General features: G+C 36.2%; 48 protein-coding genes across 48 annotated transcripts; 28 read left to right on the forward strand and 20 right to left on the reverse strand.

Moving 5' to 3' along the window:
- Nucleotides 1-54967: 54967 nt before the first annotated feature.
- On the forward strand, nucleotides 54968-56409 carry K444DRAFT_599271 (uncharacterized protein; the record flags this gene model as incomplete). Its single annotated transcript, XM_024878562.1, has 3 exons — nucleotides 54968-55530; nucleotides 55583-55938; nucleotides 56098-56409. Exons 1-3 carry the CDS (start codon nucleotides 55059-55061, stop codon nucleotides 56407-56409), a joined length of 1140 nt encoding a protein of 379 aa, XP_024730354.1. The 5' UTR covers nucleotides 54968-55058.
- Nucleotides 56410-59444: 3035 nt separating this feature from the next.
- Nucleotides 59445-60985, reverse strand: K444DRAFT_668065 (uncharacterized protein). The gene is made up of 3 exons (XM_024887365.1): nucleotides 60637-60985; nucleotides 60167-60574; nucleotides 59445-60113 (listed from the first exon to the last, which is right to left on the reverse strand). Exons 1-3 carry the CDS (start codon nucleotides 60853-60855, stop codon nucleotides 59904-59906), a joined length of 837 nt encoding a protein of 278 aa, XP_024730355.1. The 5' UTR covers nucleotides 60856-60985; the 3' UTR covers nucleotides 59445-59903.
- A 778-nt stretch (nucleotides 60986-61763) lies between these two features.
- Nucleotides 61764-63163, forward strand: K444DRAFT_147887 (uncharacterized protein). The gene has a single exon (XM_024870577.1). It carries the CDS (start codon nucleotides 61936-61938, stop codon nucleotides 62920-62922), a length of 987 nt encoding a protein of 328 aa, XP_024730356.1. The 5' UTR covers nucleotides 61764-61935; the 3' UTR covers nucleotides 62923-63163.
- Nucleotides 63164-64047: 884 nt separating this feature from the next.
- On the forward strand, nucleotides 64048-65468 carry K444DRAFT_668066 (uncharacterized protein). Its single transcript, XM_024887366.1, has 2 exons — nucleotides 64048-64112; nucleotides 64167-65468. The coding sequence occupies exon 2, from the start codon at nucleotides 64278-64280 to the stop codon at nucleotides 65316-65318; it is 1041 nt and encodes a 346-aa protein (XP_024730357.1). The 5' UTR covers nucleotides 64048-64112; nucleotides 64167-64277; the 3' UTR covers nucleotides 65319-65468.
- Nucleotides 65469-68297: 2829 nt separating this feature from the next.
- K444DRAFT_619004 (uncharacterized protein) lies at nucleotides 68298-69230 on the reverse strand. The gene is made up of 2 exons (XM_024881433.1): nucleotides 68861-69230; nucleotides 68298-68794 (listed from the first exon to the last, which is right to left on the reverse strand). The coding sequence occupies exons 1-2, from the start codon at nucleotides 69053-69055 to the stop codon at nucleotides 68681-68683; spliced, it is 309 nt and encodes a 102-aa protein (XP_024730358.1). The 5' UTR covers nucleotides 69056-69230; the 3' UTR covers nucleotides 68298-68680.
- Nucleotides 69231-70776: 1546 nt separating this feature from the next.
- On the reverse strand, nucleotides 70777-71841 carry K444DRAFT_541349 (uncharacterized protein; the record flags this gene model as incomplete). The annotated part of the gene is made up of 2 exons (XM_024875789.1): nucleotides 70777-71037; nucleotides 71086-71841. The coding sequence occupies 2 exons, from the start codon at nucleotides 71839-71841 to the stop codon at nucleotides 70777-70779; spliced, it is 1017 nt and encodes a 338-aa protein (XP_024730359.1).
- A 767-nt stretch (nucleotides 71842-72608) lies between these two features.
- On the forward strand, nucleotides 72609-73178 carry K444DRAFT_147919 (uncharacterized protein). Its single transcript, XM_024870578.1, has 2 exons — nucleotides 72609-73103; nucleotides 73172-73178. Exon 1 carries the CDS (start codon nucleotides 72705-72707, stop codon nucleotides 72963-72965), a length of 261 nt encoding a protein of 86 aa, XP_024730360.1. The 5' UTR covers nucleotides 72609-72704; the 3' UTR covers nucleotides 72966-73103; nucleotides 73172-73178.
- Nucleotides 73179-74656, forward strand: K444DRAFT_147946 (uncharacterized protein). Its single transcript, XM_024870579.1, has 2 exons — nucleotides 73179-74361; nucleotides 74413-74656. Exon 1 carries the CDS (start codon nucleotides 73324-73326, stop codon nucleotides 74155-74157), a length of 834 nt encoding a protein of 277 aa, XP_024730361.1. The 5' UTR covers nucleotides 73179-73323; the 3' UTR covers nucleotides 74158-74361; nucleotides 74413-74656.
- A 1220-nt stretch (nucleotides 74657-75876) lies between these two features.
- Nucleotides 75877-76814, forward strand: K444DRAFT_635261 (uncharacterized protein; the record flags this gene model as incomplete). Its single annotated transcript, XM_024883837.1, has 2 exons — nucleotides 75877-76551; nucleotides 76602-76814. The coding sequence occupies 2 exons, from the start codon at nucleotides 75877-75879 to the stop codon at nucleotides 76812-76814; spliced, it is 888 nt and encodes a 295-aa protein (XP_024730362.1).
- A 2896-nt stretch (nucleotides 76815-79710) lies between these two features.
- On the forward strand, nucleotides 79711-80494 carry K444DRAFT_700575 (uncharacterized protein; the record flags this gene model as incomplete). The annotated part of the gene is made up of 1 exon (XM_024888014.1): nucleotides 79711-80494. The coding sequence occupies one exon, from the start codon at nucleotides 79711-79713 to the stop codon at nucleotides 80467-80469; it is 759 nt and encodes a 252-aa protein (XP_024730363.1). The 3' UTR covers nucleotides 80470-80494.
- Nucleotides 80495-82182: 1688 nt separating this feature from the next.
- On the reverse strand, nucleotides 82183-83339 carry K444DRAFT_147954 (uncharacterized protein). The gene has a single exon (XM_024870580.1). The coding sequence runs from the start codon at nucleotides 83023-83025 to the stop codon at nucleotides 82255-82257; it is 771 nt and encodes a 256-aa protein (XP_024730364.1). The 5' UTR covers nucleotides 83026-83339; the 3' UTR covers nucleotides 82183-82254.
- Nucleotides 83340-84546: 1207 nt separating this feature from the next.
- Nucleotides 84547-85042, forward strand: K444DRAFT_700577 (uncharacterized protein; the record flags this gene model as incomplete). The annotated part of the gene is made up of 2 exons (XM_024888015.1): nucleotides 84547-84742; nucleotides 84804-85042. The coding sequence occupies 2 exons, from the start codon at nucleotides 84547-84549 to the stop codon at nucleotides 85004-85006; spliced, it is 399 nt and encodes a 132-aa protein (XP_024730365.1). The 3' UTR covers nucleotides 85007-85042.
- Nucleotides 85043-85647: 605 nt separating this feature from the next.
- On the forward strand, nucleotides 85648-86376 carry K444DRAFT_668070 (uncharacterized protein; the record flags this gene model as incomplete). The annotated part of the gene is made up of 1 exon (XM_024887367.1): nucleotides 85648-86376. One exon carries the CDS (start codon nucleotides 85648-85650, stop codon nucleotides 86374-86376), a length of 729 nt encoding a protein of 242 aa, XP_024730366.1.
- Nucleotides 86377-88364: 1988 nt separating this feature from the next.
- On the reverse strand, nucleotides 88365-89199 carry K444DRAFT_635265 (uncharacterized protein; the record flags this gene model as incomplete). The annotated part of the gene is made up of 2 exons (XM_024883838.1): nucleotides 88365-88999; nucleotides 89085-89199. The coding sequence occupies 2 exons, from the start codon at nucleotides 89197-89199 to the stop codon at nucleotides 88365-88367; spliced, it is 750 nt and encodes a 249-aa protein (XP_024730367.1).
- Nucleotides 89200-92444: 3245 nt separating this feature from the next.
- On the reverse strand, nucleotides 92445-95139 carry K444DRAFT_599282 (tryptophan synthase-like protein). Its single transcript, XM_024878563.1, has 6 exons — nucleotides 95028-95139; nucleotides 94880-94967; nucleotides 94761-94831; nucleotides 94473-94705; nucleotides 93488-94415; nucleotides 92445-93438 (listed from the first exon to the last, which is right to left on the reverse strand). Exons 1-6 carry the CDS (start codon nucleotides 95073-95075, stop codon nucleotides 92635-92637), a joined length of 2172 nt encoding a protein of 723 aa, XP_024730368.1. The 5' UTR covers nucleotides 95076-95139; the 3' UTR covers nucleotides 92445-92634.
- Nucleotides 95140-95286: 147 nt separating this feature from the next.
- On the forward strand, nucleotides 95287-96080 carry K444DRAFT_619012 (DUF1674-domain-containing protein). Its single transcript, XM_024881434.1, has one exon. The coding sequence runs from the start codon at nucleotides 95354-95356 to the stop codon at nucleotides 95849-95851; it is 498 nt and encodes a 165-aa protein (XP_024730369.1). The 5' UTR covers nucleotides 95287-95353; the 3' UTR covers nucleotides 95852-96080.
- Nucleotides 96081-96583: 503 nt separating this feature from the next.
- K444DRAFT_635270 (uncharacterized protein) lies at nucleotides 96584-97670 on the reverse strand (the record flags this gene model as incomplete). The annotated part of the gene is made up of 4 exons (XM_024883839.1): nucleotides 96584-96592; nucleotides 96783-96857; nucleotides 96997-97184; nucleotides 97307-97670. The coding sequence occupies 4 exons, from the start codon at nucleotides 97668-97670 to the stop codon at nucleotides 96584-96586; spliced, it is 636 nt and encodes a 211-aa protein (XP_024730370.1).
- Nucleotides 97671-98133: 463 nt separating this feature from the next.
- Nucleotides 98134-99443, forward strand: K444DRAFT_635271 (uncharacterized protein; the record flags this gene model as incomplete). The annotated part of the gene is made up of 3 exons (XM_024883840.1): nucleotides 98134-98199; nucleotides 98253-99011; nucleotides 99066-99443. The coding sequence occupies 3 exons, from the start codon at nucleotides 98134-98136 to the stop codon at nucleotides 99441-99443; spliced, it is 1203 nt and encodes a 400-aa protein (XP_024730371.1).
- Nucleotides 99444-100799: 1356 nt separating this feature from the next.
- On the reverse strand, nucleotides 100800-104401 carry K444DRAFT_541465 (Rxt3-domain-containing protein; the record flags this gene model as incomplete). Its single annotated transcript, XM_024875798.1, has 2 exons — nucleotides 100800-102303; nucleotides 102357-104401. The coding sequence occupies 2 exons, from the start codon at nucleotides 104399-104401 to the stop codon at nucleotides 100800-100802; spliced, it is 3549 nt and encodes a 1182-aa protein (XP_024730372.1).
- A 541-nt stretch (nucleotides 104402-104942) lies between these two features.
- K444DRAFT_599287 (batten's disease protein Cln3) lies at nucleotides 104943-107089 on the forward strand. The gene is made up of 3 exons (XM_024878564.1): nucleotides 104943-105444; nucleotides 105492-106262; nucleotides 106383-107089. The coding sequence occupies exons 1-3, from the start codon at nucleotides 105288-105290 to the stop codon at nucleotides 106880-106882; spliced, it is 1428 nt and encodes a 475-aa protein (XP_024730373.1). The 5' UTR covers nucleotides 104943-105287; the 3' UTR covers nucleotides 106883-107089.
- A 2002-nt stretch (nucleotides 107090-109091) lies between these two features.
- On the reverse strand, nucleotides 109092-109895 carry K444DRAFT_148105 (uncharacterized protein). Its single transcript, XM_024870581.1, has 2 exons — nucleotides 109376-109895; nucleotides 109092-109225 (listed from the first exon to the last, which is right to left on the reverse strand). Exon 1 carries the CDS (start codon nucleotides 109789-109791, stop codon nucleotides 109423-109425), a length of 369 nt encoding a protein of 122 aa, XP_024730374.1. The 5' UTR covers nucleotides 109792-109895; the 3' UTR covers nucleotides 109092-109225; nucleotides 109376-109422.
- A 1234-nt stretch (nucleotides 109896-111129) lies between these two features.
- On the reverse strand, nucleotides 111130-113121 carry K444DRAFT_148123 (uncharacterized protein). The gene is made up of 6 exons (XM_024870582.1): nucleotides 113070-113121; nucleotides 112869-112979; nucleotides 112578-112727; nucleotides 112242-112517; nucleotides 112105-112194; nucleotides 111130-112056 (listed from the first exon to the last, which is right to left on the reverse strand). Exons 2-6 carry the CDS (start codon nucleotides 112917-112919, stop codon nucleotides 111169-111171), a joined length of 1455 nt encoding a protein of 484 aa, XP_024730375.1. The 5' UTR covers nucleotides 112920-112979; nucleotides 113070-113121; the 3' UTR covers nucleotides 111130-111168.
- K444DRAFT_148125 (uncharacterized protein) lies at nucleotides 112835-114134 on the reverse strand. Its single transcript, XM_024870583.1, has 4 exons — nucleotides 113347-114134; nucleotides 113222-113233; nucleotides 113070-113173; nucleotides 112835-112979 (listed from the first exon to the last, which is right to left on the reverse strand). The coding sequence occupies exons 1-3, from the start codon at nucleotides 114026-114028 to the stop codon at nucleotides 113169-113171; spliced, it is 699 nt and encodes a 232-aa protein (XP_024730376.1). The 5' UTR covers nucleotides 114029-114134; the 3' UTR covers nucleotides 112835-112979; nucleotides 113070-113168.
- Nucleotides 114135-115048: 914 nt separating this feature from the next.
- Nucleotides 115049-115628, forward strand: K444DRAFT_619018 (uncharacterized protein; the record flags this gene model as incomplete). Its single annotated transcript, XM_024881435.1, has 1 exon — nucleotides 115049-115628. The coding sequence occupies one exon, from the start codon at nucleotides 115052-115054 to the stop codon at nucleotides 115610-115612; it is 561 nt and encodes a 186-aa protein (XP_024730377.1). The 3' UTR covers nucleotides 115613-115628.
- A 737-nt stretch (nucleotides 115629-116365) lies between these two features.
- On the forward strand, nucleotides 116366-117514 carry K444DRAFT_635277 (uncharacterized protein; the record flags this gene model as incomplete). Its single annotated transcript, XM_024883841.1, has 5 exons — nucleotides 116366-116389; nucleotides 116427-116624; nucleotides 116751-117036; nucleotides 117091-117406; nucleotides 117466-117514. The coding sequence occupies 5 exons, from the start codon at nucleotides 116366-116368 to the stop codon at nucleotides 117512-117514; spliced, it is 873 nt and encodes a 290-aa protein (XP_024730378.1).
- Nucleotides 117515-123922: 6408 nt separating this feature from the next.
- On the forward strand, nucleotides 123923-124974 carry K444DRAFT_148145 (uncharacterized protein). Its single transcript, XM_024870584.1, has 3 exons — nucleotides 123923-124157; nucleotides 124253-124528; nucleotides 124599-124974. Exons 1-3 carry the CDS (start codon nucleotides 124004-124006, stop codon nucleotides 124676-124678), a joined length of 510 nt encoding a protein of 169 aa, XP_024730379.1. The 5' UTR covers nucleotides 123923-124003; the 3' UTR covers nucleotides 124679-124974.
- Nucleotides 124975-128418: 3444 nt separating this feature from the next.
- K444DRAFT_700598 (uncharacterized protein) lies at nucleotides 128419-129763 on the forward strand (the record flags this gene model as incomplete). The annotated part of the gene is made up of 3 exons (XM_024888016.1): nucleotides 128419-128685; nucleotides 128766-129060; nucleotides 129114-129763. 3 exons carry the CDS (start codon nucleotides 128419-128421, stop codon nucleotides 129614-129616), a joined length of 1065 nt encoding a protein of 354 aa, XP_024730380.1. The 3' UTR covers nucleotides 129617-129763.
- A 419-nt stretch (nucleotides 129764-130182) lies between these two features.
- On the reverse strand, nucleotides 130183-132581 carry K444DRAFT_541353 (WD40 repeat-like protein; the record flags this gene model as incomplete). Its single annotated transcript, XM_024875791.1, has 4 exons — nucleotides 130183-131465; nucleotides 131633-131966; nucleotides 132101-132156; nucleotides 132212-132581. Coding segments are annotated over 4 exons (2043 nt in total), but the record flags the coding sequence as incomplete, so codon positions are not given.
- Nucleotides 132582-133265: 684 nt separating this feature from the next.
- K444DRAFT_619021 (geranylgeranyl transferas-like protein type II alpha subunit) lies at nucleotides 133266-134736 on the forward strand. Its single transcript, XM_024881436.1, has 4 exons — nucleotides 133266-133327; nucleotides 133378-133488; nucleotides 133541-134255; nucleotides 134301-134736. Exons 1-4 carry the CDS (start codon nucleotides 133319-133321, stop codon nucleotides 134681-134683), a joined length of 1218 nt encoding a protein of 405 aa, XP_024730382.1. The 5' UTR covers nucleotides 133266-133318; the 3' UTR covers nucleotides 134684-134736.
- Nucleotides 134737-135357: 621 nt separating this feature from the next.
- On the reverse strand, nucleotides 135358-135914 carry K444DRAFT_619023 (uncharacterized protein). Its single transcript, XM_024881437.1, has one exon. The coding sequence runs from the start codon at nucleotides 135885-135887 to the stop codon at nucleotides 135546-135548; it is 342 nt and encodes a 113-aa protein (XP_024730383.1). The 5' UTR covers nucleotides 135888-135914; the 3' UTR covers nucleotides 135358-135545.
- A 1017-nt stretch (nucleotides 135915-136931) lies between these two features.
- Nucleotides 136932-138960, forward strand: K444DRAFT_148263 (uncharacterized protein). Its single transcript, XM_024870585.1, has 2 exons — nucleotides 136932-137550; nucleotides 137613-138960. The coding sequence occupies exons 1-2, from the start codon at nucleotides 137408-137410 to the stop codon at nucleotides 138856-138858; spliced, it is 1389 nt and encodes a 462-aa protein (XP_024730384.1). The 5' UTR covers nucleotides 136932-137407; the 3' UTR covers nucleotides 138859-138960.
- On the forward strand, nucleotides 138960-140039 carry K444DRAFT_148270 (uncharacterized protein). The gene has a single exon (XM_024870586.1). The coding sequence runs from the start codon at nucleotides 139062-139064 to the stop codon at nucleotides 139698-139700; it is 639 nt and encodes a 212-aa protein (XP_024730385.1). The 5' UTR covers nucleotides 138960-139061; the 3' UTR covers nucleotides 139701-140039.
- Nucleotides 140040-141553: 1514 nt separating this feature from the next.
- On the forward strand, nucleotides 141554-144193 carry K444DRAFT_668082 (uncharacterized protein). The gene is made up of 7 exons (XM_024887368.1): nucleotides 141554-142114; nucleotides 142165-142274; nucleotides 142327-142513; nucleotides 142572-143282; nucleotides 143343-143351; nucleotides 143400-143510; nucleotides 143571-144193. Exons 1-7 carry the CDS (start codon nucleotides 141749-141751, stop codon nucleotides 144174-144176), a joined length of 2100 nt encoding a protein of 699 aa, XP_024730386.1. The 5' UTR covers nucleotides 141554-141748; the 3' UTR covers nucleotides 144177-144193.
- Nucleotides 144194-144702: 509 nt separating this feature from the next.
- Nucleotides 144703-146111, reverse strand: K444DRAFT_619026 (uncharacterized protein). Its single transcript, XM_024881438.1, has 2 exons — nucleotides 145858-146111; nucleotides 144703-145811 (listed from the first exon to the last, which is right to left on the reverse strand). The coding sequence occupies exons 1-2, from the start codon at nucleotides 146061-146063 to the stop codon at nucleotides 144707-144709; spliced, it is 1311 nt and encodes a 436-aa protein (XP_024730387.1). The 5' UTR covers nucleotides 146064-146111; the 3' UTR covers nucleotides 144703-144706.
- A 1672-nt stretch (nucleotides 146112-147783) lies between these two features.
- On the forward strand, nucleotides 147784-148524 carry K444DRAFT_148336 (uncharacterized protein). Its single transcript, XM_024870587.1, has one exon. It carries the CDS (start codon nucleotides 147975-147977, stop codon nucleotides 148437-148439), a length of 465 nt encoding a protein of 154 aa, XP_024730388.1. The 5' UTR covers nucleotides 147784-147974; the 3' UTR covers nucleotides 148440-148524.
- Nucleotides 148525-149324: 800 nt separating this feature from the next.
- Nucleotides 149325-150615, reverse strand: K444DRAFT_700614 (putative zinc-containing alcohol dehydrogenase; the record flags this gene model as incomplete). The annotated part of the gene is made up of 4 exons (XM_024888017.1): nucleotides 149325-149441; nucleotides 149501-149947; nucleotides 150018-150407; nucleotides 150460-150615. 4 exons carry the CDS (start codon nucleotides 150613-150615, stop codon nucleotides 149397-149399), a joined length of 1038 nt encoding a protein of 345 aa, XP_024730389.1. The 3' UTR covers nucleotides 149325-149396.
- A 460-nt stretch (nucleotides 150616-151075) lies between these two features.
- Nucleotides 151076-153330, forward strand: K444DRAFT_668083 (uncharacterized protein; the record flags this gene model as incomplete). The annotated part of the gene is made up of 7 exons (XM_024887369.1): nucleotides 151076-151169; nucleotides 151257-151818; nucleotides 151877-152306; nucleotides 152415-152543; nucleotides 152658-152686; nucleotides 152744-152947; nucleotides 153288-153330. The coding sequence occupies 7 exons, from the start codon at nucleotides 151076-151078 to the stop codon at nucleotides 153328-153330; spliced, it is 1491 nt and encodes a 496-aa protein (XP_024730390.1).
- On the reverse strand, nucleotides 153274-154212 carry K444DRAFT_700620 (uncharacterized protein; the record flags this gene model as incomplete). The annotated part of the gene is made up of 4 exons (XM_024888018.1): nucleotides 153274-153454; nucleotides 153509-153742; nucleotides 153812-153926; nucleotides 154031-154212. The coding sequence occupies 4 exons, from the start codon at nucleotides 154210-154212 to the stop codon at nucleotides 153341-153343; spliced, it is 645 nt and encodes a 214-aa protein (XP_024730391.1). The 3' UTR covers nucleotides 153274-153340.
- A 1048-nt stretch (nucleotides 154213-155260) lies between these two features.
- On the reverse strand, nucleotides 155261-156167 carry K444DRAFT_619028 (uncharacterized protein). The gene is made up of 3 exons (XM_024881439.1): nucleotides 156013-156167; nucleotides 155662-155955; nucleotides 155261-155591 (listed from the first exon to the last, which is right to left on the reverse strand). The coding sequence occupies exons 2-3, from the start codon at nucleotides 155842-155844 to the stop codon at nucleotides 155358-155360; spliced, it is 417 nt and encodes a 138-aa protein (XP_024730392.1). The 5' UTR covers nucleotides 155845-155955; nucleotides 156013-156167; the 3' UTR covers nucleotides 155261-155357.
- K444DRAFT_148406 (uncharacterized protein) lies at nucleotides 155935-159020 on the reverse strand. The gene is made up of 5 exons (XM_024870588.1): nucleotides 157892-159020; nucleotides 156863-157825; nucleotides 156423-156809; nucleotides 156013-156370; nucleotides 155935-155955 (listed from the first exon to the last, which is right to left on the reverse strand). Exons 1-4 carry the CDS (start codon nucleotides 158704-158706, stop codon nucleotides 156082-156084), a joined length of 2454 nt encoding a protein of 817 aa, XP_024730393.1. The 5' UTR covers nucleotides 158707-159020; the 3' UTR covers nucleotides 155935-155955; nucleotides 156013-156081.
- A 100-nt stretch (nucleotides 159021-159120) lies between these two features.
- On the forward strand, nucleotides 159121-167386 carry K444DRAFT_619030 (uncharacterized protein). Its single transcript, XM_024881440.1, has 8 exons — nucleotides 159121-159545; nucleotides 159595-160372; nucleotides 160454-161845; nucleotides 161915-163124; nucleotides 163195-164421; nucleotides 164997-165348; nucleotides 165414-166179; nucleotides 166247-167386. Exons 1-8 carry the CDS (start codon nucleotides 159260-159262, stop codon nucleotides 167013-167015), a joined length of 6780 nt encoding a protein of 2259 aa, XP_024730394.1. The 5' UTR covers nucleotides 159121-159259; the 3' UTR covers nucleotides 167016-167386.
- A 2762-nt stretch (nucleotides 167387-170148) lies between these two features.
- Nucleotides 170149-171455, reverse strand: K444DRAFT_619033 (uncharacterized protein). Its single transcript, XM_024881441.1, has one exon. It carries the CDS (start codon nucleotides 171432-171434, stop codon nucleotides 170535-170537), a length of 900 nt encoding a protein of 299 aa, XP_024730395.1. The 5' UTR covers nucleotides 171435-171455; the 3' UTR covers nucleotides 170149-170534.
- Nucleotides 171456-172038: 583 nt separating this feature from the next.
- Nucleotides 172039-173449, forward strand: K444DRAFT_646707 (uncharacterized protein; the record flags this gene model as incomplete). The annotated part of the gene is made up of 3 exons (XM_024885233.1): nucleotides 172039-172053; nucleotides 172304-173115; nucleotides 173428-173449. 3 exons carry the CDS (start codon nucleotides 172039-172041, stop codon nucleotides 173447-173449), a joined length of 849 nt encoding a protein of 282 aa, XP_024730396.1.
- A 967-nt stretch (nucleotides 173450-174416) lies between these two features.
- Nucleotides 174417-175399, forward strand: K444DRAFT_148486 (uncharacterized protein). Its single transcript, XM_024870589.1, has 4 exons — nucleotides 174417-174675; nucleotides 174728-174918; nucleotides 174969-174978; nucleotides 175040-175399. The coding sequence occupies exons 1-4, from the start codon at nucleotides 174558-174560 to the stop codon at nucleotides 175246-175248; spliced, it is 528 nt and encodes a 175-aa protein (XP_024730397.1). The 5' UTR covers nucleotides 174417-174557; the 3' UTR covers nucleotides 175249-175399.
- K444DRAFT_148540 (nucleotide-binding domain-containing protein) lies at nucleotides 175261-176969 on the reverse strand. Its single transcript, XM_024870590.1, has 4 exons — nucleotides 176875-176969; nucleotides 176708-176821; nucleotides 176514-176655; nucleotides 175261-176425 (listed from the first exon to the last, which is right to left on the reverse strand). The coding sequence occupies exons 1-4, from the start codon at nucleotides 176907-176909 to the stop codon at nucleotides 175550-175552; spliced, it is 1167 nt and encodes a 388-aa protein (XP_024730398.1). The 5' UTR covers nucleotides 176910-176969; the 3' UTR covers nucleotides 175261-175549.
- Nucleotides 176970-177149: 180 nt separating this feature from the next.
- On the forward strand, nucleotides 177150-179836 carry K444DRAFT_619034 (HET-domain-containing protein). Its single transcript, XM_024881442.1, has one exon. It carries the CDS (start codon nucleotides 177319-177321, stop codon nucleotides 179395-179397), a length of 2079 nt encoding a protein of 692 aa, XP_024730399.1. The 5' UTR covers nucleotides 177150-177318; the 3' UTR covers nucleotides 179398-179836.
- A 20331-nt stretch (nucleotides 179837-200167) lies between these two features.
- Nucleotides 200168-200368, forward strand: K444DRAFT_541311 (uncharacterized protein; the record flags this gene model as incomplete). Its single annotated transcript, XM_024875784.1, has 1 exon — nucleotides 200168-200368. A coding segment is annotated over one exon (201 nt), but the record flags the coding sequence as incomplete, so codon positions are not given.
- Nucleotides 200369-206186: 5818 nt separating this feature from the next.
- Nucleotides 206187-208860, forward strand: K444DRAFT_668090 (uncharacterized protein). Its single transcript, XM_024887370.1, has 2 exons — nucleotides 206187-206735; nucleotides 206783-208860. Exons 1-2 carry the CDS (start codon nucleotides 206410-206412, stop codon nucleotides 208695-208697), a joined length of 2241 nt encoding a protein of 746 aa, XP_024730401.1. The 5' UTR covers nucleotides 206187-206409; the 3' UTR covers nucleotides 208698-208860.
- The last annotated feature ends 23101 nt before the right edge of the window (nucleotides 208861-231961 follow it).

Here is a 231961-nt window from a genome sequence, read left to right on the forward strand (position 1 = left end):
TATATATTAATTTATTTTTAGATAAAGAAATTACTATTTTTATCTATAAAGGTAATTTAGTTAATAGTTATATTAATAATAATTATAGCTATTAAACTTGAGATACTATTACTATTATTTAAGTTATTTAGGATCTAGTAAATAGCTTTACTTAGTTTAGCTATAGATAATATATTACCGGGATTTCTTATTTATTTTGTTTTTATTAATAGTTCTATTAAGGTAATAGTAGTAATATAAATAATTAAAGTTATAAAGATTAAAGTAGTTAGGAAAGTTTCCTTTAATTTTTAATAATATTTTAAACTAATATAAATAAGTATTTACTTTTAGCTTAGCTTTAAAAATTTTTTTTTTTGTAATTTGCCTAAATAGTAAAATATAATCTAGTATAGTAAAGAAAGATATTTTACCTAGATTTCTGGAAAATAAAATAGATACTAATATAGTATAATAAAGGAAATATACTAGGGTTTAAATAAAACCCGGGAAATATCTAGGTTTTTCTTCTTTTTTTCTAATTATAAAGGCTTTAAGGTTTATTATTATCTAGATAATCTTTATTAAACTTATCTTTTTTAGTATACCGAATCTATTTATTTAGCTAGATAAGAGATCCTGCTTTACTAGAGTTTTACTTATAGAATTTATATAATTCAAATATTAAATTCTTAAAGTTTAATATAAGATACTATTTATTATCTATATTCTATCTCTTTTATTTAATCTTATAGTAAAGCTTACTATAAAATACCTTAAAAGAGAGGATCTTTTCGATTTCCTATTCGAGTTTACTATTAACTTTAGTAGAATTAGGCTCTTTATTAGTTTGGCCGGATAATAGATTAGTAGAATTCTTATAAAGCCTATTTATATAAAAGATTAGTCAAATTCTATATAATAGAAGAAGGTCTAATTAATATAAATAGTCTAATAAGAAAGTAATCTAATTTATTAGATAAATAGTTTGTTTTTTATATCTTTTTAATTATATAGACTATATTTTCTAAACCGAAATCTGGTTCTTACTATTTCTTATTAACTTACTTGACTTAATATTTCTAAGCTACTATTATATATTCTCGGATATAATTAATAGTAGTATTAATTCTTTTAGCCTACTATTATATTTCTTTCTAATTAAGTTTCTCTTTTAATATTTTAAATTCTATTATTAGTAGTATCTAGTTAAAGTTTAGCCTGAGTTTATATCTATAGTTAACTATTAAAGGAAATAAGCCTGTTAATTTATATAGATAGGCGGTATCTATAGTATTAAGTACCGGAAGTAAATCTGCCTAATTATTCTAGAAGTAATTAATAAAGAAGCAAATTCGAGTATTAATAATCTAGTTAATAATTTCTATTTATCTATTAGTTTAAGTATATTCTATAGTCGAGAGCTTTAGCTTAGTTCTAGTTAATCTTAATAGTTTATTTATAAAATCGGAAATGAACTAGAGTCTTTAGTTATTTATAATAATAAAAAAAGAACCTCGGAATTACTAGATATAATAATAAAATAGGCTAGTAGTAGTTCTAGCTATAGTATTCTTAATTATTAGTAGGCTTATATATTATTTAAATAATTAATTAACTATAATAAATATATTATTATATTTTTTACTTATAGAACTAGAAATATAGAAATCTATAAATAAATTATCCTATATTCTTAGGGAAACCGGTAATAGATATAATAGGCCTAGTATTTTGTTTCTTAGCTTATAAGACCTTTAATATTTATAATAGTTTATTATAAAGCAGTTAATATCTATAAAGAAAGTAGGCTATTAGTAAAGTTTCCGAACTAGGATTTTTGTCTTATTTTAACCCGAATATATAGTAGTTATTATACTATAAATTTATTATAGGAGCCTAGTTTATAAAATTATTATATCTGTCTAGTATAATAAGTCTTTTATTATAAAATATATAGCTATTTAATATTTCTTATAGATCCGTATTCTTCTGGGCTTTTCTATATTTGTTTTCTAGGGCTAGATCTATCTAATTAGCTTATAGAACTTTAACTATAATAAATAGCTTGTCTATTTCTTTTACCTTAGCAGAAATATAAGTCATATCTTTTATTTTAGTAAAAGTAAGAATTAGATCTAATAAAATAACTTATCTAGTTATTTTGGCTTCTTTAGTCTATTTCTGAATTAATATAAGCTCGTCTTTTTAAGATAAGATATTAGTAATAGTATTATCTTTACCTAGCTAATAAATAATCTAGTAATGAAATTATAATAAGAAATCTATTTATTAGATTTATTATTTATTTAAAAGTCTTTTAGTACTAAAATATTTAAGAGCTTTATAGTTAGTAATAATTAGAAAATTGGGTAAGCTAATTAGTTTTATTTATTATTCCCGGAATTCTTAAATAATAATAAGAAATTCCTTATTATGAATTTTATAATAGCTTTTAGCTTCTTAAAAAGCTTTGAAATAGAATAAAACCGGATACTATTATCTGTTTTCTGGGCTTTTTTAAAAGAATATACCTATAATAGCTAGATCTAAATAGTCGGTTTCCAGGCGGATTTCCTTATTATATTTAAAATAAAGAAGTATAAAAGCAGAAAGAAGTAAATCTTTAAGCTAATTAAAGATATCTAGCTAGATTTTATTAAATATAAACTTTAATAAAATATTCTTTTTAGTTAGATAGTTTAGAAGGCAGGAGATATATCTATAAGCTTAGATAAATCTATAATAAAGGTTATAGAAACCCAAAAACGACTATATTTCCCTTTTTATTATAAGTTAGTACTAGTTTCGGATAATAGAAGTTTTAATAGAATCTACTTATATATCTTAATCCAAGATAATAAATACTAAAAATATTATCTTAAAGATTTTAAATTTATATTTATAGATATTAATTTATAATCCGGTATCCTAGAGCTTTTATAGAATTATTCTAATATACTATTAATATTTCTTCTTATTCTTAAAAAAGATAAATATATTATTAATATAGGCCGAATAAAAGTTATTTAAATAGTTTATTAGAATAGTATTAATATATTACTAGAAAGTTACTAGATTATTATAAAGTTTAAATAGTAGAACTATTAGTTTAAAAGATCTATATCTCGTTCTAAAAGCTATCTATACTATAGAAGCTAGTTTTATATAAATTTAGTTAAAAATATATTAAATATCTAATTTAGTAAATACTAATAATTTAACTAATTAGTCGAGTATCTTAGTAATAAATAATAGAGAATAGTAGTTCTTTTTTATTATAGTATTTAGCTATTAATAGTTAATATAAAATTATAGGCTACTATTTTTCTTTTCAATTAATAAAACTAGTAATAAAAAGAGAGATTCAAATAACTTAATAAAACTCTTTTTTAGGTTCTTAATAAAATACTCTTTTATTTTTTCGAGTTTACTAAAGCTTATTTTATAAAAATAGGCTGTTTTTATTAAAGGATCTAATTTATTAAAACAGAGCTTATAGTTAAAGAATTAAGACTAGGGAAGCTTATTTATTACTTTTTTAGAAAATGCCCTAGCTATATTATATAACTATATAGAGAGAAATATCCGGAGCTTTTAAAGTTCTTTAGAATTAAAAAATAATATATTATTAAAGGTATTAGATTCGTTTATATCCAGAAACTATATTAGGTTACTAGTTTAAATATAATATCTAGTAAACTATAGTATTAGTTATCTAATTACTATAAATAGTAATAGATATCTCTTTAGTTTATAACTCTGTTTCTCAAGTATATAGTTAATCTTATTAATAGTAACTAATTCGACTAAATTACCAGAATCTTTAGTATTTAATTAGAAAGTAATTACTCTAATAAAATAGTAGAAATAGTCTAATAGCTTGCCTATTTTAAGAATATTAAGATCTAGCTCTTTCTTTCTTACCTAGTATTCGGCTTTCCTTATAAGAAGGTCTTATAAAGAAATAAGAAGTATATTCTTTTGGTTTTTGGGTCTAGTTTTATTAGTTTCTTTCAGAATTCTAGTTAGAGTATTTTTAGAATAGTTATCTTTTTAATATTTCTTATTAAAAAAATATCGGATTTTCTAAATAAGATCTAGCTAATTTGCCTTATAGTTCTCTGGCTAATAAAGTTAATTCCATTAATAGTCTAGTAAGATATTATACTTTATTAGCTATTTCCTTTTTAGAATTATATTATAAGAGCCGAAATTAGTAATAAATAAGTATTATTAAGTTTAGAAGTACTAATTAATAACTAGATTTATAGTAACTAGATATTAAATAGCTTTTCTAGATTATTTATTAAAACCTTATAAGAGAATAGGGAATTTGAGTTTATATAAGAGTATTTATAATACTTTTATTAAAAGACAAGTATACTTTTAGTTAATTAGAATATATATATTTATTCTAGTATTTACTAAATACTAGAAAGTTATAGTTTTGCCTTTCTAGCTTATTCTATAATTAATAAGGAACTAGTTCCTGCTAATTAGCTAAATAAGATCTATAAGTCCTTAATAAAGTTCTTATTTTAGGAAAGCTATCTCTATATTTAGAGCTAGACTTTTTTAACTTATTAATATTATACTTTTTATTAAATAGTAAGTAAGAGTTAGTATCTTTATTATCTGTTTCTAAATTATTAGCTTTTTCTAAATAATTCTCTTTAATAGATATAACCTTATTAAAATTAGAATAGGTACTTTTTATATATCCAGGCTTTCTATAGCCATAATAATAAAGACCCTCTAGCTAGTCTAATTTCTTTTTAAATTCTCGGTAAACTACTTTCTTTAGTTATAAGAATACTAGCTACTAAGATTAATCTATTAGATATAGGATTATTATAATTCCTTGGATTCCGGTAGGCTTTCTAGCCCGAAATAGTATTTAATAGCAAATAGTTTCTACTAGTTATTTCTTCTAAAATTACTTATTCTTAATTAAGAGAAGCCTATTTACTTATTCTATATACTATTTAGTAAGATTTCTGGATATATTAAATTTCTTATTACCTAAACTCTTAAATAGCTCGAGATTTATTTTATTTATTAAATTATTATATTAATTATTTAGTAACTTTCCCAGTTTTATTATTAAGTAAGTAAACTCTATCTAGAATACCGGAAATAGCTTGTCTCTTTGCCTTAGATACTAGTATACCTCTTTTATTTCCTAGTATTCTATCTCTTTACTTTTATTATAAGCTTACTAGAGAATCTTAAAGATCTATTTAATAATTGAGATCTGTCTAACTAATCCAGGTTCTAGTTAATTATAGATAAAGTTACGGGTATCTCTAATAACTAGTTATATTATATAAATAATTTTTAGTAGTTTATTATTAAATTTAGAGAAGTTCTATATTAGTTTATTTCTTATATTAAATATCTAATTATTAATCTAGTAATTATTCTTACCTATAAATAGAATAGAATTCTTAATTCTAATAAGCTATAGTTAATTACTATAAACTAAAAGCAGAAGAAGCCTTAGTATTAGTTCCCGAATAGTTCTTCTAATAGGGACCTATAGTATTTCTAGATATTTACTTACTTAGATCTTTACTTTATTACTTCTTCTTATACTAGTCTTTCTCTTATATAAAGTTAACTAGTAATTACTTCTAGCTTATTAACTTTCTTAATAAGTTAGTTAATATATAAGCAGAATTTCTAGTAGTATTTGGCTTATTTATTAGCTATAAAATAGTATTTATTAATAAGGTTATTCTATATAAGTAGTCTTTACTAGGCCTTATTTGTTTTTAGGGTATTTATACTAATTTTAAATTCTAAGTTAGTTAGTTATTTCTTAATATCTTTTTCCGAAATAGTATTATAATAGCTTTTCTAATAATATAGGTTTATAATATTAAAATCCGGCTTCTCTATTTTATTATACTAGGGCCTTTTATCTAATATACTTATAGTAGTAGTACTTGGCCCCGGGCTATTTATAGTAGCTTTAGAAGAAGTATTAGCTATAAAAGTAAGTACTAAATAAGTTCTTCTTATTTAATATTAGTAAACTATAACTAATTATTATTTTATTTAGTTTTAAGTTAATAGACTAAAACCGACTATTATTTTTCCTTATTTTAAATTAGTAAACTATTACTGATTTTTTCTATACTAGAAGAGAGAGCTAGTTCTTTTATTCTTATTAGTATTAAGGGAATATTATTTACTCTAGTTAAGAATTAGGCTCCGAGATTAACCGGATTATAAAGAATAATATCTTTCTTCTTTTATATTAATAGAGGACTAATTACTAGAAGGGAAATATCGTCTGCTCTAGTTAAGAGTCAGGCTCCGAGATTAACTAGGTTATAGAGGATATTATATTTCTAGTTAAGCTCTCTAGTTCTTTATAGTTTAAGGAAGTTATTAAATATTAAAAGCAGTATTTTGTTTTTACTTTCTAAGAATAAATACAAGTTCTTTACTAGTAGTATTATATTGCCTTTATAGGCCAAGTTAAGTAAGTTTAGTATTATATAATAGCGGAATTAATATAATAATTAAAGGCTCAAAATTCAAAGAATCTTATATATTAGAAAATACTAAGCTATAGAATAAAGTAGAGAGAATGCCTTAATCTTTAGTATTATTTTACCTAAATAATTCCGGCTTACCTTTATTTTATATCTATTTCTAATATCCTGTCCTTAGTAGATTATACTCTTATACTAGCTATTATAAGTATATAGAAATATAAGTAGAGCTTTAGAAATAGATATAGATTAATCTATATAATAGAAGTTATTTATTAGAATTAGTTATATTTATAAGTATTATTTTTAAGCTTATTTACTTTAATTACTTATATATTACTCTATTATTATATGTCTTATATTCTAATCTATTTATTATTTATAGGAAGTAGTTTATTATAAAGTAATTAAGTAAATAATAAATCGAATTAATTATATTTCTAGTATTAACTAAGAGAAATATCTCTATTATTACTAGTAATATCTAGTTAGCTATCTAAGGGAATACCTAGTTAAATACCTTTAGGGTAGCCTAATTAAGAGAAGAAAGTAATATATAAATATTACTAGAACTAAATAAAAGAGTAAGTTTAGCTAAAAAGCTAATAATAGCTTATTATTATATTAATGAATTAGAAAAAGAAGTATAATAAAAAGAAGATCTAGAAGAACTTAAGACCTAGATCTATTACCTTAAGAATATTTAAATAGTACCTAAGATAATAGTAATTATAAGAGAACTAGTTATATAAATAGTAGTATTCTTTACTTATAAGATACTAAAAACCCGGAAGTTATTTATATATAAGGAAAAGAGTATTAAGGAAGCTTAGAACTTTTTTTATTAGATAAAGCTAAAATAATATAAAGATAATAGAATTATATAGACTACTAATATAATTAAGATTATATATTATATCTTTTATTTTAAAGATATTATTAGAGATATCTAGAAGTATAAAAATTAAATAATAAGTATTAATATTAAAGTTTAGAAGAACTATATAGAGTTTATAAAAGATTCTATTACGGATTTAGAAAACTATAATATAAATATTATTATAAAGTATAAAGATATAAAATAATAACTAAACTAAAATATCTAGAAGTTCGTATTTTACTTAGATAGTTTATTAGATAATTTAGAACATATAAGTACTTTATAATAAAGAAATAATTTACTTAATAGCTTAAAGCCGGAAATATAAGAGAAAATTAACTAATAAGGGAATACTCTAATAAATTAAGAGAAATTTATATCCTTAGTTATAAGAATTAAGAACTATATAAATCTATTTTATTCTTAGTAAGAATATTCTAAAAAAGTAACTAGGTAATAAAAGAATAAAGTTAAGGGAAAGGAAAAGAGAAATAGTTAAGGGAAGAGAAAAAGAAATAAGTCTCTCTTTTAGAATTTATAACTTAGAGGAAATAAAAGTATTATAATAGAATCTAATACTATTCTTATTTCTAGAACTATAAAATCTAAAATAACTTATTTTACTTATAAGAAAGAGAGCTATTATATTACTATTTACCTTAATTAAATAAAACCTATTTACTATAACTATAATAAGCTAAGCTATAAGTCGTTTAAGTACCCTAAACCTAAGAAGCTAGGAAATAGGAGCGCCCTATAATAGTTATACTTATTTATACTATAGAGAAAGAACTTCTAGAAACGAGAATAGTAATTAAAGTTATTATTAAAATAAAGAAAGAGGAATATAGGGTTTAAGTACTAGTAGATTTAAATATAGAAGTAAACTATATAAAGAAAAGGTTAGCTTTAGAGATAAGTATTATAGTAATACTAGGGGTAATTTCTTTAGTAGTATAGTAGGCATTTTATTCCCTGGTTACGTGGTTCTGTTATGTGACCTCCGGATATTCATACAGTTCACAGTCCGCTTATATTACTCCTATCTCCTTCTTAGTTCTTAGAAACCAACCAACCTTTACTTACTAATTCCACGTCTCACTCGTACGCTGTAATCCCATGCTGTGGAAGCCCATTCTACTATATATATTACTATGTGTTTTATATCCCTATTGTATTGGCGACCCAGGGAAGATTACGTTCTGGAGCTCTATTCTTATATATCTCCCTTGCAGTTGTGGGATCACAATTACAATTACGATTACAATTCAAGCTTCAATTGCGTTATTCGTACGATGGCAACAATGTCCCCATTCGGTTTAAGACTCTCTCTTTTACTTACTTTTACGACTACCTTCAAGCGTACCGCTTTTCCACTAATTCCACGGACGCCGCAATCTTGTCTCTGTTTCTCTGTTCTCTTACCAAGCTTTCGGCATTATAATTCAAGCTTCAATTACGTTATTCGTATAACGGCATCAACGTCCTTTATTGGTTTAAGACTCTCTTCTTACGATGGAATTTTAATCGCTTTACAACTGCTTTGCATTCGCTTCAATTTCCACTAATTTTACCGGCTACGTAGTCTTCTCTCTGCTTCTCCGTTCTCTGCCAAGCTTTCAGCTTTACGATTTAGCCCCAATTGCATCAATTTGTACGATAACGAGGTCCGTTCTTAGCTTAAGACTCTCCTCTTACGCCTGAATTACGAGTGCTTTATAACTCACTGCAATTTCCGCTAATTCCACCGATTGCGTAATGGCAACCACCCTTCCTGTCGACTTCTCCGATCCCCCTTTATTTATGAAGCTGGACGCTTTGCAACTCTCTCGTTCTTACTTTCAATATATCGATGAGCTTGTACGATATGGAGATCCTTCCGATTCCGATATCCAAAGCTTGCTTGCTTACTATAAAGAACTGCTCCGGCAAGAGCTCAATTATATATGCCCTGGAATTGTGTCTTTTACGATTCTTTCCCCTCCTTCGCATCTCTCTCCCGATTGGCCATATAATATCAAAAGCCCTCCTTCGCCTTCGCCTTTAGCTTCTCCTGCTATGCAATTGCAAGAGTATAAGTCTCCATTTCAGGCGGACGAAGAGGACGAGATGCCGGTATGGGTTGGTCAAGTAGTGGCATATATGGTATACAAAGCTGGGGCTATATGGTGGGCATAATTGGATAATTTGGGCAACTGCAATTCTCTTCCGGTTTACGTATGATTTCGACGATTTCCGATACTCCTTTGCCTCCTTCTTATTCGATTCCAAGTCCGGTAATTTCTGTGGTTACTATGGTAGTTACAGAGGTTCCTGGTACATACTTCACTTTACGATTCCCTCTCCGATTTACGAACCGTTCTCTTCTTCGATTCTCCTTTTACGTACGATTTCGGCGATTCCCGATACTCCTTTACCTCCTCCTTATTCGATTCCAAGCCCAGTGATTTCTGTGGTTGCTATAGCAGTTATAGTGGTTTCTAGCACATACTTCACTTTACGCTTCCCTTTTTGATTTACGGTTCCCTTCTCCGATTTACGGTTCCCTCTTCCGATTTTCGAACCTCCTTTTATTTTTTTCAAGACTAGTAATGCCTGCATTACGGCTGTAATAGCGGAGGTACTGGCACAGATATTTCGTACGATTTTGGGTGCTTTAGGCACGATTTCTATAATACGGCAGAGAGAGAGAGAGTATGTGTTTCCTTGTACTTTGGGTACGTTTAGTATTAAAGAGAGAGTGTGTCTACTAGTGCTTTTGGGCACGATTCGTACGATACGAAATGGAGAGTTTCCTTGTACCTTGGGTACGATTTAGTATTAAAGAGAGTGTTTCCTTGTATTTCGGGTACGTTTAGTATCAAGAGAGAGTGTTTCCTTATACTTTGGGTATATTTAGTATTAAAGAGAGAGTTTCTTTGTACTTCGGGCACGATTTAGTATCAAAGAGTATCTACTAGTACTCCGGTATAATTCGTATAATGCGGTAGAGAGAGTGTTTCCTTGTACTTTGGGTACATTTAGTATTAAAAGAGAGAGTGTCTGCTTATACTTTGGGTACGTCTAGCATTAAAGAGAGAGAGTGCGTATTGTGGGAGGGAAACTGCGACAAGACAAAAACCCATATAAAGTATACCAGAGCGCAAAACGTGACTTAATAGCAAAACAACAAGATTAAAAGCGTAAATAGTAAAGCATAAATAGTATATAGTATATAAAAGCTCAATTAATTAAATATTAAGGAGGGATTATTCTCTAGAACTATAGAAAAACCAGCTTTCTTATATAATTCCCGCAAGTTATATATAACAGGCCATATAGCCTTTATTATATAACTAAAATCTCAAAACTACTAAAATAATATAATTTTTGGAAAATATGGCTTATTATATTATATCCGACCTCTCATTTATTTATACTTATTCTCTAAATATTAAAATTAATAGAAAAATCCTATTTAGAATCCGAAATAATAAAATAATTAGAATTCTTCTTTATTAGCTAATCTAATTTCTCCTTAATATACCTAAAATAAGATCTATTACCCTTAAATAGTCTTATTTCATACTCCCGAACTTATTTAAAGGTAATCCAAACCCGCTTAATTATATTCTTATATTAAATCCGATATAGTTCTCTATATTAATTAGTATTTGCCTTTAACTATTATTTAATTTCCGCCTTTACTACTAGATATTAAGGAAACTTATTATAGTAAATTATATTATAAATTATACTAATATACTTTAAATAAATAGCTTCTTTGAATTTTATATTATCTATAATATATTTGAATTAACTTTTAATAAAAGAGGAAAGCTCTAGATAAAAGGCTTTAATAATCTTATAAGAGATTCTATTTTCGCATATTTTATTTTTAGTAATAACTAGATTTATTAGAATTATAATAAAAGGCCTATTAAATAGTAAATTATTATTAAGCTATTTTTCGGTTTCTATATTATTCGAGAATTATTACTTGCCTATAATTCTAGACTTATAGATTATTTAGCTAAAAGCATTTATTTATTTAGTTAAATAGACTATATTTAAAGTCTTTTCTCTTATTACTTTTAGTAAATACTCGCTTATTTCCTTTACTATTTCCGGCTTAAAATTATTAGAAATAAAAAAGTAATTAATATTTTTAAAGAACTTTTTACTAAAAGTAATAGCATTTTTATAATTTATAAGAAAAATATAACTAATATTCTAATACTTTTTACTAATATAGAATTCATTATTTAAAGCTTTAGTAATAGCTAGATCTTTAATATTATCTTTATACTAATTATAATTAATATTTCCAAAAATATAATATCTAGCTAGCTAAAAATAAATAATTAGATAAATAAAGTATTTATTTAATATCTTATAAAATCCGAGCTATATTAATAGATCTGCTATTAAGAGTTAAAAGGCTAAGATATAATAGCTATTATCTAAATCTTTATATTTTATTATATTATTTTTTTAAAAGTAAAATTATAGTATTTCTATTTCCTATATTAAAAGCTTTTAAATATTAAGCTTTTTAATTTATTTTAGGTAATCTTTCTTATAAATATAACTATTTATATTCAGATTAATAGTATTAGATTCAGGAATAAGAACTATAATATTAAATTAAAGCTATAGATTTGGGCGAAATTAATTAGAAATATAATATTTATATTTATATTTCTTAATTTCCTGGTTTTCTAAAAAGAAATCCTGTATTTCCTTATTTATTTAAATAACGGAAATATATTTCTTATTTTTAGTAATTTTATAGATTTTAATAACTAGCTTTAGAATATTCTTAATAATATAAATATCTTTTATATTAATAGAAAAAGTATTAATAAGCTATTAAATATATATTTTATAGAAAGTTTTAAGAAATCTATTAATAATTCCATAATACTCTTATTTATAAATGGGTTCTAAAATACTATTATATATTTCCTTAAAGATATACTTATTTTATTAAATAAGTATTAATTTCTATTTAGCTAATATCTTATAAATATATTTATTATTTTTAATTTTTCCGGATTTAATATCCTTAATTTTCTATTTTTTAATTCTAGATATAAATATAGGAGTTTTTCTAGATAATATCTTTTTCTTTAAAATAAAGGATTTCTTTTTATTTGCCTCTTCTTTATTTTCCTCTATTTTATTAGCCTTATATTTAGACTAATACTCGGATTTTTACTATTTATTAAAAATCTTAGGTTTAGTTTATTTTCCTTTTTTACTAGATTCTTTTTAGCTAATTATACTAGTTCTACTAGTCTTATTAGTAAAATTATTATTAGATTATATTAAGTTAGCTTTATTTTTATTAGTTAGATCCAATTAAATTAAAGCTAAAATTATAATAGAAGCCTATTTTTTAGGCTTATTTCAGAAAGTAAAAAAAGGCTTATTATTATAAACTTCTTTAATTAGAATTCCGGAAATATTAAAAGTATATTATCTAGCTTTGAAATTATTAGCTAATAGTAGTTTAAAAACCAATTCTCTAGGTTTCGAAATAGTTTTAGTATATTTAAATATTTTAATAATATCCGATTTAGCAAATATACTAGTATTCTAATACTTCTTATTTTTAATATATTTTAAAGTAGCTTTATTAATTAATTAAATATCTTTATATATTAAAGCTTTTATTTTTTAAAAAATAACTTTTTATAAATGTTTTTACTAAAATTATTATAGATATTATTAATATATTAGCTAAAGGCTTTATTATATTATATAATTCTATTCTAATTCTTGGTTTTAAAACCGTTTACTATAGTTTTAATCTTATTAAGCTTTTCTTATTTGCCTTTAGTAATGCTTTTAATAATATTCTCGAATTTCTTATTATTAGCTTAATAGTTCTTTAGTTCTTTTTTAGTTAATTCTAGTCTAGTTTTATTTCTAATAAAGGTTTTCTACTTTAAAAGCTTATTATATATACTATTTAGCTTATCTAGAATATTTATATTAAATTCGGTAATTATAATTATTTTTTCTAATATTAGTAAGCCTTTTATAATTACTTAAGCTCTTTTAATATTCTAAACTTTAATACTATTAATTTATAGGCTTTTAATAATATTATAGCTTATAAGAACTAGCTATTATATTTTACTAGCTTAAGAAATCCATTCTTTAGCTATTTTATTATTCTTAAAGAAGTTATATAAGTATTATTAGTATAATAGTTATAAATTATAGAATTAAAGGTTTTCGAGATTATAAGAATTTCTTTTAAATACTTTCTAAAATAAAAAATGAATTAGAATAGACTTAGATTATATAAAAATATTATATATATTCGAGTTTTTCTTTCTTTCTAATAAGAAAATAAAGCTAAAATAGTAATATATATAATAGGAAAAATAGATATAATAATTAGATATATTTAAAGTAATATAATTATAAATTAAGAATAATTATAAAAGACAAAATATAGAATTAAGCTTTTATTATAAAAAAGAATACTAATATATATATATTTAAAGAAATATAATCTAGGAAATAATTAAAGCAAGTTAAACTAAATAGTAATAATAAAGAAATAAATAGTAATATAATAGAAATATAAATATAATAATAATATTTAAAGTATTAGAATATAGAAGAAAATAATATAAATTTTATAATATAAATATATTTTAATTCTTTTTTTATTTAGAAATATTTCTATTAATTTAAAGAATAGTATATAAGAAGAGAAATAATATAAGAAATATATAAAAGATAAAATATATAAATATATTAAAGATATTAGAAAAATATAAAGTAAATATTAATAAAAAAGAAATTAGAATAATAGAATTAAGGAATAATTTAGAATAAAATATTACTTTTTCTAAAATATATCTATATCTTTTTCGAAAGCTAATTATAATTATTTAATATTTATTAAAATCGATTTTATTTAATAAAAAACTATTTAGTTAATTAGGACTTTAAAATAATATTTATATTTATAAAGGTAATATTAAAGGCTTCGAAAATTATAAAAAGAAGAATTATAAGATAATATAAATAAGGTTTATAATACTATTATTAAGTTTGAAATAATTAATATTAAAATTAATATAGAATATAAAAAAATCAAGTATTCTAAATTAGTATTAAGGATATGGAATTAAAGATGTTTTTCTAATTATTTAGATAATATTTAATAGTAAAAAACAGATTAATAGCAAGAATTAATAAATTATATTAGCTTTTTTAAAGAAGTAATTAGTTTCTAATAACGAGATAATATTATAATTAGAAAATGGGTTCTATATAAGAAAAGTTCTCTTTATATAGAAATAGAAATATATAATATATTAATTAAATCTTAATATATACTTTTAAAATAGCTAGAGTTATATTAAAGAAAAAATAAGTTTCCTAATATAAAATAGGCTTTAAATAAGCAGATCTAGTTTATTTAATATCTAAGAGATTTCTAGAATTATATATTATTAAATAGTTTTGGAAATAATTATTAGATTTAATAAGGTTTTCCTTTTCTTTTATAAGGCTTCTAGTTAGCTATTTCGTTTATATATAACCTCTAATTAAGAAATTTATTTAAATATTATAAATAAACTTATAATAATAATTTAAGTTAAAATCGAAATCTATAAGTATTATAGTTAAGCTTTAAATTAGTATAAGCTATAAAAATAGCTAACTAAAAAGGCAAGTAAAGTTTCTAAAAGATTTCTAGTTTAATAAGAAATATATAAAAGACTCTTTTTTTTCTTTCTTTTCTATATATTATAATTATTTATATTATAAAAACTTTTAAGGAAATACTATAGTTTGAAATTAAAAGTCTATAAAATAACTTCTTAATTCCCTATTTATTTTTATACTAAAAGAAATTATTAGTATAACTATTTCTTTGGGAATTATATATATAGTTACGGGATACGGGATACGAGATATAGGTAATAGAATATAGGATACGGGATATAGTTATATAACCTCGTATCCTATTAGTAACTTAACTAGTAAACTAGACCCGTTTAGGCTTAGTAGATTTAGGACTTATATATTAATACTATAATACTATAATTCTTACTTCTAAATAATAATAACTTTACTAAACTTATATAAATAATATTCTATAATTATATAACGGTACTATATATTACTAGTAAACTAATACTAATTAGTAAATATATAGATTAAAAGAATCTAATAGCTTACTATTAAGATTTATTTATATATATAAATTAGAGAATAGAATCTTTTAAGCTAAAGAAATATCCGGTAACCTATAGTAAAATTAAACTAGTCTATATTAAAAGAGGAAATTACCTATTAATTTTATAAAGTATCTAGTAGCCTAAAAGAGAAAATAGCTAGCTCTTGCTAAGAACTAATAACTATTTTATTAAAGGGGGGAATTACTTATTAACTCTATAAAGTATCCGGTAGCCTAAAAGAGAAGAGTTTAGTTCTTACTAATTAATAAGCAGTTAGCCATTTAATTATCTATCTATTTAACTATTTACTATTCTTTAAAACTAATTTTTTTTAGCCCTAAGACTACCTTCTTAGAAACTATCTTTTCTACTTATATAATACTCGTATTTATAAGACTTTCTCTCCGGAATATATATCCTATATATATCCTTAAAGCTCTTTAACTACTACTTTAATTTTACTATTAAATCGAGTTCTTTAAGCTTTAGACCCTCCCGGAATTATAATATTTCACTTCCTAAATTTCTTGTTATAGACGAAATATTTAAGGGTAAAATATTTACTTTAATACCCTTAATATCCCTAGATATCTGAAATATCTAGTATCTGGTATCTAAATCAGGTATCTGGTATCTTAATAACCAGGTATCTAATATCTTAACTAGGTATCTAAACCAGGTATCTGGTATCTTAATCAGATATCTAAACTAGATATCTAGTATCTGAACCAGATATCTGAATACCTTTATTACTAAACCCTTTCTATAAACTTACTATAAACTATCTTATCTTTAAACCTCTATTACTATAAATTACATATATATTAAGAAGGGCTTGGCCCTAGAAGTTTAATATAGCAGAACTATAAGATAGATATATATAGGTAAAGAAATAGAAAAATAGTATTAACCTAATTACTTATAGTAATAAGGAAGTTCTAGACTACCTTAATACTAGACTATTCTAGTATAAGGTAGAGAAGTTAACTAATAATAATCTCTAGAAATTATTTAAAGAAAATTTTAGTAATTTCGATCTCGAAATACTTAATTATCTAAATTAATATATATTATATAAATTATAAGCTATTTTATAATATAGCGGCATTTATATTAAATAAAATAATAAGAAACTTACTATTATATAGTTCTTAGTTAATACTATTTAGAAAGAAAAGTAATATACCTAAACTATAGCTAATATTATTACTACTAGACTAGATCTTAATACAGGCTCTATTACCTTATTATATATATTTCTTAATAATAGTATTATAAGAAATTAATAAACTAAACTAATTATTACTTATATCTCTTTACTATTTATAATTACTTTTACTAGTACTGGACTATAGAAAGCTAGTAGTAACGGATTTCTACTACTTTTATTACCTTTACTACCTTCAAATAGCCCTTTAGCTAGCCCTCTTACTATAAAGCTAATTAGAGAAGTAGTAAAGATATATACTAAAGTATAGAAATATAATAGAACTAATAGTAGTTTTAACTAAAAACTCGCTATCTTCCTTAATATCTACTAATATATAGAGCTTCTATAAGAGATATTAGTAAGAGCTTTTCCTATTATATTAAAGGAACTAGTATAAAATTACTTTTATAATAACTAGCTTTCTTAATATATATATAAAGAGGCCTATATAAATATTTGCAGCTTTTTTAAAGGCTCTAGTTTCTAATATTAAAACTTAGACAAGTAAAATACTACTATAATAATAACTATAATAGCTTAATACTCTAAAAAAACAATATTTGAACTCGTTTAATTACTAATTAATAACCTATATAAATTGTAATATAGACTAGTACCTATCTTATAAAATACCGAATTCCTATATAATAAGATTATTACCTCTTATTAAGGTATACTAGTATACTAATATATAGTCTCGGATTTTCCTTCTAATCTCGGCCAACTTATTAATAAGCTCTAATTATCTATTACTACCTATAAGAAGAAATAACAGATTAATACTAAGATTCTTTTTACTAATTAATAATATTATTCTTAAAACCCTCTAAACTATTACCTGTCCGGAAATTATTAATATAAATCTAGCCGTAACTTCAGAACTTGTAATAACTATTCCAAGTCCTATAATTATAATAATTATACTCCGAAGTCGTGTTTTATATATAAGAGACCCGAATACCGCTTATAAAAGTATATACCAGAGAAATAAAAGGCTAAAAAAGCTCGATTTAAAGGTAGAAACATTTACTAATTTAGATCTCGAAATACTCGTAACTTTAATAAATGCTTTAGTAATACTTATATATAGTATATTACTGAATTTAAAGGAGAAGAGAATAACGAGAGTAGTAAGAACGAACTAGTAGGTAATGCTTTTAAAGCCTTACTAGCAGAAATAAATAAAAGAGAGAAATATTACTCTAATTTCTATTTTACTTTTATTAAAAGCTTCCTAGCCGCTCCTATAGCCCCCGCTCTTACTATTTCCATAACTAATACCCTCGTAAATAACCTTATTTCCCTTTCCCTTATATACTAGATAATAGGCAAAAACTATACCCTAGAGTTTACTAAATAAATAGAGAATACTCAGATATTTATAATTAATAATATATTAAGATATAATACTTATTACTTTTATAGAATTATAATTAATACCGGAGCCTCTAGATTCTTAATTACTAGTTCTAACTAATTTCAAGCTTTATAGCAAACTAATAATAGTATTAAATTTAATGAAACTACTAAAAGTCAAGTTAATATCTAGTTTAGTATTAGATCTATATTTTCTATTAGATCTATATTTTCTATTAGATCTATAATAATAAGAATACTAATTAGGTAAGTATAATTCTATATTATACCTATAAAAACTCTATTTCTACTTAGCTTAACTAATATAGACAAGCTAGAAATCTATTTTAATAATTTTACTAATTATCTTATTACTTTTACTAGATACTTTATACCTATAATATAACGTTTTAAATACTTTTTCCTGCTTTGAAATACTATTTTATAAAGCTTTATTTTCGAATTCTTTACTTATAACTCCTGCTTTCTTATAAAGATCGAATTATAATATCTATACTACTATTTTAGTTATTTATCTATTAGTAAGCTCCGAAATATACTAGAATAAGCAGGCTATAATATTAATATAGAAGCCCTTAAATACCTTATAAAGTACTATAAGTAATATTAGAAATTCGGATAATTACTGGAATAATTCAAGTTTAACTTAAGAAATAATATTAGTTTTAATTATTCTATTATTATTAATATTTTCTATATTTCCGGTAAGCCTATATTCTATATTATTAATAAAGGTACTTAATATTAAGCCGGCTAATAGCTTTAAAATATTAGTATATTATATACTTGAGATACCCTAAAGTAGTATTAAATTAATATCTATTTAGGTTCTTTTAATTAGATTATAGCAGATACCAGAAAGCAGTTTACTAATAAGAAGTTTATTTAGCTTGCAAATACTATAGGAATTAAGGTCAAAATTATTTCTATAGAAGCTTATAATTCTGTCGGAATTATAGAATATTACTATAGCCTAATTTAATATACTTACCTTATTATTATAACCAAAATTAATAGAATTAATAAGAATACTATACTTTAAATAGCCTTTAAAGCCATTAATAATTCTACTAGACCTAATAGTATTATTCTAATTCTCTTAGTTTATAGTACTTTACCTTAAATAACCAAATATAATATTCTATTACTAATTATATTATAGTAATTAGTAGTATTCAAGAAGGTAATAGTAGAAATTCAGAAGCTTTAAGCTAGATACCAGATTATAAATATCCTAAATACCCGAAATAGTTCTAATACTACTAATATTTATAAACTTCTCTTGAATTCGGATATTCTCATATAATATAAAGGAAATACTAGTTAATCTAGTAGTTAGAATAGGCTATATAAGCTAGTAGCCATTAACGGGGAGAACTATATACTAGTTCTACTATATAGTAATACTACTTTCTATTTAACCTCTATAAAGCCCTTTTATATAGGAAATATTAAGGTTATTACTAATAGCCCCGAACCTAAACCTGTTCCCGAACTTTATAATAAGGCCAAAAATAATACAGGTATAATTTCTCTTATTATTCTTATTATTCTACTAAAGTATAATAGAGGATACTCTTATAAGAACCCGGATATTATAGTATTTCTATAAAATAATAACCTATATAAGAATTCCTATCAAGTTAAAGTTATTAGCTTTCTAGAAAAGAGTATATTTAAGGTTACTTTTAGATTTCAGGTATTAAAAAAGATATATATTTTTAATTCCCGGTTTATTAATAAGATTAAAAATAAGGGTATAGAGAGAGAGTTTAAGAAGTCGAGACTAGTTATCTAGGCTTATAATAATAGTAAGAAATATATAATATTAATATAATTACCTACTATTTAATATATTAGCCAAAGAATTATTCTTAGTATTACTACTATAATAATAGATACTATAGAGCTATATTTATATAATATCTTATAAGCCTATATCTAATTAATAACCTTATTTAACTATAATTTTTATATTAACTTACTTTATAAGCTTACTAAAGAGCTAAATCTGAATAATAATTCGGTTCTAAAAGTTATAAAACTACTATATAATATACCGGAAGCTAGGAATTACTAGTTCAAGACTTATTATTTCTATTATATTAATAAGCTTTCTATAGAATAATTAACTTATAATTCCTGCCCCCTCTATAGTAAATAACCCTTCGGAATTATTAGTCTTTAAACTAATAATACCTTATTTATTAGAAATAATGATTTTATAAAGACGAAATAACTAAAGCTCCAAGAGACTAAATTATTAGCCAAGAAGTATAAATGCCTTACTATTAACTATAATCTCAAGTTTAATAGAGGTATTATTTATATAAATATTACTAGAATTACTCTTATATAGGAATACTAGTATAAAAACCTCCGAATCGTTTCTATAAAGAATACTACTACTATAAGTAGTAAGGGCACTATTCGTTAAAATCTTTCTATTAAGGACTAATATATTACCTAATATACTAGAGGAGTATATATTATATTAATCTATTAACTAGAAGCTTTATATAATCTATCTATTATAGCTCAGGCTATTAAACCCTCGGAAACTAATATAAAGGCACTTAATAAGTATATTTAATAGCAAATTGAGAATATTACTAGAGAACTGAGATTCGTAAAGCTAGTAAAGAAGTTCTTATATTTAATTATTTTTACGAATACTTTATTTATAAATAATAGAGATTTCTTTTCTCAAATCGGATATATTCTAGTTCTAGTAAACAGAACTAGATATACTAATATTATCTACTAGTTCTCTACTAAATACAAAAGAATTACCAGAAGTATTCTAGCTTCGGAACTCTATAGTATAGCTTACGGTTTTAATATAGGTACTTTAGTCAAATCTATAATTAATAGAATACTAGAAATAGAACTACTACTAGTAGTCTATATAGATTCGAAGTTATTATACGAATACCTTATTAAATTAGGAACTACTCGAGAAAAGCATCTAATAATTAATATAATATATCTTTACTAAATATATAAATAATAAGAGATTATAAAAGTTAAATAAATTAAGGGAGAATCGAATTCTATTAATTCTATAACGAAATTAAAGCTAATAAATGCCCTCAAGTATCTAATTAATACGAATACTATATAATTAGATATAGAGAAATAAATTAAATATAGATAGGGCGGGAAATAAATATATAAGATAGGAAGAAATTATAAGAGAGGAAGTCACGTGCAAAAGACTACAGCCTTTGATATATAACTAAAACCTTAGAAGCGATATAAATATATAGAGCATTTGGGAAATCTGGTACTAGGCCGGATTAGGGAATTTGTATATAATTAGAAAGAGATACTATTTTTCGTATTTTTAGAGAGTTTCTAGTATTAGTATAGCTATTTCTTTAGGAGTTACGTATATAGTTACGGGATATAGGATACGGGATATAGGTAATAGAATATGAGATACGGGATATAGTTATATAACCTCGTATTTTATTAGTAATTCGACTAGTAGACTAGACTCGTTTAGGCTTAGCAGATTTAAGGATTATATATTAATACTATAATACTATAATTCTTACTTTTAAATAATAATAACTTTACTAAACTTATATAAATAGTATTTCACGATTATATAACAGTGCTATATATTACTAGTAAACCGACAGAAATATTTCGTATTTAATTTCTAAGATTTAATAATAGAATCTTATATTAAAAATATTATTTAATAATAATAATAAAAAAATAATAAAAAATAAATAATAATAAAGCTTATCTAATTTCTAGTATAATATTTTAATAATAATATTTTCTAAAGACTATAAATAATAATTAGAAGGAAAAAATAAAAAGTATATAAAGAATTAAAAGTAATAAACTTTATTTCAGGTTAAGAAAAACTTCTATTATTAAATACTTTTTTTTAGTTTTTTATAAAAGAGATATATTTTACTTTTTTTAATTCTGGTAATTCTAGAATATATATAATAATACTAATAGCTTTTTTAATTTCCTAAATACTATTTTACTTATAATATTTTATAACTATTTCCTTTTTTAATTCTATATCTATCTTGAAATATTTATTTATAAATATATATTTATTATTAATTTCGTTTTTAGAAAAGTACTAGAATTTATTTCTTTTAATAAGCTATTTAAATTAATTCCCGGTATATATTCTTTAAAATATAGTATTATTTAGTTCTTCTAATATATAGTATTCTTTTAGTTAATTCGTATATTTTATTTTATATAAATTAAGCTAATAATATAATAGTTTTATATTTCTTAACTTATTTTAATTTATTAATTTAATATTATATATAAGAACTAGATTCTTTTCGGAAATAGGCTTTAAATAAATCTAGTAAATAGTATTAAATTACTTCTTTCTTTTTTAGTATTTTCTATTCTTTTTTATTTTGGCTTTTTTAATATTTTTATCGTTTATTTATATTTGCTTTATATATATTTCTAGAAGTATTTCTCTATTATAGATTTTATTTTATTCAAGTATTCTTTAGATTAGAAAATATATTTTTATAAATAATATAGCTTTTTTATTATAAACTATATAAAAGAAAATAAATCCAGTTAGTTTATATATAGTACTTTAATTAGTAAATAGAATATATAATAGTAAATTTACTTAAGGTTTCTTTTTACTTATTATAAATATAATAAATATTTGAATAATTAGTTAATATTTTCTTTTAATTATATTATTTCTTTTGTAATTATAAGCCGAAATAACGATTTTATTAATTCCTAGTTTATTAAATTCCTGAATTACTATTTCTTTAAATTTTAATCTATTATTTACTTTAAATTACCTAAATAAACTATATTTATAAATAATTTCTTTAAAGATCTGGCTTTAATCTATTTTAAGAAATTATTTCTAGTAATAACTAATAAGTTATATTTCTTATAATCTAGTAATTTAATTATATTAATTCTAAAGTAATAGAAAAGAAATATAGCTTTTATTAAATATAGAGCTTTTTTTTAATCTTTTTTTACTTTTATACTAATAGACTTTATAAGTACTAATATATTTTTATATATAGTTATAATAATTTTTCTAGTAATAATAGCTAGCTATTAAATAAAAAGTACTTTCTCTTCTAATATATCTAATCTCATTATATAGCTCTTTATTAATAATCTTTCTTTATTCTTAGTTATTAATAATAAATTAAAATAAATATATTTTAAATATAACTCTTTATAGTAATTAATTTCTTATATTATAATTCAAAGCTTCTTTATTTAACTTTCGAAATTCGGTTTTAGATATTTCTTCTAATCTAAAAAATATTATAAGATATTATATAATATTCTAGTATTATTTGAAATAGTTATTATTTAAAAGATTTAATAAAAATATCAGATTATTAAATAAAATATAGGAATTAGTATTATTATTTATTATTTTACTTAAGGTTATATATAAAAGGCTATAGCCTTTATTATATAACTTTCGAATATTATTATTTTTTAATATTATTAATTTGCTTTCAGATATAATAAAGTTTTAATTATTAACTTCTAGTAACTAAATACTACTATTCAAATATTTAATAAAGGTTTTAGGAATCTGATTTCTCAAAATAATATTATATAATTAAACCGGAACTGCTTTCTTTAACTAATTTTTCTATTTAATAAATACTATTCTAATAGTATTAAACTCTATTATTAAATATTTATTAATATTTTTATTACCTTTAGTATTATCTTTTTATTATAAGTATTTTAATAATTTATTAGTAGTAATATACTTGATTTCTCTAATATATTTAATTTTAAAATCGAATAGTTAAATTTATATTAGTTAGTAAATAACTAGAACTTTAGAAAGATCTATAGCCGCTTTATTTAGCTATATAATAAATATATTAGTATCTAGTTTAAGAATAAAATAAACTTTATATAGCTAGAATTATATTTTCTATAAATATTTTATTAATTTTTAGTATTTTCTTTTAATAATATTATATTTTTATTTAATATTATTTTATATTCCAGACTTATATTATATGATTTTCTTTTTTCCTTTATTATTATATTAATTAAGAGTTCTGTTCTATTTATCTAGGCTAGTATCTACTATTAATATAATTATTTCCTAATCTTCTAATAAATTATAATATAACTTATAGAATATTAAAATAGTAATAAGCTTTTTTTAAAGAATTTATATAGCTTATATTTACTTATTATTCTATTTTTATATTATATTTTTTCTTATTAAATAGTAAATAAATTTAGTAATAATTATAAAGTCTTTAATTCAAATATAATAATAAATAATAATTCTAATAAATGCTTTACTTTTAGTTATATTATTATAATATTTCTATTTTAAGATCTTAATAATTCCTGAGTTTAAAGAACTTCTTTTAAGTATTTTATAAATAAAGCTAATAATAATTATATTATTATAATAGAATTACGATTTTTCTCTAATACTAGCTTTAGTTTACTTAATTTTATCTAAGGCTATATCCAAGTTTTAAAGATATTTAAATATAAAATACCAAATATTAAATAAAATAAACTATTTATTATAGTTTATATAAGATTCCTTAATTTTAATATTATTAATAAATAATATAGCGATTTTGGGAAATAGATTCTTTAGAATAATTATAATAACTCGTATAAATTATATAATAGAATTAGTAGCTTTTTAAAATAGTATAATTATTTTTAGTAATTCTAGAAATATTATAAATATAATTAAATCTTTACTATAAGTATCTAGTATAAGTTAATTATATCCGGAAAAGAAATTAATTAGAAAAGTATAAATATATCTAGTAAATTTCTCTGAAATTTTATTAGTAAACGGAAATAGATTAGTATTTTATAGAATTATTAAATTCATTTATATAGTAGTATTAATTAGTCTATAAGTTCTAGTAATCTTTTTTATAATCAAGAATTATAGATTCCGGTAAGATCTATTCTATTTCTTAAAAACTTTATAATCTAGATATTCTAATAATATTTTTATTATTATTAATATTAGAACTTTGGGATATAGAAAATTCTTTTCTTAATAGGCCTTATATTTAATAATTTTAATTAAAATAAATAGGCTAATATTTTTATGAATTTTTCTTATTTCTTTCTAATTAAATATAATTATATCTTTTTAGTTAATTATTAATTCTCGGAATATAGCTAGTTTTTTTTCTAGAGCTAGTTACTAATATCTAATTATTTAAAACATTCCGGAATAAGTTATAAAGCTTTTAAAATAGCTAATATTTTTAGTAAAAAGTAATTCTTATATTTTCTAATATATTATTATAGGTATTCTTTAGTTTTAGATTTTTTAAACTAGTTCGAATATTTATCTAAGCCTTTTCTAGTTCTATTATTAGTATTTACTAATTAAATCTTTTTATTTTTTGTTTTATATACTTCTATAACTAGAAATAAACTATAGTTATTATCTTTTTCTTTAAAAGCTATAACTATTTTCTCTAGTATTCTTTTTATCTAATTTCCGGAATTTATAACTTTTCTATTTAACTCTTTTCTATTTAAGTATAAAAAGTGTCTTTTTATCTAGTATTCTAATATACTTTTCTTAAGTTCTTATATATTTCAGAATTCTTTCTAATCTTAGATTTTATATTTTATAGTTTTAGAAATATATTTCTTTATTATTAGGAAATACTATTTTACTTCTTTTTTAGAAATGTTTTTATTTAATATTCTTTTTATTTTCTTTTCTATTAAATCCGAAACTATTCTTAATAATACTTTAATTAGAGCCTTTTCTATTTTAGTTTCTCTAAAAATATTATTAATTTCTTGAATTTCTGAACCCAAAATAAAAGAATTAATAAGAAATTCCGGTATTTTTTTTAATATTATTACTAGTTATAATATTAGACTTTATTTCTTTTTTTTCTTTTAGTTTCCTGTTTTATATTATTTAATTCTTTAATTCTAGAAGTTTAATATTCTTAAACTATTTTTTTTTTCTATTTTCTGGTATTTTTTAAAAATAAAATAATTATAATAATATAAGTATTCTAGTTATTTTTAGAATTAGTAAATCTTCTATTCTATAAATTATTATTTCTATATATAATATTTATTTTTATCTTTACTAAAAACAGTTAATTAAATAGAATCTTTAAAGCTTTTTTAATTAGAAAAAATATATTTTTATATTCTATTTTATTTATAACTTTAGTTCTATATTTTACTATTTTTATAAATCCAAATTCAGCTCTAATAATAGTAAATATTTAATAATCTATAATATTATATATTACTTTACTAATATTTTTAGAGATTCTTTTAGAGAAAATATTAATCTTAGTTCTAGTATTAATTATTTCTTTATATTTAATATTTTTTTAAGGTTCTCGAAATACGAATTAGAAATATAAAAATTATATAATATATTTATAAGTTAGTAATATTCGAATATTAATACTATTATCTTTAAATTAAATAATTCTATTAGTATTAGATATCTGAACTAGTATTTCTAATTCCTTAAATATTTTATCTATTATATAAGCTATAGTTACTAGCTTTATAAATCTTCTAGTATATCTAATTATATTTAATATAATAATATTTCCTATTTATAAAATAGTAAAAATAAAGAATATTATTTTTAATCTATTAGTTCTAAAATATAATAGCTAAATCTAGTATTTTTAAAGTATTAATAAGTATTTTTATTTCTTTTTAAGTTCTTAGAAATAAAATAATTACTTTCTTTAGTAATTTTATTAAAATATTATTAATTTTAAAAATTCTATACTTATTATAGTTAAAAGTATACTAGGTTTCTAATTTATTTTATTTATTTCCGGAAATATTAATATTTATTTTTTTAGTTAGGCTATTTTTTTATTTATTACTTTTTAGAATAATATTCTTCTAACCTCTTATATAAAATAGCTTTTCTTTTATTCTAGCTTGTTTTTAGAAAATCTTTTTAGCTATTTCTATTTCTTTTTCTTTTTTTCTTAATAAGAAACCTATTATAATATTAATAAAAATACTATTTATAATTAAATCTTAATATTATTTATTAATTCTAGAACCTGAAATATTAGTAATTCTAATATAATTTCCTCTAAAATAAAATAGCTATTTAGATTCTCTAGATATAACTTGCTTATTTCTATATATAAATTCCGGTTAGCTAGTTTCCTTATTTCTTTTTTACCTAGTAAACTAGATATTTTCTATTATTTTTTGAATATTTTTGGATTATACTTTTAAATTATAATTTAATTCTTTTTTTTTAAACTTAGGAAATAATATAGTTAAACTACTAGTATTTATTAGTAAGGAAAAAGATAATATTTTCTTATTTAGGCTTAAATAACTCTTTATATTATCTTTTATTAAATTAGTACATATATTTATAATTTATAAGCTTTTTTATTAATAAGTAATAAAAACTAAGAAATATAAATATATTTTAAATTAATATTATTATTTTTATTTCTATTATAATATTTATAGAAAATTCGTTTTTTTAATTCTAGATTTATACTATAGGTTATATTAATTTAAATAATATTCTCTAATTATATTTAAGACTAATTTCTTCTAGAATATAATTATTTAGACTCTTTATTTATTTTAATTCAATTATTATAGCTATTATAATATTTCCTATAACTTTTATTATAACTTCTAGTATATTTTCCCTAAAAACCCGAATTATATTTATTAGGCTATTAATACTATTATATTTACTATAATTAGTTAGATTATATAAATAGGTTATAAATATCTTCCCGAATTATAATAGTAGCTATATTAAGTTATTTCTATAAATTCTTTTAAGTTATAGTAATAATAAATAGTTTTTTTAGACTTTTTACTAGCTAATTAATATTATTTCTCTTAGGTTTATTATTTTTAATAGGTTTTATATAATTAGCTATAGGCTAGGGGTTTTTTTTTACTTATATTTATAATAGCTTTAGGAAATATAATAGGAGAAACTAGTAAAGAATAATTATTTTCTAGCTTAGAAACCGTATTATAAACTATTATATTCAAGTATTCTTATTTAAGTTTAAATATATCTGAATTATTAATAATATTAAAATAGTATTTCTTTTTTTTTAATAGAATATTATTACTTTTTTATATATCTTACTATATTTATAAGTAAAAATATTTATAGGTTTAAAATTTATATTTTTAAAAGTATAATTTATTATTAGAATAAATAATTCTCTTATAAATTTTTAATATTAAATAATTTCATTTATTTTTTTCTTCTTTAATAACTTTTTTAATATTTTATTAAATATATTAATATAAGATTTAGAAGAGATCTCTTTATTCTAGGCTTATATAATAATATAATTAAAAAAGTTATAGCTAATATTAAGTATTTTCTAGTTATATTTTTAGAATTCCTTTAATAAGGCCTTAAAGAACTTAGTTTCTTAGTAATCTCTTGAATTATTAATATAATACTTAAATATAGCTTTAATCTAATTCTTTCTTTTTTAGTATTATTAGAAATATAATAATTCTTATATATATTTATATACTATTCGAAAAATATAGAAATATTACTTTTCTAAAACTATAGTATTTTAGGAGTTTCTATAAATAATAAGTTTAAATCCGGTACTAATATATATTTATTTTTAGTTATATTAATCTTAATAATTTCTTCTATAATTAATTATAGAGTTTCTATTAAAATAAAGCTTGAATTATTATGTTTTCTTAAAAGCTCTAGCTTTTTTAAAACTCTAGAAATTATATCCTTATTTAAAAATAAACTATAAAATATATAGCTCCTGATTTTTAATACTTCTATTCAGGAATAAGTGCCTTTATTCTAACTAAACTAACCAAATAACTAACTAATTAACTAACTAAATAACTGCCTAAATAAGTAGTAACTAAATAACTAACTAACTAACTAATTAACTAAATAAATAACTAATTAAATAACTAACTAATTAAATAACCAAATAACTAAATAACTAACTAACTAACTAACTAACTAACTACTTTAAATTAAAAGCTGAAATAAATCTTCTAATATCCTTCTTTATATTATAAATTACTAGTATAATAGAAAAATAAGGCTCCTTATTATAGTATTTATAATCTGAATATTCTTTCCTTTTATAAATATTATAAGTTATCTTAGACTAATAGATTCCAGGATATTACCGTTTATATTTTAGATAAATAAGTTAGAAGAAAGAATATTTATTATTCTTCTCTTATATAAGCTCCCTTCTAGCCTTTCTCTTAACTTCTCTTATATATAGTTCCCTTACTTAAAATTCTATTATATTATACTTCTCATTTATTATTCTCTTATTTTCGGTTTATAGTATTCTTAATACTTTTTCTACTATAATTCTATCCGGTATTATATTTCAAATTTATATTAGAATGTTATATATTATAAGTAAATTAAATATAAGAATAAAGAAAATATAATTATTAGTAATAAACTCTATTTTTATAGAATTAATCTTTTTATTAAGAACTTTAATATATATAATAAATTCTTCCAGATTATTATTATTAAGTTTAAAAGAAAATAGCTTATAAGAGAATATATAAAATAACTAATCTTTTATAGAAATAAAGAAAGCTTTAAGCTTCTTTTATAGGAAATAACTATTATTCTATTTGGTTTCTATTAGCTTAATTTTAATAGATTTAGAGAAAGTTAGAATAAGAATATCTATAGTATTAGTATACTTCTCTTTTAGGGCTATAGAAGTACTAGTAAAGAAAGAAGTCTAGTAGACTATTTATAGCTTCTTTTATTATAGCTTTACTCTTATATTAATAATTGAAGTATTATAGTTTTCTTTATTTAGGGGCTTAATCTAATTCTTATCTAAAGATATAGTAGCTACTTTATAGATTACTATAACTTAATTAAAGATCTATTAACTAGTAAGAGTATAATTTCAAGTAAAAGGCATATAAAAACGCTATCTAGAAATATAAAACCGGGTCTTATAACCTATTAAAATAAAGCTTGAATTATTATATTTTCTATAAAAGCTCTAGCTTCCTTAAAACTCTGGAAATTACATTCCTATTTAAAAGTAAACTATAAAATATACGGCCCCTAATTTTTAATAGTTTCTATACCTGAAACTTCTATTAATAAGATTTTTAAAAAATTAATTTTCTATTTAAATATATCTTTTAGTTTAGGAACCGGAATTTGAAAAAAGCCAATTAATAATAATAAATATAGTCTAGATTCGAGTTTTAATATTAGTAGAAATAAAGTAATAGTTTTTCTAGTTTTATTTCTATTATTTATATTCTTTTTTTTATTTTATTAGTTTAATATCTATAATATCTTTTCTTGGTTTTACTAAACTAGATATATTTAATAGTATTATTAAAGGTAATAATAAAAATAATAAATATAATTTTACTAATTTTTCTGACTTTTCTAAAAAGAAAATTATTTCTATTTAGTATTCTTTTCTTTTTCTAGAAGCTTTTCTAGATTATTTATATAATTTCTTATTTTTGATTTTTTTTAATTCTTATTTCTAATTTCTATTTACTATTTTATTTGAAATTAAGAATATTTCTTCTTTTAAATATCTTTTTTAGACTTAGAAATAAGATTTTCTACTAAAACTAATACTATTTCTATTCCGGTTTTTACTATAACTAAAAATAATATATAAATTAATAATATAACTTTATTTCCGAATACTAAAGTCTATTTCTAACTAAGGTCTAATTTATATTATTTTAGTATAATATTTCTTATTTTATTTCTTTTATTTCTTTTTCTTCTATAATTAGCCTCTATTTATATTACTTTTATATATTATATTAATAATTATATCTTATAACTAATTCGTATTCCAGTTATTAAATATATTAGAAATTAATATTTATATATTCTTAATATTTTGGCTTTAGGCTTAAGGTATTATAATAGCCCTTTTTTTTTAAACTTACTAAGCTAATAATTCGCCTTATAGAAATCCTTTAGAACTTTATAAAGTATTACCTTAATTATAAAGTTTTAATTCTCTCTATATTATTTATTATAAAATATATAAGAGAGAAATTATAATAAAATAAAAACTTATATAAAATATACTAGAGTATAAAATATAATAAAATAATAAAATAATAAAATATAAATAATATATAATATATAAAAGCTTAATTAATTAAATATTAAAAAGAAATTATTTTCTAGAATTATAGAAAAACTAGCTTTTTTATATAATTTCTATAAATTATATATAAAAGGCCGCGGCCTTTATTATATAACTAAAACTACTAAAACTACTAAAATAATATAATTTTTTAAAGAATATAGCTTGCTATACTATAATATCTAATTTAGATATCTAATTAAAATACTAGATATCTAGAGATATTAAGAATATTAAAATAAATATTTTACTTTTAAATATTTCGTTTATAATAAGAAATTTAGGAAATAAAATATTATAATTCTGGAAGTATCTAAAGTTTAAAGGGCTTGATTTAATAGTAAAATCAAAGTTATAATTAAAAAGCTTTAAAAATATATATAGAATATATATTCCGGAAAAAGGGTTCTATAAATATAAATACTATATAAATAGAAAAGATAATTTCTAAAAAGATAGCTTTAAGGCTAAAAGAAGTTAGTTTTAAAGAATAATAGAAGTTAAATAAATAAATAAATAAATAACTAATTATTTATTAATTAGTAAAAACTAGATATCCTTTTTATAAGCTATTAAATACTCTTATAAAGTTAATAAATAGTTCTTTCTTTTAATATAAAATAAACTAGATTTATCTTAAACTACTAAATACTTTTAGAACTAATCTAAAATCATTTCTAATTTATATATATAAACTAATTAGTATTAGTTTATTAGTAATATATAATACTATTATATAAATATATAAATATTAGTTATATTAAGTTAGTAAAGTTTTTATTATTTAGAAATAGAAATTATAAATTATAATATTAATATATAATTCCTAAATCTATTAAGCCTAATAGAATCTAATTTACTAATTAAGTTATTTATAGAATATAAAGTTATATAATTATATTCTATATCTTATATTTTATTATTTATATCCCGTATTCTATATCCCGTATCTTATATCCTATATTCTATATCCCGTATTCTATATCCCGTATCCTATATCTTATATCCTATATCCCGTATCTTATATCTCGTATCCTATATCTCGTATTCTATATCCCGTATCCTATATCTTATATCTTATATCCCGTAACTATATATATAACTTCTAAAGAAATAGCTATATTAATATTTTTAATTTAAACTAATTAATTATTAAAAGTAATATTATTTCTAATTATATTTTTTAAAAAAAAGAATTAGAAAATTTAATTAAATATTTATTTTCTAAAATAAAGAAACTAATTATTTTAATAGATTATATAATAAGCTTTTTAATAATAGCTTTATTCTTTTATAAAACTTATATAGTTTCTTTTAATTAATTATAATAATTCTTATTATAAATAAGAATATTATATATTTTTAAAATTAGCTTAATAATTTCTTTATATAAAGCTTTAAAATTCCGGAATAGTTTTTAGAACTTTATTTTTAATAAAATAGGTTTTTTTTTTTCTTTTTCTTTTCTTTTTTCTTCTTTTTTCTTCTTTTTATTATTATAAATATTAATAAAATATTTAAATTCTTTAAAAAACTTAATAAAAGGCTTTAGTTTATTTTCTAATAATATATTAGTAATATTTTATATTATAGCTTCTTTTAATTTATTTAATTATTTTAAAATTTGCTTCTATATATATTTTTAAATAATAAGAATTATTAGTTTATTTATTTATCTAACTAGTTTAAGGCTTTCTTTTATTCTAATATTAGTTAATTAGTATAAAAATAACTATATTATATTATATTTGTATTTATTAAAAACTAATTAAATAAATATTATTTAAATCTTTTATAGAATTAAAAAATAAAAAAACTTTAAATTATATTATAAATATAAGATCTAGAACTTAAAAAATAGAATTAAACTATTTTTATTTTAATAATTTAAAGCTAAAAAAGAAAAGAAAATCTTAAAAAAGCATTAAATTTAAATAATTATAAGCTATATATAGGCTTATATATTAGTTTAAGCTTATAATATATAATCTCAATTTATATTTCCTGATTTCGATTTTATATATTTAGCTAATTTTAATTTAATTTATATTAATATTTATTAGTTTACCAGAAATATATAATACTATTATATAGTTATAGAATACTATTTATATAAGTTAGTAAAGTTATTATTTAGAAGTAGGAATTATAGTATTATAGTATTAATATATAATTCCTAAATCTGCTAAGCCTAAAGGAGTCTAGTTTACTAGTCGAATTATTAATAAGATATAAGGTTATATAACTATATCCCGTATTTTATATTCTATTACTCATATTCTATTACGTATATTCCGTATCCCGTATCTCGTAACTATATATATAACTCCTAAAGAAATAGCTATACTAATACTAGAAACTCTCTAAAAATGCAAAAAACAGAAAATAGTACTTTTTTTCAATTATATACAAGTTCCCTAATCCGGTCTAGTACCAGATTTCCCAAATGCTCTATATATCTATATTGCTTTTAAGGTTTTAGTTATATACTAAAGGCTATAGCCTTTTATATATAACTTTCTCTTCTATAATATTCTTCTATCTCATATATTTATATTTCCTAATCTGGCCTAATACCAGATACTTATATACTAGATACCCAGATACCAAATATCTAGATACTAGATACTAAGGAAATCTCTATATATATTCTTCTATTTATATATCTATTTCCCGCTCTATTTATATTTAACCTATTCCTCTATATCTAATTTTATAGTATTTATATTAATAAGGTACTTAAAGGCATTTAATAGCTTCGATTTCGTTATAGAGTTAGCAGAATTCAATTCTTTCTTAATCTACTTAACTTCTATAATCTCTTATTATTTATATATCTAGTAGAGATATATTATATTAATTATTAGGTATTTCTCTCGAGTAATACCCAATTTAATAAGGCATTCATATAATAACTTCGAATTTATATAAATAACTAGTAATAGTTCTATTTCTAGTACTTTATTAATTATAGATTTAACTAAAGCGCTTATATTAAAACTATAAGCTATATTATAAAGTTCTAAAGCTAGAATACTTCTAGTAACTCTTTTATATTTAATAAAGAACTAGTAAATAATATTAGTATATCTAGTTTCATTTACTAGAACTAGAATATATCTGATTTAGGAAAAGAGATCTGTATTATTTATAAATAAAGTATTTATAAAAACAATTAAATATAAGAACTTCTTTACTAGCTTTATAAATCTTAGTTTTCTAGCGGTATTCTCAATTTACTATTAAATGTGCTTATTAAGTACTTTTATATTAGTTTCCGAGAATTTTATAGCTTAAGTAATAATTAATAGGTTATATAAAGCTTCTGGTTAATAGACTAATATAATATATTAGTCCTTAATAGAGAGATTTTAACAAATAGTACCCTTATTACTTATAGTAGTAGTATTTTTTATAGAAATAGTTCAGAGGTTTTTATACTAGTATTTCTATATAAGAGTAATTCTAGTAGTATTTATATAGATAATACCTCTATTAAACTTGAGATTATAATTAAAAGTAAGGAATTTATATTTCTTAGCCAAGAACTTAGCTTTATAAAGCTTTAGTTATTCTATTTTTATAAAATTATTAGTTTTAATAAATAAGATATTATTAGTTTAAAGGCTAATAATTCCGAAGAATTACTTACTATAAAGAAAGCAAGAGTTATAAGTCGACTATTTTATAAAAAGCTTATTAATATAGTAGGAATAGTAAGTTTTAAACTAGTAGTTCCTAGCTTCCGGTATACTATATAGTAGTTTTATAATCTTTAGAATAGAATTATTCTTTAGATTTAGTTCTCTAATAAGCTTATAGAATAAGTTAATATAGAAATTATAATTAAATAAGATTATTAATTAGATATAAGCTTATAAGATATTATATAAATATAATTCCGTAGTATTTATTATTATAATAGTAATACTAAAAATAATTCTCTAGCTAATATATTAAATAGTAAGTAATTATATTAATATTATATATTTCTTACCGTTTTTATAGACTTAGATAACTAGTCTCGACTTTTTAAGCTTTCTCTCTATATTCTTATTCTTAATCTCGTTAATAAACCGGGAGTTAAAGATATATACTTCCTTTAGTATCTGAGATCTAAGAATAACCTCAAATATATTCTTTTCTAGAAAGCTAGTAACTTTAACTTAACGAGAATTCTTATATAGTTCATTATTCTATAGAAATACCGTAATATCCGGGATCTTATAAGGGTATTCTCTATTATATTTTAGTAAAATAGCAGAAATAGTAAAAGGAATTATACCCGTATTACTTTTAGCCTTATTATTAAGTTCGGGACCAGGTTTAGGTTCGGGGCCATTAGTAATAACCTTAATATTTCTTATATAAAAGGGCTTTATAGAAGTTAAATAGAAAGTAGTATTACTATATAGTAAAGCTAGTATATAGTTCTCTTTATTAATAGCTACTAGCTTATATAGTCTATCCCAATTACTAGATTAACTAGTATTTCCTTTATATTAAATAAGAATATTCAAATTTAGAAATAGTTTATAGATATTAGTAATACTAGAACTATTTCGGGTATTTAAAGTATTTATAATTTAATATCTAGCTTAAAGCTTCTGAATTTCTATTATTGCCTTTTTAAATACTACTAATTACTATAATATAATAGGTAATAGGATATTATATTTAGTTATTTAAAATAAAGTACTATAAACCAAAAGGATTAGAATAATATTATTAGGTTCTATAGAGTTATTAATAGCTTTAAAAGTTATTTAAAGTACGGTATTCTTATTAATTCTATTAACTTTGGCTATAATAATAAGGTAAATATATTAGATCAGGCTATAGTAATATTCTATAATTCCGATAGAGTTATAAGCTTTTACGGAAATAATCTTGACCTTAATTCCTATAGTATTTATAAGCTAAGCAAACTTCTTACTAGTAAACTACTTTCTAATATCTATTATAATCTAATTAGGAGGGCCTAAATAGTTATTAATCTAGTATTATTTAAGTATATCCCAAATATATATTATACTAATATTTTAGAGCTATTAGCCGGCTTAATATTAAGTACCTTTATTAATAATATAAAGTATAGGCTTATCGGAAATATAGAAAATATTAATAATAATAAAGTAATTAAAGCTAATATTATCTCTTAAGTTAAACTTGAATTATCCGGGTAATTAGCTATATTTCTGGTATTATTTATAGTATTTTATAAAGTATTTAAAGGCTTTTATATTAATATTATAGCCTACTTATTCTAGTATATTTCGGAGCTTACTAATAAATAAATAACTAAAATAATAATATAGATATTATAATTTGATCTTTATAAGAAAGCAGGAGTTATAAGTAAAGAATTCGGAAATAAAGCCTTATAGTATAGTATTCTAAAGCAGGAAAGAGTATCCGAAATATTATACTATAGGTATATATTTTCTAGTAGAAATAATAAGATAATTAGTAAGATTATTAAAATAGACTTCTAGCTTATTTATATTAGCTAAGCTAAGTAAAAATAGAGTTTTTAAAGCTATAATATAGAATTATATTTGCCTAATTAGTATATTTATTATTATAGATCTAATAAAAGATATAGATCTAATACTATACTAGATATTAACTTAATCTTTAGTAGTTTTATTAAGTTTAATACTATTATTAGTTTACTAGAGAGCTTGAAATTAGTTAGAACTAGTAGTTAAGTATCTAGAGGCTCCGGTATTAATTATAACTCTATAAAAGTAATAAGTATTATATCTTAATATATTATTAATTATAAAAGTCTGGGTATTTTCTATTAAGGGTTTAATAGGCTCTAAGGTATAATTTTTGCCTATTATCTAGTATATAAGAGAAGGAGAAATAAGGTTATTTATAAAAGTATTAGCTATAGTTATTAGTAAAACAGGAGTAGTAAAAGCGGCTAAAAAGCTCTTAATTAAAATAAAATAGAAATCTGGGTAGTATTTCTCTTCTTTATTTATTTCTACTAATAAAGCCTTAAAAGCATTATTTACTAGTTTGTTCTTATTACTCTTATTACCTTCTTTACCTTTAGCTTTAGTAATATACTATATATAAGTACTACTAAAGTATTTATTAAAGTTCCGGATATTTCGGGATCTAAACTAATAAATATTTCTACTCCTAAATCGAGCCTTCTTAGCCTCTTATTTCTCTAATATATATTTCTATAAGTAGTATTCGGGTTTCTTATATATAAAATACGATTTCGGGATATAATTATTATAATTATAGAACTTAAAGTAGTTATTACGGGTTCCGAAATTATAGCTAGATCTATATTAATAATTTCCGGAGAAGTAATAGCTTAGAGAGTTCTAAAAGTAGTATTATTAACTAGTAAAGAAAGTTTCGGAATTAACTTATTATTTGCTCTTATATATAGTAATAGATAACTAGAGCTTATTAATAAGCTAGCCGAGATTTATAAAAAGATCTGAGATTATATATTTATATATCCGGAAGTCTTAGTAAGAAATAATAATTTTATTATAAAAGAATTCAGTATTTTGCAAATTAGATATAAGACTATATTATAGTTAATATAGTTCGTTAATTAGTAATTAAATAGTCTTAAAGATTGTTTTTTCCGGGAATTTAGCTATTATAAAAGCTAATATAATAGTATTTTACTTATCTAAATTTCGATATTTGAATTCAGAGCCTTTAAAGAAGCTATAAATATTAATACAAGCCTTTTTATATATATATTAAAAGAGCTAGTTACTATAAAAGTAGTCTTGAGCTAGTTCCTTTAGTATAATAGGAAAAGCTTATATTAGTTCCTCTTATAAAAGCTCTATATATTAGTAGATATTAAGGAAAATAGTAAGTTTATAATTAAAATTACTATTAAATTCATTATACTTTTATTTTTTAGTATAAATCTTAGTAACTTTTCTAATAAGTCTTATAATTAAAGGAAATTAGAAATTATTCGAATATAATTATAATAGTAGTAATAAGACTAGTAGAAATATACTATTTACTTCTAAAGCTTCTATACTAGTATATAAATCTAGTAAAGATATAGGATATAGTAATAGAGGAGATAATAAAAAAGGTAATAATATAGAAATATTAAAGATAATAGGTTCTAGATACTTATTCTTTATAAGAATAATAAAGCCTAATAGAATTAATTCCTTAATAAGATCTAGTCTAGCTACTAATATATTCTTATTTAATTATATATACTATATATTCTCCTTTATAATAATATATAAAGTATTTATAATAGTATTAGTACTATTATTCTATTATATAAATATACTACTATACTAAAGGGTCTTATATAGGTATAATATCTCCGGAAGTTCAAATTTATTAAAGTTCTCTTAATAAGTAAAATTCTTAAAGTTATATCTAAATAGCTCCTAAAGGCTATTATTAACTATTTTATAGAAAATATATTAAAATAGCTTAGTATTCAAGAATTTAGTTATCTTATCTGTTCTAATAGAATTCAGATTAATTTTATATTTTTACTTTCTTACTAGTTTCTTATAATTATTATTATATATAAAGTAATTAAATTAGATAGATCTAATAAAGGAATTATTTATTATAATATATTTTACTATTATATATTTTATAGGCTTATATCTAGTTTAAAATATAGTAGTTTATAAGGAAAGTAGATTTATAAAAAGAAAAATAGTTTATAAAGTAGATGGTTTATAGAAGATATTATATTCGAGATAAAAATTTTATCTATAATAAGAAATTTAGGAAGTGAAATTTAAGAAGTGAAATATCGAGATTCCGGAAGAACTCGATGGTTCTAAAACTCAAGAGCTCCAGAAATTTAAAAGAAAATAGTTTTTAAGAGAGTTTTATAGAAGTTAAATAAAAATAGAATAGAATAATTAAATAGCTAACCGTTTTAGTACTTAGTAAGATTAAGTGGCTTTCCTGCCTATATAACTAAATTATAGGTAATAGAACTAATAGATATTTCTTCCTGTAATATAATATAATTAGACTTTAGTAAGATTAAGTATCTTTTCTGCTTATATAACCGAATTATAGGTAATAGAATTAATAGTTATTTCCTCTTTAACTAGAATAATGGCTTTGCCCCTAAATAACCGAATCTTAGATAAGTATAGCTTAATTCTTTCTAATCTATATATATAAATAGATCTTATTCTAATCTAAATACAAACTAATTAATATTAGTTTATTAGAAATATATAGTACTATTATATAGTTATAGAATACTATTTATATAAGTTAGTAAAGTTATTATTTAGAAATAGGAATTATAGTATTATAGTATTAATATATAATTTCTAAATCTACTAAGCCTAAAGGAATCTAGTCTACTAGTCGAGTTACTAATAAGATATAAGGTTATATAACTATATTCTATATCTTATATTCTATTACCTATATTCTATTACCTATATCTTATTACCTATATCTTATATCCCGTATCCTATAATTATATATATAACTTCTAAAGAAATAGCTATACTAATAATATTATATATTATAATAATTATAAATACCTAAATATCTAGATATTTAAATATTTAAATATTATACTAGACTATATAATAACTATAATAATTAAATAACTAGGCCTAAAAATAACTTTATTTTAAAAGTTTTAAAACTATTATATAATATATTAAAAACAGGAAATTACTAATTTAAAACTTATTATTTTTATTATATTAATAAATCTATTATAAAATAATTAATTAATAATAAATTATTATTTAATATAAATAATAATTTTATAAAATTAAAATAATTAAAGCTTAAAAAAAACTTAGTTTTTAGCTAAAAAAAAAATATAAATATTTTATTTTTAATTATAATTTAAAGTTTAATAAAACTATTATATATATTAAAACTATTAATATTATTAAAAATATTAAAACTATAAATATTAAAATTACCGGAATTACTTTTATATAAAAGTACTAATATAATAATTTTAAAACTATATTAGATAAAAACTTTATTATAATAAATAATAGAAATATTATATAAAAAAAACTTTATAATTAAAAAATAATAGAAATATTATATTAAAAAAAACTTTATAATTAAAAAATAATATATTATATTAGTTTATTAATCTAAAGCTATTTATAACTTTATAATAATTATTTGAGCTATTAAACCTATAAAAAATAATATTAAATTATTTAATATATATTTTTAATAATAAATTAAAAATATTATTAAATTAAATAAAAAAATCTTATATTTAATTATTTTAACTAATTTATTATTTGCAAATAATAGAAATCTATTTTTCTAAATAAGTTATATTTTAGTTTTAGTAAATATTTTTTAATATACTTATATTTACTAGTTATTTATAAAATATAAAAGAATTATTTAAAATATATTAGTATTTGAATTATATAATATATTATATAGTTTTAATATAAGTATTATAAATAAATTAATAATTAATAAAAGCTTTAGAAATAAATCTTTTACTAATTATTTATATAAATTCGAAATTCTTATATAAATATTTTATAAAGTTTAGTATTATATAAAAGAAATAATTTATAATTAATATAATATATTTTTATTAAATATATAAATAATAAAAAATTATAAAATTAAATAAATTAAAAGAAAATTGAATTCTACTAATTTTATAATAAAATTAAAGCTTATAAATACTTTTTAATATTTAATTAATATAAATACTATATAATTAAATATAAATAAAGTAATTATCGGTTTACTAGTAATATATAGCACTATTATATAATTATGAAATACTATTTATATAAGTTAGTTAGTAAAGTTATTATTATTCAGAAGTAAGAATTATAGTATTATAGTATTAATATATAATCCCTAAATCTACTAAGCCTAAAGGGATCTAGTCTACTAGTTAAATCACGTATATAACGCGAGGTTATATAATCCAGGAAATTCGTAATATAGCTATTCTAATAGTAATATATAAAATAAAGAAAAAGAAATATATTAGTAAAAAGTAAATATATAAAATAAAAATATTAATATAAAAAGTATTATAAAAATATATATATAAGTAAAAAAATATAAAACTAGATCTAATTAAATATAATAAAAGCTAGATATATAATTTAATTTCCTAAACTAAATTCCTTTTATCTTATATATATTACTTTACTAATAATAAATATAATAAGTATTTTATAATTATATATAATAGTATTTAATATTTCTAGTAAACTAATAATTAATAATATTTTTAATTATATAAGTATTATATCTAATAATTAAAAGACTAATATAATGGCAGGAATAGAGTAATAGAATAAGGCTTAAAGATTAATAATTTTAATATCTTAAGAATTTAAAGCTAAGAAGAAAAAGGAATAAGGTATAGCAGTAAATAAATAGATATAGCTAAGACTACTAAAATACCGAGCTTTGGAAGCGAGCTTAATTTAAATTATAGCTTGGAACCTTAGCTAAAACCAATTCTTTTAGCTAAAACCACATCCGTATTAATTATATAACACTAGCTATTATAACTAGTTATTACTAAATATACTAAAATCTTGAGTATATTATAAAGCTTAATAAATTCTATCTAGCAAGAAATTACTATCTAAGTAAGGCTAAGCGAGAACGTAATTCCCTAGCAACCTCCCTGTAACTAAAAAAGCCAGCGCCCACACTAGATCAGCGCTAAATACATAAAAGAATCCGCATATCAGGATTCCGGATATTAAATTCCCGCATTTTTGGAAGGGATATTAGATTTCTATATAAGAAAAAGAAAAAGGAAAAAGAAAACAGCCTAGCAATCTCGATTATTCCATACCTGCTAATATAATACTCTTAGTCTAACCCCGAATTATCTTATTATTATTAGGTAGAAAAGAAATAATAAGACTAATTTCTCCTCTTATAGCTACCTAACCTCGGAATACTTTATCCTCTATCCAGCTCATATACTAGTTACTCTCGTAATATATTATTTGGAAACTCGAATTCGGTACTCGATTCTTCTAAAGTTCGGCAAATGAAACATACTAGTTCTGAGACTCGGAATTAGTAGCTTAAGCTTAATTATCGGAATTAGTAGCTTAGGTTTAATTATAGGATTCGGCGGCTTGAGATTTAATAGCTTAATTCTATTCAGGTTCCTCAGAATTCGGATTATAATAATCTTAATTAAAGTCCTAATTATTATTAATTATAATAGAATTCTATTTAGATATTAGTATTAAAGTCAGAATTAAAGAATCAGAAATTATATCTCGGATTTCCTATTTAAGAGCTAGATAGCCTTTTAAGTTCGCTCCAGATTCCCATATTAAATACCAGGCATTTCGGTACTTAATTATTTACTTATCGGAACTGTCTTCCTTATAGTAATATATTATATATATAAGTGGGATTAGTAAAGGGATTTATATTTCAGAGATTAGAAATACTAAAGCTTTATCTTCTATAGCCTTCCACTTATATTTTTATCTATAAAAGTTATGAAATCTTATCTTAAAAATACCGTTTTCTTAATATATTTCGTAATTAAAGCCCTTTTTACTTGTAATTCTCTCCGGTTTCCAGATATTTTCTAGATTATCCAGGATTTCTCTCTTATCTAATAATTATTTCTAAGATTAAACCGACTTTAATTTCGATTCTAATTTAATTAGTATTAGGCTCTCAGGTTTCGGTCCTAAATATAGTAGTAGCTTTCGGTAAACTAGAACCATTTCATTAATTTCTTATATACTAGCTAAGTAGCCTTTTAGGTTTTCTCTATCTGGCTATATTATATACCAGGAACTCTGGTACTAAACTAGCTACTTTACTTAACTATTTTTTAGGTAATAGTATTATATATATTCTAGTAAGATATTTGGATAAGTTTTCTCGAATTCCCGAAATACTAATACTTCTCCTAAAATTACTGCCCGGTTATATCTTTTCTTACTAGAACTAAGAAATCTTGTCTTAAACTAGCTATATCTTCGGTATATTTTATAGCTATAGCCTATCTTATCTGGAGTTCTCTCCGGTTTCTAGACTATAGAAGAGTCTTCCAGAATTTCTCTACTTTTTGCAAACTTTTGAAATTAAACCGATTTTAATTTTGCTTTTACTAATAATTTTAGAAGCTTTAATTTAGTAGCTCTTTATAATATACTTTACTATTAGAAATCGAGCTTTTATTAGTATAAATCTATTAGATTTCCGTATATTTTATAATACTTCTTTAAATTTACTAAAGGCAGTAAGTCTAATTCTTCTTTATTAAGAAAATCCGCCAAACTATTATCGGAATTAATAAATCTTTCTATATCCAGAGTTCCAGAATTATAATAACTATAGACTAGGAAATTCTATATAGTTAATTTTGCTAATTTCTTGCCTTTTAAACCGGTAGCTAAAGCTAGTAAGATAGCTCTTTATTTTCTGTATTTCCGGTTATTACTATCCTAATCTAAACCGGATTTAGCTTTAGGTTTAGGTTTAGAATCCGCATTATTATTTATAGAACCGGGCTTACTATTCTTAGCTATAGTATTCTTGGAATTATCGAGTTCTAATATTATCTTCTTTAATACTATTATAAATCTATTAATAATAGTAATTCTATTATCTATTTAATTCTCTTCGAACTTTATAGAAATCTCTATTATATTTATAATAAGCTATTTAATATAATTTTTAATCTCGGAAACTCTTTATCTAACTACTTTTTAAAATTCTTCTACTAGAATCCAGTTTATTTTTTCTAATATATTAGATTTTTATATTAAGTTCTGGAACTTGCCTATAATTTATTAAATCTTTTTCCGAAACTTTATATTTTCTGCCTTAGTAATAGTAGAAATCTTCTCGGAAAATAGATTAATTTCTAGAAACTATTCTATTATTAGAATAGTTAGTAATATTAGGGAAGTAATTACTTTTACTTTTACTTTTCCGGAACTCAGAATTCTATTTATCTATTTTTCTTCTTCTTTTATAAGTATATAATCTTTAAGAGACTAGATACTAACTTTATTTTCCTAATCTAGTAAGTTTCTATATATTATTATATTTTGAATTATAAGAAGTAATTTATTAGGGCCTAGAAAAGAATAGCTAATATTTTCTTATATCTCAAGAAGTTTTCCCTTAGCTATAAATACAGATATAAAATTAGCTATAGTTTTTTAGCTAATCTTTTTACTTTTAATTACTAATATTCCGATTCCGGTAGTATAGTCTAATTACTATAAATTTGCCTATTTTAGATTAGAATAAAATATTTATTTATTATTAATTCCGAATAGTAATCTCTAGTCAGATTTCTCTAGCTCTAGATTAAAATTAGAATCTATTAGATATTATTCTACTATATCTTATCTATATACTTCTTATATCCCGATTTGCCTTAATATAGTTCTAGTATATATTCTAATCCGAAATTTGCCTTTATAGATTTTAGATATATACTCAGAATTATTTCTTTTATTATTAGCTAATTTCTTAAAAGTTTACTAAAGCCTTTAGTAGGGTTCTCAAACTATTCAGGTTCCGGATTCTGAGATAGCTCAGAATTCTGGAATAGCTTAGCTATAGTAGTATTAGAATTCTGGAATATTTCAGATATAATAATATTAGGATTTTATTATAGTTCAGGTATAGTAATATTAGAATTCTATTATAGTTTAGGTATAGTAGTATTAGAATTCTAAAGTAGTTCAGGTATAGTAGTACTGCTATCTGAAACTATAGTAACTAGAACCAAAATCGAGATAACCGAATTATAATCTGGTTTCTAGCTAAGGGAAATAAATAAAATACTAGAATTTCTAGAAAAAGATTTCAGATATAGTAATTAATATTTAATATTAAAGTTAAAGTTATTATTAATATTATTAAAGGAATATAGAAGATTAAAGTATAAAAGCTTTAAAAATAGTAGTAGCCGAATATATTTAAAATAATATTTACTTATTTATACTAGTTATAATTTACTTTTATATATAAATATTATATTTCTATAAATAATTATAATAATAAAAGGCCAGAATATAATATAATTAGGATTTCTGTAGTTTTTCTTTTTTATAAATCCTTTTTTCCTTAGTATAATTTCCTTATATAGCTTATTACTTTTTCTTATTAGCTAATTATTTTATTTCGAATTCTATAATAGTTTCTTTAATATTCTAAAGCTTTATAGGTAGAAACTATTAGTTGTTTTTAGGACTATATTTTTTCTAGCAAATAAGATATTAAATATATTCTATAGAACTAGTTTATTTATTAATAATCTTTTCGATTTCCTATAATTTCTAATATTTAATATCTTTTTTAATATATATTAAATCCGGTTATTTAGGCCAAGATTAATTAAAAAAATTCTTCTTCTTTAGGGCAGGCTCGAGATATATAATAGAGAAAATGTTATAAATCTTCTAATACTTGGAAATATCCAGATAATATATAAGCCTACTATATTACTAGATAACTAGAAAGGGCCTATAGTATTATTAAGAAATCTTCTTACTTTTTATTACCAGAAGCTTATAACTCTTATATAACTAAATATATACTTTATCTCTGGTATTAAGGAAAAGAAGTTTCCTGAATTTATTATATTATACTTTTACTAATATCTATTCTATAGTAATAGTATTAGAAATCTAAATCTAATATTCCGGAATTCCTATAAACTTTCTAGATAAATTAGAACTAAGTAAGTCAATTATATTATTTACTATAAATCCGTATAAGGCTTTATTAGAAGCTTTTCTAATAATAATAGAAAAGATATTATTTAATATAAATTATAAAAACGGAAAATATTTTGGCTAATTTTTTTCGTTTTCTAAATAGAAGAAGAAATATCTTAGCGAGATTTTAATAATCTAGTTAGTACTTTTACTCTGGCTATTTATCTATAGATAATAGGCTATTAAAAATAGAAGCTTTATATCAAGTTCCTTAAATATTTCCTTCTATATTTCTAATAGGAACTTTATATTATAGTCAGAAATAATAACCTTCGGAATTCCCTAATTAAGGTTAAAAAGTCTTCTAATTAAGGTATTACCCTATTACTATATATCCCAAGTTATTATTTCTGGAATTATAGTATATCTCTTATTAATTTTTTCTATAATTAATATAAGATATTCGAATTCTTTATAGAATTCTAGTAGGGCCAAAATAAAGTTAATAGTAATTATATAAAATAGGCCTAGAGGTTCCGGAATCGGTTATATTAATCTATAGAGAGTATAATACTTAATTTAAAGACTCTAATACTCGGAATAATACTTAATTTAATTCTCGAGATATTAAATAAGGTTTTAGATAAAGAAGCTTTTATTAACTATTCTAGTTATCTTAGCTAGTTCTAGGTATAATATATTTCTATAAACCAAGTTAAAAACATCTTTTATATAATTTGGAAGAATATATAAATATTAAGGAATTCTGTTCTAGATATATTAATAGATTAAACTACTATAGATCTCGAATAGTAAGATAGCCCGGTTTTTCTTTAAAGTATTATTTTCCTTAAGCTAGGTTCGAATTCTGTTCTAGTACTTATTAATCTTATAATTATTAAGGAATTACTTCTTAAAAGCTAGCTGGATTTTAATAAAAGTAGCTATAAATATATAATTCTCGTTAAAATCCGTATAAAATTCTTCTTAAATAAATTTATCTAAGTTTATATTACTAGTAAATAAAATATCTAGTTCTTTATTTTCCTTATTTACTAGTTTAATTAATTTCTTTTTATTATTAACGGTTACTAATTAGCTAAGGGTATTAGATATAAAGTTCGCCTTATCTGGCTTATAATAAATATCTAGCTAGAACTAAAAAAAATATTTAACTATATAAACTAAATACAGATTTAATTTTTCTATTAAAACTATTAAGGTAAGATTCGATTTCTTAAAGATACTAACTAGTAAGAAATAATTAGTAAAAATTATAACTAGAGCAAGCTAATTTAATTTAATAATATAATAAAGCTTTCTTATAACCCAGACCAAACTAGCTATTTCGAGTTTTATAGGCTAGTATCTGGTTTCTATATCCTTAAAAATTCTAAATAAAAATATAATTAGCTCTACTTTAGTTCTTAGTTAATAAGAAATCTTCTTTATTACTTTATATAATAGATCTCCCTTAATATAATAAATAATAGTACTAATTTCTCACTATTTGAATATATTAAGATTATAGAAAAGTACTTATTCTGGGTTTATATAAACCAGAATAATATCTGCTATTAAAGCTTTCTGAAATACTATAAAAGCTATTCTCTCTATACTAGTTAGATATATAAAAGCTTCCTATACTATAAAGGTCTTTCTCGGGTTTCCTTTTACTAGAGCCTGCTTAAATAATTCGGTCTTTCTATTTTATAATAGTTTGGAAATATATATATAGAAAGAAATCTTATCTCTAAACTATTTAGCTATTTCCAGATAGATTTCTAATTCCTTAGCTATTTCCGGAAAAGCCAATTTAGTAATAGCTTCCAGTTTTTCCTTTATTATAAATATTCTAAAGGAATTTACCTTCTTACCTAAAACTATAGCTAATAAATAACTAATAAAATATTTCTTTCCCTTAATAGTAATATTATATCTTACTAATATTAAGAAAACCAATCTAAGGTATTATAGGTATTTTTTATAGATATAGCTAATAATAATAATATTATTAATATAAGCTCTTACAAATTCGAAATCCTTTAGAATAATATCTATTTAATACTAAATATATAAAGAGATATTCCGAAATCCTATTAAAGTATAGCAGAAAGTATATTAGCTTTTATAAGAAACTACTATAAGATATTTCTGGCTTTCCGGATAAATATACTACTAGTAAAAGAAACTAGTAGTATCTACTACTATAATAAATCAGTAACCTATAATTCCTTAAAGTATTTCCTCTTATAATAGTATTAAATAGATATCTGGAATTACTATATTATTTAATTCCTATATATTAACTATAACTTAATCTACTAGCTATTTCTGTCTAGATATATACTTATAAATAACAAATATCAGAAAAGCTATAGGAACCTGCTATTCTATTTAGTATAGCCTATTCTGAGCTTCTAGCTTTCCGTATATCTCGTTAATAATTTCTCGATTATAAATTCCAGTCTTATAGATTTTTGTCTTACCGGAAATTCTATTTACCTAATTAGAATACAGGTTAATCTTTATCTAATAATTTTCTAATAAATTAATAAATCCAATATTATTAAAAAAGTTTTCCGGAAACTTATTCAGAAAATCAGAAAATATTCTAATAGTTTTTATATTTCCATAAATTATAGTATTAATATAGTACTTTATTTCTATTTCAGAATTCTTATAGTATAATTAAGGAATCTTTATAGTGGAATCCTTTAGAAAACAGGCAGCTAAATCCGTAACTTCTATATTTAGAACCGGAAATCCATTATTATACTTAATATCTATAAGATTTCCCAAACGAAAATTATAAGGCAAGAATACTAGCTTTACTAAATTATTTCTGGCCAGTATTATCTTTATATTACTATTCGCTAATTAAATAAATAGGGTTACTAGTATTTTATTAGGTTCGAATAATAGATCTTAATTCTTAATAGCTACTAAATAATAAATAGGGATTACTATTAATATAAAGGCAGGAATTATAAGGCCTACTATTATATAGACTAGAGATTTTGGGATACCTTTCTTTTAAGATACTTTAACCAGGATATTAGTATTATAGCTTCTAATATATCCAGATTTCTTAAAGATTATAATATTAATATTTTCTGGAATTATAATATTTATACTAATAAGAAGTTTCGCTACTAGATTATTAGTAAGATATACTTCTCTTATAATCTTGGCTAGAACCTCCTTACCGGATTTGATATCTATATCCGAAAAAAAACATATCTAGTACTATATATTTCTATAACTAAACCTTGCCTCTAATTCCTCTAATAGGTAATAGCTTTAATATAATCCGAAACGGGATATCAGGTCAGTTAGTTATTAATTATTTCCGGTTAATTAGGGTTATTAAGTATCTTATATCTATATATATCTTATAAGAAATACTATTAATAAAAAACTTGAATATTATAATTACAAAATACCAGTTTCTAAAACCAAATCCGGTTCTAATATCTGATTTCGAATCTACTATAGATTTAATAACTAGAATTATATTAAAAGCTACTACTAATAACTTTTTAGTAAATTCTTTAGTATTAGATTCGACTATTAGCTAGTTCTTACTTAATTTAAGAATTCCTAAATACTTATAATTATCTTTACAAATATATTTATATAACTAATTATTACTAGAGAACGATTTCTTATATTTCTTATATATAATTTCCTTCTTAGTTTTATTTACTAGGGCAAAATTCATAATAGTAAAGTTTCCGACAGGTTTATTCTCGAAAATCTCCTTACTATAATTATATATATAGTTATCTTTATAGTCTTTTTTAATAAATTCCCTATAGAATAAATTACTACTCTCAGGTTCCTAGAATTCCTTCTTACTAAGCTTGGCACTAAAATAAATATACTATTAGTATAGAAAATACTAATAATTTCCTATATTACGGGATCTAAAGCTACTTTAATTCCTTGGTATAAATCCGTTTCTATTAGTAATTTATAGCTATAAATAGGAAGCTAGTAAAGCCTTTTAGGCTCCTTATTACTAGTTAGAATTCTGGTTTTGGGAATAATTAGTATAGCTCTATTAGAAACCTTAACTAGCTTAAAATCCTCTATAACCTTAACTATTAAAATTATCTCGGCTATAGTAGCCTTAGTAATTCTGGAACTATTAAGGATATTAGAAAAACTACTAGAAATTATTCTGGTATATAGTCTAAGAAAACTAATTCTGAGAATACTAGAAATTCTGAAATTAATAGAAACCAAAATATAAAGAGCTATAGCTAGTAAATTAAAACTACTTGCCTTTTCTACCAAATTATTAACTAATAGTATTCGCTTCCTCTACTATATTTTCGAAGAGAATTAATTTAAAATCCACCTCTTCTAGCCATTTTCCTTTAGCTATTAATTCTATAAATACTAGAATATTTGCCTAAATAAAAAGCTCTAGTATATTATAGGCTATAGTTAGCTAAAGGAAATCCGATTCTATACCAGCCGCCTTAGTATATCGAAATATAGTTTATATAAAGCTATATATGAATTCTCCTTTCTAAAAATTAGCTAATCTAAACTAGATTTTTCCTATATTTTTTATTATATTATTTATAGATTCCTTAAATTACTTTATAAAAACACTATAAATTTTATTAACTAATACATTAGTTAAAAGATCTCTTTTTAAGTCAGAAAGCTTATAGGTATATTATATAATTCTTTTACTATAAAGCTATAAGGTCCAGTTTTCCTATATAACTTAGTTACTTTTCTTATTTGCGATTTCCCGAATTCTGTTTATAAAAGTATAGATATTAGTATATACTATAAGCTTTCTAATACTAATAATTCCTGAACTATTAATTTCAATATCCTTTAGATCTGAATTAAAAACTCCTATATCTTTAGGTTATATATAGTTATTCTAGTTCTAATTCTAATTCTATAGAGAATTCTACTATAGAGTAGCGGCCATATTATTTTATTAAAGCTAGTAAATAATATTCGTAACTATTAAAGTAATAGCTTACTAATTATTGGAATTTATCTGTAATAGAATTCCAGGGGCAGGATTATTCTAGTTATTTCCGCTTCCTCTAGTACTATATTTACTTATATTTTCAATTAGATTATAAGAATTATCGATTAGTAGGCTTTCTTCTAGTATATTAGGGATACTAGTTAGGATAAAGCCTGAAGATATTTTTTAATTCAATAGTCTATTAAACCCTGAACTACTAGAATCCAAAGAAGCCGGTTTAATATTAAGAAGATATTCGAATCTGTATATTATAGCTCTGAATATAGCTTTTATATAGATCCAGGCTTTAGAGAATTATATTATAGAATCCGGGATTAGAGCTATATATTCTAATCTGGCTCGGGTTTATAATTATATAGGTAAGGAATCTCTTTCGATTTCTCTACCAATTCATTTAATTGCCGCAAAGGTTCCTGGAGATATATAGCTTGCAAAGTCGTAGCCAGTTTCGTAAAATGCCTTAAGTTAGGTAGCAAGGTTAGTAGTTCCTGATTATTAATATAATATACGGAAATAGGCAGTTTCTGATTAGTAAGGAATACTACAGGATATTATAGGGATATTTGCAGATTAGAAAACCAGTTGGAATTAATAGAACTCGAGGCAATAAGGGTTCTATTTAATAGAAATAATTATAAAATAATAGAAAACGAGAATTAGTAATAGTTAAATCGTATTAAGGCAAAGTGTCTTTTGATTTGGTTTGGTAATAACTTACCAAAGCGACATCGGTCGTAGCGGAAGCGGAGGTCTGAATCTGGTTTAAATTAAAGGATTCTGGCGCCTACGAATCGTGAACTGGTTGCCCGAAGGCTAGTTACTTTCTTTTCGATGGAATCGATAAAGAAAACTGGTTTATACAGGTATTACTACCAGATTACTGGGCATACTGAAATCTTGAGTATGTTATGAAGCTTGATAAATTCTGTCTAGCGAGAAGTTACTATCTGAGTAAGGCTAAGCGAGAACGTGATTCCCTAGTAGTTATATTTACTTTTATATAATTATTAATTTTTCTTTTTATTTAAAGTCTATTATAATTAATATTAATCTAATCTAATAAATAAGGATCTTTCTAGAGGTTAAAGGTAGCTTGTGCGTGGCCCGCCATGCACGCTATATTAAGTACTATATAATAGCAGGTCGTCAGGCGGAAAACACGTGCAAAAGCAAGAACAGCGAAACAAGCAAGGTAAAGTCAGACAAAAGGGACAGTTCTCAAGGCAACTAGAAGAATCGCAGTTCGTACAAAGAGAGGGTATATTGTTAAGGAGTCAGAACTGCCTGCGTCGCGCGAAGAGCCCTTTAGGATGACAAATCACGTGACTAAGGGAAGCCCATGCTTAGCTGACTAGCTACAAAAATTACGCAATTTTGACAGGAGCGGATCACCGCACCACAATAGCATCAATTTTACGACACTTCTCTTCGTCCAGACTTCTTAATTCGCTTTATATCTAATGCACCCTTCTCTTCTCCCGCCCCTTTAGTCTGCCTTCCTCGTACGCAGTGCCACCTTCCAGTCTGATTACTTCTTGTATATGACGCACAATTCTCTCAATCCAAGCTTAAATCTTTGCCTGAGATAAATCCTTCCAGCACTGTACCCATCTATCTTAACTCCTTCTCACTATAAGCAGGCCCCTTCTTTGCAGTCTCTCTCTTCATCCACATCTAGCGAGGCTCGATCACATTGAGATCTGGGGGGTTCCCTGGCCAGAGCAGTCTCTAGACTTCCCATCCATCAAAAACCTCCTGCTGATAGCGTGATTTATGAGCAGCGGCGCCATCTTCTTGCACGACCGTTCTAGTCCGATCTCTCTCGCACTCCTTAGCGAGGCCCCTTCGGTTAAAAGGGGTCCCGAATCGGCTCCGACAAGGACCCCTAATAAATGTGACAGGGGACCGAGAGCGGCCATCGTCACGATATCTTGACAGGCTTAGAGATGTGGCTATGCTCAGGTGGTAGGACCGGTAAAAGTCTATACATAGATAATATGGAAACTATAACCGATTCTCAAGGAAGCCGGAAGGGGATCCACCTGAGCGTGATCTATCCACTCAACTTCGACTCACCCTTACTCACTCTTAATTACCGGTAAAGCAGCTCTGCTCAACTTTCCGAACAGAAACGGATTTTCTTCATGTTAGGATTGGCGTGTGATAATGGCCTGTTATCAGCCACCTGGAGACTCTCACCTATTGGCAGTCAAGGGTCACTGCAGTGCTTGTAGACGAACACCATCCCAGTCCTATCCAATACCCCAGTCACATATTTCAATACTCAGTCCCAAAACGGTTGGGTTTTAGGAAACGTAGCCATTAGATTAACATATCCACTCAATGCTCTTTATAACTCCTTATGGTATCACCTCCTTCAATCCAGGCAGCAAGCGTAGACCTCCGGAGCAATTTAAAGATCCCGGATCTCAAATATTTGAAAGCAAACTCGACTGCAAACAATACTGGCTTGTTCGGCGCTTCAGCGCTTCAGCGCAATCAAATGTGACCTACTCATCTCTACTTGGTGTCCAACTGAGGGGTATTCCCAGTACAGGGACGACAAAATTTACAATCGAATCTGCTTATTTCACTCTTGGCTGTCTGAATAGTACGGTTGGGCCTGCAGTTGAGTTTACTCGTTGCTCCAATCTACTCAGATGCAGACGGAAATTCGATATTCCGAAAAAGACAGGCTTTCGAGTTGGACCCCAGCCTCAAAACAGTATATACTATGACATCAGTGCCAATATAACCTTCTCGATGGCAGCAAATGGATTCATGAATGTAATCGATTGATTATCCCAACATTGGCGCGGCTGTGCACAGTCACTACCACCGTCTACCGACAGAGCTTATGGCTACTACAACTTTATCCAATGTAAGTCTTATATAAAGGACAGAATTTCCACACAAGGATTATCAGAGTCCCATTTACAACACAGTTTCTATACATCGACTCAATTGATAATTCCTCTGCAATAGCGTCTTCCAAAAACCAATCATGAAGTTCACGACTCTCAGCAGCATCGTGCCTCTCTTTGCACTTATACTGAGGCTTCCGGGTCTAGCTTCAACGCCTGCGTCTGCGCCTGCGATTTCTGGAGAGCCGGTCCATTTGCCAACAACCGCTCCGACTGCGATTCGACCAGCGCCGATGCCTGGTTACACAATGTTGGAGTGCGGCCTCGACGTACCCACGAATAGTACCCCGAGCAGCGATTCAAGTTCTTGCTGATGCATTGAATGCGATTGCAACAAGTACCATGTTGGTTTTTTCCGATATTGCGACTGGAAGCCTATTGTCGGTTCGAATGGCATTTTGTCATGTCCTGCTGGACTAAGGGGTAAATAAATTATCCTGGGACTTCTGTATTTGCATTTGAAACAAGGAGAGGTACGTAGTTCAATCGTTAACGAATCAAGAAAAATACGAAGGCCTACTTCATAACAGTTATTGCTTCAGTTGTTTTAGATTCCAAAAGGCTGCATTTGGGAAGACTCGCTGGCCTTGGCTTATTTTTCCTTCGGATGATTAAATATACCGTCGATAAAGTTCACTTAATACGCTCCAAATTGTGTCGGGACGGTTTATTTATCTGACCATCGAGTACTCTACCTTAGACCAAAATTGAAAGAGAAGCAACTCGGTTTCTATGGTTTCTGGTTCAGTATCTTTCCCGGTGAAGCTACCTTCGAAAAATATATTTCTTTTTTCCCTCGCCTGATTCCTTAATTCATCACACCTCGAGTGCAATTTCATGTGCGAGCCCACGCCATTCCTTCGTCCTAGGTCAACTGAATGGCAGCACCCATCGCTTAATTTAGGGGTTCAGGGGTGGTAGCGAAACGTGGGGGCAGTACCCACTACCCACTAATTCGTAACTTTAGCCGAGCCTGAAAAAGACGTCAGGCTATCCTTCAACTTCATCCAATTCACAAAGTTCACCCGCAGACCATCTTTACGACGATATCGTGCATGCTCATGTCAAATGCGGACACCACGGCGGCATTGAAAATAACCTTAACATGAGTCACGCAGGAAAGGCTCCCAGGCTCGGGCTCGCCCGAAAAGATGTTCCGATACGCCCATCAACCAACGTGGCATTCAATCCCCTTGAAATAGCTGATCTGATGACCAGATACTACCAGCTTCTCTCCAGAATGCGGTATTTCCCGGAGTCGTGTATAAAACATGCACCCCACGATCCTCCAGTCGACGCCGAGTTTGCTGCGTGTTTGGGAATGGAACCACAGGTCATTGAGCTCCTTCAACTTCTCCCTTATGTTGATGGTTTGCATAATGAAGACGAGTTCATCATGCATGGAAGTTTTGCAGATTTTAGAAAGAGGAGTGTCTTGGAACAGAGCAGGGATCCGAAATTCATAAGGCCGGAGAAGGGATTTGATATTGAGAATGGGGAATATGTGAGGCCCTGGGTGCTGGTGGTGACGGAGTGCGGAAACCGCGGATCTGTTGTTTACTACGACACAAGAAACGGTGGCGGACTTTCTCCTCCTTTCCCACTCTTGTTGTGCTGATAGAATTCTAGGTCACCTGATGCTAGAAGATTTCTACGGAGGGAGTTTAGATCCCATTTTCTCAGGTCGAAGAAACGGATCTCCTTCCTCTGTGAATCAAAACTCCATCGATAACCTACCGAGTAGGCCGGCGAAAGAGATGCTCGAAGATTTCATGAATCGACACCAGACACTGGAATGGACTCCCTTTTACCTGAACGCGTATCGCATATTTCGTGAAGGAGAACCGCACCATGCTGAGTTGAAACAGCTGTTTGAGTATTACGGATGGCCCGACAACTTCGACGGGCCCGCGTTCGAGGTTGGCGCAGATCGATGGCGAACTTTCAATCGGGTGCGTGAGCAGGTGGATGAGAGAAAGAAGAATGTTCCACAAGTCAAGCATCTTTCGAAGATTACGGGGCGCAGACTTCAGGAGTATTTAGATCGTTGCCAAAATGGGATCTGGGATGGTAATCCGAACTTGCCGGAAGAAGAGGTAGCAAAGCTGGAGGAGGAGTTAGAGAAGAGAGAAAGAGCGTACAAGATTGTGAGTGAGCAATTAGCTGAGGCCGAGGATTCAACAGAGAGCATGGGTGGGGAGGGTGGGGAGATCGAGAAGGCTTGGAAGAAGCAGATAAGGAGCTATATTCGTTGGATTCAAAGTAATCTAGATTTCTCCAAACGGGAAGGCGGAAAGTTTGAGGTTGAGGAAGAGACGAAAAAGATGGAGGACGATATCCGTGGGTTGGAGGAGAAGTTCAGGAATGTGGCGAGCTTACCGAAGACAGGTGAAGAGGCAATTCAGCGTCCGGGCCCGACGGCTATCAGACATGAGGTTCTGAAATATGTAATCTGAAAGCCACCTAGAATATCCAGGGCAAATAATTCGCTCGCGTGATGTCTCGCAGCAATTGAGTGTATGTGTATAGCAAAAGATCGAAACGAATGCTAATAGCGCGGTTGGCAATAATCAGGGGACTTGACTCTCGATTCAAAGACGCACGCTCGAAGAGGTTGTGATTTGCCTCTGACTGGGAGTGGCTGAGCACGAACACCGAGGAACCGTACTCCTCAGCAGCATGCTTTACCTCTCCTCAAGCAACCCGCCCATTAACTATGGAGCGTGTCTATAAATACTACGGTTCTTTCGGGAGAACCGGGTCAACGGTGACCGAGATTCCTGCTTGCGTTCTAGGATCTTGCTTCAAGTTGGCAAGTCATCTTCGGGCCACGATCCAGGATTGTATACAGTGATGCTTTTCATGTTTGTTCTTCGAGACAACGGGAGAATATTGAAGAGTCTTGGGGTTGTCTCTCTGTTTGTTTCTGTTGCCATTCCCTGGAGTTGTGGTCAACTCACGCACTGTCATGTGAGCGGTCAAAGAAGGGGGATTGAATTCTTGGTCAGCAAGTTGCGAGCTTTTGGAAACGTTTTATTATAGTCAGTTAGTATCAAAGCCTCTTAAGTCCCAAACTCATGGAGTATTGGTCCCTCATAGCCATGCCTCAAGAGCTCTTAGGACATTCTACTCTCATTGTCCAGGAGTTTCTTGGGGTATTCTGCTCTCAATATCTCACAGCTCCTGGAACATTCTACTCCTCAAAATTTCTGAAAGAACTATACCGACTCCGATTTCGTGGGAATAAGAGGTCATAGAGAAGCTCGCGGTCATCCTAGTCTAGCCCCTTATGCAAAATGAAACGTTGCCCAACAGGTTCTTTTGGCCCCGATCAAAAGTAGGAGGGATATAAATACATATCGTCTGACACTGACCCACTCGCCAGCATGGAGAAAAGCCTGAAAGGGAAGGCGGCGGCGGGGAAAACCTTGAGATCTCAACGTCGTAGACAACTTACTAGCATAAATGTAAACCCCACAAACGACCATGCCAACTTTCACCCGCTTCTCAGCGTGTCAACAATTTCCTCATCCAGCCCCTGCCATTTGCCTAGATTTGTATAAGTATTGTCCTTAATAGCAACGCTCGGACAATGAGGAGAAACAGAGTCTACAAGAGATACAATGTGGTCGTGCTTGTTCGTCGCCCTCTCCTTGAATTACTCCTCTGCAATGAGTCCAGTATCTGAGCTTTGGAAAACTATGGATCCTGAACCTCCAGAGGCTAATATAAAGTCCAGGTGAGAAGAGTGATTCTTGTTGCCATGTTCTGTGTTGCTGTCAAGTTTCGTACTGCTATCACGGAATAGATCCAAAACAGACTCCCTGAGCCACTGTGATTGAGTGTACTGGGATAGAGCCAAAGTGACGAAATTTCTCTTCATTGAAATAAGAATCTCGATCGCCGTACTTGCCACGCCAAACCCCTCCCCAGAAACCTCGTGAGGTGATATGCTCCTTGAACTTTGACTGGAGAGAGTGGTCGGTAGAGCATGAGAGTACTAAAATATATATCAAATCCCATGGTTCTAGCGGAGTAACCGGTGAGGTCCGACCATTTTAATCGTTTATCTGGAGAGCTGAATTGACAATTTTCAACACCTTCATTTCCATGTTTTCAAATACCAGAGCTAGGGTTGTTGGCCTGTATATATATACAGAGGTGCCCGTGGAATGTCTCCACATCGAGCCCGAGCTAGGCATGTAGGCCTTTCTATGGGTGGGCAGCAATTCCTCATGAGGCTCCGTTACACCAGCCATGCCAACGTTGTCGGTCTCCCCTCCTTTATGAAAGCCATACACAACACAACCACAGAGTTAGGCACAGTCTATAGGATTCCGGAGTACGGATACTGATATTCACTATCATTATACCTTTGTTGTCAAGCATATCTTGCTGTTATGGGAGAGAAGGCGGACACAGATTTGTACAACGGACACTGGAATCAATCAACCTAGGTCCAAGTCTCTGAAAGCTAGCAACGCCTGTCTAGGAAGCATACACCGAGGTTGTGGCTGCACACTCCTGAGATTAGTCTTCTCGTAACCTCGGTAATCTCCATCTAATGACTCACTACCATTATCGACCGTACTCTTTTATAGATTTGATGCCATGGGATGTGAAATAAAGTAAGGGTAAGATGGAGAGTAGTTACGCTACGGCAAACAAAGCTGGTTCTCCGGAGAGACCTAAGATCGACAAAGCGACGTTGGACCAAATGAGAGCATGGCACGCTCGATCACGGCATGCTCGAGCAAAAGGAAATGGAAATAGGAAAGGGGGCACATTGCAAGGAAGATGACAATTTTGGCAATGCCATTTAAGAGCACGTGAGATGGAATATTGCCGCGAAAGCCCCTCACATACTTACAAAAAATGCTACCCAAAGAATAGTCCTCTCACTCTCTCAATACAGAGCGCCTTGTTTGGCAGGAAAGGCCAATTGACAACAGATGTTGTCCGCGCTTTATTAATCAGCTTTAATTTCAGACGAATTTCGTGCGTTCATTCTCATTCAGCACCAGTGATTTGACAACGAAGAGTAGGTCCAGACGTTTTTGTACTGCTAAAAGGAAGGCACCAAAGGATTTCACAAAGAGAAATGTGTCTCAGCTAGGGTTTTTCCTTTATACTTGGTATGAAGATTGGCTTTGGTCCCTTCCTTGGACTTCCGCAAGCTTGGGGTTGAGCTTGGGCTATTACGGCTGTGTTTGTTGGAAAACACAGTGTCTTGACGGACCGCTTTACAGAAACCCCCGGCCAATTATCGGTTGGTTATTAGCAAGTGTCCAATTATGTCTTTCCATTTTTAACTAAGAGACTTGATGCACAGGTTAATGAAATATATACCGGGCTGAACACTTGGATCAAAAGGAAGATTACAAGCTTTGTCTCGAGATGGGTCCTGTAAGACAGAACGTCTGTGGTTAGAAGAAGGGGTATTCTTGTGTGTTCACTGAAGCAAGGTCGTCCCATATTGCACACTTTGCTAGTAAGAATTGTACTTCTTATGGACTGAATCATGCTTCATACTTCTTTTGAATGGGTATCTAACGCGAGGAAGCAACGCAAGATCAAGCAAGAATAGACTGCTGGTTGGGCATCTCTTTTTCGCAACAATTCTCCTTCATCAACAACCACACAAACGCAGCTTTCTCAGGCTAGCCCTCTTCTCGTGCGAACCGTGCCCATGCCGGCTGGGCTCAACTCGGAGTCCGTTTTTCTGCAGTTTCCAATCTTTGGCGTCAAACCATTGTCCACTATGTCTTGTCATTCCCAACTTTGTTGAGCCACAGAACCGAACCAGTCGAGGGAAGTCCCTGGTTCCCGGTCACCGGGGTGATGTGTTGGTTCAATCAATTTTGCCCATTTACCCTGTTCAGTATCCCAGCAGCGACCGGCTGCAATTCCAGTGCAGGTCCCCCCCCCGGATACCCATCACCGAGGCTTTTCAACGAGTAGGAATAAACTTCTTCGAGTCGTCCTCCTGCTGCGACGCACTCTCCGGGAAGGCCGCAAGTCCCGCAATGATACCCCCAATCATGAAGACCAGACTGACAATCGACCAAATGACGCCCCAGCACTGGCTTGAACCACCGTATCTCTGCGCGAAAACGCTCGCGTCGGACTCGTTGACTTTCCGTAGGATAAGGTCATCACACTGCCCTTCATTAGCTTCTGAAACAAAGAGAGGTGATGTAGAGGGGGACTTACAATATCCCAAACCGAGTACAAGCTGCTCATAACCCCAATAAACAACACCACATACTTCAACGGCTCAGCATGCTTGATAAACCAACAGCCAACCAGCAGTCCCACCGCCATCAATATGGTTATAATCGTCAGCCAATCCTTGCGTGCCCACCACAATGTCAACAGAAAGCAGACTCCTAGGGCGATACTCGCTATCTTGCTAGCAACAATATCGAATCCGCAGAATATGAGGAGTGCGCCGATTAATGAGGAGCCCAGGTAGCCGGCTGGGAGGGTAACGGCAGAGATCCCACCGACCATGTGTGTTACGCCGCCTTCGCGCGGGTCGAGGGAGATGGATTTCACACGGCCACCGGTGCAGCAGGCTGTTATAGCGTGACCGAATTCGTGGAAGGCTATGACGAGCATCTGTCTGGCGTCAGTGTTGTCTGCAAGGCTGAGAGCAGTGGAGGCTAGGAGGAGGGAGCTACCTTGAAGGGCCAAAGCGAGTACTTGACATAAGGTATGTTCCAAAGGAGCGCGATGACTGCGATGTAGAGAACAATTATGCCCAGCGTTATTCCTTGCGTGTGGTTCACGGACAGACCACGAGCTGACAGCCTCGCCATCTCTGGGCCTGCTGCGACGACTGCGCGTTTGGCATATTCGACGAAGATGGCGCGAGGGATGGAGGCAGGTGTTGGTGCCATGGTGGATGGTTTGCGTTGAACGAGTGCGGGTAAGAGTGTAAAGAATGGAGAAGGTCAAGAAGGAAAGGAATGTCTGGTTTTTGAACCCCTCAGGAGACGCGTATGTTTCACGTATTTGGTGCTGCGCCTCGATTGTTGTTGGAGGGTAGCTGAGGAGATATTTTTAGAATGGCAACTTTTCTGGGGGAGACGAGTCAGCGGGCCGTCATTTGCCGAGGTTCATGACTCGAGGTTAATCAGCACAAGGTCATCTGAACATCGTCAGCATCAATTACAAAGCTGCAACACAGTTCAGATGACAGGGTCGTGGGGGTTTTGTGATTCCAAGTTCTTGGTCAAAGCCTCGCCGTTCAAATAATCAATTACTAATAAGAGAGATTCATTCACCGAGAGTTGTGCTACTTTCATTAGACATAGGAGACACCCGCTGGCAGCTGGTGGGTGATAAGATGCCTTTTGTTTTTAAACAAGAAAATTTAAAGCGACCGAGCCACCTTCCTTCCCAAACAAAGCCCTCAAAAAGCTCTCCTACCTTATCTCAAATACTCCTCAATACAGACATGAGCTACGATGGAGATCACAGACGAGATATATCAGGGCTGGGCACTAAGCTATGTTGCCGAGCTTGAGCATTGTGGGACGAATATGAGAAATACGAGGGAGCTGCTTGAGAATGTCATTTCGAGGCAGAAGAAAGGAGAGTGAAGAGTGAGAGTAAAAGGTGTGATGGCGGAAGTTGATGTTGCAGTCAGCATCTAAATGGGAAATTCTAATGTCGACTAAGACTAACGCTGCTAACGGCGCCAACAACCACTTGTATATAAGAACGGTTTCTTCTGTTCTGCTCGAGTTATGAGCGAAACATCCTCGACAGCACCTCCCCAATCCCACACAGACACAAGGAAGACAAATTCTTAACCATGGAGGTATCGTGATCCCAGTGATTTCTTGATTTGTTTGAGGCCTCAGCTAACATATCGGTAGCGGCATCCCATTGCCCCTTCTGCAAAACCCACCAGGAAGGCAGGAGCAGCTGGCGGCATCGCATATCCAACTAATCTAGCACAAGGTGCATCTCAGATGCGTCTGCGACCACGCTCGGCGGAGAGAAATACGTCACCCGCGAACCCAGTATCGAGAGCAACGAGACGTACCAGGAAGTCAACGATGGCGGTCACAAAGAGACTAGCTACCAACTGGACACCCACGAGGAAAATTGCTTCCCCAACCAAGGCAAGCAAAAGGACGCCTTGGAAGAATCAAAAGACTAGATCACTCACCGCTAGAGCTACCAACAAACAACCCCAGACTCTTGCAGAAAGAGGAATCGCCGAACCGGCATTTCCCAAATTTTCCAAGTTTCCACCTGAACTCCGCAATACGATATGGGAATTGATGCTTCCGCCGCCACGAGTTATTCGAATTCTTGCTCATTGGGAGGAAAATACCTCGCAACCGGGTGCCCAATTAAAGGCCGAAGATGCATCTGTTCCAGTGGTTCTTCACGTCAACAAGGAATCTCGTGGTAGCGCTAAAAGATTCTACACCCTCACGTTTGAGAACCAGTTGCATCGAGGACCCATATATTTTGACTTCAATCGAGACACGATGTTTTTGCCCAGAGAAGCAGACCTAAACTACTTCTCCACCAACATTTCTATGAACCCGGAAATTACGATTGAAGACTCGGTCCGTTTTGTTGCATATGGACAAGAGATAGTGGACACTCAACTGCTAAAGGTATTTCGTTGGTTTTCGAAAGTGGAGACACTGGCAGTCAGAAAGCTCCCGGAAATGCTTGAAAATCTTCCACCTGGACAACAAGGTCTGATCGAAAGGACGGAGAAAGATTACGAAGAGAGGTTCTCAAAATGGAGGACCGAAGTAGCCTCAGCAAGAAACGTCCCGTTTACGGTACCCAAGATTTATCATCTAACCAAGGAAGAATTTACAGTCAGGTATCTGCCAAGCTGTGTTAAACAGAGTGGAACTTCGCTACGAACAGTAACCTTACGTTTAGAGACGACCTTTAACACTTATATCAGAATTGCCGCGGTTGAGATATAGACACTCTTCGACGGGTCTCGAGTTTGGACTACGGGATAACTGTTTCGCTGTTCGATTCGGGACTATGGATCGCTCGAGAGGGGCATGTTGGCGGGCTATTAACGGGTTGTTCAACTTACACCTTCGAAGGTTTAAAAAACCTGAAGCGGATGCGTGTGGCTGGTGGCTCACTCATAGCTCAACTCAGCATGTTGCCTTATTACGTGTATCTATATTTTAGAATACGGAAAATATGTTTCGGATGATTTCTGTTCCTCCCGCATTATTTTGTCAAGCAGAGGGTAGCCATTTCCGTATCCTGGAAGGAATCGAGCCACATGTCTGACACACTGCCGCGATTCAATTTCATGTCTACTCACAGCAAAGGCCTACACCATTCTTTCCCCCAACCATAGATAATTCTGATTTTGATTTATGAAGCGATGGACATTTTGTAAATCTGATCGGTCGCGCTAGGGCTATTTCAAAGAAGTCCCTATCTCCTAGCGAGAACGGCGCAGAGTCGGTCGGCCCGCACCAGCTAGCTCCTCCACTATTCCTGAAATAGGACATTTATGGTTCGGGAAGGGTCCTCGAAATTCGGTCCCTTAACAGGATAATTGTAAAGGGTTTCACTGATATGGCGCGGCCGTGTCTTTTCGGTGCTTTTGAAATGGACAGGTGACTTGGACGATCTTCCTTCAGTCTACAAAATCTTGCTTCTTCGGGCGGACTTTCGTCATTCTCATATTTCCTACACACATCATGACAAATTTGTTCTCCAAAAACGTCTTCTCTCTTGATCGGGTAACAGAATAAGTCTTCAAGTATTATGGTAGCCAATTTTCCTTCTTCTTCTGGACAATAAAGTGGGATGCTGATGCAGGTCTTGTTCAGTTCTCCATTAAAACCCTACCTCAATGGAAATGGATGGTAAGAAGCTCTCGAGCAAAAACAGGATGGTGATTCGATCAGGGGGATTGGTTGGGTGCTTCCGATCATGATACTGAGCGAAGAATTCGGTTCGAGTTTGAGACTTCAGGGTCAGCTCCGATAGGCTCGATAACCGGCCGATAGATAATCGCGTTATTAGGTAGTCGACAATCGATATTTAGCGATTGTTTGAACAACCAACGTTTCTTGAACCAAACAACGAGAGGTCCACCCAAACCCCCGAAGACCGACTCGAGCGAAATTACGAGCAGCCTAGAGTAAGATCACGTCTCCCACACTAACGCAATCCCACCTCACTGACCACTTGTTAGTTCCGGTACCACCAGCCTCGCATCCGTAGCCCGCCCGGCTTCCAGTCAGCTTCGACGGCCTTCACACATTTGACCATTTCTAAGAAGTTCGCATCGAGAAGAAAGGAAAACATGAACCTTGGAGACGGAGGTCGGATTGCAAGCATCCAGCCTGAAGAGGGAGTCGCACAAGATGGCCTTTCCCCCTGTGGGAATTACTCCAGCCTTCTTCGTTCCACGATCCCCATTCCAAGGAAATGTGCAGCCTCTCAGAGTCTAGATGTTCAGCACCACCGGGAGAAACAAAAGCTCGACCATTATATTACCCCAGACAATCACCGGTCCTATGTGAAAGGTTTCCCTAAATTCCCTGAGCTTCCACCAGAGATTCGGATGCAAATTTTCGACTATGCTGGAGTCGCATGGGGTGCGAACAATGTTTATATAACCTGTCGTCGAAGATACCAACCATTTCAAAATGTCACCCCCGCATGCCATCGGGCTCAAGGTCTCGGCGACCCTACACCAGGGCGGCAATTACCAGACTATTGGCCATACGAACTTAGAGCAAGCTACAAACTTCCCCCTTTGCTCCGCACGAACCGCGAAGCTCGCATCGCCGCTCAGAAATTCTACAAGCTGTCCTTTGCATATCAGCTCAGTCACTCGTGCGGAGTCTGGTTTGATTCCACCAGGGATAAACTCATAATGGAATCAGGCGGAGCATTCGATTTCTTCAAGCACGGTGCCGAAGACACGGAAGAAGATCGATCTGAGCGGAAAAAAGTCGAGAAGACTCTCCGCTATCTAGTAATACGATCATTGTTCGCTAATGAGGTCCTCGAGCTCTGCGATTATAGTCATGGTCTAGAGAACCTTGATGCATTGTACTTGGGAGAGGCAAAACGTTTCTGCCCTCGGATTCAGAGCTTTGTGGCGCACTGCTTCATGATGGCCGAGGGGAAGTTGAGGGGGGGGTGGAAGCAGGCTGTGGGCAAGGGAGAGATTACGAGGGCGCCGGAGGTGTATACGCGCCACAGCGGCGATTTTGAAAAGAGGTTAGGTATTTGTGAGAATGAGGATCCTGAAGAGCTTCGCTTCACGTCCATGAAGATAAAGATGGAGCGTATAAATTCAAACTTAAGTATCTGGCTTGGCTGCAAAGTCAATTAGACTGCCATGTCCAATGACAATATAGGGTGAAGAAGTGCTTCGTAGATTGGAGATTGGGTTTGGATTTCAAACTGGAGTAGTTTATGGGTTTGGGCCTCAATGGAAAAGTAAATAATAACCAAATTACTTGTACCGAATATGCAAATCTTCTCTCAACTTGTTTAGCATAACCCTCCTTTGTTCTCGAATCTCGATTAAAAGAAAGACAGGTCATAAATTCGACACAGTTCCAGAACACGCTCTTGATGCTATAATTGGCATCTCAAAAAAATGATGTCAGGAAATCATGGGAGGTTGAAATAAGTTTTCAGCCTACCCCGCTCTCAGCTTGGGGGCTCTTTCAGCTAAGGAGCAGGGACTTTAGAGGGAAAATATGACTTTTACTTGGGACTTCCCGCATTTTTGGACCCTGGTTCGGAGTCTCCTGAATGTGCGCTACTTTTACGTAGTCAAGGATCCGAGGTGAAGCGTCTTGAGAGAGTATTATTTCCAGCTTCTGCTGTTGGAGATTAGAAAGACGTGTAATCTGAAAGGGGGTCGGATGCTTCAGATCCTGCCTCCGACATTAAAGCAGAGAGGTGTTTACAAGCTGTACTTAGACTGATTTCAAATGTAGAGGATTGCATTGAAACGGATGATTTGTAGGGATCTCCGACTAGTTCTTTCCTTTCATTGTTTGATATCCAACACCTTCGTCGACAGTAAAGGTCGGCATTCATCGATGTTCTCTTAGAGACGAGTGATCGGGGGCTGAAGGAAGTGAATAAGTAGCTTCTGGACATTAGAAAAATGAGGCAGAATGCAGATGAAAGATGAGGCCCAGACTGGTGCAGAATACTGCTTGCGGCAGCGAAGAACACTGGAATGGTTGGTCTGAACTGCAATAGAGAACATTGTTGGACAAACTCTGAGAAGAACAAAGGAGATTAGTCTGCCTGAATAGCTAAAGAAGAGCTGACCTTAACTGATTTGGGGGTTATTTAACCTCACTCAGCAAGCAGAAATACGCGTATTATCATACGGTGATATATCTCCATTTAACTATCTGGCCGCCTCGCAAGACTTGCTGCCAACCATTGTGACTTGACAATTCTGCGAATTTTACTTACAATGTATCCGTTCTTAATATCAATGTTGCAATGGCTTAGACTTGTAACTTTGATCCGTTGGCAGCTCGGCAGTTGCGGACCAAAAGTTGTGCGATGATCGCAAGATTCGCAAGCTCGAGCGGCTCATCGAATTGTAACGCTGGGTTGCTGATAACAACTTTTATGCTTACCGATGTGTCAGGGGATATACACGTTACTGTCGTGACTCTTTACCTGAAGCACTAATAGTCGGACTTGACGTCGCGCTAAAGGGGCCCTTCCCTTTAGTCGGGGAAAGCGAAGTGTCCCGCACCACACCAAAATTTCTATGCAATCGCAGACACTTGAATTGCACCACATAACCAAATAACCCTTAAATTAATACGCAATTGAGGATATAATCTCTTATTACTCTAATGCTACAAAATCTGCATTTTGAGCTATTAAATCAGTTAATATTAGTAATCTAGGTAGTAAAGAATACAGAATCACCTCCTCCCCACTAACCCCACCATTTATACCCTCTCGTGCCTCCTCTACCTCCTTATCTAATCCCCTAGACTCCTCTAATATTGCCCGTATATATAATTAACTAAGAGGGTTCCCCTTTACCCGGTGAGCTTATTTAGATACGAGTATTACAGGATTAATAGGGATATTAGTAAAGATTGCGGGATCTTCGGCCTGCACACGATCGAATTCAGCTTGCTCCTTATCTATCTTATTATAAAGTAATTAGTGCTTAATTCGAATGGCTTCAAGCTCGCTTTCCGTAGGTTCGTTTTGGGGATCACGAATTAGTATTAGGAGCTCGGGAGAGATAATTGTATTAGTTTCAAGGACTTGCTTCTTTACTTGTGCCTCTAGATCTCTCACTCTCTTCTTCCTCTCTCTCTCTACCGCTCGTGCGGCGATTCCTACTCTTTTAAGAGCTTCCTTTTTAGCTAATTTAGCCTTTGCGAGCTGTCTTTTAGCCTTCTTTAGCTCCTCCTCTACTGCGTTCCTTACTTTAATCTTCTTCTTTTCTAGAGCATTAGATATATTTAATTACCCCCCTCTTTGGAAACTAAGCCGTGCATTTAGCTTAGCCTTATAACGTTTAACCTGTGCCTTGCGAGCATTCTGGGTATCTAGCTCTTATAAACTTCCAAGTATTAGGTGGTTCTTGGTAGCATTAATTATGACTAAATACTCTTTATGAGGGGAGAAGCTTAAAGTATCCAGAATCTTATTATTAAGATTATCGAGCCATAGAACGTATTTATTATATAAAGAAGGAGGTTTTGGAAGGATAGGTAATTAGTATTCGTGAATAGGAGCAGGAGCAGGAGCAGGCATGGTAAATCATATGTTTTCTGCGTTTTCTACGTCCGATTTAGTTTCTGATTCAGATCTAAACTCCAGAAATTAAAGGCCAGTATCTTTCCTTCTCTTTTTGCTATACTTCTTGAGCTTTCTCCGTACTACTTTGAAACTAATAGGCCAAATTCCAGCGTTCTAAAAAGCGTATTTAATTATACGGATAGTAAATGTCTTTTCTCGTATTCCAGGAAGATCGCGAAAGAAGTACTAGATATTATATTCCGGCTCGTATAAGCGAATTATATTCATAATATTAACCTATTAGTAATATTTCTATTTCCTAAAAATACTAATATTATATAATTAAAGTAGGTGGGTTTAATAAGAGGGGAATTAGATAATTTATATCTTATTAAACGTAGTTTTTAGGATAAAATCGTTCGCTTAGTAGCAAGTTACTCTATTAATTAAAAGAATATGCCATTTCTTATTAGGACCGCAGTTATTATGCTTAATAAAATAGTCTAACCAAACCATATAAATGCCCTCGTTCGTATATCCTATAGGAGAGACTATAATAACCTTATAACCGGTTATATTTTCATGGAACCAAGAAACCATAATTATAATTCCAGGAATAATTACTACCGGAGGAATTGCCTTGCTATCTATAGATATATACTCAATTATTATAAGAGACATATAATTTTCTAGTATTCCTATATATATCTCCTTAATTCTAATTAGAACTACTACTTCCTCTCCTAAAGGCATATAAATTCGTGCGCCTTTCTTATCCATATTATGTATCCGATTCCTATAGCATATACTAGTTTTCTCTAATACCGGACGATATTCAGTCTCAAACTAATCACGGAGGCTCTATTTAGTATGGAGATTAATACGGTGGCTCGCAATAGGCTTTGTCTTAATCATATAGAGTTCTGGAGTGCTCTTTAGCCATTGAGAGAACTATTTCCAAGATAGAGCTATTTTATTATCCTCCGTTCGCATCCATATTACGCAGTTATATATCATTTGCTTTGTAGCTTCTTTCCCGCCATTAATCGCGTGCGATACCGCGTACTAAATTAATGCCGCGTATTAATCAGGACGGAGGATCTTGTTCTGCCCCCCTTTTTGCACTCTCACTGTCCCCATCTTCTTCCTCTCTCTCTGCCACGCTTTCCTTACTGTATCTTCATTTCGTACGCAACACGCGCGTGCCGCAGTCGCAGGAGTCTCTTCTGGGTTGGCCTTGAGAAACTGAATAGCCTCACGGAGCTTATCCTTCTCTGGCATATTACGGAGAAGCGTGTTTTTGGGGAGGTTGCTTAGGCGAGCCATCGCTGTTGAATTTGACTGATTTTCAGGGAAATTTGGGCTGGTGGTAATCAAATTGATTAATTTTTACTATGGGTGTTCCATACAAATTGGAAATTTTTGCGATCGGTGCGGGACACTTCGCTTTCCCCGACTAAAGGGAAGGGCCCCTTTAGCGCGACGTCAAGTCCGACTATTAGTTAGTCATGGCCGCAGTGGATGTGCAAAGGCTTCAAAACCCAACGGCAGGAGGTCAAAGCAAGGCAGACTTGGAATAATGATAGCGTACAGTCGCTTGCAAAATCGGCTTCGTCTTATTTCGCCTAAACAAACTGTGAGCACAGACCACCTCGTCTATTTCTGGTGCTGACGCCGTACTCAGTAGCTCTTTTATCATCCTGTGTACTAGTAGTACTCTCCCCCCCGTAATAAAGTGCAGCACCACCCATTATACCTTTGTCTGAGGATACAGGTACTTGCAAAATCGGCTTCCGCTTAAAAATATTGGGAGCACGGACCACATTGGCCACTTTTGGTACTGAGTTTGTCATCCCATGTCCAGTCGCTAGCGAAATGGGCTTAGATTCTAAACACTCTTCAATTTTAAGCACAACCACAGTCGACCAGCAGTTTTATGGCTGCCTTTGTCTCTATGCTCCACACTGCACCCATTTTCGACTTCACATCTTTGCACGCTGTATGATATTGAGCGAAAGTTACAGTATTCCGCTCAGATCCCCTTATAAAGCTTCTCGTAGAAGATGCCCAGTCCACTCTACAACTCACAGCCGTTCCGGACGCTTGACTTGATCGCATCGACCTTGCGATTTGGCAGAATGCTGAATGGCTCCATCTCGTGCATCTGTCCACTCTCTGCCTCTACAGCAGTGGCAGCCATGTATTCCAGCCGCAATTGGATGATATTGATCATCGTTAAGTGGATTCCGTGCTGGTGTGCTAGCCTTATCATTTGCAACGCGCTCAACGAGTCGCCCCCCGTCCTGACGAAACTGTCATTCTTTCCAAAAAAAAAAAATCGGACGTGATGTGAAGTACTTGAGCCCAGATTTCTCGTAACCTGAGCTCCACCCCTATTGTCGGTCGCCAACTCTTCTATGGCGCACCAGAATGAAAGCGCTCGAAGAAATCGCTCAGTTTTTTCATATTAGGATATTGAACGAAAATCTCTGAATCCAGACTCACTTGTAAATCTTCTCGCAGACGAGCCGCAATAGTAAGCGACATTAGGGAGTCCATGCCCAAGGAATCGAAATCGATACAATGTTCCAAATCTCCTTCTTCCATCCCAAATTCCTCAAGAATGATTTTGCGGGCAATGTCCCACATGCTATTTGCCGGCGTCGGAGTCTCCCTGAATTCTTGGTCTGGCCGCAATGTCGTCGTTGGCATTGCGAGCTTCGCTCGTATTGGTTGGACTTCAGCACCCCTTTGTATGTCCAGAATACTAGTGGCGGAGGATAGGTCTGTCAGATGTATACGAAGATTCTTATACCATTTCCGCTCTTCTCTTATTTCCTTAAAAATATCTCGACAGGCAATTTTGATTGATCTCTGTCGTTTTTTGCCGTTCCCTGCTTCACCGAAATCCATAACTTCAAGATCTTCGATGCAAAGCAGGCGAAAGGGCCTCGGAAGCGCTGCTCGGGATTTTCCGAACCAGACACTGCATTCGACGCTGTTCCCATAATTAGCTTTGAAGACGAGAAAGGAAAAGATATTGCTTACTACATCAACCCCCCAGCGTTACTCTTTGTGAACATCTTTGATTTGCAATCTGGTTTCGGACACTGATCCTTTAATCCTCCCTCGTATCTCCCAATGACCATGGCCATTGTAATGGCAGTTCCAGGCCGGAGTAGAGAGAAATTTCGCTGAGTTATTAATTGCGAGCTGTCGTCCGTCTTAAAGATCTCATACTCGCCAGCAAAGACCTTTTTGTTGCCAGGGCCACGGCAGAATTGATTATGGATAATAGCTTCTAGCTTCTACAGGCGATCAGTTATTGAAATCTCACGAGGGAAAGTAAGGCTTACACTCCAACCGTACTCCACTGGAATAGGGATGGTGCGTCCAAATGCATCATCTAGCCGTAACGGCTCCTGAAACCACGTGTGCCGTATATCGATTTGAGTTTGGTTATTCTGTAAACTCGAAAAAAAAGCCAGTATTTGCAAGTTAGTGGACCATACCTTCTCAGCAAGTCCAACCAGACTTTGTAATGAAGGTACAATCTGACGAGCAACGAGCGTATAGAGTGTTCCGACCTTTGCCGTGTTTTCACTGATTATTATCATTTGGCTGGTCAATTCATTTCGAATTAAGCCGTCTCGTTCTGAAGCCTCCGTCTGGGCCACGGTCATCGTCGTCAACCCGACGGTCAGCAATCGCATGTTTAGGCTCCCAACATGCGCGGCGATGTAGGCTCGTAGTTTCTGCACTTCGTCTGGCATGGATAAATTCCATTGCACTTTACGGACGCAGCCGTCGACTACATCACGCTTTTTGTGATGCTTATGCTTCAAGAGGAGTTGGTAGCGCTTCAGCTCGGCTTGGAACTCCTCGAGCGGATACCTGCACATTAGAGCTGCTGCTTTCACAGAGTTCACGGCGACTTCCTGACCTGGCCCTGGCTGTAGATGCTCCAACTCGTCCAGAGCGCGTTGCAGTCCGTGAAGCTCAAGCTCGAGTTCGCGATATTCCAGCTTAGCAGTGCCTCTCAATGCCGAGATGATATCTTTGATCAAAGTTACTCCCGCAAGGAAGTCGCCTATTGAAAAGTCGAACGACATGGTTCAGGTTGACTGACCCAGGGAATCTGTGTGGTTCTTAAAGGCCTTGCGTTAGTAGCCGCAGTGACTTTACGGGCTGTTTGCTGGCTAGTCCGCTTCTAGTAACCAAGTTGTGTTAAAGATTTGGACTGCAATAATCCTTATTGACTCAGGGTTACAGTTGCAATAAAACGTCTTATTGACCATGAGCCCTTCACAAAAGCAGCAAAATGGGCTAATGATGGACAGGTTTGGATGAGAGCGAACGAACGATAGGAGCGAGGCTCGGCTTTTCAGCTGTGCGGTTGTTCCGCTGCCGGGGTGTTCAGCACTGCCCCAGAAAAAGCAAATAAAAAAGCCACCTTAGAACACAGGCGTACTCCAAGGCTGGCCTTACGCAGGTGCAGGCCCTAATGTTTGTTACACCGCCTTGAGTTCTGCTAAGCAACAGTCGGCTACAGCGCATTGCTACAGGGCACTTCAGCGCAACCCCTGCAAAGGCGGTGTAACAAACATTAGGGCCTGCACCAGCGTACAGCATCTTCTACCTTCACACCTCCTCCTGGCTGTCGACATCCCGAACAATCTGCTCAAAGTCCTCTGCAGTCTTGCTCAAAATCTCAATCTCGTCGACCAGCTTTTTCGCTTCGGCTGGTGCACTCCTCGCATCTTTCTCGAGTTTTCTAGCTAAGGGGCAGCCTTCTGCCAATTGCGAAGCGGGTTTCAAGAGAGTCGCGATGCTAGCGATGCCCCCAGCGATCGAGGATTTCGGCCATTGCGATCTTGCCCAGGGTTGACGACAGAACGTCTCACAGAGGAACACTACTCAGATCGATGCTTTGTGGAGACCTAGATGCTGTATACCACGGGGAAGGCGGGGATTCATGTCACCCGAGGCGAATTGGCGGGCTTTCTACCTCCGTAAGGTGCCAGCAGTGGAGCGGGGCTGCATGATGAAGTATGAGGCGAAAAATAGTGGAAGTAGTCTCAACGCTACAGTAAAAGTGGATGAGGTGGTCTGTGCTCATAGGTTTTTTAAGCGAAAGGGGGCGAAGCCGATTTTGCAAGTGACCATTTCACTTGTGGCCTGTTATATATTATTTGTCTTTTATTCAATTTCAACCCACTACTTGGAACCCTCCTAGGCGCGCTCTTCGGTGCATACAGTACCACCTCAATACAAAGTCGCGGGTTGTGGGAGTGGGTTGCCCTAAAATTCCGTGCGCGGTTCATTTTGATGCCATTAGGATTACGAGGAGACGGGAGCCGGAAAAGGGGACCATGTAAGAAGAATCGCTTCCAGATTTCAGCAGGTGTCACATACCCAAGAGAGGCGAATTGACTTGCATAGTCTATTGCTCCTTTCGTTCTACCGAGGTCCGCAAAGCGGGAACATGAATCTTATTGTGTGAGTCACAATGCTTCTGGAGTTGTGTGAAAACTGGACCGGGGCCACGGGCCTCGGACCCACATCTCTGCATTTCACCTGGGACCAAACTAGCGATGAGAACGCTTAAAAGAAAATTCAGCTTCAACACTCATTTCAAATTTAGTGTGAATATTTCGAACACTCCAGATTCCCACATCGCAATTATTCCACAACGTTTTTCATTGATCATGACGAATATTTCAAACTCATCAATTAAATACAACCCCCTCTTTCCTCCTCAACCTACCAATAATACTCCAGCGAAATTCTCACAGTTCAGGAGATTTCCACCAGAAGTGCAAGCCATTATTTTTGAGTTTGCCACGGCAAATGAGGAGCCAAGGTTTCTGGAGCTGTTCACTAAGACACGGCAGGCAGAACAGCAAAGGGATCTAAAGATTCGCCATCAAGTCCCTGCGCTGCTGCATGTCAGTCGCGAAGCTCGAAGATGGGCGAAAAAATATTACATCAAGTTGATGGGTACAAGCAGATGTTACCTTGACCCGAGAAAGGATGTCGTCTTCATGCAAAATACAATTGTTCCAAAGATGTACAATTCGTGGATTCAACATCAAGCGAAGAACGGTCGATCTTACAGTATGGAGCTGGAAAAACAGGTTCGATACGTCGTGGTTGGCGGAGAAACTGAATATCCATCGCTTGCAGATCTGACTAATTGCGGATTCTCGAATCTTGAGAAAATCGTTTTGCAGAAACAGACAGGGGGGCTTAATTCTCGACAGCAAGCGCACTTGTCGCAGAATTCATGGGTGCGCAATGAACAAACTCCTCAAGATGTGTGGCGCTATACCAGTGCTTGCCCGGACAAAAGGTCTGAGGTCGAGTTTCTTGAAGCAGTGGACTTGAACAAGGAGGTACGTAATTCCGAAGGAGCCCAAGAAATCTAAAACTAATTATTTCATACATAATAGACTATTCTTGAGACGTTTGGGCTCCGTAACTCTCCTCTAGGCGACGCGGCAGAAAATGAGGATAACAACTCTCAACCTGGAGCTACCCCTCGAGCAGAAAATCAGGAGGGCAATGACTCAGATGACCTTGATCTCCCCAAGGGCGACAACAAAGGAGTAGATGATCTTGATCACGTCAATGTAAAGTCGCCAACACCCCCTTCAGACACTTCTTCACTGACCCTTAATCAGCTTCGCTTAGGCCCTGAACATGATTCACGTCCTTTCCAGCATCAAACCAGTCACACCCATGAGCCGGAGGACATACTGCATGGCGCAACTCAACTCGTTTCAAGCCCTCAACACGATCTTCCCTTTTTCCGATATGCGAAGCTCCCCCAATACAATATTATAGAAGTCATACCGGACAACATCGAGTTGGATGACAAGGAACCCGGCTCTCCTAACTATCCAGAAACAGAAGAAGAATTCGCTGCTACGGCTAAGACTCCTCCTTTAAGAGATTCTAAGCCACCTAATCTGGCTCCACTTGAACCCGCAAGGGATATACCTGTATCGGCTCTGCGTGAGCCAACTTGGGATACATCGACTCTCCCTGCACCAACTATTTCTTCAGCAGCACAAGATTATGTCGAATACGTCCGCCTCTTCGCCCGATTGTTTCTTTTCGGCGCATACGGCTTGCCGATCCACCCTCAACTCCAGTCCCTTTCCCAATATGCAGCTCCACAGACTGGCGTCGATTTGCTGGAACCTTGGACCTGCTCAGAGTAAGCTTCATAAGCTACATTCTATTGTGGGGAGATGTAGACTTGCCAAACCGAAGATCCATAAAATTAATTCAATCGCTAGAGGCTTTTCCACTTGGCAACGAGGGTAAACTGTAGGATTCTGTGCCGAGCAGCTCCTTGCCAGAGACTATCTCTGCCTTGGCCCTTGGGTAAATTGATAAAAATTGAGAAGCAGAACTCCTCCTCTACTTAGAAGGCAGCTGAGTGGCTATCAATGTTTAATATTAGAATTGGGCTTAAGCCTAGGAGTATCATCAGGAAATCATGGTACTCAAGAAGCAGAAAGAAAGAAAGAAAATCCGTCTCTTTGAATTTATCTCTGGAATTTCATAAAGTTTCTATTAGTGACGTCAGGTCGGCGTTTCTGTCTTTGAACCGACGCTATCGCTTGCCTATCGTTCAGCTTATCGGCGAGAGCAAAAATAGGATTATGTGAATTTGGGGGCCGATCTTTTCAACAATCGCGCAAGGAGGTTCTTGTGTCTAGATTCCTTCTTGCAAACAACAACCTCCTCTTGCAACTCACCGCGTCAGCTACTGCCAACAAGGCGTACAGGTGCAGTACAAGACAGCCTATCCATGCGCATTAGATCTGCCTAGACGCGCTTTTCCTGTCTGAACACTTGTTTGTAAGTACTCGTTCGCCGTTTCGCTTTCGTTCACGATGTCCCCTTCACTTCCCAGTTCTCATCAGCTACCAGAAAGAGAACAATATTTGATTGTTCTCTGAAGGGAAGAATAAGAACTGCTCAAGATGTCCTTCTCTCGTTTGGGAGCTACTTTTGTTGCACTTGCCCTATCCCATCAGCTTTTTCTTCTCAAAGCTCCACAAAAATACTGGAAGTTGGTATATTGACTTACCATCCTCGCAGACCTGCTCTCCATCTCCGAAAACAAATTCGAAATGGCGAAGTCCAAAAAATCTATGAAGCCAAAGAAATTGACCTCGTTTCCCGTATTCAAGAAGCTTGCGCCAGAACTCCGAGAGATGATTTGGGGTTTTGCGCTTCCTGAAGCCAACATGGTTGATATATCGCTCCAAGATTTTGACCGAAAGCTCTCTGAGGATAAATGGGAGAGGGTTAAGGTATATAGTGCGTCTTATACCGTTCCGGCCATCTTGCAGACCTGCCAAGAGTCTCGGGGTGTAGCCCAGAAATTCTACAAGAAGATTTTTGAAGTCAAGTTCAGTGACAGGCCTGTCTGGTTCAATCCTTCTCGAGACATCCTGCAGCTCCGAGACACCGAGACAATGGATGCCCTTGGTCTCTGGAGTATCGACGATTTTGGCTTTATGTACCACATTGATGAGGAATTCAATGCCCCATTCCCCCATATTCGCCGCTTGCAGTTTCCGTCTGATTGGGATGCAAACCATCAGAGTTATTTGAAACCGATCATGGTGGCATTTGGAAAGCCTGAGCTTATAGTTCTTCACAAGCCGAACAGTCGCCAGAAGTTCCCAAACCGGAACTTCAGTCGACTTAAACAAGCAGTGGAAGCGCTTTCGGGTGACGACAAAGATGATTACAAGCCTGAACTTCATTGTCTTACCAAATATCAGTTGAAGAGAATGATTGTAAGTCTTTTGCCCTCTATTTGAGCAATAATGTGTTAATGCTTAAGTAGAAGAAGATCGACCACCCCCCTCGATGCAAGAAGGCAAAGGCTCCAAATATTGTCCTGTCAACCACTCGCCGCTCCGACCGTTTCGTCGAAAGACCTCTGAGCTACTATGAAGGCGGAGAAGAAGTCGGCGAAGACGTGTATAGTGACAACGAGAGTGTTGGAGAAGCGGACGATAATGGCAATGAGGATAACTCTGGCAATCATGAAGGCTAAGATGGTCAAAAACACACATTCACATTTTCCTTTCGTCTTCCAGAGCTTTGAGAGAGCTTCGCATTGACTGTTCTCTATTCAACTGGAGCGTCCAACGTCATAATATTAAGAGGTACTAGGAGAACGGGGATCCGCTGTTCGTGACCCAAGCAGCAGCAGTTTCTAGCATAGATCCTCAATAAAATCAGGGATCCCTTTTAATTAGACTTGAAATTCTATAGCTGCTTGCTCATTGTGCTAAACCTTAGCTCTCAATATTCCACAGTTGCTACCGGCAATACCTATCCAAAGACTGAAATAAGAGTACTTGTGCTAGAGAACTATTCACTAAACAAATAATTGCACGGTTCTCCCTCTTTCGATCTGTGGGGAGAGAAATTCGGCCGTAATATTTAACAGGGACGCGACTCTTTGGCATCACCTCCTGTTCCACCCACAATCCATGCTTTTCAACACTAAACTACAGCACCTCTTAGGTTGTCTTTGATTCCGCCAAAGTGGCCGTGATCTCTATGTTTGGGTGGCTCAACTTCCTTGGCTTCTTCCAGTTCCGATTCCTGAGGAAATCTTCCCGCCGCCCTCCACGAGCTGCGGATTCTGAAGAGGCTCCTATTGCGAAAACCACTGCAGAAGCTCCTCGAAAATTCGTAAGGGGCTTACGCACGGATACCACATATATAGGAATGACTACAATGAGAATGACTAGAATGGTCTCAACTGCCGCTACAGCGGTATCCTCGGAAATGTTTACTCTCTCCCCCGAGCTGTCAGTCGATATCAGAATCAAGATCTAGAAGGCGGCCAACAGCAACCCCAGGATCATTGTGGTTGAGGAGTATCACGATTGGTATGTCAACACTTTCTTCCTACTACCAAGTGCCAAAGATCATGTCTTTCAATGGTCTGCCTACGGTTTTGTTCTAAGCTCTCTTCGACTTGTGTGCAGCAGAAAGAACACGAGGGGCTTACGCTCCATACTTTTCCTTTGATCTTCTCCCTCACTGACTTCAAGATTATCAGGTTCTTTGACAAAGCTAAGCCTCCGCAGCTCCATTCCACCTTTGCTGTCAGCTTCGAGTCACGAAATAAGCCAAGCGATCATACAAGCTGATCTTCGAGTCGCGTATTGGCCACGCATTGCCTTCAACTTCACTTCCGATACCTCTTCCTCTTGAACTTATGGGTCGCTTGATACTTCAAAGAAAATGCTCCAGCAAGTCAAGCATATCATATCGACCAACGAGCTGCGATTCGCTCCCCCGCCCTGAACCCCTTTAGGAACGCTACGAAGGCTAACCACCAATCTCATGCACTCGGGTTGCTCCATCCGCTGGAGGATTCCAAGGACACATCCAAATCATCCAGTGCTTTCCCAACACCCAAAATCTCTACCTCCTCCCACATTTCATAACCTGCCCCCATTTCCCCTTCGATGGCATGATTGCGGTGACTCGGCTGTTGTTGGAGAGACCGATTATCAGCTGATTGAGGGCGATGAGACGGAAGTACTGAAGTATCACCTGAGCGCCGACGTCTCCTACATGAAAGACGTGAGAACTCAAAAGGCATAAGACGATAATATCGTTCCATGTCTCGAAGATCCTTCCGCAAAAGGGTCAAACAAGGACTTATGGGAGAATGGGTTGAGAGTTGGCGGATCGACTCGTAAGACTGAGAGCTGTTTCTGAGATCCATAGTCCCGACTCTGTTGTCATTGGTGTGAGGAGAGCAATAACGAGGATACTCTGAACTCTGCCTCCCTCCCGATTTTTCGAGATGCTTCATGTGACTGACCCCTTGAATGCTCCTGCCGCTTCCATCACAAGTCCACCTTGATGCATCGCTCAAAATGGGTCCAGCAGCTTCTGACTTGCATATATTTGGCAATTAAGCAGATATATCCACTAGCTATACCTTAATCGCTTCCTAGCTGTCAAGTGTTCGCAGCACTAGTGCTGCAGCACACCATGTTGACAACCTTCGCTGCAGATCCTTCGCGCCTTATAGCCCGAGCATCTCGTCTGACCTCAACCTCTCCAAGTCAACTTCAACGTTTAAACAACCATATTTCTCGCAGGTCATTACTGCAGGAGAATTTCTGCGAGCAGCCTTCTCGCCCCCATACCTCCTTTCGGAAGCTCCATAGGCAAGGCATTCCATCACTTTATCAGGTTATTCGAGAACTTGGAAGGATATTGCTAGTATCGAGATTTAGCAATGCAAAAAAGTGGAAGTCAATTTGCTGAAGTCTTTGTCCTCTTTGCCCCAAGCTTTCCTCTGCTAAAAGACCAGAGTGCCCAGGAATCTTGAAGTCCAAGTCCAGATATATATTTCCTTAAACTCCCAGCATATAAAGACTGAGTAGTTTGGATGCTAGTGAATGGTTTGCAGATCCCCAAACCTTATAGGGACAATTTTCTATTGCAGTGTTTAGCAGGCGGTATTGTCACTAGATTCTGCCAAAAGCTTTTCTCTTTGCTAACAAGACATTTAAAATGTCATTTAATTTGGATACTATACCAGTTCATAGAGGTTGAGGGTCCTACAAATCCATTCTATATGTTGTTCGAGGACATTATTTGAAGTGTCCGTCCTGTTTCTAGGCCTCAGCTGACATTATTTCCAGAGAAAGAATGGATTTTCAATGGCCAAGGAACGTACAAGATCCTCCAAAAACATCCAAATCACTGGTGTGTGTGTGTTTATTATAATTTTGGGAACATTATGGAGCTATAGAGTATGGAGGTTGGTGGCTGGCTGGGAAAAGGGGGGGCCGATCCACGTGATTGGGCCCACCGCATAGTAAACAATTTATAAGTTCAGAAAACAGACTTCTTGACTCCCCCCACCACAGTCTCGCAACGTGCTCCAGCATTGTGCAACTGCTACAAGCACAATGGCATCGAACAACTCTGCTACCGAGGCTTCCGAGGCCACCCACTCCACCACCACCACCACCACCATTGTCCCAGCTCCCTTGGTCACATTCGAAAAATTCCCTAAGCTCCCAAGGGAGCTGCAGGATGAGATATGGAAGCAAGCTCTCCCTGGTTTTCGACTAATCACTATTGTCCAAAGGCTTCCTGGCGCAATGGCATCTTTCTCGATGTCACAAGCCACGCCAAACATACATCTGTTGCGCAATACCATCCAAGCTCTTGCCGAACCTCCTATTATCCTCCGGGTTGACACGAAGTCTCGCAACGTTGCGCTCCGGCACTACCATCCAATGTTTCAAAATGTGCTATTTTCTCCGGTCTTCGTGGACCCAGATGTCGATATCCTCCCTTTCTACAACCACCGAGCACTTGCCGCATTCTACCAAGTTGCTACTGCTACGCACGCCAATATCGTTGAATTCCCTCTCATCCGAGCTGTCGCCATTCCTCACATGCATCTAACAACCACGCCACACAACTCTCTCGCCTGTGCGATGGATGTAATAAAGACTTGGCATCGGGTGAAAGATCTTTACATGGTCTCGCCCACTATGAATGGTCCCATCAACGGCTTTCCTGTGGAGGAGATGAAAATGTTGTTGGCACTACACCGAAGATTGGTTTTGGATGAGATGACTGAGAGGGAGAAGAGAGAATGGATGATACCAAGTGTGGTGTTTTTACGGGAAGAAGACCTCGAAGAAATCACCGACTGAGGGAAGGAACGATGGTCATACCCGGGGGTAGGTTGTTCTGCAGCATGTTGGGACATTTTTGTAGGAATGCCAATGATATACCCCTCCTAATTCACACAGGGCTAAACCATATGTGATTTGTTCTCGCTTATATTGATCAAAACGCTTCAAGATATCAACATTTCCATAAAAATCATATTTATAAGAATCTAATAAAACCAGTATTCCTATATTCTAATTCTATTTATTTGACTCCCCTTCGAATTATATAAAGTACTTATTTTGACTTTTTGAAGTGTTCTAACTGAAATAAGGGAGGTGGCACCTAAGAGCTAGAGGCATAACGGCTCTTCGTTATTCACTACTGCTAGGGCATAATGCAAAAAAAACATGGAGGAGTGAGGTTCCCATTTGTGGCATATATGTCTGCTTGCTCAACATTCCGGAAACATTTGGTTGGATCAAGTTTCCCTCCTCCAAAGGAGCCATGCTAAACCACACAAAGCAACGGAAACGTCAGGCAACAATATCTTCCCGCCACCTGTATCGCCTACTTCATCACCTCATATGCGTCATTCCACCCAACGAACCTCAACTACCTTGGCTCAACGGCGGGCCGCGCAGTCTCCGCAGAGTTCTCTGCCACGTGTCTCGCCTGCTTGGGTCAGTCCAGTGCAACGCCGTCCTTCCGAGACAGCGTGGCACGATCGGTAGATTCTGATTCCAGTTGGTGATGTACACTGGGCACACCATACTGTAAGGTAGCTGCACATTGTTTCTGTGGTCTTGATAACGTAGCTGTGATTATTTGTAGGCAGTTTAAGTGAGGTATCTTAGCTGTATCTGTTTGGAGGTTTTGGTTTGTCTTTCTGTTGTGAAGGTGTGTTGGATGGCGAGCATTACTGAAGGGAAGAGGTCGCTTTTATGCTTGAGGCCAACGTTCTATGAAGGAGCTTGCATTCTACAGGTTTCTTCCTCTCAGTCATATCTTATCGTGCGTTACTTACATAGTTAGGCTGATTAACCACTTACCCATTATTGTAAAACTCTCTTTTAAGGAGCCTTTCAATATTTCTCAAATGTTCAGTACAGAAGTTTGGGGTGCCGTCCATCCACTCGAGAAACCCGGCAGGCTCAGACTTGGGGAAGAAACCGACGGATTCTAGCTCCCTTGAATCACCACTCTCCTCTACTAATACAATTATAAAATTTCTTTATTTTTCCTGCTTGAACAATACCACAAAACATAGGTAACACCCCTCGACCTCCCTGCCATTCAGATACTCTAACTGAATGGTGGAAAACCCACTCAATGCCTTATCTCGAGAGGAATCTCGGCATGTCTACGAACTCACGTCCTCATTTCTCGAAAAGAAAATGCCAGTACACTGTATATTTCAACCAGGACGTGGACCGGCTTTGTGTTCACGCTGTGGAAGCGCTGCACAAGTCATCGGACATGACGGATGTTCGCTTCAGGGACAGAAGACATTGATTGGGGACCTTCCACCCGGAATCTTCGAAATTATATCTTTGAAAACCGCTGTATGCCGTCCCCGCTTAAAGCCTTGGGAGAAAATGAAGAAGCTCGAAACGAGGGCCATTGGTATTGTTTCCGACGAACCAACTGCCCTAGTTATGAATATCGTTTGGGGCCATTAGCTGGGATTCGGATACCGCCGCTTAGTCCGAACGAGGGGGTTCATGCCAGCTAGCTCCTTCTTGAGGCTGGTCCAGCATTAGACTATAGAATCCTTCCACAAATCCAAGGTTTTCGCTAGCTTGTCGTAATAGACCGAGGGGGTGCTACAGGGCTTCATGCTTCTCTTTATGGATGGTGGTGGAAATAGAACCACGGTGTCTGTGGAGGCGTTCAATGGTGTCCATATCAACGCCCCTCATCTTGAGAAGTCGCGCAGTGGTGATGACTTTGAAGAGACCTCGGTTGGTTGGGTCTTCTTCGCCGTCATGTGCGTTGTTGAAGATACCTTCCATTTGCTCGTCCGGCAAGTCATTTTGGGCAACGGCAACGAGGGTTTCGATATCCGCAGTTGTGAGCTTCGACTTCTTAGAAGCGTTATCCATTGTGTTGTCCTGGTTGATCTTACTACAGTATGTGTGTGTGTGTGGATGGATTGAGTTGGATTGAAAGTCGATGTTAATGTTTGAGGGGGGGCGGGGCGAGGAGAACCTCGCTTGTTTTTGACCCACTGTGCAGGCCGGTTGGGAGAAAGATGGGGAAGGGTGCCCAAATAGCCAATCCAACACGATCCAAGCAAGCATCGCAGCAAAGAAGAAACGAGCTCCGAGGTGTAAGATGCAGGTTCGTATCCAGTCCCTAAGCCAAGCAATTGATCCCCAGGTGAACTCGGCCAAAGCCATGAGCACCAAGCGCAAGGAAAATAGAGAGGTCGTCAGAGACCTGATGTGGCAGAGGCCCAGCCAATTTTGGCCAGACACTCCAACGAAGGCTTGGTCTTGGCATCGCCCTTCAGCCGAAGCCATACCTAGAAGCAGCGAAGTCTTCACCATCACCTTCATACCCATATCCATGTCATGATACGTAACTGGGATCATAGGTGGACATTATCCTTCTAGGGCAATCCATAGTGCACCCTCTGGGAGGCAGTGTCGCCGGATACCAATGGCCTAACCGTTATTTCTAGTGTGTAGAAAGTAGTGGATTTTCATATCCATCTTGCTGTAGAATCCGGCCTGCTCCATGTGCCCACGAATGTTCTTTTCATCTTCTTTGCCCCTCTAGTTCGCAACCTTCTCAGCCATCCAGAGCGCGTTCATGGTATTCTCAAAGATAACGATCTTTGGATGATATGTCTCTAAATATGCTTTGATCCCATCGAAAGTATCTCCTGGTTCGCCTTTGTCTTCCAATGCTATTGGAAAATTGTTGAGCGTGGAGAAGCCATCGCAAGCAAAGCCCGTAGTGACATTATCGGCATCTTCGGGAATGAGAGCCTGACCAGCTCGGTGATGCAATCATTTTGGCCGTCGAAACGCATCAACTTCGCAAAGTCGGTGTCCAGTTCGGGCCTTCATTCAGTGTCGTTCTTAAGGTTGTGGCATCGCTTCGAGAAGGGTTATCAGCATCGCGGGTGATGATGATGTTTTTTCTCGCCTGGCAGTAATCCACGTTGGCTGTGTTTACAGTGGGGAAGTGGTACAAATTAAACTCATTCCCTTGTCCCTAGCGATGAGCTCGACCGGTAGCCTTGGCGATGACTGCTTCGTAATCCTCCTGAACATCTCTCCAGCGGCGTAATACCGTTGCATGAAAATTACGTGGTTGGTTGGCAGGCACTGATCGATGGTGGAAAGGCAGTTGTCGGGCCTCAAAAATCGCTTCAGGAATCGCCATATTGTGTTTCTCGTCTCTCTTGTAAGATCGAGTGTTGTAATTTGGGTAATAGTGCTGGAAGAGCAGGGGCCGAAGTAACATGTCAGAGGAAACTCGGAATGGCATTCGAAGGTTGTTCAGCAATGATTGAGTGGAGAAGCGTTTGAGAGAGTAGAGTTGCGGTCTGGTAACCGGTCGCGGAAATTTTTCTTCAGCCTAGATCTTCATCAGCTTGTTTATCTGCGAGTTATAGTTGCTCATCGATTGAACTTACGGCTTTGAGGACATTGGGAAAGTGTCTTAAAAAACTCGACCCCGGTCCCCGCCACCCTCGAAGGGCTTCTGGTTGGAGCACAGGGACTAGTCTAACTTCTGATTGTTCTAAACTAATTGAACATAATTTCAGCTTGAGGCTTCTCCTAGAGATGTGCGATTTGAGGGACGTTGTGGGATCTTAGCTTGGTGGCTGGAAAATGGTGTAACCTCCATGATCCTGACATTCGCATTCGGATTATGGCCTTCAAACTGGCTAGGGCCAACCTGGATAGAGAGGATTGACAAATTAGAGAGTCTGTATTGAGCGGTGTCTTATCGGCTTGTGATAGGAATAAATTATTCCGTAGCGTCGGCTTTGTCACAGTAATTCATTCCGTGCTCAAACAAAACCCTACCTAGATTAAAAATCCGAAAACTCCATTCAACCCCTCTCTTTCCATCAAGAACTATTCTCAACATACGAAAAAATGATTGGACGCACTGCACTACAAGATCCCTCAGTTTCTCGACCCCATAAATGCGTCACTTTAGCACCGTCGAGACAAGAAAGGGGGAAAGGAGCCGTGGCAACGATTCCGACTGCTGTCGACGGTCACCCTTGGCGCCAAGAAAAGTGCTACATCTGCTTTGCTATCAGGAAACAGCTCAGGCTGAAGACTGCCAGTATGTTTAACCAGGCGGAGTCTATCTTATTATCTGCGAGAATACTGACTTGTAATCACAGGACAACTTGCTTCAGCAGCTGTTGAGAAAAGCATAAAGGAGGAGCAAGAACAAGACTGCATCAAGCAGGACACAAGAGAAAACAATTTGACACAAGACGATAATGAATCAACGACGGCAAAATCCAAGAATATCGGTTTGTGCAGGGTGCGCCGTCCACAAGAAGCAAAACAGCCTCTGCAGAATTCCAGTCGGAAGCTGTAGCTAAGATGCTTACATTGGACGAAGAAATGATTTGGCAAGGGAAAAATTATGGCAGTTGAATGTTTGCTGTGAGACTGGTCACAATTGGGGTAAGGCTTGTCACAGAAAGGCAAGAATACCCCGTAGCTAATTTACTTACAGTAGACACTTGCCGGAAGACAAAGATGCTCTTGATACTTCAACGCATACGGGGAGCCATGTGTTTTTGATCCTTGTTTATCAGAGGCAGAATTAGAAGTTGGGCCACAGGGGTAGAAGAGGAATCGTTCATCAAAGAGAGGAAGCATTGTCTCAACTGCAGGATTAGGACTTCAGCTGACGGTCCTCGGAATCTTTGATGTTCTCTGCCTTTTTCGGGCAATGCGTTTCGTGGCGGAGAAGTTTCCTGGGACTTGGATCAGAGAGGTTGAAGTTCTGCAAAATCCAGCCGAATTGAGTCTAGTTTCTATGCCAAGACTTCAGCCTAACTTCTATTTCGACCTCGTCTCAATCCTTTCCCCCTCTACGTTTCTCCTTCGGAATCACAACACTTGAGCCAACTCTTCCATACTTGTGACTATCGTCTTGTCTTGTCTTCTAAGTGTACCTGCCAACCTCCACGCCTCTGCTTTTGCTCACTTGATTTATGTGATCAATCCAACATGGCACACCTTGCAACCAAATGGCCAAACTCTCCTCCGCTCGATTCAATGCCCGAAACCTTTACGGAGTTTCCCGATCTCCTACTCGAAATCCAACGTGAAATATGGACATATCTTCTCCCTGGTCCGCGAGTTATACACATCATGGGGTCGCCCAGGGCAAAGGGACAGTGCTTTGTGGACATGATAGAGAACCCTCTGCTACTTCGCATTTGCCAAGAATCTCGAGCCATTGCCTGCAAACGGTACCGATTATCCTTCGAGCCTCATCTTCGCCGTCCAATTTATTTCGACTTTTCCTCGGATATCTTGCTCATGCAGAATGAAAAGGTCCTGAGCATGTTCTTCGAAAGAAGCAAGGGATCCATCACCAGCGAAGTGACGATGGTCAAGGTCCTTGCTATCGGCTTGCCATTTGAGGAAACAGCGGCTTCACTGCATGTTATTAGTCGCCTTCTTTTCGTGATGGCCATACACACTGGGGTGATCAATGCAGCGACGCGTTTTGGCAATCTGCGAGAAATCTTCTTACTGACCACTGAGCCGCGGCGGTCGGATTTCGAGAATGCTCTTCTCTCGGATGAGTATTTGACAAAAATGAGAATGTCTTACTCGGGTCTCCAGGATCCATATGCTCTGAAACGACGAGAGTTCCTCAAGGATGAAGATGGGAGCATTCCTACCACTACACTCATGACAGCTGTAGACTTTTGGAACCGGTTCCCTTGACATTGAAGCATGGCCAGAATATTTCTGAGCACGTTGTTGGACCTATGACAAGGGATTAGTCGACATTGCCCTTAGCTATTCCTGAAGTGCAGATTGTTTTCAGCTATACCTGATATAATGCAAGGGCTCAAGGAGAACAAGCTTTGACGTCCAGCTGTTTAACATTCTACTGTGCAGTCCTACTAACACTAAAATAACAATCGACTAGAATGACCCCAGGATTGCCCACATGTTAATTGCTACACATGTTTATGCGTTTTGCAAGGGTTTTCTTGTGACAGCCAATATTTCTTGTCCATTTTGTGAACAACTTGCATCAATATGCTTTGTGTTACTATTCATATTCAGGTGCTTAGCTTACAAGCATTATCTCCTTAGTTTTAGATCTTTACTGACTAGAATGTAGGCTTGTACTCCTTAAACATTATGGCATTCCATGTCTAGGTAGAAGTAGGACAGGGTAGTAAATCGTTGGCGTCGGTACGTAGGTTAATGCGCCCCGAGCCTGTTATTAGCCGCAGCCAAAAACAAGTTGCTTAATCTACCATGTCACTCTTTAGACAATTCCAGATCATCCCAACCCAATTCTTCCACAATCCGTCTGCCAAACACCAACCACACCTTCCAACAGACCTCCCGGCGTGCTAGACAACCCAGAGGAGTTGGCGACTCCATCGACTTTCCATGGTTTGCCGAAGCTCCCTTTAGAACTTCGGGTTCGGATTTGAAAGCTTGCAGTCGTTCCTCCAGTCGTCAATTGAAATTTCACTGCTGCAGAAGGGCAGAGTGCCGAAACCTTATTTCCTGGAAGCGTATCCCTCTCTGGAGAAGTTTCTCTGCTAACAATCCTCAAGCACAATTATGGATGGCAGGAAAGCCCTCATCCCCGAAGACACCGACATCGGGGCTTGTTCTTCTGGAATGCAGGCCGACAACAAAAGGGCACAGGCAATGCATAAGGAATTAAGGGTGGCCTGGGGCATAGCGGTTGAGCGTTTGTCAGCAACTTGGGGGGATTGGTGTTTAGCCTGCGGTCAGAAGCGCAGCATAACTGTATGTATAAGCCAGTGCAACAGAAAGTCTCTTCTCTATCCCGCAAGTGTTGAGCGTGACTGTTCAGCGCACCCATGTCCACTTTCTGGACAACCTTTTAGATCCTCGTTCTGTGTGCCGGATGATTCAATTCACACTGTGGACAGCGTACAAATATCCTCGCGGAGTCTTTTCCTGAAACGGCTTCTATCACCCTCTCTCTATCGACACCAACGCCTAGTTTCCACTTATTTCAATCTGAAGCCGAGGATACCAAGCTCAAATGGACAATAAATTACCTCATTTCCTCCTGTTCTCTCAACTACTAGCGGACCTTCAACTACGTGTATAGGAGCCTACAGTTGTTCCGGTTTATTTACACTCCACATCGAAGCTCGGCAGAGCCTCCCTCATTCAAGATTACATCACCCGCCATCCCCATGCTCTCCGCCTGCAGAGATTCTCGCGCCGTTGCTTTGAGAACGTACAGGACCGGCCATCGTATCATATCCCAGAACAGGAACACCAGTGCACCACCCCTCGACCTTCTTTTGCCGGATATACTTCGACCCCACTGTGCCCCACACAAGATAGCTTTCTCTTTGCAAACTAAGAGTCGTTGATTCACATGGCTAATGAATTCGAGATAGTGCCTAGCCCTACACTCCGCCCCCGGCCTTAGCTTCCCGATAGAAGCACTACACCCCTTTGCTCCGTCGCCATCAACGAACTATTCGACCGCGCAAGTATGACTAACCCCATATTCGACGAGTTTCCCGAGTCTCACATTCGATTTGCTTGAAAAAAAGAAAGAATTGAGTTTTGAGATGCTTGAATTCCATGGTCTTAGATTTCTATCTACTAGCTGATAGTGTCCGACCAGTTTGTCCTCTATTCAGTACCACTGCCGTTCTTTGCTGAGAGATCTCAAGAGCCTTCAATACGTTCATTTATGTTCAGTAAAAGCGACGCTGGAACTCTCCCCTTGCCATACGCGTGACTCTCGGATCCTGCCACCATTTTGACATAGCTTGTACAGCAGGAGGTGTTGATCTCCCCAGTACGGACTCAGGAGCCTGCCACTTCAAAGCGTGCTCAAACGTCTCAACAAACATCCTGACACTATCCTCCTTAGTCGCTGGCACCCATTCTCTGCTGATCCTAGGCATGTCATCCAAGTGAGGTCTATCATACACCGCCCATTTTCCTGCAGGTTTAACCTTGAAATCGATGAGGATCAGTTCTTCGAGATCCGGGAACTCGTAGAAGAGGGAAGGGATGTAAGCGCCCCAGCTCCAGTCCAGGATCTCCCAGATCTTTGTATGCCATCGTCTATCGGAAGGTTTTCCGGCGTAATAGGTGATGTCTTTAATGTCAAGTTCCTGGATCCCGATGTGTTCAAGCGTGATAGATTTGACGGCTGAGGATCGCGTGGGCCTGAGTTCGCCACTGCTGAAAAGCTCGTAATGCCTTGTGAAGTGCTCGAAATGCTTCCAATCCGTGAATGAAATGGTGTCTGTCTCAAAGTCAAAGTCGAAAGAGAACTGCGTTCGCAACCCCGATATGACATTGCCAAATACGTCCCCTTCTTCTGTATCCGACCAAGTTGCTTTCTCCGTAATTCTTCAACTGGAGACGGATAACTCGTGGAGGAACCGCGAGTCTCCAGATCTCACGTTGGAGCTCTACTGGTAGCTTGGGGAAGCTGTGCAATTCTTCAACATCTGCAGGTTCGTGTTGACTTCTTGACTTGAGTTGATTGTTACTTTCTGTGGTAGAGGCCGAGTCCATGATGACTTTGTCGTAAAGCTGGTAGGTTTCTTGATGCTTCCGAGGGAGCGCGAGGACTGGCTCGGAAAGCCGCGGTGCTCATTTTAAACCCTCCAACTCAAATGCAAAGGCTGGTTAACTCAGACTTGGTTTTTGTGAATCACTGGTTTGATTAGAAAAAAAATGTACTTTCTGAGAGTCATCAAATGCGGACAGTGGTTGGCTAGCTCTCCCCAATCACCAGTAATAGAAAGAGTTCACTCCATATTCTGCACAGAATAACACCGCAATACTCAGAGTATCTTCTCAGTAAAAGCACTAAATTGTTGAATCTACTTTTGGATCACTCTATTGGTGATTTGAAACATCTCCCCTGGTGTCCCTCGTGATATTGTGCTGTTGATAACATTTGGCTAGTTACTATAGCTCCCTGTCACGCCTTTGTCATCCCTCTCTAACCGTAGGCGTTACGTTATTGAAGTAGACCATACGAGAAGTGAAAGTGAAAGGAGAAGGAAATTGAGGGATAGTATACGAATGAGAGTTGGTTAAAGAACTGGGGAGGTGTGAGAAAAGAGGGGGGGCGGCGACGGGAACGACTCAGCTTGTGGGCAAGCGAATTTGCTTTGTGACTGCAGAGAGAATTTTATTACACTACTCCTCCTAATGTTTTACATTCTCTAGCATTCTTGTTAATTGCACTGGGACGTGGGAGATATAGGAAAAGAGGACGTCATCGTTCCTATCTGGTTCGGGATGAGGAGCGACGGTATCGCCTCGCACTGTTCGATAAATAGAATCGAGATAGTTGAGACAAATTGACTTACTTACCCCGCACTTATTCTATTGCACATCGAACCATAAATCAGGCCACCTAGAACAACCATTTTGAATCAACGACAAGGGTCCTCATCTTCTTGACTTGTTTTCACCAAACAACCACACCAAACAAACAAATACCGGCAACTCATCATACTTCAAGATGGGCCAAGTTCTCAGCCTCTTTTCATCTCCAAACTTCATGGAAGACCCAATGAGCTTCCTTGGCTTCGAGATGGGTCAAACTACATCTCCAGCCCCTGGTCTCAATGCAGCAGCCATGCCATCCTCGACCCTCGAATCAAGATCTCTGAGCACGTTCATCTGTTTCCCGAAACTTCCGCCAGAGCTGCAGAGAAAGATTTGGAAGCTCACGGTGCAGCCAAAAATCATCACCCTCGACGTCGGAGACATCTACCAACAAGGTCCCAATGTTCGTCCAAAGACCGGCCTTTCACCTCATCCTATCCTCAGCGTCTGTAGCACCTCTCGAGAGGCCGCTTTGGAAATATACGGAGGAAAGCCCTATAGTTTCGTAACTGGCTGCTCCTGCGGTGATGAAGAGAATCACGAGACATGGTTCCGCCATTTCGATCTCTACATCAACCCTGCAGCGGACACCTTCTACTTCTCTGAACACAGGCATCTTGACCAATTCGCCCGATTTTGGCAAATCAGACGTGGAAATAGTCTCGAATGACACGTTGTTGTGCGCTCGCTCGTTGTCGACAATGTGAAGGCTGGGGCTTTGGATACTTACGACCTTGCTCGTTGGCAAAATGCAGATCTGGTGTGGATCAACAGAGACATTCACATCCTCGGAACAATGGCAATGTTGACGGCGCCCTTCGCAGAACTGGAAGAGTTCATTCTTGTTGGTTTTGAGGTTGTGGATACTGCTGCTGCTCAACAAATGAGGCTCGCTGCGGGAACTACACGCATTTCTGAGGAGAACATTGACATTTTTGTGGAGTGTCTCCAAGGGAAGTTGCTGATCTATCCGATGGAAGTTGAGGATGAAGTTGCGCAAGGTCCGCGAGGTTGCACATGGTCGAAGTGGTGGGAGGATCCAAAACTTGCACTCATGACGAAGGAAGAATTCGAGGCCCAGCGCCGTTGAAGGGAAATTTCGTATGAAAGTATTGGTATTTTTGGAGAAATCTTGGTTTTGGAGCATAATATGTAACTTGTGGGAGTGGTGGAAGCATCCAAAGGCCACTTTTATGACTGGGGCAGGGTTTCAGACCAGTTTTATGTTGAACAGAACAAGGTATGGAAGCTCTGGTGCTTACAAACTCATATGATGCGTGGAAATAGAATGACGGGAGAAGTGGAAGCATCCACAGGTTACTCTCACGATGGAGGGCAAATATCAGGCGAGGTTCTGTTGATCAGAACTTCATATGAGAGCTTTATGACTCTTCACGGATTGGCTGGCACCAAAACGAAATGCAAAATCATGAAATCTGCCTTTGGGACCCTACGAGTGTGACATTATACAGAAGGAGTTGGAAAAACTTCTCTGGAAGGTGAAAGCACATCAAAGAAAATTTGTTTATGCCTGATAAATTAAGGCACCCCTCCCCCCTTTCTTTGGATCCAGAAAGGTAAATAAAGGGTAAAAGCGGCGATAATGCGATATCGGCAGAGTCTCGATACCAGGCAGTGCCAATATCTTCTCCGCACAAATAAATCCTCCAAATTCGATCTTCTTAACACAGCAACCCTCAAAAGAAAGATTGCTGCTCCACATCACGTCAATTCAAGTGTAAGCACACCTCGTTTTGCACCTTTGAATATCAACTAAGAATTCTTCTCCAGGTACCGCAATGGGATCTTGCTTGACAAAAAACTCCAACATGGACGATGGCAACAGTGACTCCACGTGTCATCAAAATGTCAGCCGTCAAGACACTGAACTTGGCCGCACCTCTGGATCGGACAATCGGGGCAGTACAAGCACAAGCGACAATACCTTGGTTGAGACACAATCTCAAGGCCAGAGTGACGGCTTGGAGCCCTCTGGAATGACGCCAAACATGTCCAATTCTGAGGAAACTCGTACCGGTAACCTTGCCACTCGCACCGCTACCACCAATCAACCTTCTCTACCTCGTCCAGTGCAAGCCTTTCAGACGAAATCCGGTACACGCTCTTCAATCTACGGACCATTCAATCCGCCATCCAGCTCAAACACTCGATTCCTTCACTGTTCCTGTCCTGGTGCCCCTACACCCGTTCCAGGCACTTGCTCTACAGCTGGTTCAAACTCAGGAGATGTTGCTGATGAGTTTTGAGGCGGTCAAAGAGAGGAGGAATGAAACGAAGGGATATGGAAGAATGGCGGTTGAATGAATGAAGCGAATATGGGATAGCGGATGGATGGATCATCGCGGTCAAAAGGGCTAAATGTATCTCAGCAGACAAGAAGAAACGTGAAAAGCTTCCCTTCCTCCATCCCTGCTCTAAATCATATGCAAAAAAGCCAAGGTAGACTGAGATACTCAGAGAAAAGGTTAAGGTCCATGGCATCGTGAAACTTTTGATTTCTCTACCAGTTATCCCTAATTCAAGTGACATAAACATCACCAAGCGTCAAGACTCCCCCTACCAACCTCAAGAAAGCAGTCGGAGGAGCTAAAACCTCAAATCCCAACCGATCTTCGGTCCTAGAATGGGCAACTCGTCAGCCACACTCTGGACATCCTTATCCCCACGTCCACTCAAACAAATCACAACATCCTGCCCCTTCTCCATCGTCTTCGCTAGCTCCAAGGCACCATACACCGCATGCGCAGTCTCCAATGCAGGGATAATGCCTTCAAGCTGACTGATAAGTCTGAAGCCGATGAATGCTTCAGCATCGGTAGCAGCAATGAACTTTGCGCGCTCATTGTCTTTCCAGGAGGAGAGTTCGGGACCGACGCCAGGGTAGTCGAGCCCAGCGGATACGGAGTGTGTGTCTTGGATTTGGCCGTGCTTGTCTTGGAGGACGTAGGTGCGGACACCATGCAACACACCTTTGGTGCCGCCAGAAAGGGTAGCACTGTGGCGTTGAGTATCAATGCCATCACCGCCGGCTTCAACGCCGAGGAGCTTGACGGAGGGGTCTTTGGAGAAGGGATAGAACATGCCGACTGCGTTACTACCGCCTCCTACGCAAGCTACAACCGCATCGGGGAGTTTTCCGCGCTTCTCGAGCATCTGGGCACGGGTCTCGTCACCGATGACAGATTGGAAAGTTCGGACGATTGTTGGGAAGGGGTGAGGGCCGATGGCTGAGCCGATGATGTAGTGTGTTGTGTCGAGCTTGACAACCCAGGCACGCAAGGCTTCGTTGACAGCGTCACGGAGGGTGCGGGAACCAGCATCTACGGCGATGACTTGGGCGCCGAGGAGTTTGATGCGGAAGACGTTGAGGGCTTGACGTCTTACATCCTCCTAGAAGGTTGTTAGTATCGAGAGATGGAAAGCGGAATTCATGACTCACAGCTCCCATGTAGATTGTGCACTTCATGCCGAACTTGGCGCAGACAGTTGCGGTTGCTACGCCATGTTGTCCAGCTCCTGTCTCAGCAATTATCTCAGTCTTCCCCAATCTTCTTGCAAGCAGAATTTGGCCCAGAGCGTTGTTGATCTTGTGACTTCCAGTATGGTTCAGATCTTCTCTCTTCAACCAGATGTTAGCTCCCCCAGCATGCTCGGTCAACCGCTCAGCAAGATGCAGTTGGCCGGGTCGTCCCATCCAGGGGTAATATGTTCTATACTCCTCCCAGAATGCAGGATCATCCTTGATCTTGTTAAAGCCCTCCTCGAGCTCCGATAAACAGTCCATTAGTGACTCAGGAACATATTGACCACCGAATTCTCCAAAACGGGCCGGGACAGTAGTTGGGTCAACTGGGCCGTCTGTGTTGAGAGCTTCAATCTGGTCGACTAGGCCAGGTTCTGATCCGTGATCACGAATGATCCTGTCCACATGAACATTCTTTCCATCTGGCTGAGCAGCCTCATGCATACTCTCAACAATGCCAACCTCTCCTGTGAGGCCGCCATTGGGAGCACCTCTTCGGCCACCGACCTTTGCACAGTAGTCCTCAACAGCTTTGGCTCCTTGACCAGGAGCTGCCTCGGCCAAAGTGGTGATAATTTGACTTCCAATAACCACACCATCAGCAATTTTGGAAACACTTAAGAAATGCTCTCTTGTGCTAACTCCAAAGCCAAGAGCAACTGGTTTATCACCTGAGTATTCTTTGACTCGCTTCAGAAGGTCAGGGAGTCCGGAATTCAGTGTTCCAGTAGCACCAGTGACACCCATTCTCGAGACGACGTATATGAAGGAGTCGGCAAGCTTGCAGAGAAGCTTCCTTCGAGATTCGGAAGTAGCAGGGGCAATTAGGGGAACGTATGAGAGGCTATGCAATCCTCAATTAGCAATTGACCATTGGACCAAATATTTTGGCATGACTCACCCTCCCTTGGTACAGAAATTCCGGAATGTCACTGCTTCCTCAGGAGGTAGATCAACGACAATGAAGCCATTGACACCTGCCTCTTTGCAGTCCTTCAAAAGCCTCTCTTCTCCATAGCTGAGAATCGGGTTGTAGTACCCCATGAACAGGACTGGAACTTTCAATCCTTTCTTTCGTGCCTCTCGTACCATTTCGAGCGTGGATGAGACCGTGACGCCGTTTTTGAGGGCTTGCTGTGTAAATTGTAAGCAACTAAGCATATGGCCAATTGATAAATATGGCACAAACAGTATTTGACTTCTGAATCGTAGGGCCGTCTGCAATTGGGTCCGTAAATGGGAGACCGAGCTCAATGACATCTACAAATAGTCAGATATGCCTCAGCAGATATCAATTGGCTTTCATGCCTGAGCCACCAGCTTCCATGCCCAGCAGAATGCCCACAGTCTCCTCAGGCGTCGGATATCCAGCCGTAAAGTAAGTTACAAGAGCTGGCTGCAAACCGTCAGCTTCGTTCTGGTATTGTCATTTGCCATTGAGTTCTCAAAGACTTACTCTTCCCTCCTTTTTGCATTGCGCAAAGGCTTTCTTTAGTCCCTCCATGATTGAAAGTTGTTTCGGGGTGGGATTTGTGTTAATTGAAAGAAGAAGGGAGAGTGGGACGTTGTGTAGGTAGTTGAGTGAGTCAGTGATATTTTTGATGTTTATCCGTCGCCCCTCCAGCCAAATCGGGCAATGCCGCCCGGCAGAACCAGCATCCTTGCTGCATTTCGCCCGACGTCGCTGCTCGCCACTTCGACCATCACTACCATCTTAACAGCCTCACAATCTCTCATTACCCCCAGAGTTTCACAAAAGCCTCATTAAGCGCCTTAAGAATGATGGCGCGACTTCTACCGCCAAAGTTCCTCCTTCCATCTCGCAGATTCTTTACTTATTCTGCGAGAAGAACAGCATTCTCAACAGGCCCCGCACCACCTCGTCTCCCTCCGAAGGAACAAGAAGAATTCGAGCGTCTGCAACGAGCTTCAACCGGTGCATTTAGCACACCAAAGCCAATCGTCACACCCAATCCTGCTTTAGAATCTACACCGTCCTCATCATCTCGACCTCGGCCTCAAATCAATCAACCCCCAGCATCATCATCGAACATAGAGAAGGCGGATATCGAAGTAGAAGCAGTCAATGCGAGAGTAGCAGCTACTGGGAAAGGAGAGGAATTACATCCTGATATTAGAAGAGGAGCGAAACCTGAGTTTGAAGGCGACAGGAATCCGAAGACGGGCGAGATTGGAGGGCCGAAGAATGAGCCGCTGCGGTGGGGGAGTACGGGGGAGAGGGGGGATTGGAGTTATAATGGGCGAGTGACGGACTTTTGATTTGGAGGTGAGGGGAATGATTGTAAGATTATGGGAATGTCATGAATACTTGCATAAACTTTGTTGTGTTGCTTCTGTTTTGCCGATGCAGTGAACCGAATCTGGAGTTGGGAGTGATGAGAAGCCCAACTTTTGCTGAATAACCCTATGTGATTTGGGAGATGTCTAAATTGCCAACGGTTTCAAAATTCTGGTATCTGGTGATTCCTCCTCGCTGTGGATATTCCCTTGGCAGTGGATACTTTGGAATTGCCGCCAAACACGGCGATATCAAGAAATAGCCTTGGGTACGTGATTGTACAGAAAAGGTAAAGGAGCTGAGGGGTGGATAGAGAGGTTTCCTCGTGTCCGATTTCAAATCACAAAAAATAATTTTGAACTCGTGCTACGCAATGAGCATCTTGAGAGAGTAGATGGGCAGACTGGTCAAACTCATTAATGGCACTTTCCTTGTCCTGTGTGAGATGGTTTATCCATCCACGAGCGATTTTTTTGGGTCAGAAATCAAGTCAGGGACATTTTGCGGCAGCTCTAGTTGATTACGATCAAGATCTGAGCAGGCACGAAGTCTAGTCGCTTGAATAATATTGTTAGGTATGCTTTACGAAGCAGTTACCAACTCCAATTCACGTTAGGCATGCTTTACGAAGCAGTTACCAAGCTCCAATTCCCATCAGGTACGCCTTACGAGGCATACCCAACAGCAAATCAAAACAGTAGAACGAAACGTCATCACCATACCTGTATCAAAAGTACAGCCATTGTGATCCCCACCAAGAAACTAGAAGCAAAATTCGAAGCGCCAGCAAAATGAAAAACGATAGAAACGACGAAGCAGGTGAAGATGGCTAGTATTAACAAGTGGCGTGTATAACTAGAAGGATCGTCAGTAACCTATTCTTTGGTCTAGCCATCTGAGAATGCAACTCACTCTCTCATGCTGCCGGTATTGAGAATCCCGTAGCAAATCATCATTCCCGATGTTGAGAACCAAGTAAACAGTGTTCTAGGAAAACATTAGTCTTGCAATCGTGGTTATGGAAAGGAGATGGTACATACCCCGCGACGAAGGATGATTTCGGAGAAGTGGGGTCGTTCATGAGCAAGACGTATCCTAGAGCTGCCGTTATGTTGAGGATGCATACCACCGTGGCCAACCCTGGAAATAATTTCTCGAAAAAGAAGGGTCGAATCCGGCGCCACGAAATTGAGGATTGTCTAGGTGTGTTGTCCAGTTCTTCTTCGTCAAATCCTTCTCCATTTTGCTCCCTTCCACTGCGTCCAAAGTCATGCTGTTCCACTGCAGCCTGACAGGGTGTTACAACTGTTGAATCTTGACATCGTTAGTTTGGGGCCCTCGCAGCTTCTTGGTTCTGAAAATCGGAGCAATGGGATGCGAGACAAGCTGGACTTCATGTATTGGGCACCCTGAAGAATAGGAAATTTGTTACGCACGTGTCTGTAGAGGAAAACCGACTCCTCCGTTTCCTGCTCCGTCACTGAGCCGATCTCCCCATCTCTCCCCAACTTGAATGGCGTTGGATTCGGGAGGAGGCTCGCTGCCTTGCCCCGAACTCGATGCCATCTTGGCAATTGAGCCTTCCTCCCTTCTGACACCACGGTAAACGAGAAGTATGAGAAGTTGTAATACAGTTCTTGGGTAATTGATACGATATATTTCTGAATCGAAGTTGCTTGAGATAATGAATAGATCAGGAGCAGTTTTCTCGAGGATTGGAATGAAGCTATGTTCCTGGAAGCACGCTAACCGCCCACAGCTCAAGAGATTCAGAACACTGGCATTTAAAAAGGGATACATGCTAAGTAGCGGTGTATGAACTGACGAATCGAGAGACGATGAAAGGTGCCAGCACATACACGGGTTGTTCCTGTTCCTCGCTGAGCTGAGTTTTATACGCCCGATTTCTGTGCGGTGGCTTTGCGCTGCCTCCTCTTGAGGGAAGATCTAGCCTCGTAGTCGTGCATCTGGTGCCCCCGCTGCATACACACATGGTGGAAAGACAGCCTTGCTGATTCTTGTTCCTCAAACTTTTTCGTGATAACATCATTCAATTGCTTCCACCTACTTTCGGTTGGGCAACACCAACCTTCACCAGGAAACTCGAATCGTCTCCTTGATAATGAGACTAGCACCAATAATTGGTGTTGTAGCAGCGCTCTGCTTTTTTGAGCAAGCAACTCCCAATAAGCATTATCACTGGCATAAGAAACATCCAGATCCGCCCCAGTCCGATGACAAGACTCAGTCTGCTGGTACTGCTATGCCAGCATCTCCTACCTCCGATGTCCGGGGCAAAGTGTTTGACAAATTTACTCAAATCCGGCATGTAGGTTAAGCCTGCCTCAGATTCAGATACCAATTTCTAATCATGGAGTTCAGAGCCACGACAATTACCACCGGTCTGAACTTGCAGGGACACAGACTCTGTGTGGAAGGAATGATGGTAGAGAGAGGACAGAAGACATGCTTCGAAGCGAAGACAGTAATATGAACGGGGCAGAAATAGTCTTGAAAGACCGTCATATGAGTTTGATTGCTATTGGAGGTGCCATCGGCACGGGCATCTTTCTCTCAACCCACCCCGCACTCGAAGCTGGGCCGCCCATATCGCTGTTGGCTAGATACTGTCTAGTAGGGGCGGCATTGTGGTTCGTGGTACGTTGTTTTGGAGAAACGGCAGCACTTTTTCTGATGGAATACCCGATATTGTTCATTGATGGTGGATGGGGCGAAGCCCTCGGTCGAGGGCTTCCCAAGTTCTGGGCCTCGCCCATAGCTGCGTTCATTTTCTTGGGGGGGTTCTTCGAGGAAAGATGGTTCTCGTCCACGATTAAACTAGTTTGGATTCTGCCGTGGCTCGTTCTCTCTCCACTTCTTGGAAGAGTTTCGGCGAAAATCTTGAGGACGGTGGATGTTTGCATCCATACCTTCAAGCGAACATTTTTTGAGTATCTACCTGTGAGTAGATTACCACGATCAAGATCACCAGTTGGGCAGGCACTCTTCATGAGCATTCTCTTCGGCACGTCGCCCGTGGCCGCGACTTCCTTGGGAACCGGCATGCATCAATCCGCGGCAATGACACACTGCTCATCAATATTCAAGGCCCTGTACCTCGAATCTCACAAAGTAACAAAGGTACGTTCCTCCTTCCCTCCCTTCTCCCAAACAAACTGACCCAATATCCTGTAGCTCTTCACATCTCCTCAACCGCCATTTCCTCGCTCCATCCCGGCACCCACCCTCCTCTTGGTCACCCTGCTGGTGACAACAATCCTCGTCTTGCTGTACACGTTTCTCCGCACCAAGCCTTACACCCAAAAATGCCTCCTTGCCGGCCTCTTCTTTTCCATGCTCTGGGGCACGGCCTTCGCAGTCGATGTACCAGATTTCGTGTTCCGACATCTGTTTTTCGGCGTTAATTTTGCGCTGCTTGGGAGTATGTGGTTTCGGTTTTTGCATACTGGTGATATGGTTGATCAGGTTGTGGAGGAGAAGCAGGGGGAGGATGTGGAGTCGGGAAAAGGAAATGATTTTGGTGCTGTCGAGAAAAGGAAGTGTCTGGTCTGATGGGCCATTGGAAGTGCGAGGGCTGTCCACAGGATACACTTCCCAGGCGGTGTGAATGTTGAGTTAGCGGAGGAAGATTGTCTGGGGCTGGTTGATGAGATAGTGGGGTTTCTTTGGAACGATTTAGTGAAGATTCTTGTATGGTGTTGAACTCGTCATTCTGGTTTTTGTTAATCTCGAACGATTTTCATTCTCACAGCGATAAAGTGTCCCAAGCGTAAAACCGTGATTGGCCTGTGACCCGCTTCCAGTATGCCACGAGCGACAATTCTACCTCACCTGAAAGTACAGACGCAACCAGGTACTTTTCCTGAGCCCTCATGGTGTGGATTTGATTGCTTAAAACGCGGCCAGGTCTTGTGCTCCAACCTCCCCAAGATGGTCCTTCACAAATGGACAGGTCCGATGGGAAACAACCCAATGAGTCCAGCTTGGCCCTAGCCCGCGCCTCCAGGTCTTCGGGGAGTGCTTCCTTCTGCTTTCTGCAGACTTCAGAATTGCAAGATAACATGGACAAGTTTGAAGCTTTGCAGAAGGGTATGGCGTCCGTCCAGGACTCACTAAATATCCCAGTTTCAGTTCATGTGAAACCTCATTCAATGTCAGATTTCAACAAATTCCCCCAAATGAGCAAATTCAAACTCCCATCCCCTGACAAAACAATCCAGGCGGGCTTTCTCACACTGCACTGGTCCCCGACTTTCATCCAGGACTCACTAGGTGGTCCCCGAATCGATTTATCATCTCACTCGATGCCCTATCACGTCCCCTCAAAAACCGGAACATCTACTCACCAATGCACGCAATAATTGCAACACCACCACCACCACCACCGAAAAGCCACGAAATCGTCATCCTACCTGCTCTCTTGACACCATCATCCTTCATTTCAGCTCAAGCATTGCATCCCCTCGGGCCTTGTCCACTCTCACTCTCACTCATATCGCGCGAGCATCACTCGACGCAAACGTATAAACACCCCGCTCTCATCTCATACCCGGTGGCCCACAGCTGTACTGCGACATCTGAGGACAGACATTCAAAACGAATGTTGGGGAGAAACAGTCTCGTTTCCCTAGCTCCCTTACAGCAACTGCCCCCCCCTAATCGGAAATCCAAACTAAACACAACAAAATCAACAATCCTCGCACTCGCGAGCCTCTCATGTCACGGGCAATCACATTTGCGAACCGATGGAAGTCAACTCAGATGAAGTAATATGTTGAGATAGCCACGCCAGACACCACTCAGCTCGCTTCGAAATGCAGCTATACTAAACTCATATATACAAAGGCTATACCCAAGAAGCATACGCCTATCTCATCTCCTCTTTGATTTGAGGACTATTTTCATACACTACATCGTAGCGTCCATATCCGTATCCTCCTCACTTTCACGCTCCCTCTCCCCATTTCCCTCTTGTCGCTTAAGCTCTCCGCTCTGAGCAGGAGGTTCTGACTGCGGATGTACAGGCGAAATAGGCGACGGTGTTGGCGCTTGGATTTCTGCTCGCTTCGGGGTGACAGGTTGGCCCATGGCTTCGGACGAATTCGCGTTCGCGATCATGAGTTCTGTCACTCTTGAGATTCGCCTGGACTGTTCTTGCCGTACATCCCGCTCCTGGGTTTGTTCTGGTTCTTGTGGTTCAGGTTCTTGTGCCGCTTCGACGGTTTCCACAACCCCGGATGGTGCGGGTACAGCTGACGGTAGAGTGCCATTTGGCTCTTCCATAGAAGAGATTGCTTCGGAGCCAGGCGGTTCCTTTTTGTGAACAGCATTCGGCTTCTTCCACCAGCTCCCCATGCCAACGCCTCTGATCTCACCCCTCCTTTCCTCCGGTCTGTCTCCACCCCTTTCGAAGCTCTCCTCGAATTGCGGTTTCCCAGATCCATTACCATTGAGCACTAACTCCTCCAGCGTCTTCGCAGCTTCCAAGTCGGCCTCTCGCTGCTCCTGCGCCAATAGCTCTCTCCTATCATGCACACTCCTTCCCTCAACCCCATTGATGCCATCAACCCACTGAATACTCTGTATCATGAAGCTCAACCCATCATGCATGCTATGATACCCATCATATTTTCCGCCCCATTCCCTGCTTCTGATGCCGAATCTCGTAACACTGCTATACTTATCCAACAAAGGCAGTATCAAAATGTTGACATTCAAATCTCGATTCTTGGGAACGTCAGCAGGACCAGAAGGAGGCGGCTTCGTCCAAATTTCGTCCAGTGATCGGAAGACGTGAATGGTTCCGTCGTCAGTGACTTCAAGGCCAAGAAGGTTTTCATCGACTCCTGCCGGCCATGCACCTTTGAACCAACCTTGGTGGATGCAAGCGGCAATGATGTCAGAGTCGTCGGTGTAGATGTCTGTTCCCCAGACGGCTCTCCTGATGGTAATCTCTTCTCTGCTTTTATGGTCGAGGTAAGCGCGCATGACTTTGACAGTAAATGTACAGTTCTCATTTCCTTCGAATCGGGGGAGTGGCTGAGGTGTGCTGGCAAAGCCGCGGCTGGTGGAGAAATCGCGTTTTGGGGCTAAAGGATCAGGTTTCAGAGAGGAGTGGTAGTATGCATGACCTAAGTGTTTGCGAGGAAGATCTGCAACAGAATCCAACACCGCTTGGTTGCGAATCGTGACTTTCTGGAGAGGAATGATATTATTGACCTTAGTGGGAGGAGGAGTCTTCGCTGCAGCAGTGTGAGGCTGGTGTTTGACAATGTGGTGATGATGAGTTGCACCTAGATCCCGGCCTGGTGGGGAGGGAATATTGGACCCTCTAGTACTCTTAAAGGGTGTCAGATTTGATTGTGATGGTGATGAGGTAGTGTCAACCGGTTCAGCGCGGTGGTGGTGGTGGCTCAATCGAAGCGATGTTAGCGACGTACAATGGATTAAACACTGACAACTTACTGATGATTATGAGGAAGGTGGTGGTGGTGACTATTAGTCTTGGGGCGCTTTGCTCTTCCACTCGGGGTCTGCCTTCCAGTACTGCTCTCGTCATCACCTCCTTCCTCTTTCAGCTTTCTTCTCCTGCCATTATTTGATGCCGTTCGAGAGATTCTCTGCCCATTCTCAAGAGGTGATTCCTGAAGATTTTCTAAATCTTCCCTACGCAGCTGTCCCGAGTTCGAAAATGGTAATCCTGGGGGCCCTGCACTCAGTGGACTTGGAGCACCCATAGCTCCGGATCCACCAAGACCGCCAAATATCTTACCAAATTCGTTCGCAATGGCCGGATCCCCCCCTGGAGCATTGAACTGACTTTGTGCGCCCTGGACAGCTTGAGGAAGAGGCGAGCGATTGCCCGTCCGGTTGATTCCTTGGACACCAAGATACCGTTGTTGCTGCATCTGCGGAGGCTCCTCACCTTTCCTTGGAGATTCGTGGGATTGGTAGGGTCCACTTTGGGGAGGTCCACCATACATTGGCCTTTGTTCTTGTTGAGCATACCTTGGTCGCTCTTGCATGGCCGCTTCATATTGTGTAGCTGGGGTGGATTCATGCTTTATAGGCACTGAACTGGGTTGGGGCGCTGGGCCGTATCTGGCTTCGTTGGAAGCGTATGCAGAATGTCCTCCATACTGAGGTGCTGTCGTAGCTGGGTAGTAGCCATTTGAGGCTTGCGGGGGTACCCGTTCAGGAGGTGGCTGTTCATAAGCTGGTCGAGGTGGAGGTGCAGGCTCATAGCTTTGTCTCATCCACGGCTGCTCTCGGGCTTCGGGCGGTCGATTGTAGCCAGGTTGTGGGTTTCTTTGTGCCATTTGGAGGGCGTACTCTCGTTCTCGATCTCGTTGCTCAAGCTCAAGTCGTTCCCGTTCCCTGTCTCTCTCCCTTTCCAACCTTTCTCGTTCTCGTTCCCGCAGTTCTCTCCCCCTTTGCATCAAGATCTCTCTCTCCCGTTCCCGCTCTCTTTCCTGTCTGTCTCTATCATAGCCGTATGAATTATGCCTCTCCTCATATGCAGGTCTGCCATATGCCGTCTCTCTCGGGGGGTCCGGTCGTGAGGCGGTATCCACCCTTCTCCCAAACAAACTCTCATTGTGTATTGGCGGACGAGGATCAGATATTCGAGGCGGTGGAGGAGGGTTAAAACCGCTAGGTTGACTGTTCGGCCGTGGTGGAATTGAAGTACTGGGGACGTTTGGATTGGGTACTCGAATTGGCTCACGGCGTTCTTCAGGGGCAGCGACGCGTTGCGCATAAGACTGCTGAGGAGTTCCAAAACGTCGTGCTTCAGGGGTCCCATAATGCCCAAGGCCAGCTGGAGAGCCTGCAGAGTTTGCTCGATGATCGCGTGTCTCGTATTGCCGTTGGTGTTCAGGAGTTTGGGGCCGACGAAAGGGAGCGTATTCAGGACCAGCGGTTGTCATCCGCGGCGATGCATGGGTGGTACCAAACATTGAACTTGGAGGAGCCGATGTTGCAACTGGGGAAGCGTAATGTGCTTGTGAGATAGGTGGTTCCCGCGAACCAGGGGAAGGCCCTCCAAGTATGGAAGAAATTGACATGTTACCACTTGGAGGTCGTCCTAAAGAAGGCAAGGATGGCAATTCACGACCAGATGAATAAGTACTAGGCGGTCCCACGGACGCTGGAGGAGGTCGTGGAGGCCCATAGTGATGTGTGGCCTGGGGAGCTTGCTGTTGGGGAGAAGATGGAGGAGGCATGTTTCTATTCACAGGGGTTCCATGACCAACAGAGGATGAGCTCTGATGTCTCGAATGACTTTGTCCAGACATCGGAGGCCCTTCTTGCCCATAACTTCTCGGCGGATTATAATATGGAGGATCCGAAGGTCTTCGTTGGTGATCGGTATATGCAGGAGCCGCTGGAGGAGGATGCGATGATGAAGGGTATTGTGGTTGATTCGATGAAGGCGGAAAGGGAGTGCGTCCATAAGGAGATGTAGTATTCCGTGAGGAAAAGGGATGTTGCGGTTGTCTTGGATCCATGATGTATTTGATTCTGCAGTGGTGTGTCGAGACGCTCTTGTATTGTTTAGAGGAGAAAGCTCCTCTTCGAGCTGCGTGATGGCTGTGACCTCAGTTCCTAGCTATCTCCTCGTCTCATAACAATATACCCTCCCTCTTTTCGTCCTCGCGATCAATGTGGTCGGAGCCTTGGATGGGAAGCGCCCTGGTGTCTCGCAAAAGCCACGATGGATCAGGACCAACACCGCACGCCAACAGGATTTATCCGGGCCCTGCTCTAGCTGGCCATGGCCTTGATGTCGAGATCTCGATCGCCTCGATGGTCTTCGGGTCTGCGAGGCGTGTGGGTGTCGCTGGGCAAGCGGTGGTGTGGTGGAGGAGGTAGAGATGGAGTGTCGAGATCAAACTTCTGCGTTTGCTCTCTGCTCTTCTGCACGCGCTCCAGGATCTCTCGCTCTCCCTGTCTTAGCACATCGCCTTAATGACCTAAATTTGCCCCAAGCCCGCTACTGGATGCAAGTGCAGGGATCGCCGTCCATTTAGTGACACAACCTGCAAGGAGCAAGCCACTCAGCGGAATGAGCTTAAACACTGGGGTCGCTCAACGTCACAGCAGTGCCGAGCCGGGAGAAATGAGCAGCAGCAGCAGCAGCAGCAGCAGCAGCCAGAGGCAGATAAGGGCGACGGCAAGGTAGCGACGGCGAGGTCGAATATATGGGTCAAGGGAACTTTCGTGCGAAGGAGGATATTCAGGGCAAGAGGCACGATTCACTCTTCCCTGGCTGGCACACTTCACCGCCGAGGCTCGTTATCCTGCTGTCGGCATGTTCGCGTGACTGCACCCGAGCCACGCAATCGGGGAAAATCCCACTTTCCCACCTCCATCGGCTTCTCGACACCGTCGCACATGACATATGGCACCACGATGAATAGATCTCCGTCCTCTTCGGGTCTATTGCCTCTCCCCGGAGCTCCAGGCTCATCATGGGCAATCTACAAGGCCAGATTCAGAGCCATCTTCCAAGGTGCTGATGCATCAGTCTTGATCGCATTCTGGCTGTTCGGTACGTGCTTCCCCCTCTCCTCCCCGAGCTATCACCAACTCCTGCAGGTGTTATCAACAATGTCTGCTACGTTATCATCCTCTCTGCGGCTGTCGACCTCGTCGGTCCTTCGGTTCCCAAAGGTCTTGTCCTGCTTGCAGATGTGCTGCCCTCCTTCCTCACGAAACTCGTCGCCCCCTACTTCATCCATGCAATACCATATTCCGTACGGATAATCATAATGTGCGCTCTGTCCACTGGGGGCATGTTTCTTATCGCACTTACACCTTCTGTGACAACAGACGGCGGATCCATAGGGCTGAAGCTGTTCGGTGTGGGGATTGCATCACTATCAAGTGGAATGGGAGAATTGTCAATGCTGGGCTTGACACATTACTACGGACATTTCTCTCTCGCTGCATGGGGTAGCGGAACTGGCGGGGCAGGCCTCATCGGAGCAGGACTCTACGTCTTCTTGACGGACACCTTGAAGCTCTCCATCAAAAATAGCTTACTCACCAGCGCCTATCTCCCCTTCATAATGCCCCTAGCATTCTTCCTCATTCTCCCACAAGAACCTCTACGACAAGCACATAATAAGAAGGGCTATTCGGATCTCCCGCAGATATCCATTGAGGATGAAGATGTCCGTGAGCCTCCCGATGATGTTGCAGCCGAGGCATTGTTGGCACCAGGTCCCCCTTCACAAGCTGCAGAGGCTTATACGTCTCATTCTCCCCGGCCATCTTCTCCAACCCTACGAGAGCCCATCAAGCCCACATTTGCAACCAATCTTCGCCGTGCAAGGCGATTGTTCTTCCCTTACATGCTACCCCTTCGTAAGCCTATCCCTTAAATCCAGTTTCCATCCCGATTCTATCGTTCTCCCTCCATCCTCTCGCCCATCCTCACCGTTTATATGTAAAATCCCTCTAATCCAAAAGCTAAACTCCACACAGTCCTCGTCTACATCGCCGAATACACCATAAACCAAGGCATCTCGCCCACCCTCCTCTTCCCCCTAAAATCCACCCCCTTCACCGCGTACCGCCAATTCTACCCCATGTACGCCTTCCTCTACCAACTCGGCGTCTTCATTTCGCGCTCCTCCATCTCCTTCCTCATTATCCCCCAACTCTACCTGCCCTCCCTCCTCCAAATCGCCAACCTCGCCCTCCTCACCCTGCACTCCCTATTCTTCTTCCTCCCCTCCGTCTACCTCATCTTCCTGGTCATTTTCTGGGAAGGACTCCTCGGGGGCTTGGTGTATGTCAATACGTTTGCAAAGATTATGAAGGAGGTGCGGGAGGAGGATCGGGAGTTTAGTCTTGGGGCGACGAGTGTGAGTGATAGTGGGGGCATTTGTGTTGCGAGCTTGATAGGCATGGTTATTGAGGGGCGGTTGTGTGAGTGGAATGTTAGGAGGGGGAGGCCTTGGTGTGGGAATTTAGAAAGTTAGATAGACGAGATGAATAGATGGTTCTTTTTTAAGGGTTTGTTTGTTGTTCTTGTCTGGCTTTATGCAATCCGGATAGCAAAAGTGTTGCTCTATCCGTTCAATATTATGTCTGCAGTTGGGTTGATTTATGCTTGATGTTGCAGCTGACATACCAATAAAGCTGACACCACCCAGCTGACAGCCCTGCCAATATTCAACCCACTCTGTTGCTTCCCTCCTAAATCAATAAAGCCGCGTCAGTTCCAGTCAAATGCTCTGCATCTCTTTGATTAGTTTATTTCATGTCTGTCTTGAACTGAATATACTGAGCAGAGAAGAAACGATCAAGCTAAAGCTCTCCCGCTGTTCCCGCCAAAGGGACAGCAAGTCAAATTGGACTCTATTACTGCAATGTTCCAGATGTCGAGTATTAATTCAAGCCTGATGTTCCATCCAATGTACAAGGAATGCTGCCACAATTAGGCACAAAGCTCTGCCAATGCTCAGGTTATGCTTTTAAGAGGAGAGAAAATCAAGTACGAAGCAGAGATACATCAAAATACTGTCCTGTTTCTTGTTTCCGAAATTGAATCCGATGAATCTATGTAGTGCTGGGGAAAAGGACATTTCAGCAGAAAGAGAAAGCCCTGCCATTGTTCCCCCCACATTGGAAAACAACCGAGGAGCGAGTTCCTGCTTTGAGAGATCAAAACAAGCGATGTTTGCTCCCTCCGATTCCAGTTTTCCGTATATCATCAAAGAATTAAAGGCTAAAGGCGATGCCGATGTACCCGCGAAAGCTGGATAATCCAGCAGAAAGTGCTGTCAATGCTCCCGTCGAATGGAAAAGAATAAAGTAGCGAGTTTACCCAATGGTCCCTGTGCAGTTCGTTGATATCTCCTTGGCAGATTCCAAGAGGACAATCTTTCAATATTCCTACAAGATAGAGAATAGTCAATCATATATCTCTGCCAATCTTCGGTGAAAGGAAAGAACAATGAAAGCGAATATCTTTCATTGAATGAGCCGATGCCTGAGAATTCTGCAGATGCGGTAATTTTATGATTAGAACAATTAAGCAGACAACTCATCAATGTTCCAGGAAAAGGAAAGGGCAGTACAAAAACAAAGGATTCTATTGCGCAAGAAGAGAGAGGCACAATGCAGCAGAGATCACTCCCAATATTTTCCTGCTAAAAGTGGAGGTGGTGGGAGAACATTCAAGTGAAAGGCTCTACTGATGCTCCCGGGAACGAAAGAACATTCCAAGGGTAGAGGATATGATTTCTGTTGCACTGGTCGAAGCTGGGACAATCCCATTAAAGGGCTTATTGACGTTATTCCGGAAGCTAGAAGCCAAGTGCAAAGCTCTATCAATGTTATAGGGAAACAAAGCACAATTGAGAACGAACATTATTCCACTAGAGTAATAAGAATTGACGTGAAGGGAATAGCTGTGCATCTGTTAGTAAGAACTGGGACATTCAACGGCGTTACGTTAGACTAAAAGTAGACTGGTTTTCTGACGTTTTCATTCTTGTTCGTCTAGTTGCAATGTGCACCTTTCGTGATGGTCCATTCATCGACCCCTATTTGCTTCATTCATCAATTTCCATTGCACCACGTTCATTGTGTCTAACCCAAGCAAGTGGCCACCCCCCATTGAGCCTGCAGTGTCGGGTCCGATAAGGCAATCAGTCAGAATCGAACTCAGCAAGTGGGTCAACCGGCGGGGTCGGAAACTTGATTCCCTCGGCCTCCATGTATTGCTTCTTGAAGCGGTGCTTGTAGATGGGCAGGGTCTTGCCGGGGTGGCGCAACTTGAACCGTTTCAACCACGCCTGTGCAAACCCTCGATACTCGTCCACAAACTGAAGGTCACCCGGGGACAGAGCGGCACCGTCCAGGACTCCATTGACTTCCGGACCCGGGACGATCTTGACTTTCCTCCACCTGGAGCAGCGACCTGCGATGGCTGTTCGCTCATCCGGCAGCAACGTGGTAATGGACTCCAGCTTCGGGAACATCTTGACGGTGTCTTCGACCATGATATTGTGGCTCCAAACAAAATGCTTTAACTCAGGAGCGATATCCAACTTTCTCAAAGCGGGCACAGGATTGTACCTGTAGCGAGGGCGGAATACGTCTCTCTGAGCCCAGAGGGTGTCGATATCCGTGGAGAAGAATACAGGGCTGGTAGTGTGAGCTGGGCTACGTCGGGCTCGCCCTCCGTGATCGATGAAGCAGAGTTTGTAGACCGGATGGTCACGGCGACGTCGCTCGAGCGTGATGTCAACGGAACCATCGTTCTTGTCCAAGAACTCAGCTCGCGACTCTCGGCAAGCGTGGAGAACAGCAGGAACCTATCCCAAGAAATGAGAGTTAGTATACCTCTTTCAAGTATTCTGGTAGTAGAATGTTCCAGCAGTCGTTGGAAATTGCTAGCAGAATGTCTTAAGAGTTGTTGGACATTGCTACAAGAGCAATTAATACTCCGAGAAGTTGCCACGTACCTTGCCGCCGTCACGGAAATACCGGAACAGGACGTTTGGGTTGTGGCCTAGAGCACGGGAGTCAGCTTTGTTTCGCTGCGGGACATCTCAGGGATGAGTAGGGTATCACAAATATAGCACTTACTTTTACATTGAAGGACAATACACGGATCAGGTGCAGCCATTCCCCAAATTTTGTTGCGAAGCTCCAGAGGCAGCTTAGGGAACAGGGTGAACGTCGGACCTTCTTTGCCGTCAACTTGCTCGACACCATCTTGCTTAGTCGCAGTCGGCTCAGCGTCAGTGATGGCGACATCGGACTCATTCTTGTCGTTGGCTTCAGTCGCTTGTTTCTTACTGGCTCTCTTTGACTGTACTTTCTTTGCAGAAACCTTGGAGGTGCTGGCCATGGCTGATGCCTTGCGCTTGGGCGCCATGGTTGAGGTGGTGTCGAAGAGATGGTTCCCGAGGCGAGAGATGGCGACGAGACTTATATATATTCACCTCGCTTCCCCTTTTCGCGCGTTGCCGAATTAGGAAATCATGAACGGGGAGCTTCATGCCGAGTCTAAGCACGATACCCAATTGTTCCCGAGGTAGTGTGCTTTCACTGCAATAAGTAAGGTGAATATATCAATGGGTGCTGGGTCATGGAAGCTTCAGGTATTAACTTGGAAAACCTACCTACCATAGCAGCTTACTTCCTCTCCTCACGGCTTTGTATTTAAGTCAAGCCTGGTTCCTCGTGGTTTGCTAGATGGAAGGACAACTAAGCTATGGCGGTTACCATAGGGCTTTGATATCTGTTGAAAGTGTATGGTATAATCTAGGAGTCAAACCCCCGAAGATTTAATGATGCCAGTTCTTCCGGACCTTGTCAATTCCAAGAAGCCACTTTATAGGACTTATTCTTCTATCTCTCCACAAATATCTTGTGCATGTTGTTACATGAATGCAAGCTATAGACATTACATTAAGCCCCAGAATACAAAAAGAGCAAGATTATAGGTCCAATATCTACCGCTTGTGACACAGGTAATCCAATCGAAACACACCTTCTGGGCTTGGCCAACACCATGCTGGATTCAAGTAAGTTTCCAAACCCTCGGCCTCACTCTTCAATCGTCTCCAAAGTCCCAATTCTCCTCCTCGAACTCACACCCCTCCCCCTCCCTTCTCCACTACTTTCTACCTCGGTCTCCCCTCCATCTAGACCGAAATCCATTCCCAACATCGCAGTCTGTAAATCGCTCGCCCGGTCGGGTCGCGAACTATACTCTCTGTCCCACACCTGGAACTCTTCGCCATAATTTATTCGATCCGTCTGCTCGCGCGCTGACTCTTGCTGTGAAAGTTTGGGAATCGTAGAAGCTTCTACAGAGTATGGATCCTCGTCAGGTGGTTGGTAAGGTGTGTACGCTGAAGAAGCTGGCAACCTGCTGTCTTCGGCGGAATACAGATCCTCATTAACAGCGCTTTCCACTGAGCTAGCCGGCGGTGGGTACGGTATATAAACTGGAGCCGGGGACCATTCTTTCCCAGATTGAGCGGTTGTGGTTGGGGCGGTATCTGGAGGGAGGCCGAAAGAGTCGGGACCATCAGGCCGATAGCCTGTCTCGTCTCCATCTTGTGTGTAGCTGGAGGAGGGAATTGTGGGTTCTGAGGGGGGGGGGAGGACTTCGACGTAGCTGTTGGGGAAGATGCCGGTTTGAGAGCCTAGTCGGCCGAGCCTGTGGAGTGTTAGATAGACAGAGGAAGGAAAGAGCAAGGAGGTGGGCAGAAAGGGGGCAGTGGAAAAGAGAGAGGGACATGGCTTACCACCAGTCAACAGTCTTGTCAACCTCGCTTAGAACTGTAATCACACCTCCCTTTTCGAAGCTTAAGTCCTCGGGATCAGTGCCTGTAAACGAGAAAATGGCTCGAGCTTGGTGTGTTTCAAGATTCTCTGCCTGTTCGGCGGAGTTTTTGTACAATCTGTTCTTGTAGAACCGATCGTTTTCGTTTGCCATCTGAGCCCCTGGGGGTGGAGGGCTGTGCGGTACAGAAAGCAGCGGCGGCCGTGAGTGTGGGTTGAACTGTGGCGCAGCAGCCTCAAGCTCTTGTCGTTCATATCGATATGACGTCTCTTTTAAAGCGCTCGGGTATGCATATGGATAATAGTCGGTCTGTGGTATATATTGGCTGTATGTTCCGGATCCTGCAGCGAAGTCGTATGCTTGAGTTCCTGGTGGAACGTATGTTGGAGCTGACGGGTAGGACAAGGCAGCATCGAGGTTCGAAAAGTCGTAGGCACCGGGAAGAAATTGGACCGTCGATCGAGGAGGAACATAATTCCTGTCTGCCAGTGAACGATCTGTTGATCTCCTGACGAGGCGCGATGGATCGTTGATACTAGGTCCATCACCGAAAATCGTACTGGGAGTTGGAAAGCGGTCCTTCGCAGAGCCATCCTTCGGCCGGGAAAAGATTCGGGTGAGTTTATTCCAAGTGTTTGCTGATAACCGAGAGCCGGTAGTTGGAAGCTTTTCGAGATCGTCACTCCAATGAACGTTCCTTGCCTTCGGGCGAGACTCCCTCGCAGCGGCAGAGGCAAAGAATTTATGCGCAGCGTAGGCTATGAACACAGTCGTGCAAAGGGCAGGGACTGCTGCAACGGGAAACCATTGCGGTGAGAGGGTGAAAGTCGTTATGCCAAATACAGACTATCCCCATCAGCAAGAGAACAGAATCTGAAAGCTGGGTGAACTGACAGCTACAAAACTAAGAGGCAAGAAGATGAAAGCCAGCGCGTTCAGCCTGGCAACAGCTTGGCCTTGAGCCACTGTCTCGAGATTAAAAGCCTTCAACGTCAGCACGGTCCCAAAAGATAATGGGAAGAAACCCTTACCAAACTCAGTAGATTGGACTGCTGCTCTAGGAGTGTGGTAGCTGTCACTTCGTAGTACTCTAGCAGTTGAAAAGCATCATCGAGACGACCTTTGAGTCCTTGGGTAGCCATGAAATCTACACCTCCAAGCATGTACTCGACCCTCTGCATCACGATCTTCAACGACGCTTTGTGGATTCGTACATGCTCTCGGAGACTGATCATGATGTTGTTATCCTTGTGAAGTTGGCGAGTCTGCTGCTGAATTGGTAGAACGTTCTGCCGAGCGTGAACCTCCTATTTCAATCGAGATCAGTATATACCATAAGATTCAGGGGTTGGCTGTGATAGACCGACCTCAGTCCTCCGTTGCAGATTCTGCTTGACAGCACCCCAAATTCGATCCCATTTCGTAAAGAGGAAGTACAAGTCGAGATACACCCATGCTTGGTTTTTCGCAAGTCTATCCCATCGTTTGCAGTGGTCACTGGAATAATGGCTGGTAATCTTCGAGTTGATCCCGTCAGTGCGTCTACTAATAATTACAATTAAGGGTCGATCGGGATGACCCTGAATGGCTCCTCGAGCTCTTGTCCAGACCACTGAGAATATCAGTTGATGCTGTCTGACTTAGAGAGATCTCCATACCGAGGGGTAAGCAGTGAGCTTTGGCTGTTCCCATATCAATCTCTCTCTCATTTTCGAACCTTTCTTGCGACTCCCTTCGTGTATTTATATGCTCCATGATGCAAGTGAGCTCTAAGCAGGTTTAATTAGCATGAAAGCTAGGAATGATAAATTATCGCAGGTACTGACCTCCTCCATTATAGTCAATCGATGGGAGCATACTTGCAGATTGCGACGAGCTGAAGTGCAACAACGTCTGGACTGGAAAGTCAGGCAAAGCCTCTTGAAGAGGTTTTGCAAACCAAGGTTGCCACTCTGTAATTATCCTGCATTTTTCGTCAGGAACTGGGTCAATGAGGTCAAGAGGTTTTAACCTAGGGGTCGGCCTACAAGAACATCAGATCCAAAGTATTTGCAGCTTGAGCTTGTACTCGATGAGCAAAGAAGCCTGCATCAATTGCACTGAAATTCTCGCTAAAGAATTCCAACTTGCGTTCACCGTAACCAACTTGCTGCATCAACCCGAAACTGCAGTTTACCGCAGGCGTCGAAAATGGGTCACCAGTCCTTCTATCGGCAAGGATCAACCCGTCGAAATCTTGGTCAGGCCCAAGAGCAATAGGAGGTCGAATAGGAAACGAATCGCCCATTGATGATTGAGCCCAACTCTCAGGGATCTGCCACCGGGCGGCAGCGGTGGCTGCCGAATCATCTTGGCGACTTTGCAACAAGCCTTGGAGATTGATTTGGACCTGATTTTGGACTTCTTCAACGTATATCGATGTTATTGGTTCGGGATACGGGTGAGGTAGGCCTTGAGGATGCTGTGTTTCGCTTACCATCAACCCTTCGTCGAAACTTCTCAGCATTTGGAACTGTAGCCATTGTGGAGGTGCGGTCCACCGGGCAGCAGGAGATTCAAGAAAGGTTGGCCGCTGAAGGATACTCAGTAGGTTGTGGCTCGAAGAGCTCTCTACAAAGGATTGGGCGTTGGTGAGGGCAGCATCGAGTACTGGCTCGGATATCCTGCTTTGCTGATGCTCCGAGGGAATCAGTCCATCTTCGAATTGCGGAGACGTCTCATTTCCATCTTCACCCAGGAAGGTTTTTGAGAAGGTTTGGTCATGTGTACCAATTTCAGGGGTTGAAGCCGCAGGGTTTTTCGTTACGGTCGCGTCCATTCTCTCGTGCAGAAATCATCGCAAGAACAATCATTTGACGCGTGTTTCTGGCTATACGGCTCTTCTGGGTTTCCAGCCCAAATCATTGATCCCGAGTCGCGACTCGAGACGAGAGAATTGGGGTTCAAGCTGAAAATGTCTAGAGCCGCAAAAGGAAAAGCGGCTTAGAGTTCGTTCTATCGAGTGGCTTGCATACACCCCTGTTTTGGATCGTGGCTTGCCCAATTAGCCTGTTTTCTGCCATCATGATTGGTTGTGTTTGGGTAAGAACGTTTAGAGGTTTTGGAGTTGATTGCATCGCATCGCATTTGTCACAGTTCATGGATCTATTGCGTTTTATTGCTGCCTGCGTGGCGGACTCCGTTACAACCATGAACAAACTCAATTTCAAGTAAAGACAAAAGCTTCCTCACTTGCACTGGTGCTCGTTACTCTCAACCTGAGAGGCATGATCTTGAGTATCATGAAGAGCCATTGTCCCACCAAACTCCACCATATCAGGCCCCTTGAAATCTGATACTGTTGAGAACACCCTTATGCTCAATTGCCAGATTTGGGACCTTTCTGATTACATCATGACCGAACCAACCGGCGTACCATTCCTTAGTCTCATTCGTAACCACATTTGGCGCGAGCTTGAGGAGGGGGAACATATTGCGACCGCCGGGTTGAAATTGAATATTGTCCGAGTTCACCCAATTGTAGTACGGGTTCGAGTGGAAGACGGCAGTGAGGAGTTTCAAGTCGAGAGAGCTGGGGTTGGCAGTCAGCATATGGGTTATCGTGTGACACACGGTCACCAAGGCGCTCCAGTGGTGGTCTACGGCAAGGTATCTGAGCTTTGGCACCATGCTCTCATCAAAGAAACCTGGGATGTGTTAGACAGAATGGTATAAGGCACTTCGAGTTTTTCTTACCTACGCCATCTCTGTTGGCAGCGGATGAAACGATGTACAAGGTGTCGATCTCGAAACTGAAGTACACTGGATATTTGACATAAACGAGGGTGTAGGTCGGGTGGCCATGCTTGGAGATCGGAGACTTTACGTCAGCGAGGTACTCATAGCGAGACTCGCGGCATGCGAGGAGGACAGCAGGAACTCGGCAGCAGTGGGTTTTCTTGGGCTTCGTGCTCTTCAATTGGGTGATTATTTGAGGCTCCGGCGCTGCGAAACCCCAGATCTTCAGTCGCAACTCAATGGGAAGCTTACGGAAGGAATGGAATTCTTGGAAGGGAATGGCGAGAGAGTTGATTGGATGACTGACAAGAGAGTTAGTGAGATTACCATTGAGACAACTGCCGAGAATACTTACAGAGGACTCTTGAGAGCACTACCAAGAGAACCATTGACAGGACCGTTGCGAGGATCGGCAGAAGAGGCTTCAAGAGGATCGCTGGAAGCAACATTGAGAAATCCCTTGGGAGAATCCTCGAGAGGACCGTTTGAGTTGGATGTAGCCATTGCGGATAGTTGGGAGAAGGTTTCGAGGAGTGAAGGTGGTGTTGGCAAGGCTGTCCCCCAAGTTCCTCTTTCAAGGATAGGAATTGTTTTTGAAAGATCGAGGGAGATTATTGTGGGATAAGAGTTTAGATTTCTTCGTCTATGTTCTTAGCTTTAGTCCTTTCTATCTTAGCAGATAGAAAAGCGGCATTGGATTCTCGTCTTAAATCAACTTGGTCTTCCAAAGAATTCTCCACTAATGGTAGTTCACACAATGGTACATTCAAAGCCTAATAATGATACTTATCTATAAAACTCCATAGTAACAAAAGCTTTCCTTTTGATGTCTGGCTTGACTAAGTGCTGTGATAAATTGTTCCTCTTTTTCTGTCCACAGCAAGCTAGGCGAGCCCGTGGCGGTGCCGTTCACTTTCCTCCATGAGCAGCCCTCGACGATGCCGTTCACTTTCAACTATGAACAGCCCTCAAAAGCCAGCCTACCCAGTGTGCTTTTAGATAGCACTTGTTCAAAAGCTTCCTTTGTGCTACAGCCTTCGTCTCTGCTAAATAATAAGCTCTCGCTGATTACATTCTATTTTACAATGTCAAGCAAGAGGGGTTTAAATCATTCAAAGAGCCTAGGACAGTGTATGCAAGAGTTGATTTAGATTTTGAGAACAAGAATGAATTAAAATACAAAGTTTGGGACAAGCCACAATCTTAAAGAGCACTGCACAAAGTGACCCTTCCTGTTCACTCCCCTATTCTTAGCCACGCTAAGATTCGCGCTAATTTTCGCACACTCAAATTGGCCGAGCCTCTTGTGTCCCCTTAAACATTCCCACCACAGTCAGAATCTCTCAAGGCTCGCACCCCAAGGTGTCAAGGTACGTACATGCTTTACTTCGATAGTAAGACGGTTTGTGCAGCAACTGCTAACTACTCTTCGTCTCCAGATGTCCCACCAAAACAAACAGTCTAAAGCAATACCCAGGCACAGCGCGAGATTAAGAGCACAGACCGGATATGGCACCATTCCCGAAGACAAAACTCCAAACTTGCCCTTGGGCATTAACGACAAAACCATCGTTGGAGAGCAAAGTACCGGAGATGACTCGACCACTGGCACTACCTTTCACCCCTTCCCGAAACTGGTACGTTGTCTCGCACCTCTGCCTAGACGAGGCACAACCCCAGTGACTCGCAAGCCTTCTTTCTCCCAATACTCGAATATACCTGGCTGTTCTTGAGTTTCTGGACTGATACTAACATTCGCCCAGCCACTCGAACTTCGTCTGAAAATCTGGCGATTCAACTCCCCCGAACCTTGCGTCATCACCCAGCTTGAGCCTCTTAATGGTTATAAGCCCCTTCATACAATCGTGGTGTCTCGTCCTACGCCAGCCGTCCTTCATAGCTGCAAAGAATCCAGAAACGAGTTCATCTGCGGAAACAACGATCCGGTTAATGCCAACCGTCCACGCTACCGCCCATTCTTTGAAGACGGCAATAGCAAAAAGGTCTTCTTCTCTTTCGAGGTCGATGCTTTGCACTTGATGGATTGCAGTAAGCACGGTTGACAGTTTCCTTTTGTGTTATGATGGCTGACACCTCTTATAGAAGTAGCTGAGCCTCTAGTCAGAAAGGAACTTCGCCATATGGTTGTTGGAGACGACTTGCCGCCAACAAACACGAAACTGGAGGATCTCCTTACCGCAACTCCAATAGTTAATGTTGACTCGGACGGCGACTTTGAGGGCCCCAAGTTCTTGAAACTCCCAAACTTCAAGAAGCTACAGACGCTGATTATTGTTTGTCTCTCACACCTAGACGACATCCAGCGCCTGGAGGCTCTTGTGGAGAAGCACTTGGAACTTTCAAAGAAGCGTACTCCTGAATTTAAGGCTCCCCGCGTCGTCTTCAAGAAACTGGTAAGGTAAATCCGTCCATCTTGAAGAAGATAGAAAGATTTTGGCTAATGATCTTGACTCCTAGCGGTGCAAGTTCTGCGGCGAGTATTAGTCCTCGTTCAGCCATTATGTGATACCGGGCTCCGTCGTCCCACGTTAAATCCGACTCCAAGTCCAACACCCATGGCTCTAGCTCTGGATCTCGGTGGACACGGACTCCAAATCATGATTTTTGCGTTAGCCTGGTTGTGGATAAATCTGGGGTTAGAGACAATACAGTGGCAAACAAAAGACACCAGGTCTGTGTAAGCTAGCGATCGCAGACAAATCATAACTCCGAGAACTCACAGAGTATTTCGAGTCCCAAATCACGGAATTTGTCCATAAATTTGATAATCGCTATAGATCTCCACGTTCTTGATTTCGCCACAAGGCGCCCACAATAACAATGCAAGACTGCACTAAGATGAATATCATCTGTGTCCTTGGGCAAAATATTATCTTCGGCTTCTGAGGAAACACCATCAATTCTATGTAAAATCACCGAAATAAGTCTGTCTACTCTATCGACCCTCCCACAACCTCCTGTCAAACCAAGGGAGCTCTCCTCCCGCAAACCTATGTTTCTCTTCCCCAATATCCGCTAACCTCGAAACTGCTAATCTCACCTCCCTCACGCCAAAAAATTCCTGAAATGCCACAAACACCGTCCTCAACTTCTCCACATTAATCTGATTCTCAAACCCCCTCAAGCTTCCGCTCATCCTCAATATGCATCCTCAAAATCTTCAACTCCATCGCGGCTTCTTCCTCCCGACAAACGAGAGGTGTGAAAGAGACTGGTTTGGATGAGGTTGAAAGAATGGTGCAGAGGTTTGAATGATTTGAATTGTGCTTCTTGCTGAAACGGAGGCTGAGATGGTGGTAACGGGGTTCAAATAGTTTTGCACTCTTATTGGAGCTGAGGGTTAATTCAAGAATCTTCTCGGAAGTCCTCATGCCCAAAAGGTTACAGCGGAGGACCTGGTAGAATTGACCAATCGGGTGTTCAACGATATTCCTTGCTTGGGTATCTACTTCAAAGACTATGCATGAGGATGCATGTGTTTGATTGTGCCATTAACGCTTTCACTGCTTAACAATGTTTGCTAAAGATGCCTGAGCCAAGACCCTACTCGAGCCGTGCTCAGGATACTCACCCTGACCATGAGCCCAGGTTAACGCAGTTGCTGCTCAAGCCAAGAGACTAGAACGGAGCCTGTGAAAAGAAAAGAAAAATAAGTCGAGTAAGACTATTGCGGTTGCCTCAGATGGCCTTTCTTCTATTTTGTCGCAAACTGCCTCCTACCACTGCTATAAGAGATAATGAAATGTCCCTCTGGAAAGAAGAATTTTGCCGTCGAGATTTGCCAGTGTGTCAAATGAATAGAGTAGAGTAGAATAACGGCCGTTACTCTTATTTTATTCATATATTATTCAAGTTATTCATGAATAATTATGAATAACTTGAATAACGCACGTGATCTGTGCACGTGATTGAGATAGCCTAATAGAGTAAGGCTTTCGGGGGGCCCGCACCTAGCGCCACCTCTCTACCCAACCAGGTAGTAGTGGCACTTGGTAAGCGAATCGAACCTTAGTAATAATCAGTTTATTTATTATAGAAAATCTGTATTTAAGTAGCCTTATAAGTATTAGCTTAGCTTATATAAGGCTGCTTAATAAATATCTTAGTTCTTTTCTTTAAATTCAAATATATGTCAATTTACTATAATTAATTGACTTCCACGTGACTTCCACGTGGTTATTCATGATTATTCATGTTATTCATGAATAGTTATTCTATTTTACTCAAATTATTTAAGATATTCGTTACTCTTATTTTATTCAAGTTATTCATGAATTATTCATGAATAACTTGAATAACTTGAATAATCCTTTGACACACTGAGATTTGCCGAAATTTGAAGTCACAACCCAACGCCAACTATCCGTGATATGATTCGAGGAGTCGCCGAACTGCACAATGTCCATTTTCAGAGGCTCTCCTCACAGCACTTTCATACTGTGCTTGTCCTTCATGAAAGATATTTGCTCCGGCGTTGAGGAGCAATTGAACCATGTCAAGCCTTCCATGCTCCGCTGCCCCTTCTAATGCTGTCCATCCGTTAAATTCTGCGGGCGGGGCGTTTACGTCGGCGCCGTTCTCTAGGAGGAGAAAGGCGATCCCTAGGAAGCCTTTTATAGCTGCGAATTGAAGCGCAGTTGCGCCGTGAATTATCGCAGCTGGCGAATTGACGTCAGCACCGTGCTCGAGCAGCAAATCAATTACCTCTCTGCTCCCATCTCTGCTTGCTATTTGTAAAGGCGTGTGTGATATTTCATTATCCAAGCGGGTATTGAGGTTCACCCCGTATTGGAGCAAAATTTTGATCATTTCCACATCTCCCTTTTTTGTCGCAAATTCGATTGGTGTATAACTTCGGTTTCCTGAGGATTTGTTGGGGTCCAAACCGTACTCGAGAAGTTTCCGTAAAACATCCGAGTTATTTCCGGATATAGCACAATGTATCGGGTACGGATCCAAGTTCTTGGTCTGGCTTTTGTCTGCACGACCACCTGCTTCCAACAGGAGTTCGACTTTCCTCGAATCGTTCTTCTCAATCGCCAAGCAAAGCGCACTTTTTTTACAGCTATAAAAGCGGCCTGACTCGTAATAAGACCCCAATCCAGAATTCGGGTTTGCACCTAAGCTTAGAAATGTTCCTATGATCTCAAAATTGGGCGTGGAATCAAACAGTACGGCCTGGATCAAACCAGCGCACAGCCCTTGATTCGATTTCATGTCCCTGAGCGGACTATTGAGAATATCCCGAGTCATTACCAGGTCTTGCTTCTCTACTGCTCTACAGAGTGCCTCCCGCCCCAGGGGTCTGCCATCACTATTGATTGGTTCGTTGAAGCTGTGCAACGCGATGAGGAGAGTTTGAAGAAGCCTGAACTCATTTGTAGCTTCGGTCAAAGCTATTGAATCGTATGGATTTGACCCTCGATGGATGAGTGTATTGACTAGCTCCAAATCTCGGTTTGCGATCGCTACTGATAGCGGTGTCGGAGTCGCACTGGCAGCTTCTGGCGGGTTGTTCATCGCAGCACCTACAGAAATGAGACGATTGACTAGAGTCAAATCTTTTCCCATCATAGCAGCAGTAAGTGGCAATATGCGCAGCTTTGAACCAAGCATGCAATCGCTGGTGCCTAACGTATGTAGGCTCGCACCCGCATCAATGAGACTGTTGATTACGTGGTAATCGCCCAAATTGATCGCAGCAATGAACACATCGTTCGATTCAGGTCTTCGTTCCCATTCTAAACATTCCTCGTTTCTTTTGCTCAATTTCACGCCGGCTCTCATAAGCTTCCTTATTATTCTCGTATTTTTCTTCCGGAGGGCGGCCAATAGTACGCTTTCACGGTGCACTATTACATCGATGTCTGAACCAGCAGAGAGGAGGATATCTACGATATCATCATGGCCATTTTCGATTGCCACCTCAATCGCCCGACCAAACCATGGAGAAATTGAAACTTTAAATATTGAAGATTTGCTAAGCAGAAGACGAAGAGTATTGATGTGCCCCTCGGCGCAACATTGTTCAAATGCCTCCGTCATATCGTAGAAGAGTTTTTGAGGGTTGGAAGTTTCACTACTGAGGATGTACTCAATTGTAGAGGTAGCTCCGAGTCGTACAGCTTGCTGAAATATTGCCCTTTTTATTCGAAGATTTGGGCGAAAAAGCGATATCGCATATAAACAACTCCCATTACTCTCAACCACCTCTTCACTAGCTTCTATCGACAAAGGGGCACCCATAATCAAGAGGCGGGTAACAGTTTCGGTCCATCCCTTGCAAATGGCATATTCGAGTGAAACCTTGGTGGTTGTACAAGCTCCAGCGCCTAGCATCATATCAACCAGCTCAGCACTTCCTGTGAGTACACTCAAATCAAGCGTTGTGCAGTAAATGAAATCGCTGTCGCATTCGCAATTGTTGTCGTGAGGTTTGAAGGAGAATCCAGACTCGTCATTTACCGCAGCCCCTGCACTTATAAGGCTCCGAGCCACGTCAACGAGATTGGACAAATTCCCGGATCCTGGAAAACTTGGCGACTTCCCGCGCTCAAAGAATGATTGCGGTGAACCCCATTTACTGTCATCTGAACTCATTTCTTCCCAGCTGTAGAGGCATTCGTGTAGAGCGGAAGAGTCTCGATTCGTAAGAAACTTTACGTCGGCGCCGCTTTGAAGGAAGACCTTAACTAATTGCTTATGTCGGTATTTTGATGCCGCCGTGAGCGGCGAGTGGCCGTCTAGATATGGGGACTCGTCCTGCCATTCTAGGACCGACGAGCAAGACCGACCAGCACCATCGGGATTGATAGCTGCTCCGGCATTCATTAAGGATTGAATAAGATCGAAGAAGGGGTCATTATCAGCTCCATAGACTGCGAAGTCTTGCGAACTAGGTTCCACCAGACTCCAGGAGTCCATGTAGTCTTTATCATCACCGCCGTCGTCTGCGGAATTGACATGAGAACCACAGAACTGCTGGTGACCCTGAAGATTATTGCCAATGATTGCCAGAACTAAGGCACTGCTTTTCCATCCCGCGCCACTTTCATCGATTCTCGACCCAGCTTTGATCAGTTCTTGAGCCAGCTTTATGTTCCCTCGGCTCAAAGCAAATTGAAGAGGAGTAACATGATCAGGAAGTGACGAATGTCGACACATGGGCCCATTAGGACTTGCTCCTGCTCTGAGCATGTGCTTGACAATTGGCACATCTCCAGCCTCAACGGCAGACCGAAACAGGTTCTCAAGTAGTGCCTCAGCAGTTGGTGTTGCTATGGATGAGAGAGTTTTGAGGACAAATGAAGGGTTGTTTTTCTTCAGCCACTCATGTATATTTCGGCTATTCGACTCTCCAGGAAAGTTGTTCGAAACCATAAACACCATCAAGTTGAAGAACTCGACAGACCCAAGGCTTTCGACGCGCTCTATTGCAAGTCCTTTTGCGCATCCTTCTTCAAGAAGGGCTGAATTGGGAAGCAGCGAGTTGAGTATCGAAAGATCGGAATCGGGGTTATGAGTTCGCTGAAGCTCTCCCAAGAATGGGGTCAGGGCCGAGGAACTGGTATCAAAAGGCCGAATGAATTCTAGAGTCGCCGGAGTGGTTAGTATTTCCGGGTTTCAAAATAGGAATCTCTGGTTACCTTGCAATTGTGGCATTATCTCCTGAAATCGAAACATAGGGAGGTTCTCGAACACGAGTCGGAGCAATGGTAGAGCGGTAGGTGTGCGGATTTCAAACCCAGGGGGCGTTTCAGGAGGAGATTCTGATGAACGTTATCAAACACCGATATAATTTTTACTATTTTAGTTACTTACCTTGGCCTTGATGGAACTGCTCGTAAACCGTCATGTGTGCTTGGCGAGAAATCGCTTTCCGAAGCTTCTTCGTGGGAACCAATTGTCCATCAAGATAGATATTACTTTCTTTAGCCATCCTTTTCCGTGCCCCGATCTTTTGGCCTATATCTTTCCAATCTTGTTTTGTTCGATTTTTCTGAAAGCCCCAATCCTTGAATTGTTTCTCATATTGTGCTTTCCTAGGCAAGCTTAATCATGTGTCTTAGAAATTCAGTTTGAGATCCAAGGTGCTTACGTTGCTTTTAATCCATGCTGAGTTTCCATCAGCTTCATCACACCCTCGGGTCCTTCAAGTGTATGCCCCTTGCCAATGTAAAGAGCGCGCAAAACATGCTTCAGGCGCTCCCAGTCTTGAAAATTTGGTGCTGACATCATTATGGGTCGGTTTCAGTACTGTTCTCGTGATTCGTGCAATTGAAAAGAGTGAAGTTGATGGAAGCCGTGAATTTGGCTTTGGAAGTTCGCCCTCGTTGTGCTTGTATTATGAGTAGGACAAGGCAGAAGCGAAAGAACGCGTGGAAAATAAAATTTGTAGCGGTGCAACGAAAGAGCTGGGGCCTTGTGATGTTACTCGCGGATGCCAGAATCTGAGCTGAAGTCTCTGCAGCTCCTCATCACCCGACGCCCGACTACTATACAGCGCCTCAAGCGGATGTGATAGGCTGATTCCAAAACCATCCTGCATTGAGATTCCAACGCATGCTTGGTGCAGCCAAGCGATTAGTCCATTCATCTGCCATTGGCTGGTTCCCAAATCTTCTTGCATTGTTTTCAAAAGTTAGCTCATGCCCCTTGTGTTGGAACCTGCAACCAAAATCCTTGCCCTCTGTGCCACTGGGCGATCCCAAACTCTTTTTGCACATATTACATCACGGCGCATGGAGGCGGTAGACTCATTGAGTCAACCCCTGCAGCTTCTGCTAAATTTTCGGCCACGGTAGTCTGGTGGCTTGTGATTCCAAGGTTTGGCAGTTTCTCAACCCTGCGATTGCGGAATACAAATGCGATTACCAATTTCACCTTTGCCAACATGAGCACCAGTTATCTATTGGACAATTCCAAAATATGTCGGCAGCTTTCATGTTGGGGGCAATCTGTCTGCACGGGATGGTGCCAACACACTGAACTATGAATGGAGCCTCGGGCTCAAAGGCCCAAGCAAACCCCAATGGCTTCCATTCATGTGCTGTCTCAATCTCTACAACATAATCCAAAATTTGTCTCTTATAGAGTAGCTTTCCTCCCGCCGAAGCTTCAAGTCAACACTGTTTCCCGGGCTTTAATTCGTCAGTGGTGTCATCCAACCAAGTTTCACTCTTTCCATCAGTTCCGCCCCTTCAAGCAGTGCTCGCCTCATTCTAAATGGGACTTCCTACCAAAGCAGTAATTGGCCTCATCACTCTTTTCGCCACTTGTGCCCCATCTGCCTTTGTTGTATTGCGCTGGATCAACAGGCGAAAGAAGAGAAGTCAAGAATTTAGTATGATTGAAGATTCTTCCATTTGCATTTCGAGTAGCTGGTGCTCTAGGACAGATACCAACATTCCAACCAATGAAAGACCGCTGGGGAGAGGGACAGTAGCCTACGCATGCCCCCCAGTTCATGGCGATATTGAAATGAGACCTCGAGCCGGTGCAGACTTTCTCTGGGACCACGGTTCGTCATGGAATTTCAGGCTTCTTATAACTCAAGAAGAGTAACGCTAATATTCCTCGGAACAACCTAGAAGCTCTTTTTGTCTCTTACGAATCTCGATTCTGCGTCACGAACTCAATACAAAGCAAAAGCGCCTGCATGCGGACCTGAGACTTCATTACAACGCTCGTTTAGTTTGACGAGCCAATTAAGAAGGGAAAATAATCTGGGTCTCAAAGGTCACCTGCATGCAATTATCACCTGGTTACACTAAAAGATTTGATGGTGCTGGAGGGCCACAAGGTCATGCGGTGGTGAGCGACGCGGAGAGCAAGAGGATCAAGTCTCGTGAGAACTTGGTAGGGGCCTTATACGAAGACAACGGCATAAAGTATCGGGAATACAGGGCATTGGGAGACTTTCAGGCTCTCCAGCGTACAGATCAAGGTAGCAAACTCGCTACAAGGCCCTATATTTCCAGGCCCTTCCCCTAAAAGCACATTTACGCCTTCGACAAGGGCTACCACACCTTTTCAGGTCTTCTTCCCTGTACTTACAAGGGAGCCTTCGCTAAAGGGGCCTATAATAGTTGCTTGTTTAGCGTCCGAGCGCTATAACCCTAGAAGATCTACTTACCCCATGCGAATGTCTTATAGCGCCTCTTTACGTAGATTTAGGGAGCACTACCTAGAGTTATAGGGGCTTGTAGCGAGCTTCTGCCCTAAATTCACACCCTGTAGAGCGCTGAGGGTCAAAATGCCCTGTATTCCCTATACTTTATGCTGTTGTCTTCGTACTGATGATGATCGTCACTGTTATTGCCTTGTAATGACATGACATTAATATCCCTAATCCCTGAACCTGCTTCGTAGTATTAGGGATTCTAAAATCTTAGAAGGGACTCTCCTATTTTCTATCTTTCACCTTGTTCGACCAATGGCGCAACCGATTCTCACGTTACTTCTCTTGAGCATCTGCTACAAGTTGCCGTAGAGGCTAGAGCTAACCGACGCGTCATCCCAGGCACTCTTCTTGGGATATCTAAGTCTGTGGGTATGGGCTCTGCGCGAATTAGGGTATTCAAAACCTTCGTGACCTCATCCCAACGTCTCTTCCAAGCCAGTCACCGAGACAAGACAGGTGCCCAGCACATATAACCCCCAAAAGGTATCAGGATTCAGATTTAGAAATAGAATGCCGAAAACGTCGTGCTTCCATCACACATCTCCATCCCGCCACCTCGAACTCCTCATCGGCACGTCCAAAATCTTCGCTTTCGTCTCTTCTTCTAATTGACTCAACCTCTCATTTGCTAATAACCTCTCCTTATCCGCACGCATCCTCTCAATACGATTCCTCAACAACGCTACCATCGCCTCTTCCTGCTTATCTATTTCTTCGTTGCCCTCTTCACTCGGACTTTCTCCAGTTATATTACCTGGTCCTGGCGATCCAACGGGCTTTCTAGATACAGAGTCTTGGGGAGAAGAAGGCCAGACTCATCCGAAGGGTTTAAAATTTCACTCCCTCCTGAGAGCTTGCTTGGGATTTACAACAGCACTGTCTTGATTCTTCGTGGAAACTGACACCGAAGTTTTCCTTACAACAAGAACTTCCAAAACAAATTTGCATAGTGATGTAAGATATAATTTATTACTCCCAGTGTGGGAAATGAGTAGAGTAGAGTAGAGTAGTGGGCCCTACTCATATTCTACTCAAATAAATTTCTCACTACTCATACTCTACTCAATACTCTACTCAACTACTCTAGAATATTTTAGAGTAGTTGAGTAGTACGCACGTGACGTTACACGTGATGCGACACGTGACACGCTAGCCTAATTGGGTAAGGCTCCGGGGTGGCCCGAATCTAGCGCCACTACACTGCCCAATCAAGTAGTGGCAAGGCTTGGTAAGCAAGGTAGAACCATCATATATTCTTAGGCTTCCTCGGCTATTAAGGGCAAACTCTTCTCTCAAGGTACTCTTATTATATCTAAATTACATAATAGACTTAATAAGAGTACTATTAAGATAATATCTTGCTTAAAAAGCTGGGGGTTATTTAAAGACGAATTAGAAGAAGTAAAAAAAGAAGGAAAAAAGAAGGAAAAGAAAGATTCCGAGAAGGGAAATCTGTTTTTTATAGAAAAAAAGTAGTATTTAAATAGCCTTATATAAGCTCTAGTTTAAATTATATACTGCTACTTAATGGGTATCTTATTTATTTATTAATAATTAAATAAATACTGATTTACTATATTCACGTGACTACTCTTGAGTTACTCTAGAGTAGTACTCTACTCTACTCTACTCAAGTACTATATTACGCTACTCAAACTCTACTCTACTCTACTCAAGACTACTCTAGAGTAGCTTGAGTAGCTTGAGTAGTTTTTGCCCACACTGATTACTCCTCTGAAATTTCCATTCAAGCCAATTGTGAACCTTGGTTTCCCGGTAGGATTGGTAGATTCTGCGAGATTCAAGATTTACTCCACTTGGATAGCGCGGTCCACTCTACTGGTACAATAATAGTATCTGTTTCTTTCTAGTACCTTTTCATCCTTTCGTATAGAGCGTACCTTCAGTGATGCACGAAGCAGCAACGCTCCGAAAACCCTCCAGAACATCACAGTCTCGACAGACCATGATAGGGGGTCGCCTTCCGGCCAGGCAATTGTTCCAAAGGTCAACTTCACTGAGACACATTTAAGAGCAAGCTCAACAGTGTCGCCTCTTTAGTCTCCATTTGGATGTTGGAACTTCTATGGAACCAACATGCAGTCGCTCGCTCAAAGCCTGTAGACCAATTCCTCTTTATGAAGATCACGGCATATAGTGACAGGATTACAGGGCATTGAGGCCCTTGGCATCCTCAGGGCACAATTTAGGGGTTGAACCCGTTGTGAGGCCCTATGACTTCAGGCCATATGTCTAAGCAGACCTGAGAGGCGCTGTAAGACATTCGCAAGGTATGAGAAGATCTCCAGGGGTAAATACCGCTGCTAGTGGAGCAAAGATAGCGCTTGGACGCTAAACGGGTAGTTACGATAGGGCTCTTTAGCGAGGTATCCCTTGTAACTACAGGGGAAAAGCTACAAAAGTGCAGTACTCGTTGCTCCCGTCTATAGCGTCTTTTTAGGGCAAGGGCCTAGAATTATAGGGCAATTTAGTGACCGAATGCGCTAGAAAAACACACTAAAGTGCCGTTAAAATACAATTACCCTGTAATCCCGACACATTATGCCGTGATCTTCGTATTAGATGCCCAGATCAGTTATCTTCTGAAATCGCCACTTAAATAGAGATGAATAGCAGAAACGAGCTCACTTAAGCCATCGATGCATTCTCTGTCGAAACCACTTTCTCTCCATTGCAGTAGCCGAGTGCAGGGGAATCACTTCCTAAAGCACAAACTCTGAATTCCTCTATCCTGTGAAGCAATAAGTTAATAACTTAGGTCTTGAGAACGAACATATTTGGGGGAAGGGGGGAAAGCACTGCTCACCAAGCCAGCCGGTTGATGTAGCCCCTGCTTTTAGTCACCCATCCGCTCCACTCAAACTCTCAAGCTCGTCCCCTGTTTCTCCTCACTCCACCCACTTGGGTTGCGGAGGATAGAAATTCCAAGGCTTCAGGTGAAAGGCTCTTCCTAATTTCTCTAAATCCTGCGTCGTGGTGCTCCAATTAAAGATTGAATCCTTGAAACAAATCGTCACTCTCGACTACTAGAATTCACCAGGCTATGATGTCGGCACGTTTCAGTGAAGTCCCCTCCTGAATTAGCGACAGCCTTGTCAACAAACCAGCAGCCTCGCTCCTTTCCGCATTCGCGCCCTCCAATCTTTTTTCACTAGATAGATGACATTTGCTACCTGCAACAGCATCAACACTGTAACGATTACGCAATGGCGAGAACAATGCCGGCAATACAAGGAAGAAAGAAGGTACCGAAGAAAGCCATTCCCTCGTCCAAGATCACCAAGCCGCCGCCGAAGTCCTTCGGTCGCGAACCTACCCTATCGCTGATCAGAGTCAAGAAGAAGACAGCAAAGGGACGGAAAACTCGAACAATCAAGGCTGTAGAGATCCGAGCCAGCGCCGGAGATTCATCCCAAAGTAACGTCCAGCCAACTGCACCAGACGACTCTCAGTTCCGCCTCTTTCCCGAGTTGGTATGTCTTCACCTTTCCATCCAACGTGACTCTCTTAGCTTTTCCCACGTTATCTTCAAGCACAAGCTAACACCGTCCAGCCGCTCGAAATCCGCCTCAAGATCTGGTCTCTGATGGCACCCTCGCCCCAAACGCTCGTCCAAAGCAAGCCTCTTGAGTACAGACCCCGATACACCATCTTCGAAAGCCGTCCGACGCCAGTCGTAATGCACGTTTGCCGCGAGTCCCGAAACGAATACCTGTACCGCGAGAACGATGCCGCCAACAACGTTGAGGGGAAGGGCCCCAGCTTGTATGCGCCAATTTTCCCAAACGAGAACGCAAAGTTGAGCTTCTTTTCATTCGAGGTGGATACGTTGCATTTGATGACTTTCAGTGAGTTTACGGGTTCTCCCATTGTTTTAGGCAGAGCTGACACATTTCCCCAGGAGTAGCAGAACCGGTTGTGCGCAGCAACCTCCGTACAATCATAATGGGGCCGTCTCCCAACCTTTCCCCGCTCTTCAGAAAGCTTGACGAATACAGAGTCTCTCACCATTCTAACTACAACTATCTGCAAGTTGCAGTCAACAGTCTAACAACCCGATCCTGGTACATTCACCCTCCACTGGATAGCCGCCATATTGTGGGAAACCCACGACCCTCGAATAATCATACGCTACTGATCAGCGAAGCCGTCCATTTTAGTTTTGACGGAATCCAACATGACCCGCATATCAAGTTGGGGATGGGCTCTCGACACAACTTCAAGTATAACTTCCACGAATTGGTCAACTTCCCAGAGTTGAAGACCTTAGTGGTCATGATTTCAAGACAAGAGACAATTCCTGAGGATCCCAACAAGCATATTGTGTACAGGACCTTGAACGTCGTCAAGAAGAGATACCCCTCCTTCAATGTACCCGAAGTCGAGTTTCGCTTTGCTTACTAGGTACCCGCGACGTTCAGCAAGGAAGAGGAACATTGAATTGGTACAAAATCCGAATGCTCCAGAACACGAGGAGCTCCCTCACTAGTCGCCTTTCATTGTCCCCTGGAACTCGGAACATTCATCTGTGGGCCTCAATTTGCTTTCTCGCGGTTTCGTAAAGTCTGTGTTGAGTAGGATGAGAATAGGAAGGGTTGGACGCATACCCCGATAAGATCTGCCTCTTCGCCTTACTGAGAGGAAGGTGTTTTGTGGAGTAAGAGAAATGAAACAATAAATTCCATTCTCCTCTCATCATTTGGAATATTTGACCTTGTGATCCCTTCTGCTTGCTGGCAAAGGCATGAGATGCAACACTGTGTAACTGGCTTTCCATCTCAAGTATAACTAAAACAAGCCTTAAGTATGGTTGCACAAAAATGCAGCAAAGAAAGAATGACGAGCTCAATTCTATATTGGGTATCAGCCATTCTAGCCCTAAGCAATATTCAACTCCTGCCCCCAATGGCCGAGCCTCGTACCTACCCCCAAGTCACGATTCATGAAACACAATGCATAATCCCATCAACCTATCGAATGACCTCCCCCTCCTTATCAATCCCCTCCAGCCCCTCAAGAATATCACTACCACCCAGCAGCCCTTCCCCACCAGCCGTCGTCTTCTGCCCCGCTGTCCACACCTCATGGAACTTGACACTCTCATCACTGCTTGCAACAACGATACACCCTTCCTGCGCCGTGCGACTCAATCCTCTGCCCCCTTCTCGACTCGTCTGACTCTCGTTCGGGCCCCCAGGATACGGGATTGCATATAACGCACGATGTTCGCCGTCCCAGGGTATGGCAGCAACTTGCTTGCATTCCGGCCACGAGAAGACGGCGATGCGGTAGGGATGCTCGGGCTGCGCGTATCCGAAGGTTGCAGCGATTTCACGACGGGTGGTTGACCAGATCAGAGATGTTACCTGCGCGGCTACGCTGATTGTTGCGAGGCAGGCGCCGGAGGAAGCGTGGTAGAAATGAATGCATTTGTCGTTGCTACCACCGCCTGTGGCGACGAGCCCATCTCGCCAGGGGCAAAATGCGATTGCTTTGACTGCTGCTCCGTGCGCCCAGCGATGTTTCTCGGAGCCTAGTTTGACTTCTTTGACGCCTCCTTGGCCAACAATGGTGTGGACACGTCGCATGCCATCTGCTTGGATGAAGACCTCTTCGGCAACCTGAGCTTCCTCTCGAGTGCTATGAAGCACTTTATTGGTCTGGAAGAGGCAGCAGAGGTTGTCGTTTCCGCCAGTTGCAAACATAGAGCCATCGTTGGAAAACGCGAGACCGCAGATCTGCTGCGTATGAACCATGATTCGGGCAAGGAGAGTCATCGAACCGGACCACCCGTTTCGGGTGACTTCCCACGCCTCCGGCCATTCGACAGAATAATAGTAAATATTTCCAACCTCGTCTCCGACGAGAAGATCCTCGGTCTTAACAGGTATTCCACTCGTAAGAGGGCAACGAGAGGGTCGCATCGTGGTATGGGGTCTCCATGTAACACATGCAATAGGGCAGGGCTGCTGAACCTCGAAACGTGGTAGCATGCTGTCATAAAGAGACATGAGAGTTAAGGAGCAGTCAGATCTACCGAAAGCCAAGATGGATCTGCATCCTTGAGTTGAAGAAAATGCAATGGAGGTAAGCCAGGCTCCACTTGCGGTTCCACCGTTGAGGAGATGCACACCTTGCATCTCGGACCATGCATAGAGTAGGGGACCAAGGCCGACAGCGAGGGTATGACAAGTAGGTGAGTACGCAAGGACAGAACAGTAGAAGTCATCTCGAAGATTCGGAGCATCCAACACTCTGCACGAGGTCAGTAAAGGGTCACATGCTTGAGAAGAAAAGACTTATTTGAAGGGGGCAATTGGAAGATTCCGAGCTTCTTTGGTTATCGGCGTTTCTGTTGTAGTCAGTTTTGGTTACACTCAGAGGTTTAAAATGGCGTGTGAGCTGGGGAGAGTCTCATACTATGATCGGTCGGTCCCATGACCCATTCAGTACCAGTCCAAGTAGTTTTCGACTCTAGTTCGGTCTGTCTCTCTTTCAGCGTAAGGTGTTTCTGCGGAGAGGTAGAAAAGTCCCGAAATTCAAGCACTCTGGAAACTCGGTCCAACTCAAGAGCATGAGCAAGACGATTCTCATGATTCTCAGACTCTTCCTGTCCTTTTGGTCGTGATGCCGAAAATGAAGTCGTGTAAAGAGGAGCATTTGTTCCGCTGCCAAGTCGACCCCCTCGCCCATTTGGGACTCCAAAGCTGGGAGGGGCAAGTCCGCCTACCCTCCATATTGTGCCGACACTTACCTGCAGCAATTAGCCGGCGGTGAATATGTTAGTGAGGTGTAGTTTTGGTCACGAGAGGTTTGGCTCTTGGGGGGGGGGATGTCTTGATATTTCGATACCTGCCTCTGAGAGACATGACACTGGCTGCTACTTACTTGCCTTTCTCCGTTGGGACCCGCTGGATCTCTCTGGAAAGCAAGAACGCTTCCACCTGCAATTCGATCAGCCCATACTACTGTGCGTAGTGCGGCGAGTCATACCTCCACTACCACTCCGTCTTCCAGAGTAGTTTCGTCGGGAAATTGGTCTGTTTGCTTGAGGAATTGGAGACGAAATTCGTCTGCGAGGATTGAAGGCATCGGGGCTGACATCTTTGTGTCTGAGCAGTTTCTCTTCAGTTGACAGAGCGTTGGGTTCCTTGTTTGCACGAAAACTTTGTATGACAGAATCGAGATCAGGCCTCCTCCTTGGCACGAATCGATCTGGACTCCGCAGTGAGCCTCTCGAATTCGAAGTTGAATTGGAATCAAAGATCTTCAATGACGGCCGGCGGAAGTATGTATTTTGCGATCGGGGATTGTGGCGCGGGAGGGTTGCAGCGGCGGGAAGTGGTTTATCATCGTCAGCAGGCCCGTCAAAAATACCAGTCAACTTGGAACATTTCCGAGAAGCGTCCTGGAAGGCTTCGACGAGGTCTGCCTGGTTGTCAGATACCAGCTCGAAATACTCCTGGCCACTCACCACAATGGGATTGCGCCCGCCGTGTCAATCGAATCTTGGGTATCTTGATTTCGTCGCCTGTGGAATCAACCCTGATAGGAGACTTCGGAATTCGGATTCCATGCGGCATATATCCACTGAAGAGAACCATGACTGAAACAAATGAGCGGGTTGAGGAGGCTGAAGATAGTCTGCTAAAGAGCCGCAAACTATCCTCTCTTCTCTCTCAGAACAAATGAAAGGATATCGAGAAAGAGTTTTCAGACGGAGACTCTTCGATGAATAGGAGAAAGGGTCCAATGGGATGTCCTTGGGAGTCCAAATGGGGTCCGAAGGACAATGAATCTGAGCCGGGCTGGGATGTTGTTGAGGCCAACCGAGAAGCCAGTGGAGCCAGACAAATCTGTACAATGACAATGAAATCCCGCGCTATTGAACGTTAGTGATACTTGAACAGTTAGTATATCTTCGTGACCTGGATGTTGGACGGTGGAGGAAAAGAGAGGAGGAGAGGAGAGACGGGAAAGTTAGAAAGTCATGACAATGTTGCTCTCTCGCTTGTCACGGGACTGACTCGCGCTTTCTTCAACGTCGAACCTGCATAATCATCGAGCCACCTTCAACTCTGGGCAAGAATAGGCGCAATCCCCAACATGGCCAGTGTATGATTATCGAGCCTTGCATGCATAACCTGGGCTGATATTTGAGGCAGCATGGTGTCCCGCGAGTAGCAGAGACAACGCAGAGAACAGAAGCACAGCGCCTGGAGGAAGAGCGCCAGATCCGAGAATACAGGGACTTGGAAGACCTGATCACGACGAAGGTGCGCGAGACGGCTGGCTACCATGGAGAGACTTGCTAATGTCGGGGGGCAGATCGCAGAGCGTCAATACACCCTCGAAGTCCTTGAACTCACCTCTAAGCTCCTCAAGAAGAACCCCGAATATTACACAATATGGAACGTCCGGAGACGTTTGCTAATCTATGGCTTATTCTCCAAACCATCGGTTTCATCCTCGCACTCGACGGAGTCGCTGAATACTTCTCTGATCGACACTACCAAGGCCTCTTCCGAAAATTCCTCCTTCTCTACTACCACTTCGTCCGCGGCCTCGACCACGATCCCGCAGAACCCCGTCTCCCCGAATCATGGGAGGAATGGTACAACTCTTGACCTGATAAAAGCAGACCTCGAATTTATGTTCCCTATAATGATGAAATATCCGAAATGTTATTGGCTATGGAATTATCGATTGTGGCTTTTGCAAGAAGCAAACGAGCGGCTAGAGCCTGAAGTAGCACGGGAACTTTGGAAAAGGGAGCTTACATTAGTGGGGAAGATGTTAGTGAAGGACAGCCGAAATTTCCATGGATGGGGTTACAGAGGAAGGGTTGTGTCTGAGTTAGAGAGTCCCAGGCTGGGTGGGCAGAGCATGGTGGAATCGGAGTTCGAATATACCACAAAGATGATCCACGGCGACAAAGGTCTCTCGAACTTTTCAGCATGGCATAGACGGAGCAAACTGATACCGCGACTTCTTGGTGAACGCAGCGCCAATGATGAAGCAAGACGGCAGTTTTTAGACGATGGTATCTTGTCCCTCTCTTGCTTAGTACAAGCTAACACGCTACTAGAATTTGAGCTCATCATCGCCGCCATGTACACTGATTCGTACCCATACCAGCAGTCTGCATGGTTCTACTACCAATTCCTCATGACGACTGTCACCGAATATGTTGGTCACGCCACCATTACCCCAAACTTCACTCCAGAAGACCGTGCCGAATACGTTACTCGACAACTTGTTATTCTCAAAGATATGTTGGATGGTGCAGAGGATTGCAAGTGGATTTACAATGCTCTGATCGATTATACGATGGCACTCTGTCGGATAGAAGAGCGAGCACCGGAATTAGATGAGAGGCAGGATTGCACAGCATGGCTGGCAGAGCTGAGAAAGCTTGACCCGGATAGAAGCGGTCGATGGGGTGATCTCGAGAACTCACCCAGGCAATAATTCCTGCGCCGGAAATAAATTCATAAATCTGCAGCAACTCCTCTGATTGCCCCAACTTGATATCACACAATGCAGTGGCTGATTTCCCAGTCGCACACCCAATACAGGAAATCTCGTGCCAAGTGGCCTATTATCAAAAAATGTTTTAGTGGCCTTCGCTTTCGATGGTTAGCAGATTTGCTCGTTCTTTCGAGATTCTCGATGTCGTAATCGAGGTTGCCGTACGGTCTTCGCATTTTCGCTTATGCTGATACTGCTCGTTCCATCCACCCACCACCTCGAGATATCTTATCCTTGTCAGGAATTCTGCGTATGCCATCATTACCATTCCATCGGATATCTCTCGCGCAGGTTTCTATCTGTCGAACGGTCCTCTTCTAGATCATCTCTATTAATTGCATGCCCAATCCTCTTGTGGTTTGGCTAGGCTCAATTGCTATTTTCCTTCCTCGTGCTGGACAGGGTCACCAGAATGGAAACCGCAAGGGTTCTCTATCCCGGGCTATTTCAAGCGGAGAAGAGGGGCAATGAAAGCATGCAAGAAGAATCTCCAACTCAAACCTCTGCAAATGTGGCCTGTGGAAAGATTCATGCTTATTCATGAGGCTCGTGAGGCTCATTATAGCTTCATAGCAAGGTAAAGAATCTCTGAAGATAACTCGGGAGAGAACCTCCTTCATTCCTTGCATATTTTTTCTCAAGGTAGGACCTACGTCAGCAATCCTGACTAGGATGTCAGATTACGTTAGCGTCCTTGTCAATACCACAGCGATCTTCACAGAGTCCACGATGTCGGAACCATCTACCGAAACTTGTCGATATGACTCACACGTAGGCAGATCATCAACTCACAGTCCTCTTGTCAGCATCTTGGTGCACCAAGGCCTTCTTCCATTCTCTGGACGTAAACGCAAGAATTTGTAGCACTAGCACAAAACACGACCCCACCCTCCACCCCACATTTCCTCCTCAACCATTCGTCCAGGATACCCTGCACAATAGCTTCCGCTTTCCCGTCCTCGGTCTCTTCATTGGGCAGAGAAAGTTTCAGAGCGGTAGCGATCGAGGTCGTAGTACTTTGCGAAGAGATGCAAAATCCAAGGGAGCTTAAGGCAAGGCACAACTTGCTAGGTCGCTCTAGGAGCTTGAAAATCTTAAACAGAAGGTCGACTGAGAGGCTGGAAAGCGACGCTTGAGATGCCATTATGCTCGGTTTGTGATTTGTAGCAACCTCGTGCACATTGGGAATGATGGCGAAGGGTACGTGTGCGGGAAGGGAGGAAGCTTCCCAAAGATTACGTAAGGCTAACCCAACCTTATTTCATCGTCGCAAGCAATTCCCTGGCTCATTGATCTCCATCGAAGATGTAGTTGAGCTGGCCTGCTTGGCGCCCCCACCTGGCCTATTACAGGGGTAGAAAAAAAGACCATAGTCCGTTACAAATTTTAAGGCACCAAATATTCTCTCTCTACTCCCTGTTCCTTCTTGTCTAATATAGATAATAGGATATAATATAAAATTGTTTCTCTATCGTTACTGAAACGTTTCTGAGGTATTCTTAATACGGGGCCTCCCTCCTGCCCCCTAACCCCCGGACCAATAATAAATCCCTAACTTGAACCCTAACTAAAGCGATTTGTAGCATGCTAGAAACGTTTCTAGGTATTTATTAAGAATAAGGACTTTGAGAAGTGAACTTGTATTTAGTAAAGTGTCGTTAAGGTGGCCCAAAAACGTTCCTAGCTGGTCTATTTAGCCTATTAGCCGGTTGGAAGGTTCCGAAACATAAGTGAATTTCAGGCATCACAAGCCGGCCACGTAAGAAAATAGCCTTTCAAGCCCCATGCTCAAGGCTAGGTGGAGACGCCAAACAGGCAGCTGGCCAGCTGGGCTACCTTCTTATCTCGATCCATGGGCAGCATCGCCGATCAATCATCCAACTCGGCGGACGAAGCACGGTTGGGTTTGTGTTCCGTTTTGTGTGACATGAGTCTGAAATTTGAGACAATTTGTTGCGCACTTGCCCGCCAGCCGCCAGCCTCATCAGCAAACCAGTTGGTTACCTGAGTCAAGCTGCTGGGTCGGTCTTAACTCCTGTTTTGCTCTTTTCTGCATGACGGAGGAGTTCTTGAGGTTGCGCAGTCTTTTGAGCCAGAGATGAAGTCATCACTTCAGCTCCCTCTGATAGCGGGCTAGAGCAAGACCACTTGAGCATCCAAGTTTTCCCACTAAGCTTCCGATAAGACTAGACTAGATTTTATGCCTCTCCTTTTATAAGCCTTTTATAATTTCTTTTTTCCCTTGGGATGTACATGGGTGTTTTGCGTGCTTCATTCGGTGCTGAAAACGGAAGGTCATACAGTGTCGAATGTCTGAGTGATCTTTGATTCGACACCATCCTCGGAACTCCTCTTTGCAGGAACGGCTGCGGAAGCCACCCGGTATCTCGGATTGGCCCTGGCAAGCGACGCCCTGGCGGTGTGGTGGGATCTTCCAAGTAATATCATTGGTCAGTTCTGGAACTGGCGAGGGAAATGCAGCAGATCGTGATCCCACGGCCGTGGGATCGAAACTTCGCAGAAATCGAGTTAGGGCCCTAGCACCTAACATGCGGGATCGTTACTGCTCTCCGGAAGAGTTGGATCATTTCGCAGTCTATCATCAACCTTCGATTAATGTTTGTCTTGTTTCTATCCTTCTGCGCCTGAAGATTAACAACCAGTATGGCTCCTTCGAAGCCGGGAGGCAGACCCAAGAACGCTTGGAATTCTTCCAGGAGAAGAAAACTGGTGCACCTCTACACGTTGACAGATCTCAATACGGCAGAGATTGGGAAGGTTCTTAAGGCGGATCAGTTCAACCCTTGGTAAGCCCGTATCATTCCGATTGTCAATTGAGCTATGGTCAACATTGCTGACGCTCTTCTAGTTTGAGAGATATTCAAGCAAGGCTCAAAGATCTCTTACCTAGCGACTACACAAAGAAATTCCATCAATATCGACCAAGAAATGGAACCTCCGCCAATGTACGCCTCGAAGGGCTCCAACAACATCGTCAAGCTCGAAAGTCAAGCGCTGTGCGGTTTGCGAAGGACAAACAGACACTGCTCTCTACTCGGGGAGATAATACCCACCCATTGACAGATCCATACCGAGATTTTGAGGGGCCCTTGTCAGCATTTCGCAACTATTATGAAAACCAGAGTGTATCTGTCAAATGGCAGCAGTTATCTCTGTCTGCTCATCCATCAGAGTCGCAACTAATCACGCCTTCGCTGCTCCTCTTGGATGGCTCAAGTGTTCCAAGCACTTCAGTCAACCCAAATTCCCAACGCCAAAGCACTGCAATTCAGTGCCCGAATTCCCAGTCAACGCCAGATCTTTCGCTGGAGCAATCTCAAGAGCCAATTCGTCCAACAAGCCCTTCTTCCACTGCAAGTATCCAGAGCTTGCAGGCAAGGCTTCCACGTCATGCTGCCTCTGTAATTCGGCACGTTCGATCAGTTCTACGCTACTCCTCCAGCAACTCTTCGAGGTCAAGCACCTCGGTACGTTCGAGTTGGGTATCCTTTCGAAGCCAGATGTCAATAGAATCAGCATTCTCGACAGGCGCTTCATTGTTAGACGGTGATTCAATCTCATTAGACACAGAGACTAAGGATTTCGATACCTGCCCTTCAGAACGAATGTATTATCAGCGGCCTGTACTATCTGCCTCATCACCTGCAAGCCCAGGAATTCAAGCCAAGACGATCAATATCAGAATGAGATCTCCATCGGCTAGGCATTACAGCAACGTATTGAAAAGAAGAGGGTGTGATTGTATATTTACCGTTGGAAAACAATCACCTTCAAACAATTGGCCTAATCAGTGTGGAAATTGCGGCCTGGCCCCTGTGCATCTGCTTGCTCTCAGCCTAGCAGGAGTCAATCAAATCTGGGATTTCCATCTGGAAATAAACCAAAAAGATTTTTTGGACAACAGACCTCTTCACTTTGCGGCTATGACTTCCCAGACTGACCCCGAGGTCTTTGTCAAATTGGTCGACATGGGGGCAGATGTCGGGTCTGTAACCACCTGTGGAGAGAGACTTTTCTACACCTTCTGTTCAGACATTTATTGGCGAAAAATGTGTCAAAATTCATACCCCTCTTGCGGCGTCTGGAAGCTCTAAACTTTTCATTCACAAGCCGAGATTATTTCGGTCGTCAGCCATTTCATGCCCTTCTTCGTCGGCGTCAAGGGGGTCATGACTTCTTACTCAACGATGTCGGCACGCTTGAGGAAGTATTTGCAATAGCGAAGCCCGATTTTGATGCCCCGAACTGTGCTGGTCACAGCCTCAGGAGCCTTCTCTCCACAGTCTCTGGAAATAAGATGTCCAAGCGTACAGTGAACCTACTACTCTCTTCATACCCGACGTCAAAGAATATTACTGTGGATTTCCAGATCAAGATGAAGAACTTACTTTCCAAGACGGACTATGATTGGTCAATGCTGGCCGAATGGCTGGCTATTGAGAATCGATCGGTCTGGATTGACCACCAAGGCAACACAGCATTGACAGCCTTGCTAAAGTGTTGGAGCTCTGATCAAGACGAGCTTTTACTTGAAGATATCATCAAAGGGATGGTCCGAATGGGAGCGCAAATTCACATGCGTGATCGGAAAGGAGAGACTGCTCTAGCCATTGCAGCTCGGCGAGGATTGCGACCCGCAGTCACAACCCTGATTGCGTCGGGTGCTTCGATCCACTCCACCACCCTCCGCGGCGTGAGCATCTTGAAAAACGCCCGAAAGAGTTTGAGTCAAGCGAAGCGTGACGGCGATGACAAGCTTTACGCGAGGATTTGGAGTTGCATTGTGTACCTGGTGGACCTTAAAGCTTGTGAATTCCCTTCTGAGCGTCGAGAGCGTTGGGCGGCGTGGGCGCCTGATTCTCATTTCGGCTGGGAGGGAAAAGGAGAGAAGGAAACGACTATTCATCAAGCACTCGTTGAAGGAGGTTTCCTTTAAATCTAAACCAGTATCGTTTGACAGCGTTGTGGATTATGTGGTCCAGATTGGGGACACTGGTGGGACTTCCTTGAAGCATATTTCTGCTCCTTTCAGAGTCGGTTGCGCAGTCTCCTTTTGTATTTGCTAAATCTTTGCTTCTATACGTCTTGCCATCTCCCCCTCCCAAAAAAGAAGTCGACACATAAATTCTCTCATCAGGTTTCCTGTCTTCGTATCCTTCATGCAGTTATTGAGGAGAATCCTGAACGCAGACATGGGGACTGGAGTCCCTTAGAATTGAATAAATAAATTCAAGACACTTCCGAGTTGAAATCTTCAATATTTCAGGATGCATGGTTCCTTTTCTTTCAAAGACATCTAAACCGATTTGGCCAAAGCATTAACAGGATGTGAAACGATGAGGTTGGGTAGCAAAGGGAAAGGATGACTCTACGAAGATTGCGGCATAAAGTGACGGGATTACAGGGCATTCGTACTGCAAGTCCATTTTCAGGCCACTTTCTACCACACTCACTCACTGAAGCCCCCTATATTTCCAGGCTACTCTCCTGTAAGCACGCTATAAACTATAAACAAGGGGTACCACGCCTTTAGAAGGCATGTCCCCTGTACATACAGGGGCAGAGTCGCTAAAGGGTCCTATATAATAGCTCTCTCACAGCGTCCGAGCGCTATAGTTGCTCCGCCAGCAACATTGTAACCCCTGAAGATCTTCAAACGCCTTGCAAATGTCTTACAGCCCTTGTTTTAGGGATTCAGGCCTAGAGTTACAATGCTTATAGCGGGTGTAGTACCTTAAACCACACCCTGGAGTCCGCTAAGACCCCTACGCGAGCGTAAATGCCCTGTAATCCCGTCACTTTATGCCGCAATCTTCGTAGTTATGCCCGGTTCCCAGATCATGTAATGAAAACATCCACCAGCATTTTCTCCCTTCTCTCAATCATTGGCATGCCCTCTTCATCCATGCTCCCGTGGTTATACGCCAATGAAATAATCTTGTGATATTCTCCACCCAGTTCTGGGTTCGAGACATGGCGACAGGAATCGTCACGTCGAAGGAACCAGGGGACTGGGGAGTTAAAGAACAGCTGGTTGTTTAACCCGAGTCCTCACCTATACAAATCCGTTTCTGTCCGAACAGATGAGCAGGGCTGCTTTATCGGTAATACTGGGTGGGCTAGGGTGGTAAGGGTGAGGCGAAGGTAGGAAGCAGGTGAATAGTAATAAGCAATAGTGGATAGCGGCAGAGTCAGCCTGAGCATGCATTAAGAGGCAATTTTAGCGCCTCGAGGGGCTCGTTTTAGCACCCTTGAGGCCCGGTTGCACATTCCTTATCTCAAAGCGCAGATCTTATTTAGACCTCTTATCCCCTCCAGCTCGGATAAGCTCTAATTCCCCAGGCTCCATACTTCACAGCGCCATCAGAGCTACCAGACCCACTTCCCGACTATACTTCTATCGCGCTTATTTTTTAGAGTTGTAGTTCTAAAGAAAGAGGCAGGTAGTAAAGTCGCGATACTGCCACGATGCGATTTTGATGCCCCCAACCCCCCCGCCTCCCCGCAAAAAGAAGCAGGGTTTAAATGATGTTTCGCCTACCGCTGTAAAGCGGTAAGCAAAACACTAGCCCTTGCACCTCCGTATTACTAACGGCCCCAAGAGGCACAGAGCCTTACACACAGACAGCCATGCCTCAGCTGGCAGACCGAAGGGCTTTCTTTTGATCAGCCACAAATACGCCGATGCAGGGTTATCAGAGCATCCAATTTCCACTCTCGTGTCACCCCGTCGCCTCTACCATTTTGCCCTCAAAAACCATTCCCAAATCCATATCCTGTAAACAAGGCCGGGTGGGATACAGCACAATCCTGGCACGACTGTCGGTCGTGCTTATGAGACAGCCTTGTGATAATCAACCTGTGGACTCCATTTGATTTATGCCCGACGGCGATTGCGAGCCCAAATGAGCTCTGGTAGTCTTGTATTTCAAAAATCGGATCATTGACCAGAAGATTTTGGGTCATTTTGAATACTCTCCGCTAATGTCGTCAACCGCCATCAAATCTGCGTTGTCCGAGTTGGCTCAAAACGAGGCAGATTCCGAACAATTAGGATTCGATTTTGAACTACATTATGATCTCCACGGCAAGAGCTTGCAGGATATATTCAGCGAGATTCTTCAAGACAGTTCGTCTTCAAAACATATCCACAACTGGGACAAGAAACTCCTTCCAAGCCCAGTTCACGCCATAGCTAAAGTTGGGGCAAAATATCTCCGGGAAAAGGCTTATGGAATTCTTGAGACTCATTCAGCAGTCGAAGAAGTCTTGCCTGCATCATGGGCCAACTGCGGCCCCACGGCTGTGCGGTTTCCAGATGATATAGGTGGCCGGTTGTTCTTTACTAAGGTAGGGGCTCCCGCAATGAAAACATTTGCACAAAGCTAATTAGCTCTTAGAACGCGCTAAAGGCGAATAAAGATGACGCGGGTCCACTTGAACGTGTCAAAGACAAACCTGGGAGAGCTGTTCCTCTTCGAGCATTAAACTTTGCCCAAGGGCGAGTCATGTTAGTCACCTGTTGATAGTCTTGCTCTGCTGCTAACGCAAAAATTGTGTAGATACATCAAAGATCAGCTCCCGTATCCCGAAAGAGCCACACTTCTCATGCTATACACTTTCTGTATCCGTCTGCAGTATGAAGACTACCGCTATATCCATGCCTTCATCGAACGACATCTGAGCCTGCGATCTGAGCTAAAACTTCCATATCATTGGCAAGAGACGTCACCACCACAACTAGACACGGTAAGTCAATACATTGTTGTGTAGTTTGTGCGTCATAATATCTGCTAACGAGCTTCAGTCGCTCCTGCTATGTTATAAGAGAGTCACTCTCTCCTGTCATATAAGTTACCTCACCTTAAACTCGGGCTACGAAGACGAAGACAAAGCAGAAAAGCTTGACCGGGCTAGTTTATTCCCACTCAAAGAGAACATAGGACCCACAAAGTCCATCACCCCACCTCTTTTCAAAGCATCCGTCTCAGTACTGCTTACACTTGCAGTTCCCGAGGAGTCTACGACCCGGAAAGAAGAAGTCGAGCTTTTGAGCACTCCTCAGGCGCTATGGACCATTCTAGTGGTCAACAGTTCCTCGGCATTTCTTGCCTCTGCCGAGCTTCGCCAGCATTTGACACCCATTGCTCAATTTGTTCGCGGTGTAGCTTCATCGTTATACACACAACAGGTTAACGCGCGAATGATCCACAATTTGTTGAGAAATCAACTTAACACTTCAGATGATGGGACCATCTTCGATGATGAAAATTTCACCAAGTCCATATTATACCACTGGGCTATCAAGACGTGTGACGCATTGAGCGAATCGCTTGCTTCTAGCCTTAGGTTCATCCAAGGAATGCTAAACAGCAACGTGGAAAAGCTTTGTAGCGAAGCTCACGATCAAGAGAAGATTGGAATAGATCACTGGGTACAGCAACTAAAGAAAGAGATTTTTGAGCTGGAAGAATTGCACGCGCAGATACTGGCTATGAAAAGCCAAGTGCAGGAGAGCGTAAGAGTTCCCAATCTAAAGAACCCTTAAAAGTATGAAAAATGCTAACATTATCATTAGAGAAACGCAGTAGGAATCCACCACCTAGCTTCCTATCACAACTAACCATCTGCATAGCTACACGGCGTTACAGCGGTTTTGGAGAGCCGGCTGGCCTTACAGCAAGGGAAACGGATGAAGACTTTAGCCTATCTGGCAACCGTATATATTCCATTGACAGCGTCAACGGTATAATTCTCCGTCTCTCAGCCACTACCCGTTCAAAATTTTACTAATAAATCCTACCAGGCGATATATAGTATGAGCGTTCTCCCCGAATCTGCCACATTTGTATCATTCTTCATCGTTCTGGCAATCTTCTTCGTATTTACCACCGTTTTGGTCTTTAACCTCGAGACACTCGTAACGAAAATGCGCCGTCCAAGTTCTTCAGTTGTAGCGAAAATTCGACTGCCAGGCTCTGCACTAGTAACCAACATCCGCTTACCGAGCTCTTTGGTGGATGTGGTTTCATTGTTCAGAATATACATCAACGGTTATATTAAAATGCTGGATCCTCATACCGACTACAATATTCCATCCCTCGGCAAACGTAATTTCCTATGGTGGATCCTACGAACCTCAACTATTGTGGTTTTGCGCTCTTTCCTTCTTCCCGAGATCCATATGCCAATGGATCAGTATAACATGTTTTTATACAGGCATAATCCCTTCGCACGCGTCATATATATTCTTCCATGGTGGGGTGTTCTTCTAAACATAGTTCGGGGAATTCTAATCCCGGCTTGGATCGTTTTGGCGGCGGGGATTATCTGTTATCAAGTATTGCTCGATATAATTTCGGCGTTCATCTCAGTATTGCTCGGGTTGGGTCAATTATGGCGTACAAAATAAACCCAACTACGAATGCCCTCCTTCGTCAGTTCTACATAACCATTGTCCAATGTTGTCCAGCGGTAAGTTTTCTTGCAATTGAGTCACCGAAATAATCTTCCGCAATGTTTTATTTAGCAGAATTTTCCCATGCCTTCCTTATTCTATCTTTGAGTGACAAGATGCTTCGACATTTCTTACTACCACTGAACTTGCGCACTCTTTATAGAATGGCGCCGATAATAAACGCCAGGAAGCAAGGTGCGCCCATAGGCTTATAGCTACAGGCACATCGGTTTTGTAGGACTGTGCCTCAGGGTGTTCGCGTCGGCAGTGATAATTTAGGGTGCTGCAAGGCGACAAGGGCTGACATCGACAAAACCACCTGCATACCCCCGTTGTTACTTAGTATATCGCGTGCCAGGGACTTGCAGCTGGGGTTTATTATCCCAGGACCTGTTATGCCCGATGCCTTTGGCAAGTGCCAGGGTGCCAAGAAATTGATGCTCTACCGAACTTCGCGGTTGGTCAAGTATATAGAGAATGTCTTTTCATTGTTGTGCTTGAATGTTGGTCGGCGTTGATGTAAAGTAACAGCTTGTCCCACGGTCGATTGTGTTAACCACAATCATATCCGCATACCATGAAGGATTAAGCACTATCCCCCACACACGGCAATCCTTCAAGATCTCGAAGTATTGGCTCCTTGCTGTCTCGAAAAAAATGTCTATATCTCCTCTCCAACTCACGAGGATCCTCTTGTTCTTTTCTAACAGTGATTCGGCAATGACCATCAACACGCAGTACACGAGTCGCCGGTGTCTTTCAAGTCTTGCTAGGAGCGATACGAGTTGGTTTACCAAGAGACGTACCATATTCTTTGCTAGGCTCCATTCCGTCTGTTGAAGGGCAAGCCTCCACATGTCTGCCCAAGTGGGTCTCAACTTCTGAAGCGGGTGCTGAAATTTCAGATCGGCTTTCAGCACAGCTTTGGTCAGTGCGTTCAACACTTCTTGCTCCTCTCGAATCTCATCTATGAGGTCGAACAGAGTCTCATCTCCATCAGTCCAGCGTGTCCAGTTGACGGAAAGGAGAGTCCGGCAACAAGCCGAATCCCCCAGAAACCGCAAGGCATAATGCATGCATTCTCCACCAGGCTTCCAATTCCTCAACAGTGTTTCCACTGCCCATTGTGTCATCACCGGTGACTTGGCTAGAAGCTGGAGGCTTTCAGTATGTGTTCGAAACGAGAAGAACATCAAGGATGTGTTGACAATGATTGCTTCGAGGTTCAGGGATTGAGAAAAGAGGTCGTTCGTGACCCAGTCGGTTGCAATTGACGGCGTTTGGCAGAGGAGTGCTGTTTGCCGTGTGCTCGGTAACGTATGTTCGGAGCGGGACGGGAGCTCGTAGATATGGGATGGCGAAGGTGAAAGACTATCGTTCATAGTCGAGTCAGTCATGGATGGACTCAAGGCGTCCAAGGGGAGACTGGACTCCTCGGTTGCCAAAACCAGAGGAAGTGGGCTGACTTTGGACGAAACATAAATTGGCTGGCTTTGAGTCTTTTTGGTGGGTTCCTTGCAAAGTTGGACTTTTTTGCGTCGATTCTTCCGAATTTTCCATTCGTCAAGCTTCAGCTTGTAAGTACGTGATCTAAAGTCAGTCAGCGAAGCAGTCGATGGCATGTGATTGATCTGACGCTGCCACGAAACCATGCTTGATTCTCATAATCTTGCGTACCTCCTCGAGCGTGTATCCCCGAGTGAGATAAAGTTCCTCGATCACATCTTTGTGGAATGCCCAATTCTCAGGCATAATGAGATCCCTCTTGATACTTAAGTAGCCGTCGAATAACGGAGAAAGTTTGGACTCTGATTGTTGGAAACGACAAGGAGAACGGGGCATATGATATTCAAGACAATGTGGAGCAGAGCATTGCGAGGAGCATTCGTGCAGCTCTTTGGGTGCGGGACTTTGCCAAGTGGGATTGCACTTTGGTAGCTGCCTCATCCAAGGCGGGCGGTAACCCCACGCCCAGGGTGGGGGAGGCATTGGCGGCTGAGCCTTCCTCACACGCCACCACTTGCCTCATGAGAAGAGGTGCATCGTCCATCTACACCCCAAAAAAAAAACACCCAATTTTATTCGGTGGTCTAGAAATGAGGTCGCCGAAGCCAAGCGCTACAAAATATTGCCAAACACAAGTCCTATTGCACTTTTTTAGTTTCATGCCATTGCTCATTGATTGGCCTGGGTGTCATCCGTGTCTTCCAAGACACATCCCGCGGGGGACGACGTAACCCCCACCCGGAAAATTGAAGGACGCTTAACAGCCTCGTTTTCCCAAAGCTCCCCTATATCGGCGAGGGCTTCTCTCCCGGGGGCGGGTGAAGAGTCTTATTTCGCCAACTTCGAGAGGAAAGTAGGCAGATTCCGACAAAGATTCCAACTGAGTCGAGGGAGATCCTTGATGAAAAAGGAAGAATGGCGCCAATTTCGCGCAAGGCTACCACGCCTCTTCACGATCATCTCTAGGTTGGCGGATTGAATAGTCCTCTCCTTTGGATTGCTCTGGCCTGGGAGGACCGGGCCGGTGTGTGTTTTGTCTAGGAATCACTCCAAGTGCCGAGAAAGACGACAGTTGTGTATTGAGGTTGAAGAAGTGGCCTCGATGTGGGGTATTTTTGCGCGGTACGTCAAGGCAACATGCAAGTCGCAGTTTTCTTTTGGTCACACGGCCAATCAGTTAAAAGTTACAAAATCTCAGGGTTTTGATTTATGTTCGCGACTATTCAAGTTTTTGAGGGCATCATATTAATATCATATCATAAGTAAAGCTTCAGGGGAAAATAGATGCTGGTCGTTCGCGGGGTTTATGGTCCCAAATGGTGGGATGGTTTTATTAAAAATTACAAGCGAGATTGGAGGCGTGCATTTCAACGTCACCTCCCACCGAAATTTCATTCTCCCATCCCGTTCCGCAGATATGCCAAACAAAGAGAAGACCTGACCTGCTGGTGAGTCTGCAGCTTCATTATTGGTCTCATTCAATTTGCTTAGGAGACTTTTGCTGGCTGTATCCACAGGCATCAGGACGCAGGGTATGTCGGAAGCGATCCACCCGATGCCTCAAACCTTCTCCAGATACTCCCAAGAGAGATCCGAAACTAAATCTACAATGATCTCTTCTCCTCTCAACTCGGAGTGGTTTCCATTCAAAGAGATACAAACGATGACAATTTACCCCATATACAATTATGACAGGTGAAGATTATGAATCTGACGAGATACGGCTGTCTTTGCTCCGAACCTGCCGGCAGATATACAACGAATGTGAAGATATGTTGGGGAAGTGCAGCACACTGGACCTGGAGAGTTTGTTGCATTATGGCATCTATAAGCTTCAAGCAGGAATATAGGATAATGTCCGGGCATCCAGGTCCACCCTCACTTCTTAGCAAGTCCCGCCATGAAGGCGAAGTTTAGGACGATGATCTTCGCGGGATGCTCAAAGAGGCGGCAAATTGGTCGATACATGGCAAATTGAATTCTATGACGTTGCATGTCAGGGGAGCAGGAGGCCCGGAGCCAGGATATCTTCCCACCGAGGACTCGGCCAACACATCTCCGTCTGGAAGAAAATACCATGGCACACTGATCTCAATGGGACAGCGGATTGACCACGTTGCAATCGAAATGCCGAAGGAGCTACATGTTTCTCATCAGCGAGTCAAAGTTTTCCAAGGTTTCTGCCCATAGCTTACCTCAACAAAAATTATTCAACACCATTGTCGCGAGATTTTACCCCAGACACTGATGCCTTCCGTAACCAAAGACCAACTCCAGCGTCGACTCCCTCACCTTAAACTTCTCCGGGGACGCTTCCAGCCACCTCACTGGCCGGAATTGATCTGCGTTTTGACCCCACACATCTTTATCCCGAACGACTCCAAAGATTCCCCAGCCGATTTTCGTCCCTCCAGGTACGAATTTGCCGTGATTCCATCCCCGCAGGGTGGCACCTTCTTGGGTAAGAGTTCTACAACTGGAGGATGGATGCGGAGTCCTTCTTTGAGAACTGCCTGGAGTTATGGGAGTTGGCGTGCTTCTGAGACCTTGATAGAAGAAGAGATGGGATTGCTTGAAAACTCTTTGCGGAGCTTGGCAGTTATGCGAGAATTTATTACCAAGTGCAGCATGGTGGTGCGGATTACGGTGGCAGTGGTGTCAGAACCAGCGATGCTGAAATCATTAGCCTGTTGTTTTGGAAGACGTGTGTGAAAGCTATACTTCTGAACAACTATCTCTGACTCAGCATCTTCTTGATTAAGCCCATGGGCGATAAAGGAACCCAGCATGTTTTTCTCAAGTTTCTTGTTTTGGCTCGAATCGCTGAGCAACAACCTTTTTCGTGATACCTAGAAGGAATGAGTTAAAGATATCTGGAAACGGGAAGGGAGCCTACCCCTGGATTTTTCCAATTCCTAAGGTATCTTTGCCTGAAGGTAGACCAGCTCTCATGATGCTTATACCCAAGACCCAAGACCCAATTTAGCGCTATAAGGGAGAAGCCTCTTTCGAGGTTGTTATCGAGAGAACACAAGCTCGGCTAGAACGGTTACGCCAGAATAAAAGAGTACAATTCCCGCGAATTGAGACTTTGTAGGAGAGGCTTAATTAGCTATATCGGAACGAGAGATCCAAGTTTGTAGTTGAAGTTTATAGATATGGATGGAACCCTAGGATATAGGAAGTGAGAACCGCCGAAGTGGACGTCGACATCGAGAAAGAGGCCGCCCCTAAGCAGGAGCTCGATTGAGTGTCCTTGGTTCCTGCGGCTTTATGTATTGCACGCCATACTTGACTCCGTACATTCTTTCCGCCATATGGTTGCGAGTGCAGCTGGGACGGCGGAGTATTCCTTGGGGAAATAGGAGGATGGAGGGTAGGGGGTGGGAGGAGGAAGCAAAGTATGGTTACTGAGGAAGTGGCTGGGTCCGGGGGCTTGTTAGAGCAGCTACGACACTCTATCTCTCCATTCTCAAGTGAGGGCAACGAATGGCATGAATGTGGAAGAGTAATGCACTCAGGAGTTCTTTGCGATAGGAAACCACAAGTGGAGATGATGGAAGCTGTGGTAATATGAAGTCTATTACGTGAGATGTCCCAGTATCTTGATGACGTTTCTTGCCCTCATTATCGATCTCGTTCGTTGCCAAGAAAGAATGTTTTCATCGCCTACTCCACATCAATTATGACCTTTCCGATATGTTTCTTGCTCAACTAGTCATATTGTTAAATTTGACCTTGCAATTTTGCGTAAATGATGTCATCCAACTCACTAGATATTCATAGGCTGCTTTCATATCGTCGAACCCAAAAATCTGCTGATCAAGCACAGGCTTTATGGCATTGATATCAATAACTTTGACCAGTTCTTCGAATTGTGCTCTCGATCCGCAAGCAATTGCTCGTACTGAGCACATATGACCCAAAACTTCAAGTATGCTAGGCCATTCTGCTGGATTGAATCCATCGTGAATACCAATCAGTGTAATCACGCCTCCAAGTTTTACACTTTTCAGACTTTGGAGCAAGGACTTGCCTCCAGCGATGTCAAGGACATTGTCAACTCCCTCGCCATTCTCACTGAGTTCCTTGACCTTCTGGCCCCAGTCTGGATTCGTCGTGTAATTGATGACCGCTTTGGCACCAATACTCTTCAGCAGTTGTGCCTTTTCGTCTGAAGATGTGATGGCAATGACTGTTGCACCGACGGCTTTTGCAAACTAGGCGTGGGCCCAACAACATTAGCGATATCTACAAGACAGACTTCCTGGAAGGACAGCGAAGACCTACCTCTAGAGCAAAAAGACTCACTCCACCGGTTCCTTGCACCAAGATAGTGTCCCCAGCGACAGTTTTCCTATCCCCGAAAAGAGCATTCCAAGCAGTAACCGCCGCACAAGTGAGCGAAGCAGCTTCCCGCCATTTCAAACTTTCTGGAACCTTCACAAGTCCGCCCTCCGGAATTACAGCATACTGTCTGAAAGCTCCATTTTTCAACGACCCAAGCACGCTTTGGGCTGCTTCAATTGTCAAAGGGCCAGAGGCGTGGTCTTGGTAAAATGTCGTTGCAACACGATCCCCTTTTTTGAAATGCGCGACTTGGTCCCCGATGGCGATCACTTCACCAGCTCCGTCTGAACCTACGACTATATCTTTGATCCAGGGTAGAGGATAGAGTCCCTAAAATAATATCAGCAGCTGCAGGAAATAGCTCTTGTTAGATTAATTATACCAAGGCGAGAACAACATCTCTGTGGTTCAATGACAGAGCTTTCATCTTCACCAAGACATCGAAACTTCCGAGTGATGGCGTGCTGACGGTTCGAGTCTGGAGATCATCTAGCCCGGAGGAGCCTGAGAGGATCCATTCCTTTGATTGAAAAATCATATTGGTGGTTATGAAGAGTTCTTTTGTTGACGTCAAGCTGATAGAACTTCGATGTTTTTTTGAGAAGCGGATGGAGAAATGGAGGCAACTGGACTCTTTATATAGACAATTCAGGAGGCGATTTTATGGATTTCAGTAGCCGCTACGACAGCGTTATGAATTTGACACCATCTTGGAATAAGATACCTTCTTGAAGCGGAATTCCGTCGAGCCAGTATTTTATCAGGTGATCTCGCTTAGATTCGAAAGGGGGCTTTCCCGGATTACTCATCGTCATGCGGCAAACTCTTGAGAAGCATTCTCCTGTTGATTAATTGGTGCACGACACGGAACTCCGTTGGTTCGTCAGCTTCAACACAATCGATGCCCAAGCCTTCAGAACATCATGAACAAACTTCTCCGTCTTCTCTGATCCGGGCACCGGCTTTTGTACGAACGCTGGCAGAATATTCAACGGTCAATGTCGTCCCAGTCACCAGAAAACGGAATTCCTGCGGGGAGTGGAGACCAGAGCATTTTCTCCTGCAGCATTTGTACCAAGATATTCACGAAGAGTAAGTCTAGTCTAATTTAGCTTAACCAGGCATGGCAGTTGGACTCCACACATCTTCGTTCCGAGCGGATTTGCTGAAATTTTGCAGGGTTGTCCCGGAATCGCCATGTGCTTTACTGCCGTCAAAGGCAACTCAAGCAAAACCCTAGCCGGAAGAAATCGTGCACACTCTGCAGGCGTGCTAAGACGAGATGCAGTGAGGCAATACCACAGTGCACGCGGTGCAAAGCGAAAGGATTAGATTGCAAGTATGATCACGAAAACTCGGCTTTGCTATTTCTTGAGCTCGGTGAGGGGGAGTCCGACCACGATGTAGGGCTCAACCTCCCTGCACCGAGAACAGAGCCGGCGACACTTCCTACCCAAGCACTGCAGATTCCCTTGCTAAATCCAACCAATGGGGAAAATTCTCAAGTCGATTTTCGGTTGAACAGTTTGGCATCACATCAGGATTACCTGCCAGGCCAGCTACTTGACCATGAGATCGATTTCAATTTGGATCTTGAAGTCCCTCAATATGAAGACTGGCTGGATCCCAACCGCATAGGTGAAATAGCTCAAGATGTGTGCGAATCTGCACATCAGCTCACTGTGTTATCCAACTCTGGAGGGTCGAGACAGATAACAGGTCACAACGATAACCAATCCAGGTATTTCCCCCCACTACTAAATTTTCCTATCTCACTGACGGCTCATACGTACTTCTAGCCTCCAATATCCTCAAGAGTTACTCCAGCACCCATCATATTTGAATACAGTTGATGGTGAAATGAGTCTGCTCTCAGCACGAGCTGCCCGAATCGAACCAATATTCTCCGCTGCTCGTAAGATTGGCCTCTTCCGACGGAGGGAGCGATCATTTGGGTCCCAGCTGAGCGCCCATTTTCTGCTCCAAACACTACGTTCATATCCCAAAATTTTGCTGTCTGGCTCTCTTCCGCCATTCATTCACGAAAACTTCGGAGGTCTTGGCAATCGAGATCTTGTCGCTAGCTCAATGGAATTACCGATTTCAATCCTCCCCGAACCGCTTGCCATCTGCAAGAGTATAATTTGTATGTACTTTTCGAAGACTTCGGAGAGCACGTCTTTCGTGTGGAGGACCATAGACATGGAGTTGAATCGCTTAGGCCTGGAGGTAAGTGCTTCTGCGTTGCCCAGTAGCCCGACCAGCTTTAACGGCCCTAACTCCGTATGAGACCTTTGTATATTACTTGTTATACTAACGCCTTGAACTAATCACCAGTTTCATGCCTTTTCTGAGTGGACTCTGATGTCATCTCTTCAAGCTTTAACAATCTACATTCTCCTAGCCACTCTCGAAGAAGATAACCTCTCTCCTGCTATTGATGCAAAGTTGCTTCAGATGATGATGGTAAGTTCCTCTCACTTTTTCTTCTAAACAACCCCTAACACCGATCGGGCCGTTGCCACAAGGATCGAAGATCCAAACTATGCATACGGCATCGCGGAACACGGGGGGTGGCAGGAATGGATTCTCCAAGAATCAAGAGATCGGTAAGTCAGGATCAATCACCTCGTTCAATTTTCGTCAAGGTTTAACTATTAGATTAGAACATTTACTCTCCTCTATATCATCAACATGCTTTTCGATATCAATCCAACCCATGACCCGAATGTTTGCAATGCGATTCTGTCTATGCCAGTTCCTGCACACAAGTCGTTGTGGGAAGCAAAGGGATATCCTGAATGGAAGAAGGCGCACACTGGGTTTCTCCAAAAACGCCAGGGGAGACCTAGCCTTGCTTATCGTGATATGTGGGTGATGCGGGAGAAACTCGCTTTTATATCATACGGTCTCATGATTATCTCCAATGACAAAATTTCAGTTTTCGGGAGCGATCTTTATAAAGCGCTCGCTGACTTCCCCGTGACCCTAGGGTTGAGTTTCATCAGAAGAATCAAACGAGTCAGAAGCTTACGTTGGGTGACATGGATGATTGGTTCCTCAATCTCGATGCTTTCGGTACTTTTGTTCTTATGACGGCTTCATCAATGTGATCTGCTATGGGAGAGAAGGGATTTTGCTGTATGGCTCAGACTTAGCTCCATTTCCCGCTATTCAGATTATCTTCATCACTGACTCTAAACACTGTAGCACACAAAAGGATTGGAAGAATGAGGTATCCATATTAGTTTGATTGGCAGCGTCTAGGCATGCTTTTCGAATTTCACATACCACGCCCCACTCCCCTCTCCAATCCAAGGTGCCAATTTAACCATCTCCTCATCAAATATATCAGTCTTGCTAGCAGCTTGGTGAGCCTATACAGCAATCAGCTTTCCGATCTTTCCACCACCGTGCAAGGGACTACAGACATCAATGCTCTCCCAACCAAGGTAATAACATGCCAGCCTTCTTTCTTTCTCTTCCACCCGCTGATTACTCGCCTCGTCAACCAACATTCCATTCGTGTCATTGGTATTCAGAGCATATCCCCAGTCTCCACCAACGAATCCATCCATACGGTAGCAATCTGTGTATGTCTTGTGCATTGAATCCTTGAAGTCTGTATTTGCTTTCGGGGCATTGGAGAGGAGGTTTATGATTGCCTTTCATACATTTCAGTCAGTTACAGCGTCAAAGAGAGGATTTGTGGAGTTTTAGACGGAGTAACCAACAAATTCACAGATCTCAGCTTCTAAAGCTTTCGTCAAGTTTGAGATCTGCCCCTCTTGGAAATGGAAGAGCAGAGATTTCGCGTCTTGGACTTCAGTGAGCGCATTCAGCTGAGCCCTGAAAGATAGATTTGTGCGTATTTCTGGCTCGCGTGGCCACTCTAGATAGAAGCGTTGGCAAGAAGGGATTACAGTGGGTTAGAAGTTGAATATGGTGTGGACGTACGAATGACCCAGCACATCTCATGATTTTTAATTGGCAAGGCGGCATTTGCAGGTGCAACCATGGCCCCAAAATACTGGGTTTTGACTCCGCCGTGTAGAGAAAGGTATTGACGGAGCTTGACAAAATCGGCATTACAGTGAGAAGGGAGAACAAAGCGAATAATCTCTGAAAGTGCCATGCCGAAGGTGCTTCGATGAATTGGGAGACTGCTTGGGAGTTGTTTGCAGCTGTACTTTACGATTCAACGATCTTGTCAATTTTGCACACTAATTATATGAGCTGGAACCAGGTGTTTAGCCCCCTTGTGGCTTGCTCATGGCCCAGTATTTTGGCTATCTGCAATGAGCTGATTATGCGAGGCACACGGAACTCCTTGTCGAGTAGGGTTTAAATTGAAAAATAAAGCATATAAATTAATAAAGGCTACACTCAACTAATAATAACTATTTTTTTAATAAAGCTTTTAGTACTCTTTTATTATAATTTAATTAATACTAATTATAAAAATTAAAAATAGCCTTTTTAAGGCTTTTTTAAATATACTAGTAATAAGAATAATATATAATCTCGAGTTTCAGTTATTATACATCTTAAAATACTTTTATTTTAAAGTATTAAATATACATTTTAATAAGAAAATATTTATTTACAAGAAGAAATTACTAAAAGCTTTTCTTATTAAACTTTAAAGGTACTTCAAATATACTTCTTTATAAGCCAAATAAGTATTAGTAAAGCTAATATATTAAATAGCTAATAATAAAAGAAATATTAAGGCAAGCCTTAAAAGTAAATATAAGACTAATTATAAAGTTATAAAAAGAGAGATTCTTTTATATTAATAAGATTTTAAAAAAGAAATTATTATAAATCGAAAAATGCTTTATATTATTATTTACTAATGAATTTAATTACAATTTATACTATAATATCTTGGTTTTTATTACGCTATTTAGTTTTATAAGAACTTAATAATAATCTGGAAACCTTTTGCATTTAAGGGGCACGTATTAGTCCCCATGCAATAATTTAGCGAAGTTATAATACTTTCTTGCTTCCAGCTTGTCGAGATGGGCTATTACAATAGTAATAAAGAGAGTCGCTTGCTAAAATTAGTCGCGAGGGTTTGAAACAGTGCAACTATTCGAAACGTACCCTCGGTCCGGAATGAGGACAGTCCCTAATCCATGGTGGACCTGTCTACTCATGAAGTTGAAGAGCCGTTGGGGAAAAGTTGTTGTATTATACCCATTTTATCTTAGCATATAAGACATTAAACTTATGAGGTTATTTATCTAGATACAAGTCTTTTCTACTCTTTCACTAGCGCAACGGGATAGGCACTTGACCGCGCTGTTCCTTTAAAGATGCCACTTCAGCCTGAATGCGGCACTTGACGTCTTCGTAAGTCGAGTCACTCCTAGAAGCAAACTTCACAATATTAGAGTGGTCTTTGTCCGCGTGTATGACCTCCTCAGTTGCACTCGGGAGTCCGAGAATGACTGAGTTCGATCCGGCCGCCATGACTGGGGCCCCGTCCCGTCGGACATGCCCTGACTTCAAGCCGGACTTTGTTAGCAACGAGACATGCCTGTTCTTTCAAAATATTACAGCGGGAGCACCATACCTGTCTAGTAACCGTCTCAGTCTTTCTTGTCTCAACGAAACTGTAGACCTGCTTGTTTAAAACTACGTCCGGGTACGACGCCAGCTCGTTTCGAAAGTTGCCCTCTCCGAGACGGCGGACTAGTGCTGCGGCCTTGTCGTCGGAGATCGGGTCTTTTCCAGCCGCTTCTAGCTCGGCGCTCATTGTATTCAAAATGTCCTGGGCGTAGAATCCGCGGGACGGGCAGGCAAAGAGGAAGAGGGCTTTCGTAGCCTCCAGCAGCGGACTTCGCCTTGTTCGAGCTTCCACAAGTGTCTAGGCTTAAATGTTAGTGAAATATCCACGGAAGGTAATAGGGTGGGCCTGGCCTACCCGGGCTAATACTAAGCCTCCGTAGCTATGGGCAAGAAAAATAATGGGCCTTCTTTGTGACTGCGATTGTCAGTACCGGGAGCTTGAGAGCTTCAACCAAGGATAGCAGAGCTGGTTTCCCACCTCGGGTGTGTTTCTGATGTTGTTTAATGTTGCGTTGAGTCTCTCTGCTTGGCTAAAGAGCTCGTGTCGGGGGTGCTCCTGCTCGTCAAAAATATTTGACTTGTAGCCGTAGATTATTATGCGACAGCTGTTTGCGTCTTCGTGGAGGAAATCCTTTAGCCACATCTTAGGCTTTGCGGACTTGCTGAGCCAGCTTCCGTATGGATGCCCGTTAAGACCGTGGATAGCGACGATGCTAAGCGTCAATGTCAGCGTCGGCAACATAGCCACCAAGGAGTTTGCGGTACTCAGCAACAACCTCGACCTCAGGCCGCGGTTCATAGAGCTGCGTTGCGCCGATAAATTTAGTATCGAGATCAATTGACAGTTCCTCTTCGTCCTCACTGTTGTTGAAGAAGACATCACTATCCTCGCTGCTCTTCATTACTGCCCTGAACGGTTCGGGGACAAGGCCACGAAAGATGACTAGCGTTGTCCCTCTCTTGCCGGTCCTTGAAGGGGAGTATTTGATAGTCGACTGTGTAATGTCTTTGACCTCAATTTTGGTGCTCGCCTTTTCACTGTCGCTCATATTCTTTCGTATAATATCAGTGACTATGACACGGATAGAAACCTGGTCCTGTAACGGCACCTCGCGAGCTCGAAAGACGGTCATCCTACCCGCCGTTGAACGCCTGCTTTTATGGTTAGTTGGGAATAGGTCAAGCCTGTCCTGAAATTCACTCACCTTGTCGAAGGCTCGTTAGTGGCGGGCAAAGGCTGTGGTAACGGGTCTGCATCGCGCTGCCCTTCGCGACTGCGCTGCTCGGCCAGGTCAATTCGTTGCCTTTTAGACGGATGGGAAGAACTTCCACTTGGAAGAAGCAGCCCCGTACTAGGTTTGACATGACCACCATTACCGGTACCGTTATGCGGTATGGGACCGTCGTCGGACTCTTCGCGTTGCCGCTTCCCACTTGATGCTGTCGGCGCGTTTAGAGCCATCTCAAGTTTGCTGACTACCTCCTGACGGATGATCCTTCGCAAAAAGACCCTGGGGTCCTCGTCACTGGGGCGGGAGAGGAATTCATTATGCAAGTAGAGGCAACCTTTGACTGCCTCGGCGTACAGCCCACTGCCGCCCAGCTGAGAGTCGTACAGCAAGTGGCACAAGGTACCCCACTGCGCTTGCCGGTCCTGGCATTGGCTGAGGTTGATCGAGATGCCAAGATCAATCTCCAACAGTAGCTTGGCGAACTCCAGGAGGATGGGGTCAGCAAACCCGATAGTGAATGCAGGTGAGTGATCATTTCCTCTCTTGAAGGCGAGATAGAGAAACGCATTCCGTGGTTTGACTCCCGGTGGAGTGAGGAGATATACTTTTCCAGAATTCCAACTGGGCGAAGTGGAATCGGAGTCCAAGAAGCCCAGGAGACAACGAGCCAGTTTCAGCGCCAGAGTCTGCTTCTCTCTGGGACTGAAAAACTCGGCTGGTCGAAGTTTCTCCCGATCATTGCGAAGAAATGCTCCTTCTTCTATATAGTGCCCGAGGGATTGACCGGGATCTATATTGAGAGATGATATTGGCGATATATCATCAAGGGCATGGAATAAGCCCTGATGTTCGTGGAGGATCTGGAATAGTTTGCCTCTGGCCCAGCACTCAAGATCCTGGCAAATGTTCCGGATCTCCCCTACCCGGAAATGTTCGCTGCGGTCCGCGTTAGCAATTGAATTAGAAGTTCAGAAAGTAACAATTTATTTCTGGGAAACATACGCGTAGGGCAGGCATTTGGCTTCTTGCCACGTGCCGGGATGTGAACAACAGGATAGGAACATGCTGAGTGTTGGCCGTGACTGGCTGTCATAGATATCGTCTGAAAGATACAATAATACCTCGTGGGTCATGTCGCAGGAGGAAGCCCCAAATAATGACTGCAGCACTTCATTTGTTCGCTCCTGAGACTGGATGTCGGTGCTCGCTGACGATTCCGTCCCAGATGGGGTCATGGTATGCTGCGCTGAGTTTTGAGCTTTTTTGCAGAGCCGTACGAAAGCATCGTTGCAGTCATGAGCCGCTTCTAAGGCCGTCTTGGCCTGCTGAACGTCTCGTACACAGAAGAGTGCTGGGTTTGGGCCCTTGGTAATGTCGAGGTCGAAAGTGTCAGCGTTCTCCGAGTGGTCGTCCAAGTACTCTAGCAGGGCCCTGAAGTTAGAGTAAGACTGCACATCGCACTCTTTGGCCTGTTCGGCGACTGGCTGCGTATCTCCTGTGGCGGGACATGCTTCCTTGTTCCCAGTCACGAGTGACAAGTTGACCGCCCCCTCGAGCACAGTGCACAGCCTCTTGAGCTTGGTCCCAAGGTCGTCGTAAAAAGCCTGAGGCACAGTTTGAGGTACCCTCCACTTCAATATCTCGCGCAGTTCTGTCTCGAGAAACGCAAGGTTGTTCTCGAACGCAATGTTGCGGGTGGCCGCCTGATAGGGAGTCGCCTCTCGCCCTCGCCTGTACCTGTGTGATGCCAGCCTACCGACGACGCCAGATCCGACACGTTGAAGAATGCGCCACTCCAGACAGGAGTTCAAGTCCATTTTTCATACCGGTAGTCACTTTTGGTCCGGGTAATGGCATTGATTGCTCAAGCTTGAGTCGGCTGGCCGGCGCTGTGGTCAGCCTCGTCGTTGCCCCCGGATGCCGCCGCCGAGCGACAAGACTACGGTAAGGTTACCGTGGAGCACCTCTTGCTTTTGAACTCTATTTGAAGGTTAGCCTGTTAATCCAGAACCGGTGCTCTGGGGAATGGCATCCGACTGAAGTTGTCGAAGGATGGCTGGAAGAAGCGGCTGAACAAGCTGGTAACACTGCAGATGATCCAGCTGAGATTAGATGCCCAACCATGCCCCTCGCCTCTTCTTGCTCTGGCGAGCCTATCACGTGCCTAGTTTGACGCCCTCGATGCACCTCGTCGACAAACCTTAGGCATTGCATTTGTGACCGATGCCTCAGTCCAAACAACAAGGCGGGACACATGTATAGCCGCAATCATCAACTCAGCTCACATCGCTGTTTTGCCGATGCACCGAACCGCGCCCTTTGTGACGATCTCTGATTTCCAAGGCGTTGCTAGCTAGGCATCGGAGGAGCATGGCATCCACCCCCGCGCTTCCTGGAGAGGATGACGAGCCCATCTTCAGCCTGGCGGAGGATTGCGAGGCGTTTTTTCAGCAAGAGATCTCCCGCCTCGAATCCGAGGAGTCCAAGGAGCTTCGGCTCCTTGAGGAACACCAACAACGCTTCACGGCTTGGACGGCCTATATGGGCGTCTTTGCGAAGCGGAGCTTATGTCTTGATCGCAAACTCAGGCATCATCCAGACCTGCAAGACCTTGTTCTACGTCTGTTAGACATCCTGAAGACAAACCTTTCATACAGTAAGTGTCTCCGGAATACTTCCCCCGCCGGGTATTAACCATGTACCAGTTCTCGACACGCAGAACACGCCGGAACCAGAACCCTCGGAGGAGTTCTCTGCTAAAAATGAAGCAGAATCTAGCCCGCAAGTAGTGGACAAGGATGCCCTGGAGGCTATTGACGGGGCCATCGACCGGTTGAACCGTCTTGGTGTTGCCATTCGACAGTCATCGACCAGGAGGCTCACGGCCAGAGGTACCACCAAGGTGTCGGGCTTCCATTCGTTCAAAGAATTAGCGACACTTTTTGTGAAGACGACTTACCCAGGTGCTACATATGAGCTACAAGATCAGCTTGGCAAATCGATGGCCGAGAGATTCGATAACGTGATTTCCAGTCAGTCTCAACATGCCGCCCGGGGGGAGCGACGGCGCAAGACCACGAATACCTTGCAATCTATAGCCGAAGACATGGAATTTGATGAAGAGCCGGCTGCAGATGTACCTGTCCCGGAGGAGGCCCCAGCCATGAACGAAGCTCAATATCACAGGATGATGACCGAAAGGACCGGCCAGTCTTCGTTATTTCAAAGACGACACGACGCCCGGGGTCGCCGTTCAGAAGCGTCCATGTCGTCCATAGATCGCCAAGTGCTTCAGCAGAAGATGAGTGGTCAATCCAACATCGGCTCTCAGCAGCAGAAGAAGAAGAAGGAAACCTCGTCAATTCAGATCAATCAAGTAGGATACCCAAAAGCACCGCAGGTCAAGAATAACCCCAACCGCATCACCTGTGAGTGGTGCTTTGAGACAAAGGAACAGAAGTTCTTTGAAGGTGATGAATGGAGGTATGGCCCATTTCAAGCTACAATATCTTCCCCCCTCCTCTTAAATCACTACACTTACTAACTTCCACACGTTATATGCAGAAAACATGTGGACAATGACTTGAAACCGTACCTGTGCATCTCAGAAAACTGTGCAGAGCCAACCTGCTCTTTCACCACATTCAATAAGTGGAAAGAGCACATGCTCGCACAACATGGCGTGATGTGGCACCAGGACGTACACCCGCAAGCGACCTGGGTATGTGCTGTTTGCCATGATCCTTCGGAAGGCTTCCAGAGCCCGCAGGCGCTCTACAGCCACATGGAAAATGCTCATCACTTCACCGAGGCTCAACTCGAAGCCATTGTGACCCAGAGCAAAGTACAGGGACGTAGACGGCCCGATATTTGCCCTCTGTGCTTTTTGCACGTGGAGGAGGATCCCAGTATCGCTTCCAAGCCATCTACGGCTAGAGAACTTGTCAGAACTGATGCGGGAAAGCGACAACATGAGCCGCCAATCCCAGAGAGTACGCCGAAGCGTGTCCGGACAGGCAGCAACGTAGGACAAACATCGCCGCGTGAGCCGGACGTCGCTGCCAAGGCCCGGAGCAATGATGAGCTGACTGAAGCGGGTGATCGAAATTCGTCGCGCATCGACTTGATGGCACGGCATGTTGCCGCCCACCTCCAGGGTCTCATGTTTCTGACCATTCGGCTTATGTCCCTCCACAATAACGACTCCAAATCCGTCTCCATTGCGAGTTCATCAGCCGACAGCGGCGATGCCTCAACGCGCAAGATAACGTCTCCGGGTAACTCAGAGCCGGAGGCCGAGTCACCCATGAGCATCTGGGACCAAGAGTCGATAGAGGACAGAGACGAGAGCGAGGACGGCGCCGACGATATTCCGGATTCCAAGTCCGATACAGACTGGAGCAGAGTTATCCAAAGCAACAAACAACTAGAGGGGCCAGAGGCTTTGGGGGGGCTCTTGCACCTTTCTCACCCTGACGATATGGATCTCGCTTTGATAAAGTACCACTTCCCAGATGCCACGAAAACCGTCCAAATTCACCTGGCTCGTTCTACGACGATACGTAGGCGGAAATTACTCGACCAACGACACCACCAAGCTTGGTTGACGATAGACCGACGCCGCCCCCCTTCTATCCAAGAGGCCATACTTGACACGGGCGACGAACCTTTCAACCGTCCTTCTACCAGAAGGCCAAGTAGACAAATGGAACTAGTGCCGGGGACGACTGATTCCTACAACCGGACCAACCCCACCTACACCTCGGCGCCTTATATCGATAACGACTCCAAACCCAGTAGCGTGATATACTCGACAGCTCCTAGCGTATCGGAGCTGGACGACGTGGTATACCCACAACCGGTTAGAGTATCAGAGAAGGGGGCCGAACACGTCTTCTGTCAGTATTGTGGCCGTACATTCCCATCCTCTTTGCTCCTTAACAGCTCCTGGTGGAGGTAAGTGAATGCTTCTTCGTCGCGTCGAGCTCTGAGGTTTATCTGAGATTTGATAACTAACCTGGAAAGATCCCATGTAACCGAGGATGTGCAGCCATATGTGTGCCTCTTCAGCCGGTGTTCGTTCTTATTCTTCTCGGAATACCTAGAATGGGCTGCGCATATGGATAGCGTTCATTCACCGAGCTGGATTAGGCAGCTTAGCGGGTTCGCATGTCCTCTTCAAGATGAATGTCATACCGACGGCAAGACGATACCTCACTTCGAGGATCCAGAAACCTTTGCTCGGCATATTGAAACCAATCACAAAGCTTACGTCGAAGCTACATTCAGAAGCACCGCCGATGCGGTGGCGGCCTGGAGTCAACCCGAAGGTTGTTGCCCGCTCTGCAAGAATTGGTGCGGCTTCGTCCTAGACGGTGTACTGGATCCAGCCCAACAAATGGCGCTACACATTGCGAACCACCTCAAGTTAACGGCTTTCAGACTCAGACTGCTGCCATACGGCGATGGCGAAATAGAGGATGTAGATTCTAAATCGGTTACAAACATGGAGGCAGATCGTAGCTTGCGTAGCGACGACCTAGACGACATGTCGCTACCGCCACCGCGATACTTCATTCATTCGGGCCGTAGTTATACGGAGCGTAGTTATACCGACCCTGTGCTCCAGTCGTTGCGAGGCAGACAGTCTACGATGCAATGGGGAGAAATTGAATTGCCGATTGAGACTTCAATTTTAGCAGAACTAATCGTCGGATCATATGCCATAGGAGTATTCGATAACCCGCCTCGAGTCTTTCTACCCCAGTCCTTCCTCTCGGAGTTTATAACAAAAGCTGCCGTTGCAGAGGAACTGGAAGAAAACCTGGATATTGACAATAATAGTGGCCTCATCAATTTTATCGTTGACTCCGCGAAAAAGGTGTTCGCAACGGCTATCATCAGCGCCATCGACGGCAGTAACCTTTACATGTTAATGAAAAGATTCCAAGAGACCGAATTTGACGATGGTTGTTTGCCCCTCAAGAGAGACACCATGTTAGCGCTGCCCTGTTTTCAGGGCAGGTTTTGGAACAAGCTCAGAACCCACAAGTTTCTTCAGAACCAATGGGTCTTTTTAGCCCCGATCTTTTCGAAATCACAATTCAAGATAGAGCTAGAGCCAGAACATATCTTTCCTTTCACGTGGGTGAGCAATGACGCCAAAGAAGGAACGTTCAGCAATGTCTATCAGGCCACAATCCACGAGTCTCACCAAAAAGACCCAACCTGGACGGTAAGAGCTCAATTCTAGTATTATACTTTCGTCAAATGAGATGATAACAGCATTGGTTGACATGTCTCAGGTTGAAGGCCACAAGGCCAATGTTGCAATCAAGGAGATTAAAGAACTCGAGGAGGTCAAAGACAGCATGCATCCGGCCGCGACCGACGAGGAAGAAGTATTCAATAAGGAATGGGAGGCTGAGGCAAGGGCATTGGGTGACATCAGTAGTCTCAATCACCGAAACATCGTTCAATGTATTGCCGCAATTAAGAGGGGAAAGAAGCGTTATTTCATGTTCCAATGGGCTGATGGAGGCAGTCTTGGAGATTTCTGGAAAGATAACCCCCGTCCAAATCTTGACCCTGGGTTTATAAAAGAGGTAGTGTTGCAGCTTCGGGAGCTTGCGGACGCACTTCACGAGCTTCACAACTATAAAGGGTCATACCGCCATGGCGATTTGAAACCCGAGAATATTTTGAGGTTCAAAGATGCAACTCGTGTCGGGGTGCTAAAGATTGCAGGCATGGGACTGGCGAAACATCACACGGCCCTGACATATATGCGGCCTCAGAGGAGCACACCATACGGAACCGTGAGATATGAGCCACCGGAAGTGGTCACTCACAAAGCTTCGGAAGAAGGTAGATCGCGTCTCTATGACATTTGGTCAATTGGATGCATCACCTTGGAATTTATTGTGTGGCTGCTCTACGGTTACCACGACCTTGTGAAGTTCAACGATAGCATCAAAAGCTCATTTGAAGAGTCTAGTCCGTACTTTAAGGTCGGAAATGGCAACGTAGCACAAGTGCATCCTGTTGTTCAAGCATGCATGGATCACATTTTCAAAGACCCGGAGTGCACTGGCAACGGCGGCAATATCGCAATTCGCGACCTCCTCGACATTGTCAAGACAAACTTGCTGGTCGTTCATCTCCCACAACATAGAGCATTGAATTTAGCATCAATAGGTGGCAATGTTGCTGTTACCGACACAGACAGTCGTCCCTCCCCAACTTACCGGCATATCGGCCCAACTCGTGCCACCGCATTCCATTTTCGCAAGTTACTGGATGATATGATAGGTAAGGGAAAGGAAGATGAACGCTACTGGTTTACAGGTATAAGTCGAGAAAATCTCAAAGGCCTTCCGTCTCGCATGATTTCGTCAATAGTCACCAATGACTTTCTGTCTTCGGAGTCTGCTAATCGACCAAATCAGCTGGTGGATCGCACTGCACGCATGAGGGACACACCAACACAGCCCGGACTATCGGCGCAGCTAGCACAGCCCTCAAGACAAAATGTGAGCAGTTTGCCACCGACCTGCCAATCCACACCACTATTTGTGTTAACATGTAATTGCTAATCATGTCCCGCATCAAAGCCTGTACGCATTGCCTCCACGCCTGAAAATTAGCCGTCGGGGATCTTCCCTTTACTGACACTCGCCTTTGTTATGATATGCAATAGGATGTAAGTGATTGCAGGCCAACTCGGCGGTGAGAACTAGAACTAACGTCGCTTTTCTAGTATGTAAGATGAACATCTATAACATGCAACAGAGAAAACTAATGGATTGCTAACAACAAATGGGTTATTTCAGGCTGTAAGTCAATCGCATCTTTCTCCTGCTTGTGTGCTAGGACACCTTGGAGTGCTGTGTATTGACAATTTTGGGGTAGCATGTGAGTGATACTTTCTTTCGGCAAAATATAGATTACACACTCTAGAACAGAAGTTGATTAGAGACTGAATAATAGCCAGTAAGTTGTCTTCTTACTCAGTTCAGGAGCTAAGACTAATAATCGTGAAGCCAGTATGTCTTCCTAGAAGCTACCCCAGCTTTCTTCTTGATAATTGAGTACCAATCGCAAACAGCTCAGCAATCTTTTGGAATTCCCAGTCGACAATAGCTTCGCAGATAGTCTTTTCAACGATCAAAAGATCTCCCAGGAATTGATTCAAGGTTCGAATATTGCGAAGCTCTGTGGGAAATGTTCGAATATGGACTTCTGGTTACCTCGGTTTCGGATCGACGACACCTTATCCGAACTGGAGCAAAACTCAGCGAATTGTGACTTTTGCAAATTCCGTTGGCAGCTTTGTAAGGACTTGAACTTGCAACGCGAAAGATTTTCCTCAATCCAATTCGACAGACGCAAATCTATGCTGAGAATGAGCACTTCGATGGAAAGAGATCCTCCTGTTCTGTCTATCTGCAGAAGTCCAGGTAAGTGTGGAAATCTAGAATTCCTTTCCCTGTGCTCGTTTTTTTGACACTGGTTGATGGGATAGATCCAAAAACGCCTCTTTCGATGCTTCCCATTCAAATTGGTTTGCCTCAGTTGCCAGCAGCTGGGAGTGACCTACATTTGAGAATCCTTCGGCTGTGGTTGAAGCACTGCGATGAGAACCACCCTAGATGCCGTCCGCCTGAGACGGCTATGCTACCCACCAGGCTCATTGACGTGGGAGCCAGTGCCTCCACAACCATCAACTTGTACGAAACCCAAAAGGACGACACAATGAAGTACATTGCACTATCTCACCCTTGGGGAGCACCACCGCACTTCTGTACCTTCACATCAAACATCGAGGAATACAAGCAGAGCATTGACTTCACCAAACTTCCAATCACTTTCCAAAATGCAGTCAGCGTGACTAGGGAGCTAGGCCATCGATATCTCTGGATCGATTCAATTTGCATCATTCAGGGTCCTGATGGCGATTTCAACAAGGAGGCCATGAGAATGGAGGATGTCTTCAGCTCGGCACATTGCGTCATTGCTGCCAGCTCCGCCAAAGGGCAAAACGATGGCTTCTTGAAGAAGCGAGATGAGCGAGAACATCTGACATTCATCCGAGAAGGACTACCGCCATTTCATATCTGCAGCTTCATCGACGACTTTGACCAGCATGTGTTGGAAGGCTCTCTCAACAAGAGAGGATGGGTGTTGCAGGAAAGGGCCTTGGCGCGACGCACAATCTACTTCACTAACAAGCAAACATATTGGGAATGCGGCGGCGGGGTGCGATGCGAGACTCTGACCAAAATGCACAAGTGAGCTTGAATTCCTATTCTTCTCGATGCTTCTTTTCCTTTGAATACTAACATCAATGATCACTAGTAATCTCGCTTCCTTAGTCGGTGACCCAAATTTCCCTGAAATTGCCATCAAATCCTCAAGAAGTGGGAAAATCCGCCTCTATCAAGCCCTCTACACCCACTACTCGCGCCTAAAATTCACCCGATACAATGATCGACCGATTGCTATTGCAGGCCTCGAGAAACGACTGATTCGCGCTTTCGACACCAGAGGCGGATTTGGCGTCTTCGATGATGGTCCTGGTCTCCTCCACCGCAGTCTATTATGGAGTCGTGGCTCGGACGAGGTAACTCTGGACAGAATCACCCTTCCGGCCGACAGCCGAATAATAGTTCCCACATGGTCTTGGATGGCATTTAAAGGCGGGATCGACTATCTGGAGTTGCCATTCGACGGCGTGGACTGGGAAAAACTGGAGATACGATCTCCCTGGACACCTGGTTCTCGTGGAAGTTGGCATACAGGCGACCAAGCTGGGGTCGTCGAGTTGAGTGCTATAGCGCGAGATTTTGACATTCCTAGAGAGCATAGGCCAGAGGCAAAACTCATCTATGACCGTCCGCCCAAGTCGGACGGCTCAAGTCAGTCCGTGAAATGTGTTGTTGTGGGTAGGCGGAGGGAAGGTGCTGTCCAGAGCGAGCAGAATCGGATGCACTATGTTCTTTTGGTCACTACGAAAGCTTCGCAGGTCACGGGAGAGGCTCTGGTTTGCGAGAGAGTTGGAGTTGGTCACTTCCTTGGCCGATGGATCAGATTGGATCAACCAGGCACCCCGGTCAAAATTCGATAGCTCAAGCTTCTCAACTCCTGGAGGCCTGTGGGGTCGTACGTTCCCCACACCTCTGGATAGTAATATTGCCCAACATAAATGCAATAATCCTGGGCCCAGATGCAAGTCATTGTGATTAATACCGAAGGTGATGTGCTTCGGACTGCTTAGCTGATAGCTAACGAGATTGAGGTGCGAGGTGCTCACAGTGTGAATGTATTATTCCCGGAATTAGGGAGCGCGTACCTGTACTCTGTAACGGAAGGGGTTGGGTTGGGCGTGGGCCAGAAGTGCAACGACACCCCCATATGCGTACATTGTACAAATACCACAGCATGGAGCTGTAAATTGTTGAACCAAACATCCCTGCGGGTCGAGGGTGCAGATTTACGTGACCAGTACTGATCAGTGCACGTCTTGAAAAGATATGGATCTGTTGTAGAAATGTTCAAGTAGTTAAAATCCACCTCCCACGCAGTACCACGAAGTTCCTCGCGCTCCGTTGATCATGCAGAGTAAAGTGAAGGCCAGTATAAACTCAGCCGGGACAAGGTGACTAGATCCGTTATCGAGCTTAAGGATGTTGCTATTTCAATCTTGAAGAGTTTTGCAATATCTGCCGAAGCCTTCTCGGCAATTTCAAGATACGCTCGTTCGAAGTGACCCAAGCCGATGCGTAATAAAGGGGCAGAAGGGAGCTTCCTACGTATAAGCGGGTAGGAACGGGGCATGGCGTAATCTATTAATTGGTTCGTCAGAACGTCAACTTGTGTACAAAATACGGGGAGTTGAGTTTGAGGCATTCTCACCGGGAAGGGTGGAATGTACTTCGTAGTTAGGGGACAGTACCGGAAAGTTTATACTCGGGTTCGGGACTAACTTCGTTAGCTTGAGGCTCAGCATCCTTGTCCTGCAGGTCAGTATCCTTTCTCTATATTTGGCTAGAATATCTCTTTCCCGAATACAAATGCATCTCGCACTAACTTAATTATTGCTATCCGCTACGCTCCGGCCAGCTTTGGGTTTCGCTTAAACTATAGGAACATCAAAAGTCCTACTTTTCCAACTCCTTCTAATCTCTAGAATATTAACAAAATTTAAGTAAAAGTTTGCTCTATATATAGTTTTGAAAGGCTTCTAAAAGTGTATAAGAGCATTCATACCCGTTATTTGTTTGTGGAAAGGTATTTGAAGTTGAAGTTGAGAGAAAAATTATAAGTAAAGTTTAAGGCTAGCCATAGTATAACGAATAGTAAGGAAGTCTAAACAGGGGTAAGTTAGAAAAGCTAAAAGAGAGAATTTAAGTAAGATTAGCTATATTATATTTACTTATACTATAACTTGTAATACTTTTATAAAGCAAATTATTAGTACTTCTAAAAGTAACAAATTTCTAATTATTTAATTAAGAACTAATAATATTATATATATTATAAGATAAATTTCCTTTTAAATAACCCTTGAAATAACCCTTGAAATAAAGGTTAGTTAATTATATAAGTTATATATAAATACTTAAAATATTTAATAAAAAGAAGTAAAATCTAGAACTTTATAATAATTAATTAAAGAAGTCTAATAAATAAAGAAACTTTAGCTTCTTTTTTATATAATAAGGGTTAAGCGAATATTAAACTAATTATATATTTTTATATAATTTCTTAACTTTTTATTTCTTTTTATATTTAGTTTTTCTTCTTATAAAAGAACCTGAAATAATTTAAAATATACTTTATTTATATAATATTTACTCGATTTTTTATTATATACTTTTCTTTTATATTATTAATAATAATAAATTAGAATTCTTAAATATATTTTATAATAATAATTATTAGTTTTATTTTTTTTTAAAAAATTAAATTTATATAAATATAAATTAATATAAATTATTTATTTTAAAAATATATATAATATTCTTTAAATATTCTTTAAATATATTAATAATACTTAAGTCTTTTTCTCAAATTAGATTTCTTAATATAAGTATAAAAAAGTTTATATAAGATATAATAGTAAAATTAATATAATAATTAAAAGTTTAAAGTTTAAAGAATTTTATATATTAGAAATATAAAGCTAAAAAATAAAAAAAGAGAAATGTCTTAACTTTTAATAATATTTTATTAATTTTTAGCTTATTTGTAATAGCAGAAATAGAGTAATAGAATAAGGCCCAAAGATTAATAATTTTCTATATCTTAAGGATTTAAAGCTAAGGAGAGAAGAAGTGAGGTGTGGCAGTGGATAAGTAGGTATGGCCAAGACTACTAAAACGTCGAGCTTTGGAAGCGAGCTTGGTTTGAATTATAGCTTGGAATCTTAGCTAAAACCAATTCCTTTAGCTAAAACTATATCCGTATTAACTATATAATACTAGCTATTATATTATTTACTTATTTTAAATATATTTTCTTTTATATAATATTTATAATAATATATATAATATATATTAGTTATTATATAAGAACTCTAGTTTTATAATAGCTAATATTATATAATTAGTTTTAGCTAAGGTTTTAACTAAGATACTAAGCTAAATTCTAAGATAAGATTTAAACCGAGTTCGGTATTTCAGTAATCTTGGCTTTACTAACTTATTTACTACTATACCTTACTTTCCTCTTTAGCTTTAGATCCTTAAGATATTAGATTTATAAATCTTTATACCTTGTTTTATTACTTTACTTCTGCTATTACAAGTTTTAAAGTATAAAATAAGTAAAGTAATTATTATTTATAAAATAAATAAATTTCAGGTATTTAATTACTACTTTTTCAAGCTTTTTTTTCAAGCTTTAAATATTTAATTTTTCTTATCTTTATTAATTTCCTTTTAATATTTACTAATTATTATAAAAATATATAATATAATTATAAGAAATAAAAGTATTATATAAAATTAAATAAAGTCTATTTCTAAGTATTAAGTATTTAGAAAATCTTTTTATAAAAATCTATTATAATAATTATTTATTTAAGTAAAATTTTACTTTATATTAATTAATTATATATTTATTCTTAAATTTTTGTTTTATTGTTTTTATCTTTAAATTAACTAATTATATATTTTCTTTTATTTAATTTTAATATAAAAAGAAGAAAAGCATATTTGCTCTAAATGCCTTAAATAATAGAAATAATATTTAGAATTCCCAGAATTAGTATAATAGCTAGTTATTACTAAGATATCTTCTTAGTTCCGTAATAAAGTATAGCTTTATAGCTAAGGGCGAGCTCTTAAAGAACTTGTAATCTCATGAATGAAATAATAACAGATGAAGGAATGACAAATAAAGATGTAAAGAGGGTTCCAATAGCTTTCTGCTAGCGCCCCTAGTGCTATAAATATAACCAACTAAATTAAACTCCTTCTCTAGGCCAGAACATGCTGTCCTAAACTAGTCCCATGACGCAGACCCACTAGTTGAACAAAGTCCCCTTCTAGATTTTCCTCTTGATTTGTCCTTGAATCATAATCTTCTTTGAACGCCTCCAAAAGGCTAAAGAGAAGTGTAATACCGCCGCCGCACATTGCAACTATTTGGTCAAGGCTTGCATACTCACGCCCGTCCTTGGAATGAAGAATGGTCGAGATGTAAAAATAGGTCCTTCATCCGCCAGAAGGCCACTTGTCACAAGAAACGCTACCAAAACGGCGACGGGTGTGGACAAGGCGCTAATGACGGCTGTGGGCTTTAGCCAAAGTATGATACAAGTTCCAGTGAGAGCAATAAGAAGAATGATAGGTAAAAGCATCATGCACAAGATGATCCAGCCAAATGCTATTACAGCTTCATGGCTTATCGACCCCTCATCTAAGCTCAGCGGCCGTCGCTCAGTGTTCTTGGCCTGGCTTTCGAAAAACACACTATTCACCATGTTCCAACTCAGCACTCCAACAATCAAGATTAGCACCGCTCGTTTGACTTGTAGCCGCCAAGCCGCAATTGCAAATAGCAACAGAGCGAGCATCGAAAAAGTTTCGCAGATGTTGAGCGGCGCTTCAATAGCAGCAGCCTGTTGAAGCATTTCTAAGTCCGGGGATGTGAGGACTTCCAAAAGTGGCACAAGAAGCTGGTGTAGCAGAAAGGCTAGGTGCGCGGACGCGATGCATGGAAATGTTAGGCTCGCAATGAAATCATTGGTGATATGATCGATTTTTCTTTGGCGTGGATTGAGTGTCCATGAGATGATAACGGAGCATATTATCATTAGCCAACATCCAACCGTTCCGGGACCGTAGAGCGAGTTGACCAGCTGAAATCTCGAGTCGCTTGAAGTAATGCCTAGTACATTGTGGGATATTGGGAGGTTGGTTGTGGTGATGCTAGGTGTTGTGGTGAAGGTAGGTGATGTGATGAAGGTAGGTGGTGTGGTGAAGGGAGGTGGTGTGAAGGGAGGCGGTGTGGTGAGGGTGGGTGTGATGGATGGATCCATGATATTCAATTGAGATACTAAGTCATAGGAATGTTGGTTGCAGAAGAGCAGCGAGGTAGAAGTTGTTCCAGCTGGAACATATCAGGCTGAGTTTGTGAGCCAGCCGCTAAATAAACGCCAGAAATATGCTCAGCCTAGAAGGGTCCACCGGCCAAACGCCCAAACCACCCAACGGCCCAAGACTATATTACACCACAACCACACCACAAAACAAAGAAAACAAGTCGAAATTCGCGGTATATGACCTCACTTTAGTCATTCTAAAACTTTTCGAAATTTTTTAAGCACTTTAATGAAACTACAAATTTTTCGTGTTTTGACAGGGGTATAAGCGGGCGGTTGAGTGGTTTGGGCGTTTGGCCGGTGAACCCTTCTAGGCCGTGAGGATCTGTATCCTCATTGGAGTTGCCATTTGAACAGCATTTGACGCCTTGGAACGTGTGTGCCTTGGCGCTTGATCCGCGACGCAGAATTGTCGGAATAAACAACCCCAGATAGCAGCCTAGATGGTTGAATTGCATGCTTTTCCTACGCCGTTATTTTGAACCCCCCAACACAGCCCTTTATCTAATCTTGCTTGGGTTATCTCGGGACGGAACTCGTCATGGCGGCTGCGGTTGTATGCACCCCCAACCCCCTAACTAGCTGCACTCGCTCATCTTCACTCCGAGACACAGAGGTCACCTCCATTTGCTGAACCTGTTCATGCGGATAGAATCGTATCTGCCAAAAATCCTGTGCTCCCTCCTAATGGAAATCGCGGAGCACATGATGGAGAAGACGCTGAGGCATCGAACGAGGCTCAGACGCTGTTTAGATCTGTTGATCTATCCACAATTCACGTCGACACGCATTATTGGTCATGTGAGACCTTACACCCAAGTGCAAATATTCAGGCGTTTTTGAAGAAAGACCTCGATGTAAGCCGGCTGGATAAAGTTTACGATCTCCTCTGGTGGGCCGGCAGACAAGTACCGCCTCGCCCACTTCATCGCTTGAAGATGCTAGGTCGTAAGATCGTCATTACGGAGCAGGCTGATCTTCATCTCGTGTGGTCCGTGGAGAGCGTTTTCGTGAAGCCACTTCCAGACTTCTTTCTCATCTATTCATTCTGGACGACCCATATCTGCAACGATGAACAGTTATATGAGAGTGCCCGTGGGTTTGTCTTATCTTATATCTGGCTGATTCGGTACAAGAGCGACTTCGAAATTGCCAAAGACAAATGGCTTCTCCCGAGTGACTTAACGTGGCCTGTTTGGAGAGCTTTTGTCGAATCTGTCTGGCAAAGAGATGTCCCCAGCCATCCAGGCCCGATCAGCAAGAGATATAGATATGGGGAATTGCGCATTTCCAGGCTCAATCAGATTTACCGCTTCCGGCCTCAGTTCTTGCTTAGTCACCTAGCGCAAGGTTATCTTTACTCGTATTCAAGCTACGGTGGCTTTTTCAGACGGGAATTTGCCTGGCTCATTGTTGCATTTGCCTATCTTTCCATCGTTCTGTCAGCAATGCAAGTTGGACTTGCCACATATCAACTCAGGGACAATAAAGGATTCAACAAAGGGTCATATGGTTTCTCTGTCGCGTCTATCATTTTCCCTTTGGCTGTAACAGCAATTGCTCTGCTACTCTATATTATTCTTTGGCTATATCATGTAATCACTACCATCTGCGCTTGGTTAGGTGGGAGGAAAAAGGAGCGGCTGCCAAACAGCAATGTGGCCGCCACGGACTAGTTAAGCCCTGTTTCGCAATACTTGAATATTCGAATACTGTCGATTTCGTAATATTAGTATTCGGATATTATAATTAAAAGTATTTCGCGTTTTTAAGAATACTAGCAATGAACGCTAGCATTTAGATACTAGTATTTGCTCTTATACTAATCTCAGTTTTTTTAGAATACCTCTAAAAAGTTATTCTAAAAAACCCCCGAGAGTTAAATACTTAGCTTTAGGCTATAATAATAATAATAATAATAATAAAATAGCTATTATAAGATTACTAAATAATCTGAAATTAGATTTTACCTAATATATATTTATAATAATAATAAATTAATATTATATTTTTCTTTTATTATTAGAAATATAAAAATAATATTAAATTATAACAATTTAATATAAGCTTTTATTTTTAAAAATATTATATAAATATAAACTATATATAATATTAAGCTTATATTTATAATAGCTAATTCGAAATATTTTATATATAATAACCTTTTTTATTAATATTTTTTTTAAAAAAAATTCTAATATTTAATTCTTTATTTAAAGTCTTTATATTTTGAAAACTCTTATTATTTAGCTTATATATTATAATAGAGAATGCGGGTTTATAAGTTAATTATTTAAAAAAGTTATTAAAATATACAAATTGTGAGTTTTCGCGATCTATTATGTATTTTAGCATTGCGCGTAATGGGCGTTGCATTTAAGCGGGAACTCGAGTACCCGATCAACCCACCAGCGCTCAAATACTCCTCCAAACTTGCTTGGCACTCTGCGAGCCATCAACTGTATTACACGGTGGTTATGATAACTTGGACAATACAGTCAGGCAGCCTCTTAACCGGGGTATTTTCTCCGCTCGATAAAGCTGAGAGGCAATGCGAAAATGGTTCGGCTGTTAAAATCGCAGCATTTGACTTGGTGCGGTGTCCTTTGGTGTCGATAGGATTGACGTACTAATAGTGTCTGTAAGGACGGCACCCTCATCAATACCAAGTCGGGCAAGCCCCAAGCCGAAAATCCCGATGACTGGGAATGGTGGAATCCAATCGTCCCATCGAAGATGCAGGAAACGTATGACCAAGGCTTTGTGATCAAAATCATCACCAACCAAGGGCGTCTTACCAACTCTGACGGGAATGGAGGCCCCGAAGTTCAGCTATTCCAACAGAAGATCGAGCAAATACTCGATATTTTGGACGTGCCTCTTACTATCTACGCGGCGTGTGCGAATGACAATTGGAGGAAGCCGAGGACTGGCATCTAGAAGCTCTTGGTCCAGGAATCTCAACAAAAAGGACAAGAGATTAACGAGAACAACTCTTACCTCGTGGGTGACGCTGCTGGGAGAGCTAGTGATCATACGGATGCGGACCTCCATTACAGCATGAACATTGGTGTTAGATTCCATACTCCCGAGGATTTTTTTCTGAACATCACTGGCGAAATTACTGGCCATAAGTTTGATCCTGCTTGGTTCCTTGAGAACCAAAGCGATTGGGCAGGTATAACCAATGATTTCTGGCCAAAGTTTTCCGGTCGTTAATACATGGATAGACCTGGATCTTCGAGAACAGTATCGAAACAAGGAGATGATTGTCCTCGTGGGCGCGCCAGGAACGGGAAAGTCGTATTTCTACAAAAAGGTTCCTCAACCATTGGGCTATCACCAGATATCCTTACACAAGCTCGGCTCTCAGGAGAAGTGCGCAGAAGAGGCTGAGAAGAGCCTTGCAGAGGAAACACGAGTTAGTATTCCAATGACTACCGTTGTTAGAACTCAACTCATGGGCTACAGGTAGCCATTGGTATATCGGATCCATGACGACACCAATCAAATTTCCTGTTTTCACCACTAACAGGGTCCAGATAACATCAATTCCACCGCCTATAGTCGACAGGCATGGCTATCTATCGCACGCAAGTATAATATCAGAGCCACGGCCATGTACTTTGATCTGCCATTTGATTTGTGTCTTCACAATGACACCGTTCGGGCGCTTGGAGGTGATATAGGTGGTAGCCCGCTCAACCAAATGGCTAAAGACTTTCTGCCGAAATATCAATTCATCACTTAGACTAAAACCTCTCCAGATGAATCCCGAATGCCAACGGATTTTCCCAAGAATTCCCTTCCTGAAACTCACGAGTGAGTTTGAAAAACCTCAGATGAGTGAAGGGTTTGCCCAAGTCATAAGCCTTGGTTTTCAGGTACTAGAGATTCCTTTTTCATGACCATAGTCCAGACGAGCGAAGACTAAGAGCACTAATAGTGGATGGGAAATGATGAAGAGCTTCAGATTTGGCGCAGGTTCTGGGTTTGAAAATAGCAACGGCCGATTTACGCAATCTCGCGACTTCGCCAGCCTAGTATTTATTCTACCCACTTTTCACTTCTCCGAAATGCTTCTCCAGTAACTTAACAACTTTGTTCGCCGATCCAACTGAATTCTGATATCCAGCACCAGCATGCCCATAAGCATGACACACCGTAACCCCATCCAAGTTCTCAATCTCCACTCTGGCACCCCCCTTTCGCCCGGGCCTGAGACCAACTTGCACACTCAGAACTTCAAACTCACCTTTCTCGTTGAGCAGTTCCGGGGCCCACTCCTTTGCTCGACCGAGAATTTCTACTGTCGTCTGAGGATCCGGTTCTGCAGTCCAGTCTCCGATCTGCTTTGTGCCTCCCAAAATAGTAGTATTTGAATGAGGTCGAGGCAAGATGTACACGATTGGTGTACTCGTAGGTGTAGGGTTAGCGGAGAGGGCATCGATTGTTGTGATATGGTTGGCTTCTCCTGCGACGGTGACAGTTTGTCCTCTGACTGGGTATATATTTGGGTCCGGAACGAGCTTGAGTGCGGAGATGCCAGTGGCGTTCACGAAGGCTGATATCGGAGGTCCTTCGGCGTAGTTGAATTGATTGAAATGCTCTTTCACCACATTGGCTGCGGCCTGGAGGGTTTCGGAGAAGGCGCTACCGATGGGAAGAGCAGCTCGGATGACAATGGCTCCTAGAAATTCTGCTTTTTGCTGGAGATATTTGAGATACATTGGTACGTTCACTATGACCGAAGTATAGGTATGGCCTTGTTTGAAGCCCTCTTTGAGGTTCTCTGTCGGAATCTGCTCATAGGAAAGCACATTGCTGGAGAACCATGGGGCTTCTGGGGAGGCACTACAGACAATTGAGTGAGGTCTCAATGGATGAATTATATGCCACAAATACCTGAAGAAGCGAGAGTTGCGGAGCTGATTCAATATCAGCAAGGTATTGCCTAGAGCCAGTAGAAAGCGGGCGTGGAAAGAGCGAGAATGAAGAAGCAAACTTTTGGCATACCGCAAGTCCAGAGAAAGATTTCTGACCAGGGTTTAGGCGTTCCTTTTCAATTACATCAAGCCAACGCTTATACGTTTCTGTGTCCCATTGCTGCTGCTCAGGATCCGAGTCGGGAGCATGAGAACGCCAATGAGCTCCAGCCCTGTGATTGGTGTCAGAAATGGGTATTGTTGCACCGTGAAGGGGAAATGTACCATGGCGACGTATACTCGATAGATTCGTCACCAGGGAGATGTTTGCCGATTATGCAAACTCGATACCCAGCTTCAAGGAGTGATATCGAAGTTTGAAGGCCGGTTACACCAGCGCTACACCCAGGTGTGAGCAGTAGGCAGACAAAAGTCGGTGGAAAACTACTTACCCAATGACGGTAATGACCTTCTTTTGGGTTTCCATTTTGCTTGTACTGCCAATTGATATTTTTCTGTGAGGAAGTAATTATATATACATCCAAATCTTTTGAAGTGTTATGGTGAGGAGGCTGTACCGGCGGATTGCCGAATTGGGTCACCGAACTCCAGCTGAAAAAAATTGGTGGAGCACAGCCTCAAAGCCGTGACACGGCAGAGAGCCGGCTGCACACCGCTAGACTCAAATCTCTCACCATGGTTACTTCCAATCCCTCCAGAATCCAGTCGAAGATCCCAAAAGAGCGGGGCCTCCCCAAACCCTGAATGCTAAATCTCGCCATCGTACGTTTGGCCTTGAAGATTGTCCCATCGCTGTTTGATTCGGAGCGACTCGATACTCGGCGAAACTTTCAAACAGTCTTAGCTAGGCATTCACCTAGGAGTCCGGAAGGGCGATGTCTTCGGTCGATACGATTTGTCCTCAGTGTGCTAGGATCAATTTCGACTTCTTCACTCAACCGCTGGTGGAGGGTCAACATAGCGAAACGCTACCGGACATATCCTGGACCGTATTTTCCCCGGAAACTTGTCAATTTTGCCAGCTGCTTCTCCACTGCAGATTCCCTGGCGGAGACATCCACCATCCTCTACAAGGAACACTCCGTGGGGTCTACGCTGGTCACGAGCTTCAAATCCACATGGATGATGGGCAAACCAGCACAAACTTGAACTACAGTATTCGACACTGCAAACCCCCTCCAGCCTCATTCCCCAACGAAGAGCTTCAGGCGTCGGTGTCATTTGACGTCAATGAGCTCAAAGACTGGTTGAAACAATGTAAAAAGCACAAATGTCTGCCTTGGTTGAAAGAATATGAAAAGCATGAGTGTATCCCTCCCGATAATTCGCTCAAGTCTCTACCGGAAGACTTTCGACTTATCGATGTTGATGAATATCGCATCGTTCAGCCCAAGAAGCAGGTCGAGTACTGCGCGTTAAGCTATGTATGGGGCGACAAGGAACAGCCTTTATTGAAGTCCTCGAACAAAGACAAAGCAGAAATGCGAGACTTTCTGACAGGTCTCGACCTCCCCAGGACCATACTTGACGCCATCGCTCTCTGTCGAGGAATTGGGTGCCACTTTCTCTGGGTCGACAGTTTATGCATCGTCCAGGATTGCAAAGAGAACAAGTACAGCCAGATCAGCTCGATGGCTGATATATACAGTCTATCTTATCTTGCAATCGTCGCGGCTGCAGGGGAAGATTCGAGTGCCGGTCTGGCCCCTTACGGTCGACGCAATTCCGACATTTCTTACCTGCTTCGAACAACTTCAAATGGCAGCTTCGTCGCATCTTTGAGCCCTCAACTCGCTGCTCAGGAAATTGCAAAATCCGCTTGGGCATCGCGTGGCTGGACTTTGCAGGAATACGCACTATCTCGAAGAGTCCTATTCTTCACAGGCTCGTATGCTTTCTTGCGTTGTGAGCATTCACTGCGATGTGAAGACTTCGGCCTCGGATTCTCGGATTGCTTCGGGGAAGCACGGAAATGGGACCTTCCTTTGCCGCCCTTCTATAGAAGGGTAAAAAGCCCCCATCGCCATTACCCAAGTACTTTTTCGCAACTAGTAGCACAATTCGTTCGCCGAAATCTGAGTTATGAGAAGGATGTCTTGAATGCCTTTACCGGTATATTGACTCAAATGGAGGATAGGGAACTTGGGCAGGAGGGCATTGGAAACAATATCTGGGGCTTGCCGTCTAAACAGTTCGGGGCTGCGTTGCAGTGGACAACACACTTGCCGTGGCCAAGTACGGAGAGGGCGGGCTTTCCGAGTTGGTCTTGGGCAGGTTGGATCCATACGAATGATTCTCTTCCTCTAAGAAAGGGGAGCTTCCATGATATTTATGAAGGCTTTGATGATCAAGTGGCTGATATTTCGGTGTTGACTTGCTACAAAATCCACGACAACGGAAGTATTCAAACGATTGAAGACTGCGACTTCGAGCGGATTTTCAGGCACCTCAGCGAGAGTTCCGATGATGCGGCAGAGATTTCTCGCTTCGAGAGGCTGCTCCGACGACACTTTACTCCGCAGCCCTGTGAAATACTTATCAGCACCTACATCCAGGAGCCAAATCCGTCAAAGCCACCTCTTTCCCACCACATATTCCTCTGGGCCAGCTGCGCATCTCTATATGTCGACCCACCTTTAGATGTTGTTTATCATCCAGCAACCTACGATTTTCCCATTCGCATCCACAAAGGGGGTCCCCAAATTGGTTCGATCCGTCTCAAGCCCAAATGGCGAGAAAAAGAGCCGACCTATATGCACTTTTTCGTGTCAACAGCTGGAATCTATTCCAATTCTGGCCAGCCCCGGCAACGCAGGTTCAAGGTCATTTTAACAAAGCTATATCAGAACGCGAGATTGCCTGTTTACAAGAGGATCCAGGTCTCGTACACTGCTATTTGTCAGATGGATTGGATGCGAGCAAAGCCGAAAAGCAGGTTTATTGCTCTTGTGTGAGACTGCTAAATGGAAACTAGAATCTCAAGAACAAGAATCTGAAGTCGGATTTGTTTGTACCGAAGTTCAAGCCGCCGCCGCTCTAGCAGTCACAAAGGACGGAAGATGGATGGATTTAATCCTTGGATCTAAACCATAGATGGGTCAGGATTGAGTATTAATAAATTGATACAAGTGTGGTAGATAGATCTCATTCAGCGGTTGGGTATCTGTAATGTCTGTGATTGAGGACTGGCTGGGGGAGAAGGGTTGTAATCTTATCAGACGCCGCCACTTCGGCTATAAAGGGTTAGCGACAGCATGCTGTGTTATTTCACCTAGAGAAGAAGGTATTAGATACGGCCTAATTTTCTTCTCTAGGTGAAATGACACAGTATGAACCGATAATAGTACTCGGGGAAGTAATAAGTAGTAAAGCACATAATTATTATATAATGTTATTTAACTAATAAGATATATTTACTAGTAATTTATCTTTAAATCCTTTAACGTTATTAAAGTTGCAATTAAGCCTTCTTTAAAGGCTATAAATTCTTATTTCTTTATAGTTCTTATTCGAAGTTTTACTTATATAATTAACTTCCTTTAATTACTTTATTAAATTAGTTTAATAAAGCTAAGGTTATATATATATAATATAAATTAAATAAATAATACTAAATTAATTATTATATTATAATAATTAATAGCTTATATATATAGCCTTAAATTTTTTTAAATTATATTCTCTAAATTATATATATTAAATATTATAAATATAATATTTAGGGCTTAAAGAATAAGATAAAAGGTCTTTTATAAAGATAATTAAAAGTTAAAGAAGGAGAAACTAGAATATAGGAAATTGCAAGAATATAAGTATATATTTTATAATATACTAGTTTATAAGAAGCTTAATATTCTAAATATCTCTAGTATATTTCAAGTATATTTCCTTGGCGAAGTAGCCGCGTCACGTGAGTAGTCATGTGACTTGAAAGTAATTAGAGGTAATAGAATATAAGTAATACTAGTTAAATAATTATATTAGATAACTAGATTAAAAGCTAATTTAATTTTATAAAATATAATATATTTAATATTAAGCTTATAACTTAAGCTTTATTAATATATAGCCCCTAGAATTTAGCCTTAAAGTATTTAGCCTTAAAGTATTTAGCTTTAAAATATTTAGCTTTAAAATTTACTTAGCTTATTAAAGGTTTTAGGCTTCTAATATTAATAGTTTTCTTATATATTATTATAAATAGCTTTAAAGAAATAAACTTTAAAAATATTATTTTATTTATTAAAGCTTTTATAGCTTTAATATTTAAAAATATAGCTTGTAATTCTATAATTATAATATAATAACTCTTTTATATAATATTTAAAAATTAGTAAAAATAAGTATTTAATAAATATATTCGTTATTTTTTCTTTTTTTTAAAAATATATTTAATAATAACTTTATTAAAAGTTATTAGCTTTTTAATATAATAATAACAAATATTAATATATTTAATTTAGTTATAAGTTATAAGGTTTTTAATTAATATTATATAATTTTATTTATTATTAAATATAAAAATTAATAAAATAATATTTAAATATTAAATATATTTCAATTTCTTAAATAAGGCTCTAATTTATTAAATCTATTTACTAGCCTTTAATAAGCTAATATATTTCAATTAAATAATAAATATAATTATATAATATTATTTAATAAAAGATTAAATAATAAAGTTTTTATTAAATAAATATTATAATTTATATTATTTTTCAAGTATTAAAATATCTTTAATTATTAGTTCACCAGAAATTTATAGTACTATTATATAATTATAGAATACTATTTATATAAGTTAGTAAAGTAGTTATTATTTAGAAGTAAGAATTATAGATTATAGTATTAATATATAATCCCAAATCTACTAAGCCTAATAGGAACTAGTTTACTAGTCGAGTTATACCTGTAATATATAATTATATAACTAGTATAGTAGAGCAAGCTATACTTTATTAAAATTACTTTATTTTTAATAGTTTTAATGTTTTAGTTATATAATAAAGGTTAGAGCCTTTTATATATAACTTGCGGGAATTATATAAGAAAGCTGGCTTTTCTATAGTTCCAGATAATAATTCCTTTCTTATATTTAATTAATTAAGCTTTTATATACTATATACTATTTATACTTTATTATTTATACTTTATTATTTATGCCTTTAATTTTATTATTTTACTATTAAGTTATATTTTATACTTTAGTATACTTTATATAAGTTTTTATCTTATTATAGTTTTTCTCTTATATATTTTATAGTAAGTAATATAAGAAAAATTAAAATTTTATAATTAAGGTAATACTTTTATAAAGTTCTAAGAAGTTTTTATAAAGCAGATTATTAGCTTAGTAAGTTTAGAAAAAAAAGAGCTATTATAATACCTTAAGTTTAAGGCTAAAATATTAAGAATATATAAATATTAATCTTTATATCTTAAATTAATTTCTAATATATTTAGTAATTTAAATATAAGTTAGTTATAAAATATAATTACTAGTATAATATATAAAAATAATAAAAATAGAAACTAATTATAAAAAGAAAAGAAATAAAGGAAATAAAATAAGAAATATTATATTAAGATAATATAAATTAGATTTTAGTTATAAATAAACTTTAATATTCGAAAATAAAGTTATATTATTAATTTATATATTACTTTTAGTTATAATAAAAACCAAAATAAAAATAGTTTTAGTTTTAATAGAAAAGCTTATTTCTAAATCCGGGGAAAATATTTAAAAAAGAAAATATCTTTAATTTTAAGTAAAATAGTAAATAAAAGCCAGAAATAAGAATTAAAAAGAAATCGGAAATAAAAAATTATATAAATAATCTAGAGAAGCTTTTAGAAAATAGAAAGAATATTAAATAAAAATAAAGAATAAAATTTAGAAAAATTAAAGAAATAAGTAAAATTATATTTATTATAATAGCTAATTATTAATATAGCTATTCCTTTGGAAGTTATATATATAGTTACGGGATACGGGATACGGGATATAGGTAATGGGATATGGGATAAGGGATATAGTTATATAACCTCGCGTTCCATTAGTGACTCGACCGGTAGCTAGTCCCTATTAGGCTTAGCAGATTTAGGAATTGCATATTAATACTATAATACTGCAATCCTTACTTCTAAATAATAACTTTACTAACTATACGCAAATAGCACTTCTATACCTATATAATAGTACTATATATTACTGGTAAACCGATACTAATCAGTTTGTATTCAGATCAGAATAAGACCTGTTTTATATATATAAATCAGATAGTAAGAAGGATTAAGCTGCACTTGCTTAAGATTCGGTTCCTTAGGGGCAAAGCCATTATTCTATATTAAAGAGGAGATAACTATTAACTACCTTTGCCTGTAATTCGGTTCTATAGGGAGGGAAAGATACTTAATCTTACTAAGGCCCGACTAAGCTATATTAAAGGGGGGAAATAATAGTTGCCTTTGCCTATAATTCGGTTCTATAGGAAGGAAAGATACTAATTCTTGCTAACTACTAAACGGTTAGCCACTTAACTATCTAACTGTCTTATAAAACCACCTTCCTTACGAAAAATTACTCTCCTTACAACTATCTGAATATCTGGGGCTCTTAAGCTTTAGAACCGTCAAGTTCTCCCGGAATCTCGATATTTCACTCCTTAAATTTCACTTCCTAAATTTCTCGTTAGACGAAATTTTTACCTCGAATATAACAAACTCTACCCACCTACCTTACAAACCACCCTTCTTTTTACAAATCTACCCTCCTTACGAATTACTATACCTCGAACTGGGTATAAGCCTATAGAATATATAATAGCGGAATCTACTATAGCGGATAATTCCTTTATCGGATCCGTCCAATCCGATTACTCCGTTCCTGTAGGGACTAATAATTTCAAGAAAATAGTAATAAAATGGAAATATAGAATTAATCTTAATACTACTATAGTATATAAGATATCTGAGTTCTTAGATATCAAGCTATTTTAATATATTCTCTATAAAATAATTAATAATAACCTTTGAGAGCTATTTAGATATAACTTTAAGGACTTTACCTATTAAGGGAACTTTAATAAGCTTGAACTTCCGGAGATACTACGCCTATATAAGGTTCTTTAGTATAGCGGTATATATATATAATAGAATACCGGTACCCTTATTATTATAATTACTCTACTTTCTATTATTAAAGAAGATATATAGTATATCTGGATAAACGAGGATCTATTAGTAGCTAGACTAGATCTAATTAAGGGACTAATCCTATTAGGCTTTATTACTCTTATTAAAAACAAGTGCCTAGAACCTATTATCTTTAATATTTCTATACTACTATTACTACCTCTACCTCTATATCCTATATCTCTACCAGATTTATATACTAGTACGGAAGCTCTAGGAGCAAATAATATACTTCTACTAGCCCTACTACTTCTACTAGCCCTACTACTACTACCGTAACTATATCCGAATGCCCCCCAATTACCTTCGACTATAAGACTTATTAGGGAAGTCGCCAAGATCTATACTAAAGAGTAAAAGTATAATAGATCTAATAGTAATTTTAACTATAAACTCACTATTTTCCTTAATATCTGCTAATATATAAAGCTTCTATAAAAGGCACTAATACAAGCTTTTCCTACTATATTAAAGGAACTAGCTTAAAACTATTTCTATAGTAACTAGCTCTCTTAATATATATATAAAAAGGCTTGTATTAATATTTATAGCTTCTTTAAAGGCCCTGAATTCGAATATCGAAATTTAGATATATAGAACGCTACTATATTGGCTTCTATAACGGCTAAATTCCCGGAAAAAACAATCTTTAAAACTATTTAACTACTAATTAATAAACTATATTAACTATAGTATAGTCTTATATCTAACTTGCAAAATACCGAATTCCTCTATAATAAAATCATTACCTCTTATTAAGGCTTCCGGGCATATAAATACGCAATCTCAGACCCTTCTGCAAATCTCGGCCAGCTTATTAATAAGCTCTAGTTATCTATTACTATATATAAGAGCGAATAATAAGCTAATCCCGAAACCTTTGGCTTCCGGATATATAAATATATAATCTCAGACTCTTCTATAAATCTCGGCCAGCTTATTAATAAGCTCTAGTCGTCTATTACTATATATAAGAGCGAATAATAAGCTAATCCCGAAACCTTCTTTACTAGTTAATAATACTACTTTTAGAACCCTTTAAGCTATTATTCTTCCGGAAATCGTTAATACAAATCTAGCCGTAACTTCGGAACCCGTAATAACTACTTTAAGCCCTATAATTGCGATAATTATATCCCGAAGTTGTATTTTATATATAAGAAGCCCGAATATTACTTATAAAAGTATATACCGGAGGAATAAGAGGCTGAAAAGGCTTGATTTAGGGATAGAAATATCTATTGGTTCAGATCCCGAAATACCTGCAACTTCGATAAATACTTTAGTAGTACTTATATATAATATATTACCGAAGCTAAAGGCAAAGAGGGTAATAAGAGTAGTAAGAACAAACTAGTAAATAACGCTTTTAAGGCTTTATTAGCGGAAACGGATAAAGAAGAGAAATACTACTTAGATTTCTACTTTACTTTAGTTAAGAGCTTTTTAGCCGCTTCTGCTACTTCTACTCTACTAATAACTATAGCTAATACTCTTATAGATAACCTTACTTTCCTTTCTCTTATATATTAGATAACAGGCAAAAACTATATATTAGAGCCTATTAAACCCTTAATAGAAGACGCCCAGACTTTTATAGTTAATAGTATATTAAGATATAATACTTACCGCTTTTACGGAGTTATAATTAATACCGGAGCCTCTAGATACTCAACTACTAGTTCTAACTAATTTCAAGCTCTCTAGTAAACTAATAATAGTATCGAACTTAATGAAATTACTAAAGGTTAAGTTAATATCTAGTTTAGTATCGGATCTATATCTTCTATTAGATCTATAATAGTAAGTATACTAATTAGGCAAATATAATTCTATATTATATCTTTAAAGACTTTATTTTTACTTAGCTTGGCTAATATAGATAAGCTAGAAGTCTACTTTAATAATCTTACTAATTATTTTATTACTTCTACCGGAAAATATATACCTATAATATAACGTTTCGGATACTTTTTTCTGCTTTGAAATACTATACTATAAGGCTTCATTTCCGAATTATTTACTTATAACCCCTGCTTTCTTATAGAGGTCGAATTATAATATCTATACCGTTATTTTGGTTATCTATCTATTAATAAGCTCCGAAATATACTAGAACAAGCAGGCTATAATATCGATATAGAAGCCCTTAAGTACCTTATAAAGTACTATAGGCAATGCCAGAAATATAGCTAATTATCCGAATAATTCAAGTTTAATCTGAGAGATAATATTAGCTTTAACTACTCTATTATTATTAATATTTTCTATATTTCCGGTAAGCCTATACTTTATATTATTAATAAAGGCACTCGATATTAAGCCGGCTAATAGCTCCAGAATATTAGTATAATATATACCTGAAATATACTTAAGTAGTACTAGATTAATAACTATTTAGGCCCTCCCAATTAGATTATAGTAGACGCCGGAAAGCAGTTTACTAGCAAGAAGTTCGCTTAGCTTATAAATACTATAGGAACCAAGATTAAGATTGTTCCTATAGAAGCTTATAACTCTATCGGAATTATAGAACGCTATTATAGCCCGATCCAATACGCCTACCTTATTATTATAGCTAAAGTCGACGGAATTAATAAGAATACTGCACTTTAAATAGCTTTCAAGGCTATTAACGACTTTGCAGAATCTAACGGCATTATTCTAATTCTTTTGGTTTATAGCGCTTTACCTCAAATAACCAAATATAATGCCCTATTACCTACTATATTACAGTAATTAGCGGCACTCAAGAAGGCAATAGTGGAAATTCAGAAGCTTTAAGCTAGATATTAAATTACAAACGCTTTAAATACCCGAAATAGTTCTAGTACTACTAATATCTATAAACTACCCCTGAATTCGGATATTCTTATTTAGTATAAAGGAAATACCGGTTAATCTAGTAGTTAGAATAGACTATATAAGCTAGTAGCTATTAATAGAGAGAACTATATACTAGCTCTACTATATAGTAATACTACCTTTTATTTAATCTCTATAAAGCCCTTTTATATAAGGAATATTAAGGTTATTACTAATAACCCCGAACCTAAACCTGTTCCCAAATCCAATAGCGAGGCCAAAAGTAATATAGGGATAATTCCTTCTGCTATTCCTGCTATTTCACTAAAGTATAGCAGAGGACGCCCTTGCAAGACTTCAGATATTACGGTATTCCTGTAGAATAATAAACTATATAAGAATTTCCGTTAAGTTAAAGTCGCTAGCCTTCTGGAAAAGGATATATTTAAGGTTACTTCCAGATCTCAGGTACTAAAGGAAATATATATCTTTAACTTCCGGTTTATTAATAAGATTAAGAATAAGGGTATAGAGAGAGAGTTTAAGAAGTCGAAACTAGTCGTTTAAGCCTATAATAATAGTGAGAAATATATAGTATTAATATAATTACTTACTATTTAATATATTAGCCAGAAAATTATCCTTAGTATTACTACTATAATAATAGATACTACGGAATTATATTTATATAATATCTTGCAAGCTTATATCTAATTAATAATCTTACTTAATTACAATTTCTATATTAACCTACCCTATAAGCTTACTAGAAAGCTAAATTTGAAGGACAATTCTATTCTAAAGGTTATAAAACTACTATATAGTATACCGGAAGCTAGGAACTACTAGTTTAAAACTTACTATTTCTACTATATTAATAAGCTTTCTATAAAACAGTTAACTTATAACCCTTATCTCCTCTATAGCAAGTAACCCTTCGGAATTATTAGCCTTTAAACTAATAATACCTTATTTATCGGAACTAATAATTTTGTAAAGGCAGAGTAACTAAAGCTCTATAAGGCTAAATTCTTGGCTAAAAAGCATAAATCCCTTACTTTTAACTATAATCTCAAGTTTAATAGAGATATTATTTATATAAATACTACTAGAATTACCCTTATATAGGAATACTAGTATAAAAACCTCCGAACCGTTTCTATAAAGAATACTACTACTATAAGTAGTAGGGGTACTATTCGTTAAAATCTCTCTATTAAGGACTAATATATCGCTTAATATACTAGAGGAGCGTATATTATATTAGTCTATTAACCAGAAGCTTTATATAACCTATTAATCGCTACTTAAGCTATTAAACCCTCGGAAACTAATATAAAGGCACTTAATAAGTGCATTTAATAGCAAATTAAGAATACTGCTAGAGAACTAAGATTTGTAAAGCTAGCAAAGAAGTCCTTATATTTAATTGTTTTTACGGACGCTTTATTTGCAAATAATAGAGATCTTTTCTCCTAAATCGGATATATTCTAGTTCTAATAAATAGAACTGGATGCACTAATATTATCTACTAGTCCTCTACTAAATATAAGAAAGTTACCAGAAGCGTTCTAGCTTCGGAACTCTATAGTATAGCTTACGGTTTTAATATAGGCGCTTTAGTCAAATCTATAATTAATAGAGTACTAGAAATGGAACTACTACTAGTCGTCTATACGGATTCGAAGTCGTTATACAAATGCCTCGTCAAATTGGGCACTACTCGAGAGAAACGCCTAATAATCGATATAATATACCTCCGTTAGGTATACGAATAACGAGAGATTGCGGAAGTCAAGTGGATTAAGGGAGAATCGAATTCTGCCGACTCTATAACGAAATCAAAGCTATCGAATGCCCTCAAACGCCTTATTAATACGAATATAATACAATTGGACGTAGAGGGATGGGTCGAATGCGGATAGAGCGGGGAATGGATATATAGGATAAAAGGATATTATAGGAGAGGAAGTTATATATAAAAGGCCGCGGCCTTTAGTATATAACTAAAACCTTAAAAGCGATATGGATATACAGAGCGTTTGGGAGATCTGGCACTAGGCCGGATTGGGGAATTTGCATACAATTAGAGAAAAGTACTATTTTCTGTTTTTCGCGTTTTTTAGAGAGTTTCCAGTATTAGTATAGCTATTCCTTTGGAAGTTATATATATAGTTACGGGATACAGGACACGGGATATAGGTAATGGGATATGGGATAAGGGACATGGTTATATAACCTCGCGTTCTATTAGTGACTCGACCGGTAGCTAGTCCCTATTAGGCTTAGCAGATTTAGGGATCGTATATTAATACTACAATACTGTAATTCTTACTTCTAAATAACAACTTTACTAACCATATGCAAATAGCACTTCCACGCCTATATAACGGTGCCATACATTACTGGTAAACCAATACTAATATTATATGGTTGGTTTCAGCTAAAGGAATTGGTTTTAGCTAAGGTTTCAAGTAATATATTAAATAATTAGATTAGATTAGATTAATAGATATTAATCTAATCTAATTAAGGAAATTTACTATTAATTATATTCTAATTATAATCTAATTAGATTAATTAATTATTAATTAATTAATTTAATTAATAGAGCACGTAACTAGATATATAATAGTACTAGCCGTATCGGGAGTGCGCTTTACCGCATTAGGGCTACGGCCACCTAGCGGCGGCCTGGGCCGTAGCTTACTAAGCTAAGCAAAGTATCTAGAACCTCCTTAATTTTTCGGTACTTCCACTCCCTTATAAATCATATTAATTATAAATAAAATAATTAGAAATTAACCTTTATTAATAATAAGTGCTTTGAAATTACTAGATAATTTCTAATTAGAAGAAATATTAAGAATCCTTTAGAATTAAAAGTTTCTTTATATAAGAAGCTTGTTCTCCTTAATAATTTTTCTGATATTTAAACTTCAAATATTAATATTAAACCAACTACTATACCTATTAAAAAGCTTTTAACTATAAAGTTACTTTATTTTACTTAATATATTCGAAAATGTCTTAGTAATCCTTAATTAAAATTAACTTAACTTAAAATCGAGACGATTTTAAACTTGAACTACTTAAGGAATAATCTCCTCTCTATTAATTTAAATATCTTTAAAAGATATTAGATCCCCTTCAAGAAGATCCCGAAGATATTCGAATATATACTATTAAGTACTTAGTTCGAGGGTATAGGTAAGTAATTATTATAATTTAATTTTAAATTTTATATAATTTTATATTAGGAAAATCTGGCTTAAATAACGAATTTATAGCTCTACAAGTAATTATTATATCTATTTTCGATATTCTTATAAGTCTATAAGCCTTTTAAGCTTAAAGGCCAGTAAGATTAATAGTAAGTTAATTAATATTAATTTTTAATTAATTTAACTAATATATATATTAGATAAAAGCGAGGTATTAAGCTAGCCTAGTTAACCTAGTTAGCCTACTATAGGCCAGCTATTTAATAAAAATACCGGCTAATATAAAGAAAGCTTTACTATTAATTACTTTAAAAGATTATTATTAAATTTTATTATTTCTAATAATATATTTTTTAGAGCTATTACTATTTCTAGCTTTAAAAAGCTTTTAACTTATTTAAATTAGTAAGTATTTTAATTAACCTTATTTATTTACTTAATACTAATATATTACTAGTTAAATACTGCCTTTATATACTAAGATTCTTATAAATAAATTAGAATTAAGATATATCGAAAAAAGCTTATTAATTAAAGAAGAATTACTTGAGAATATAAAAACTCAAGAAACCTTTTCTATTACTTTAGATACTTGAATAAGTATAAATTAAAAGGCCTTTCTTGAAATTACTCTATAAGTTAATTATTACGATTTCTAGATATCCGGTATCTGAAATGCCTTACCAGATACCAGATATCTCTTAGACGCATGTAATACGGCTGCCTTACTAGGGAAGTATACTTGGAATATACTAGAGATATTTAGAAGGCTAAGTTCCTTCGGGACTAGTATACTATAGGGTATATATACTCTCTTGCAACCTCCTATATTCTAGTTTTCTCTTCCTTAGCTTTGAATTGTCTTTATAAGAAACCTTCTATTTTGCTTTTTAAGCCCTAAATACTATATCCGTAATAGTATTTAAAGCTTACTTCTTTTAATTCTATAGAGGATTTCAAATAAACTAATTCAGAACTATTAGAAATATAGGCGCTACTAAAATAACAGAACCTCAGAAATATAAGTAATAGACTTCAGAATAATAAAAGCGAAAAGCTTTAGAATCCTTAGAGGAATCAGGTATTTATATCTTTATAAATATATACTAGTAGTATATTAGAAATCCCTCCCGAAAACCCGAAAGTTAAAAAACCTCAAATAAAGGCTACTCTTTAATCAAGTTCTAGAATAATAGGCACCTATAGGCCAGTAACCTGACTATTACCCTTAAGCCCTATCCTATAACTTTATAGGCCCTATATATATACTGGTAATAAGATTACTAGAAATAATATAATAGAGGAAAAGTATAATAGGTCAATTTCCTAGAATATTACGTAATTAGAAACTATATTAACTTCTACTAAGGCTTCCGGTAAAGCTCCTACTAATTCAGGTTATCCCGTTAGTAGCCCTTCCCAAACCGAATATCCCGTTAGTATTTCTAGAGAATTTATAGATAAGTCTATAGAAATAGAACCCTCTACTTTTATTATAAAGCTTCTAGATACTAATAACTATATTACTACCAGAGAGTTATATAAATAGGCTAAGGAGCCTAATCTCTTGCTCTCAGATATTAATATTATTATAAAGAGCTACTAGAAGAATATTTAGAGGGCCCTTTTATATTAGAATACTTATAGTTATAATAAAGCCATTTTCGAGAATACTAAGCTCTATAATACTAAACTTGAGAATAATATTAAATGCTATATAGCTATAGTAAATCGGTTTATAATAGCTCTAGCTACTTCTGCTCTATTTATTTCAAACTCCTCTTTAAAGAATTCCGAACTATCTCCTGCTTATTTCTGTCCAGAATTCCCTATATATTATACTCTCTTTAGAAGTACTAGAATTACTAAGCTTCTAGATCTAACTCTCTTTACTAGAAATCATACTATCTTTAATAACTAGCTAGTTCAGATTAAGAATAAGTTATAAGGAAATACTAATTCGTATTCCTCTAAGGATCTCAAGATTATTTATATTTCTAGTAAACTTACCGGTAATACTCTTGCCCTAACTAACCCTTATATAAATAAAGATAGTTCAAATTAGTACTATTAACTCTTAGAGTTATACTCTTACCTAAAAAAGCTATACTCTAATTCTAATAAGATATAGAATACTTGCTATAACTTTAGTAAGCTTTAGATATACTCTAGTTAGATATTTTAGGAGTTTTATACTTTCTTCTTATAACTATTTATAAAAGGTAATATTAGTCTTTAAAACATTAAATATAAACTAAATAAGAAGCTCTTACTAAAGCTCTAGAAGTCCGTATATATATACTATAATAATTCTTCTATTAATACTACTTGCTTTACTTAGTACTATACTATTAATAATTAGTAAATTAAGGCTATATATAAGAAAACTAAGAAATATAAAAAAATAGGAGCTGTTTTAGTCAAGTTTACTTCTAATACTATACTCTTATATATTTCTAAGAAATATACTTCTAAGGAAAAGCCTAAGGAGCCTATATTAACTACTTTTATTAAGTATATATTCCCTTATAAGTGCAAGTAATATCCTATAAAAACTAAAGATCTCTTAACTATTAAGTACTATAACTATAATAAGTTTGGCTACTATATTAGATACTGCCCGGTTCTATATAGTAAGGAAACTAAGGTAGCTTTCTCTAGAATTAAGTCAGGCTTAGTTTCTATTTCACTGGAATATACTATTCTAGTAAAGTATTTAGAGGATTTAAGCTCTAATTCGGATATAGAACCGGAAAACGAGTACTTCTAAAGAAAGTCTTTACTTTAGGGGCTTATAGTATGGATTTAGTAAAGATTAACTTAACTTATCTAATAAGAGAGAATACTCTTATAATACCCTATATTATTAGTATAAATAAATTAGGAATTAAGTCTTTTTCCCTTATTAATATTAGAGCTAATAGTTATACTTTTATTAATACGAAACTTGCTTATTTTATAAAGTAATTCTTAGAAATAGAACTATAATTCTTTTTTTTACTTTATATTATATATGGTTTTAATAAAAAGCTAGCTAAGTCTACTAAGAAATATATAGAAATCTTACTTCTAATTAATAAATAAAGTATTAATATATCTATAATTATTCTAAACCTTAGAAATTATAATATTATTCTTAGTAGAAAATAGATAGTATATATTAATATTCTAGTTAACTACAGAAAATATAAGCTTATATAGCTAAAGAATAGGCCTAAATCTATATAATTCGGTTATATTATTAGTATTTCTTAGTAATAGCTAGAGAAGTAACCTAATAAGAAGCATTAAAAAGATACTAATTAATAAGATTCTATTATAAGCTATTTCTAGAAACCTTTTATTCTTAAGTAATCTTTCTTCTTTCGGACTAATTAAAAGAAATTCTATAAGACTATAGAAAAGAAGCTTCTATAGCCTAATTAAGATATAATACCTAAGTAAAAGCTAAAAAAACAAGAAAAAGTTCTTAATAAAGAGTAAATATTAGATCTAGCTATTCTTACTTCTATAGTATTTAACTATATAGCTAAAAGAGAAAATAATATTATTAGTCGAATCTCTATTTATAAGATTAATAAAGAGCTTAAAGCTCGGGAAAAAGAAGCTATCTCTGGCCCGGAGAATTAATAACTAGAAGAAATAGAGCTTTAGTAGTTATAGAAGATATTACCTCCGGAACTTAAGAAATATATCTCTGTTTTCTCTAAGAAGAAATCTGATATCTTTTCTTTCTATAAACTATATAATTATAAGATTCAGATTAAAGGCCTAAAGAGAACTAAAAGTATTAGATATTAATTTCTCTAGTAATAGTCTACTTAAAAGCTTCTAGAAATCAAGTATTTCTTGGAAGAGAATCTGGCTAAAGGCTTTATTAAAGCTAGTTAGGCTCCTTTTACTTTACTAGTTCTTTTTATAAAGAAAGTAAATAAAGGTTTATATTTCTATATTAATTTCCGCTATCTAAATAATATTACCCGGAAGAATTAATATCTCCTTTTACTTATTAATAAAACTTTAAATTAATTATCTAAAATTAAGATCTATACTAAATTAGATATTTGCTAAGCTTTCTATTATATAGCTATAGACCCGAACTCTCAGAAGCTAATAATATTCCGTATCTATTATAAAATATATAAATATAATATTCTCTAGAAAGGCCTTATAAATGGCCCGGCTATATATTAATACTATATAAATAATATACTCTTCAAGTATTTGAATAACTTTTATATAATATATCTTAATAATATTTTCATTTATTTAGAAAATCTAGTAAAGTATAAATAATATATATGAAATATACTAGACTATTTATATCTTACTAGCCTTCAAGTAAATATTAAGAAATCGGAATTTAAAGTTATATATATAAAGTACTTAGACTTTATTATCTCTATATCTAGTATTAAAGTAAATTCCAATAAAGTTAAAGTAATATATAACTAGTAATTTCTAAAGATAGTTAAGGATATATAGTTCTTCCTTAGCTTCTATAACTTTTATAAATACTTTATTAGAAAGTATAAACGGATTATAAAACCTCTTATCTTACTTATAAAAAAGAATATTTCCTTTAAATAGTTCAAGTAATATTAAGAGGCATTTATTTACCTAAAGGAAGCTATAATTTCTATTCTAGTTCTGAGATACTATAATCCGGATCTGCCTATAATAGTAAAAACAGATATATCTAAAAAAGTAATTACTAGTCTACTTTCTTAATAAAACCCAGAAATAGGCCTTTAGTATCCTATAGCTTGTTTTTCCAAAACTATACTTCCGGTAAAGCTTAATTATAATATATATAATAAGGAAATACTTGCTATAATATAAGTACTAAAGAAATAAGAGCTAAGCTAAAGGGCTTTTAGGATATTTCCTTTAAGATCTATTCTAATTATTATACCTTAGAGTACTTTATAACTACTAAGAAACTCTTTTCTTAATAAGCTAGATAGGCTAAGCTTCTATTCTGCTATTACTTTAAGCTTATATATTATTCTGGAAAATTAAATAAGTAAGTAGATACTTTATTATAAAAATAAAATAAAGTAAATATTTAGGGCCAGATTAAGGAAAAGCTATAAACTCAAGTACTTTTCCCTAAAGATAAGATTAATCCGAAGATTATCTATAACTTATAGCTTATAGTAATACTTTATAAAGTCAGCTTACTTAATTCGGAATTTGGCCTTAAAAACCAAGTATATATTAAAGACTTCCCGGAAAAAAATACTTCTATTAAAGGTATAATTCCTCTAGAAAAAGGTATTTTCTTAGAAGCTTTACTAGTAGATTCCGTTATAGTAGTCCCTATAGAAGTACTATTAGAAGCTCCTATTAAGTATAGTAGTTTATAACTTATAAATAAGATCCTATAGAATAATTATATATTACCAGATCTAGAAAAGCTATATATAATAGCTTAAGTTAAAAGTAATATCTAGATATTATAAGACGGCCTTCTTTTATATTATAGAAGACTCTATATTACAGAGAACGAAATAACTTCCGGATTACCTTTACGGACTGCTCTAATTTATAAAGTATATAATAAACCTCTTTCTAGATATCCTAAATATATAAAGCTCCGTTAATTACTAAAGAAGTAATATTACTAGCTATTTATAGGCAAGAATATTAATTAATATTATAGTAATTACTATATTTATAGGAGATTATATATATCTAGAAATAAGAAGCCTAGTTTACTTTATTTCTTTCTAGTTCCTAATTACTTCTAGTAATATATTACCGTAAACTTTAAAAGCTATCCAGAAAGCAAATCGGGCTATAATATAGTTACTATATTTGTAAATCGCTTATTTAAGTACCTAATTATAATTCTTATACGGGATATAATTATAGCTAAATAGCTAGTGCCTCTATTTTTATTTTATATAATATACTAAGTAAGTATTCTAGAAATAATTATATTAGATTAGAGACTCTAATTTATATCTGATTTTTAAAGCGAATTCTATATAAGAATTAGTATAAAGCTTAAGCTTTTTATAACTAATTATCCCCAAACGGACAAATAAATAAAGATTATTAATTAGTACTTTAATTAGAGATTATATCTATATATTAATTACTATTAGAATAACTAGAACAAATAAGTTACTATAATTAATTATTAATAAGCCTTCCTTTAGTACGAAACTATTAGCTAGTTCCTATTTATAACTAAAAAGAGCTATAAGCCTTATATCTCTCTAGACTAGAACTTCCCTATTAAAGCTAACTTATCTAAAGAGAAGCTAAATAAGAATAAAGCTAAAATATTAGTAAATTAATTACATAAATTATAGTAACTTACTTAAGGCTATATAAAGCAAGTATAGAAATAATATATAATATAAACTAATAAATACTACTATCTAATTAATTTCAAAGTCGGGAATAAAGTATAGGTTACTATAAAGTACTAGAAATTCAATTATCCGAGCCGGAAGCTAGAGAACTAAATAGAAGGCCTATTTGAGATTCTAGAATAATATAGCTACTTGTTTCTTCTAAAACTACCAGAAATTATAAAAATATATCCAGTTTTTCATATAAAGAAGCTATAAAAAGACTTCCAGAATTCTCTGCTAGATTAAATAAACCCGAAACTACTCTTATTAATACTAGAGAATAGTAAATAAGAATACGGCATTAAACAGGTTATTATAGTTAAGCTAGTAAGAAATAGGCTAAAGTATAGAATTTAGTAAATTAGTTAGAATAAAGATCTAGTATAATATCTAGCTTTAGTACTAAGTAATAGCTCTCTGATTTTATAGAGTTTCCATAATAATAATATTAATATACCAGAATCTTTATAAAACCTATAATACTAGCTAGACTATATAAAAAATAATACTTATCCAGAACTATACAGAAATAATAATAAACTTTTCTAGATTATATAGTAAAAGCGCCGGCCTTTTATATATAATATCTATATCCGAGATACTAGTTTTACTTTAAAGAGGAGAATAATACGAAATTAGATAGATTAATAGCTTTTACGAAGCTCGGGAATAAGCTTATTTCAAAGAGAGGGGTAATATTATAATTCCCAGATATCCGGTATCTGAGATATCTTGCTAGATACCAGATACCTCCTAGATATATATAATGCGGCCGCCTTACTAGGGAAGTATACTTGGAATATACTAGAGATATTTAGAAGACTAAGCCCCTTTGGGACTAGTATACTATAGGATATATATACTTCCTTATAGCCTCCTATATTCTAGTTTTCCCTTCCTTAGCTTTGAATTATCTTTATAAGGAACCTTCTACCTTACTTTCTAAGCCCTAAATACTATACCCGTAATATTAATATTCTTTTAATTATTAAAGAAAAATATTAATAATTATTTAGATATTTTATAAATAATAATTTTAAATTAAAATCTTATTTACTAGCTATACGAGATTTAAGTAATATTTACTCAGGTATCTATATACTTTCTATTCTTTTAGATACTTTAAGAAAATATAATATTAAATATAATATAACTAGATAAGTAATTTTAATTTTAATTTTAATTATTATTAACTAACTTCAAATTAGTATTACTCGAGATAATACTAGCTCAAATAATACCTTATTAAAGGCTTTTATAAAGTATTATAATAAGAAAGGCATTAAATTTCAAGAAGATATTTCTTATATAGCTTATATTTTAAATTTAGTAGTTTAAGATATTTTAAAAGCTCTTATTAAAAACAATTATAATACCTCTTATTCTATAGATTTATATAAGCAAGAAATAGAAGAACTCGAAAATAGAGAAGAAGAAAAAAAAGAATAAGTAACAAGTACGTTTCTTATATAATTTATAAGAGTTTTATTAATAAATTATAGATTTATTAATTTGGAGAAGGATTTAAAAGACTATTATAGGTCTTAAATATAACTAAAAAAACCGACGGCTATTAGAAGCTCAAATTAAAGCTTTTAATATAGAAAATATTTAATTTCCTTAATTTAATAAGTAATTAATTTTTTAATTTTTTAATTATTAATTAATACTAATTATTTATAGATTAAAAAATACAGAAGTCTTCGACTTATTATATATTAAAGAACTTTTTATATATATATAAAGCTATTAAAGTAGTTATTAATAGCTCTAATTTAAAGGCTTTTAAAAATAAAAGTCTAGTTTTAACTAATATTAAAATTACTTATTTAAATAATATTTTAAATATAATTTCAATATTTATTAAAGCTATAACTAAGTTATAAGCCGAAAATTATCCGACTATATATTATATTATATCTGAGGTATATAAAATATATAATAAACTTGAAAATTTTAAAAAGGAATTTAAAGTAAGTTTTTTCTTAAATTCTTCTTATATTATTAATAATATTATACTAATCTTTAATAGAATAAAGCATTTACAGATATAATAGATAAGAATATAGCTAAACTTCGAAAATATTATCCTAAAACAGGTGTTTTAGATAATAAAAGTAAAGCTTTATATTTAGCTCTTATTCTTAATCCTCAAATTAAATAAGAAGAATTAACTAGTATTAGCTTATCTAATAGTATATCTTCGGATATATATAATAGATTAAAGACTAATTATAACGTATAAGTAATTCCTTTAATTATTTTTTTAATAAATTAATAACTAATTTTATATTTAGATATAAATATAATTATAATTTATTTCACGCTAGATCCGATTCCTCGGATATTAATATGGCCGATTCCGATAAAAATAACTTAGATATATATATTACTAATAAGTCTTCTAATATAGAAAACGAATTAATAACTTATTTAGAAAAAAAGAGAGAAAATAGAAAAGTAAGTAAAACTCACTTAAATTTTATTAAATAATTACCCGATATTTCCTTAATATTTTTTAATATATTAGTACTAATATATATATAGATTAAGCTATTAGATTATTAGAAGTCTAATGCGGCTAGATTTCCTGTTTTAGCTTTAATAGCTAGGAAATATTTAGGAATTCCGGCTTTCTTAGCTACTAGCAAGAGGTTCTTTTCTTAAGGCGCTCTTATTATATCTAAATTACGAAATAGACTTAATAAGAGTACCTTTAAAAAGATATCTTATTTAAAGAGCTGGGGTATATTTAAAAATAAATTAGAAGAAGCTAAAAAAGAAAAGAAAAAGAGGGCAAATCAGGTTTTAGAAGAGGATAATTAGTTTATTATTATAGAAAAGAAGTAATTAGTTAGTTCTTAGCTTAATTTAGATTTTTTTATTATAATATTATTAGTTAGTTATAAGGCTATTTAATAATTAATAAGTAAAAGTAAAGAGAAAAATATAAAAAGTCAAGAAACTCCGGTATTATATAATTAATTAAGTATTAATTAGATTAATTAAGATTAATTAATCTAATCTAATCAAAAAAAATCTGAATTATATTAATTATAATCTAATTATATTAATTAATTTAATTAATGTAATTAATTCTTTAATATACTAACCTAATATAACAGGTACTAAAAATAAAGAAAAAGAAAATAAATACTATAATTAAAATTATTTTCTTAATTTTATAAAGCTTTATTAAATTCGCGAATATTAAAAATCGACTTTAAGGTACTTTTTATAAGTTAATTAAAAGAAGGCTATAATATAAATCCTTATAATTATAAGAAGATCTTAAGTAAAAGATTATTTTAATCTCTTAATCTTCTCTATATTATTCTATATTCAGGCTACTCTAAGCGGTTAGCTTATAGAGCACCCTGAAAAATACTAGTTATATAAGAAATACCAGAATTGCCTCTTTCTAGGGAATTGCATATCGGAATATAATTATATTCAAATTCTTAGTACTAAGCTTGGGATAATAGAGAGGATACTTAAGTACTTTTCTCTATATTTTAGTACTTATGAAATATAAGGGGCTTTTATTATAATTTTTTAAAGCTCGGAAAGGAATTCTTAAGCTAGTAGTTCTATAAAAAGTACTAAGAAAAAAAAATCTAATCTTATATTACTTTTCTCTCTTTCTTCTCTTTATTACTATAGATTCTCCCCGCTTTTATATTACCTATAAGCAAAATCGGTCTGCTTCTGACTTTATTATAAAACAGGCTAAGATATATAAGAGCTATAATTACTATCGAGTCTATATTTCCCTCTTTTTCTAGCTTAACTAACTAGTTAATAGGCCCGGTTAGCTACTAATTATATCTAGTAGTATCCTGCCTTATAAGAACTCGATTCAAATATTTTTCCTACCTTTCGGTAATAATAACGATTAATTACAGATATTTCTACAGACAAGCCAACCCTATAGTACTAGTAACAAATCTGTTAATTATCTATTACGGCCCCAGTTTATATTATAAAGAACCCTTCTACTAACCTACCTACTATACGGCCTCCTGCTTTCCTCTCTCACTTCCGGCTAGCTCCTATATATATAACTAGTCCGCTTACGGATTACTATATAGCTTGCGGAGCCCTCTATTTTGGCTATATAAATAATTGCTTTGAGGCCTATTATAAGAAGAGTAATATAATACTTCCTCTAATCCGCAAGTTTTCTCTATATCTTTCTTATTTCTTTATAAGTAATAACCTGCTTTACCGGGCTTTCCGGATAAATATCCGGGTATATAATTATACTTTTGCCTTTATATTAATTAGCTATAAGAAAGATACCCGGATTAACTTCTCCTATAGAATCTAGTACTTTCAGATTTATAGCAAGCTCTTTTATTTCTAAGGCCTACTATAGCCTGCTATATATATTAAACCCTCCTTTATATAGCTCTTCTTCTATAACCTATTCTTTATAACTAATATATAGGCTACTAACTTCTCTTACTTAGATTATATAATTCTTTTATAGCTTACAGATATACTTATAAACTATAACCTGTTTATTATAGTTTATAAGATGGCCCGCAAGTATCTTATAAGCTAGTAAATCAATTTCCGGATCTTACTTAACTCGCAAATATACTTAATTCTCGAGTTAGATATAAATTATTATTATAAGAACCTTTCTATAAATAATAAGGTTATTATCCTTATTTCGGATAAATATATAGATACGAGCTACTATAATCTAGTACTAATAGTTTATAAGGCAGGCTGCAAGTATTTATAAATATATATAATTAATATTATATATATAATATATATACTACTTTACTATATCTTACTCTTTCTATATAGTAATCCGAGCTAGTATTACAAGTTATAATTATAGGACTATACTAGAATCTGCTAGTAAATATAGCTTAAATAATAGGCTTTTTACTAGTACTATCTCTATATCTATCTAGCCTTTTCCCTATTCTTTTATACTAGCTGCCTTTTCTAGTAATATATTATTAATATATATATTACTTATAAGATAACCTTACTTAACTAGCTCTGCTTATACTAGTAAAATATTTGTATAAATATCTATATAAGACTTATAAATGTTTTAATTTATAAGAATATCTATATAAGTAATATTAGCTATTACTTTATTCTTTTATTAAGCTTTACGAATAGTAATTACTTTATATAGTAGCTCTTTCAAGACTTAATAGCTATTATATAGTACTTTAGTAAGCCAAGCTTCTTTATTATATTTATAGCTAACCCGTACTAGCCTGAGATTATAGATTATTTCTTAAATAAGTAGTAAGTAATTAACTATCCAGATTTCCTTTACTAGGTCTTTATTCTAAAGATAAGAGAGCTTCTTACGGACCTTAAAAACTACCTTTTTAGATAGTATATAGGCTATATATATATAATTAAGTACTAGAAGTATAGCCTTTTATATATATATCTATTCTTATTTTTTAAGAAAGATATTATCTTCTTAATCTCTAATTTAATTAATGAGGTTATTTATACTAAGCTTTTAGACCCGTTATAGGATTCTATAGGCAAACTTACGGCCGTAATTACTAGCCAGATATCTTACGGGCTATATAGCCTCAATAATAATCCAAAAGCCCTATATATAGCCCGTAGTATATCTATAGCTCTGCTTATATATTAGAAGAGGTTCCCTAAAGTATTTATAGCTATAATAATTATTTATAAGAATAAGTATCCCGAATACTGGTACTAGAATAACGGCTATATATTTACGGTCTGTAAACCCGGCTTTCTAGGCCAGGAAGTCATCTGTAATAATTACTAGATTATTCCGTATAACTCGTATCTTTTCTAGAAGTTCTACTTATATATTAATATTAAGATTTATATATCTATATAAGTAATTAAATATATTTACAAGTATATTTATAAAAAAAATAGATTATTATAGTACGGCAGGCCGTACTTATTAAAAATTATATTATTTTAGTGGTTTTAAGGTTTAGGTTATATAGTAAAGGCTGCGGCCTTTTATATATAACTTGCGGAAATTATATAAGAAAGCTGGTTTTTCTATAGATTTAGAGAATAATTCTTTATAAGTATTTAATTAATTGAGCTTTTATATACTATATACTATTTATACTTTACTATTTATACTTTTAATTTATTATTTTACTATTAAATCACGTTTTATACTCTGGTATACTTTATATGGGTTTTTGTCTTATTATAGTTTCCCTTCTATATTATATAACTATTATTATCTCGAAAATAAATAATAAGATTATCTAATATCTCTAAGCTCGGTATATAGGCTCTATAAAGGCTTTCTAGTACTTATTCGAGTATCTAATATATTAGGAATTCCCTCTAGTTTAATATCTTATAATCTACTTTTCTAGATAATATATAGTCTGTTTTATAGCTAACTTCTTATCTGAATAGATTATAAACCGGACCGCAAATACCTGCTTTACCTTAATAGCCTTCTTTAAGTATAATATAATATATAAAAATAGTTACTAGTACCTATACTACAAGTTCCTATAGTACTTTATATGGGTTACTAAAACCCGGATATAGAAGTACTATAAGCGAGAATATAGTATTAGCTATATTTACTATTATAGCCTAGTTTCGGGCAAGCGGTTCTATTTATAGCTCTTACTAATAGTTATATATAGTCTATAGTCCTTTAACGAACTCTATTTAGTCGAGAATATCTATTATTTTATATACTATACTATCTATATTACCTATAGCTTAGTAGAGAATAATTAGAAATAGTTCTAGTACTTTAATAAAGCTATTTTATTAATAACTAGCTATAGTTTATAAATACTCTTTCTTATAGATATCTGCTAGTAGCTAATTACAGATATACAAGTAATTTAGAACTAGTATAAAAAGTATTTCTATAATAACTTGGCCTATAAGCTAGCCTATAATCCGTTAATTAACTTCCTGCTATCTTTAGTTAATTCTTACTATAATTACGGCCTCTTTTTACTTGATCTCGGCCTTACGGATCTCTAGCAAATACTTATAGATATTGCCCTGCCTAAAAATACCTTTAACTAGACTATAAGCTATTATATAGCTAATCTATAGGTTAATTATACCTATAAGACATTACTAGCGGCTATAATACAAGCCTAGCTAAATGTAAACTAGTACTCTTACTTCTAGATAATTATAGTAATAATTACAGACAATTTGCAAACTATCTACTTTTACTTATAAGGCTCTAGTAATACTAGTAAGACATTTCTTTATAAGATTCTCTATTACTATTACTATAGCCAAGATAAGGTAATTCTATATATAGTATTAACGGATATTATAGCTTTTCTTCTTCCGGATAGATATATATCTTACTTCTAGTTCCGGATTCTACTTGAGCTTAATAAGTTATTCGTAAGTATAATTACTAAAACAAGCCGGCTCGGGGCTCTCTTATAATCTATAAATCTAATTATCTGAAATAAGGTACCTATATAATACAAGTATTACTTTGAGATAATATACTAGCTAATAGTCGATTTACGGTCGGTTATAGATAATATTCTCTTTAGAAGAGTACCTATAATTCTCGGAAGAAACTTTGCCCAGATCTTACTAGTAGTTCTATATAGTTTGCAGGCTAATATAATATAGGCCTATTTATAGCGGATATAAATCTGGCTATAACTCTATTAGTTATTATTACGGATTAATATACAGGTCCGTAATAATCCGTCCGAATAGAATTTTATAGACTAGATTAGTAGTCTACTATATAACTTGTTTTTAAATAAGCAGATTATATTCCTGCCTTTTATTCCGTATATCTAGTTAGTTATAGACCTAATTAATTATATCTATCTATAAGAATAACTCTTATAGGCCCTATATAATTACCGGGCCTTTAGTAAATAGGCAATTCTATTAACTCTAAATAATATAGTCTGTAAGCTTAACTAAATAATTCTAGATATACTTCCTGGCCAGAAATAGATATATTTTATAATAGATTTAGCTAATATAAATAAGGCAGATCCTGAAATTACAGAATTATCTTTAGAGATCTTATAAAGTATCTATTTACTAGGTTTATCTCTTTCCAAGCTATAACTCAAGATTAGTATATCCGTAATACTCTTACGAAATCTCTATCCGCAGGAAGGGCTTTATAACGGATTATAGATATTAATATATAGCTTTAGAAGGTTCTTAATTCGGGTATAGCTACTAGATAGCGACTTTAATAGCCAGTTATAGATAATTCTACGGATTAAGCTCTAGTCTACAAATTAGTAACTATCTTTTATACTCTTCTATAAGTAGTTTCTACTTGCTTTATTCTTTATAATAACTATTAATAAGTTATAAGGCCAGTTATTTAAGGTAGTAGGAGTAGATTTATAGTTGCCGGTCTTTTCTTATAGCCAGTTCTATATGGCGGCCTTATAGGTAACCTTATAGACAGGGCTTTATATTCTTTTATTCTCTAATATAAACTATATAAGTAATATAGTATACCCAGAAATATTATAAGGTCTTACTTAGCTTTTAACTTACTTACAGGTAACTTTGTATACTTACAGGCTATTTTCCTTATTATATTATCCGTAAAGAGTCCGTACTTAATTTATATACTTAGCTAAAAGCCTTTATTATATTTTAACCCTACTCGGGACGAGTTTAGGGCAAAATTATTAATTGGCCCCGGAGCTTGCATAGGGCCGCCAATTAATAATTTTAGCGAAGCGGCCCTAAACTTGTCTCTTTACTATATTAATAGAAGATCCGTATAAAACGGACACTGCCACGTGACCAGTTTTTGTCTGTGCGGGAACACCAAACTCTCATGCTCTCTCACGCTCTCTCACGCTCTCTCACGCTCTCTCACACTCTCTCACACTCTCATACGCTCTCTCACACGCTCTAATGGCCCGCCCACGTTACTGCCACGAGTGCCAGACCTGCCTTATCTCTTTAAATTCCGAATCCCTTTGCAGACGTTGTGAAGAGCGGCACCGGATCCCACGAATAGCCCGCGCTACGGACCGCTACTCGACGTGTAAGCGTATCCGGCCGATAGTCGACTTCCCTCTCGATCGGAATAATCTACGAGCGTATACGTGCTCCGCGTGGCGCGATTCCTACCGCGAGCAAAAGGGGGAGCCGGTTTCACAAGAAGGACGGGCACGACGGTTCGCGCGGGTACAACGGGTAGTAGAGAAGGCCTTACGGGCAAGATTACGGAGGGAGAGGACGAGAAGGACTTGGCGAGAGAGGAAGAGAGAGTGGGAGGAAGGGGCTTTAAACGGAGGGTTTACACGAGGGGAGTTGGAGAGCTTTATGCTTCAGGACGAGCACTAGCTAGGGTCGCTAAGTGACGATGACTTTATAGCTTTGAAAGGGGCTTGGGAGGGTATACCGCGAGAGCAGGGCCCGCCGGGCTTAGAAGAGATTCGCGCGGCTCTTTATAAGAAGGAGGAATATAAGTGGGTAGTAGAGAGACTCCGGAAGAGCCCGTATCGGCATTGGGAGGACTGGACGGGTGGGAAGGGAGAGGGAGAGGAGAGAGGGGGAGAGGGGAGCTGGGAGGGCTCGACGGATGAGGGAGAGAGCTTTACGGACCGGCAAGACGGCTGGGGGGGCTTTACGGGTATAAGAGAGAGCTCTACGGGTCCGCAAGAGAGTTGGGAGGACTTAGCAGGAGGTTTTACGGATCCGCAAGAGAGCCGGGAGAGCTCCACGGGCCTAGCGGACGAGGGAGAGAGCCCGCAAGAGGACGGGAGGAGCTCTATAGGCCCGCAAGACTAGTACTGCTCTTCTTGCAATCAAAAGAAGCCTGTTATAGACTTTGGCCGCTTTTTTACGTGTAATACGTGCCGGGAACGTAATAAGAGAGCAAACCAGGCCCGGCACGTGAGACAAAAGGCTCTACTAAGGCAGGCTTAATTAAGCAATCTCGTATATAATTTATTAAAGTTAAAGACGTTATAATAAAGTTATAAAGGGTTTAAAGTAGATTAAAGGGTGCGGACTAGAAAACGAGTGCGCGCAGCAATTTTAGCGCGAAACGCACTGATTTCGACAACTAGCTGTACTAGTGCCCTTTAAGCTTAGCCGGGCGGAACAGACCTTCTTCATCATCATCATCATCATCATCATCATCATCATCATCATCAGCCTCATCATCAGCCTCAATACCACACAACAACCTCACCAGCTCCAGCTGAATGCGCTTGTCTCCCGTTGGCTCTGCATCATACCTAGGTAAATACAAGTTCGTAGCCATCACCACGTACAGGTGGGAGTTCGACTTTGCCAGCCCCAGAATGGATCCTCTGTCCATCACAGTTGCGGCTCTCAGCCTCGTGACAGGCATCAAAACCCTCCTCGTCTCAATCCATGACTTTACCAGCAAGTTTCGAGACGCACAAAGCGACCTCAACTTGGTCAAAAATGAGCTGGAATCGATTCAATATGCTCTCAAGTTTTTTGACGGATAAAACCCACTTGGTCCCGAATGAGCTCACAGAGCAGTTTTCGGGAATAATTACTCAGACACGAGATATCGTTGGTCAGATCTCAACGTCGATTGTTGAGCAGAGCACAGCAAGGATATCGCGTCGTCTTCGGTGGGTTGTAAGTGGTCGGGAAGATATAGAAAATTTGCGGTCTAGCCTCGAAGCTCACACAACGGCGTTGAATCTCGCGGTAGATTGTCTTGCATTGTATGTGTAATTCTGTGTTAATATGCAAGCATACTCATAATCACCAGATGCAACACGGCTGCTATTCAATCAGCGACTACCGCCATACGACAGGAGGACATTCCTCGGATTCTGCGTGAAATCACCCGACTTCGTATAACTGTCGAGCATAGTCCAAATATTATCTTACAAAGGTACATGGCAGATGTATCTGAGTATGCAGAATCAGTAGTCGGAGAAGAATCCATTGCTGGTGATTACACAAGCCGTGGAGCGGCGGCCGTCTTTAAGGGCGAGTTGGATATGATCGATGATAGCTACGAGGGAGGACCTTTCCCAAAGTCACTGACGCAATCCTCTGGGTCTGACAGCTTCAGTAACCACCCAAGCAACATTCGTTCTAGTGTCTCTGCAATTCGTGTGGAAGACAGGGATTCAGCAAGTATGGTGATGCCAGACTTAGTTCCCCTGGGCGTGCTCAACTCAGATCCTGTAGTCACTCCGACTTCACATCGTGAAATTGAGAGCTTGAAATCCTTTTCCGCGACGAAAGGCTCACAATCTTTTGAAACGGAACGGCCACCTTCTGAGGTAGTTGCTGAAATCATCAAGTGTGACAGAACCTTTTCCCCAGACAAATCACTTATCGAAAGCGCCGAGATCCAACGACGATTTCTGAGGGAAGAGGACCGCCTTGCGCTAGACGAAAGTCTTTGGAGAATTGCTTATGACCCTGGCTCCCAGAAAAGATCGGTTGAGCTCAGAGCTTGTTTGGCCGCTGGAGCTGATCCTAAAAGTGATAAGGAGGTCGATTGTCCTGGCCTTCTCAACACGCGAGGCCTCGTATGGAGAATGGTGTACGTTGAAGACAATGAGTCTTTGAAAAGTGCTCTATTGTTCGGCGCTGATCACTCCCTTACTGCCAGCACAGCAGAAAGAACCTCTATATCTCCCTTGTACTATGCGGCAACTCACTTCAATCACGAAGCTGTAGAATTACTGCTCCATTCGGGAGCAGACCCTCGCAAACATGGTTCTTTTCTGGATATTGCATTCGCAGCATTTCGAGATCTGAAAGTTCCAATACTTGAGAGTCAAGTTCGACTGCTAGATTTGCTTGATGTCATTATGGCCCGTCACCAAATCTTTGATCGTCCTCTCTCTGCCAAGCTTCTCAGGGCAGCGATCAAATCTGCTGCCACTCCAGATAGCTTTTACGGGCTGGACGTGATCAACTTCCTTCTCCAAGAAGGAATTTTTTATCCCGACATTCTTCGAGATGTCTTGCAGCACTTCCAGCTCGAATATATTACCTTAGATCTCATGGGATGCATTCTTGAGAAAGCTAAGCTCTACAACAGCCTCCATGAGGTCTCTATGAACCTACCATGCGCCCAACAACAATGTCGAAACACAACCCCAATGTCGATGGACGATCTTAAAGTTCTTCAATTCTTGCTCCAAAAAGGCGTTACATTCGCTGACTATGACAATCTAATCTACTCCATACTTTTTGCAATCTATTCCTCCAATATCGAGTACCCTGATGGATTCGACCAGGACGCGAGATGGTTCTGGGGGGTGAGAATTATAAAAGAACCACGTTCCCAAGTCAACACCAAGCCACGCGCTCTCCTCGTGTTAGTGATCCTCAAGCTCATCGCCCAACAAGGTGGTAGATTCGATGTGCTCAAGAAGAGAAAGTGGAAAAATATGGCCGGGTTAAATGGAGACACACAAACACCACGTTCAGGTTCCGAGAGAGATTTTTTGAGTTTCATAACTTGGCGACATGCGAATAATATGGGATTTGATTCGGGAAACGGCGTGAGGCATCGCAAAATTGAGAAACAGGTATTAGAAATGGCGCTTGAAAAGCCGTCGAAGATCAAAAATGGACTGATCAAGAGCGAGAAGTTTGCAGCGGATGCTCTTGCAGCTTTTCTTGTAGTCCCAACTGCTTCGAAGCTGAAATATAAGTAAAAATGTGATTTAAGGGGCTAATATCGCGTGGGTTAATTACTGTTAGTGCATTGCCTCTACGCATCGCCTCTACGCATCGCCTCTAGGCGCATTGCCCTTAAGAGGCAATACACGTGACACTGCGAAATTTAGGGAATAGCTAGTCCCAATTAGGCTTAATTAGAAAGTGGACCTTAAAGACTAACCTTTTAAGCTTTATTTTCCCTTTTTAATAAAATAACTTTTTATTAAATTATATATAATATATAAATATAAATATATAAATATATTTTATATTCTTAATAAATTAATATTAATTACTTTATATATATAAATTAAAAAAAGATTTAATTAAGTTTTAAAAGTATTTAATAACTTAAAATAAATCTTTACTTATAAATAAATCTTTACTTTTAATAAAATATTAAAGGTTTTATAAGTTAAGTATTATTTATATTTTTTAATATTATATAAATTTATAATAAAAAAATAGGAGTTTTAATATAAAAAAACTCTTATATTTAATACTAGTATATAAATTAATTAGAGAAAAATATAATATTATATAATATTATTTTCTTTATAAATATAATATAGCTAGATAGAGCTATAAGTAAAGCCTTAGCTAGAATTAGCCGAATTGCTCTAATTACTATAATTAGCTAGTTTATTATATTATAATAATATTAGTTCTAATTTATATAATTAAAGAAGGATTTTCTAAGCCTTATAAAAGAACTAGAAATTAGTTTCTATATTAAATATAACTAATTTTTATTATATAACTTGACTTATTACTTATTATTACTTAATTATCTTATAAGTTAATCTTTTTAACTTAAAAGAGAAATAGTTTAATAAGTAAAATATCTTATAATAATAGTTTTAATATTAATATTTCTAATAAAGTTATAACTATTTTAGTTTCTAAGTAATTTATTAATACTCTTAATAATAGCTTTTAAGACCTTTCTTAATTATATAAAGTAATAGATATTACTTTAAAATAATAATATTTCGCTTAAACTAATATTTTTCTTAAGGCCTTTAAAGCTTATTTAATAGCCCTTAAAGCTAAGAATATATATTTATAAAAGAAGTAGCTATTATACTCTATTATTTTACTAGTAAATTTAGTATTATATAATTATAATAATATATATAGCTAACTAGTATTTAGAATACTAAAGCTCTTATATATATAAGCTTCTCTTTTTAGTTTAGAATTCTCGGAATAAAGCTTCTTTACTTTGCTTTTCAAGTCCAGAAACCCGGTCTCGTAATAGTAGCTATATATTAATATAATTAATAAATGTATTACTTAGTTAGAAGCTAAAAAGTATAATATAAAAATAGCCTTAAGCCTCTTTATAATTCTAAGTATATATAAGTATTTATATACTTTTGCTTTCTCTTTAAGTCTTACTTTTAAAGATATTAAACTAGATTATAAAGCTATTTTATACTTATAAAAGTAAATATAATAAATCTAGGTATTATTTTAGATTCTAATATTATTTGCTCTAAACTTTTTATATATATTCTAAAGATAGCTTTAAACTAAAAAAAGCTTTTTAAAGTTAAGTAGCCTAATATATATAAGAGAAAGCTCTTATAAGAATAAAGAAACTTTATATTTTTATTTAAAGCTCTTTTCTAAACTTAGCTCTAGATTTATAATTAATATATAGCTAGAGTTAATATTATAGTAAGTTTCTTATATAACGAGCTTTATAAAGCTTAGAAAGCTATTATATAATATTAAGCCTATAAAATAACTTAGCCGGCTTTTAAAAAATACCTTATTAATTTAATTATAATTATTTAAGTTTATAAGTAGAATACTTTTAAGGCCTTATAAGAATTAAAATAAGAAAAGAATAAGTTTATTTTTAAGTTATATTATAAGAAGAAAACGTAATATATAAATATCTTATATAAATAAAGTAATAAAAATAGAAATATAAAAGCAAATAATATAGAATATATAATTAAATAAGAATATATAAGAAAGTAAAAATTAGTAATATTTAGAGAGTTTTAAGTATTTAATTATATATAATATATAAAAGACTTTTTATAAAAGTACTAAGTTATTTAATATAAAACCGATTTTATATTATATAACTAGTTTATAAAAAAACTAGAAAATTTTTAATTATATAAATATTATATTTAGTAATCGGAAAACTAGTTATTTCTGCTTCTATATAATTATTAATTTTTGCCTTAATAAAAGTACTAGAATTAATTAGATTCTTGCTATTTATTATATTTTACTGCTTTACTAGTAAATTTAGCGTCACGTGACCGCGATAACGCATGCGGCTAGGGCTAGTATTTAGAATACTAAAGCTCCTATATATATAAGCTTCTTTCCTTAGTTTAGAATTCTCGGATTAAAAGTTACTTTATCTGCTTTCTAAGCCTAGAGCCCGGTTTCGTAATATTATTCTAAACTTATTCTTATTTTTATAGAGGAAGTAAAACTACTCTTATGTCTTATATATAAGTGCGATTTTTATATTAAATTTAATAATAGTACTATTAATATATCTATTTACTAGAGAGATTAAGAGCTTATTAGGCTCTTTTTTACTTTAAGTTTTTTATTATAGAATTACTTTTATAAACCCAGATTACTAATATAATTACCGAGCTTTAAATAGAGATATAAAAATAGGCTAAGGTTATCTAGTAATAAGGTAATAAGCTTATTTACTTATAAACTCGCTTCTTCTCTTTTTCTATAAATGCAAAGCCAAAACTCTTTTTTCTATATCCCGAAAAATTTAATAGCCAAGTCTATAAGTTTAATATCTGGCTTCCTTTAATTAAGGCCAAGCTATAAGTTAATTATAAAGCTATTAGTAATACTACTACTTAGTTCTATTATATCTATCTAAATCTCGAATCTTATATTTAAGTAATAGTTCTTCTTTAGCTTTTCTAGGCTAAAGATAATTAAATCTAGTCTTACTTCTTAATTCTTAATTAACTCTCTTATATCTATTTGAATTCAAATAAGATATAAAAGGCAGAAAATAAGCTATACTCTTTTAAGTAAGATACTAATTCGCTTTATATATTTATTACTAAGTTTAAATATAAAATATATAAAATATAAGAATAAAACTAGAATAATATTAATAAGATTATAGCTTTCTACTAAAGGCTTAATATTATAGTTAAAAATAGGCTAGTTTAGTAATTAAATCTTTTTTATATCTATATTAAGTTTATTAAAATAATATAATAGCTAGCTAGATACTCTAATATATATAAATATTATAATTCTAAGAAAAAGCCTTACTATAGAACTAGAATAGAAATTATAGCTTTCTTTAAATAAATAAAAGCTTTTTAATATTACTCGGATTATTTAAAAGAAATACTCTTTTTTATAAGTAAAATAAAAGATCTAGTAATCTATTTATATTCTTTAATAAAGTATTTATAAAAGTTATAGAAGCTAAGGAAAAACTATATATTCTTAATTATCTTTGAAAATTACTAGTTATATATTACTTTAATTTTATTAGAATTTATTTTAATATTAGATATAGAAATAATAAAGCCCAAGTATTTTATATATATAACTTTAAATTCTGATTTCTTAATATTTATTTAGAGGCCGGTAAGATATAAGTAATTTAGTACTTTTTATATATACTATTTATATTTTACTAGATTTACTAAGTAAATAAAAATATTATTAAAATATGCTATATAAAAGTTATTTAAATACTTAAAAAGTATATTATTTATATAGTATTAATATATAACTAGGCTATTTATAAAGCCTTTCTAAAGAATATTATATTATAATAATAATATATAGATAGATGAGAAGAAAGAAGGTATAGTACAGGTAGCTAAAGCTTAAATATAGTAAGTATAGTTATATGAGCCTGCATATAACTACTGGTATATAGTTACTATATAATATATTATATTTATATATTTTATAGTAAATACGGAATATTATTAGCTTCTAAAAGTCTGGGTTTATAGCTATATAATAAAAAGCTTAATAAATATTTTATTTAGTATAAATCTTAGCTTTAGATAATTAATTTAAAGTCTTATTAATAAGTAAAAAAAGATATTAATTCTTCTAAATAATATTATTTAGATAGCGGAAATTAATATAGAAATATAAACCTCTGTTTACTTTCTTTATAAAAAGAACTAGTAAAGTAAAAAGAGTCTAACTAGCTTTAATAAAGCCCTTAGCTAGATTATTTTTTAAGAAATACTTGATTTCTAAAAGCTCTTAAGTAAACTATTACTAGAGAAATTAATATCTAATATTCTTAGTTCTTTTTAGGCCTTTAATCTAAATCTTATAATTATATAGTTTATAGAAAGAAAGAATATTAGACTTTTTCTTAGAGAAAATAGAGGTATATTTCTTGAGTTCCGGAAATAATATTTTCTATAATTACTAAAGCTTTATTTCTTCTAGTTATTAATTCTTTAGGCCAGAAATAGCTTCTCTTTTCCGAACTTTAAACTCTTTATTAATCTTATAAATAGAGATTTAACTAATAATATTATTTTCTCTTTTAGCTATATAATTAAATATTATAAAAATAAAAATAGCTAGATTTAATATTTACTTTTTATTAAGGACCTTTTCTTATTTCTTTAGCTTTTACTTAGATATTATATCTTAATTAGGCTATAGAAGCTTCTTTTCTATAATCTTATATAATTTACTTTAATTAGTCTAAAAAAAAACTACTTAAAAATAAAAGATTTCCAGAAATAGCTTATAATAAAATCTTATTAATTAGTGTCTTTTTAATATTTATTATTAGGTTACTTCTCTAGCTATTACTAAGAAATACAAATAATATAACTGAATTATATAGATTTAGGCTTATTCTTTATTTATATAAGCCTATATCTTCTATAATTAACTAGAATATTAATATATATTATTTATTTTCTATTAAGAATAATATTATAATCTTTAAGATTTAGAATAATTATAGATATATTAATACTTTATTTATTAATTAGAAATAAGACTTTTATATATTTTTTAGTAAACTTAGCTAGCTTTTTATTAAAACTATATATAATATAAAATAAGAAAAAGAATTATAATTCTATTTCTAAGAATTACTTTATAAGCTAAATAAGCTTTATATTAATAAAAGTATAACTATTAGCTTTAGTATTAATAAGAAAAAAAGACTTATTTTTAATTTATTTATACTAATAATATAAGGCATTATAAAAGTATTCTCTTTTATTAGATAAATTAAGTTAATCTTTACTAAATTTATATTATAAGTTCCTAAAATAGAAACTTCTTTTAGAAGTACTTATTTTCTGGTTTTATATTAAAATTAGAGCTTAAATTCTCTAAATACTTTACTAAAATAGTAACTAGATATTCTAGTAAAATAGAAACTAAATCTGGCTTAATTCTAGAAAAAGCTATTTTAGTTTCTTTATTATATATAACCGGATAGTATTTAATATAATAGCTAAACTTATTATAGTTATAATATTTAATAATTAAAAGATTTTTAGTCTTTATAGAATATTACTTATATTTATAAGGAAATATATACTTAATAAAAATAGTTAATATAGGCTTTTTAGGCTTCTTCTTAGAAGTATACTTCTTAGAAATATATAAGAATATAGTACTAGAAGTAAACTTAACTAAAATAGCTTTTATTTTCTTATATTTCTTAGTTTTCTTATATATAGCTTTAATTTACTAATTATTAGTAATATAGTACTAAGTAAAGTAAGTAATATTAATAGAAGAATTATTATAGTATATATATATTAATTTCTAGAGCTTTAATAAGAGCTTCTTATTTAGTTTATATTTAATATCTTAAAGACTAATACTATTTTCTATAAATAGTTATAAGGAAAAAGTATAGAATTCTTAAAATATTTAACTAAAATATATTTAAAGCTTACTAAAATTATAGTAAGTATTCTATATCTTATTAAAGTTAGAATATAGCTTTTTTAAGTAAGAATAAAACTCTAAGAGCTAATAGTACTAATTCGGACTATTTTTATTTATATAAGAATTAGTTAAGGTAAGAATATTACTAGTAAGTCTATTAGAAATATAAATTAATATTTTCTTATAGCTTATTCTTAATTTAAACTAGCTAGTTATTAAAGATAATATAATCTCTAGTAAAGAAAGTTAGATTTAGAAGCTTAATAATTCTAGTATCTCTAAAAGAAATATAAAATACAGGGAATTCTAAATAGAAATAAGTAAGAAATAGTTCGGAATTCTTTTAAGAAAAGTTCGAAATAGCCGGAACTATAGAAATAGTAGAAATAAGTAAAATAGAAGTAGCTAGAGCTATTATAAGCTAATTTACTATAGCTATATAGTATTTAATATTATTCTCGAGTTTAATATTATAAAGCTTAGTATTTTTAAAAAGGCTTTTAGTATTTTTATAGCTTATTTTATATAAAATAGCTTTTTTGAGATTTTTCTAATAGCTAGTAATAATTAAATTAATATTAGAAAGCAAATAACTAGTTTCCTTAAACTATTTATATAATTCTTTAGTAATAATAAGCTAATTAGTATATAGGAGCTTTTTAATAAAAGAAGAAGCTTCTTCTTTTATAAATTTATTTAAAAAACTTCTAGAAATATTAATAGAATATTTAATTTGGAAAAGGCTATTAATAGAATAACCTGAACTAATAAAAGCCTTAAAAGAAGTTAATATTATTCCGGATTATATAATATTCTAGAAAGTTAATTTATTATACTTTTCCTTTATTATATTTTCCCTAATAGTCTTATTACTAGTATATATAGGGCCTATAGGATTATAGGATAGAACTTAAGGGTAGTAATTAGGTTACTAGCCTATAGGTATCTATTACTTTAGAACTTAGTTAAAGAATAGCCTTTATTTAAAGTTTTTTAATTTTCGGGTTTTTAGAAAGATTTCTAATATATTACTAGTATATATTTATAAAGATATAAATACCTGATTTCTCTAAGAATTTTAAAACTTTTTGCTTTTATTATTTTAGAACCTATTACTCGTATTTCTAAAATTCTATTATTTTAGTAATACTTATATTTTTAATAATTCTAAATTAGTTTATTTGAAATTCTTTATAGAATTAAAGAAAATAAGCTTTAAATACTATTATAGATATAGTATTTAGGGTATAGAAAGCAAGGTAGAAGGTTCCTTATAAAAATAATTTAAAGCTAAGAAAAAGAAAACTAGAATATAGGAAGTTATAAGGAAATATATATACTTTATAATATACTAGTTCCGAAAGGGCTTAGCCTTCTAAATATCTCTAGTATATTTCAAGTATACTTCTCTAGTAAAGCGGCCGCGTTATATATATCTAGAAGATATCTGGTATCTGACCAGATATTTTAGATACCGGATATCTAGAAATTATAATAGTTATTATAAAAGTAATTTTATATTAGTTTTTTTAATATAATAGGAAAAGCTCTTACTAATACCTCTTATAAAAGCTTTATATATTAGTAAATATTAGGAAAATTAGTAAGTTTTTAGTTAAAACTATTATTAGTTCTATTATATTTTTATATTTTAATATATATTTTTACTATTTCTCTAATTAGATTTATAATAAAAGAGCTAGTTAAAGGGCTATTTAGAGATAGTAAAGATAATAGAAATCCGTTATTACTAGCTTTTTATAGTCCGGTACTAGTAAAAGTAATTATAAATAATAAAGAAATATAAGTAATAATTAGTTTAATATATTAATTTCTTATAATACTATTATTAAAAGATATATATAATAAAGTAATAAGGCTTATATTAAAGTCTAATCTAATAGTAATAATATTAGCTATAGTTTAGATATATTACTTTTCTTTCTAAATAGTATTAGCTAAAGACTATATAATAATAAATTCTTTATTATTTTATTTAATATAAATACTATTATATTATAAAGTAGCTTATAATTAATATAATATATATTAATTTAGTTAATTAAGTATTTTAAGATTAAAATTACTAAAATTATTATTAGTTAATTTCTTTATTTTATACTAGAATAGTCTAGTATTAAGATAATTCAGAACTTTCTTATTATTATAAGTAATTAAATTAATATTGCCTTTCTACTTCTTTATTTATATATATCTATTCTATAGTTCTATTATACTAAATTCTTAGAGCCAAGTCTTTTCTAATATATATATAGTTTATAATAAGAAAGATTTAAAAATAAGATAGTTTATAATAAGTTTATAGAAAGAGTTTAGTAATAAAGATATTTAGATATCTAGATATCTAGTAAAGATATTAGATATCTAATTTAAATATCTGATTTAAATACTAGATATCTAGTTTAGATATCTAATTCAAATATCTAGTTTAAATACTAGATATCTAAATATCTAGAGATATTTAGAATATTAAAGTAAATATTTTATTCTTAAATATTTTATTTATAATAAGAAATTTAGAAAGTGAAATATTATAATTTCGGAAGAATCTAAAGCTTTAAAAAGCTTTAAGAATATATATAAGATATATATTTTAGAGAAAGAGTTCTATAAATATAAATATTATATAAATAGAAAAAATAATTTCTAAGAAAATAGTTTTGGGACTAAAAGAAGTTAGTTTTAAAGAATAATAAATAGTTAAATAATTAATTAATTAAATAGCTAATTACTTATTAATTAGTAAAAACTAAAGTCTTTTTTCTTTAGATTACTAGATACTTTTTTATAAAGTTAATAAGTAATTTCCCTCTTTAATAAAATAGTTATTAGTTTTTAGTAAAAGCTAGCTATTTTCTTATTTAAGCTACCGGATGCTTTTTTATATAATTAATAGATAATTTTCTTCTTTAATATAAACTAGTTTAATTTTACTATAAGCTACCGAATACTTCTTTAGCTTAAAAGATTCTATTCTCTAATCTATATATATAAACTAATTAGTATTAATTTACTAATAATATATAATACTATTTATATAAGATTAATAAAGTTATTATTTAAAAGTAAGAATTATAGTATTATAGTATTAATATATAATTCCTAAATTTACTAAGTCTAATAAAGTCTAATTTACTAGTCAAGTTATTTATAAAATATAAGATTATATAACTATATCTTATATTCTATATTCTATTTTTTTTAATTACATTTATAAAGCTTTTTTTTAATAAATCTATTTAAGTTTTATTTTTATTTATTAAAACTTTTTAAATTAGTTTTTTTTAAAAATATAATTATATTATATTTATAAACTTATATAAATATATAAGAAATTAGTTTTTTTAAAAGCTTTTATTTAAATATTTAGCTTTTTATTTTATATATTAGGTCTAATATAAATTTTTTTTATTCTTAATATATATTATATAAAAAAAACTAACTAAAATTTATAAAAAACTTTTTTTATTATAAAAGAAATAATATTATTTTTATAAATTCTTTTATAAATTTTTCTAAGCCTTATTTATTTTTGTAAGCTTTTTTTAAATCTTAATTCTATTTATAAAACTCTTTTTCTCTTATATTTCTTTTTTTAAATTTTATTTCTATTTATTTTTATTTATATTTTTATTTATAAAACTTCTTTTTTAAGCTTTATTTATATATATAATTTCTTTTTACTTTTTTATTTATAAGTTATTATTATTATTTATAGCTTTTATTTATATTATTTTATTATTTTTAATATTTTTTTCTTTTTTATTAAAGCTTTTTTTATTATTTATTATATTAATTTCTTATAAATTAGTTTACTTTTTTATTTATAATACTAATTATAAAGTTAAATAAAATATATAAATAAAAAATATATAAATAAAAAATATATAAATAAAAAAAATATAAATAGAAAATATATAAATAGAAAATATAAATAAAGTATATAAATAAATAGAAATATAAGTTTAAAGGCTTTAAATTTATGTTTTAGTATTTTTATTTAAATAAAATCTTATAACTAGAAATTTTAATAAATAATTTAATTATATAATAATATTATATAAATTAATTAAAAATTAAAAATTTTAAGAATTTCTAAAAAAAAAATTTATAAATAAAAGCTAATAAGCTTATAAATTCTTATAAGTTATTTTATTTTATTTTTATAATTTTAATTAAAAACTTTTAATAAATAAGAAATAAAAAAATATATAAAAAAATTATTATTAAATTAAAAAAAAATTATAAAGTTTATATTTCGATTTTATTTATAAAATATTAATATTATATAAATAAAAGTTATTAAAATAAAATAAATATTAATAAATAAAACAAGTTATTTAATTCTTATTTATATTATAATTAATAATTTATAAAATAAAATAATATTTATAAATTATAAATTAATTAATTTAATTAATTTAAGCTTTTTCTTATATATTAATTAAAATAACTTTTTATTTAAATATATATATATATATTTAATATTAAAACTTCTAGCTATTTAATTATAATTAAAAATTAATTATATATTTAATATATTAATTATTATTAGTTTACTAGTAATATATAGTACTATTATATAGTTATAAAATGCTATTTATATAAGGTTAGTAAAGTTATTATTATTTAGAAATAGGGATTATAATATTATAGTATTAATATATAATTCCTAAATCTACTAAGCCTAAAGGGGTCTAGTTTACTAGTCAAGTTACTAATAGAATATAAGGTTATATAACTATATTCTATATCTTATATCCTATTACCTATATTCTATTACCTATATCCCGTATCCCGTATCCCGTAACTATATATATAACTTCTAAAGAAATAGCTATACTAATACTAGAAACTCTCTAAAAACGCGAAAAATAATATCTCTCTCTAATTATATATAAATTCCCTAATTCGGCCTAGTACTAGATTTCCTAAATACTCTATATATTTATATTACTTCTAAGGTTTTGGTTATATACTAAAGGCTATAGTCTTTTATATATAATTTTCTTTTCTATAATATCCTTCTATTCTATATATCTATTTTCTGCTCTATTTATACTTAATCTATTTTTCTATATCTAATTATATAGTATTTATATTAATTAGATATTTAAGGGTATTTATTAGCTTTAATTTCGTTATAGAATTAGCAGAATTCGATTCTTTCTTAATCTATTTAATTTCTGTAATTTCTCGTTATTTATATATCTAATAAAGATATATTATATTAATTATTAGATACTTCTCTCGAGTAGTTCCTAATTTAATAAGGCATTTATATAATAACTTTAAATCCGTATAGACTACTAGTAATAGTTCTATTTTTAGTATTCTATTAATTATAGATTTGACTAAAGTGCCTATATTAAAGCTATAAGCTATACTATAGAGTTCTGAAGCTAGAATACTTCTAGTAACTCTCTTATATTTAGTAGAGAACTAGTAGATAATATTAGTATATCTAGTTCTATTTACTAGAACTAGAATATATCTGATTTAGAAAAAGAAATCTCTATTATTTGCGAATAAAGTATCTATAAAAACAATTAAATATAAGAACTCTTTTACTAGCTTTATAAATCTTAGTTCTCTAGTAATATTCTCAATTTACTATTAAATGTATTTATTAAATACTTTTATATTAGTTTCCGAAAGTTTAATAACTTAAGTAATAATTAATAGGTTATATAAAGCTTCTAGTTAATAGACTAATATAATATATATTTCTCTAGTATATTAGGTAATATATTAGTCTTTAATAGAAAGATTTTAATAAATAGTACTCTTATTACTTATAGTAGTAATATTCTTTATAGAAATAGTTTAGAGGTTTTTATACTAGTATTTCTATATAAGAGTAATTCTAGTAATATTTATATAGATAATACCTTTATTAAACTTGAGATTATAATTAATAGTAAGGTATTTATACTTTTTAGCTAAGAACTTAGCCTCTTAAAGCTTTAGTTACTTTATTTTTATAAAATTATTAGTTCCGATAAATAGAGTATTATTAGTTTAAAAGCTAATAATTTCAAAGAGTTATTTATTATAAAGGAAGTAAGAATTATAAGTTAATTATTTTATAGAAAGCTTATTAATATAGTGGGAATAGTAAGTCTTAAACTAGTAGTTTCTAGCTTCTAGTATACTATATAGTAGTTTTATAATCTTTAGAACCAAATTATTATTTAGATTTAGCTCTCTAGTAAGCTTATAAGGTGAGTTAATATAAAAATTATAGTTAAGTAAAATTATTAATTAGATATAAGCTTGCGAGATATTATATAAATATAGTTCTATAATATTTATTATTATAGTAATAATACTAAGGATAATTCTCTAGCTAATTTATTAAATAGTAAATAATTATATTAATATTATATATTTCTTACTATTATTATAAGTTTAGATAACTAGTCTCGATTTCTTAAACTCTCTCTATATACTGTTATTTTTAATCTTATTAATAAACCGGAAATTAAAGATATGTATTTTTTTTAGTATTTGAGATCTAGAAATAACCTTAAATATATTCTTTTCTAGAAAGCTAGTAACTTTAATTTAATAGAAGTTCTTATATAGGTTATTATCTTATAAAAATACTATAAAATCCGGGTTCTTATAAAAGTATTCTCTACTATACTTTAATAAAATAACAGGAATAACAAGAGGAATTATACTCGTATTATCTTTAGTCTTATTATAAAGTTCGGAAATAGATTTAGGTTCGGGGCTATTAGTAATAACTTTAATATTTCCTATATAAAAGGGCTTTATAGAAATTAAATAAAAAGTAGTATTACTATATAGTAAAGCTAATATATAGTTCTCTCTATTAATAGCTACTAGCTTATATAGCCTATTCTAATTATTAGATTAACTAGTATTTCCTTTATATTATATAAGAATATTCGAATTTAAAGGAAGTTTATAAATATTAGTAATACTAGAACTATTTCGGGTATTTAGGGTATTTGTAATCTAATATCTAGCTTAAAGCTTCTGAATTTCTACTATTACCTTCTTAAGTACTACTAATTACTATAATATAATTAGTAATAGGGTATTATATTCGGTTATTTAAGATAAAGTACTATAAACTAAGAAAGTTAGGATAATACTATTAGATCTAGCGAAATTATTAATAGCTTTAAAAGCTATTTAGAGTATAGTATTCTTATTAATTCCATTAATTTTGGCTATAATAATAAAGTAAGTATATTAAATTAGGCTATAGTAGTATTCTATAATTCCGATAGAATTATAAGCTTCTATAAGAATAATTTTGACTTTGGTTTCTATAGTATTTATAAGCTAAGCAAACTTCTTACTAGTAAACTACTTTCCGGTATTTACTATAATCTAATTAGAAAGGCCTAAATAAATATTAATCTAATACTATTTTAGGGTATTTCAAATATATAATATACTAATATTTTAAAGCTATTAGCCGGCTTAATATTAAGTGCCTTTATTAATAATATAGAGTATAGGCTTACTAGAAATATAGAAAATATTAATAATAATAAAGTAATTAAAGCTAATATTATTTTTTAGATTAAACTTAAATTATTCCGGTAATTATCCGAATTTCTGGTATTACTTATAGTACTTTATAAGGTATTTAAGGGCTTTTATATTAATATTATAGTCTATTTATTCTAATATATTTTAGAGCTTACTAATAAATAAATAACTAAAATAATAATACAAATATTATAATTTAATTTTTATAAGAAAGCAGGAGTTATAAATAAAGAATTCGGAAATAAAGCTTTATAGAATAGTATTCTAAAGCAAGAAAAAGTATCTAAAACAGTATATTATAGATATAAAGTATTTATTAGAAGTAATAAGATAATTAGTAAGATTATTAAAGTAAATTTCTAGCTTATCTATATTAGCTAAGCTAAATAGAAATAAAGTTTTTATAAGTATAATATAGAATTATATTTATCTAATTAGTATTCTTACTATTATAGATCTAATAGAAAATATAAATCTAATACTAAACTAGATATTAACTTAATTTTTAGTAATTTTATTAAGTTTAATACTATTATTAGTTTACTATAAAGCTTGGAATTAGTTAGAACTAGTAATTAAAAATCTAGAAGCTCTGGTATTAATTATAATTTCGTAAAAGTAGTAAGTATTATATTTTAATATATTATTAACTATAAATATCTAGATATTATAGGAGGGAAACTATAATAAGACAAAAACCTATATAAAATATACTAGAGTATAAAACGTAACTTAATAGTAAAATAATAAATTAAAAGTATAAATAGTAAAATATAAATAGTATATAGTATATAAAAGCTTAATTAATTAAATACTTATAAAGGATTATTCTCTAAGTCTATAGAAAAACTAGCTTTCTTATATAATTTCCGCAAGTTATATATAAAAGGCTATAACCTTTACTATATAACCTAAACCTTAAAACCGCTAAAATAATACAATTTTTAACGAGTATAGCCTACTATACTATATCCGACTCCTCATTTATTCGTACTTATTTCCTAAATACCAAAAATAATAGAAAGATTCTATTTAAAGTCCGAAATAATAAAATATTTAGAATTCTCCTCTATTAGTTAATTCAATTTCTTCTTTATATACCTAAAATAAGACTTATTACCCTTAAATAGTCTTATTTCGTATTCCCGAACTTATTTAAAAATAATCCGAATCTGCTTAGCTATATTCTTATATTAAATCCAATATAGTTCTCTATATTAATTAGTATCTGCCTTTAACTATTACTTAATTTCCGCCTTTACTATAGGATATTAAGAAGGCTTATTATAGCAAATTATATTATAAATCGCACTAATATACTCTAAATAGATAGCTCCTTCAAATTTTATATTATCTATAATATTCTTAAATTAATTTTTGATAGAAAAGGAAAGCTCTAGATAAGAGGCTTTAATAACCTTATAGAAGACTTTATTTTCGTATATTCTATTTTTAATAATAACTAGACTTATTAGAACTATAGTAAAAGGCCTATTAAGTAGCAAATTATTATTAAGCTATTTTTTAACTTATATATTATCCGAGAATTAATGCTTTTCTATAATTCCAGACTTATAGATTATCTAGCTAAAGGCATTTATTTATCTAGTTAAATAGACTATACTTGAAGTCTTTCTTTCTATTATCTTTAGTAAATACTTGCCTATTTCCTTAGCTATTTCCGGCTCAAATTTATTAGAAATAGAGAAATAATTAATGTTTTTAAAGAACTTCTTATTAAAGGTAGTAGCCTTCTTATAATTTATAAGAAAAATATAGCTAATATTCCGATACTCTTTACTAAGGTAGAATTCGCTACTTAAAGCTTTAGTAGTAGCCAGATCTTTAGTATTGCTTTTATACTAATTATAACTAATGTTTCTAGAAGTAAAGTATCGGGCTAGCTAAAGGTAAGTAATTAGATAAATAGGATACTTACTTAATATTTTATAAAATCCGAGCTATATTAATAGATCTATTATTAAAAGTTAAGAGGCTAAGGTAAAATAGCTATTACTAAAATCTCTATATATTAATATATTGTTTTTTTAGAGGTAAAACTATAGTATCTTTATCTCTTCTATTAAAAGCTCTTAAATATTAAGTTTCTTAATTTACTTTAGGTAATTCTTCTTATAAATATAGCTATTAGTACCCAGATTAGTAGTACTAAACTCAGAAATAGAGACTATAATATCGAATTAGAGCTATAGATTAGAGCGGAATTAATCGGAAATATAGCATTTATATCTATACTTCTCAATTTTCTAGTTCTTAAAAAAGAAATTCTATATTTCCTTATCTACTCAAATAACGGAAATATACTTCTTGCCTTTAGTAACTTTATAGATCTTAGTAACTAGCTTTAGAGTATTCTTAATCTCTCGTATATTAATAAAGAAAGTATTAGTAAATTACTAAATATATATTATATAGAAAGCTTTAAGGAATCTATTATTAATTCTATAGTATTTTTGCTTATAAATAGATTCCAAAACACTACTATATACCTCCTTAAAAGTATACTTATTTTACTAAGCAAGTATTAACTTCTATTTAGTTAGTATTTTACAGGTATACTAAATGCCTTTATTAAGTTCTCTGAACTTAATATCTTTAATCTTCCGCTTTTTAGTTCTAGATATAGTTATAGATATCTTTCTTTTTAGAATAGAGAATTTCTCTTTACTTTCCTCTATTTTACTAACCTTATATTTAGTCTAATACTCAGATCTCTATTATTTATTAGAAGTTTTAGGCTTAGCTTACTCTCTATTCTTACTAGATTCTTCTTATCTAGTTATACTAGTTCTACTAGCTTTACTAGTAGTTTTCTTATTAAGCTCTATTAAATTAGCTTTATTTTTCTTAGCTAGATCTAATTAAGTCAAAGCAGAAATTATAATAGAGGCCTATTTTTTAGGCTTATCTCGGAAAGCAGAAAAAGGCTTATTATTATAAACTTCCTTAATTAGAATTCCGGAAGTATTAAAGATATACTATCTAGCTTTGAGGTTATTAGCTAATAGTAGTTTAAATTCTAATTCTTCAGGTTCCGAAATAGCTTTAGTATACTTAAATACCTTAGTAATATCTAATTCAGTAAATATACTAGTATTCCAATATTTCTTGTCTTTAATATACTCTAAAGTAGCTTTATTAATTAACTAAATAGCTTTATATACTATAGCTTTTATTTTAAAGAGAGAATATAACTTCTTATAGATATTTTTACTAAGATTATTACAGATATTATTAATATATTAGCTAAAGGCTTTATTATATAGTACAATTCTATTCTGACCCTTAGTTTCTAGACTATTTACTATAGTCTTAATCTTATTAAGCTTCTCTTATCTGCTTTTGGAAATGCCTTTAATAATATTCTCGAATTCCCTATTATTAGCTTAATAGTTCTTTAGCTCCTCCTTAATTAATTCCAGTCTAGTTCTATTTCTAATAAAGGTCTTCTATTTTAAGAGCTTATTATATATACTGCTTAGCTTATCTAGAATATTCGTATTAAATTCGGTAATTACAGCTATCTTTTCTGATATTAGTAGGCCTTCTATAACTATTTAAGCTCCTTTAATACTCTAAACTTTAATACTATTAATCTATAGGCTTTTAATAATACTACGGCTTATAAAAACTAGCTATTATACTTTACTAGCTTAAGGGATCTATACTTTAGCCATTTTATTATTCTTAATAAGTTATAAAGATATTATTAGTATAATAGTTATAGATTATAGAATTAAAGGTTCTTAAGATTACAAGAATTTCTTTTAAATATATTCTAAAATAAAGAGTAAATTGAAATAGTCTTAAATTATATAAAGATATTATATATATTCGAGTTTTTCTTTCTTTCTAATAAGAAAATAAAGCTAAAATAGTAATATATATAATAGAGAAAGTAGATATAATAATTAGATATATTTAAGGTAATATAGTTATAAATTAGAAATAATTATAGAAGATAAAATATAGAATTAGACTTCTATTATAGAAAAGAATACAAATATATATATCTAAAGAAATATAATTAAGGAAATAATTAAGGCAGATTAAACTAAATAGTAATAATAGGGAAATAAGAAAGTAATATAATAGAAATATAAATATAGTAATAATATCTAAAGTATTAGAATATAAAAGGAAATAATAAAAATTTTATAATATAGGTATATCCCGATTCTCTATTTATTTAGAGATATTTCTATTAACTTAAAAAATAATATAAAAGAAGAGAAATAATATAGGAAATATATAAAAGATAAGATATATAAATATACTAAAGATATTAGGAAAATATAAAATAAGTATTAATAGAAAAGAAGTTAGAATAATAGAATTAAGAAATAACTTAGAATAAGATATTACTTCTTCTAAAACTAATTTATATCTCTTCTAAAAGCTAATTATATTTATTTAGTACTTCTTAAAGTCGACTTTATATAGTATAAAACTATTTAGTTAGTTAGAACTTTAAAGTAATATCTATATTTATAAAAGTAATACTAAAGGTATTAGAATATATAGAAAAGAAGAACTATAAGATAATATAAATAGGGTTTATAGTATTATTATTAAGTTTGAAATAGTTAATATTAAAGTTAATATAGAATATAGAAAGATTAGATATTCTGAATTAGTATTAAGAATATAGGAATTATTTAGATAATATTTAATAGTAAGAAATAGATTAATAGTAAGAATTAGTAAATTATACTAGCTTTTTAAAGAAGTAATTAGTTTCTAGTAATAAAATAGTATTATAATTAGAGAATAGGTTCTATATAAGAGAAGTTTTCTTATATAGAAATAGAAATATATAATATACTAACTAAGCCTTAGTATAAGTTTTAAGAATAGCTATAGTTATATTAAAGAGGAAGTAGGTTTTCTAATATAAGATAGGCTTTAAATAGGCAGATCTAGTTTATCTAATATCTAATAGATTTCCAGAATTATATATTATTAAATATTTTCGGAAATAACTATTAGATTTAATAAGGTTTCTCTTTTCTCTTATAGGGCTTCTAGTTTAGCTATTTCGTTTATATATAACTTCTTAATTAGGAAAGTTTATTGTAAGATATTATAAGAAAACTTATAATAGTAATTCAAATTAAAGTCGAGATTTATAAATATTAAGCGTTAAGCTTTAGACTAATAATAACCCGCGTGTGTTGGTCGAGCTTATAAGATTTCTAGTTTAGTAAATATCATAGAAAGGCCTTGTTTCCTCTTCTTGCTTTCCTCTTCTTATCTCTAAATAGGTACATTACTATCTATTAGCTATAGTGTTTCGGAATTAAAAGTTTACTAAAGGGTAATGCTCTTAATTTCTCTCTATTTATCTTTTCATATTAACAAGAAATACTTTATATTGTAAGTTTCTCATAATCTAGCTAATATGAATCTTACATTAAGGAATAGCTACATCTAGGTAAAGTAGTAATTAAAATAATAATAAGGAAAATAAGTACATAATAGAAGTTTATTCGACTCTGCCAAGAAAATAACGAGGTCTACAATAATAATATTCTTTAATAGTTATAAATAATAGTTAGAAAAAAAAATAAAAGATATATAAAGAATTAAAGATAACTAGCTTTATTTTTAGGTTAGAAAAAACTTCTATTATTAGATACTTTCTTCTAATTCTCTATAAAAGAGATATATTTTGCTTTCTCTAATTCCGGTAACTCTAAAATATATATAATAATACTAGTAGCTTTCTTAATTTCCTAAATACTATTTTACTTATAGTACTCTATAACTATTTCCTTTTCTAGTTCTATATCTATCTTAAAATATTTATTTATAGATATATATTTATTATTAACTTCATTTTTAGAGAAGTACCAGAATATATTTCTTTTAATAAACTACTTAAATTAATTCCCGGTATATATTCTTTAAAGTATAGTACTATTAAGTTCTTCTAGTATATAATATTCTTTTAGTTAATCTATATATTTTACTTTATATAGGCCAAGCTAGTAATATAGTAGCTTTATATTTCTTAACTTATTTTAATCTATTAACTTAATATTATATATAAGAATCAGATTCTTTTCGGAAATAGGCTTTAAATAAATCTAATAAATAGTATTAAATTACTCTTTTCTCTCTCGATATTATCTATTTTTCTTTATTCTAGCTTCTTTAATATCTTTATCTCTTATTTATATTTACTTTATATATATTTCCAGAAATATTTTTCTATTATAAACTTTATCTTATTTAAGTATTTTCCAGATTAGAAAGTATATTTCTATAAGTAATATAGCTTTTCTGCTATAAACTATATAAAAAGAAGTAAATCCAGTTAGTTTATATATAGTAACTCGGTTAGTAAATAGAATATATAATAGTAAATCTATCTAAAGCTTCTTTCTATCTATTATAAGTATAATAAGTATTTAAATAATTAATTAATATTCTCTTTTAATTATACTATTTCTCTTAAAATTATAGGTTAAAATAATAATTCTATTAATTTCTAGCTTATTAAGTTCTTAAATTACTACTTTTTTGAATTCCGATTTGCTATTTACCTTAAGCTATTTAAATAAACTATATCTATAAATAATTTCTTCCTAAATAAACTTAGTAATCTTCTTACTAGTTAAATTCTTTAAAGGTCTAGCTTTAATCTATTCTAAGAAGTTATCTCTAGTAATAATTAATGAATTATATTCTTTATAATCTAGTAATTTAATTATATTAATTCTAAGGTAATAAAAAAGAAATATAGCTTTTATTAGATATAAAGCTTCTTCTTATCTTCTTTTACTCTTATACTAATAGATCTTATAAATATTAATATATTTCTATATATAATTATAATAATTTTTCTAATAATAGTAGCTAGCTACTAAATAAAAGGTATTCTCTCTTTCTATATATCTAATTTTATTATATAGCTCTTTAATAATAATTTCCCTTTATTCTTAATTATTAATAATAAGCTAAAGCAAATATACTTTAAATATAACTTTCTATAATAACTAATCTCTTATATTATAATTCAAAGCTTCTTTACTTAACTTTCGAAATTCGACTCTAGATATTTCTTCTAATCTAGAAAGTATTATAAGATATTATATAATATTCTAGTATTATTCGAAATAGCTATTATCTAAGGAATCTAGTAAAATAGTTAGGTTATTAAGTAAAGTATAGGAATTAGTATTATTATTTACTATTTTACTAGAGGTTATATATAAAAAGCTATAGCCTTTATTATATAACTTCCGGATTTTATTATTTTTTAATATTACTAATTCGCTTCCAAATATAATAAGGCTTTAATTATTAATCTCTAGTAACTAGATACTATTATTCAAATATCTAATAAAGGTCTTAGAAATCTAATTTCTTAAAATAATATTATATAACTAAACCGGAACTACTTTCTTTAACCGAACTTTCTGTCTAATAAGTATTATCCTAATAGTATTAAACTCTATTACTAATTATTTATTAATATCCTTATTATTTTCGGTATTACTTTCTTGCCCTAAATATCTTAATAATTCGTTAGTAGTAATATACTTAATTCCTTTAATATACTTAATTTCAAAGTCAAATAATTAAATTTATACTAGCTAGCAAATAACTAGAGCTTTAGAAAAATCTATAGCTACTTTGCTTAGCTATATAACAAGTATATTAGTATCTAGTTTAAAAATAAAGTAAACTTTATATAGCCAGAATTATACTTTCTATAAATACTTTACTAGCTCTCGGTATTCTTTCTTAGTAATATTATATCTCTATTTAGTATTATTTCAGATTCCAGATTTATACTATATAACTCTCTTTTTCCCTTTATTATTATATTAACTAAGAGTTCTGCCCTATTTATTTAGGCTAGTATCTATTACTAATATAATTATTTCCTAATCTTCTAATAAATTATAATATAACTTATAAAGTATTAAAGTAATAATAAGCTTTTTTTAAAGAATTTATATAGCTTGCTTTTATTTATTATTTCAGTTCTATATTATATCTTTTCTTATTAAGTAGTAAATAGATTTAGTAATAATTATAAAGTCTTTAATTTAAATATAGTAATAAATAATAATTTTAATAAATGCTTTGCCTTTAGTTATATTATTATAATATTTCTATTTTAAGATCTTAGTAATTTCTAAGCTTAAAAGACTTCTTCTAAATACTTTATAAATAAAGCTAATAATAACTATATTATTATAATAGAACTATAATTTTTCTCTAATACTAGCTCCGGCTTATTTAATTTTATTTAAGGTTATATTTAGGTTTTAAAGGTATTTAAATATAAAATACCGAATTCCAGATAAAATAAGCTATTTATTATAGTCTATATAAGGTCTCTTAACTCTAATATTATTAATAAATAGTATAGCGATTTTGGGAAATAGATTCTCTAGAATAGTTATAATAACTTATATAAACTATATAATAGAATTAGTAGCTTTCTAAGGTAATATAATTATTCTTAATAGCCCTAGAGATATTATAAATATCTAGTATAAGTTAATTATATCGAGAAAAGAAATTAATTAGAAAAATATAAATATATTTAGTAAATTTCTTTAAGATCTTATTAGTAAATAGAAATAGATTAGTATTTTATAGAATTACTAAATTTATCTTTATAATAATATTAATTAGTTTATAAGTTCTAGTAATCTTCTTTATAACTAAGAACTATAGATTTTAATAAAATTTATTATATTTTTCAAGAACTTTATAATCTAGATATTCTAATAGTATTTTTACTACTACTAGTATTAGAGCTTTAAAGTATAGGAAATTCTTCTTTTACTAGACTTTATATTTAATAGTCTTAATTAGAATAAATAGGCTAATATTCTTATAGACTTTTCCTACTTCTTTCTAATTAAATATAATTATATCTTTTTAATTAATTATTAATTCTTGAAATATAGCTAGTTTTTCTTTCTAGAGCTAGTTACTAATATCTAATTATTTAAGGCATTCCGAAATAAGTTATAAATCTCTTAAAATAGCTAATATTCTCAGTAAAAAGTAGTTCTTATACTTTCTAATATATTTCTATAGATATTTTCTAGCTTTAGATTTCTTAAACTAGTTCGGATATTTACTAGGGCCTTCTCTAATTCTATTATTAGTATCTACTAGTTAAATCTTCTTATTCTTTATTTTATATACTTCTATAACTAGAAATAAACTATAATTATTATCTTTTTCTTTAAAAGCTATAGCTATTTTCTCTAATATTCTTTTTATCTAATCTCCGAAATTTATAACCTTTTTATTTAGCTTCTTTCTAGTTAGATATAAAGATTGCCTTTTTATCTAGTATTTTAATATGCCTTCCTTAAGCTCCTATATATTCTAGAATTCTTTCTAGTTTTAGGTTTTATATTTCTTAGCTCTAGAAATATATTTCTTTATTATTAGAAGATACTATTTTATTTTTTCTTTAGAAATATCTTTATTTAATACTCTTTTTACTTCTTTTTCTATTAAATCCGGAACTACTTTTAATAATATTCTAATTAGAGCCTTTTCTATTTTAGTTTCTCTAAAAATATTATTAATTTCCTAAACTTTTAAATCTAAAATAAAAGAATTTATAAAAAAGCCCGGTATCTTTTTATTTCCTCTAATATTACTACCGGTTATAATACTAAACTCTATTTTTTCTTTTTACCTTTAGTTTCCTACTTTATATTACTTAATTCCTTAATTCTAAAAGCTTAATACTTTTAAACTATTATTTTCTTCTACTTTCCGG

The sequence above is a fragment of the Hyaloscypha bicolor genome (assembly GCF_002865645.1).
Source record: "Hyaloscypha bicolor E unplaced genomic scaffold K444scaffold_142, whole genome shotgun sequence".
Taxonomy (NCBI): domain Eukaryota; kingdom Fungi; phylum Ascomycota; class Leotiomycetes; order Helotiales; family Hyaloscyphaceae; genus Hyaloscypha; species Hyaloscypha bicolor.

What these genes read in the sequence shown, in the direction of transcription:
- K444DRAFT_619021 (XM_024881436.1), top strand. An exon ending in AAGACCTGATCACGACGAAG is followed by an intron (nt 133,489 to 133,540) that starts GTGCGCGAGACG and finishes GTCGGGGGGCAG; the next exon opens with ATCGCAGAGCGTCAATACAC. An exon ending in ACGGCAGTTTTTAGACGATG is followed by an intron (nt 134,256 to 134,300) that starts GTATCTTGTCCC and finishes ACACGCTACTAG; the next exon opens with AATTTGAGCTCATCATCGCC.
- K444DRAFT_599287 (XM_024878564.1), top strand. Translation starts at nt 105,288, where the DNA reads ATGACATATGGCACCACGATGAATAGATCTCCGTCCTCTTCGGGTCTA. An exon ending in GATCGCATTCTGGCTGTTCG is followed by an intron (nt 105,445 to 105,491) that starts GTACGTGCTTCC and finishes CAACTCCTGCAG; the next exon opens with GTGTTATCAACAATGTCTGC. An exon ending in CCCTTACATGCTACCCCTTC is followed by an intron (nt 106,263 to 106,382) that starts GTAAGCCTATCC and finishes AACTCCACACAG; the next exon opens with TCCTCGTCTACATCGCCGAA.
- K444DRAFT_619030 (XM_024881440.1), top strand. Translation starts at nt 159,260, where the DNA reads ATGGCATCCACCCCCGCGCTTCCTGGAGAGGATGACGAGCCCATCTTC. An exon ending in CTTAACAGCTCCTGGTGGAG is followed by an intron (nt 161,846 to 161,914) that starts GTAAGTGAATGC and finishes TAACCTGGAAAG; the next exon opens with ATCCCATGTAACCGAGGATG. An exon ending in ACTCTGACCAAAATGCACAA is followed by an intron (nt 166,180 to 166,246) that starts GTGAGCTTGAAT and finishes AATGATCACTAG; the next exon opens with TAATCTCGCTTCCTTAGTCG.
- K444DRAFT_619004 (XM_024881433.1), bottom strand. Translation starts at nt 69,055, where the DNA reads ATGGCTCGCCTAAGCAACCTCCCCAAAAACACGCTTCTCCGTAATATG. An exon ending in AGAGGAAGAAGATGGGGACA is followed by an intron (nt 68,795 to 68,860) that starts GTGAGAGTGCAA and finishes GCATTAATTTAG; the next exon opens with TACGCGGTATCGCACGCGAT.
- K444DRAFT_148486 (XM_024870589.1), top strand. Translation starts at nt 174,558, where the DNA reads ATGAACATTGGTGTTAGATTCCATACTCCCGAGGATTTTTTTCTGAAC. An exon ending in GAACCAAAGCGATTGGGCAG is followed by an intron (nt 174,676 to 174,727) that starts GTATAACCAATG and finishes ATACATGGATAG; the next exon opens with ACCTGGATCTTCGAGAACAG.
- K444DRAFT_668082 (XM_024887368.1), top strand. Translation starts at nt 141,749, where the DNA reads ATGTCGTCAACCGCCATCAAATCTGCGTTGTCCGAGTTGGCTCAAAAC. An exon ending in TTTGCCCAAGGGCGAGTCAT is followed by an intron (nt 142,275 to 142,326) that starts GTTAGTCACCTG and finishes AAAATTGTGTAG; the next exon opens with ATACATCAAAGATCAGCTCC. An exon ending in TTCCATTGACAGCGTCAACG is followed by an intron (nt 143,511 to 143,570) that starts GTATAATTCTCC and finishes AAATCCTACCAG; the next exon opens with GCGATATATAGTATGAGCGT.
- K444DRAFT_668066 (XM_024887366.1), top strand. Translation starts at nt 64,278, where the DNA reads ATGAACCTTGGAGACGGAGGTCGGATTGCAAGCATCCAGCCTGAAGAG.
- K444DRAFT_668065 (XM_024887365.1), bottom strand. Translation starts at nt 60,855, where the DNA reads ATGGCACCAACACCTGCCTCCATCCCTCGCGCCATCTTCGTCGAATAT. An exon ending in ACTCGCTTTGGCCCTTCAAG is followed by an intron (nt 60,575 to 60,636) that starts GTAGCTCCCTCC and finishes GACGCCAGACAG; the next exon opens with ATGCTCGTCATAGCCTTCCA. An exon ending in TGTACTCGGTTTGGGATATT is followed by an intron (nt 60,114 to 60,166) that starts GTAAGTCCCCCT and finishes AATGAAGGGCAG; the next exon opens with TGTGATGACCTTATCCTACG.
- K444DRAFT_147946 (XM_024870579.1), top strand. Translation starts at nt 73,324, where the DNA reads ATGAGAACGCTTAAAAGAAAATTCAGCTTCAACACTCATTTCAAATTT.
- K444DRAFT_668090 (XM_024887370.1), top strand. Translation starts at nt 206,410, where the DNA reads ATGACTTTACCAGCAAGTTTCGAGACGCACAAAGCGACCTCAACTTGG. An exon ending in GCGGTAGATTGTCTTGCATT is followed by an intron (nt 206,736 to 206,782) that starts GTATGTGTAATT and finishes CATAATCACCAG; the next exon opens with ATGCAACACGGCTGCTATTC.
- K444DRAFT_619028 (XM_024881439.1), bottom strand. Translation starts at nt 155,844, where the DNA reads ATGAGCGCCGAGCTAGAAGCGGCTGGAAAAGACCCGATCTCCGACGAC. An exon ending in CTGAGACGGTTACTAGACAG is followed by an intron (nt 155,592 to 155,661) that starts GTATGGTGCTCC and finishes TCCGGCTTGAAG; the next exon opens with TCAGGGCATGTCCGACGGGA.
- K444DRAFT_619012 (XM_024881434.1), top strand. Translation starts at nt 95,354, where the DNA reads ATGGCGCGACTTCTACCGCCAAAGTTCCTCCTTCCATCTCGCAGATTC.
- K444DRAFT_148336 (XM_024870587.1), top strand. Translation starts at nt 147,975, where the DNA reads ATGCCTTCCGTAACCAAAGACCAACTCCAGCGTCGACTCCCTCACCTT.
- K444DRAFT_619026 (XM_024881438.1), bottom strand. Translation starts at nt 146,063, where the DNA reads ATGCCCCGTTCTCCTTGTCGTTTCCAACAATCAGAGTCCAAACTTTCT. An exon ending in AAGCATGGTTTCGTGGCAGC is followed by an intron (nt 145,812 to 145,857) that starts GTCAGATCAATC and finishes GACTGACTTTAG; the next exon opens with ATCACGTACTTACAAGCTGA.
- K444DRAFT_148540 (XM_024870590.1), bottom strand. Translation starts at nt 176,909, where the DNA reads ATGGAAACCCAAAAGAAGGTCATTACCGTCATTGG. An exon ending in ATCGAGTATACGTCGCCATG is followed by an intron (nt 176,656 to 176,707) that starts GTACATTTCCCC and finishes CACCAATCACAG; the next exon opens with GGCTGGAGCTCATTGGCGTT. An exon ending in AATCTTTCTCTGGACTTGCG is followed by an intron (nt 176,426 to 176,513) that starts GTATGCCAAAAG and finishes ATATTGAATCAG; the next exon opens with CTCCGCAACTCTCGCTTCTT.
- K444DRAFT_147887 (XM_024870577.1), top strand. Translation starts at nt 61,936, where the DNA reads ATGCGTCTGCGACCACGCTCGGCGGAGAGAAATACGTCACCCGCGAAC.
- K444DRAFT_148270 (XM_024870586.1), top strand. Translation starts at nt 139,062, where the DNA reads ATGTCCAAGCGTACAGTGAACCTACTACTCTCTTCATACCCGACGTCA.
- K444DRAFT_148123 (XM_024870582.1), bottom strand. Translation starts at nt 112,919, where the DNA reads ATGAGAGAGAGATTGATATGGGAACAGCCAAAGCTCACTGCTTACCCC. An exon ending in ATCTGCAACGGAGGACTGAG is followed by an intron (nt 112,518 to 112,577) that starts GTCGGTCTATCA and finishes CGATTGAAATAG; the next exon opens with GAGGTTCACGCTCGGCAGAA. An exon ending in AGTCCAATCTACTGAGTTTG is followed by an intron (nt 112,195 to 112,241) that starts GTAAGGGTTTCT and finishes CTGACGTTGAAG; the next exon opens with GCTTTTAATCTCGAGACAGT.
- K444DRAFT_619034 (XM_024881442.1), top strand. Translation starts at nt 177,319, where the DNA reads ATGTCTTCGGTCGATACGATTTGTCCTCAGTGTGCTAGGATCAATTTC.
- K444DRAFT_599282 (XM_024878563.1), bottom strand. Translation starts at nt 95,075, where the DNA reads ATGGAGGGACTAAAGAAAGCCTTTGCGCAATGCAAAAAGGAGGGAAGA. An exon ending in AATGCAAAAAGGAGGGAAGA is followed by an intron (nt 94,968 to 95,027) that starts GTAAGTCTTTGA and finishes GACGGTTTGCAG; the next exon opens with CCAGCTCTTGTAACTTACTT. An exon ending in CATGGAAGCTGGTGGCTCAG is followed by an intron (nt 94,832 to 94,879) that starts GCATGAAAGCCA and finishes GACTATTTGTAG; the next exon opens with ATGTCATTGAGCTCGGTCTC.
- K444DRAFT_147919 (XM_024870578.1), top strand. Translation starts at nt 72,705, where the DNA reads ATGTCACCCGAGGCGAATTGGCGGGCTTTCTACCTCCGTAAGGTGCCA.
- K444DRAFT_148145 (XM_024870584.1), top strand. Translation starts at nt 124,004, where the DNA reads ATGGAGCCTCGGGCTCAAAGGCCCAAGCAAACCCCAATGGCTTCCATT. An exon ending in TGTTTCCCGGGCTTTAATTC is followed by an intron (nt 124,158 to 124,252) that starts GTCAGTGGTGTC and finishes TTCCTACCAAAG; the next exon opens with CAGTAATTGGCCTCATCACT. An exon ending in AGACTTTCTCTGGGACCACG is followed by an intron (nt 124,529 to 124,598) that starts GTTCGTCATGGA and finishes GGAACAACCTAG; the next exon opens with AAGCTCTTTTTGTCTCTTAC.
- K444DRAFT_148105 (XM_024870581.1), bottom strand. Translation starts at nt 109,791, where the DNA reads ATGGCGCCCAAGCGCAAGGCATCAGCCATGGCCAGCACCTCCAAGGTT.
- K444DRAFT_148263 (XM_024870585.1), top strand. Translation starts at nt 137,408, where the DNA reads ATGGCTCCTTCGAAGCCGGGAGGCAGACCCAAGAACGCTTGGAATTCT. An exon ending in GCGGATCAGTTCAACCCTTG is followed by an intron (nt 137,551 to 137,612) that starts GTAAGCCCGTAT and finishes ACGCTCTTCTAG; the next exon opens with TTTGAGAGATATTCAAGCAA.
- K444DRAFT_148125 (XM_024870583.1), bottom strand. Translation starts at nt 114,028, where the DNA reads ATGGACGCGACCGTAACGAAAAACCCTGCGGCTTCAACCCCTGAAATT.
- K444DRAFT_147954 (XM_024870580.1), bottom strand. Translation starts at nt 83,025, where the DNA reads ATGATCCCAGTTACGTATCATGACATGGATATGGGTATGAAGGTGATG.
- K444DRAFT_148406 (XM_024870588.1), bottom strand. Translation starts at nt 158,706, where the DNA reads ATGGACTTGAACTCCTGTCTGGAGTGGCGCATTCTTCAACGTGTCGGA. An exon ending in GCCAAATGCCTGCCCTACGC is followed by an intron (nt 157,826 to 157,891) that starts GTATGTTTCCCA and finishes CGCGGACCGCAG; the next exon opens with CGAACATTTCCGGGTAGGGG. An exon ending in GAGGTCGAGGTTGTTGCTGA is followed by an intron (nt 156,371 to 156,422) that starts GTACCGCAAACT and finishes ATTGACGCTTAG; the next exon opens with CATCGTCGCTATCCACGGTC.
- K444DRAFT_619033 (XM_024881441.1), bottom strand. Translation starts at nt 171,434, where the DNA reads ATGGATCCATCCATCACACCCACCCTCACCACACCGCCTCCCTTCACA.
- K444DRAFT_619023 (XM_024881437.1), bottom strand. Translation starts at nt 135,887, where the DNA reads ATGGCATCTCAAGCGTCGCTTTCCAGCCTCTCAGTCGACCTTCTGTTT.